General features: G+C 40.9%; 4 protein-coding genes across 7 annotated transcripts; 1 reads left to right on the top strand and 3 right to left on the bottom strand.

Moving 5' to 3' along the window:
* Window positions 1-17539: 17539 nt before the first annotated feature.
* Window positions 17540-79310, bottom strand: PTEN (phosphatase and tensin homolog). The gene is made up of 9 exons (XM_060768775.2): window positions 78642-79310; window positions 55411-55495; window positions 52731-52775; window positions 48282-48325; window positions 44558-44796; window positions 32834-32975; window positions 31020-31186; window positions 22617-22844; window positions 17540-20362 (listed from the first exon to the last, which is right to left on the bottom strand). Exons 1-9 carry the CDS (start codon window positions 78718-78720, stop codon window positions 20177-20179), a joined length of 1215 nt encoding a protein of 404 aa, XP_060624758.1. The 5' UTR covers window positions 78721-79310; the 3' UTR covers window positions 17540-20176.
* Window positions 79311-104628: 25318 nt separating this feature from the next.
* On the top strand, window positions 104629-133961 carry ATAD1 (ATPase family AAA domain containing 1). 2 transcript variants are annotated; one of them, XM_060768777.2, is made up of 10 exons: window positions 104629-104774; window positions 112052-112227; window positions 114989-115087; window positions 116044-116164; window positions 120085-120285; window positions 120879-120985; window positions 123882-123971; window positions 126118-126168; window positions 126511-126644; window positions 132288-133961. In XM_060768777.2, the coding sequence occupies exons 2-10, from the start codon at window positions 112066-112068 to the stop codon at window positions 132406-132408; spliced, it is 1086 nt and encodes a 361-aa protein (XP_060624760.2). In that variant the 5' UTR covers window positions 104629-104774; window positions 112052-112065; the 3' UTR covers window positions 132409-133961. The 2 variants fall into 2 exon arrangements, with proteins under 2 accessions (XP_060624760.2, XP_067321819.1); XM_067465718.1 differs by lacking the exon at window positions 104629-104774 and adding an exon at window positions 104948-105026.
* Window positions 133962-142911: 8950 nt separating this feature from the next.
* PAPSS2 (3'-phosphoadenosine 5'-phosphosulfate synthase 2) lies at window positions 142912-220826 on the bottom strand. Of its 2 annotated transcripts, XM_067465716.1 has the most exons (13): window positions 220437-220826; window positions 176849-176963; window positions 174095-174330; window positions 171392-171530; window positions 167254-167372; window positions 166862-166975; window positions 161885-161996; window positions 159888-159917; window positions 152922-153127; window positions 152417-152552; window positions 150474-150742; window positions 147641-147870; window positions 142912-145432 (listed from the first exon to the last, which is right to left on the bottom strand). In XM_067465716.1, exons 1-13 carry the CDS (start codon window positions 220797-220799, stop codon window positions 145291-145293), a joined length of 2211 nt encoding a protein of 736 aa, XP_067321817.1. In that variant the 5' UTR covers window positions 220800-220826; the 3' UTR covers window positions 142912-145290. The 2 variants fall into 2 exon arrangements, with proteins under 2 accessions (XP_067321817.1, XP_067321818.1); XM_067465717.1 differs by lacking the exon at window positions 159888-159917.
* Window positions 220827-254361: 33535 nt separating this feature from the next.
* MINPP1 (multiple inositol-polyphosphate phosphatase 1) lies at window positions 254362-280821 on the bottom strand. Of its 2 annotated transcripts, XM_060768780.2 has the most exons (6): window positions 280203-280821; window positions 277446-277643; window positions 273293-273390; window positions 271185-271318; window positions 266127-266279; window positions 254362-259217 (listed from the first exon to the last, which is right to left on the bottom strand). In XM_060768780.2, the coding sequence occupies exons 1-6, from the start codon at window positions 280732-280734 to the stop codon at window positions 258839-258841; spliced, it is 1494 nt and encodes a 497-aa protein (XP_060624763.2). In that variant the 5' UTR covers window positions 280735-280821; the 3' UTR covers window positions 254362-258838. The 2 variants fall into 2 exon arrangements, with proteins under 2 accessions (XP_060624763.2, XP_060624764.2); XM_060768781.2 differs by lacking the exon at window positions 266127-266279 and having other exon boundaries at window positions 280203-280820.
* Between the last annotated feature and the right edge of the window lie 7537 nt (window positions 280822-288358).

Below are 288358 nucleotides of genomic sequence, written 5' to 3'. Positions count from 1 at the left end.
TCCTCTCTCACACCATCCTATCCTTCCTTCCTTCCTTCCTTCTCTTTCCTTCCTCCTTCCCTCCCCCCTCCCTCTCACCTTCCTTCCCTTCCACCTTTTTGTCCTTCCTTCCTCCATCCTTCCCTTTCTCCTTCCTTCCTTCCCTTTTGTCTTTCCTTCCTTCTCTCTTCCCTCCCTCCCTCAATTTCCTTCCACTCTTCCTTCCATTCATCTCTTCCTCCCTCCCTCCCTCCCTGATCTTTTCCTTCCTCCTTTCCTCCTGGGGGATGTGTAGCTGGGAGAAGAGAAGGTAGGGAGGGAACATGAGAACCATGTTTCAAGATTTTAAAGGGTGTCCCATTGAGGAGGAAAAAGGGGAAAACTGAATTTCTGCTGCTCTAGAGACCAGGGCACAAGGGAGCAATGATTTCAAATGGCAGGGAAAGAGATCTGACTGAAAAGATTAGGAAGAACTTCCTGGAAGTAAAAGCTGTTGGAGAGTGTCATAGGCTGCCTCGGAGTGTAGTAGGGTCTCCTTCTCTGGAGGCTTTTCCACAGAGGCTTTGATTGTGCCTTCTTGCATGGCAGGGGGTTGGACAGGGTGGCCCTCGCGGGTCTCGTCCCATTCTAGGATTCTATATCAGGAGTAGGCAATATAGGGTCTAATGTATACACTTTTTCTCGCTTACCCACCATCCCATCCTGGCCAAGGCCAACTCTTTTGGGATCCAAACATTTCCCATCTTTGCTTCACTTTCTGCCTCTGAAAGAGAAGAGGAATGTGAGGAAAGGGCAGGGAGGGGGCTTGAGGAGAACCCCCTTCCTCTTGGCTCGTCCACCCTACTCCAGCCCGCCATGCAACCCCCAAGTTAGAAAGTTTGCCCATGCCTGCCATAACTTCACCATTAGACAGCTTTTCCTTATCCCCCTTCCCACCATGAGTCTGTTTATCTTCTATCCTGATCAAGACTTCTGGAGACATTAAAAGCTTACATACTCTTTGTGACACTTGGGTTCACCCACAGACAATGACAACAAAAAGCATTGCCCGTAATACAGATTGTGTGCATGTGGCCAATACATCTGCTTTATATGTGAGATAACATACAAACAGATTCATTCCAAAACTGTCTCTGAATCATTGAAACAACAAATTGCATCATGTCTATCCAGATTCTTTACATTCTTTTATTTAGTTAACCTTTAACATAAAATCTTTCTAATTTGACTTTTTGTGTCTCTGACTGCTCAGTATGTCTATGTGCAGAAATTGATTTTCATCAGAAGTATCTCTGTATGAATTATCTTTTAATAATAATAATAATAATAATAATAATAATAATAATAATAATGCTTTATTTGTATTCCACCCTTTCTCACCGAGGGAACTCAGGGAGGATTCCAGCATATACAGAGACACAAAGCAAACATTAAATGCCTCGAAACAATGAAACAGAGACACACAGATAAAGTTAAAGGCTTTCCCTTAATCTCTGGCTCTGAGGGTGGTGCTCATCTCCATTTCTACGCCGAAGAGCTTGCGTTGTCCGTAGACACCTCCTAGGTCATGTGGATGGTATGACTGCATGGAGCACTATTTACCTTCCCGCAGATGCAGTACCTACTGATCTACTGCTAGGTGGGCAGGAGCTGGGGCTAACAGCAGGAGCTCACCCCATCCCATGGAGTTGAACTGCCAACTTTCCAGTCAGCAAGTTCAGCAGCTCAATGGCTTAAACCATTGCGCCAGACTAGACTAGTAGCGGAGTCATACTTTAGGACAGGCAATAAGACGGCATCCTTTACTACACCAATAGGAATTGGTTGATTTAGAGCTCACAAGCAGTTACCATATTTTCCAGCATATAAGATGACTGGGCGTATAAGACAACCCCCAACTTTTCCAGTTAAAATATAGAGTTTGGGATATTTTTGCGGTATAAGACTACCCCTCTTCCAACGCACACCAAATAAAAATTTAAAAAGCATCATATTTGATTTCAATATGGTAATTTTCCTATTGCTGTACCTCCTTCTCTGTCTCTCAGATCTCGCACATGCGCACCTGCACCGCTTCACTGCAGTCCTCAGGAGCGAGATCTGAGAGGCAGAGGAGGAGGTACGGTAATAGGACACAAGGGTGGGCCAGACAGGTAAAAGAAGTGTGTTTTTCTGGGCCCAGAGCCACTATATCTCTTTTTTCCATACTCTGGGCGCCCCAGAAGCCTGCAGCTTGCTCGGCCCTTCACTTACACCTTCCCGGTGAGGCATCCCTTCACCTCACCATCGGGACCTCATTAAGTCCACGAATCCTGATGAATGGATTTTCTTCTACCGTTCTTGTACAACATCACCCTTAATGCCCCTCATACAGTCGCTGCATATGGCAGGGACGCAGCCACTGCCATTTTAGAGCTCCCCCTCCCCCCACCATATGCAGCAACCACAGATTCTCCAATCCGGATTGGAAGTTTCAGCACCCGCTCTATAAGACGACTCCCGGCGTATAAGACTACTCCTGTGGATAAGGCGACCTCTGACTTTTGAGAAGATTTTATTGGATTAAAAAGTAGTCTTATATGCCAGAAAATATGGTACTTTTCCCCTCCAACAGAAGGGACATAATTGATTTCACCAATTGGTCTGCCACTGACATCGCCTTGAACCCGCCACCTTGACAGACCTTATTCTATTGTAGAACCAGTCCGGCAATATTTAAGCAGCAGAGCGGCTTTTCAAAAATAAGGCCTTAGTCGAAAACCCACATCTGTTCCCAGTGCCGACCCTTACTCAATGCAGAGTGCTAAGAACAAAACAAAAAAAATACAGGCTGACATATGTCAAGTCAGCAGTTCTCTGTCCATTAAGACTGGTTAAGGGCTCACTTGCATTCCTAAAAGACTGTCTCTTTGATCTACTGTGTTCTATTTGGTTTTGAGGCATTTGCTTTGTTTATTCATTTGTTTTCATCTTTCCTAGTCAAAAAGACATTTTCCCACATACCCAAATTTGCCTCAAATAAAACCTGCTTGCAAACATTCATTCCAGCCTATATTTACATCCGCCCCCTCCCCAATCCCCTCTCCAGTCTTAACCCAATTTACAGCTTGTAACTCTTAATATCTTGTCTAGAAGGGCTGCATATGTTCATCGGGGCCCTCTCAAGTTACCACGCTCCACTTAAAACAACAAACTTCAAACTTCAGAAAGCTTGCCATACTTGAATACTTTTGCCATACCAGTAAGTTCTCAGCGCTGGAGAAATAGATTGTTATCAGTTCTGAGCAATCAAGAGGCAAATGACAGTGAAAACTGCACATCTGGAAAACCTTGGGAACAGATCCATTTGGTAATGCAAGGATGAAATCTGAAGTTACCCCATGAACTGGCAAGGAGGACATCGAATGGAATTGCGTAGCTCGGAAACGTATTAGCAAGGAAAAGGTTTCCAAGAAAGGAATGGCAAGTGGAAGAATCCACAAGGTCCATTCAGTCTACTGTTGATCGCAACAGTAGAATGGTTGAGGCCAAGGAGAAGAGGCTGGCAACTCAAAAAAAGAAGGCCATTGAGAAACTAGGAACTCCACATTCAAGACAGAAAAGGTATCAATACCAATAGTGTTCAATGTTTAATTGAAATAAGTTTCCTGGAGTAGACCAAAATACCCTAAAGCAGTGGTTCTCAACCTGTGGGTCCCCAGATGTTTTGGCCTTCAACTCCCAGAAATCCCAGCCAGTTTACCAACTGTAAGGATTTCTGGGAGTTGAAGGCCAAAACATCTGGGGACCCCCAGGTTGAGAATCACTGACCTAAAGGCACCAGAACACATCTGATTTTGGAAGGTAAGCAGGGATGGATGTGATACCACTAACAAATACCAGGTGCTGTAGCTTGTATTTCAGTGGAAGGAACTGCTAAAACCATCTCTTATGATTCTTTACCTAAGAAAAGCCTATGAAATCATGCGATCATCATAAGTTAACAGGGGACTGAAGGCACATGTGCACACTTCTGGGGCAGAAAATAGTAGCAAGTCCTGGTTTTAGGGTGGAAGGCAAGACATAAATGGGGAAAGGGAGGAGAAGAATTATGATGTAGTCTTCCCTTGCTCCGGTTACTAATTATGTAGTTCCCCCCCCCCCCTGCAATCATGAGGTGTTAGTTTCATCCCCATGATCAGATGTAAAATAATGACCATAACTTGTTGTTGTTGTTCATTCGTTCAGTCGTCTCCGACTCTTCGTGACCTCATGGACCAGCCCATGCCAGAGCTCCCTGTCGGCCGTTACCACCCCCAGCTCCCTCAAGGTCAGTCCAGTCACTTCAAGGATGCCATCCATCCATCTTGCCCTTGGTCGGCCCCTCTTCCTTTTGCCTTCCATTTTCCCCAGCATAATTGTCTTCTCTAGGCTTTCCTGTCTCCTCATGATGTGGCCAAAGTAACTAGATTTTAAAAATCCAAATTACTGTATTTTCTGGCGTATAAGACTACTTTTTAACCCAGGAAAATCTTCTCAAAAGTCGGGGGTCATCTAATAAGCTGGGTTTTATCTTATAGAGCAGGTGCTGAAAGTTCCGAGTCAGACTGGAGAATCTGCGGTCGCCATATATGGTGGAGGGAGCTCAAAAACAGCCGCAGCTGCATCCCCACCATATGCGGCGACCATATGAAAGCAACAAGGGTGGCACTGTACAAGTACGGTAGAAGAAAATCCATTCACCAGGATTCGTGGAAAGAAATGACTTAATGAGGTCCCGATGATGAGGTGAGGGTTGCCTCACCAGGAAGGTGTAAGTGAAGGGCAAAGCAAGCTGCGGGTGTCTGGGACGCCTGGGGTATGGAAAAAAGAGATAGAGTGGCGCTGTGTCCAGAAAAATACGCCTCTTTCACCCATCTGGCCCACCCTTGTATCCTATTACTGTACCTCCTTCTCTGCCTCTCAGATCTCGCTCCTGAGGACTGCAGTGAAGTGGCGCAGGCACATATGTGCGAGATCTGAGAGGCAGAGAAGGAGGTACGGTGTTTTTTAATTTTTTATTTGGTTTGCGTTGGAAGAGGGGTAGTCTTATACGGCAAGTATATCCCAAACTCTATATTTTAACTGGAAAAGTTGCGGGTCGTCTTATACGCCCAGTCTTATGCACCAGAAAATACGGTATTTAAATTCATAAAAAGGGAACTGCAATAGACCCTATAAGTGACGACTGATTCTTGCTTTAAATCAGAATCCTACCAAATATGCAACTGTATAAAGAAATTAAATTAAATGGAAATCTGTTTCCCATGTATTCCATACAGCATGCTGCTGAACAAGCAATGGGAGATGGAGCACAGCCACAGTCCAACACATACATTTGAGTGTATTCATGTGGTAATGATTTTCCAGCTATGGGAAATGTGAAACAAGATCAAAGTTGAGTTCCCTCAGTCAGATCTCAAAGTGTTCCAGTGTAGGCACAACCACCTCCCTTCACCCTAAGGTCCAACATCTCAGATATTCCCATCAACTCTATAACATATGCACAAATATATATATAGTATCTAAAATCCTAGTAAACTAGGAAAAAGTCAAAACTTGTCGCTTATTTAACTTGATTGCTTTTGGGGAAGGGGGGTTCAAATAATCTGAAACAGTACATATACAAGGGTTGAATGAAAAGTAATGTCACCACCTTCGTTACTTGGGTTTGGATGGGAATATTTTAATAAATCAAACACAGAAATAATTCTTAGAATGTGCTCTTTAACTACCACTATTCACTTTTCCACATAATCACCAGACAATTGGATAGATTTCTGCCAACGATAAACAAGTTTTCTGAAGCCGTCACGGAAGAAGTCGACACTCTGTTTCCGCAACCAGCATCTCACAGTTCTCTCAACGTCTTCATCAGAAGCATAATGATGTCCCTGCAGATCTTCTTTCATTATTGGGAACAGATAGAAGTCAGGCGTTGCTAAATCTGGAGTATATGGAGGATGCCGTATGGTGGTGAGATCCAGTCTCTGAAGTTCTTTTATGGTGGCATATGAAGTGTGTGGTTTGGCATTGTCATGCTGCAGGAAAACATTTCCCTTTGCCATCATTTCAAAGTTCACAGCGTTGTGATGTAACGCTTTGAATTTATTTTTGTTCCACGTTCAAGGAAATCAACATGGATAACACCATTTGCATCCCAGAACACTGCTGCCATTATTTTTTTCCAGCTGAGGGCTGTGTCTTGAATTTCTTTTTTTGGGGCAAGTCTTTGTGTCAATATTCCATAGACTGACCCTTCGTCTCCGGGTTGTAATGGTGTACCCATGTTTCGTTTCCTGTCACAATTGAATGAAGAAAGACGTCACCTTCTTTCTCATAACGTGAGAGGAATTCCTGGCAAATTTCAAGTCTATGTGCTTTCATTTCAGGCATCAGCATCCTGGGTATGAATCGTGCACAGAACTTCCGATAGCTAAGCAAAGCAATAATGTGACCCACACATTCTTGCAAAATGTCGATTATGCTTGAAATTTCTGAGTGATACAACGATCGTCCTGAATCAATCTGTCAACCTTTTGCTTGTGAAACTCGGTGGTTGCTGTCACAGGACGTCCAACTCTTTGTTTGTCATGCAAGTCAGATGTTCTCACCTCAACATCTTTAAACTTACTCGCCCAATGATGCACAGTACCCACATCAACACAATCACCATAAACAGCTTGCATTCTCTGATGAATGTCCTTTGGGGTGACACCTGCTGTCAAGAATTCAATGACTACACGTTGCTTAAGTTGCATTGACCGACCGTCTGCGCAGGGTTCCATACTTCGCACTTTAACAACACAACCGTTCAATGCTAAGGCTTTCCACCAAAATGGAACTGTAGAGTCTACTGAACAAGCCAGTACCTGCCATCTGTTGAGGATTATGAAGGTGGAGGCATTATTTTTCATTCAACCCTCGTAGTCCACTGAAAAGATCCTTTTAAGTGGTGCCCCCCTAGATTTATAAGGTTCTAGTTTGATCCCCATGATCAGATGTCAGATACTGACTGTGATTATTTTAATCCACCAAGATTTAAATTCATCTCTTGCTGTTGCCCTTTGTTAACACATGGTTTTTATTCACTGCTTTACACTCACATTTGCCAGTTGTCATTGTACTGATTTGTGGTTTTATTATATTTTTGAAAACATATTGTAAACCACTGCCAAAAATCAACTCATATTAAAAATAAGTCTTCCCGCAAATAAACATTTAATAACTCCCCAGCAGGTTGCTAATTGTTAAAGAGAACACATACATAATACACAACCCTCCCTGCAGTGTATAGAAAATAGTGTAACATTGCTGAAAATGGAAAGCCTTGTGAACATGGAAATAAATACCCCTGTTTGGATTGCATGGTTAATACACACATTGGCACTGTATCTCTGCACTCAAAACATTGCCATCCAGAAGATTCATCACTAACAACTACCTTAAGCCTCTTACTAACTATCCTCAGTCCTCCACAGCCATCTAGTCAACTAGAACAAAAGAACCCACACATTAGCATTTAACAAATTCAAAACAGACCTGCTCAGTCTTGCAGTCAAGACCTTAAAAGCCCTTGGCTACAGGGTGAAGCTGAGCTTGCTGCAAATCTTGCCAGATGTCATGTGAGTTAGTTTCCCTATTGTCTGGTTTTGTGTATGTTCAAGATCGTCACCTGGGTGTGTCCAATGATCTTTGAAAAGTAACCTAACTCTGTGTGTGTGTGTGTTTGGTCTATTTTAGTCAACTGTATTTAAACAAAATACTTCCAACTCCAAGGACTGGAAAATATTTGCCAGTAACTCCTGATCTCATTTGAAGTATGCAGCCCCAATGACCAAAACCAGAATGCTTTAACAGTAAAAACATAGCACTGCAAATCTGTTACTGTGGAATGATACTACAAGTTGTTGACACATGGCTAACAAGCAAAGAAGAAAACACAATGTGATGATAATTTTCACTACATACATACATGACCAGCATATCATTGAGGGATGTTTTGCAAAACAGAAAAGGAAATCCCTGGTTAATATGGAGGCGGATCAACTCGAAATGGAGGAAGATTGGGCATATCGAGGGGAAGAGTTTGTGGAGGAAACAATTCAGTGGTTGTCTACTAAATATGTCAATGGCTAAGAAACAGACCCAATGCTCTGAAATAGTGATTTTCAGATATTGTTCTAGAGCAGTGTTTCTGAAACTGTGGGTCCTGACCCCAAATTGTGCCCTCTTAGCTCAATGTTGGGGTCCCAATTTTCTTTCTAAATATAATCTGGTCGCTGTTTTAAACACTTGGACAAATCTGTTGTGAAATGGTTTACAGTTGATTCTGAAGGTGCTTCAGTTGGACTTCACAAAAAGGAAAATCTGCTTTGCCAATGTTGATTTGTTATCAATTTTTTTTCATGTCAGGAGCAACTTGAGAAATTGCAAGTTGCTTCTGGTGTGAGGGAATTGGCCATCTGCAAGGGCGTTCCCAGGGGACGCCCGGATGATTTGATGTTTTTATCATCCTTGTGGGAGGCTTCTCTCACGTCCCTGCATGAGGAGCTGGAGTTGATAGAGGGAGCTCATCCGCCTCTCCCCGGATTCAAACCTGCGACCTGTCCTGCCGGCACAGGGTTTTAACCCACTGCACCACCAGGGGCTCCCGGTGTTATCAGTAATTGTATGATTTTCATATCTATTATATATATATCTATTTATGTTGGTTGGTTTGCTTGTTCGGTTGCATGTTGCAAGTTGCTTCTGGTTGCTACTGCAGTGAAGAGAATCAGTCGTCTACGACGACGTTGCCAAGGGGACACCCAGATGTCTTGCAATCCTGCGGAGAGGCTTCTCTCACAAATATCAAGCAAAAAGTGGATGCTAGAAACAATATAATACGAAAGCTGACTGGCACAACCTGGGATCAGAACCAGATACAGTGAAGACATCTGCCCTTGTGCTTTGCTATTCTGCTGCTGAGTATGCATGCCCAGTGTGGAACACATCTCACCATGCTAAAACAGTGGATGTGGCTCTTAATGAGTCATGCCACATTATCACGGGGTGTCTGCGCCCTACACCACTGGAGAAATTACACTGTTTAGCCGGTATTGCACCACCTGACAACCACCTGCCGGGAAGTAATAATAATAATAATAATAATAATAATCCTTTATTTGTACCCCGCTACCATCTCCCGAAGGACTCGATGCGGCTTACAAGAGGCCGAGCCCAAATACAATAATAAAAGAAAGTAGCAACCAATAGTGAAAGGACCAAGGCAGTGACATCTCCAGCCCATCCCCTGTTTGGATATCAGCCAGCATACCAACAACTTGAATCAAGACATAGTTTTCTAAGATCTCGAGATACTCGCTAGAGCACTTCAGCAAGCGAGAGTCCAAAAGTGGCAGGCTAAAACCCAGAACTTCAATCAATGGCTGACACCAAATGAGACTCCTTCCTTGGTATACAAAAATCTGGGCAACTTGGAAGGCGTTGAACAGACTGCGCTCTGGCACCACAAAATGCAGAGCCAACCTTAAGAAATGGGGCTACAAAGTGGAGTCCATGATATGTGAGTGTGGAGAAGAGCAAACCGCAGACCACCTACTACAATGCAACTTGAGCCCTGCCACATCCACAATGGAGGACCTTCTTATAGCAATACCAGAGAAACTCCAAGTGGCCAACTACTGGTCAAAGGACATTTAATAGAATGCAAACTTTGTGTGTTTTTTAAAAATTCAATACAACTGTTTGATTCGCTCCTGGCACGATAAATAATAATAAATCTAATAAACGTAAAAAAATCTTGGGCCAAAAGGTGTCCCAAGAGGAAAAGTCTAAGAAGCCCTGTTTCAAAGAAGAGGTAATGAGAAATCTCTCTTCCCAAAACATTCGAAGTCAATCACATCAGATAGTATTGTATTGGATGGACAATCTGTCTGACTTGGTACAAGGTTGCTTTGAAAACTCAGGTTCCTTGGAGGTATAGAAGAAATCCTTCAAGCTCAGCCTATCCTGAGAGGTGATTTGCCCAAGACATGATGTGCAATTGTCATTTGGCAGTGGATGCTTTCTCTGGTGCACTCTCACTTCACAATGGCTAGGCACAAAATGACAGGTTCTTATAAAGTACAAAACTTCTGTAGAAGATCAGTTTGTTTGTTTTTTGTTGTGTCAGGAGCGACTTGAGAAACCGCAAGTCGCTTCTGGTGTGAGAGAATTGGCCGTCTGCAAGGACGTTGCCCAGGGGATCAGTTAAAGTGGATCTTTAACTGTGGATCTATTCTGTGTGCAGAATATCTTAAAGCTGGCACCCTAGAAATTATGAGGTTTGGCAGTTTTTCCAGAGCTGGCATATTAAGAATTAACACTGTTTGTTGCTCTACATGGTAACTTGTGTTGGCGACCATGATTAACAGGTTTCTTTAATCAACTAATGTAAAAGGAGACAGGAAATAGTCCCTTGGCACCAAATTCTGAAGCTACATAGGCTTTGGCTTCATCAGCAACTCAACTAGTGATATGCCTAAGAAACAGATGTACGCAATGCTGAGCTGCTTAGTTAAAAGGGACAAACCAGTGCAAAAGTCATTTCCATTCATGATAAGTACTGCCTGCTGGGTCCATCAGAAAATTTTATTTTGATACTCAAGTGTCTTTATCCTATTCCTGCCTAACTCTCTACACTCCAAAATATTTCTATTTCAAAAGTTACCCTGTAGTTGCTGAGGTTGGTAATCACTGCATTTGGTAAAGGATGTGAAGATGGTAAAAGTAATTTTGGGGACTTTTGTCAAAGGCTTTCCTGTAGAAGTCTTTGTAGTGTCTACAGTATCCCCAGCCTTATACTCTTTCCTCTCCAAACTTTGCGTAGGAAATGGACTCACCTCAGGTCTTCTTAAAACAGCTTTTATGATTCCTTAACTCCTACCACAGCCTTGCACATCAGTAATACTATACTGTAGAAAGTGGGAAGAGGACAGAATACAAATTTATTGTGGCTACTGATTCTACACACAAAGATAGATCATGTCTGAAAGAAATATAGACTCTCGGGCCCCTTCTACACTGCCATATAATCCAGATTATCAAAACTGAAAATCCACATTATCTGCTTTGAACTGGATTATATGAGTCTACACTGCCATATGATCCAGTTCAAAGCAGATAATCTGGATTTTATATGGCAGTGTAGAAGCAGCTTCAGTTAACATGAACTCAGGCAACCAGAGCTCTCAAGTAACCAGCAAAAATGAATTAATACTATTTTAAATAAACTTTAAATAAAATCAGGTTTAGTAGTAACATGTTACATTAAATTATGTTTGCCATTATTTGTCGTATTTGCTTTTAATTACTATTATTATCAAGTCAATACAGAGTTTATGGTATGCCATAGTACTGGGCTTAGTATTGGTTAGGACTATTTTTAACAGTAATTCTCAAGCAACCAGAAACTACATTTATCTGGCACCTACCAATCCCAATGGATGCCGGTTAACCAAGAGTAGACTGCACATCAAAATATATCAAAGGCAAAATTCCTCTGAAATGAAACCTCATTTACAAGCAAACTAAACAACTGCAAGTAGAAAAGGAATGGATCACAGAAAGTACTGCTTTTCTCTTCCTCACATTCAGATTCTTACTGCTAAAATTATGGCAGTCAATTTTGACAAGAAAATAGTAAACACCCCAAAACATCATTGAAACTCTTGAATTTAATCAATAAATGTTCAAGCATCTTTTTGTAGAATTTTTTAAAAGACAATGTTAAAAAATGCCCAAGTTGTAATGCCCAATCATAACATTATGTAACATGATTTTTGTTCCCGAGTTATAGTGATATCTTCACAAAGCCTGGTAAAGATCTTTCTCCCTGCCAAACAGGCTGTAGAAATAAATCATACGCCCCTGGGTAATTTGTGCCCCAAATTTAGCACTGCAGTGGGTCTTCTTTTCTGTTGTTGCATTTCTTCTGTTTGTTATGCCTTTATATTTTGGGTTAATTAAATTTAAACCACTCACAGAACTTTTGTGTGATCAGAAGCAGACAAACATTATAAATAAAGTATTTTTCGTCTGCTATGGGCTTTCCTCTTCATGGCCTCCTTTCTGTTCCACTGAAGGACACTGGGTGGGATCATCCAAAGAATTGGGTAACACATGTTGCACATAACATAAACACAATTATTTTAGACATAATTAAGGCTCTCTATCCTCTTGCCTAATGTGGTTGCATAAATTAGCTAAATTGTGAGAACACCAAAGTAACGAAGACAACCAAACCATCTGATGCAGCATACTTTCCACAGGTAAGTGTAAAATACTGGCAACTACTAAAGCCATGAGGACAGACAGGTAAAAAAATAAACATCATCATTATTATTAACACAGTTTTTTATCGTGTCAGAAGCGAACTGAGAATGTACTGCAAGTAGCTTCTGGTGTGATTGAATTGGCTGTCTGCAAGGATGTTGCCCAGGGGATGCCTGGATGTGTTACAATCCTGTGGGAGGCTTTTCTCATATTCCAGCATGGAAAGCTGGGGCTGACAGATGGGTGCTCACCCCATCTTGAGGATCTGAACCACCAACCAAGTCTTCAGGTCAACAGTTCAGCTGGCACAAGGGTTTAAACATCATGCAGTACCAGTGAGCTTATTTATTTATTTATTTGTCGTGTCAGAGCAACCAGTCCATTACATTACATTTCTAACAGAACAAAGCAAACAAACAGACAAATACAAAACTTGTGAGTTTGGTAGTTGGTTAAATGTCCTTTGACCAGTATCTGGCCACTTAGAGTGCTTCCAGTGTTGCTGCAAGAAGGTCAGCCATTGTGCATGTAGCAGTGCTCAGGTTGCATTGCAGCAGATGGTCAGTGGTTTGCTCCTCTCCACACTCGCATGTCGAGGATTCCACTTTGTAGCCCCATTTCTGAAGGTTGGCTCTGCATCTCGTGGTGCCAGAGCGCAGTCTGTTCAGTGCCTCCCAAATCGCCCCGTCTTCTGTGTGCCCAGGAGGGAGTCTCTCATTTGGTATCAGCCATTGGTTGAGGTGCTGGGTTTGAGCCTGCCACTTTTGGACTCTCGCTTGCTGAGGTGTTCCAGCGAGTGTCTCTGTAGATCTTAGAAAACTATTTCTAGATTTAAGTCATTGACGTGCTGGCTGATACCCAAACAGGGAATGAGCTGGAGATGTCTCTGCCTTGGTCCTTTCACTATTGGCTGCTACTTCCCGCTACTGTCAGGTGGTGCAATACCGGCTAAGCAGTGTAATTTCTCCAGTGGTGTAGGGCGCAGACACTCTGTGATAATGCAGAATGTCTCATTCAGAGCCACATCCACTGTTTTAGTGTGGTGAGATGTGTTCCACACTGGGCATGCATACTCAGCAGCAAAGTAGCACAGCGCAAAGGCAGATGTCTTCACTGTATCTGGTTGTGATCCCCAGGTTGTGCCAGTCAACTTTCGTATGTTATTGTTTCTGGCACCCACTTTTTGACCAGTGAGCTAATTATCTAAGATAATGGCATCAAATTATCGTAAGCTCACCAGAATGGTAAAATTTGTTTTATAAGTAATTTCTATTCAAGAAAGAAAGCAATAGGACAGCAATGATAAAACAAGCACATAGTTTTAAAAATATATTATACTAAACACTACACAATTATATTCTACTGACTGCTAGAGAATTTCAACTAAATAGCAATAAAAATTATGAGCACATAAACGAAAGATACTAAAAACGCAACTAACAAAAAGATCTACAAACCTCACACTATCTGATAATTTTTAATCCTTTCCAGTCTGCTCTCTTTAACGATGATATAATCACATTTCTGATTTTGATAACACTCTGATTCATGAATTCTACAGTTGACAAATGATTCCAGCATTGTACTGAAAAGGCAATAAACAAGTCACAATCTTTCGTGGAGTTAAAGATTTCTCCTTAATCAGCATTGGCAATTTGCTCGTCTTGACGAGTTCACAAAACTTCGTCAACCATTAGTCTTGGTTGGAATAACTGGTTCCTTCCAGCATGGCCATTTTCCAAGTAGATTGTGTGTGGTTTTTAAAAGGCTTATAAGCAGGTAACCATAGTTTACAACAGCGACTGTATTTCTGATTACTTTGGAAAGGGCCTGAAATAAATTCAGAATAACAGAATAACACACTGTGTGTGTGCACTATCCTCCATTAGAAATTGAGGGATCAAACCCAGCCCACCACATATCATAGATGGAAAAGTACAATGAAGTTACCATTCACCAAAAAGAGACAAGATACCATCCTTTTGAATGGGGATAAAATGACTTAAAGCATCCAATAAGTGTTATGATGAAAGTATTCCTATGAAAAACAAGGTGCTTTTTAGAAGAGAAGACATGTAACAATGAATGAAGGCTATCTACAAAAATGTAGCAACATTTACTGCTTCTTATCAAACTAAAGATCACTCATTCGTTCTGAAGGAACATTCAATGTCAGTAAATAATTAGGTTGACTCAAAGCAAGGGAAAGAGGATTAACGCAACTGTTAAAACTGTGGTTAACAAAAGAAACCACATTTTCAGCAATCTCACAGTACAGGTAACAAATGCCAGTAGAGATTACTAACACACAACGTTATGTCACAATGTTCCAACTTGATTTCAGATTTTAGAGAAATATTTGCGTGTTTTCTAACCACTGGGTCATACTTAGGGGTGCAATTGGACCATTTAGAAAATGGAAAGGGGAAGGCAGAGGACAAAAAAGAAATCCAGCCCTAAACGCCTTCAGAGAAGCCAACATAGTCTAGTGAAGGAGACAGCAGAACAGCAGTATTTCATGCTTCCTGTCTCCTGCTAGTTTGGTTCCTTGTTTCTGTTGTATATTTTACTTACATCTGAGTATTCTACAGTAGCTCAGAGTTTTATGACAGCAGTTTTATGAACTTTATGTGGCTTATACTGACTAATTCAGTGCCTTTAAATGCCTAAAACAGAGAAGAAGAAATAATAATAACAATAAATACATTTATTACAAAACCTCTGCTTGAGGATCAAGGTAGGGTACAACATCACTAAAACAAAGAGATAAAACACTATTAAAATACAATACACATAGTTAAAATTCAGGTTAAGGTTTACTAATAAATGAAGATAAAATTCACAAACTAAAATTGACTGGGGAGGCCTGCTGGAAGAGATGGGTCTTCAGTTGCTTCTTAAATTCTGACAGCTAATTTAGCTGTTGAAACGTTTCCAACAAGACGTTCCACAGTCTTGGGGTGGGCAATGAAAAGATCCTCTGGGTCACCAATTGGGTTCTGGCCGGCCAGAATAGACGTCCCCCAGAGGACCTCAGTGTCCAGGGTGGATTGTATAGGAGAAGGCAATCCTGTAGGTAACATGGACCCAAATCATATAGGGCTTCAAAGGTAAAAAAATCAATACTTTGTACTTTTCCTGGAAACTAACTGGTAGCCAGTGGAGTGACTTTACTATGGATGTAATATGCTCATTCCTTGATGTTCCTCTAATAAAGTTTGGTGCCCATGATTTGAATTAACTTTCCAAACTTAGTACACAAGTAACCCAATGAAAAGTGCACTGCAGAAGTCCAACGTTGAGGTTACAACCTAGTGCACTACCATCTATATCTATTGTGTGAAGCAAGAGTTTTGCACAAGCACTCTGACAATGACACAAGAGCCAAAGTGAATGGGCCTGGAGGACTTCTCTTATTTCTGACCGCATTTCCTCTTTTTGAATGAATTAAAATATCTCAAACCAACACAGCATTCAGAGCACCAATTCTGCAGCAAATTATCTGAGCTGCAGTTAAGTTTAGCTAACAGAAACCCAGCTGTATAACTATGACTATGCCTGCTATTTAGATGTTTTTGCTACAAAGTGGCAAAAAAGGAGCTAGAATACGTTTTTGATTTTAAAAAGTGAATAGAACACAATGGACTACAGGAAGCTAAGAAAGCTCTGTGTTAGGGTTTGTACATGCATAGACAATCAAGCTCCACTGAAAACCAATGTAAGTGCTTGGAAATATTCAGACCATACTGAAGATCTGGAGGCACCTCAGGAGATGACCATACATGTTTTACTGGAAGCAAATAAAACCTCCTAGAATGCAGCTATTAATAATGAACAGGTACAATTAAACTGTCGCTTAGACACATAGTAAACTCCTAACCAGAAAGAAATATGAAATATTACCAGCTCAAAAATCACAGTTCAGTAGGTATTTTTCAAGTATAAATTAGATTTCCAATATATATATAACCCCTTCTTACCCAATTCTTTCACAGTAGCACCAAACCTTGATTGCGTGCGTCGACAATTTATAAAGTTAACAGCTTTAAACCAACAGACAGCAATAACCTTAGCACAGCATGGGAAGGTTAACCACAAAACAAAAACCAACTAAAATGTTAAGATGTCACAACTCTCACTCATTTCAATTTTCATTTCAAGCAACTCTGGATGGTTGCAGTAAGAAGGTGCTTGGGGCCTAAGGTTACATTATACAGTGGCAATCTATTTAGATGTAAAACTAAGATTTCGGTCCAAATGAACTACAAAATGGCTTTTACAATTTAAGGGATGAAAAGAATCTCTTATAAAAGTATTTTAAAAGTAAGCGCCTTATTTTATATATATTTTTTGCTTCAGGCAAATGACAAAACTGTTGCACACTCTATGTAGAAACAAAGAGCCCAGTATAAAAATCAGACTTCAGTTTATCATTGCTTTTTGATCCTTTTTTATAGGAACATATTATCTGAAGTAGTAGAAATACAATTAATATCTGCACAGGTGGAAAATCTCATTTATGTAAGGGCACAAGTGACCACTGAAAGATCACAGTTACAGGTAAACAACTTGTCCATAAATAATAGTAATAAAGATATCAGTGAGAAATTAAACCCATCCCAGATATGCCACTCTGGCATATCCATGCTGGCAATTTATTAGGACGAAAGCTTGGTATGCAAAGGAACTGCATTTGATGTACACTTTAAGAACAGCAAAGGATTCTAAATGTTCTAGAGTTGAAAAGACATATATATAGGAACTATATAGTGGGGGTATTTAAAATTAATCATGTCTTTTGTAGTTCTCCTTGGTCTCAGACCACTTTTTAAGTGATGTGACTGGAGCTCTTTTTAACTGCAGGAAAAGGAATAGTTTTAACATAGAAACTGAAGACTTTACCACATGATTCAGAAATGAAGCAGCTGGCCATACTAAAGTAAATAGAGGAACAGGCCCAAAAATAAAAGGAAAATACATGCAATCACATTCATACCTCAGGTCAACTGGGAATGTTGACTACACTCTGATCCCTACGTGAAAATGCCTACTTCAAAAATCCAATCATAAATTGTCAAAATCTCACCAATTTGATTTTTTAAACTGGAATTGTCCAATTTGTATAATAAATGGGATTTCCCTCTAATCACATGTGCTTTCCATTTACTTTAAACACAAAGTGTTTTATTCCATATATTTCCATATAAAAATACACCCAACACAGTGACAAGAATGAAACTTTAATCAGATTTAAGTGGAGTTTTAACACTAAGATAAAGGGCTGTTAAACACAATAACAAACGGACATCTGATTTGTATGAGACATTATCCTGTACATGTCATTTTTCTTGTTTTGTGTATCCTCAGTGCATAGCATTACACACAGAGCCACTGTTGCACAGCACAATAGTATCTGAAGAGGCTGAATCAGAATAAGGCTGCTTAACAGACAGATTTTTTAGTATATATTTATATATATATTCTATATGAAAACAGACTGAGAATTTTGAACTGGCGAAGTAAAGAGGCAGCTCTACCAAACACTGCAGTTAAAGCCTCCTTTTAGTGCACAGTTCCACCCCCTTCCATCTGCATGCATGACACATTGTAACAGTATTTTAAAAAGGTAAACGAGGCACTTTGTGGCAACCACAGGCATCGTCAACATATTGCACGTTTGCTAGAATTTAAACATGGAACTGCACACTAGCACCTGACACTTCTATTTCTCCTTTTTCCCTTAAAGCTGAAAACAATCGATGCTGCATGTAAACCTCCCTCTCGTTTACAACTTGTGCCCCAGCAAAGAATCTTGGTGCTATTTTATGCAACTGCCCTTCAGCTACGGTGATAAGCTATTTTAAATGGGACTACAGATGACTAGGGATGGCACAGAGCCTAAGAGAAAGCTCCTGTCAAAGTGATGCCTTCAAGTAATTTCAGACATGTAAGCTGCTGCACGTCCAAGAATTTAGCACACAGTCCAGAAACTCAAGAAATTACCTAAGAAGAATGAATTTTTGAGCTAATGATGAATACTGTCATAAATAAAGTTTTAATTAGGACTCAAACCTTTCCGTCATAGCAATTCTTGCCATGTTCTATGGGGATGGTAGCTGAAATAAAGTATAGGAGAATATGCATGATATATATTATATATAATATATATATATAATGCCATTTTTCCTTTTTCCAATGACTATACCATAAAAACGTAAGCAAGGCTTCTTGGAACCACTGACACATTCAAAATCCAAATCCTCATTCAGACCTTCACATTCCAAAGGAAGAACAACAGTGCAAAAGGCCACTCCACTATCTCCAATCTGGCCCTCCCAGTAGGACTCTACAAGACACCCAACACTGTCAACATCCAAAAGGCTTAAAGCACAAACTTTTGAGTCGGCTAATGAGGCTTTCAAATTGTTCAACAGAAACCAAGTTCAATGTGAGTCACTGAAGAAAAGTCAAAGGCGATTCAGTAGTTACCTCTTGCCAATCAGTTATTTCTATGGAATTATAGCACTGGGTCAAACATAGGAAGCCTTACCATGAGCTTTGCAGAAGTTTATATAATGAATGAAAGCTATGATCCTGTGCAGCTACATGTAAGTCCCACTAAAATCAATATGAACTAATGGGCACGCAACTACACACAGGATTAGAAAGGGAGCAAAATTCACCAATGAGAGTTAAAGGAGCATGTTGCCCCTTTGTTCCGTTTTCAGCCTGTGTTCTGCCTCAACTAGTGACCGTTTATACCCTTGTTATTAGCGCTAATAGAGACTGGGCACAATGGATTCCAAATCGGTTTACTCAAGTGGAATAACCAATAATGGACAAGTCAACGCCAATAAACCAATGGGATTTTACACCATGATACTTCAAAATAGCAATTCCAAATGTTTGAAAGACAAGATTTTTTTGATTATCTTTTTTGTTTTTTAGAAAAAAATATTATTCTGACCTTTATCACCCACAGCTCAAGGAATGGCAATTTCAACACACAAGTAACTGTGTACGACCATTTGTGACAGATAGCCTCCACATTTGTATGGTTAAGTCATTGTTGCTGTTTCACGTGTAACCACTTTTTCAAATCCCTTCATTTGTAGATCTTTTATGATGTTGTGGAAGGTTCATTCCTGTACCCCTAATAAAGAACCACTCCCTCTAGCTGCCTTTTCTAGCACCATTATGCTTAAAAATAAAATAAAATGCACAAACAAGCAGTGACAGCGGCGATTCCTCAAATGTCCAGGATTTATTACTGTTGCATGCTAAAGAGGTGCATGTAAGTAAGCTGGAAATGGTACACAGTCCAGGGTCCAGCAAAGACATTCCTTTCTGAGCCTGTCTTTTCACTCACCTACCCACATTACATACATTTGAATGTAGAAAAACTCTGTTACTTCTCTGAGCCAACTTCAGACTTATCTGTTGCCACAAAAGTGCAAAGAAAGGGGCAGGATGTGAACCTGTGTATTAGAAAGAGCTTTACAGGAACCTCAGTTGGCGACAGAACACAAAAGGAAGATTCCTACGTATACACATCTGTCTCCACTTTTATAAAACTGGAATCAAATGGGAAAGTGCCATCTTTGTGTTTTCCTAATTGAAATTTAAATGTCCTCTTGACACAAAAAGGTATATACATAACATAGCTACGTAACCTTTTTTCAACGGGACAACAAGTGTCAAGCCCAATGACATCATAGGGCAAATGCGATTGGTCAGGTAAAGAACTGTTCCTACAACTGATAATTGTGACACAATGTCCTATTGCCATTTCAAAAGGTCCATAATTCAGTTTATTCAAGTTTTTCTCTTTGTGGTTTTTTTTCCCAAATAAAAAAAATATTCAGACTTTTGTAATCTGTGTATGCTGATCTTCATCAAAAGGTTCGTTCTCTGGATCAGAGTCAGTGGTGTCAGAATACCTATAATGATCAGGTTCATTATCACTAACATCCGGTGTTACTGAAGTTGAGCTGCTTGCCTCTGTGTTTGATGGCTCTTCTACTGTTTTCGTGAAAAATAGTTTCACCTGGGGAAAAACAAGAGGACAACAGAAATCAGTATGTATCTGAGAAAAATCTGGATCTCACACAGTTGGTATTAACTAATGCCTGGTGTTTTTATGTGAAGGTAACATTTAGGGTCCTTTTCAAATTTAAGTTTTTCTTTAAAAGGCATTTATTTATTTATTATTTAAAATAAAAAACCATAGTTATGGACTACTTTTTAACTTGCTCATACAATAGGAGAAATCTTGGCAAACTAAAGTAATGTTTAAAATTACTACAACAATAAGCAAGAAAAAAGAAAAGAGATAAACAAAGTAAGCAGCTATACTTTTAGTATTATAAACAAATTTAAAATGTTTAAGTAAATAGCTGTTGATCTAGGGATGAAAACAATACTTCAACAGTGTCTTTCTGTGGAAAGGATGTTCTAAACCAGGGGTCCTCAAACTAAGGCCCGGGGGCCGGATACGGCCCTCCAAGGTCATTTACCTGGCCCTCGCTCAGGGTCAATCTAAATCTGAAATTACTTGAAAGCACACAACAACAACGACAACAACAATCCTATCTCATCAGCCAAAAGCAGGCCCACACTTCTCATTGAAATACTAATAATTTTATATTTGTTAAAATTGTTCTTCATTTTAATTATTGTATTGTATTTAAGGGTTGGGTTTTTTTTTTCACTACAGATAAGATATGTGCAGTGTGCATAGGAATTAATTCATGTTTTTTTCAAATTACAATCCGGCCCTCCAACAGTTTGAGGGACTGTGACCTGGCCCTCTGTTTAAAAAGTTTGAGGACCCCTGTTCTAGACCCAGGATGACCCAGTAATAATAAAAGTTATTCTCCTTTTGTCACACACCATATTTTAAAACCCACCTAATATTTTTGTACAGGCAGGTTGATAAAGGGAGAGGTGTTCTTTCAGTGATTTAGTCAGTGCCAGCTACAAATATTTTAACATATGAATTATACAAAAATTCCAGACAAAAAGTGTGTACCATTTTGTCTGTCATGAAGTTTCCTATTTCTTCTAAAATAGTGCTTCTCATGCTGCCTGATACATGTATGAGGGACCAGCAGGTTTTTCCAGTATATTAGGGACTGGCACCATATCTATGCTCAGTAGCTACAACATTTTCATTCTTTCTGGGAAGTGCTCCATGAACTAGCAGTCAATATGTCAAGGATCAGCACTGGTCCACGGACCACCGCTGTGAGTACTGCTATTCTAAAAGGATTGACATTTTGACCTATATGTTTCATTTTCTCCATTTCTCAACAGATTTTCAAAAAGAAAATTCAAAATTGTTAGAAGAAACTTTTGTTTGAACTTCCAAAATTGAATGCTTACATTCAATTGACCCCCCCCCCCCATAAGTCTAGGGGTTAAGTTCCCAGACTTCTTTTGGATACCAAAAACCACCGTTAATAGCAAGCCCTATTGAAATGAGGGACCTTTGGCCCAATAATATCACAGTTTTTTGCTAGATGACCTAGGAAATATCTAGAGATGAGATATCTTTTCAGATGTGGATAAATGAAACAACATGTGGCAGTTCCAAAGATATATGGGTCTTACTATATTTATCAAATGGAATGGTAATGATGATGAGGATTAACATTTTGTCTCTTTTCCACAATATTTTGAAACTCCAGTTAACAAAATTCAATTTAGCTAGGCTTTGTCAAAATCAACTTGATACTTCTTCCATCTTTGATCCTTTTATGTTATATGTATGCAAATATAGATCAAAGACTGGGGAAACACTATGCACATTCAATAAATTCTATTCTCAGAAATAGCTGAATATTAGCAAAAATGCATGAATACCCATTTTGGCCATTAAAGAAATCCCAAATACATATTTGTGATAATCTTTACTAGGCCACCATATTAGACATAAATCAAAAAACATCATATTGCGCACGGGGGGGGGGGGGGGGAGTGGCACTCCTGGGATAATATGATGTAGGCGTGCACCTTTGTTTGTTTGAAACATTATAGAGAGAATGTTTAAGCATACAGAAACTTCATTCTCTGCCTTCCACTACCCCAATAGAAAATAAAGAAAAATGGCAAGACCAATAAATAAATAAATAAGGTAATTTAATGGAATAAAATACGTAGAATTTCTTAAGTCTTCCCATTATTAATAGTAACAGATATTCTTTATTGGTTTGTTAAGGCATGAGATAAAAAGGGACTTCTAATCTTCAATGTACAGTACATTTCAAATCACTGCACACTCTTCACATTCTATTACTCACCTTAAAGTTTGGAGAAAAGTAACGATTTGCCTTGTCTTTATTTGCCTTGTCCAAATCATTTTTTGTTAGTGTAAGTATTAGATATTCCTTGTCATTATCTGAACGCTCTGTACTGAAAATCCCATCAAGTTCTGGGTCCCCAAGAAGACTTCCATTTTCTACTTTGTCAGAATTTTCTTCCAGTCCTGGTATGAAGAATGTATTTACCCAGAAATGAAACATTTTTTCCTAAGGACAAAAAAGGAATTGCTTTAACTTACAAGGGAAAATCCAGATACACTGATAAGTCATCTACTGAAAGTTTGACTCTAAAAACATGTGTATAGAAACAATGTCAGGTGTGAAGTACTACTGTGAGGAGACTTGTTATGTATGTTACCTTCTGTACTCACACAGAAAATTGAATGTCATCGCTATCCTTCCCCATGCTTCCGATGGAAGTATCAACTCCAATTTGGTTTCCCCAATGATTAACACAATTACCATATGAAATATTTCTTCAGCATTTCATATGCATAACATGGGTGAGCGAGGTGTGGCTGTCTAGATCGTACTGAACTGCAATTCCCACAATCCCTAGTCAGCAGGATAGTCTACCTATTAATTAATTCATTCATTCATTTCATTTATCTGTCATTTTTACCCCAATGTGAGACCCAAATCAGCTCACCAAAGAAAATTAAGTTCAGTTAAAACCCGATAATAACCACTAAAACATAATATAATATTAATAATCTATATGTAATGTTCATTTGTGGGATTCACAGAACTCAAAAACCACTGGACTCATTGACACCAAATTTTGACACAAGACACCTAACAACCCAATGTATGTCCTTCACTCAAAAAATTGATTTTGTCATTTGGGAGTTGTAGTTGCTGGGATTTATAGTTCACCTACAATCAAAGAGCATTCTGAACCCCACCAAGGATGGAATTGAACCAAACGTGGCACACAGGACTCCCATAACCAACAGAAAACACTAGAAGGGTTTGGTGGGCATTGACTGTGAGTCTGGGAGTTGTAGTTCACCTACATCCAGAGAGCACTTTGGATTCAAATAATGATGGATCTGGAACAAACTTCACAGGAATATTCCGCATGCCCAAACATGAACAGAGATGGAGTTTGGGGGAAGTAGACCTTGACATTTGGAAGTTGTAGTTACTGGAATTTATAGTTCACATACAATTAAAGAGCATTCTGAACCCCACCGACGACAGAACTGGGGCAAACACACAGAACCCCCATACTTAGGCCATTGAGTCCAACTCCCTTCACCAGGGCAAGAAAACGTAATCTAAGCGCTCCTGACGAAGAGCCATCCAGCGATCGATATAGATAGATATATATGATTCACACATACAGAGATATAGTATCATAGATTCGAAAGGGACCCCTAAAGAAGGACAATGGTATGTTGCATGTTCCAGAGTGGGCAAACCCGAAAATCTCCACATCAACACTGACAAAGAAACAGCAAGAAATACTGTTTACCCACAAGCATAAAGGAATTGCATATATTAGAAACCAACACTTCCTAATTCCTTTATTTTCCAGATCACCAGACTGGGCCACAGCAAGGCGTGGCAGGGGAAGGCTAGTAATCACATTAAAACTATTCAAATACATTTCAAAATTCATTTTCCCAATCATACTAAAATCTGAGCTACAAAGAAATCAGGAGCTGTAAGGATTGCTCTCTTAAATATTGATTTTCAAGGATAGTTTAACTGAGGAACACATTAAGAAACTTGCAGTTTTAAAACTGTAACAAGTGCATTAGAAACTAGAATACAAGTATTTCAGCAATGATTACATACATTTCTCAGTTTACTTTGCTTTTTGCCTTCATTTCTAATCAACTGATTCTTGTATGCTGCCTTCATCCCTCATTTTTGCAGCATTTTCAAAGTGCTGTGTTATTTCATTCAACTCTGGTGCTAATAGGAGACAAAACCACCATTCCCTGTCCATCATTCTCTTCAAAAGCATGGAGCAAACATAAGGAAGTGAGTACAACTTGGATTGGAAGAGGATTTTGGAGGGGTTTTCAGCTTACTCACTTTATAAATGAACGTAGGATAGTAGCATAACTATACTTGCAGTAGGAAATGTACAGGTTACATTCAGTTGAGTACAATTCTTCTGCTGCAATGAATGAATGCTCTTAATCCCAGGAGCCAGGCAAATTTTGATTCCACTTTTTCAATAATAAGACTATGAACTCAATAAAAAAAATCAAAGGATCTCTAAGTATAACTTTCCAAGTCTGTGCATATTGTGTAAGTATTGCTAAAAAAAGAGCAGCTGGAAAAACTAATCTTGTAGCACCTTTATTTACACAACTTCAAAACAGTCTTGTTAATACTATTGCTTTTATATTTAGCAAATACAAAATGTATTTGGTAACATTTCAAAAAACTATGAACTACCTACAAATCTGAAGTTTTTTTGTTTGGTTTGTTTGGTTTTTTTTTTGCTAATGAACAGACACTGGTGTGTTTCAAAGACATATATTTCCGTTGTTTAGAAGGAATGCTATAACCAGTAGGGGGCTACTTGGCCATTAGTGTACTGAAGTGGATTTTAACAGTGAAGAACATATGATGCAATTGGAACTTGAAAATGTTTCTAAAGCTCATCTAATAAGTCTTGGCAAGATGGATTCACTACTTATGTTCCATAATGTAAATCTTTCATTGAATTTCTTTTAAAAAACATGCTTTTGAGGGGTGCACAGTTTAATGAAGCTGATATGCTATAGAATGAGTACAGATGTGCTAGCACTGATAGTTATAACTGTATGAAAATAAGAAAAATGACATTGGAGGAAAACTGGGTGGTAGAGGGCTCAAAAGATATAAGAAAGAAATATAAGAAAACAGAAAAATAACACAAATGCCAGATGCCAAGAATCTACTTGCTCTCATGTGACATTGGTCTAAACTGCACTATGTCGAATTTATTGAAACATATCCTCCTAGTACTTTTTTTTTGCCTTATTTTATTACATGAAGCACATAGAGATGAAAACTCATCCTAATTATTATTGTACTATGCATTGATGACTGAGTGAATCAAATGATATAATTGTTACTTAGTTTTTAAAATGTGCCTACAGATTTGAGTATCCCTTATCAGGAATTCCAAAATATTCCAAAAATCCAGAATTGTCTATATGAGTAACTAAGTGACATCCTTGCTTTCTGATTATTTTAGGTACACAAATGTTGTTTTATGCATAAAATTATTAAAATTATTGTGTATGTGCTATGTATGTAATGGGCATAGGAAACAAAATGAGTTTTGTGTTTATACTTGGATCTCATCTCCAAGAATTCTCATTATATACATTTATGCAAATTCAGGTATTTCAAAATCTGAAAAAAATATCTGAAATCCAAAACACTTGTGGTTGTAAGAATTTTAGATAAAGGATATCCAACCTATAATAACTACTTTGAATAAGCCCAGGAGTATGTTGCCGATTTCTACTATGACAACATACAGGTTACAAACAAAATACTTTGCCACTGATGCTCCTCAACTAACTTTAACATTTTATTCTAGTTGTTTTTGTTAAAAGTTAAAACTGAAATATTAGTGCACGTAACTTAAAGTAACTAGTAACAGGTTAATGAGTAATGAATTATTTGACAATAAAACAATGAATAAGTGCTTTCTGAGGACTTCAGTATCTGAAGGACTGCTTCTTTGTATATATACTTCACTGAATTCTTTAGTTATCTAAAGTAATTCGTTATTCTAAGTACTCCCTCAAACTGAGGAAGGAGGGATACAAAGGGAAAAACTACTTTTTCGGTGAGATCCAACACCCTCCCTCTCTAGAACAGCTTACTTAGCATCCACCCAATTTACTTTTCAGACAAAGGAAGTCTTCTGTTATTTTTGTCATCACATTAATATTATCATATTAAAAATATCATTCTCAATTCTCATTGTTTTAGAAAATAATTGAGTGACAACCAGTATTTTAAAAACATCATTATCAAGTCTTCCACTTTTTTTTATCAATGACAACTCAACCCATGCAACTCAAATACAATCTTCAGATTTTATTCTATACTTATTAGGGATGTGCAAAAAGTTGTTTGTGCATCCTATGTCGGAAGAATTTACGTAAGATCTGTACATACAATGAAATTTTCAAACCATGAGCACCGCCCATGCAAAAAACTTAAGATTCAAAACATTGACCTACTGACTTTTCAGAAAAGTTATGTAAGTCTCGTAAGTGGATCCAGGTCTCTGTGACGGGCACCGCTTCTCCCCAAAAGAGCTAGATTTGGTTCCCCCAAAAGGCCCAAGGAGGATGGCGAGACCCAGAGTTGAGGAAGAAGGCCCATTCTTTCCCCCAAAGGGAGCAGAAGAGGGGGAGGGGAGGAATAGACAGCCCAGAGAGAGACAGGCAAAGACCATCACACACTGAGGCTTTAACACACAGCCCCGGTATTCTGAAGCAAGCAGAATTCTGGGAGATGTAATTAAGGGAGTGGCCTTTTGAATTTTCTGCCATACTGGTCCTTATTTTCTCAAACTATATTTCCCAAAATTCTGTTTGTTTCAGAATACCGGGGCTGTTCACATTAAAGCCTTAATGTCATTAGGAGATGAAAGGGAGGGAGGGAAGGTAAGGAGGGTAGCGTGGGGTGCTGCTTTCTTGCTTTCTCTCTCTCTCTGCTTCCCGCCTTGTGCCTCCTCCTCCTCCCTGAAAGTTTTGGTGGGGAAAAACCCATGTTCATTCTCTAAAGCTGTGTTTCTCAAACTGTACTTCTCCAGGTGTCTTGGTCTTCAGTTTCCAGAAATCCCAGCCAGCTTACCAGCTGTTAGGAATTGTGGGAGCTGAAGTTCAAAACATCTGGAGAGCACAGTTTGAGAAACTCTGCTCTAAAGGGATTTCAAAATAAAAGGGGATTGTTGGAAGTTGAATCAACCCTATGAGGTATGCAAAGTTGAAAGGCAATAACTCCAAAGTTTGCCTCATAGGCTTCCTGTTGTTGTTGTTATTTCTTCAAAGGCTGGATGGGCATTTGTTGGGGTACTTTGCATGTGCTTTTCCTGCCTGGCAGAAGGGATTGCACTGGATGCCCCCTGGGGTCTTCCAGTGAACTAGTACAGTTACATTTATATTGATTAAAATTCCCTAAAATATCAATGGATGTGCAAATCTTTCTGAAACTTTGGGGGGGGGGGGGAAGGATAATTCCCTGGTTATATTGTATGATGGTATAGAAAATTCAAGGAGATAGCTCTTGAAGATTTTTTAAGAAAATGTTCATAAAAACTTTAAAAACTTCCCAAAAATCAGTGGATGAGTGAAACATTCTGACACTTGGGGGTGGTAACTTAGAGTGGTAAATGTGTAGCGAGTTTCATTGCAATAGCTCTAAAACTGAGGGAGGAAAAAGCCCTGTTAGTGTCCCCATTGGTGCAAATGGGCAAAAAACAAAAAAACTAACAACTTTTTTGGAACTCTGTAATAATTGACACTGACCCCTTATGACTTTTCCAAAACACTTTAGAATGAAAATGGGGATTGTGTGATTTTTTAAAAAGACAACGAAGCAGTCTTTCTCCGTTGTGCAGACCCCTCATACTTATACTTTCATACTTGTTTAAATCTTAAATTATGTTTCTCTGACTTCTATTTTGCCTTCATAATTGATGAAAGTATTTTATATCACAAGAAGACATTTGTTGAATAAAACACATTACTATATTGTACTAATATGCTATCATCATTGGGGAATTTTTCCTTTAGCTCACAAATCTGAAACTTCGAAGATTGCATAAAGAACATGTATTTTAATATGCACAAATGCAGGCTTTTAACATATTTTCTTTCTCATAAAACAAAATTTTAACCATTTGTATACCAACCTCTCATTAACTGAAGGTCAACCATAAAAGAGAATATGTTTATTCAATTGACTAATAATTATACTTTTATTTATTTGCTATATTTATACCCTGCCTTTCTCACCTCAAATGAGCCACCATCAAGGCACAATTCGATGCTGCATATACAAGCATACAGTAAAATAAAACATGTACATTAAAACCAAAAAGTTAAAAATATCTCAGCCTTCAAACCAATTGTTAAATCACGCAATCCACTCAATCTTTGATAAAGAAAACAAATTCACTTGTAAAAGGAAAGGCAATAAAAATTGAAAGTTCTATTCCATTGAGACTTGTCTCTATTTCTTTCTAATTCTAGTATAAACTTGTTGCATGCTCATGCCAACGTAGCCAAAGCAGCATCCCCTACACACAAGAGAATGATGGAAACAATCCACAGAATCACCCTAATAACTAAATATCTAATCCACAATTTGAGGGAGATACAACAGGTATGACATAAGACAGCAATACCAAAGATTGATAAACCTAATTATCTATCTGTAATTTCCTGATTTACAGTTGGAAGCTATTTCACATGTCCAGATGTGAAGGAAGAACAATTTATGTACACAGGTAGTCCCTGTGTTACGAACTTGTATGTAAGTTGGAACAAGTACATTTGTAAGAGTAATTCCAGCCCCTAATTTTTCTTTTTAGCTTTGGATAGCATAGGGAAGGGTTAACACTCCTGCAATATTTGCTTTGGTGTCTGTGTCCTTGTTCAGAAGTTGTCATTTCACTTTCTGTCCTTATGACAAATGGATTTTGAAAATTGTGGGTTGTTGTGGGAACAAGGATTGGTGACAAAGCTTCAGTGGAGACACTATTTTCCCATTATAATTCTTACATAAGTGGATTTTCCTTTCTATCTCACCCCCTTTTGTAACCAGGAGTAATATGTAAATTGTATGCTTGTAACATACAACTGGAATTTGTAACATACAAATGGAATTTACTTCTGTTCACAAATGGCATGGCATTGAGATGGATTGGGGAGAAAACTGACCATCACACTTGCTGGGCTGTCCGTTATATTCTTAGGGCCTATACCCTTGCTTTCAAGATAGACAGCCAAACAATTACCGTATATTCCGGCATATAAGACGACTGGGCGTATAAGACGACCCCCAACTTTTCCAGTTAAAATATAGAGTTAAGATTACTCCCATGCATAAGATTACACCGGCATATAAGATGACCCCTGACTTTTGAGAAGATTTTCTTGGGTTAAAAAGTAGTCTTATACGCCAGAATATACTGTACATATTTCCAATGTACACTGACCTCAGTAAACCAGAACATTATCTGGCAGCAACTCCATTAGAAGACAGTTTATGGTCTGAAGAAAGGGCATTAATTACATCTACTACCTCACCAGTACAGTGCCCCATAATGATCTGGACTGCTAAAACCTGGAATGTAACATTCTAAAATGCAAATATCAACCTGTCCTGAAGCTGATTATTGAATACAGCTCTACCATTAAAAATACTGTCGCAAAGTAGATGCCAGCAAATTCTTTCCACTTATTAGGGCAATGGGAAAGAAGAGTACACAAATATTTGAGATGACATAGGAAATCTGCACCGATTCCATTTAGTGCAACAGATTAAATTCTGTTTACTGAAATGTGATTAAATCTGTGTTTAAAGAAGTTCAAACCCTTGCCCTATGGAAAGGAAGGAAGGAAGGAGAAAGGGAAGAAAAGAGGGAGGGAGAAGGGAAGAAAAAAGAAGGGGGAAGGAGAGAGAGAGAAAGAGGAAAAAAGGAGAGAAAGATAGAGGTAGGAAAAAGAGAGGAAAAGAGGGATGAAGGAGGTGAGAAAGAGAAAAAAAAGGAGGGAAGAGGGAAGGGGGAGGGAGAAAAGGAAGGAAGAAAGTTAGCTAGAAAACTGAGAGGGAAGGAAGAAAATTAAGAAAGAAAAAGAAACAGAGGAAAAGAAGAAATGTAAGAAAGAGAAAGAAACATAGAGGAATGATTTCAGAAAGCATGGCATAGTGGCTTGAACCTCAGACTGTAGCTCTGAACCTACTGGGTGACTTTCCTCAAGTCACACTCTCTCTGCCTCATATGAAGACAAAGGCAAATTCCCTTCAAATAAATCAGATTTTTTGAGAGTCACCTTAGGGTCACCCTAAATCTGAAATGACATGAAGGGTCACAACAAGAAACTATAGTCTGCCCTGCCCCCAGCCTGGAAGACTGTCTATTGGCCCTTTATTTAAAAAAATTGAAGACCTCTGTCCTAGAGTTTCAAATACAATACAAAATAAATAGGTGGTGCATACACTTTTCACTCTGCAACACAAAGCTCGGAAGTGGTTAACTGTGGAAAATGAGCAACTGATATCTAAGTTAATGTTGATAGAATATCTGAAGCCATTTCTATTTGAAGCAGGAAAAGGACTGAAGGGAAATGTATTTAAAACTAGCAAACAAAAATCAAGCACTTCTTAAGATTAAGAAAAGCAAACCTTTTTCAACATCTTGTTTTGCTTATGGAAGAATTCCACTTTAATGTCACCACACACTGGCAATGGCTGAGGGAATTCGAAGTACATGTACTTGTCTTCACGCCTCGTGGGTCCTGAAGTGGAGGTGAATATCTTTACCTTGAGCTGGTAAACCACAAACTGAGGATCTGCATGATAAAAGAAGCATTCCACAACAGTTAATATAATAGAACCAATTCAAAGAAGAACTTTAAAGAGGGTTTTTATGGATATCAAAAAGGAATTAAATTATGCTAAATAATTATGTTGATCCAAATACTCTAAAGGCAACAGATCTCTTCTGATCTTGGAAGGTAAGCAGGGTCAGCTCTGGTTAATACTTTTTATGGGAGATCAAGAAACACCAGGGGCTATAGGTTAAATTTCAAAAGAATACGTTGGGGGGAAAAAACCCAAATATCCCTTACCTAATCCTATGGAATTCATGGGAAGTTGGCATGGGGTGAAGGTGTTGTGTACATGCACACACCATTTAGGCATGCTAACAAATATAACAATTTCCAAGTTAAAGTTATTTATAAGTTATCAACTGCATGTACTGGTGAAAACATTTCCAAGCTGTCCATGAGCTCAAAATTTAATGCAGACCTGATATAATTCATGCTGTTGAAGACAAGACATGCTTTATGGATGTTCCAACATATAGCTTATTTATATATTGTCATTGTTATATGTATCAAACAGTTGGCTATCTTATCTTTCATATTTTGTTAAAGATAAGAAATGAGAAAGGAGATGGAACTCATGCATCTCTAAATGTTTATTTATAGACACTGCTAACTTATCATATTAGGCAGCTATGGAACAAAGCAATGTAAAGTGACTTCCAGAGACTCTTTCAATGTAACACATAAAAACAAAATATCCTATTTTTCCCACTGTACACATCAATAAAAAATATAAACAGTTTCATCAATCAAGAACTATGACAGGATTTGACACACACTAGAAGGCTAAAAGGTAGCAAAAGTGGGGCACATGCACAGCAATAAACTGATTTAGTATCTCTCACAACTGGCTTAGAACTTGATTTGTTTCAATGATGACCATATTAACAATGTCAATGAACTGAAACATAGAGGTGAATATGAACTGCTTTTCTTATTTCAAAAAGTATTGCTAATTCCTAACTATTGTTATACTTTTGTATTTAAATAATGATGTCACACCAAGAATCAAACTCCACAACAAAATCACACCAACTAACCAAAGGATCTGTAAAATGACTGTAACTTGAGGTAATATTGGAGGGGACATATCTGTTACATTTCCATTCCAACATTCTAAGTATAAAATATTCATTATGTGCCTGTCAATTTTAGTTGCGAGTTTATTTAATAAAAAATAGAAATATGTGGAAGAGTTAAGCTTGAGATAAAGATTCATCCATGGTCACAAAGTAACCATTAACTGAGTTAGGATTTGAGTACAGATTTTCCCATTCTCAGTCTTGACATTATACCATACTGAGTCTACTGTATCTGATCCAACACTGGTTCCTGTGGAAGTGCTTTCCAAGGGACCATGTATAGGTCAGCCTCATTTGTAAGTCAACAGTGGCAACTGATATCATGTTGACATTCAAAACTAAATTTATCAGAAGGCATACAGGGATAAATTGTCAAAAGTGGTAAATATACAACAATTTACTTTCCAAGGTAGTACAGTGTAAGAACAGTTTAGATGTCTCAGTTTCAAATGAGCAAATACAATGGTCCAGAAATGCAAATAGAAATGCTGCCTCATATAGCAGAAGTGATTAAAAAAGAACTTACTGCAGGTGCCACCACTGAACATTGGAATTGTTTCAAACATCATTTTGTGAAAGAGCAGTGCCACTGGTCGGTAATCCAGATGATTCTTTAACAGGTAGCTATAGTAATATACATAGCGCCTCTGACTGGGAATAGTTACTCCCTACAATCAAACAGAAAAGAACAGCAGAAATATTTAATCATGAGTAATATTTTCACATCTTGTTACCTTAACTGACTTCTATGAGTTACAGCCTAGAAATGAATCATAACAGCTGCATATAAGCAAATCTGTCTATCTCTACTCTCTTCACAGATTGAGAAATTTAGCATAACTCTGAAAAACTCAAGTAAGCAACGTTAACAAAAGGTCTGGAACAACTTCTCTACTCTAGAAAACAAAATACCAGAAGGGGACACAGAACATTAAAATGCAGTTTTGGCTTCTGCCCATGTTTGGGCTGCATTCAAACTAAAAGATGGTCTTGTCTCCCATTTTTTCTCCTATGAAACCGGTATGAAATTGGTCTCATATATCTTCCTGTACTTCTTAACACATTTAAGTTTTAAAAACTGACTTGTATAGGGTTTTAAAATATATATACATTCAGTATTTCTCGATTTTCTTCTTTAAAGTTAGCTTCTTTATTCCTTTCACTACTCCCTACAACATATGAGGTTCCACTCTCAATGAGATGGCTGAGGGTTATTCGCGCCTTGTATTACATCAAAGCCAATGGAAGTTAATACATAATGAAACCATTTCAAGAAAATATATGGGGGAAAGACTAGGGAATAAGAAATGAGAAAGAAAGGAAGACTTCTTTTGGAATTTTATAGAGTTTAAAAGTACTAATAAAAAACAGATTAAGATTTACTTGCTTGCTATTGCAATGCATTTCCACTAACAGCCTGACTGCATAGAACTATGCAAAGTGCAAGAATCTATGTAGTCAGCTATTGATTTTTGTTTATTTATAATAGTGTGGTAACAGAAATTTTAGTTCTGATGCCATTATTTATCTCAGAATAAGTAGAAAAGGTGAATTGTATGTACAACCCAAGAATTTGGAGGCCAGTTATGGTCCTTTGCATAGAACCAAGATGACCAAGTGAACTAGGCTATCGTAAAATACAACAAAGCCATTATCTTCTTACTTTAGCTAACCGTTGTTACATTAAAGGTTGAGAAGAATGTTAGATAAAGGTTGCCCAAACATTATGTGTTTGAGGTTCATAACATATTCCAAACTGTATTGTTGTTAGCTGCCATCAAGTCAACTTTGACTTAAGGCAATCTGAATGAGAGTCCTCCATGTCATCCTACTATCATATCAACAGTCTTGCTCAGGTTGTGCAGATTCCACAATATAGCTTTGTTAATTGAGTCTATCCTTCTGGAATGTGGTCTTCCTCTTTTCCTACTGCCTTCTATATTACCAAACAACAGTGTCTTTTCTGGAGAGTCATGTCTTTCCCATTGTGTGTCCAAAGTACGGTAGTGTCATTTAGTCACCTCAGCTTCTAGAGAATGTTCAGGTTTGATTTGCTGTGGGCCACTGTGTGTGAGAGTGTAATATATATATTTATGGAGATTTTAGTAAGAATTTGTGTAGATTCCATCTCCAAAGCCTGAAGCAGGTCTATTAGCATATCATATGTTCCTGGTAATTTATTTATCCCAAGTACTCTAAATGCAGCTTCTACTTTATTTTACAAAACTGTAGGTTCATCTTCAAACAGTTCTTCCTTGAATACATGAATCTGTCATCCTTTCATCTTTTGTATGTAGTTCTCCACTGTACTGTTTCTATGCACTTTTTATTTCTACTAGGTTATGCAATGTGCTTCCCTTTGCTGGGCATATAGCATCCACATTCTTGCTTTAAATTTCCCTTTAATTTCTTGGATGTTATGGAAGAGATTTTGTTTATCCTTTTTTGTTGTAATTTTCTACTTGTCTGCATTAATTACTATAGTGGTTCTCTTTTTTTCTGCGCAGAAATGGCTCAACAGTTGCATTTGGAGTTCAGGTCCTATTTCCAACAGATAACAGTTTTGGTTCTTGTCTGTCCTTAACTGCTTAAAGAGTTTCATTTGTCATCTATTGAGGCTTCTTTTTCTTTCCTTCCTGACAATGTCCTTGGATTCAGTTCAAAGTTCTTCTGCCTTCTGGTCAATCGGGCTTAATAACATGTGTGTGTGTGTGTGTGCAGGTACATGTGTGTGTAACATAAACTTTAAATTCTATGGGAATGTGCTTCAGGTTATATTTTGGCTCAATTGTTGGTTTAGTGTTCTTTAGCTATAAATTTTGATATTAGCAATTTGTAGTCTTTTGAGTTGATAAGATAATCTTAAATTCTAAACTGTAAACATGTAAGAAAACACATTTTTGTAGCCATGAAGGTTTTTACAATCCCTGCTGTCAGATCCTTTTTTGTAATTTTGAAATACAGCAAATATTTCTGAAATGCCAGTAACGTACTGCTACTGACTAAATTTTGTAACTTGGCATGACGATCTTGATTCTAGCATGTTGAAAACAAAAGTCAGTGTTGACTAGTGGTTTTGAGAATCTGACTAGGAAGTCACATTCTCTCAAAGGAAGGGAATGGCAAGCCCCTCTAAACAAAAGCTGTAAAGAAAAGCTGATTATAGGTTCACCCTAGATTTTTGTAAGTTGGGAATTATTTGAAGGCACAGAATTACAATTCTGAAAGCTTCTTTTTAAAATCTGAGTTGTTTTGGAGAATATTTATTTAATGTACATTTACTTTTCTCCAGGTTAAAAATGGCATTCTTATCCAATATAATAATACATTCCTTCAAAAGAATGTTGCTTCTGTGAAATCTAAGAGACAAGCAAGAAATTTGCCCAGAGTAACTTTGATAAAAATGACCTTTAATCATTTTGAACTGTTCACAACTATTTCTGCAAACAAACTAGCAAAAAGGAAAAAAAGATTCGTGCTAAATTCATTCCATAATATGTTTTGGTTTTTTTTTAAAAAAAAGGATTCCATGAAATGTTCCAGACTGTCACCTTCCAATTGCTCCCCAAAGGTGACCAGGGGAAGCTTTCCACATTTTAAATGTCCATGATTCTCTTAGTATAAACATATATATAACACAAAGACCTGTTGATATCACCTGTAGAAAATCAATTGGGAGGTTCGTGACACAATCATGAGAAGAACTAACTGAAATAGCCCTTCTAAGAATGCAAAGTATCCAAATAAGGCTCACCAAATTCTACAGTATGTAGTAAGTGGGGGGGGGGGGGGGGGGGAGATGCATTTACTTTTTATGTAGTATTTATTGTATCCATATCTTGAGGTTCAGTTAATGCATTGCATCTTTTGAAACAATGTAGTTTCTTTAGACATACTTTTTAGGCATGCATCATTTCATGACACAGTAAACTAACCCAATATGCTACTTCCTGCATTCTTCTTTGAGGAGTGGAAGTTATGCACCAAACTGTCTTATATCTACTTCATGTCTTTGTTTGGGGTTTTCATTACATTTACATGCACACAATTCCCTGGTAACTGTAATCATGAAAGTAGATTAAAAATATTAACTAAAAGAGAAAAAAATACTAAAAGTGCCTACTGGAGAGTGACTATCAAGAAATCCAAGTCAACAGAAGTTTGTACTTAAGATACAAAGAGATTTTAATAAACCTTCCCATCAGGCATAAGTGTAAATGTAAGAAGTTAAAGTAAGTAAATAATGGTGCTCACAAGTTAGACATAAAGAATCCTTCTCTACAGTAGTAAAAAGGCAGATCCTCTCCTTCTCTTTAGCTCTTCCTAAGTATGTTCCCTCTATACTATTTTTCTTTAAAAAGGAAATGTTTTACCCTCCATATTTTGCCACAAAAACCTTGGGCTTATACACAAGTGTATAAAGTGCATTCCTGTGTCCAAAAATGCAAGGAGGCTTCCCATGATAGTATTCAAAACTTCTACATTTTAATCTATTCATTTGGATAGGTAAAAACAGAGGATAGAACCTCCAAGTTGTAAATACGCGCGTGTGTGTGTGTGTGTGTCTGTGTGTGTGGAGGGGAACTGCTTTATAATGAACTGAAAAAACCAGTATGATTACCTCTTTTACTACTGACTTTGTTTCCATTTATGTTCATTGTGTGTGTTGAGGGATTTGGGGGGGGGGGGTGGAAGGGACAGGGCTCACTTTTTGATGGCCCACTAACTGTATCACCACAGGATTAATTTTTGTTGTTTTATGGTTAACACAGCTACTCCTGAAAAACATTTCCTCATGACACTAAATGACATCTCTGCTTTGTTGTTAGGATAAGCTGCACCCCCTCTTCAAAACACAGATAGATGACTTCAAAAACCAAAACCTTCATAAGTGAACCAAAGCTGGTGTCTGCAGGGTGTAATGGGACATCATCTTCAGTTTCCCAAGTTGCTCGTGACACGAAAAAAAAATCTGCGTCCTAATATTTCATCCTGGCAAAATGATTGCTGGAAACACAGATGAAGATGGCAGATTTCGTGTGGAGTCAGAAATTCGTCTTGGAGAATTGATGATCTACATTAAAAGTTCAGTTGATCTTGGCCATGGATTCAAGAAAGCTATATTTGGACTGGACTTGAGCAGCTATGATGGCCTGGAAGATGCTGAGTTTTGAAAAGAATAACCTCAGTGCCTAATGGAACAGTGACTAATGCAGTCTATATTTAAAAGAACATGCAGGAGCTCCAAGAGTGAAATATTTCATCTTCACAATTTGAACAGTAAGCAAATTAAGTCCTGGTCTACCATATAGGACATTTTCAGTACACTGGCGGCTACTGGATCCCATGTCTTAGGAATATCGCAAGCATGGCAATTAAGGCAGCAATATGCAAATGCTTCAATACGATTCTTAGTGAAATTAAGAGTGCATCCATGGAATCAATGGAACTTACATAAAGTAGGTTCACCGTGATTCAATACATCTCTTCTAGTTGGAGACTAACAATAGAATTTCAATTGGAATAAGTACTAAGTGGCCCCCAGGATGTTGCTGAACTTCAGTTCCTAGAATGCCTCATTCTTGGCCATACCTGAGAGGGTTGCTCTGCGTTAAAGTTTAACAATATGTGCAAGGCTGCACAATTTAGAGCAATCAAATAATCCATACTGTCAGCTTAATTAAGTTTTAGTCTCCATTTGTTAAAATCAAGTCAGGTTCCAAAAACTTATTGTATTGCATTAAACCAATTCTCCATTCACCCTATGGCTTTCTGGCTAATCACCTTCTGTATGCCCAACCTTATGTCTCCCAATATCCTCAAAAATGTACTAAAATTTGAGGTTTCACAAAAACCATACAAGCTCCTACCATATTCCCACATCACAGGGACAAGCTGACCCGCTTGCTCCTGTGGAAGACAGCAATGGCAGAAGAAATTACTCTGATATTTCTTATTTGCCACCAAAACAAAACAAAACAAAACAAAAAAACCACAAGAGTGTACACCTTTCGCCCCTTATGAAAAAAACTGATGGGTAACCATTGGCACCAGATAGTTCATCATGATTACAGCAGTTATGGAAAGAAAAGGACTTTCTTTTGCTTAATGTACAATTTACAAGCCTGCTTAACAAAACTAAACAAAACAAAAAAGATACTAACTGGACTCACTTAATACCGTATATACTCGAGTATAAGCCGACCTGACTATAAGCCGAGGCACCTAATTTTACCACAAAAAACTGAGAAAACATATTGACTCGAGTATAAGCCGAGGGTGGGAAATGCAGCAGATACTGGTAAATTGCAAAATTAAAATAGATACCAATTAAATTACATTGTTTGAGGAATCAGTAGATTATATATTTTTGAATAATTACAAAAATGGTAATTTAAGATAAGACTGTCCAACTCTGATTAAATGAATGTTTACCTTCTTCAATGTAAATGTGCTTACGTATTCTTCCAATAATAATAAAGAGAGTAAAATAATAAATGTAATAACAACAATAATAAAAAGAGTAAAATAATGAATGTAGCAATAACAACAATTATACAGTAAAATAATAAATGTATAATAATAGAGTAAAATGATAAATGTAATAATAATAAATAACAAACGATAATAATAATAATAATAATAATAATAATAATAACAACAACGAGTAAAATAAATAATCTTGACTCGAGTATAAGCCGAGGGGCACTTTTTCAGCCTAAAAATGGGGCTGAAAAAATAGGCTTATACTCTAGTATATACAGTATAAACAGAATCTACAATAAAAATAATGAAACTGATGAATAAAGTTGTAGACATTAATAAAGGAAATTTCATAGAGGTTCTCCAAGCTTCTAGATGCTCACAGTTTAAGCTGTTCAGACATCCAGGATTAAGACTGAGAATGGTGCAATGAATTGTACGTGTTCGCGGAAATAAAGTTATTGTGGCAACTTGCTAGCTCAGTCTGCCGGTTATTTAGTCACCAGTGTAGTAGGTACATGTATACTGTACACAAATGTATAGTGACTAAACTCTTCAATGGTTGACTCTTTGTCTTTAGATGCTGAGCTAATGACTGAAAAATTCAGACAAGGTTAACAAGGGGTATGAAGATACTGTCTGGTGTTTTTTTTTCTTTTGATGATAGTGGTTGTCATCTCTGTGGGAATGCAGACTCATGCCAACCATTTCCTAAGACCTGAGAAAGGGACACCTTGTCATGTCAGTCCTGAAGACAAAGCCAATACAAAATTTGAAGATTTTTTTTCTGTTCCTGGTTTGAAAGTGTTATTTCCTGTTTAATGGTGTGGTACTTACTTTGAAAGTAGGTTCTACTCCAGAAATTTTGTTTTTGTGGCTGCCACAAACTACATTGAATTGGTGATGAGATATTCATTGAAAAACTTTAGCAAAATGTGATGCAGGATGTCCCACAAAACAAAGTTTTGCGGTTTAACAAACGTATTCTATTCTTTTATGACAGAACCCATTAGGAAATGCCATTTATAAACCAAGAACAAAAATCATGTTACATAGTGTAATAGCTACTTGGCAGGAGCCCTACCCCTTCTGTCTATCATGCATTTCCCAGCCTGGCAAGCTATTCTACCCTCATAATTTCAAAGTCTGCCACAAAGTTACAGCAACCAGAAAGAAGGAAAGTGCTGTGAGTTTGCCTGAAGGCATAGATGATGACTGGAAGAACCACAGTTACATGTATAAAAACTCTTCTTCCTCGTGGTTTCTGTGCCTCTCACAAATGAATGACTGAGGCTTCCCAGAGAGAGGTTACTGAGTCAGGGAGCTGGAGAAGAGAAGATAGTCCAGAACATGCAAAACTAGTATTTGCTCTGGATTTGCAAACCAACTTATAATGTTGGATGAACATAGATGATTGTGCCATGAGACCAGGTAGAGAAATGCCATATAGTAAAGCAGCTGAGAAGGTCACTACTCTAGTGGAGTGTGTGATCTGGTTAATTTATAGGCTACTCACATGATCTGTACAATGTCAAAAGAGTGGTGTTATTTTTTCAGATGCATTGCCAACTACAGATAGAAAGTGGGCAGGACCAATATCTTGGCTGAGTTGAAATTGTGACATGACTTTTAGAAGGAAAGTGATATCTGGTCATAGGACTACCTTGTTCCAATGAAAAACAAGGAATGGCTCATCTGAACTAGGTGCCACAATCCCACTTACTCAGTTCACAGAGGTGACAACTGCAAGGAATGCCACTTTCAACGTGAGGAGACATTCAGTAGTAGAAGCCTCTGGTTCAAAAGGTTTACAGGTCAGCTATGAAAAGACTAGACACAATAGCCATAGCAAAGGAGGTCAAGTCACCAGTTGATTGAAGTGCAATAGATGTTTGAGAAATTTCTTAACAATGGGATGTAAGGATAGGGTGATTGATCTGGGAAGCACTGGTTGTTATACTACAACCATGGCCAAGTAAACGCTCAATAAAGATAAGTCATTGCTTGCAAAGACATAATAGGAAATGCAGGATAGTAGAATCCCCTCATGACATGGATCTTTGAAAAATGGAGCAGTAGGAGGAATCATGGTTGTTTGGGCCAAAACAATGCAATAAGATCTGTATGGAACATTACCCTTTACTACCACCTTCAGCTGTAGTGAAAAGGTTGGAATTGATGGACAAAAACCTAATGACCCCCAGAATCAGAGCTATTTCACATTGCCTGGCAATGCAAATAGATTAAGTATATGCACCATCTGGCAAAAGGCATCGTTCAAAAGGGACTACTCATGATGGACAACTGGTGCACAAATGAGTGGATCTGTAAATATGTTTTCTGCCTTGCTAGGTGAACATGTCTCCTTACCACGAACTCCACAGAGTCAAAGCAAGGTTAAGTAATGTCACAGAATGGTTACCTCCCTCTTTGTTTATTTATACAAGTAACCACTATGGTGTTGTCAAATGTCATAACCCTTGAATTTCCTGAGATAAGATTGTTACTGAGGAACAGAAGGAGCTGATATGGTGATTGCTTAAGAAAAAATAGATACGGTTGGCATTAAAGCAATCTGCCCTGAAAATGAAGGAGTTGACATCCAAGTAGACGAGCATGGAATCACTTAGAATTGGAGCAGAAACATCAGGGGTTAATATTGTTGATACTGGAGGAGGTCTCATTCCACAGGAATGGTTAGACACTGAGCCTATTGTTTGAGGAGGTGGTGAGAAAGATTTATGAACATCAGCTACCAATAGGGAGGCTGATGATACAGGACACATTCCAAGATATTTTACTGATCATCCCTGCAAAAAGGTGAGTGCAAATTGTAGGGACAGAGACATTGACCACCCCCACCATATCCTTATGTTAGTATCTACTGATATAAGAAGTTGAAATTTAGGGAGAATTCTCCCTATATCACTAGCCTGATTTGAAAGCCAGTATGGGGCATAAAAAGTTAACATATAAATTGAGACGTATCCCTTCAAGGTGATGGAAGAACCATGCCTTGAGGACTTATGCTGTAGATCAATAACAGTCCTTGGAACATGTTGTTCTGCAGAAGGTTCTGAAGGCTATGCCAGAAGATAGGCCACCAAAATTGAAGCACAGAAGATAGAACAGCTAATGTTGGACTAGAGGCCTCTGATGTTGAAGATAAAGGAGAAGTAGCTATAGGTATGGCATGGTGTTTAGAGCAACTCTTCTCCTTCACAATAGTTTCAGAGCAGCTCTTGAGGGAAGCTGACCTTTTTCAAGCTGATTTTGAATGGGCAACTTTCTGTGACTTCCTCGCCTCACAACAAAACAAAACCTTTATTTGGCAAGGTGTGGCTGATTGTGGAGATAGTGAGGTCAACACAACAAAGCAAAAAGAGCCTCAATAGACATTACTGAGGTGGTTGATACTGATACTGCTGACAATGCAGGGCATCAATATCAAGAGTAATTTGTTGTGTTTTTTGTTTGTTTGTTTTGATTCAATAGCACTCAATCTGCCAATTGAAGAGACTTTTAGTCTCTGGTCCTCGTTCTTGAAGGTTTGCGATATAAACCCCCTACAAATGGCACACCTCTACATTCTTCCTCCAAACATAACAGATACTGCAAATGTGGATCATAAAGCAAAACTCTCTGACTGCAAGTAGAACACAACTTCAAAAAAGAGGTAAAGACGACAGACACAAAGGGAGGAGGAAGAAGGGAAAGAGGCATATTACAGTGGAAACTCTGATGACAAAGTAAAAAGACACTTGATGGGAAGACTTTGAACAAGTTCATGTCATTGATAAGCAAGTCTTTTTTTTCTCACAACTACTCCCATTATGTTTGGGGGGAAGGGGAACAGATAACTAACAGATAACATCCAGAAACTTACTGGTTGGAAATGGGGGGTGGGGAGTCATTGTCCTTGCCTTCCAGAACTTTACAGTTCCTTCAATCAATCTATGTGAGTGATTTCCTAATGCAGTCTATACAAAACCAAGCAAGTGCTTGGAACAGAATTTTAATGTTTGAAAGACAGATTAATATCAGAATTAAAAATCTTCTGTTTTGTAGTAATCTCAAGGACTATAAATTAAGGAATTTAATCAATTTACTTGGGTAAATAGTATTTTACAGATAGTATAAGGGAAAGGTATGGCACCCTTCTTTGTTAGAAGTGCTACATTTTCCACTGCAGTACAATATTATTATCCTTCATGCATACTAGAGTATAGATTTAATGTCAGAAAAAATTGGCAATCATAATATTGCTTGCCACTTTACAGAAACACAATTTTATACATCAAACAGGCAAAAATATTTTATGATGATGCCAGGGTTCATTACTCTTGTGCAACAAACAAAAATGAATTCAGAAAACGTAGTCTTCATAGTAATAAGTAGATGCCTACTGTAATTAAGAATTGCAAAATTTAAACAAAATGAGGTAAGTAATCGCATGTACCCATGAAGTCAAGATATACCTGTTCACATGCATGAGACCAATGCCATTTCTCAAACAGATCTATAGCCAAACTGATATATTTTTCATACCCACTCTAAATTTCATAAAAATAGCCCTAAAAATATGAACCTACTTAATAGTTCAAAGTATCTAGAACCATTACATAGAGAATTGTTAATATTTTTTTAAAGAAACACACGCAGCAACACATACTGCATTTTAATCCTCACTTGCACTGAGTGAGTAGTAGGGTATTTTCTAAGAAATAACTTGTAAGGATCAGGATCATAATGTAAGGGTTAGGATTTCTGATGCCCTCCTAATGGGACCACCGTACTGACAATGGAACATGTCACATCTGCTCCAATGCATCATTTTTCCAGCCAACAGGATAGTCATTTAACTAATGACTATCCTGTTGGCTGGAAAAAGGCAACAAATATATTAAAATATTTTTGTCCTTTAACAAATGTTGTGCTTGTAAATTAGCTAAAAAATTGGTTCTGATTCAATGAGGATTCTGCACAAAAACAAACTTGAGAACTGAAGAGCTGAGGGTGAAACTGACCATTCATCCAAGAGGCTATGAATAAACACAGTATCTTTCTATAGATAATCAATTTTCTTCTTAAGGCGACATTAAGGTTGTTTTTTTAAAGATGTAAGAAGGTCAGCTGAATAACTGACACTGGATAACTGAATAACAATGCCACATGAAGACAGCAAAATTGGTCAGTTTAACCAATTACAGCATAGGTGAGCAAATTCTTTAGAATAATAATAAATAATAACTTTATTTTTCTACCCCCGTGATCATCCCCCTGAAGGAACTCACGGCAGGAGCAAGTCCATAGCAAACAACAGAGTTTATAAACTAAAACACAGTTAAAAACATAATAAATATATCATAATCCAATTAAGCAATTAGAAACAGCAGGGTATAAAAACATCATTAAAACATATCAAAAACAAACCTTAACAATCAATCAATCAATCACCAGAATATGGTGGGCTAAAAACGTACTTCATTATATTTCTAATCATCTGTATTGAGGAGGCTAAAGAGTGGACAGTATACATTCTACATGCTTTGTACATGCTAAGGGAAGAGAGGAACAAAACATGAGAACTGTTTGTGATCTCATATGCAAAACGGACTAATAACCATACAGCAACATTTTACAGATACAGTATGTTTATGATTCAGACACAATTAAAATATGCCTCCCCAAAATCTTGAGCTTCATAGCATTCTACAAAACCTATAAATGAAATAACAAGTTATGTAGGGATGAGGAAGATTCTCACCTTTTTATCTCTGGTCCTTACTTCACCATAGAAATCTAGGGCTTCTTGTGCCTTATGAAACCTTCCTCGATGTAACAAATATGCACAAATCATTACACCAGTTCGTCCCTTTCCAGCTTTACAGTGGATTGCTGCAACATGATTGCCATCTTCACTAAGCCATCGATCAAGATCTTCACAAAAAGGTTTGATAAGCTCCAGCTGTGGAGGGTTATGGTCTTCAAAAGGATATTGTGCAACTACAAAATAAAAAGAATGAAACAATTAGCCAAGGATTAGACCACTATTATGCATAGCATGCTATTTTAAAATATTTAAAGTGATTACAGGTTTTATACACACTTGCACAATTTGTGGACCACAATGTCAAATACAACCAGTCCTCATCTTCATTTTTTACATGTAGTCCACACATTATGTGAATTCATCCTAACGTTTTACAAGTTTGTGTAAATCTAATTTAGAAATACAGGTATTATGAAGCATTTTCCAGTTCAGAATTATTTAACATTGTTGATAATTCAAAACTTTACAACTCTGTGTATAGAACACTTGATACGTCTCTCAAATCCAAAAAGCCATCACTATATTGTACTAGATCAGCATTTTTCAACCTGGGAGTCGGGACCCCTGGGTGGGTCATGTGGGGGTGTCAGGGGTGTCAAAGACCACCAGGAAAACACAGTATTTTCTGTTGGTCATGGGAGTTCTCTGTGGAAAGTTTGTCCCAATTCTGTCATGGGTTGGGTTCAGAACGCTCTTTGATTGTAGGTGAACTATAAATCCCAGCAACTACAACTCCCAAATGTCAAGGTCTATTTTCCCCAAATTCCACCAGGGGGGTTCACATTTGGGCATATTGAGTATTTGTGCCAAGTTTGGTCCAGATCCATCATTGTTTGAGTCTACAGTGCTCTCTGGGTGTAGGTGAACTACAACTCCAAAACACAAGGTCAACGCCCACCCAACCCTTCCAGTATTTTCTGTTGGTCATGGGAGTTCTGTGTGCCAAATTTGGTTCAATGCCATCATTGGTGGAGTTCAGAATGCTCCTTCATTCTAGATAAACTATAAATCCCAGCAACTACAACTCCCAAATGACAAAATCAACCCCCCACCGCACCAGTATTCAAATTTCGGTGTTTTGGGTATTTGTGCCAAATTTGGTCCAGTGAATAAAATACATCCTGTATATGTGATATTTACATTATGATTCATAACAGTAGCAAAATCACAATTATGAAGTAGCAACAAAAATAATTTTATGGTTGGGGATCACTGCCACATGAGGACCTATATTAAGGGGTCACAGCATTAGGAAGGTTGAGAACCACTGTACTAGATTTTAAGAGTAATGTAAGAAAAAAAGATGGAGCTGACTAAAGAGATAGGAGAAGGACAGGAGCTGCAGAGCATGGCCAAAAAAGAAAACTCCAAAACATTTGTTATGTTATCCAATATCTATACTTATAAGGAGTGTCATCTTTCAAATCTTGATTTCACATTTTGCACAAATTTCTACTCTGACTTTCTTATCAGTCAGAACTGTTTACAACAAATAAAATCCAAAGAAAACACTAACAAGTAAAAGTCAGAATACAGTGCAGGAAGGCATCACAGATAAAAACCTGATGCTCAGCAATAAAAACCAATCTAGTACAAGGAAGCAAGAGAGGGAATGTGGGCCTCATGGGACAAGCTGTTCTATAACAAGGCCACAGGAAAAGGCCCTACCTCCTGTTAGACATAATCCTGCTTCCACATACTTTCTAGCAGCCAAGCTAGTAGAGGGCATTAAGTAACCAAAACACAAGTGATTCAGACTTTCAAGGTATTTCACGGTACACTGAAGAAACAAACTTAAAATAAGCTACAGCAGGATAGGTGTAACATAACCCCAAAGGCATCCATTAATATATTTTTGGACCAAATTAAAATGTGAAAACTCTTCAAAGATATAATCATACATACCACAAATTACACTCAAATATCCAGGTGTAACTAAGACATGCATTGCCATAGCACACTATTTGATCTAACCACATAAAGGGGAAAAATTGCTGCATCAATGTAAAGTGATCAGCCAAATCCAAGAAGCAATATCACAACCAATAACAGATTGAATCTATATAAAACATTCATATCTAGTGAAATACATACTGCACAATAGCCAACAAAACCAAGGCAATAGATATTACTAATGGGAAAGTAAGTTGTATTCATTGAGATCTGTTTATTTATGTATCTTGAATACATTTGTTTCCAATTATTTGTATCAGGGTATTTTTGTAACCAAATTATATTCATGTCAGGGCCTAAATACCCAAAAGGCACCAGATCATATCTGATCTTGAATGCTAAACAGAGCTGGGTATGGTTAGTACTTGGATAGGAGACCATCAATAAATAGAGCTGCAGGATCTATGTCAGAAGAAAGACTATCAGAAAAAACTCTGAACTTAATGGGATTGCCGAAAGTCGAAAAGTGGCATGCCCACACACATGGCCACAAACATTATTTAGTCAATGAGAAAAACGCATGAAGAATGTGTATAATAAGGAAAGAGACAAGCAAAAATGAAAAGATGTCCAAAGCTGTAACAGATAGACACACTTACACAATCACAAGTAAAATATACAACACAACACTCCCTGCCCTAAATCCACAATAAAACAGCTTCAGAAATTTTGAGACATCAAAATGGTGCTAGAGTTTGATCAACCCCACTTTACAGTATGCCATCTTCCCAGTATGACAAAGTAACTACCACCCAAAGAAACTTAAGGGGGAGAGAATTTGGCAAGCATTTAGGCACAATGACCAAGGTACTATGTGTATAAAGAAACAGTAGTTACGTTTTAAACATACTGTATGGCTTATTATCATGTGTGGCCACAGTGGTGCAATGGTTTAAACCCTTGTGTTGGCTGAACTGCTAGCCTGAAGGTCGATTGTTCAAATCCGCAAGACAGGGCGAGCTCCTGCCTGTCAGCTACAGCTTCCCATGCGGGAACAAGCCTCCCACAGGATGGTAATACATCTAGGTGTTCCCTAGGCAACATCTCTGCAGATGGCCAATTATCTCACACCAGAAGCGACCTGCAGTTTCTTAAATCACTTCTGACACGATTTAAAAAATTATCATATGAGGAAGCTTCAGGCTTATCTGCTTCCCACCCCTTCTCCTACATCTTATGCACAGAATAATAAATTAAGGTTTATGTTTAAGTCCAAACTATGGTAAGATATTTTAACAAAAAAAATGTGTGCCTCAAAAGAAGTTTTCATTCAAGTATTTTCTGGAAATTGCTCCTTTGCACTTGTTAGACACATATTTTGCAGAGCTGTATTTTTATTATTTTGCCAGAATGAGATGTACTTCTTCCCTTCTCCTACCACAGGAACTTTCCAGTTTCATAGTTCAATTATTTTAAGAATGATTATCCCCAATTATTTTAAGAATGATTATCCTCAAATTTGCTTATGGCAATATATCAAGAAAGATTTGAAACAACAGCACAATATTATGCAAATCTCATAGCAGGGGGGTTTGGGGGAGTAATTAACAGATCAGAATTTTCAGATTTAAGTTTTATAAAAAAATACTTATTTGATATTAATGATCTAGGACCCATACAGAAAGTAATAGATATTGACTTGTAGCTTGCTATAACACTCATATTCCTTTTCAGTTCAAGAGGAACATAATACAAAATAACATACCTCTGCAGTTAAATTTGGCGGTATCATAATGTCGTTCAGCACATCTGAAAGAAAATTATAATATGTTAAGTACAAATTTCATATCTACCATGGAGACACATTTACTACATTCATATACTTTTCCACCACAACAATGGAAAAGAACCACAAAAGCATGTTAATATCTGACTAAATAGAAATTTCAGATATTCTCCAAGAGAAATCACACATATCTGAAAATTGAATAATTTTTTGAATGTTTGTTTAAGGAAGCCTTAACATGCATAATAGCCTCTCTCCTTTGTGATAGTACAAATTCTAATACAAATTCATATACATTTGTAGCACAGATATGGTATATACCAGCATATTTCCACCAGATGCCAAAGTGATGCAACTGATTGTACGACAGGACCACAAACAATCAGCTACTCCATTGTATAACTGTCGATTAGTTCACCAAACACCAAGGCAAAAGTGAGAAAAGGAGTTGTGTGTATGCCAGCAGAATGATTGGTTGTATTAGATACTGTTCTTACACAATCTCTAGAAAGAAAAATACTTACGTAGTTTCTACACTATGATTGCATTTGACAAAATTCTAGTCTAATGCTTAAATAAAATATTAGAATCATCTGGCCCTTCCAATGTTATTGGGCTGCAAATCCCAGCACTCCTATCCATGTTGTTTACAACTGGTGAGAGTTGCTGCCCCAAAAAAATTAGAAAAAAAGTATGATATCCATCTTTGGCTTAAATCCTGTTAATTGATGAGACAAGTAAAGAATACTAGACATATTGCAATCATGTCCACTGGTAGTAAAGGGGAAATAATGTGTGTTGGTCCCATGAAGTATTGGAAAGGGAAAGTCAGAGTCGATATTGTGCTAACCATGATGTACATTTAGTGGGTCTGACAGTTCATTCATTTCTAGTTTTAAAATCTTATCCTACTGTAAGGATAGAAAGGGAACTTATTATATCACCTTCAGCTTTCAACTGAAAGGCTGAGATAAAACAAACCTTTGATTAATATGACAACCCCAGAATATTTCTTTTTTCCAAGACCATTATTTATTAGTCTATTTATAAATATTGAGTTATTGTGAACAATAGATTTTGTATTAAAATATTATATATTAACTGGCTAGTAAACAAACATCCATCATCCTAGAATTAGGTACAATATTACTTATCAAGCTGCATGTACCCTATATAATTTAATAAAACATGAAAAAATATAAATAACAGGTGGAGGAGTCTCCTACGTGGACCCAGACAACTTTTGCTTTCTTCTACATAGTGTGTTTAGACTAGAATTCTTTAATTATTCCCTCTGTCCTAATACTATTTGTCACAGGTTGCCAACTTAGGTTCCCCAGCTCTAATTCCTATTTACTGAAATGCTGAATTTTTTCCCTTGCATATGACAGTCTTACACACCAAAAATTGGATACAACTGGGCAAAAAAAGAAGCAATCACAATACGTAAGTGGATATTGCTCTCAGTGAGTGATACAATAGAGACATTGGGGGTTTCTATCTTCAGATTTTGAAGATAAATTTGTAGAACAGCCAGGAAGTGCTCATGTAGATACACTACAGTTCATCGTTTAATCAGATTCACTCTTCCAGGCAGTGGACATTCATTGCTTTAGGAATAATGGACAGGCTATATACATACAACCATCAGAACAGTGAACTGAATTGTGAATAAGCAATGCAAGTTATAACTTATCTGTAGTCCAACTAAAGAAAACATTAGGTCCAGTAGAAAAATATAATAATGGCCAAATGTGTTTTATCAAAAAGTCTGCCATCACAGTTAAGGATTTAATTTACTAACACAAAGTTAGGCAGATACTCAGTGCAATAGATAACACTAAATTAATACAATATTGTAGTTGTCAGGAAGCATGTTACTGCGGTACACACAATTTCTTCTATAAAGAATACCGTGTTCAATTGCAATCACTGATTTTAATTTATTGTTTATTCACTGTCAAAGAATATGCCACATATAGTATGAAAGGCATAATCCAAAAATACAATCGGATAGTACGAAGTTGAAGAGGTGTGTATTGGAAGTTGTACTGTAACCACTACAACTGAGGAACATGGTTGATCAGCAACTGATGTTACAATTGATCTTTTATACCTTAGAAGACAGGTAATATTGTCACTGCTATGCTTAGTGCAAACAAACCACAGCTTTCAGATCTGTCACTGTAACTAGTTCAAGAGCAGATGTTTCACTATCTTACTATTTCTATAGCCTTATGAATGCAAAAATCTATCTCCATTAAGAGAAAAACATAATGAGCTGAAACAACAGGGTGCTTGGTCAACTCAAGGAAAATCTGACTTACCACATGAGACTAAGCAAATAGGTCTTTGTATGCATAATTTAAATGAATGGAAAATAGAGAATACTAATCTAATAGTTCATACAATTTCAAACATAAACTTTTAAATGAAAAATGAAGGGTAAATCACATAGCCAACTCTTTTAATACAAGGGCTTAGCCAACTGTTTTGACATTAGTTACATAGCATAAGTAGAACCTAAGATCAAATAATGATAATATAAAAGCTTAGTTTAGTGAAGAAACTATAGCTGTTTCCAGAGAGGAACACCCTGATGACAGTTATCTACACTGTTATTCATGAAAATTAATTTTAATGTGGTATGGTATATGTCAGGTTGCCAGCACTGACAATGAGAAAGCTGTACAAGATCCCTATTTGTGAAGTGCTAAAGAGTTTGGCACCTGAAAATGATGTTTCTTTAAAAGTTGTAAACAAACAAATATAATACTTGTAGGCCCAACTTGTTCTTCATCAACCTTATAAAGGTATGGTACTGATATTCTCACCTTTTAATGCACAATTGATGGCTGCTACATTTAATTCAATTCTCACTTATTCTAGCAATTTTGTTTTAATTACATTTTGTAGTATCTGTTTTACTGGTTTAGTATTATCTTTTACTATAAACTGTCTTGGATATTTCAACAGCAAATAGCACCATTTAAATAAGCAACTAATGTATCAACCCCAAGAAAAATGAGACAGGGAAATTTATGGGTTATGTTTTAAAGTTTCTGTTCTTATGTACTGAAGGAACATTGATTTCATCTAGGAAGATCTCAATTATGCTCTTATTCTAATTAACAAATAGAAACTATATCAGGGATCAACTGTTTCAAATCACACTTCTGCATAGTGCATAATTTCTTCAACATAGTGATAAATTAATGAAAATACCTAAGACTACATGAATCAGAACTTATGACTTCAGCATTACAGTAAAAGAAAATCGGATCTGAAATGTTAGAAGTATTTGTTCCGTATGAACTACTTCTTTTTAATCTTTTTTTAAAAAATACTAAAATAGTGACAGGTTTCTTCCAAATTTATTATAACTAGAGGATGGGCACAAAGAGACCAGTGCTAATTTCCTCTCAAAATGGCAACTAGAAGTTGGAATGGAATCATGCAATTTATATTTTTAACTGGTTTTTATTCTATGTATTTTATTTGCTTACCATTCCAACTGTTTTTAATTTATGGGATATGTTTTATAACTATGCTAAGCAGCACTGAATCTTGCCAGAGTCGTAAGCCACCTTAAGTCCCCCTACTGCAGTGAGAAAGGCTGGGTACAAATGAAACAAATAAATAATAAATAAGCAACATCATATCGTATCACTTCTGGTTGCCATTTTCACAGATTTTAATAAAACAGAAATATCTGGAAGTGTCTTTGGGGTGTCATCATCCAATCAAAGGGCTGGCTGATCAATTTAACTAGAAAGGTATCTCAAAATCACTTATGATTTTTTTTTAAATAGGAGGAAGGGGGCTTTGGGGAACTGCCCCAGAGGGATTCAAGAAAGCAAATGAGGATAATGAGGGATACACACTGCTCATGGATCATGCTTTCCCTATCCTTGATATAAGGCTTAGATTCCCTTACATGAAATTTAATTACCATATCTACTCATATAAGAGTGAAACTGAGCTGACTTATACATCAATCAACGCTGAAATAGGGACTCAGTGAAGGTATTGTCAAGAAGCAGAGGTAGTAAGATGTTCCCCCTTAACAATGCCTTCACTTTGGGTCCCTATTTCAAGACTGATCATCACCCACCCCTTGATCAAACTAGAGAATGAAAATCAGTCCTTCAGAAAGAGAAAAGGGGGGGGGGTTCTGAAACACAAATGTAGCATAAGAATAGCAAACTAAAACTTTCTAGAACATATACTGTAATAAAATAATGCACAACGTTTTTGTATCACTGTAAATATATAATTAAATCAACAGAAAACATTTAAAATTTTCCTTTATCACAATGTTAGAGTACCTCCGAAGTCTAGCTTAGTAGTAAAAATATTTTCATTTACTCTACAAATCATATTTAAGATGAGCACATGACAGTAAGTATAACTGAGAAACATACTTACAGATTGTATATCTTGTAATGGTTTTTATGCTTTGAATCCAAAAACCTTAAAGAAAAACAGGGAAGTCAAATATATGTGTGAAACCAATGTTTTAAACTGCTACTCAATAATATAGCTGCACAGTCAGCTAGATCCTGATATCAATTTTCAAATCAGAAGTTCATTTCATGTGTGTGAAGGAGCTAGTCCTACTGCTTTTTTCTTAAGAGCTCATAAGTAAGGGTCATAGTACCAAAATGTAACTTCATATTTAAATTTAAAAAGCATTCTGGTTACTCAAGTGGCAAAACTTAAGTTGTAACACAAAATAATGTCATTTAACAGATGTCATTCCAAGATGGCATAAAAGTTGTTTTAGCACAAAGAAAATTCTTAAAAGTGATAATTAATTCTGGGTTTCATAGAATATATTTCAAATCAAATGAAAGAAAAACCAGGAATTCAGAACCTGTTTCTACATACTATATTATCATTCCATTTTAACTGATACTTGAAACATCTATGATTATTTCCCAGTAACTTGAAATAGTTAAAGCAGGCATGTAATGTCACTCGATCTCACTGGCTATGCATACTTTCTGATCTCACTAAGTGTGGATAAGGCAAAACTGAGGAAGCAAACTGAAGGCTCAGTAAGAATATGTCCAAATTTACCCAACTATACAGGTAAATGATAACATAAACAGCCCTTACATTTATTGGGCAATAAATGGTCAACAAATTATAAATGCCAGTCTAAGAATTATCCCTGATAAAATTGATCTTTTGAATAAAAACTAATCAAAGCACCAAAGAAGAAAAATTAACAGAACCAGTACATCACACAACTTCACAGGACCAAGTAAGATCTTACAAAGGCTATACTCACATACAAATCCACCAAACCAAGCTTAGGAAAAATAAAGTACTAGTAATATTCACATTACATTTATTCTGGATATTAAGGTCAGAAGTTATTCTACAATATTGAAAAAAATCATTGCAGAGTAGAAGAAACTGAAAAGGCAAGATATCTATACCTATATATATAATAAAAGAGAATGTGTGTGTGTGTGTGTATGTATGTATGTATGTATATGGGTATGTATGTATGTGGGTATGTATGTATGTATCTGTGTATGTGGCAGTTTTCTGATTGGCTCCCACTTCCACAGGCCACTGAAACTCCCATGAATGACTGAACTGAACCAAACTTGGCGCACATAACCCCCATGACCCACTTTATGGTGCAATTTGGGGGAGGATAGACAACAGATTATGGGATTTGCAGTACTTTCAATCGCTTCGACTCCCACAGACTACTGTGATGCTTACCAATGATGGAAATGGACCAAACTTGAAACACAGAAGGCCCATGACTCACTTTAAGTTCTGGTGCCATTTGGAAGAGGATGGACCATGGACGATGGGACTTGCAGTACCTTCACCCACTTCCCGAGACCACTGCGACCCACACCAATAATGATTAGGACCAACGGCGCACAAGGGGCCTCTGAGGCCGAAAGCAGTGGAGGTGGCGAGGAGGCTCTGCCCACTCAGCTGCAGCCTCCTCCTTCTCGCCGCCTGTTCTCCTGCTTCGTTAAAAAATCAGACAATGTGATTTTCTGGATGTGTTTCTCGTTGTCTCTCATAGTTGAGGTCTACCTATGATGTCAATTACAGGCCTTTCTCATCTTTTTAAGTGGGAGAACTTGTACAATTGGTATCTCACTAAATACTTCCCCCCCACCACTGTATATTTAAATTGTTTAAAATCTGTATATGTTCTCTTTATATAAAAGCATGTATTTCAAATGTTATATTTGTATAATGATTTTATTGGTTTTAACTATGTATTTTAAACTTTCCATGTTTAATTCTATTTTAATGGTTATATGTGTTAGGTTTTAATTCATACATTATGGTTTTTAATGCTAGCTGCTTTGAGTTTTCCTTGGCAGAGAAAAGTGGGGTATAAATACATATAATAATATTAATATGCATTTGATGCAATAAGACACATACTATGATTCCATGTTTAAAGTAAACATAATTGGACAAGACTTCTAGGAATCAGATGTAAACTTTAAGTTTACTTAAGAGTCATCTTGTTTCACACTATACAATTTGAGTATATTTAGTTTATCCAAAAGCGTTTTTTATTTTGGAATACTTTTATTTACCTATAAGTACATAGGGCCAACCACAAATTGAAAAAGATTGCTTTGAGGGCAATGCAATACAATGCCTAAATGTTTCTATGAGAAAAAGTAATGCTATTCTTAACAGTCTGTACTCTGAAAATCATCTTAAAACTTGGGTTTGGCTTAGTTTCAATGATGTCATAACATGGACACAAAGATACCCAATCACAATTAATGTAAAATCAGCTGTTATTTTCTTAAATGTGGTGCCTTGTAGACAAGAATATAACCTATCAGCAATTCTTCACATTTTATACTTAATATTTACTCTGAGAAAAAATGAAGGATTTCAAAATGCAGTGCTTTGGGCAGTTTTCTGTTTAGTGCAGAGGGGGTGGGGGGGGGGTGAGTTGCAGCAAAAACACCCATCTCAAAATGTGTACAATATTGTTCTCACCTCTTGTCTTTTGTATCACTTGCAATGAAAACTGACTCTGAGGGTAAACAGATTGACAAACCACAAAAATATTAAGACAAAAGAATGAAAACACTCTTACCTTACAACGTCATCAATATTGTTTCTGTATACACCTTCAAGTCGTTCTGCAGGAAAACCCATTGCAATGATATTTGGATAAATATCTGAATGTTCAAGTTAAGGCAAATATTAATGTAACACAATACACTAATATACAACTATCTATTAACCACATCTTGTACTTAGTTATGTAAACTAGATTTAGAAAGCAGTCATTCTCACAGAAACAAAAAGATATCTAGCATTTGATGTAAATAAAGAACAAGTACCAGTAACAAACTTTGGTTACCTAAAAACGGGTAACTGTGTAATTAAATTATTGGTGTTGTAAGTTAACATTTAGAAGAAGGAACTGGCAAAGCTGTCTCGGAGTATTACTTGCCTTAGAAAGCCCAACAAAGAACTCATGGGGTTGCCGTAAGTCAACAAGCAACTTGCAAGCATGTATACACGCATTAGAATGAAATTCAGATGCTCCAAGTATTTTTAAGAAACGTGTTGTAGCCAAGAAAGTTACCTTTGGAAAATATATTCAAAGAAGCTCAAACTTGTTAAGGAGAAGATGAACAATTTTTAAAGACCTCAAATAGAAGTATCCAATAGTAATAAACAAAAATGCATGTTCCATGTTACAGAACTGACAACCCCTCCCTATCTGGGTGCTGCAAATGAGGTTGTGCCAACACTGAAGTCAACCTTCTTTGGTTAAAAAAAAAATGAAATCAACTTCCTTTGGTTAAAAAAAAAGTATGTCTATAATTTATTCCATTTAAGGGGTGTACAAGCACTGAATAACCAGTGCATTTCATCAAATGTAAATAATCATTCAGAATGGGACTCAGACATCTGTGAACCAATCTTCATATATACCCACATTCAAACCCACAAAGCAGAGAACTAATGTTGCCAAGGAACCACTTTTTAACAGGAGCTGAAGTTAGGAGTTTGCACATCAGTGTGCCTTCGTCTTTCTGTCCATGCTTAGTTAAGGGAGTAGGAGCGGAAGATAACTGTCCTCTAGGAACTGTAAGTTGCTGTTGTTAACCTTATTATTAAATGTTTTAATGGAACAGAGAATCATCAATCAATTTTTCCAATGCTCTAATTAGTCAAGTAGTATTACAAGTACTATAATGCATTTACTAACACCATTTGTCCTATATTACAACTGCCTTTCCCTCCAATCCCATCTCCATCTCACCAACCTCTCATTCCTATGTTCAGATACAGAAACCGCAATGTATTTCTAAACAAGGTAACTTTTAAGCATGTTACACTGTAAATCAACATTACAGTTCTCATGCTGTCATATTAATGCACAACTTTGTGTCACAAAGTAATCAGAAAAAGTAAAATCCAGATACTAGAGGAACAGCATCAAAATCTTAAATGAATAGTGACTTAACAAAACAGTATTGCAAAAATAGCTACATTTAAAATGCACATGAATCGCAAGAATTATCTGATGAAAAAGAGGCAAAATCAGCATTAAACACATTATTCAGACCTATTTTTAAGATTAAGGACTTGTCTACATTAAGTAGAACCCCAATATTTACAACAGGACCTCTGGCTGTCTTTATAACACACAGCAACTTCTGGTGAGTCCTGCTGGATTTTTTTTTTGTTTAAACCAATGTTGCTCCTTTTTCAGCAAAGCCAGGAATACTCTGGAGTTTGCCAGAAAATCCAGAGTATCCTAGGCACTCTGGACTTGATTGACTGTCCAGACTATAAGCTGGCACCATCACCCTTTCTGTGCATTTATCAGCACATGGAAAAGATATGGATCATGCCCATGCTGATGCCACTCCTAGCCAGACATGGAGTGCTATCCAAAAAGGTTTCAGAAGCACCCCATTTTGGCATCAGCAGAAGAGCCTGTAATGAGCAGAAGTTCACACAGACCTCCATGACTGGCTAGGAGAGGAAGTGGTGGTGACACAAAGGAGAGAGCAGAGCAGATGGTTTTCCAGGCCACCTAGACAACAGCTCTGGATTCATCACATACCGAATCAGGGCAAATTTCCAAATTTTCCAAAGCTAAACTGCATGGTGTATACATGAGCTGTAAGTAGTACTGCTCAATATCCTATCCTATTCTGCCATTCAGCTATAAAATAAACATGTTCATAACTACTTGACAGTTCCCATCATCACATCTGTCATCATGGATTCAGTGTTTTGAATGAAGTTGACCACTGAATGTGAGATTGGTCACATTCCTCATTTATTCCTAGCTTTCAATCCACAGCCCTGTTAATTACTTGTAATTGAAGGGCACTGAAAATCCGTGGCCCAATCAGACAACTACTTTCATTACAAATGGAAACCAGTGTAATTTGGCTGGTTGCACAAGCTCTCTGTGCTCAGGAAATAGGTAGCTACATTCCCCACTAGATAATGCTGAGGATCTTCCTATGATATATCTGACTCAAGATGCACTGTACTACTAAGTTAACCTATGATTTAACCACAGGACAAACACTTCTACAAACTGGAATATAAAATAATTTTAATATACTAAAGTGTAGTTCTGTCAGCTTGGCAGGGATGCAGTACCAGGAGAAATACTAATGGGATACTTGGAGAAAGGTGAACATTACTTAAACATTTGAATCAATCAATTAATTGAATATTAGTACAGGCATGCAAATGTATGAATGCACTGGAATCAGATGATCTGAAAGATTGCCTCCTATTACAGCTAAGGTCTTGGGCAAGTTATACTCCCTCAGTCTCAGAGGAAGACAAAGAAAAACTCCTTCTAAACAAATCTTGCCAAGACAACCCTAACAAATTCACCTTAGGGTCGCCATAAGTCAGCAATGATTTGCAGGTACACTGCATGAACAAATAGGAACATAAACACAGTGATAATCACTAGATGTCTACAGAGCCTCTTACCCAACTGTGTTCCCCAGGTGAGACACAGTGGGGACTACTAAAGAAATGATATTTTAGTGGCTATGGAGTCACATCCCAAAAGCACTCAGCTAGTACCTAATCACAGGCCTTTTGATTTTTTAAACATCTACAGTTATTTTTATTAATTTTATTATACTGATTTTATTGTCTGCTACTGGAATTTTTGAACTACATTATATTTTCTATAATATAATATTATTGCAAGCCATCTAAACAACTCTTAAATGGCCAGCCCAGGAATATTGTAGAAAATGACAAATGACTGCTGTTGAAAGAGTATTTGTTATAATCTTTGTCATATAATTGGCCACTAGCCCGTGCTAAGCAGTTGTCATCCAAAAGCAGATTGCATCGCCTTCTCTCCCAACACCCCCTCCCCCATACCCAACACCTACTAATGGTACTTTTCTTGAAATGCTACTTTAGGATGCAAGCGCCACAGCTGTTTGCTAAACTTTAATGTTTGTATCACCTTGCCTTAACAGAACCAACCGATCTTTAAGTCCAGAACATATGTATGAGTACAGTATCCAAAATGTTTTTACAGTATGTTTCTCCCAGGCAGCTAATAGAGTTCTGTAGTACCAGTAAAGTTTACCTTGCACTTCTTTTATGCCACAAAACAGAAAGACAAGCATGTAATGCTACCATAGCAATGATGTTTGATATGAGTAATTAACTCCCTAACACCTGACAACTGGCTGTAAGCTCTGGGTAAATGTCACAGCAACAAGAAAATGCTGCACTTACTGTGGGAGTGGACTAGTGGGCAAGATGGGAAAGAATGAAGGAATAGCAGCACAAAGTTGAGGATGGCAAACAGTAAGGCCAGAGGAGACACACAGGAATGCAGGCAGAAATGAAGCTCTCTGTTGCTGAGCTTTTCCATGTATGAGGATGTTTTTTCTCGAACATTCAATGAGACTCCATGGTATGTTGCTGTGTTTGTTCTCTTCCCCCAAGCAAAACATTATAGGCAACAAGGTATGGCCCCAATGAAATCATAATATAATCTTGTCATATTGTATCTTGGAAGTCTAAGCAGTGGTCTTACTAGATTTTCTTCTAATGAAATTACAAATAGTACATAATGGGAACACGGCAAGAAAACAACAATCCCAATTATTTCTAACTAGTTCACTACTTTTTCAGTTGTGTGGAAAAACCAAAATCAAGATTTACAAAAAGAAAGCTTCCAAATCTGAGTCTCTTTAAGTTTGCACTTATTATGGCAGAAACTGATCTTCAGTATAGAAGGGATCGATTTTTAAAAGCCAAATAATATACCCTGAAGGCACCAGATCTCACCTTATCTTTGGAAGCTGAGTTGTTGGGGGTTTTGTACCCTGCTTTTATCTATTGGTCAAAATTGAAAACGGCCCACAACCTTAAAACAATGCCTCAAACTTTTTAAACAGGGGGCCAAGTCACAGTTCCTCAAACTGTTGGAGGGCCAGATTATAATTTGAAAAAAAACATGAATGAATTCCTATGCACACTGCACGAATCGTATTTGTAGTGCAAAACACACTTTAAAACAATACAATAATTAAAATGAAGAACAATTTAACAAAATATAAACTTATTAGTATCTCAATGGTGGGCTTGCTTTTGGCTGATGAGATAGGATTGTTGTTGTTGTGTGCTTTCAAGTCGTTTCAGACTTAGGTTGACCCTGAGCGAGGGCCGGGTAAATGACCTTGGAGGGCCGTATCTGGCCCCCGGGCCTTAGTTTGAGGACCCCTGCCTTAAACCTACAAAATATAATTACAATTACAAAAACAAATCTGTTAAAAATGCCTTGAGTAAGTAAGTAAAAACTGTTAAAAAAACTATTGAAACACTATACAGCACCTCATGGCTCATTTCTGTTTTAAAAGCTTGTCTGAATAAAAAGATTTTAGCTTGCCCCAAAAAGGACAATAGGAAGGGGGTCATTCTGGCTACTCTGAGAAGGAAGTTCCAGTGCCAATGGGCATCCATGGAGAAGGCCCTTTCTCATGTTCCCATCAACTGTGCTTGCAATAGTAAATTTTATTAATTAGTCCTTAGAACATATCACAATACCAAACCAAACTAAAAGGCTTGATAAAATGCTTGCAATGGTGATGGGACTGAGAGAAGAACATCTCAAAAATTTGGGCAGGTTCATACAGGGAGATATATTCTACCAAATAGCCAAGACCTGAGCCATATAGGACTTTATAGATCATAACAAGCACTCTCAATTATGCCTGGAAACAAACAGGAGAGTTGTGAACTCATTGTAGCCATTCCCTCCCCGGCAAAAAAAAAGCAAGGCTAGTACAATGATTGGTTTAGTACTTAGATAAGAGACCATAAATGAACATAAGGTGCTTTAAGAGTATATTTCAGAGGAAGGGGCTGGCAAAATAATCTCTTGATATTCCTTGCCTAAGAAAATCATATGAAATTAATGGAGTTGCCAAAAGTCAACAGGTGACTTCAAGACACATACACATTCATATATTTTACATATGGGAATTTATGTATAATTTATGAATAAATGACTATCAATTTAATTAAGGAAATAATTCATTTATTGAGCTTCTAGAAAAAAATAGATTAATCTGATGTCAATGGCTACATAAAGTATGTCTTTGCATTATTTCTGGCATGTTCCATCAATGCAACTATGTACTTTAAGAAGTTCAATGCACTCCTCCTCCTCCTCCTCCCCTCCCCCACTTAATAAGTGACAACAACGTTATTTGAAGACTTGCCACTTATTCAGGACTGGTGATAACTAACAGCAAGTCTAATTACTTTAGGACATTACCCACAGGATGGAACAAAGAAATGCCATAGAATGGCAATGGACAGATCAGGATAACACAACATCAGAAAACAAACATTCTTATTTCAGGAATTATAAAGTTTAACTCCAAAAGAACTTATCTCCAGGAAAATATGGTGTACATAAACTTTAATAATCTGTTTTTTTTTTCTCAATTACTCATTACCTCTGCAATAAACTCTTTGAAAGTGGCAAGAACTACTGTTTACTTTTGGAGGCAAGTATACTAGATGTTTCAAAACAGGAAAGTCCCTATGTCAGCCTTTAACAACAATAAAAACTATGATCTAGCTGGGCTGTTCTAAGAACATTGGGTTTTTTATGTTAAAATTACACAGTATGTACAAGACAGGGCCTGCCAAAAAGTCTGGCATTAAAATCCTGTGTACACTTTTTTGGATACAGGTAACTTTGAACTTAATGGTACTTTCCTTAAACATGTCACAGGATTTATTCATTATCAGCATGGGATGATCTGATTTAGAAAGAACACAGGAGTATTTGTCTGGAAGCAGATCCCTTTCAATATATCTTGTGTCATTTAAAAGAAATCAAACAGCTAAAAAAAGACATGGCCAAATACATAACTGAAGATCTGTTATAAGTGTACAGAACACTTAAGTTCCTCATCCACTGTTTCCTCTAGTATAATGTAATGAGCAGTGGAAAAATGTATCTGTAATTATATTTTTGATAATATCTGCAGTGAAGGTAGGTAGGTAGGTAGGTAGGTAGGTATTATTGAAAGGGGTTATGCCCGAGGGGACTAGTATAAATTTACAGAAAAGGCATGAAGGAAATGGAAAGTTATTTAATTATTTGCATGTAATTATTGGGGAAAAAGACTCCACAGAATATTTCACAATAGACATAAGAACCAAAGATGTTAAGGATCAAGAATTCTTAAGATATCACAAATGCATCCATGTTAGAAGAGCTTGATGACATTCACCCACATAAGTTAGTTGCTCTCTTAAAACTATTACCAACTGTGTGTGTGTATAGGCTTGTGGAAAACTGCTACTGCCCCAAAAGAAACTATGAATAAAAAAGTAGTGTCGGTATTTTGGGGGAAAAAGTGAAGCAGAAAGAAGTTACAGTTTGGCTTCGATACTGTGGAGGATGTTTCAGGATAATTGTCAGAAGGTTAACAATAAACTGCATCAATCCAAACCCATTGGCTTTTTTTTTTTTTTTAGTAATATGACTGATTAGGAGAGTAATTTACCGAAAAATCTTTACTAGGTCTTCTGACCAATGTCTCCATGACAACCTCAAATGAAATGCTGAGAAAGAAAGAACATATTGAAAAAAGAATAAAAATTAGTTGAAAAGTAACACAAAGAATCTGGTAAAATAGATCAATATCAAATTGGGAAGAGGCACCCAGCAGAGCACTGTTGGGTTCCTTTATATATTCTATCAATGGTTGTGCTGAAAGGGTTGGCAATACCTTAATTATATCATGAGCAATCGAAATCAGAGATATTGCAAACACATTATAGGAAATAAACTCAAGTATGTTTCAAAGGAGAATTAGTTATGGAACATTTTAATGAGAAAAAAGGGACAGTTGGATCTTTGAAATAAAAAGTCATATAAGTAGAGCGCAAGGAAAAGCAACGAAGAGAGAATGGACAAACACAATACATTTACAAAGTGTAAATGGCTAATCTAAAAATTCTCAAATAAATTTACAAAATCTTAATAGATAAACTGAGTCTGAGTCAAATGATATGGTGACACAAAAAATGCCCAATGCCGTTGCAATTAACCATACCACACTAATCAGCCTATAATAAAGATCTAATTTGTGTTCACTGCTGGGAGGCAGAACTCAAAACTATGGAGGAAGGGATTTGCAACATAGTAAGATCAGTTGAAAGGCCCTTCTAGTTCAATTAGCTGTTTCTAATATTGGACACAAGAAACTTGTGTGCCCTACTTATTCTAAGAAAGTATGTTCCTGTTTTTAATAATTATCTCATATTAGTAGTTCAGTTTCACAGTTTTACAGGAGGGGAAACAAAAGCTGACAAATTTATCCTTGATTACTTTTTTCTCATATCAACTTGAAGAGACCTAAAATTTAAGAAAGAAGAAAATTTAAAATACAAAAAAGTTGACTTATTTTAAATATTTGGGAAAAAATGCTAACTGTAAGACGGCTCAATGGAAGATATTGAAGATTTCCATTGGAAGTTTTCATGGCACGTTTAACAAGACATGTGAAGTTGCTTTTAGGGTGCGCTTTAGAACTGTCCAAATTTATTGGATCCAAGATTATATGGGAACATGAACGCGAATCAGGAACAACAAAACAAAATGGCTGCTGTGGTGGGTGTAAATTTACTATGATCAGCAAATGTACTGTTTACTGCACTATTTAACACACCAATTTCACAAAACACAGAATCAATGTTTTTGTTCCAACAGGATAAGCACTTCACGGAAAAGCTTATCGCAGAGCAAACTTCAATACCCCCCCCCCCCACGTACAAGACATTTGATCCTAGTGGTGATAACTCTCCTAACTAGTTACCATTATGAATCCTCTTGAATCCCTTTTCAATGCCTAAATTTACAGCCTCCATTAGTTCTTGTGTCAGTTTGTTCTATAGCTTAATTATACACAGTGAAGAAGTATATACTTCCTTCTGTGCTGGCTCTTACCATTCTACTTTCACACCAGGTTCTACTATTATGAAAAAGAGGGAAAGCTTCCACTTTCTTCCTATCATACAAACAGACCTTTATCATTTCAACACTCAAACGTTACAATATTTTGTCGCAGGAGTGTTGCTCCACGCTTTGATCTTTCTAGCTGCTCTTCTTCCACTTTATAATGCTCTAGTTCTTGTGTAATCCCAATAATTTTATGTACTACACACGTAAAATGCAACCTGGATTTAGAAAACAGCAGTTTTCTTTTCAATACTTTTTCTAACTGTATCAAATATGGACACCCCCTTCCAGACCCGTAGCCAGCATTTTGATTCGGGGGGGGGGGGGCTGAGTCTGAGTGAAAGAGGGTTTACCCTAGCAAAACTTTTGTATTATTACCCCAATACCCCCATGCATATGGGATATATTGAGTATGGTGATCAGATCATGATATGAATAGACATAACAGTTTAAATAATGCACCAGTAAGGGCTTCTCATGGACCACCATGAGAATTTGGGGGGGGGGGCTGAAGCACCTCAAGCCCCCCCCCCGGCTACATGCCTGCCCCCTCCCTATTTTTGTGCCAATACTTTGAACAAACTATTCACATCCTGAAATGGAAACAAAAACTACGAATGAATAATAAAAACTCTTACACCTCCACAAACAACTGCACAAACACCCACCAAAAAGATAAAGAACACAGAAAAAGTCTGACAAATATACTCACACATTCAACAGTCACAGGCAGAAGGGCCAACATATTTTTCAGACTCCCCAACTAGCTCCGCATAGCCTTCCACATGTGTCAGCCAAGGAGCAGTATAAGACTAGTGCTTTGCTTTTTATACCATGCAAATGCACAGGCACTGCTTTGGAGACCCTAGGAATAAGAAGTCCATCGACTCTTTTTCTGACAATAGCAGAAATACTGTAAGAAGTCTTGATGAACATTAATTATGCACAATGCTGAAGAAAATTAAATCCAAGCATTTTGTAAAGGAAAAGCAGTAATTTATGTGACTGCACCAACTACAAGGCAAGTCATGGCAATGTGCAATTAGTGTAAGAATAAACACCGAATTTATTGCCATGCGAAAATATGATAATCTCTTCAAAATAATTTGGGTTAAAATTCACCAGTGTTTATTTGTAATATTTTTGGCCTATTTTTGTTCAGAAGAATGATCTGCATATAAAAAAGAGTGTGTGGGGAAATCAGGCATCACTATAGTGGACTTGTCACTACAGGCAGCCCTCAAATTACAAACAGGATAGGTTCTCTAAGTTTGTTCTGAACCTGAATTGGATTATGTCAGAACAGGTACATTTTTAGTGTAACTCCAGGATATCTCCCTTTCCCCCTCCCTATATATAGTGCAGTGGTTCTCAACCTGTGGGTCCCCAGATGTTTTGGCCTTCAACTCCCAGAAACCCTAACAGCTGGAAAACTGGCTGGGATTTCTGGGAGTTGCAGACTAAAACATCTGGGGACCCACAGGTTAAGAACCACTGATATAGAGTGTGTGTGGATAGCATACGGAAGGGTTAACATTCCTGTCATGTTGGTTTTGCTGTCTGTGCCCCAGTTCAGAAGATTTCACCTCATTTTCTGTCCCTGTGTGAATTGGATTTTGAAAAAGAAAACAAGGATTGGGAATAAAGCTCCAGTTGGGACACCTTTTCCTTATAACTCTTTCAGTTATGAACTTCCCATTTGATGGGTAGATTTCTCTCACTTTCTGTTGTCTCACCCCCATTCTTAACTATTAGTCGTATGTAGGGGGGTAGATTTCTTTCACTGCCTGTTGTCTCACCCCTATTCTTAACTATGAGTCATTCGTAAGGTGGGTGTTTGTAAGTCGAGGACTGCCTGTATTCAATTAGAGTGTGTACATACATATAAGGAAACTAAAGGAAACTACAGCCTAATACTGTCCGCTCAATTAAACAAAAACATTCACAACTTAAGTTTACTGCAATAGCAATTATTAAGTATGATATTTTCAAAGTAGTGTAGTAAAGCCACATAGAAAATAGCTGAATGTTATATCTAAATGCTAAAATGACAGAAATACTTTGGTCCTTCCCCTTTACACAGAGCCTAACAAGTCAACACAGAAGTACCGGTACGTCCAGATTAATTCACAGCCATTATTTCTAGATGTGGGTATGGGACTGCAGCCTAAAGTAGGCTTACTTCAAGTTGGTAGATTTACTTCAACTAACTATTACAGTACTTATGAAGAATTTCAAATGTATTCAATGAGACATAACGATCTAATCTGTTGAGCTGCATTTTAGCTTAGCTCCTTGTAGGACAAATTCCAGAATATTAGAGCAGGAATATAAGCCTTGCATCTCAAAAGTTAAAATTTAATTAATAAGACCGGATATATTTCAAATTTAATAAATGTAAGTATTCCAAACATATTAAGAGTTCTACATTACAAGAAACACAAAGGACCTATCAGTTTCATGATGTTGGGCAGCATATAAAGGACTTTTCAAGGTTCAAAGCAAGAAGAAAACCCCAATTTGGCATTGGCATTTATCTGAATTTTACACCAGGTTCTTAAACCAACTATGTCACTACAACATTTATCAAAGCAGCAATAAATCAACAACTTCCTTCTGAAATATTAGAAAAGACACCAGAAAAAAATTACATCTCCTAAGCCAAATCGGAATTATTTTCATTCATTATTCATTTTGAATAATTTATTTTCAAAATTATTACTTTCTATGAAATGCATGGAAAATATTAAAATACAATTTTCTACATGAAAAGATGTATTTGGCTATAAATATTCTTAAGAAATGTAACATATGTACATTTTTCTGTTTAAAACATGCAATCTGTTAAAGATACTCAGCTAAACTACTTACTTTTTCATGATTTTTATTCAAAGCTCTCCTAACATTAATTTATATGCTAAAACAGCTCACCTTTTAGTCTCATGAGCCAACTTAAACAACAAAAATAACTACCATAAATTGCATCTACACAAGAAAAATCCCTTCCACCCCAAAGCATGAAAATCATGCATTACTTAGAACTGAGTTGCTTGATATTTGGTGCACCCTGAATAATTCTCAGTCAAATGGTACTAAATAGCTGGGGTTTAAACCCATAGGTTTGAATTTGTCACTACAAACACGACAAAGGGCAGCAAAGAACATATCCATCATGAACAATAACCACAGCATTTTAGCGACACACACTGACATACAGCATTCCTTTACAAGAACCGGCATTCTATAGTGGCTCCTAGACTGAAATTCATGTTACCCTCTCTGTTGTCCTTCTACTGACAGGTAGACCTTTTAACTAAAACAGGCATTTAACAATTAATATTCTTGTGAGGAAAAATATTTTATTGGGATGTGTCCACTCCATTTTTATTCTTACAATATTATTTAAATTGTGTTCTACAGATTTAAATATTGGTATCCTTATATTACAATATATTATTATATTAATAGTTTTTAACTTTATTATCAGGTTTTCAGCTGCTCCTGGTTTTCATCTTTTTGTAAGCTGCTAAGAGTCCCTTGTCAGAAGAAAAACAAGATATGAAGAAATACTGTAAATAAAATTACTGGAGTCCAAACCACTAAATATCAAAGGAATTGGTCTTATGTTTTCATTTATCTGCATTAGTAAGAATCAAGCTTGTAAGAAAGCCATTCAGTAACTTTCTGGAAAATTCAGATAAATATCAGCTTTAGAAGAGGATTCTCTTTGTTTTCCTTGCAAATGTGATCAGATGCAAGTAGATGATGTTGCCAAACTTTGACATTGCCAATGATGTGTTATTTTTAACCAGAAACTATATAGCCTGGAAACACTGTTAGGGTGATGGCTTAATTTGTCTACCGTGCCTCTGCAATGTGAGGATTGTATTATCCAAAACTCTCACATCAAATACAGCCCATCTATTTTGATATCACAGAACTAAATCAACCAGTTGAGAAATCACATTACAAATTCTTTTTTTGTGTACTATAATGTGATGAACACTGGTTCAAGAAACAAGACCTACATAAGTATATATGTACCCATACACAATTTTCCAAATATGGGGTCATTATATAGCTAAAATGGCATTGTCCAAAAAAAATTGCAATTATTATCAACATGCTAGTAAAAATTCCAAAAAAGGAAAAGTCTTATTTACTACAATTCCAAGTGCCTTTTTTCTACTGCAGGAGATTATAGTTATTCTATCAGAAAAGATTACAATCGCAAAAGCCATTATGATGTAGCTAATAGATATCTGACATGCAGGTGCAAATAAGTGGCTTCAAATGCTGTTCATGAACTCCTTTAATAGCCATATGCAATACTTCTTAGCCGAATCTATACCACTGAATCCCAAGACTTTTGGAAGCAGGAACAAAAATATGTTTAAATTATCAAGTAGCAAAATATTATGGAAGATAGACAATCATGCAATAATGACTGAGTACTTGATATAAATGGATTTTAAGATCTATCAGTATAGTTGAGTATGCTCACAAACATTCTTACTAGCCAATCCAAATGTCAATTGCCAAAACAGAACTAAGAAGGTCTCTTAATAGAACACCCCAAAAGACATCTACTTTAATATGAAAGAGCTACTGACTTTTAAGTGGATTTAGCATAATTGCACAATGCCGGCACTTAGCAGTGTGATGTGGGCTTTAATAAGTGCAACTCAAATCATTGTAGAAATATTTTATGAATTTCTCAAAGCAATAATTGTCATTGCATTTTAAAACTGTGTAACATTAAAAACAAAGTGTCCTTTCCTGGGTGAAATCATTATGACTGGAAGCTTTCTTCATGTTTATGCCATAAAATACAGCCAATGAGAGGCTGTGTCCTATGTAGTCCAAGTGGACTTTCACTGCCATATACATCAATCAACTCTCCTCACTGTTCATAATAATGTTAAGGGTCCACAAGGAGCTGAAGACCAAAAGGAAAATCTATTGTAGCAGGGATGTCCTTCCATTTCCAGATGGGAATAATTAAATACAATGCTATGTAAATCTTACTACAAGGTACATCTAACAAATGGACAGACTCCTCTCATTAGCAGAATAAAACAAGATCCAGAGGAGAGCTGTTGGTGCAGGAAGGGAATCAAACAATTATCTTCAGATTCCTCCTTCTTTGATTCCTCTTTCCAATGTCATATCCCAAATGTTACAAGGAATCCACCCACTAAAATTAGAATTTGGCAACACTGGGAATTTAAATTACCATCAAAAAATAATTATTATACTTTTTTCCCCTGCACAAGCAATACACCCTAAAGCTTTCAATTTCATTCATTAAATATCCTATCTTTCTCCCAATATGGGACCCACGGTGGCCTTTCATTGTCATGCCTTTGTTGACATTGCTTCTCCAAGGCAGCTTCCAAGAATGCTAAATCAATATTTAATTGTGTAGTGGGATTACTAACGCATGCTTCTGCTTTCTTCATGCCACCATTTCTATTTTTGAAATCTTATTCATTTTCAATCCTCAATTCTTAGGAATTGTGTGAGGAATTCTGTCTTCACGTGTACACTATCTTTCTTGAACTATTTGCAGTTATCTGAAACACAGTAAACTTATTCACATAGTTTAGAATTGATTTCTATTGTGCTGCTTTATGTAAAAATAAATGACATGAACTATGAATCCCAAAAATTTACTTAAACAATAGCTGCATCTCCTCTTCACAAAGAGAGTGGGAATAAAATTTGTCAGTTACTGTAAGATGAAAGCAGCTGACATATGAACTGTATATAATAATATATTAACATCATGGTATTAGCCTCTATCTTCAGAAATTCCCAGTCTACAACTCCTTCTATTTTGCAATCATTATAGCTAATTATGGCATAATGGGGCTTAGAGTCCTACAGTTGTTATCCTAGGTTGGAAAGGGCATTTAGATAACATAGCTTCTAAAAGAAATAAAGCACAGAATCGAGAAATATTTAAATTGTGATATTTTGAACTAAATATCTTGCATTTAAAACTAGAGGAATAGCACTTACTCCATTTTGGGCTACCAAAATGATCAAAGGGTTAGACACCAAGCCCTATAAGAAGTGGTTTAGGGTGCTGGATATGTTTAGGCTGGGAGGAGACATGACAGTCATGATTTCAAATGATGTCACATCGAGTAGTCAGGCTTGTTTTATGCTCCTCTAGAAACTAGGACACAAAGCAATGGATTCAAATTGCAAGAAAAGAGATTCTAACTAAAAATTAGGAGAAACCTTCTAAGAGCAGTGGTATATGCTCCCCCAAAGTGTAGTGGCAGTTCCTTCTCTGGCGGTATTTTAAACAGAATCTAAGCGAGCACCTATCAGCAGTGCTTTGATTGTGTTCTCCTGCATGACAGAATGGGATTAGACTGCATGGTCCTCGTAGTCTCTTCCAACTCTATGATGCTGAGACCTTCACACCTGGAGAGTCACAGGAGTCCCACCCAAAGCTAAAATAATGCTTGCTTTTATTAATACATTCTTTCAATTTTCACTCAGAAATTCTATTAGCATTCCTACTCACATGTGGCTGCAAATAGACTTCAAAAATTAAAATGCAACACAGTGAACTCTTGGTATCCACTGAGGTTCAGTTTCAGGAATGCTTGTGGATACCAAAATCCAGGGATGCTCAAATTTTATTATATAAATTGGTGTACGAATATAACACCCCTAACATAAATTGGCAAAATCAGGGGTGGGTGGAATATTTTTAGGAGAGAGGTGCCTATTTTCAAGTAGTGGATATGGAAGGCAAAATGGTTAAAGATGTACAAGCAAAAGTACAACACATGTACACCCATGGAATTCAAAGTTAAATACTTTATATCTGTAATTTAAAAAGATATTTTGTCGCACAGCTGAAAATGATTTGTCATTGAGGCCTTGGGAGACTTACTATCAGCCAGAACATGCAATGCTATCCAGGTGGACCAATAGTCTCACTTTGTATTGTCAAAATATGTACAGTCACAAATGCATAAAAATACTAAGACTTGATTAGTTGTATTGTTTTACACTCCAGTCACTGGTAACTTACATACAATCATTAAAACACAGACCATATCATTACTGTTGGTACAGGTTGAGCATCCTTTATCTAAAATTCCAAAACACAACAAAATAAATATATATATTCACATAGGTGGCTGCAGTAGTGAAGCATTTTGGATAAGGGATACTATACCTGTACTGTTAACCACTATAGACCAAAAGAATACCGAGAGTTATGACTTAACTGTGTACACAAGAAAGGCTTGTTAATTTTTAACTTTATGCTTAGTTTGCATAACCTTACAAATACACACATTTTAACTGCAAATTTCAGGTGCAGAAGTCAATCAATTCCAACTTAATGGGACACTATTTCACAGCTCTTGGAAGACTACAATTCAGAAATGTAAAATAAATTAATTTCACTATGAATCAGACATTCAATGGCTTACTTTGCCTTATATATCAAACTATGATCACATAAAAAAGGGAATTAACCAATATAATTTTAGCAATACAGGAGCTTAATTAATAAAACTGCATAATTAAAAGCATATTTTGTCAACTGCCTTAAAATCTATTATTTTAATAAAATCTTTCTGATAGTTGTATCTAGAGGTAAAATATACAATTGCACTGTCATTTGCATATTAATGCATAGACACTTTTCTCACAAAGTAATAACACTGCTAGGGGAAAATGCAACCTTCACAAACTAAAACTACTCCTTATACTAGGTTATGTATCTTAACATGCTTTTTGTGAAAGAAATCGTACTACATGCAGAGGCTTACTTCCAAGAAAACATCTTGTCTTAATCTGATATTTGAACTGCAGAATAAATATTACTTTCATGGTCTAACAATGCCCCCTTCACTTCAGAAAAGAAAATATACATATACTATACAGAACTTACTACATAATATAAAATTGTTTATATGAAGACTTTAATTTGAAACAAAAGTTCAAGACATTGAAGGTAAATTGATTTACATAATTTCTAGGTTTTCATCAAGTTCCACTGAAAACAACTGAATTGGGTTTCTAATAATTTAATTCAAAGCAACTTTTCTGAATAAAGTTTCCTGTGTTTAATTTCACAGTAAAACGATAGGACTCCAATTATCTATTTTTATTGCCCCATTTGCCTTTCATATCACATAAGGTCTTGCCTTGCACATCACATAAGGTCTTGTTCTCACAGTCCCAGGAAATTTAAGTAGAAAGCATTTTTCCCAAAAGGCAAAAAGTGAAGTATTTCCACGCTACATCTGAGGAAATGTCAACATCACAGCAGTTAAAATCTCCAGGCAATTAATTCCAGAAATATAATTCATTAAGATCAATAAATAAAATATTTAAATAATCTTTCATCTCTTTAGCAATTTTGCCAATTAATACATTATGACTGTATATTAAGTATCAGATCTAAAAACAAACTATTGCTGAACAACTCATTTGTACTAGTTTACCTAATCTAGCAGCACAATTCTAGCTACGTTTACTCAGAAGTAAGTCCAAATTCATGACCCATGCAGACGAATCGTACACATTCTAACTGGAAAAAAGTAATTTTCATTACTTTTCATTATATTTCTAAAATCTTATCGATCAAATATCAAAAATCCTATCAAACATATAATCAATATTCTTACAAAAATAATTTTATCACTTTTATTCACTTGTGAAGTCATCTCCCATATTCTATCATCCCAGTCCACTGAATACAAATGAGTCAAAACATAAAACCGTAGTGCAAATGTGGGAAATCAATCAGTAAATTAAATTCAAAATTTTAACAAGTTAACCCTTCCCCTTTTAAAGGAGGAAAGTGTACCAGTTAACAAAAAGGGGGCATTGGTGTTATATTATGTAGCTATAAAAAAAATACCTTAATTGGGGGGGGGGGGCGCAGTTGCTAAACCTAAGTGTCAAAGATGGGAGAAGCCATCAAATGGTATAAGGCTATTCTGCATGCAGTTCTGAACAGGTGAATCTCCCAGAATTGAAACCAAGAACAAAAGGATATTCTTCTTTCACAGAATCTTAGCATTTTCAAAAATATACCTATGAAATCACGTATTTCATTACTTATTCTAATTATTAACCTGTTAACTGACAAAAGGTCTTTTGCTTTCAATTAGCAGTAACTATGTGTTCTAAGTATTATTTAAGACAGTGACATCACTACTATACTACACTATACAAACCCAATTTCCATGGAGGAATGATATAATTCAAGAGAGCCAACCCCACGCATCTTTAAGTACAGAGTTTAAGGCATATTAATGTTATATCTATATGATTTTAAAATATCATGGAGGATCAATTTCCTGTTCTAGTTGTTAGGGGTGTTATTATTCATCCAAAAATCAAATACTGTACTACATGGATTTTTAAATACGTAATCTTTCATCTACACGTATTTTAAGTATTTCCCACATCAGCTGACACAAAGAACCTATGCACATGTGAAAATTGGCTACACATCCAGCATTAAATTTATAAAAAAAGAATTATGGTTAATTCCAGATTCTACCACTTAACAGGAAAAAGTTACTGAAATAAAAAATACATTTTAAAATCTTATTTGAACGTCAATAGGTATATCTTTTCAGAAAAACATGAACATCCACAAAAGAAGAATGGCAAAACAACCACTTCATTGTCTAATTCCAAATCAACAGCAACATCTTGGCAATCATTTGCTGCCTATAAAATATACTCTGATCGACATGACACTATTTAGTATCAATTTACTACTGAGGTATCCAATTGCACAAAATGCCAAATCTTACTACAGTCAATACCCATGGTCATATCTTCCCACCCCCAATCTGCAGCCAGGAAATGAGGACTATGCAAACTGACCTATAGTGTGCATTTTTCTATACCACAATAAGAAACATTTTCCAGAAGACAAAGGCATTGTGGTGCGCCTAGATCTTTTGTCACTGTGACCGATAAAAATCTTACACACACACACACTTACAATTGCCATCATAAATACTGCCGCAGCAGATTATCTGAGAGTTACGGAAAAGAAACATATTAGATAATAGCTGCAGGATTCTGATGCAACAGCTGTACGTGCACAACTGATTTACACTGGCATTTCATTTCTACCTTCCCTGTGCCAGGCCTAGGCCTCAGCCTGCCAGAGTCTCTCGCTTCTGCAAATCGGAAGAGGGAGAAAATCACTGCTGCTTTTCAGCAAGAAACATGGGGCTGGGAAAGGGAACCAAAGTAGCAGGGGCCTTTAGGTTGAGGATGAGTGTAGGGTACATCTATATTGCAGAAGGAGCGCAGTGTGACACTACTAAAATCGCTGTGGGTCAAGTCTGTGCACTCAGAGGAGTCACCGTTTGCACACTTTGGCAGAGAAGGCGAAGGGCCCTTGCACACAGCCAGATTTATCAAGGCAGATAATCCACAATATCTGCTTTGATATTCAAGTTCAACGGGGTTTCTATACATCTGTGCGGAAGGGGCCTTAGAAAATCCAGTTCAAAGCAGATTTTGTGGATTATCGGCCTTAATATTCTGGGTTATATGGCTGTGTGGAATGATGCCTCCCATGAGTTCTGATGTCAAACTGCACTCATTCTGCAGGGTAGATGCACTCTGCCCTGGCTCGACGGTATAGGATCTCAGATGGTGTAGTTCAGCGAGGTATATTTGGAAAGCAAAAGAAACTGTAGAACAGCAGCTCTGAGTCCCCTTCTGAGCTGCTCTGTGTCCCCTTCGGGGTTGAAATAGGGTAGGGTAAAAATGCAGTAAGTAAAAAAAAAAAACTCCCAACAAGCCATCACAGTTAAAGCGGTGTTACACCGCCCTCCTTCCACAGTGAAGATGCAACCCTTGCCAAGAAATGCTCTGATTTGTAGTAAGGCGCCAGAGAAGACCTTGGGCCCTTCCTCAGAGCCATATAACCCAGAGTATCAAGGCAGAATAATCCACAGCATCGGCTTTGAACTGGGGGCCCTTCCACACAGCTGAATAAAATCCCACATTTTCTGCTTTGAACTGAAATATATGGCAATGTGGGCTCAGATAACCCAGGGTCCTTCCACACCGCTCTATATCCCAGAATATCAAGGTGTAAAATCCCACAATATCTGCTTTGAACTGGGTTATCTGATCCCACACTACCATATATTTCAGTTCAAAGAAGAAAATGTGGGATTTTATTCAGCTGTGCAAAAGGAGCCCCTTTTCAAAGAAGATATTGTGGGATTTTCTGCCTTGATATTCTGGGTTATAAGGGCCCGGGATTTGAACCCACACTGCCATATAATCCAGTTCAATGTGGATTTTATACAGCAGTGTGGCAGGGGCCCTTGTGAAAATTCACCTTCCCAGGAGGGAGGAGATTGGAAAAGCGGTGTCAAAATACATACTGATGCAGAGAGACCAAGGGCCCTTCCACACAGTCCCATAACCCAGAATATCAAATCAGATAATCCACAATATCAGTTTTGCAATAGAATATCGGAGCCCATACTGTCATATTATGCAGTTCAATATAGAATTTATACAGCTATTTGTATGGGGCCCTTGTGAAATTTCACCTTCCCACGAGGATTTGGGGGGGGGGGGGGGTTGAAAAAGCGGTGTCAAACTGCATACTGATAGAGAGACTAGGGGCCCCTCCACACAGCTCTATATCCCAGAATATCAAGGCAGAAAATCTCACAATATCTGCTTTGAACTGGGTTATCTGAGAACACACTCAGATAATGTGGGATTTTCTAGACAACCATATAATGCAGAATATCAAAGTAGATAATCCACAATATCGGTTTTGAACTGGAATATCTGAGGACCCTTCCACACAGCCATTTAACCCAGAATAACAAGGCAGAAAATCCCACAAAGTCTTGCTTTGAACTAGGTTATCTGAATTCACAATGGCATATAATCCAGTTCAAAGCAGATGTGGGATGTTTCTCAGCTGTGTGGAAGGGGCCTGAGCCCATATTGCCATATAAACCAGTACAATGTAGATTTTATACAGCTGTGTAGAAGGGGCCTAAAGATACCTTGGCTCCTTCCACATAGCTGTATAAAATCCACAATGAATTGGATTATATGGCAGCGTGGACTCAAGGCGCTTCCAGACAGCCATATAACCCAGACTCTCAAGGCAGAAAATCCCACAATATATGCTTTGAACTGGGTTATCTTGAGTTCACAGTGCCATATATCAAAGCCAATACTGTAGATTATTCTGCCTTGATATTCTGGGAGCCCTTCCACAGAGCCCTATATCCCCAAATGTTACAGCAGAAAATCCCACAATATCTGCTTTGAACTAGGTTATCTGAGCCCAGAATCAGATAATGTGGGATTTTCTGCCTTGATATTCTGGGATATAGACCTGTGTGGAAGGGCCGTGAGTTGTATGAATATAGGGCTGTGTGGGAGAGCCCTTGACCTCTCTGCATCAATATACAGTTTGACAGCACTTTTCCAACAGCCCCTCCTCCCTCAGGAAGGTGAAGTTTCACAAGGGCCCCTTCCACACAACTGTATAAAATCCATATTGAACTGCAATTATATGGCAGTGTGGACTCAAATAATCCAGGGCCCTTCCACAGAGCTGAATAAAATCCCACATTATCAAAGCCAATACTGTGGATTATTCTGTCTTGATATTCTGGGAGCCTTTCCACACAGCCCTATATCCCAGAATATCAAGGCAGAAAGTCCCACAATATCAGCTTTGAACTGGGTTATCTGAGTCAACACAGCCATATATTCCATTTCAATGCAGAAAATATGGGATTTTATTCAGCTGTGTGGAAAGGTCCCGAGTCCACACTGAGATAATGTGGGATTTTCTGCCTTGATGTTCTGGGATACAGGACTGTGTGGAAGGCCCCTGGGTTAGCTGAGACCACATTTCCATATATCCCACCTCAAAGCAGAAAATGTGGGATTTTGTCCAGCTGTATGGAAGGGGCCCACAATATCTGCTCTGAACTGGATTCTCGAGACCACACTGCCATATAATCCAGTTCATAGCAGGTAATGTGGGATTTTATTCAGCTGTGTGGAAAGGCCTGAGTCCACACTCAGATATTCTGAGATATAGGGCTGTGTGGAAGGACCCTGGGTTATCTGAGTCCACACTGCCATAACCCTAACCCAGGGCCCATCCACACAGCTCTATATCCCCAAATATCAAGGCAGGAAATTCCACGATATCTGCTTTGAACTGGGTTATCTGAGCCCACACTGCCATATAATCCAATTCAAGACAGCTGTGCGGAAGGACCCTGAGTCTACACTCAGATATTGTGGGATTTTCTGCCTTGATATTCTGGGATATAGGGCTGTGTGGAAGGGCCCTGGGTTGTATGAGTCCACACTGCCATAACCCTAACCCAGGCCCCTTTCACACAGCTCTATATTCCAGAATATCAAGGCAGAAAATCCCACATTATCAGAGTGTACGCAGAGTTCTTCCACAGTCCTATATTCCAGAATATCAAGGCAGAAAATCTCACAATATCTGCTTTGAACTGGGCTATCGGAGTCCACACAGCAATATATTCCAGTTCAATGAAGAAAATGTGGGATTTTATTCAGCTCTGTGGAATGGCCCCGAGTCCACACTCAGATAATGTGGGATTTTCTGCCTTGATGTTCTGGGATATAGGGCTGTGTGGAAGGGCCCTGGGTTGTCGGAGTCCACACTGCCATAAGCCTAACCCAGGGCACTTCCACACAGCTCTATATCCCCGAATATCAAGGCAGAAAATCCCAAATTATGTGAGTGTACTCAGAGCTCTTCCACGCAGCCCTATATTCCAGAATATCAAGGCAGAAAATCCCAAATAACTGAGTGTACTCAGTTCTTCCACACAGTCCTATATTCCAGAATATCAAGGCAGAAAATCCCACAATATCTGCTTTGAACTGGCCAATCTGACTCCACACAGCCATATATTCCAGTTCAATGCAGAAAATGTGGGATTTTATTCAGTTGTGTGGAAGGGCCCTGAGTCCACTCAGATAATGTGGGATTTTCTGCCTTGATGTTCTGGGATATAGGGCTGTGTGGAAGGGATCTGGGTTGTCCGAGTTCACACTGTCATAACCCTAATCCAGGGCCCTTCCACACAGCTCTATATCCCCGAATATCAAGGCAGAAAATCCCACAATATCTGCTTTGAACTGGGCTGAGTCCACACAGCCATATATTCCAGTTCAAAGCAGAAAATGTAGGATTTTATTCAGCTGTGTGGAAGAGCCCTGAGTCCACACTCAGATAATGTGGGATTTTCTGCCTTGATGTTCTGGGATATAGGGCTGTGTGGAAGGGCCCTGGGTTGTCCAAGTCCACACTGCCATAACTCTAACTGAGGGCCCTTCCACACAGCTCTGTATCCCTGAATATAAAGGCAGAAAATCCCAAATTATCTGAGTATACTCAGAGCTCTTCCACACAGCCCTATATTCCAGAATATCAAGGCAGAAAATCCCACAATATCTGCTTTGAGCTGGGCTGAGTCCACACAGCCATATATTTCAGTTCAATGCAGAAAATGTGGGATTTTCTGCCTTGATGTTCTGGGATATAGGGCTGTGTGGAAGGGCCCTGTGTTAGCTGAATCCACATTTCCATATATCCCATCTCAAAGCAGAAAATGTGGGATTTTGCTCAGCTGTATGGAAGGGGGATCTGAACCGGATTCTCTGAGCCCACACTGCCCTGCAATCCAATTCAAGGCAGCTGTGTGGAAGGGCCCTAAAGGAGGCGAAGGCGCAATCCAAGCGAAGGCGACCCACGGGAGGGATACAGGTCAGGTCTAGATCGAAGCCATCCTCCTGGTATCTCCTTTTGTTCCTGCTGACGATCTCTTTGATGATGGCGGTCATGTCTGGGAGCCGGGAGCCGCTGAGGAACAGGGCGGACAAGCACGGCGGCGGCTGCAGGGCGCAGAGGGCGCGGAGCCTCGGCGGAGGAGGAAGAGGCAGAGGAGGCGGAGGAGGGGGAGGCTGGCCCCCTCCCGCTTCGGCCCGCCAACGGTGAGGAGGACGGCGGCGGCGGCGACTGCTGCTGCTGCTCACGGAGCGGCTCGAAGAAGAAGGTGGAGACGATGACGGTAAGGCGGCTGCTGCTGCTTCTCCTCCTCCTCCTTCTTCTTCTTCAGGCGAAGGCCCGGACGCGGCCTGGCCCAGCGGCGGCGAGAGCGTCGCTTCCTGAGGCGAGGAGGAGGCCGAGGAGACTGAGGAGGAGCCGCCGCCGCCGCCGCCGAGGCTCCCTCCTCCTCCTCTCTCCCGCGGGCTCGAGCGGCGGCGGGGCTCCAGGAGGACCGGCGACGGCAGCAGCTTCGCCCGCTTTTCCCCACCCGCCCGAGCGGGCGGGCAGGCAGGTTGCTCCTTCCCTTGCTTTCCGAAAGCGGGAAACGCAAAAACAAAAAAGGACGAAAAAGGAGGCGGGCGGGCCCGAGAAACAGAATTAAAAAATCAATAAAATAGCCCTCTCAGGTCCTGAGGGGAAGGCGGCCTCCTCGCCTCATTCCTCTGCGCGGCGGTTGGGTCGCCTTCCTTTCCTTCCCTTTCCTTCCTTCTTCTTTGCCTTCTGCCGCGCACGCGTAGAAGAGCCGAGCCGATTTTTTTCTCTCCTCCTCCTCCTCCCTCCTCCCTCCCCCCTCCCTCCTTGTCTCCAAGAGAGCGGCTGTTCCTTCAATCGCTGACACCCCCCTTTTTTTTCTTCTTCTTCTTTTCCTTTCTTCCTTTTCCTGACTTTCTTCTCCTTCAAGGCTCACTTGCAGCCTCGCTTGCGCCAGCCAACCATCATGGCTGCAGCTTCCGAAAGAGAGGCAGAGCGAGAGGGAAAAAGGAAGCAAAGGGAGGGGGGGAGAAAAGGAGGGGAGGGGGAGGGAGAAAAAGGAACAGCGCCGAAAGAGAGAGGGGAGGGGGAGGAGGAGGGGGAAAAAAAGTCAGCGGGAACGCATCACTCCGCTCTTGGTGAGCTCCCTCCGCCGCTGGAGGAAAAAGGAGTCCGCCGCCACATCACCGCCTCCAAATCTCTTCCTCCGACTTTTCCTTCCTTTCTTTCCGTTCCTTTCTTTCCGTTCTTCCTTCCTTCATCAAAAGCAGATTCAAGCCGAGAAGGGCGATTGCTCCTAGACTGGAAAAGAAGAAGAGGAGCGCAGGCGTAGAGAGAGAGAGAGGGACACGTTCGGAAGCGGCGGAAGGATATCCCACAGGCGATTGCCTCATCCCAATGACGGGCTAATTCCCCCCGGAGTCACGTGACGGGTGTAAAGCAGAGGAAAGGGAGGGGGCACTTCCCGCTCCTCCGCCTCCTGAGCTGAGGCTGCTTCTGCCCCACTTCTTTCCAAGGGAGGGCTTGCATCAGTATCACAGCCTTTTCTATTGTACACCCCTTGCAATGGCCCTTTTTTTTTGCAGCAGGAGGTGCCTTTGGTCCCCAAGAGCCTCCTTGCAAGGCTTATTGATGCATTGGCCTAGCAGCCACCCTTTCACATTGGCTTTTGTTGTCCTGGTTGCAATCCCTGGTTAGGCTGTCCAGTCTGGGGTTGAGACCTTGCACCAGTGGGCAAAGAGAATCTCTGGGGAGGCCCTGCTCTAGGCCCTACCATTATCACAAGTGAGACTGGTGGGGACGAGGGACAGGGCCTTCTCGGTGGTGGCCCCTCGCCTATGGAATGCACTCCCCAGGGAGATTAGGTCATCAACATCCCTCCTCTCTTTCAGAAGGAAGCTAAAAATCTATATGTGGGACCAGGCTTTTGGGTAAGCTGGCAGATGGACAAAGACAATGATGACCAGAGTAGGAAAGGACAATGACGATGTTAGATGGATTACCGATTTATGAATTGGCGAACATTGACCACAAGATGATTTTATTGCTGCTATTGTACCGTCTTGATTGTTTTAACTAGTTATAACTGTTGACGCTATATTGTAATTTTGTATATTTATTTTGTGAATTGTTGGGCATCGAATTGTGCCTTTTGTAAGCCGCCCTGAGTTCCCCCTAGAGCAATGGTTCTCAACCTGGGGTCCCCAGATGTTTTTGGCCTACAACTCCCAGAAATCCCAGCCAGTTTACCAGCTGTTAGGATTTCTGGGAGTTGAAGGCCAAAAACATCTGGGGACCCCACGTTGAGAACTACTGCCCTAGGGGGTTGAGAAGGGGTAGAAGCACCCCAAATAAATAAATAAATAAATAAATCTTTGCCCATGCTCTCATACCTCACAACCTCTGAGGATGCTTGCCATAGATGCAGGCGAAACGTCAGGAGAGAATGCTTCTAGAACATGGCCATATAGCCAGAAAAAACTACAACAACCAAGAATCAGAACTGCTTCCTGTTGGGTCTTTGTGATTGCATATGAGCCGGCGCAAACTTTAAGATCTTCCGGGGGAGGCCCTCCATTCGCTCCCACCACCGTCACAAGCACAGTTGGTGGGGACGAGAGAGAGGGCCTTCTCGGTGGTGGCCCCTCACCTCTGGAACACCCTTCCTGGGGAAATAAGACAGGCCCCATCACTCCCCTCTTTTCGTAAGAGCCTGAAGACCTGGTGGTTTAAACAAACCTTTGAGAATGACTAGTTCTTGCTCTGCCCCAGATACTGTTGAAATTGGCCATATCTTCTTCTGCCAATTACCCAGGTCACTCTCTTCTGTTAGGCCCTGGAAATGTATAGCCATAGACATGTACAGCCATAGACTAAATCACATTAGCCTGGCCTGGCCTTTTAAACTGCCTTGATCAGACATGATTATTTTAAATATATGTGCTATTGTGGTTTTAATGCTTATACTGTTTTGTTAATTTTATGTTTATGCCTTTTTTTCTTGTATGTATTGATTATGTTACTTGGAAACCGTTCTGAGTCCCCTTGGGGAGATAGAGCGATATATAAATAAAGTGTTGTTGTTGTTGTTCCAGGATGTGGCACTCAAAGGATGCACATCATGGGGATTGCACAGCCCCATGGATACATAGCATGAGGATTGTGGAGATTGTATTGTCGAAGGCTTTCACGGCCAGAATCACTGGGTTGTTGTAGGTTTTACGGGCTATATGGCCATGTTCTAGAAGCATTCTCTCCTGACGTTTCGCCTGCATTTCTAGCAAGCATCCTCAGAGGTTGTGATGTCATCCACAACCTGTGAGGATGCCTACCATAGATGCAGGCGAAACGTCAGGAGAGAATGCTTCTAGAACATGGCCATATAGCCCGAAAAACCTACAACGCATTGTGGAGACTTGGTAACTAGGATGGCATGGCATGGAGATTACAGAATAGACTAGCTTTATTTGTCATTGCGCTATTGCACAACAAAATGACATGCCTTCCCCTGTACGCACCACAAAACAACACACCACCTCCACACAGCCTTCAATGCTACATCGGTGCAAAACCACTGAGTTCAATATAGCCACAGGTCTAGGATAAAAGCTATCCTTCAGTCTGTCTGTCCTTGTCTTTGTCACACTGTGCTGTCTGAATAGAATAAATGATAAAGGAAATGCAGGACTGTTCCCAGAGGAAAATAAGGGAAATAGTGGAAAAGAGATGGATACATGTAGGGGACAAGAGCTATTAAATATAGAATTTTTAATCTACTTTTTGTTAAATTGTTAAAAATATATATACTATTTAAGTCACCTATATTATCTTCTAAACTTCCTCACGAGAAAAAATGGTTATGTTCTACTAGTTTGTACTAAATTTAAAAAAACATTTAAAAAGAGAGATGACCCCAAGGGTACATAGCATGAGGATTGTTGCGCCCCTTGGTACCCAGGGTGGCCTGAAGATTGCACAACCCAATGGTACCTACTAGGGCTGAATACTATGGAGATTGCACCACCCCTAGCTCCCAGGGTGGCATGGAAATGACATAACTCTGGGACCTAGGGCTGCACAGTATGGGGATTATACCACCCTTTGGTACCCAAGGTTGCATGGGATAGGGGTTGATCCCTTAGCCCCCCAGGGATGCGTGGTATGAAGTTTACACAAACCCTGGTACCTGGGATGGTCCTGGAATTGCACAACCCTTGGCACCCAGGGATACAGAGCATGCAGATTACATGGCCCCTGGCACCTGTGATTCTATCAGGATTGCACAATGCCTTAGTGTCCAGAGATGCAAAGCATGACCCTGGATACCTTGTGGGTGGGGATTGCACATCACCCGGCACGTAAGAAAACATAGCATTAGGATTCCATGGCCCTTCTCACCCAGAACTGCATAGTATGGGGATTAAATGAACCCTTGGCACCCAGGGATGAAAGACATGGTGATTGTACAACCTCTGGCATCCAGGAATGATTGGCATGGGGACTAAATGGCCCCTTGGCACCCAGAGATGCAGGACATGGAGATCACACACCTCTTGGCACTTGGGTTGGTGCTGGAATTGCACAACCTCTTGACATCCAGGGATGCAGGACACAGAGATGGTGCAACCCCTGCGCCCAAGACTGCATGAAGTTTGCCCAATTCCTTGCATACAGCATGGGGACTGCACTGCCCCTTGGCACCCATGGCTGCATAGTATAGCGTGGTACATGCCTTAGTTGCCTCCAGATTGGATTACTGTAATGCACTTTACGTGGGGCTGCCCTTGAAAATGGCCCGGAAATTCCAATTGATACAACGGGCGGCAGCCAGGTTACTAACTGGTGCGACTTACAGGGAGCGGTCAACCCCCGTTTAAGGAGCTCCATTGGCTGCCGTTCATCTTCCGGTCCCAATTCAAGGTGCAGGTTCTTACCTACAAAGCCCTGAACGGTTTGGGACCCGCCTACCTGCATGACTGCATTTCTGTGTACGAGCCCACACAATCTCTTCAATCGCAGGCGTGATTGGTGGGGACGAGGGAGAGGGCCTTCTCAGTAGTGGCCCCCTGACTCTGGGACTCACTTCCAAAGGATATCAGGCATGCCCCAACATTGGCAGTCTTTAGGAGGAGCCTGAAAACGTGGCTGTTCCAGTGTGCCTTCCTGGAATAAAGAAATATTTCCCAGCAAAATGTCCTCAGAATGCACTTTAACTATTGGATTGTGTTGGACTGCGCCCCTCGCTTCTTTAAAACCCTCCTACCAGATATATCCTACCTTGTTCATGCCCAGCGTTTATTTTTTTAAATTTAAACTATTACATTTGGCCTGGCCATAGGTTTTTAAATCCTTGTGTGTTATTGTTATAAGTGATTTTTATTAATTTGTATTGAATTGTATTGTTTTGTTTATTGCTTTCTTGTTTTATTGATGTGTTCTTTGTGCTTGGCCTCATGTAAGCCGCTCCGAGTCCCTTGGGAAGATGGTGGCGGGGTATAAATAAAGTATTATTATTATTATTATTATTATTGTTATTATTATTATCATTATTTATTAAATGACCTGTTGGCATCTGTCCGAGTATGATGGTCCTCCGAGTATTGTTATATGTGATTTGTATTAATTTGTATTGCATTGTATAGTTTTGTTTATTGCTTTCCTGTTTTATTGATGTGTTCTTTGGGCTTAGCCTCATGTAAGCCGCTCCGAGTCCCTTGGGGAGATGGTGGCAGGGTATAAATAAGATTTTATTGTTATTATTATTTATTAAATGACCCGTTGGCATCCGTGGCTACACAGCATGGAGACTGCACAATACCTCGCATCCAGGATGCATGGCATAGTGACTGAATGGCCCCTTGATACCCAGAGATGCAGAAAATGGAGTTCACACAACCCCTGGCACCTGGGGTGGTGCTGGGATTGTACAACCCCTTAACATCAAGGGATGCAGGGCATAGAGATGACGTGACCCCTGCACCCAAGACAGCTTGGAGTTTGACCAATCTGTTGGCATCCAGCATGGTGATTGCACAACCCTTTGGCACCCAAGACTGCATAGCATCGGGATTGCATGACTGCTTGGCACCTGTGGCTGCATGGCATGGAGATTGAACCATCTCGGGCATCCAAGGCTGCACAGATTGCACCATGCCAGTTACTCAGGATAGAAGCCTAGGAGCTCCCTCCTCTTTCTCTCCTAGGCTTAGCAACCTGTAAACCTCACAGGGGTGAAAAAGTGCTGATTGTGATTCCTGCTGTGGCTTTAGTGATGTCATTCCTCAATTGTTCACAGAGTCTTCCCGGCCAGATGTAGGCTCCAAGCTGAAGAAAAGCGAGAGATATAAAGAGGAAAAAGGTGGCAAGCTCTGCCCCAGGAAAGCAGCAACGAGTGGCCTGGGAGCCCCCAAGCGGCCGCTTCACAAGCCAAGCAACCAGCAGCCACATTTCTCTGCAAGGTTGGCAAGAAGCGGATGCCGAGGCAGCTACGCCACCTATTGCCTCAGAAGAGGAAACCTCGGTTGCAACAGTGCAGGCACACACACACATGACACACACACAAGGCCCACGCCTCCCAAGTCCCCACCCAACTCCTGGTACAAGCCTTGGGGCTGCCCTCCAGGGCTTGGCACTTCAAAAAGACGCAGGCTGGGGCTGCAAGATTAAGGCAGCTAACCAGCACCCTCTGCTTGCCCAGCCTTTTCAACACTGATTCCTTGTGGGAGGTCTACATAAATTAATTTGAAAAATCTTAACCTAGATCTGGATCTTTTCAGGTTTTTTTTTTTTCCCAGATTTTTAACATGCACAGCCTACGCAATTGGGAAAGCCTGTAGTTTTGAAAATCTGCTGTAACTCTTACAGGATCTTGAGATATCTTGCTAGAATGCACACAAGAGAAAGAAGAAATCGGTTTTTAGGTGATTTATGATGGCTGTATTTTATTTTTCAAGCAGGTTTCTTGGTTCTTCTGTTCCATAAAACGAACAACGCATTTTGACCTATTTATTTATTTTATTTATCGTGGCAGGAGCAACCAGACATTTTGTATTACATTTTTAACAAAGCAAACAAACAGACAAAACACAAAGTTTGCAAGCTTGGTAGTTGATTAAATGTCCTTTGACCAGTATCTGGCCACTTGGAGTGCCTCTGGTGTTGCCGCAAGAAGGCCCTCCATTGTGCATGTGGCAGGGCTCAGGTTGCATTGCAGCAGGTGGTCTGTAGTTTGCTCTTTTCCACACTCGCATGTCGTGGATTCCACTTTGTAGTCCCATTTCTTAAGATTGGCTCTGCATCTCGTGGTGCCAGAGCGCAGTCTGTTCAGTGCCTTCCAAGTCGCCCAGTTTTCTGTGTGCCTAGAAGGGAGTCTCTCATTTGGTAATAATAATAATAATAATAATAATAATAATAATAATAATAATAATTTATTTATATACCGCTCTATCTCCCCGAGGGAACTCAGAGTGGTTCCCAGGTAAAAATCACAGAACATCCAAAGTAAAAACAACATAACCATAAGATTAACAAATCAAAATATGCATAAAAATTGTTGCTATAACACACATATATTAAACACACATAACACACATATATTTTAAAAAAAATTAAAAGGCCGGGCCAAGATTTGTGCAAGCCCAAAAATTCTAGGGGGCCCGGGAATTAAATGCAATGCTATGGCAGGCAACAAGGGAACCACTGACCGCATAGGGAAGCTGATGAGGAAACACAACATACAAACTATCTACAGACCCACCAAGAAAATCCAACAAATGCTACGTTCAGCAAAGGACAAGAGGGATCCTCTCACTTCTGCAGGAGTCTACTGTATACCATGCAGCTGTGGACAAGTCTACATAGGGGCCACCAAACGCAGCATTGCCCAAACACGAATCAAGGAACATGAAAGGCACTGCAAACTACTTCAACCAGAGAAGTCAGCCATAGCAGAGCACCTGATGAACCAACCTGGACACAGCATTTTATTTGAGAACACAAAAATGCTGGACCACTCTCACAACCACCAAGTCAGGCTACACAGAGAAGCCATTGAAATACACAAGCATGTGGACAGTTTCAACAGAAAGGAGGAAACCATGAAAATGAACAAAATCTGGCTACCAGTATTTAAAAACTCTAAAATTACAACAGCACAACAGTAAAGAGGAAACAAACAAGGACATCTAATCACCTCTCAACAAAAGTTTGCTCTAGGCACTGTCTGGCCATTATATGCTAATCAAGATAGTCAGTTGAAGCATTCACACCTAGCTCCAGCAGACAAGAGTCCTTTGTCTCACCCTGGTCATTCCACAGATATATACACTCCTTTTCCTAGTTCCAACAGACCTCACTACCTCTGAGGATGCTTGCCATAGATGCAGGCGAAACGTCAGGAGAGAATGCCTCTAGACCATGGCCATATAGCCCAAAAAAAACTACAACAACCCAGGCAACAATAATATTAGGTACAGGTCTTTGGCTGTTCATTCCAAGGCCGACTAGAGGAAATGATCTGGGTAATTGGTAGGAAGAATAAGGCTGTATTCGACAATGTATAGGGCTGAGTTAGAACTGTCCATTTTCAAAGGCTTGTTGAAACCACCAGGTCTTCAAGCTCTTACGAAAGGAAGAAAAACCCACAAAACAGCAAGTCCACAATAAGCAAACCGTGAAATAGCAAGGGAACACTATAGCCTTTTGTGGTGGCGGGAGGGTGCCTGTATAAGTGGACACCCCTGCCACATACATAAACACACATTTTTCACTTTTATTATGCATGCAGGTATAGACAGTGTCACATGTTGCTTGATGGGACAAATCAAACTGGACTTTAATGTGTCATTAGTACCCATAGCTGCTTTTTAAAAATTCACACCAAGAGTACATTTGATTTTGGAAGCTAAGCAGGGTCAGTATTTGGAAGGAAGATCTCCAGGTAAAATTAGGTGCTGTATGCTATATTGCAAAGGAAAGCAAAAGCAAACCATCTCTGAGTATTCTTCGCCTAAGAAATTCCTATGAAATTCCTGGGTTGGAGAGGCAACTTCAAGATACATGAGAAGAGAGGCCCAAATATTTCCAATGGGAACATTACCCGTCCCCTAAAACTAATTCATGTATAGTGAGGCTGTAATCCCCAATAGGAAAAGAAAATCTCAAAATAGAAATTAAGTTTTACTTGGGGATGGGTACTCGATGAGGTTAGGCCCTTGAGAGTTCAGCAAAGATATAGAAGATACTAGCTGTCCCCTGCCACACGTTGCTGTGGCCCAGTCTGGTGGAAAATAAAGTAATGAGAAAGTGTTGGTTTCTAATATATTTAATGTCTTTTTGTGAGTAAACAGTATTTCTTGCTGTTTCTTTGCCAGTGTTGATGTGGAGATTGTCTGGTTTTCCTGCTCTGGAACATGCAACATATCACTGTCCTTCTTTAGGGGTCCCTTTCAAATCTTTGATACTGCATCTGTCATATAGATGTGTGTGTGTGTGTGTGAATGGCTGGATGGCCCTTTGCCAGGAGGGCTTTGATTATGTTTTCTTGACCAGGTGAAGGGAGTTGGACTGGATGGCCTTAAGGCAGCATTTCTCAACCTGGGAAGTCAAGACCCCGGGGGGGGGGATCACCAGGGTGGTGTCAGAAGGGTCACCAAAGGCCATCAGAAAACACAGTATTTTCTGTTGGTCATGGGGGTTCTGTGTGGAAAGTTTGCCCCAATTCTGTTGTTGGTGGGGTTCAGAATGCTCCCTGATTGTAGGTGAACTATGAATCCCAGTAACTACAACTCCCAAATGTCAAGGTCTATTTCCCCCAAACTTCATCTGTGTTTATATTTGGGTATATTGAGTATTTGTGCCAAGTTTGGTCCAGATCCATCATTGTTTGAGTCCACAATGCTCTCTGGCTGTAGGTGAACTACAACTCCCAAACTCAAGGTCAATGCCCACCAAACCCTTCCAGTATTTTCTGTTGGTCATGGGAGTTCTGTGTGCCATGTTTGGTTCAATTCAATGGTTGATGGAGTTCAGAATGCTGTTTGTTTGTAGGTGAACTATAAATCCCAGCAACTACAACTACCAAATGACAAAATCATAATTTTGAGTGATGGTCACTGCTTGTGTTGTGAGACGTTTTGTTGCCAAATTTGGTGTGATTTCCTTCATTGGTTCTTTTGTTTTTAAGGAACTCATTATGCACAGAGCATTTTTATATATATAGAAGATACAAATAGATTGAAAAATAAGTAGAAATACTGGAGCAGGGTTTAGAAATCATACAAAAATGATGTATAGGGACACCTACTTTTTAGAAACCGTTTTTATGGCCTCAAACATTAATTGGCTTATTTGGTGGTTGTAAGGCAACTTGGCTACCCCTTTTTAGTATTTTTTTTAGTATTAGTTTCAATTGTTCTCCTATATCCTCTACTTCCCAAAGTTTCTTGTGACTATTATGCAATTGTGTATTCATTCAACCCATTTGTACCTGCTTTTAATTAGAAAGCCTTTTGCATTTTCAAGGTTATTTCCTATCGAGGGGACTCCAGGGACACATCTGGTGCACGCCTTTGATTGTGCAAGGGAAAAGATTATTGAAAGAGCAGTGGCTAACCATTATTTTTTTCTTGGTACTTATGTTAGCTGCCCTGAGAATACACATTTATGTGGAAAGATGCAGGATAGAAGTTACATAAATACATATATAACGCCAGAAACAACAGATGGAGTGAAGTGATGAAGTGATGAAAACACTCAAAATGACAAGTTCTGTCCAAAGGCCAGAGCTGCTGCTGTCTGCAGGTTTCTGTTCACAAACATTTCAGAAATGGGGGAAACCCCTATTTAGGGCAGTACAATTTTCTTTGCAGCAACACTTTTTGTTGACATCACAGTGTAGACAGGCGGATCTGAGACATCATCCACACATCCAAATGACATCGGCCAACCAAAAGAAGAAGAATGCAGTCCAATCCTGTTAAACCCATTGGTTTCAGAGGAAGATGGATTCTACGTTGACGGGGAAACGTCATTAGTGCTTTTCTAATGATCGCACACAAGGCTTACAATAGGAGGAAGCTGGATTTCTCCAAAGATTAAGAGCAGGTGCTTGGCACGTTGCCTTTTCACTGCTAACTTAGTTGTCCTGAGCTTTGTTTTGTTTTACCTTTGCCAAATTCAGCATATTAAGCAAGGACCTGCAATTAAGTGGCCTGGGAAGCCATCTTCTTCAGCTACAGAGTCACCCAAGGCCCTTCCACACAGCCATATAACCTGGGACTGCACCGAGTCTGTGGCGCAGCTGGCTGGGAGTCAACTGCATTAAGATCACTACTGACCGAAAGGTCATGAGTTTGAAGCCAGCCCGGGTCGGAGTGAGCTTCCGACCAATTTGTGTAGCTTGCTGTTGACCTTTGCAGCCTGAAAGACAGTTGCATCTGTCAAGTAGGAAATTTAGGTACCACTTATGCAGGGAGGCTAATTTACGACGCCATAAAAATCTCCAGCAAGCATGCAAAGAATGAGGAAGTACTTCATCAGTGTCACAAATGGACAGTGAAGTGACAGCTCCCCTGGTAACCAGAATACCTTCATGAAAAAGCTGGAAAGTTAAACAGCCTCTGTGTGTCTGTCTATATATGTTGTATGTCTATGGAATTGAATGTTTGCCATGCATGTGTACATTGTAATCTGCCCTGAGTCCCCTGCGGTGACTGTAAATAAAGAAACATAACCCAGAATATCAAGACAGATAATCCACAGTATCTACTTTGAACTGGATTATCTGTGTCCACACTGCCATATAATTCAATTCAATGGGGATTTTATACAGCTGTGTGGAAAGGACCCCAGTGACTCAACTTTTGCCACATCTTCCCTGCAGAAGCATGAAATGATGGAGCAAATATTAAGGCCCCTTCTACACTGCCTTATATCCCTGGATCTGATTCCAGATTATCGTGCAGTGTAGATTCACATAATCCTGCTCAAAGCAGAAAATCTGGGATCAGATCCTGGAATATAGGGCAGTGTAGATCCAGCCTAAATCAGAGACACAGCACAACAACTTAATACAAACAGTTGCTTTGTACATCAACTTTGCTAGGGGCAAAATGGTAACAACGCAGGCTTTTCTTCTTACAGGTCACCTTTAACAGGGGCTATTTATATAGCAAGCTCTTGGGGCAAAGAACACATCTTAATCTATGTTTGCAAAGCACAGTGCAAATTGAAAGTCCCGTAAAAGCAGAATGTCCAGGAATAATAAAGATATATGAGCTTTATAATGAACTGTTCGCTTCTCAAGTGGAATGAAATAGATTCCTCTAAGCCTGTTTTTTGTTTGGTTTGGTAACAGCTCTCCCTCCATTTCTCCCACCCACTTTAAAGAACACGACAAGATGAGTCACCTTAGGGAATGTCAACAAAAGAGATAAAAGAGTGTGTGAAATTACATAATAAACCAAATTAAATGGAAATTAGTTGGCCAGTTTCAGGCTGCATAACCAACCATTTACAGGTTCACATCAAAGTTTTTTTTTGTAAAAAAATTCAAATATATCTCAATAACACAATTGGTTTCCGTTACTAGTTGGATAAGATAAAATGTTTACTTCAGTCCTTCTATCCATTATTTTTCTGGGAAATCTTTATTCTCTTCCTTTAAAAAACAGACATGGTCAACAGAAGATTGTAATATAGAATACAGGAATCAGAACATCAGTGCAGTCACAAATGTTTTAATATAAGTATGCAAAATAACAGAAATCTGCCTAAAAACTACATCCCAACAAGTCCCTGGGGGAGAAAGGGGGATTCAATATACTCGTTTTGGTAGGCATCTTAATAGAACCAGTTCTACCCCTAGAGTTCATATAGGAAAAGAAACCTATGGGAAGAAATCATCTTTAAAGTACCAAGTACCAATGTTTTAGGACAGTGGTTCTCAACCTGGGGGTTGCGACCCCCCGAGGGGTTGCCTGGCCATTTCAGAGGGGTTTCGACGTTGCCTCCTTTGCCCCCCCCCCTCTGACTCCCTGGAATAGCGGCCGGGCCCCAGGGCCACCCTCTTCTCACCCCTTTTGAGGCCTCCGCCGCTGATGGAAGCCTCGAAAAGTGGCGAGAGGAGTGTAGGGCAGAAGGAACAGTGAGGCTTGGTGTTCAGAATGCTCTTTGATGGCAGGTGAACTATAACTCCAAGTAACTCTAACTACTGCATGTCAGGGTCTGTTTTCCCTAAACTCCATCAGTGTTCAAATTTAGGCATAATGAGTATTCGTGCCAAGTTTGGTCCAGATCCATAGTTGTTTGGGTTCTCAGTTCTCTATGGATGTAGGTGAACAACATCTCCCCTAAATCACTGCCAATTCCTCCCAAACCCCTCCAGTATTTTCTGTTGGTCATGGGAGTTCTCTGTGCCAAGTTTGGTCCAGTTCTGTAATTTGTGGAGATCTCAGTGGTCTGTGGAAGTCAGAGCTGAATCAATTGAAGGTACTGCAAATCCCATCATCCGTTGTCCATACTACCCCAAACATATTGTTTTTGTGATTAATCACTATGCTTTAATTAGGTTCAATTTGTAACAATACAAATACATCCTGCACATCGGATATTTATGTTATGATTCATAACAGTAGCAAAATTACAGTTCTAAAGAAGCAATGAAAATAATTGTATGGTTGGGGGTCACCATAACATGAGGAACTGTATTTAGGAGTCACGGCTTTAGAAAGGTTGAGAACCACTGTTTTAGGACTTTATAGGTGACTCTTCATTTGTAGAACTGTCCCTTGCAAAAACCTCTTATAGTGCCTCGGCTTATTAAATATGGTTTTCTCAGGGTGAGCAGATGGCGACTACTGGATGTCATATGTTCTGTATCAGAAACTTGAGCTGATGTGGTCTATCCAATGCAATTTTCTGAATCAGCACGCCAAATAACCAACTCTAAAGTTGACCAAAAATGGTTTTGTAACCTTTTGGATACTAATATTGGACAATGGTCCCTGGTCAAAGTGGTCCCTTGTCAAATAACCCCTGGTCAAGTGTCCCTGGTCAAAAAAAAGGTTGGGAACCACTAGTGTAGACACGTGTAATGTAGTTCAATTCGGTTTACAACAGCATTATATAGCAACTAGCCTTCCCCTGCCACGCTGTGGCCCAGTCTGCTGATCTGGAAAATAAAGTAATTAGAAAGTGTTGGTTTCTAATATATGTAATGTCTTTATGCTTGTGGGTAAACACTATTTCTTGATGTTTCTTTGTCAGTGTTGATGTGGAGAGTGTCTGGTTTGCCTACTCTGGAACATGCAACATATAATTGTCTTTCTTTAGGGGTCCCTTTCAAATCTATGTTACTATCTCTGTTTGTGTGTGAATCATATCTACCTATCTATCTATATCTATGGCTGGATGGCTTTTTGTTGGGAGGGCTTTGATTACGTTTTCTTGCCCTGGTATAGGGAATTGGACCGGATGGCCTTAAGTATTTTCTGTTGGTCATGGGGGTTCAGTGTGGGAAATTTGCCCCAATTCTGTCATCGGTGGGGTTCAGAATGCTCTTTGAGTGTAGGTGAACTATAAATCCCAGTAACTACAACTCCCAAATGTCAAGGTCAATTTCCCCCAAACTCCATCTGTGTTCCTAGTTGGGCATATGGAATATTCATGCCAAGTTTGGTCCAGATCCATCATTGTTTGAGTCCACAGTGCTCTTTGGATGTAGGTGAACTACAACTCCCAAACTCAATGTCAATACCCATCAAACCCTTCTAGTGTTTTCTGTTGGTCATGGAGGTTCTGTGTCCGAAGACTGGTTCAATTCCATCATTGGTGGAGTTCCGAATGCTCTTTGATTTTAGGTGTACTATAAATCCCAGCAACTACAACTCCCCAATGACAAAATCATTTTTTTGGGTGAAGGACATACATTGGGTTGTTAGGTGTCTTGTGTCCAAATTTGGTGTCAATTCGTCCAGTGGTTTTTGAGTTCTGTTAATCCCACAAACGAACATTATTTTTATTTATATAGATGTTGATGCAGCCTACATTTTCATATTCTTCACACAAAGAAAGGCCAACAGCATTTTGTGGGCACCGAGCATGCTTAGTCTTCATTATGCTGCATTTGGGCCAGAGATTATTAAGAATTTATTCTTAAAGTGTGATGGGATTTGTGTTTTTTGTTCTTTTTCTCTTTCGGAAATCCTGGTGTTTCCTGAAGCTAGATGATACTCTGTTTAGATATGTGCCTTGTACCGTTCTGGCTACAAATGACTTTGTCACTACAATATACTATTTAACAATTTTTTCCTTTATTGAAATTATAAAAAGTTCTGATCAAGTTAGGTTACCTGCTTAGTTTGCCACAGTTTCCAGGCCATTCAGAGAGAAAGTGAAACAGCCATATAACTAATTCCCAAATACATTCAAGGACATTCTTTCACATGCAAGTAAATCAGAAGTTGCAGGTAACCTACTTACAGTAACATAGCTCCAGGTTATAGAGATATGGAAAGCGAGCACCGCTGAACAGTTAGGAAAACATAGCATCTGGAACCATTTTATGCCTCATCTATCAATCTGCTTTTATGGGCCTGGAGAATTAACATTTCAAACCACACATCATTGCTTCATGACTGATATATCCCAGCACTGTGGTCATTACTTCACCCCAAAGCAATGCGGATGGACATCTGCAGAGGTCATATTGAAGGATCATGGGTAACTACCTTCCTATGTCTTTCAATTAAAAGTTGTCATAAAATTTTATATGTTATAAAGTTAGCCGAGACTGTACGAAATATTCCAATATAACCACACATTACCACATCTCCAAAGGTCTTTTAAACATCTCAGTAAGCTTATATTTCTCAGTGACAGCTCAGGAGCGAGAGAGCAAATACTGTAAGATAAATGCACAGGAGTTTGATGCTTTTAAAGTCATTTCAAAGTTAAGAGTTTCTGTGCAAATTAACCAAGCTGGAGTCATGCAGCTTGGTTTGTCTCTTATATTATTCAATCTGTCTCCATGTCCCCATTGCTAACTAAAATACATTCAGAAGTGTCCCATAACATCATGAATTCAGCTTTTCATGCCGATCCCGGATACTTATTTGTGTCCATGATGGCACAGCCATTCGGTCAAGGTGTAAACTTTCCTTTAGGCCCACTGCTTCATCTGCATTCCAGCCCTTCAAAAACTATGTTGCAAAGCAATGTAAACCTACAGTAGTGCATGACTAGGAAAGGTAAGAATTATTTGTTACAGGTCTTTGTGAGTCAGGGTCCTGCCACACAGCCATATAACCCAGAATATCAAGGCAGAAAATCCCAAAATATCTGCTTTGAACTGGGTTATCCAAGTCCACATTGCCATATATTCCAGTTCAAAGCAGGAAGTGTGAGATTTTATTCAGCTGTGTGGAAAGGGCCTCATACAACTAATAAGGTTGTATTACCCCAATCACTAGCATTTGAAGCCGGATCTACACTACCATATCATCAAGTACGGTTAGTGGGGATGAGAGAGAGGGCCTTCTCGGTGGTGGCTCCCACCCCTGGAACGTCCTTCCAAAGGAAACAAGGCAGGCCCCATCCCGCCCTCCTTTTGTAAGAGCTTGAAGACCTGGTAGTTTCAACAAGTCTTTGAGAATGACTAGTTCTAGCTCAGCTCCAAACATTGTTGAATATGGCCTTATACATCCTACCTATTACCCCGGTCATCCCTCTAATAGGCCCTGGAAGTGAGTAGCCACAGGCTAACAGCTATTGCTGTTAGCCTGTTATAGCACTGTACTTAATTCCCAGTCCCCTCATATTTTGAGTTTGTACTAGCCTCCGCCCGGCCTTTTAAATGCTCTGAACAGGCAAGATTATTTCTTAATATATATGTGTTATTGTGATAATTTTATGCTTATGTTGTTTTGTTAATTTTATGTCATTTTTTTTTCGTGTCAGGAGAGACTTGAGAATCTGCAAGTCACTTTTGGTGTGAGAGAATTGGCCATCTACAAGGACGTTGCCCAGGCGACACACGGATGGTTTGATGTTTTATCATCCTTGTGGGAGGCTTCTCTCATGTCCCCGCATGAGGAGCTGGAGCTGGTAAAGGGAGCTCATCCACCTCTCCCCGGATTCGAACCTGCAACCTGTCGGTCTTCAGTCCTGCCAGAACAGGGGTTTAACCCACTGCGCCACCGGGGGCTCCGGTGTTTATGTCATGGTGTTTACTCTGTATGTTTTGGTGATGTTACTTGGAAACCACCCTGAGTTCCCCTCGGGGAGAAAGAGGGGTATATAAATAAAGTTGTTGTTGTTATTATTATTATCCAGTTCAAAGTAGATAATTGGATTCAGGAACTGGATTATATGGCAGTATATATTACTCACCAGAGTGACATACAGGGAGCATATCCCCCCCCCCCCCCCCCGCTATATCAGTTCCACTGGCTGCCAGTCCATTTCCGAGCAAAATTCAAAGTGCTGGTCTTGACCTATAAAGCCCTATTCGATTCCGGCCCAGTTTACTTGTCGAAACGTATCTTCCTCTACGATCTACCTCGGAGTTTACGATCATCAGGGGAAGCACTGCTCTCAATCCTGCCACCCTCGTAAGCACGATTGGCTGGGATGAGAGACAGGGCCTTCTTGGTGCTGCCCCTCCATCTATGGAACGCACTCCCCAGTGAAATCAGAATGACTCCCTCTCCTCTCTCCTTTAGAAAAAAGCTTAAATCCTGGTTTTGGGACCAAACATTCGGGCAGCTGACTGAGCAGCAACCGCAATGACTTATGAGAACTGTCAATGAATAGACCTTGGACTGGAACTCTGGATTACTATTTGGATTTGGAGACTTAGGCTTGGTTGTGTTTTTAATACTTTAATGGATAATATTTCAATGTATTTTTATAATTTGTTGGTTTACTTAATGTTAATTGTTTGTACTCCAATTGTTTGTTTGTTGGCATCTAATGACTGCCAGTTGTAAGCTGTCCTGAGTCCCCTTTCGGGGGTTGAGAAGGTCGGGATATAAATGTTCAAAATAAATAAATAAATAAATAAATAGGGCCTGGGTTTTCAGAAGCACAGCACAGTGTTTTATTTTTCTTCCTCTCATTATTGATCACTTCTCTTCCTTCCAAGGGGGAAAATTTCCAATATTTTACAGCATCTCATGTTGGCCAAACAGGATCAGGATGCTAACTATATAGAATCATCCCTCTCCATGAAATGTTTGGAAAATGAAGGTATCAGCCATATAGACACTGTATATGTTCATATATAAATAGAAATTTTAGTATAAAAATCGGTTCATAAATGAAACCTAAAAATGCCTCGTGTTCTCTCTAGGATCTCTAGGGCCCCTTCTACGCTATCATATAATCCACATTATCAAAGCGGATAGTCCATGGCAGGAGTTTCCCCTGCCATATAATCCAATTCAAAGCAGATAATCTGGATTTTATTTGGCAGTGTAGAAGGGGCCTCGGCCTACACTGCCATATAATCCAGTTCAAATAAAATAATCTGGATTTTATATCGCAGTGTAGATAGGGCCTAGGTTGTCTATGTAACTCCATGATGGAGGTTCTTGCTGGAGAAGCTAGAGATTCCTGGAAAGAACATATTAATCAAAAAGTGACACTGGCAAATAGAGGGCTGGCTGTATTTAACTAGAAGCAAATTTCCCTTGAATTCAGTGGTATTTATCCCAACAAAATGAGTTAATGTCCCTTTGTATATTATGGAAAAGAATAGGTGACATTGGTTCAAAGGTGAAAGAAGGTATGCACTGGTTTTTCTGTACTGTGAACGTGATGATCTTAGGCCAGTTATACACTACCATATAATCCAGATTATCAGAACAGATCACCCACATTATCTGATTTGAACTGGATTATATGAGTCTACATGGAAATATAACTCAGTTCAAAGCAGATAAGCTGGATTTTATATGCTAGTGTAGAAGGGGCCAGTGGGCCCTTCCATACAGGCGTATAATCCAGAATATTAAAGTAGAAAATCCCACAATATCGTCTTTGAACTGAGCTATCTGACTCCACACTTCCATACATTCCAGTTCAAAGCAGAAAATGTTGAATTATATTCAGCTGTGTGGAAGGGGCCTGAGGCTGACTATTTCAGTAATCAAGCTTTAGAGATGTTATGAATGCTAACCACTTGCAGTATTTCTGTGTGCTGCTCCCATGCCTACTGCATTATTGTGTGTGCATAAGTCACAAAAGCATTGTATTATGTCTCTACAGATCACACACCCATTATGTTATGCGGCCTTGCTGATTTTTTTGAAAGCTATATGCATAAGATAAGTGTATTAATTCTAATTAGGTAGAAAGATGGTGACTCTAAAAATAATTTAAAGTTGCAAATAAAGACGTAGAATGGGAGGAGGGCTGAAAATGATGTATTCAGCTTTCTTTTGTAGCAGGAGAAAAGTAGAAGAAATAATCAATTAGGGTTTTCGAATATGGTCAACTACTAGCAAGTGATGGTCCTAAGAATGGCGCCTCTTACCAAACAATGGATTGTTTAGATACGGTAAGAAATACTTAATTATTTTCTTTTAAATACATTTTAGTCCCAAATAAAGTGGATCCACTGGAACAATGTTATTTTTTTCATGTCAGGAGCAACTTGAGAAACTGCAAGTCACTTCTGGTATGAGAATTAGCTGTCTGCAAGGACGTTGCCCAGGGTATGCCCAGATGTTTTACCATCCTGTGGAAGGCTTCTCTCAAATCCCAACAGGAGAAGCTAGAGCTGACTGATAGGATTCAAACAGCTGACCTCTCGTTCAGTAGTCCTGCTGGCACAAGGGTTTAACCTAGGGGACCTCAAACTTTTTAAACAGGGGGCCAGTTCACTGTACCTCAGACCATTAGAAGGCTGGACTATGAACAAATTCCTATGCACACTGCACATCTTATTTTGAAGCAAAAAACCAAAATGGGACCAAATACAATATTTAAAATGAAAAACAAGTAAAGTTAAATCAACAAACCTACCAGTATTTCAATGGGAACTATGGGCCTGCTTTTGGCTATGAGATGGTCAATGCCCGGTTCCATATTTGTCACTGCTAGTCATAACAAGTGTGCAAGTGTGCATCAGTTAGTCTAGATCTGGTTGGAGATTTCAGGTGTTTCATTCTGAAAAAAGTCTGTTCACAGATGTAAGTGCTGCCAAAGATGGTTGCCATTTTCAGCGCATGGTTCCTGAGATTAGGATGTGTCTCGGACTGCTTGACTTGAATGCGTCTTTCAAAGAGTCACAATTCTGCAGTTCAGCCAGTTCCATTTGGTAAACCGTATCCACATTTTCAATGTCAATAGAAAATGGGTTACGGAAAAGCTGTATGCCCTGTGCATGGAGATGAAACTCTTTGAATCCAAATTGGAACTCCTTTTGCAACTTTTCCAGTAAATCCACACATGTTTTGTTTAGGAATGCAACCAATGGTTTTTCCGCTAACAGATTGTGAGTTGTGGGAAGATGGCAGAAATTTTCCTCCTTCACTTGTTTGATGAAGCCCAGCACATCTTGGGGAGGTGGGGGACTTGCCCTTCTGCACACCTGGCGAGCCAGATAAATGTCCTTGGCGGGCCGCATGTGGCCCGTGGGCCATAGTTTAAGGACCCCTGGTTTAACCAATTGCGCTTTTCTATCTAGCTGGGACTAATTAAATTGGACTACTATGTAATTTATGGGCAACAAGCCCTTGCATTTTGTGACTGTAAAAGCACTATGGCACTTGTTTATAAATGTATACCCCACCACATGCTGTTTGCTTACCACAGTTTAGAATCACCACATTAAGATGCACCTTGAAAGTAGTTTTTTGGGATTCTTAACCATGCTGTGCAAGTGCAATGAAAAAGCAACGTAGAACACTGTAACTAACTTTTATATCTATTGTACCATCACAATGACCAAAGGTCCTTCAAAAACCTAGTTTTTAAATTAAGCAGTTACCAAACATGTGGATTTCTGTGGCTGGAGCTACACTGCCATATAATCCGGATTATCAGATCAGATTTTTTTTTTTTAGTCGTGTCAGGAGTAACTCCTGGTGTGAGAGAATTGGCCGTCTGCAAGGATGTTGCCCAGGGGACACCTGGATGATTTGATGTTTTTATCATCCTTGTGGGAGGCTTCTCTCATGTCTCCGCATGAGGAGCAGGAGCTGATAGAGGGAGCTCATCCGCCTCTCCCCAGATTCGAACCTGCGACCTGTCCGTCTTCCGTCCTGCCAGCACAGGGCTTTAACCCACTGCGCCACCGGGGGCTCCCATCAGATCAGATAATCCAGATTAGCTGCTTTGAACTGGATTATATGAGTCAACACTGCCATATAATCCGGCTCAAAGAAGATAATCTGGATTTTATATGGCAGTGTGGAAGGGGCCAAAGAGTGGGGGGGGGGGGGTTGAGTAATGATACGTCCAGCCTTCTTTCTATAAGTGGGGATTCTATGGGAAGAAATTGCAAGGCTACAGAAAGAGGTCTGGATATCTCATCACTTTCTGACAACTCAGAATAGCTGTGGGCCCTTCCACACTGCCCTTTATCCCAGGATCTGATCCCAGATTATCTGCTTTAAACTATAATATATGAGTCCCCACTGCCAGTGTCGGGATAAACAGATATTCAGGGATCAGATATTGTGATAAAGGGGCAGTGTGGAAGGGCCCAGAATTAGAGGTAAGAGGTCCATGCAGTTTAAAAGGAGGTAATTTTTTCCTGGGGCTGAAACTTCCAAGGGCCCTGATGTCTAGATGACTGAAACACTTTGCAAGATAAACTGTGTCATATCAGCAGTGCAGAGAGTACCTATCATTTCTGCTGCCTAATTTAGGGAGCAGACATCTTGCCCTTGTACCAGCGCCAGCTCTCAATGGCCTTCTTTGAGATTCTGCTCTAAATGCCCTTGAAAAGTTTTTTAAAAGGCTCCCGATACTGATAAAGGTGCTATAAAAATTTCCAGCACCCTGATTCACTCAGTTCCCAGGCCAATTAAGACTTAAAGGTCTATCAAAATGAAACCAAGCCTCATTAGCGCCCAAACAATGGCATGATGATGATGATTACATGGAGATATTCAACACGATGCCAAAATAAAACCCAAGGCAAAGTTAGCTCATGTCTCTTAGGTGGTCAAAACTCTGCTCCTCTCACTGTACTTCCAGCAGTGAACTAGATGTTATTCCAACACCCGTTTCCTGGATTGGGGTATTGCCAGAATCACTCTCCCACACAAGAGACCAAAGCATCTAATTTTTCTGATCTAAAAATACCCTTTCTTCCCATTCCAAAGCTAAGCAGGAGAAGATGATTTCATCATACCAAAGGAAGTTTCCCAGGCATTCTTGGATGGAAACATTAACTCCCCCTATACATTATGAGCTGACCTTGCACACCCCGCTACAGAAAAAGCAGCTACCAAAGGCTACAGTCTTCCTTGACTAGTAAATGCCTAGTTCTCATGTTATGCATCCCTACATACAATATATGTATGGGATGAATCTGAGAGGTATCATTCCTCGTGAACTCAATGGGAAATTTGTGTACCAAAAGGCCAACTACTCTGAAGGCGAGGATACTAACTGGCATCAGCTCTGATTTGTATTTGGATGGAAGGCTGCCAATGAACATCAAGTGATGTGGGCTGTTCTTCAGACTTACTTAGGCGATCCCTCATAGTCCGAGGATGATGGTCTTTCAAGGTCGGTATTCTGGTGGTGGGTCCGTAGGTGACTGTGGAGCCCTATTCTTGATCTACATCTTCTCCCACAGTGAGGGCATTGGTTTCCAGGTGGAAGGCGGTCCCGGTCAGGGTTGGCTTGACACGCCTTCCTCTTGGCACATTTCTCTCTTTCACCCTCCATTCGTGCCTCTTCAAATTCTACAGCACTGCTGGTCACAGCTGACCTCCAGCTGGAGCGCACTTTCAAAATTTCATTATTATTTCATTATTGGTGATTTTGATGACAGAATCTATTAGGAATTGCCATTTATAATGAAATTTTGAAAGTTGTGTTAGAGTTCTGAAAGTTTCACCACCAGAACTTTAGCAACACTGTAGAAGCAAAGCACCAGTGCCCCCTAGTTTTCACCACCAGAACTTTAGTTTTGTAAGTAATTTAGAACCATTTAGAACAGGGGTCCTCAAACTAAGGCCTGGGGGCCAGATACGGCCCTCCAAGGTCATTTACCCGGCCCTCGCTCAGGGTTAACCTAAATCTGAAACGACTTGAAAGCACACAACAACAACAACAACAATCCTATCTCATCAGCCAAATCAGGCCTGCACTTGCCATTGAAATACTAATGTTTATATTTGTTAAAATTGTTCTTGTATTGTTATTGTTTTGCTGTTGTTGTGTTGAGGGCTTGGCCTTTGTAAGCCGCATCGAGTCCTTCGGGAGATGCTGTTGTTGTTCATTCATTCGGTCGTCTCCGACTCTTCGTGACCTCATGGATCAGCCCACGCCAGAGCTCCCTGTCGGCTGTCACCACCCCCAGCTCCTTCAAGGTCAGTCCAGTCACTTCAAGGATGCCATCCATCCATCTTGCCCTTGGTCGGCCCCTCTTCCTTTTACCTTCTACTTTCCCCAGCATAATTGTCTTCTCTAAGCTTTCCTGTCTCCTCATGATGTGGCCAAAGTACTTCAACTTTGTCTCTAGTACCCTTCCCTCCAGTGAGCAGTTGGGCTTTATTTCCTGGAGGATGGACTGGTTGGATCTTCTCGCAGTCCAAGGCACTCTCAGAACTTTCCTCCAACACCACAGTTCAAAAGCATCTATCTTCCTTCGCTCATCCTTCCCTAAGGTCCAGCTTTCACATCCGTAGGTTACTACAGGGAATACCATGGCTTTGACTATGCGGATCTTTGTTGCCAGTGTGATGTCTCTACTCTTTAGTATTTTATCGAGATTGGACATTGCTCTCCTCCCAAGAAGTAGGGAGATGCTAGCGGGGTACAAATAAAGTTTAATAATAATAATTAATAATAATGACCATCCAGCCTCTGCTTAAAAGCCTCCAGAGAAGAAGCCTCTGCCACTCTCCGTGGCAGAGAGTTCCACTGCTGAACAGCTCTCACAGTCAGGAAGTTCTTCCTAATGTTCAGATGGATTCTCCTTTCCTGTAATTTGAAGACATTGCTCCATTGCGTCCTTGTCTCCAGAGTAGCAGAAAACAAGCTTGCTCCCTCCTCCCTATGACTTCCCCTCACATATTTGTACATGAGGTATGTATACATTGCCTATACTCTACTTTCAATGAGCAAAGGCATTCGACACAGTGAACCGCAGCACTCTCTGTTCCATCCTCCAAAAAATCGGGTGCCCAAGCAAATTTGTGAACATCCTGCAGCTCCTCCATGATGACATGATGGCAATGGCTCCCAAAGTTACCCATTTAAAGTGGAATCGGGTGTCAAACAGGGATGTGTTATTGCCCCAACTTTATTCTCCATCTTCATTGCTATGATACTTCACCTTGTTGATGGGAAGCTTCCCACCGGAGTGGAAACAAATCATCTATCAGTCAGATGGCAAGCTGTTTAACCTCAGCAGACTGAAAGCCAAAACCAAGGTTACAACAACATGTTATAGAACTCCAGTATGCTGATGACAATGTCGTCTGTGCGCATTCAGAAGAAGATCTACAAGCCACTCTAAACACCTTTGCAGAAGCATACACGAAGCTTGGCCTGTCACTGAATATCGAGAAAACCAAAGTGCTGTTCCAGCAGTCACCAGCCATCCCCTCCCCAATGCCAGAGATACAACTTAATGGTGTAACATTAGAAAATGTTGACCATTTCCGCTACCTTGGCAGCCACCTCTCCACCAAAGTCAACATTGACACCGAAATTCAACACCGCCTGAGCTCTGCGAGTGCAGCATTTTCCCAAATGAAGCAGAGAGTGTTTGAGGACCAGGACATCCGTAGGGATACCAAGGTGCTTGTCTATAAAGCTATTGTCCTCCCAACCCTGCTCTATGCCTGCGAAACTTGGACTGTCTACAGACGTCACACGCAACTCCTGGAACGATTCTATCAGCGCTGCCTCCGGAAAATCCTGCAAATCTCTTGGGAAGACAAGCGGACAAACGTCAGCGTGCTGGAAGAAGCAAAGACCACCAGCATTGAAGCGATGGTCCTCTGCCATCGACTCCGCTGGACCGGCCACGTTGTCCGGATGCCTGACCACCGTCTCCCAAAGCAGTTGCTCTACTCTGAACTTAAGAACTGAAAACGGAGTGTTGGTGGACAGGAAAAGAGATTTAAAGATGGCCTTAAAGCCATCCTTAAGAACTCTGGTAAAGACATTGAGAACTGGGAAGCCCTGGCCCTTGAGCGCTCCAACTGGAGATCAGCTGTGACCAGCATTGCTGCAGAATTTGAAGAGGCAGGAGTAGAGGGTGAAAGAGAGAAACGTGCCAGGAGGAAGGCGCGTCAAGCCAACCCCGACCGGGACTGCCTTCCACCTGGAAACCAATGCCTTCACTGTGGGAGAAGATGCGGGTCAAGAATAGGGCTCCACAGCCACCTACAAACCCACAAAAATAGTCATCAAGGAAGACCATCTTACTCGTCCAACGAGGGATCGCCTAAGTATGTATACTCTACTTTTAATGAGCTACTTACTAAGGGCCTCCTCTCAGCCTTCTCTTCTCAGGCTTGGCCTGACCTGTATGGTAATCTACTCTCCCAAACACTTGACATGTTCAGTGGGATGAAGTCTTTCCTCTCAACCTTACTCCAAGAGAGTTTGCCTGTTTTGGAGTGGGGGGGGGGGGGGGAGGGAGAGAAGAGTAGTGCCTGGAAGCGCGCGATGTGATTGGCTCGGGGTCGAGTTGCGTCAGCCAGCCCGCGCGCCACTCCAAGGTAGCTCCCCCCGCAATTCTTCCCTCTTCCGCCTCAAGCGGAACCTTTGCGACGGGAGCAAAGGGGACCGAAATCACAGCCGGACTTGGCAGAGTAGCGCAGAGGAGGCGAGGCCCGCTAGGCGCGAGACGTGCTGCTCAGGAAGGCGCTTCCGTTCGTCGCTTTTGCCGGGTCTGGCTGAGGTGAGTGTCCTGGTTTGGGACGCTTTTTGTCCCTTTCAGCTCGCCGTCGCCCTTTCCATGAGTGGGATGAGGAAGGAGAGAGAGAGGGCAACCCGGGAAAGGGCTGGGAAGGTCACCGTGCCGCATGCCAGCGCCGGCCCTTTCGGTTTCGCATTCCTCGCAAGGGAAGTCGTCTCTCTGAGGAGGGTTTTCCACTTTCCCTCATAGCTTCCCGCGCTCCTTTTCTCGGGAAAGTAATTTGGGGGAAAGAAGGTGAGTCGTCGCTCTCAGCACGAGGTTGGCTTCTCCGCCTTCCAGGCCGCATTCCTCTCCAGAGGTACAGACCACGAACGTTCCTCATTTCTGACTTTGGGGAATTTTGAAATAGTTGTGTGTGTATTTATCTATGGGCCCTTCCACACAGCCATATAACCCAGAATATCAAGGTAGGTAATCCACAATATTTTCTTTGAACTGGATAATCTGAGGCCCCTTCCACACAGCTGAATAAAATCCCACACTTTCTGCTTTGAACTGGAATATATGGCAGTGATGACTCAGGACCCTTCCAGACAGACCCAATATTCTAGGATATGATCACGGGACTTCTGTTTATTCCAGATTATCTGGTAGTGGGGATTCATATGATCCAGTTTAAAGCAGAAAACCTGGGATATAGGGCCTGTCTGGAAGGGCCCTCAGATAACCCAGGGCCCTTCCACACAGCCCTATATTCCAGACTATCAAGGCAGAAAACCCCATATTATCTGAGTGTACTCAGAGCTCTTCCACACAGCCCTATATCCCAGACTTTTGTTGTTGTTCATTCGTTCAGTCGTCTCCGACTCTTCGTGACCTCATGGACCAGCCCACACCAGAGCTCCCTGTCGGCCATCACCACCCCCAGCTCCTTCAAGGTCAGTCCAGTCACTTCAAGGATGCCATCCATCCATCTTGCCCTTGGTCGGCCCCTCTTCCTTTTACCTTCCTCTTTCCCCAGCATAATTGTCTTCTCTAGACTTTGCTGTCTCCTCATGATGTGGCCAAAGTACTTCAGCTTTGTCTCTAGTATCCTTCCCTCCAATGAGCAGTCGGGCTTTATTTCCTGGAGGATGGACTGGCTGGATCTTCTTGTTGTACAAGGCACTCTCAGAACTTTCCTCCAACACCACAGTTCAAAAGCATCTATCTTTCTTTGCTCAGCCTTCCCTAAGGTCCAGCTCTCACATCCGTAGGTTACTACAGGGAATGCCATGGCTTTGACTATGCGGATCTTTGTTGCCAGTGTGATGTCGCTACTCTTTAGTATTTTATCGAGATTGGACATTGCTCTCCTCCCAAGAAGTAAGCGTCTTCTGATTTCCTGGCCACAGTCTGCATCTGCAGTAATCTCTGCACCTTTGCATCCTAGACTATCAAGGCAGAAAATCCCACATTATCTGAGTGTACTCAGAGCTCTTCAACACAGCCCTATATCCCAGACTATCAATGCAGAAAATCGCACTTTATCTGAGTGCACTCAGAGCTCTTCCACACAGCCCTATATTCCAGAATATCAAGGTGGAAAATCCCACATTATTTACATGTGGACTCAGATAACCCAGTTCAAAGCAGGTATTGTGGGATTTTCCGCCTAGATATTCTGGGTTATAGGGCTGTGTGGAGGGGGCCTGAGTCCACACTGCCAGATAATCCACTTCAATGTGGATTTTATACAGCTTGGTGGAAGGGTCCTACATTTACAGTAGACACTCAGTTAACTGCTCAGTAGACACTCAGCCTCTCAAGCAAGCGGCAAAAATATTGATATTATTGAATAATAATACTGTAGTCACAAAGTTGTTTTGATAATATGATCAATGTGTCTCATTAAGTTTGCATGTATTTGCTTTTAATCTCTGGATTTCAATATTAATATCAAGTCAATAATTATCGTTAGCTTTATTTATGTCCCACCACCATCTCCCGAGGAGCCCCTGGTGGTGCAATGGGTTAAACTCTTGTGCCAGCAGGACTGAAGACGTACAGGTCGGTGGTTCGAATCCAGGGAGAGCGCGGATACGCTCCCTCTGTCAGCTCCAGCTCCCTATGCAGGGACATGAGAGAACCCTCCCACAAGGATGGTAAAAGATCAACACACAAAAAATATCCGGGCATCCCCTGGGCAACGTCCTTGCAGATGGCCAATTCTCTCACACCAGAAGTGACTTGCAGTTTCTCAAGTTGCTCCTGACACACACACAAAAAAACACCACTTCCCGAAAGGGACTCAGGGCAGCCCCACAAAGTGCATGTCACAGTAATCCATATGGGATGTAACTAAGGCATGATTATCTCTTCCTGTTATCTCACCACATTCTTAACTATGAGTCATTTCTAAGTCTGATGTCTGTAACTTGGGGACTGCCTGTACAGAGTTTATAGTATAGAGTATAGTATGGGTTAATTAGGCCTGTTTTTAATAGCGACTCTCAGAAAATCAGAAACTACATTTATCTGGCATCTCACAATCCCCATGTAGTTGATATACTAAGTGGCCTCCAAAATTGCCTTCTGAGCTACCCTGTGAGCAATTTCTACAAGCATAGGACCGAAACTGAAATCCCAGTGGCATAACAATGTTTTAAAACTCTTGTTTCCTAAAGTGAAACAAGGGTGTATCTATACTGTAGAATTAATATTGTTCGGCACCACTTTAATTGTCATGACTCAATGCTATGAAATTGAGGGAGTTAGCCTTCCTTGCCAGAGAGTGCTGGTGCCACTTCAAACTACAACTTCAATGATTGCACAGCACTGAGCCATGGCAGTTACAATGGTGTCAAACTGCATTCTTTCTACAGTGTAGATGCACCCCAAGAAGCTGGTGCCAGTTAGCAGAGATTTTCCTGTGTGTGTGTATCTGTATATAAATATATAGTTGTATATGGTTTCTTGGATGAAGAATCAAGTCTAAACACAAACTTCATTTTTCACTCATATGTACCTCATACATATAGCCTGAAGGTACATGTGTTTACAGTATTTTGAATAATGTTGTACATGAAACAAAGTTTATAAACACTGAACCATCAGAAGGTAAAAGTAGAACTATTTTGCCATTCATGTGGGTGGTTTTAGAGTGTTTGGATTTCAGATTTCCAGAAAAGGGATGCTCAGTCTATACTTCTAGTGCTATTAAAAATTCATTTATTAGCTTTTGTCAGAGAATAATAGAATCATAGAGTTGGAAGAGACCTCATGGGCCATCTAGTCCAACCCCCTGCCAAGAAGCAGGAAAATCGCATTCAAAGCATCCCTGACAGATGACCATCCAGCCTCTCTTTGAAAACCTTCAGAGAAAGACCCTCATGTTAATATGTGCTTTTACAACAAGCCTGCAAGGTAGGCTATCTAATAAGCACTTTGTTGTGTATGTGTGTGAGTATCCCTTCAAGTTGCCTGCCTGCTTATGGTGACCACATGAAATTAATAGGATTTTCTTAGACAGCAAATATTGACAGTTCTTCTGAAAGATAGCCTGCTGCATCTTGTATTCATTAGCATTCTCCCACTGAAGTACTAACCATTGCTAACCCTGCTTAGCTTCCAAGGTCAGATGGGATCTAGTTCCTTTAGGTTATTTATCCCGAGGAAATTTCTTTGTCTCTAGTAGGGAAGGGATGGTAAAACTGGAGAAAAAATATGCACAGCAAGCCTTTCTTCACAGCAAGCCTTTTCTTCACATTCCACTCTGTAAAGTAGCTAGCTGGTTATCTTATCTGTCAGACTTTGAACTAAGGTGCCCTGTGAGTGTGTCTGACTTGGCATATCCTGCCCAAAGTCATGTTTGATAAAAATACATTTTTACAGTGCTGTTTTGTTTAAAAGTTCCAGGAGAATGGCAAAAAACTCAAATCCTGGAGACACAAATTGGCTAAAGCATACACCACAAAAGATGGGAAGAATAAGAGAATAAGCAAATCCAGGCATTAATACTTGAAATTTTAAAAAGTTGCTCTTATGACCTATAGAAGAGAAAACATTTATGGGAGAGAAGGATTCAAACAGATGCGCTTTTTCACTAGAGTTGAAAAGGCTCCACTTCTCATCGGTCTTGCCATTTTATAAAATGGCTGCTGATAGATAATAGTTATAAGAAGAGGGGAATCGTTTATACATCTTATACTGATCCCCTCTGCCCAGCCACATAATGATTTAGGACTCAAGCAACGCCTTGTGGAAAGGAAATGCTATAGCATATGATTTTAGACAAGGTGGGAAGCATCTATAGCGTTACATAAGGTAATGAAAAGAGAAGAATAAGTTAGGAAGAAGCTTTGGACAACTTTTAAGGAGTCTGTTGGATTCAGAAATGTATGAGAAGCCAATAAAGACAGCTGAACATTTGAATTGCCTGAAAAATTGCAGGGATTGATTACCTTATAAGTGGCAACAAAGGAAGGCCAAAGAACATTATAGTAAGTCAAGGTGAGAGATAAGTAAAGTTTTATTTGATGTGATAGAGATGAAGGTCTGGATTTTTTTCAGAACTGTTTGTAAGGAAACAAGAAGATAACTGATCTCACATGGGAAGTGAAGGTGAGACAAAGAGGAAGAAAATAAACAGTATGAAGCACTCAAAATCAGTCTATAGTTTTATATGCATTGTGTAGAAATAACTGTACTGTACTGAGTGGCCATTCACATAATAATACTTCTATTTGTTATCCATCTTCATGATTCGAAGCAGGATACAACATAGTTAAAACACACAGCTAAAGCATAATACCATTAAATGTGTATATTAAAATACACAGAACACCAATACTAATCAAATGTAAAGTTAAAATCCATCATTTAAAATTGACTAGGTAGGCCTGCCAGAAGAGATAGGTTTTTAATTGTGTTTTAAAGTTTGAGTGCTCTTTTAGCGATTAGACCTCTTCTGGTAGGTCATTCCACAGTGTTGAGGTAGCCAATGAAAAGCTCCCCTGCTTGATAGTTAACAATCGGTTTCTGGCTGGTTGGAGTAAGTGTCCCCAGAAGACCAAAGTGTTGGGCTGATTATAAAGGAGAAGGTGATTCTGTAGGTAGACTGGACCCAGACCATGTAGGGCTTTAAAGATTATAAGCAGCACTTTCTTCTTTGCCTGGAAACTAATTGGCAACTAGTGGAGTGACTTTAGTATGGGTTTGATATGCTCACTTGTGGATATTCCTGAAAATAGTGCCTGGTGCCAAGTTTTGAATTGTGTTTCAACTTATTTTAGTTTCAAGTTTCTGAACTTGGTACAGCCCAATGAGCATAACAAAAGTTTGACCTTGAGGTTATAAGCACCTGCACTACTATCTTTAAGATGCAATGTTTGTCCCCCTATTGCAGGACTCATACTAAGCTTGAATTGCCTAGAATAGTGCCACAGTATAGTGATATAGAGACACTTGATTTTTGGCTCAAATCCAGATTGTTTAAAGCAGGGCTTCTTAATTTTTTTCACTTGCAAGTTCTTTTGGTCCAGTAATTTTTTGTATGTCCCCTGTTATATAAATATAAAAATAGTTATCAAAACAAAATATTAGTTATAAAAAATAAAACGAAATTAGCATTAGCAAGTCTTTCTAAGCAGGCTGGGTTTTCCTATTGTGAATCATTTTCTGATCTTGGGATCTGATCAGAGTCAGCCTTCCAAGCAGTACCAGTTGCTGTGGACTGCATTTCAGAGGGAGGAATTTCCAAAACTACCTCTGAGTATTCCTTAACTTTAAAAACCCTAGGCAATTAATAGGGTTAATTTCAACATGCAACTTGAAAGCACACACAATCCCTAAAAGTTATTGGTTTGATCCAGTGGCTGTGGAAATGCTAAGGAAGGGGGCTGTACTTGCAGGTCAGAAATGTAGAAGAGAAACCCACTTTGATCTTGATAAGTCATATTGTCACATATGTTGAAGTTGAAGGATACTAGCTATGACTCATGAGGTCTTTTCAGTCCCTGGTGAGTCTTATTATTTGCAGGCCTGAGAAGACTACAAGAAGAGTGACTCTGTCACGCGTTGGTAGGCTATCAAACGTAGGTGGAATTAAAAGCTGTTGTCTAGATTATTTTTCCCCAAGAAAGCCCATTACTGTATATGGTAAATCAGCTGGTCAGATGCTTGATAATCCTCTTACCTGACAGGTGACCAGTTTATACTGGAGTATCTCTTATAGTTTGTTGTCATTTGACAAGCTGCTTGTGTGAAAGTGTCCTTTTTAACTCCTGAGGCAGAGGGGAAAGAACTTGAGTTTAGTAAGATAAATTGAATTAAATGAAATTAAATGGCATAAGATAAGCAGGTTATGGGCAATCCCCGAGTTATAAACATCTGACTTACAACTCGTAGTTAAGAACGGAGGTGAGACAAAAGGAAGTGAGAGAAATCTACCTATCGGAATGGAAATGCTATCATGGGGGAAAGTGAGAAAGCTGAAACTTTCTCGCCAATCCTTGTTTCCATAGCAAGCCAATTTTTTCAAAATCCAGTTATCACGAGGACAAAAAGTGAGGAAATCTTCTGAAGAGGGGCACAGACAGCAAAAGAAACATAACAGGGCTGTTAACCCTTTTCTATGTAATCCAAAACTATATATATATTTGACTGGAGTTACACTTTTAAAAAATGTTCCTGTTCCATCTTACTTACAAATTAAACTTAAGAACAAACCTGCAGAACCTATCTTGTTTGTTACTTGGGGACTGCCTATATAAGTATAAGTTGTTGCAGTTTTAATCAATGTATACATTTTTTAATTCCTTCTTGACTTAAACAATGTGTCAACATATTTTCTATGATATTGTGGAGAAACATTTTAAAATAAAGGAACCTAGCAATGTTAATTACAAAAAAGAGATTACTAATATGATCTATGCTTTGTCTGCTGACACAGCTATTTTTGGTTTCAGAAGTTCTGCTTATGTAAATTATGCAACAGTTGAAAAAGGGGAAATTATGCATGTTTCGAGGCAGATAAACTTGTTGTTTTTGTGAACACAGTATTAACATGAAGAGTTATTTTTTGGTGTGGCCTTGTCTGATCTGTTATACGCTATTTAAGAATGCATAGTTACCATTTTTATTGCCTTTGTCGAATCGGAAGACCCAAGATCAGGGTTTGAAGATCAAGATAAGGGTTGTGTTTTAGACACAACAGAAAAGGGGAAAAAAAGCCACCCAGTTTTTGGAGTGACCTATCATTAAAAGTTGATTAAGGAAACAACTTTCTTGCTTTTCTTTGATGTAACATTGTGATCTTTCTCCTATCCTTTTTGATATAGGTGAAACAAGCAAAATGGTCCATGCTGAAGCCTTTTCCCGTCCCCTAAGTCGGAATGAAGTTGTTGGTTTAATTTTCCGATTAACGATATTTGGTGCTGTAACATATTTTACCATTAAATGGATGGTAGATGCAATTGATCCAACAAGGAAGCAAAAAGTAGAAGCTCAAAAGCAGGTAGGGAAATGAAATGTGTCTTCTTGAATGTTAGACTTATTCAAATTGTCATTTTGGTGCAGAAAAACAATTAACTCCTTGTTGGTTACAAAGCCCATATCAACCAAGTACAGTAGTATTTTTTCCTGTTTCGCAATATGTAACCTTGGCTGCTTGTAGATGTCTTTAAAGAACCATCTGAGTCGCTATCCCTTGATAAGACAAATACTCTTTTTTATGTTTTTTTATTACTGATGTCAGGGACTAATTGTTGTTTTCTGCCATAAATTTGTTTTCTTCAGGTGCAATCTGCTAGGTGGCATTCAGCTGTTTCTTTCACTGTGTCTTCTGTGCCTTGCTTTCTTTTGAAATAGCTGGGACCCATCAATATTAACTGATTTCTCATCCAGTGCCTTTCTTCTCTTTTGTGTGTTGCCTATTATTAAACTGTTTATTCTGTTTAAGAGAAAAACATTCCTTGCTGGCTATGTAAGAAACTAGAAAGACTGATGTGAAAGGAAAGGAGTTAACAGTCATAACAAAAAACAACCTTGGACTACTGCTTTGTCTACAGGCACATGGAGAGTAACCGACAGTTTGTGAATTTATTCTTCATGCCATCTAAAGAATATATATTTCTAAGTGTCTGGCCTGAATAAAACACTTTGTGTTAATTTTCCTGCAAGGACATGAAATCCTTTCAAACCTTTCTTCTAAATATGCTGCATTTTATGGCTTTTTGCAGGTATAGTTATAATAAATGTGTCCATTATCAGATCCAGATAATTATCTCGGTTTGACCCTTCCGAGGTTCCTTACATCATTTAACCCCAGGCCCTGTCACCTCCAATCTTCCCTTTTCTAATCTCTTCCCTGAATTTTACTATCCTACAGTTGCTTTATGATTGGATAAGTAGATAGATAGATCTGTGTATTGATTTGTCCACTTACCATACCAGTAATAAGAAACAAAAATAAAAATACACAGACAAATAGACACTTATCACTATCCTAAAACTCCTTTAATAGTTAACTAAAATAAATTGAAACACAATAAAACTTGATTAAGTAATAAGTTTGGTAAAATGGGATTAATCACAAGATGAAGGGGGGGGTAGAGTGATTAGGGTAAAATAATCAGTTGGAGAATTTTGATAAGTTCATCACCATGACAGATGATTGGACACGTATTTTTAAGGTTCATGCTTGGTGCACAGCTAAAAGGATAGCCCCTAGAGCAAAAAGCCTAATAAGGATAAAGGGGAAAAACTATTTGTTTATTGAAACACTTCTTTATAACATCATTAGTGTTGACTTACTCCTTTTAATAATTCAAACATTGCTTCTGCTCTCACTGTCATGTTTTTCCTTCTCTTCCTTCTGAGTTGCTCCTTTCACCACACTAAGGCTGTGGTAATAACTTTACAGGCTGGGACAGGCCCTCAGGCTCTTCTGTTCATTTCAGTTGTCTGTATATTCTCTGCTATAAACAAGATTTTTCACTTCTTATATTTAACTCGATTGACATTGACTCAAGAGATACTCATGAAACAGGTTTTTAGAAAACCACATTAATCTTTGTGTCCTAAAGCTAATCTCAGAATCATCACTGCCAGCCATTTCTGCTATTTGGGGTTAATGCCAATGAAAAAAATCTCTGAACTTGGGTAGAAGGAGCAAAATGAAGAGAGAAGCTGAAAGGAAAGCAATTTGCAGTCTTGAAGTTGTCCCATCAACATCCTGAAGGGAGGTGTTAGTGTTATATCTATCCAGCATCTTTTACTCTTTCCAGAGGTTTCTCTGTTCCAAACCATTTTTTTAAATTAGGAAGAGTAGTATTTTTCTTAGTACAGTAGTCTAGTGTTTCTGTCTTAATTTCAGTGTGGTTCCATGTTTTTGCCACATGGTCATTGCTTGTGAAAAGGAGAAAGCAAAGTCAAATGATTGTTTCTTCCTTCATTCCTTCCCTGATCTGTTTTGATCAGACAGGGTGTTGTAGCATTTCTGCAAAAGATATTAGAAGAGTATTGAAAAATACTAAAATACCATTAGTCTATGTTGTTATTTACTGTAGTAATGAATAATAATAATAACAATAACAACAACTTTATTCTTACACCCTGCCAACATCTCCCTGAAGGGGTTTGAGGCAGCTTACATATGGGACAGAATGGCCACAAGACTTAAAAGCAAAACAGTCCATTAAAACAAAAACATAATTAAAATAAAACACAGCAAACCATAACAATCCAGATAAAAACACAATTAAATAAAGCATAAGGGTATAAAACGGCAGCATTGAAAACCCAATCAGAACAATGCTCAACAAAAAACCAATACTCAAAACTATTTATATAACAAATAAACTATTTATTTGTTTTATTTATTTTCTTTATTTGTTTACCGCCTTTCCCAACCCCGAAGGGGACTCAGGACAGTTCATAGGTTTGGCAACAATTCAATGCTGTTGATAAAAAAACAGTATAAAACATCAAAATTGACCCTCCCCTGAGAAAACATTGAATATTATTACTAAAATGGGCACAGAGAGGCACTCTGAATTTACTTCATTTAAAATAATGATAATGAAATAATGGTCTATCTTTGTTTTTTCCAAAAAAAGAACAACTTGAGTCCTATGTTTATGCCTATAAAATTCAAATAATCTGTTTACAAATATCCTTACTCACAATTTACTCAACATCCAATGCCAAAGTAGCACTTCCTTCTTCAGTAGAACAAATGTTTTAGTATTACTGAACGCTGTTTTTCTTCTATGTAGGCAGAGAAATTAATGAAGCAAATAGGTGTGAAAAACGTAAAACTTACAGAGTATGAAATGAGCATTGCTGCACATCTTGTAGACCCTCTGAGCATGCATGTAAGTATCTCTCTTAGTTGCATTTTGTCCTTGTCTACCACAGTTTATAGAACCCCTAAAACACCATTTTGCTTTGAACAGCCATCCATCTACTATTTATTGAACTTCTTGGAATTACACATTTTTCATGGCTGCATAGGTTCATAGAAATGAAGTCATATATTGGTAAATATTGATATTTTTAACAAATGGCTTCCATTAAAGTAATCACTCAGACATCATTATCTTAGGTTCATGACATGGTGCCCCAAAGTTTGGAGTTTGCACAGATGAAATAGAACAGCTTATAATAAATCTAGGAAATAATTTGAGATTATTCAGTGGTGGTCATATCGTCCATTACCTACCTTCCCAGTAAATTCGCTCTGGGTCAACATTCCAGTCAAACTAGACTGTTACCTTTCTATGGCCAGCAAATGACAATGTGAAGTATTTCTTTGCTTTCCCACCACAACATTCAGTTAAAAACCTGTGTATCTCAGAAACACCATCTACTTAGCATATTATGTAAAGAAACTTATGTATTTGCAATAGTAAACGATCATACATATTAGTAAAATTAACAGCATATCACATTTCTTGTGTTTTCTCCCCCCCCCCCCCACTTGGTCTTCTGTTATTTTATTTATAGTTATATTTAATATTTTGAGACTCAAGTCCACTGACAGTGTCTTGGGAGATCTGAGGATGTTACTGCTTGGAAACTAGATAGTATTCATTTTTCTGACTTTATTTTAATTTTATAAAATTTCTCATACAAGTCCCAATTTATATGTCTCACCAGTCCACCCATGATTATCTTCAGAACGGCCCTGTAGGTTACTCTATGAGAGAGTGACAAAGTAAACATTGTCTGATGGCCAAGTTAGAGTGCATCATGTCCTAGGACAAATAATCTTTGGACAAATCCCTTTGATTCCCATGGTAACTTTCCTAACAATTTATTTGTGCCTCAGGTAACCTGGAGTGATATTGCTGGTCTAGATGAGGTTATTACAGACTTGAAGGACACTGTCATTTTGCCAATCAGGAAAAAGCATCTGTTTCAGAATTCCAGGCTCCTACAGCCTCCTAAAGGTAAGTACAGAAAAATCTTCATTGGTGATTTTTCTAAGTAGATCCTAATAATTTGCATCAAAAGTAAATAAAGCCAGATAAAATCCTGTTTAATCACTTGTGAGAGGTTGTTATTATTCAGTTTATTTATACACTACTTTTTCTCTCCACAAGGAGATTCAAAGTGGCTACCACTTAACTCACCATGTTTGCACTCAAAAGAGGTTCTACCTAAATCTGTAGTCACAAAGACTTTCACAAATCTCAGGTTATCATAAGAGTGGGGTCATTCATCACATCTGGCATCTACCAAACCTATCCAGATCTGCTCAGACATTCAACCAATTACCAATCAATATTCCATTCTTACCTCATCTTGGGGGCCCTGTATCTTACTATAAAATAAACGTTGTTCTAATATAGATGGTATGCCCCACATCCCCTTTATTCATAAACTTACCCAAAGTTTCATTTATTTTCTCCTTCAGGCCTCCTATGCAAGCTATATACTCTTTTCAGTACCTCAGCCACTTGGCCACTGCTATTATCTGCAGTTTCATGTATTTGTGCGAAGTCCAAGACCATCTCCTTCCATGGATACAGGGGTCACATTATATGGTTAATTAAACAAGAATTTACACCCCAAATTCCATGATATCACACTCTCCAGATTTTTTTAAAAATATTTTTTATTATTTTATCATAGTTCAATACATTTGTTATACATTGTTTGTTTTATAGCAGATACGTATTATTCAATACAACCTACCATACTTTAACTTTTAGCATCTAGTGTTATTTTTCTGCTTATACATATTATCTATCCCTCACCTCTGTGCTCTCCTCCCCCCTCCCAAGCCACAGCTTTTACATATCATCTGTCCAAAATCTCGATTCTTCTTGTGGAGGTAACTTTCCTTCTTTATTTTTTAATCCTTTTTCAATAAATTTTCTCCATACATCATCAAAATCACTTTGTTTCCATATACCTCTTTTAACTTTTAACATACCTGTCAGCTTATCATTTATTGCCAGTTTCCATACTTCCTTATACCACTCCTCTATTTGTATATTTATTTCTCTTTTCCAGTTCCTTGCTATAAGCAGCTTAACAACATAGGAATAGTCATATTACTGCAAATTGCAGCAACCTAGTCATGATAGTTTCCACACAGCAACTAGCAGTATGACATTTGAGTTTCTTGAGCACCAAGGGGACAGTTTTGGATTTTGGAGTCATTTGGAATTCCAGATAAAGGATGCTCGACCTGTAGTAATAAATGGTCTAAAACAATAAGTATAAATCAATGTTTCCCAGTCTTTTTTGACCAGACAGTACTTTGACCAGGGACCACTCTCCATCATTAGTATCAAAAGTGTTACAAATCAGTTTCTGGTCAATTTTAGATTCAGTTGGGTTATTTGGGGTACTGATTCAGAAAATTGCATTGGATAGATCACATCAGCTCTACTTTCTGATACAAAACATATGCCATCCAGTAGTTGCCATCTGCTTGCCCACAGAAAACCACATTTAATAAACCTCAGCACTATAAGAGGATTTAGCGAGACCAGTCACTCTTGTTGCAACAATGAGGAAATGGTGAGGCCGTGGACCATATTATAGTTCTTGTGGACTACAGGCTAGGAACCACTGGCATAAATAATTTTTAAAAACCACACACATAAAAGCTGCAAAACTTCAGCAGATAAAGAAGCTCCTTACTTGGAACCAAAAAGGCAAAACTCAGTGCCCTACCAGTATTTTGTCTCCTGGGAGAATTTTTAATGGGCAAAGTGCCCCCACTGGGGAGATACCTTCTTCATTTTGGCAGGTTTATCAAAGCACTCAGAGAGGATCTCTGAAGATTACCTTGATGTTTAGGCAACTTTGGTTAAGACTAAGTTGAGACTTCTTAATTTTTTCCATCCACAACACTTTTCCATCTGAGAAAATATTACGTGACCCCTGGTATATAGTTATATAAAATAGGCATACAAATCAAACAGTTACTGATAACAAATCAGTATTTGCAAAGCTTGCTAAACAGGCTAATTTTCTTTTTTTATGAAGTACAGTTATATTCTTCAGGGTCCACTGTCAATGCTGCATGAATATCTAAAAGCCATTAGGTAGGATTCAGAAAACTTTTACTATTGCTAATTTTTCTGTGACCCCAACATTAATCAAAGGGACACACAGTTTAAGAAGCAGTACTTTAGATAACCAGATCCCAAGCCCTACAATATTTTCATGATTATGAAATGCATTTAGAATTTGAGTTGGAGATTACCTACAATCTGTTTAAAGCAGTTGATTCATGAGTTAAGTATTCCGTGCTTGGTATTGTGTCAGCAACATTGTGGGACAGTCAGAGTTTATGGATAATCTTTAAATTTGTGCATGAAACATAAATTACTCAAAGCAACTTGGAATCATCAATTAGTTGTAATAATAAGTTATCTTAAATGTTAGTGTGAAAAGAAGAATGTGAATCTCACAGATTCTTTAGATGCGCTTTGAAGAAAGTGAGGCACTATCTAAATAAAAGATTTCATACTTAGTTGTGCCATTTCAATACTTCTGACTGAGTGGTTTTCTGTGATAATTTTGGCTTTTATTATTCTCTTTCATTCCCACTGAGATCATTTTGTTCCCTGAGAAAGTGTAATGTTAAGGTTCCATTACAGAGTAGACCAGGGGTCCTCAAACTTTTTAAACAGAGGCCCAGGTCACAGTCCCACACTCTGTTGGAGGGCCGGGTTATAATTTGAAAAAAACCCCACATGAATGAATTCCTATGCACACTGCACATATCTTATCTGTAGTGCAAATAACACTTTAAAACAATATAATAATTAAAATAAAGAACAATTTTAACAAATATAAACTTATTATTATTTCAGTGGGAAGTGTGAGGCTGCTTTTGGCTGATGAGATAGTGTTGTTGTTGCTGTTGTTGTTGTGTGCTTTCAAGTCATTTCAGACTTAGGTTGACCCTCAGCGAGGGCCGTGTAAATGACCTTGGAGGGCTGTATCCGGCCCTCGGCCCTTAGTTTGAGAACCCCTGGAGTAGACTCTCTACTTTTTGCCAGGGTTGGGACACAGGACCGCCACAAAAGTGGAAATGCTACAAATAAAATACTGTGATTTTTAAAAACCCGAGTAAACATTTCTCGGCAACTCTAGGGCCTCCAAGGTGACTCTGTTACAATGCACTGGAGGATCTAGATATTGTTAGAGAGCATATATTAATCAAATGCAAAAATAATACAATTATAAAACAATTCTAAACTGCAAAGCCATTAAATGCTAATCAAAGTGGCCAATTGGAACATTCACACTTGTCTCAAGCAGACAAGAGTTCTTTCTCCTACCCTGGACCTTCCACAGGTATATAGACCTCCCTTGCCTAGTTTCCAACAGACCTCACAACCTCTAATGATGCCTGCCATAGATGTGGGTGAAACATCAGGAGAGAATGCTTCTGGAACATGGCCATACATCCCGGAAAACTCACAGCAACCCAGTGATTCCAGCCATGAAAGCCTTCGACAGCACATTGTACTTTAGTTTTTCAGTGAATTTCTCATAGAATCTCAACCAATTCAACATCATTTGTGGCAGCCACAAAACCAAAGTTTCTGGAGTACAACAACGACTCTCAAAGTAAGCACCATGCAATTAAACAGGAGGAACACTCAAACTAGGAAAAGAAAAAAATCAAATTTTGTTACATGTTGTCATCAAATCTGCAACCCACAAGTGAGGAGGGTGAACTTTTTAGGAGCCAAACTATATAGGAGCAGCAGTGCAGATGTTGAATATGTGAAGGCACTTAACAAGCAGCCTTATTAATGCTGAGATGTGTGTGTAGGTGTGCAGACAATGTCTCTTGCACTAAGTGGCAATAAAATGTTAATATTGTATCTTTTTTTAGGAGTACTCCTCTATGGCCCTCCAGGCTGTGGTAAAACTTTGATTGCTAAAGCTACAGCAAAGGAAGCAGGTTGTAGATTTATTAATCTTCAACCCTCAACGCTTACAGATAAATGGTATGGGGAATCTCAGAAGCTGGCAGCTGCCGTTTTTTCCCTGGCCATGAAACTGCAACCATCCATCATCTTTATTGATGAAATAGGTAAAATAATGTATGCTCTCTATATAGTCACAGAAAAAGGTAGCAATAAAGTGTTTTAAAACCAGTGGTCCTGTAGGATAAGTGTCAGTAGCAAAGAAACGTGCTATTTTCTGTAAAAACTAGGCCATTAAATGCTTTGGTAGTATTATGAGTTACCTTGAGGAGAAGTAGAAAAGCCATTTTACTAGTACATAGAATCATAGTACTTAAAATATGATGTTTGCTGCAGGAAGACAATGAAACCCTTCAGCAGATGTTCTGTTTTCATTTCAGGGCAGCTGTGGTTTATTTGTATGTGATGTTATGCTCCACATTGGGTGGTTAAGATGTACAAATCTTATTCTTCAGCTTGCATGCAATATGCTACACGAGGTTTTGGTGTTAAGTAAATCATTGCATAAGAAGCAAAATGTAATGAATGTAATGTGTATCTTCAAGAGCAGATTAGGAACATGCTGGAGGGGAAAGTATATTAAATATCAAGAATGCTATCTTGGGTTGGTGGGACTTGTAGTCCAATAGTTTCTCATTGCCCCCATTCTTGTCGTTTTCAATGAGCACAAGTTTACATTCCTTTTTTTAAAAAAAATCAGATTCCTTTCTGCGAAGTCGTTCCAGTTCTGACCATGAAGCCACAGCTATGATGAAGGCCCAGTTCATGAGTCTCTGGGATGGTCTGGATACTGACTATAACTGCCAAGTAAGTAACACTTTTCCACAGTAAATTGATTTTGAAAATCAGCATAGGACACGTATGTAGAACAGATTTCGTATTTCTTTTCTGCAGCAGAAATCTTCATTAAGTGCAAAACTAAAGCATAGCAAGGTCAGGGGAGCTTAAATGCTTAGCAGAAGGGAAGTACAAGATCCATGAGTTTCTGTTCTCTGCAGCTAGAGTTTCATTTTTCCTCTTTTTCTAAAGGGTGTATTTTCACCTAACATTAAGGCTTCACTTTTTGAACGGAGGATCAACAGATGGTGTCAAAAATGTGTATGGGGTTGCATAGTGCTAGTTTCTAGTATTTTAGGTTTGGTCTCCTGTGGATAATTAATCCTTGTTCATTAATACCTTCTTTGTTGTGTTGGATAGTCAAATGAATCCTATCTTGTTTGGCTTAGTCAATCTTAACTTTTTCAGGATGAGTTTAAATATCCCTGGCAGTTGAGATTGCTCTCAGAAGCTTCGAAATGACTTGAGATGGTTATCACATAACCGTAGGATATTGGTTATGTGATAACCATCTCAAGTCACAAAACTGATTTGCAAAATATTGCAGAGGTCAGTAATAAAGAAGAAGAATGCATGTCAAGCTTTGCAGAAACCAAACAGAACTTCAAGTCACAATATGGTCACCGTATACACAAAAATAATGTGGATAATAGTGTACGTTATTGAAATAAAAGTCTAGTTGCATCTGACTCTGCCAAAGAGCTGGTGTTCTCCATAGACACCTCCATGACTGCATGGAGCGCTGTTACCTTCCCGCTCTTACTCACATTTGTATGTTTTCGAACTGCTAGATTGGCTGGACCCTGCTCACCAAATTCGAACTGCCGACCTTTTGGTCAGCAAGTTCAACAGCTCAGTGGTTTAACCCGCTGCACCACTGGGGGCTCCCATTTTAAAATAAAATCATGAATTAGAAACACTAAGACGAATATAGCAGCCAACTGCCTATTATTGATCACAGTCTGACCACATGACTGTTCAACTGGCTCACGTTTCTGAGCATGAGTAAAGGCAGCCCAACACAGAACATGCTGTAGAAATCCATGGCTGTAGCTATTAGGAGAAGACAAAAGGATGGCATTGCATCTCCAAATATGAATTCCACATTCCCCATGAAAATTTCCTTCAGCATTTCTCCTATTTCAGAGGATGAAACAGTGGATATCATTCACCCCGGGAATTCTTATCGCGTTTCCTTGAAAACAGTGTTCCTAAATGTAAAACTTAATTTTTAAGTTGCTACAGTGCTGTACGTTTGCAGACATAAGGAGAATTTCTTTCGGAGAGGCAGAATTCTTAATTGGGTGGGCAATTCATTCGTTTAGCTCTCTCCCCTATAGTTACATCCCTGCATTAGTCCAACTAGAGCTTGTGTATTTGAAAAAATGCTCATAGAGTTGATGAAGCAATACTTTAGTACTATCTTTTAGTCTTGTACATTTGTATAAGATTGCTATCTGTTTCTCTTTGTTTAATTTGTATGGCCCCATTTTCGTTTTCAAGTGCCACTTCCGAAAACGGCGCCTTTCTGAATGAGCTTTTTTGTTCCACATCTGAAAAAAAATGAATCTTTTCATCCCACTGTTGGTAATGGGCTGGTGATCATATATAAATGCTCCCCTTCCCCATAGTTTTAGGGCTGCTTCTGTTTCCCTCTTCAATTGGGAAATTGCTGAGGTCTCTTCATCGGAAATCCTTGGCACGGGGCTGGTGGCTTGCCAGTTGCCAGAGCTTGCCCTCATGTGCTTGGCAACCATGCAGGCCCTGACAGGCCCGTGCGTTTTGGGCCTACGCACACGGGCCTGTCAGGGCCTTCAGTTGAGGGCTGAGTAAGAAGCGGTGCTTACTAGTTGCCGCGGCTTACCCTCCACCACTCTGCAACTGTGCAGACCCAGAAAGGTCCTTGCAGGACCATGCGCTTAGGATCTATGCACGCGGGCTGCTAGGACCTGCAGCCGAGGGCTAAGTAAGCAGCGCTCCTTACTTAGCACTTGGCTGCAGGCCATGGCAGGCCCACACATGTAGGTCCAAAGTGTGCAGGCATGCCGAGTGGTGGAGGGCACGCCCTGGCAACCAGCAAGCCACCAGCCCTGTCTAAAAATCTCAAATGAAGAGACCTCAGTGCAATCTCTATAACTATGGTGTCGAAAAGCAGGCTTGGAGCTGGTACCCACTCTTGCTTGCCTTTCGTATTGAGTTTATTTTCATTCCAGAAGGGGACTTCCCGTTCCGTGCCATTCGAATGAACGGAACGAAATGGAAACACGAACTACACGGATGATACAGATACTGGGCCCATGACTATTATCTTTTCTAAAATCTTTTTGCAATATTTATTATCATCTGTAGGTGGCAGTCTCTCCCTTCTCTCATTTCCCATTTTGAAACATGCATCCCTGGACCTTTTACTTATTACCAGTTATCTGTATTTGATTATCTGTGGCATGTTTGTGTGTGTGAGGAAGAGAGAGGGATTAAAATAGAAAGAGCACAGCCTACACAGCTGCTGCAGTCTTGTAAAAACGGATGATTTGTGAAGCAGCTGGAAGCAGTGTCATTTGAGGGGCAAAGATCCAAGCATAGAAAGCAGTATTCATGTCCTTTGTATAAATTCATTTGAAAAAAAGTATAATTTTCAATACTGGTTTGCGCTGAAGGGGAATTTGCTTGGCTTGGAAAATGGTAGCTTGAATTTAGGTTGCCGAATTTAGAATGAATCCACGTGACTATTTACATCGCTTGTTGATGTTAAATAACATTTTCCTCTCCTGTGATGCTATGTTACCTGAATCACCATACTTCTTTTAAAGTGTAATTAATTCCAAATCTTGAAGCTTTCCATTCTCCTTGTTTTTACTACACTTAGGTGATAGTGATGGGAGCTACTAATCGCCCTCAGGATCTTGACTCTGCTATTATGAGAAGGATGCCCACAAGATTTCACATCAACCAACCTGTAAGCAATTGAGAATTAACAGCAGTGGTTTTCATGTCGTCTGTCCCCCCGGGTTATATGTTTTACAGCTTGAATGCTTTTATCTTTTTATACTTATAGACACTGCTCAGAGGGGCCCTAGAACAAAATGGAATGGACTAATAAAAATATAATGTCAATAGTAATGGAAAGGAACAAATAGCAGACATAGCAATAAAAGTAGAATCTCTAACAGCATAAAACTACATCTGCAGCATGCAGTAGCCATAGGAAAACATAGCAAATAAAACTGATGTAAGGACTAAATTAGTCTTGCTTGGGGAAAAGAGCTACAAAGGGTCAGCACAGAAACTAAAAGCCCTTAGCTATTATCTCTATAAATTGTGGCTCCAACTGTAATATAGTTGGCCCTTAACCTTTGCAGGAACTAGGGGCATAGGATCTGTCGGAATCACAGATGCCTTAAAGGGCCAGACTCAGAGTTAGTTCCAAAACAGAGTTTATTGAAGCAAAGGAAAAAGACTCAGAGACACTTAACTCAATGCCTCTGGTCAAAAGTCAAAGGTAAAACCAGTCCTGGTTCAAAAGGGTAAACAAAAGTATAATCCGGATTAGTCGGATAGAAAAACCGAATCAAACACAGTTCTCTGAGGTCACACAAAGAAAGCACAGCATGCAACTGGTAAACAAAAGCAGAAAAGCCACAGGGAGAGAAGTGTAGTCAAGCGAAGTTCAGGGTCGTAGCAAGAGAAGTCCGAAGTAGAGAAGTTCCAAAGTCCACAGAAGCAGCATCGTAGTCAAGCCGTTCCAAGGTCAAGGAAGGGGGAAATCCACACTCACGAAAATCCAATCCGAGTTGAAAGCACACATGAACAGGAGCAGCAACCTGCAGATCCCAAACCCAATGCTGAACACAAAACAGGCAGCGACAAGTCCAGACAGTACCCAATGCACGAACGCATACAACACCTTGCCTTCTGCAAAGATCCCCCATTCCTGAACCCACTTTTATTACACATCATCATCATCAGAAGAAGATGAACAGACCACCGCCCCATGATTATCCCTTGCAGCTGCTCCCACTCTTCCCGTGAAGTCCTACGCCCATCCCTCCATCTCCTGTCAAGACTTAGCTCCCCCCAAGACTCAGTTGTATTCCTCGATTGCCAATCTTCACTTCCAGAGAATTCCATAAATGTATCACTAGATATTGGCTCCGCACAAACAACTTGCACCTCCTTTACCTTAGTCCAATCCAGTGTCATCCCCGTTTTCCCCACTCTGTGACCCATCATCCCAAGAGAAACACTCAAATGATTCCTCATCTGTAGGTGCCGTAAGTATATCCCGGATCCTCTTCCTTTGTTGCTCCTCATCCAATTCCTGCTCCCGAGTAACCCTTTTTCTTCCTCTGTTCCCATCCATTGTCTCCCTCCTCTCCTTCACTCATTGACCCTTCATCCCCAGAGAACCCCTCAAATGAGTCCTCATCTTTAGGTGCCATAAGTATATCCCAAATCCTTTTCCTCTGTTGTTCCTCATCAGACTCCTGCTCACGAGTAACCCTTTTTTCCCCTTCTGTCACCCATACTACAGCTTGCAACATTACTTACAGGCTCTACTACAACAGGATCCTTGTGAAAGTAGGAAAACAACAAAAAAAGTCTTAACACCCACACTCACCCCTCTCAAGTGTGCTACAGACTGTGCTTCTGCAAAAATCTCCATTAGTGTCATCATCCTTCTCAAGGAGAAGGAAAAAAAGGATGATGGCATTGAAAGAGTGGGCAGTCAAGTTGGCAGTGCAAGAAGAGAGATAGGACCATATGTCAATGTTATGAAATCACAAGAATTGCAGTTTCACAATCCTTCTCTCCCAACGAGTGCTAGAGCCTCACCAAATTGCAAATCCTCAGGAACCCATAGCATTGAGCCCTGACAGTTAAAGGAGTGCGAAATGGCTCTAATTCAACAGTGTAGATGCACTCTGCATTTCTCCTACCGTGTCTGTAGTTGGAAGACCCATGGTCGTGAATGGGAATTGTACAACAACTTGCTTCCATGCCAAGTGCAGTAGAGGACCTAACTAGAAAACTTGCATTGTATTGCAAAATTATTGTGGCATTTCCGTTTTATTATGATGATGTGTTTTGTTTTTAATTTAAAGGCAGTGAAGCAGAGAGAAGCAATCTTGAAACTGATTTTGAAAAATGAAAATGTAAGTCTGTTTTGCTACAACTCTTCCTAATACCATATAATTTGAAACCGATTTTGTGTTCTTCTTTAGTGTTGAAAAAGTGTAGGATATATGGCAGCAGACACCTCACTTAGGTGGACGTTTTATTGTATGGTGTATATCTTATTTATTCTCCAATACAGCTTTGATTTAAAGTAAAGAAATTTAATTTGGAGGCAGGATTATACCCATATTATTGTTCTTTGCCAAACCCCAAAATGAACAATATGATAAATTCCTTCGTTCTGTCTCAGCTGGGAATGTTAGTCACTGTTGAAATGTGTCAAATTGCAATTACATATGCTGCTCTTTGTGTGCTGTTAGGTGGACAACGAAGTGGATCTCCGCGAAGTTGCTAGAGACACAGATGGGTTCTCAGGAAGTGACTTGAAAGAAATGTGCCGTGATGCTGCACTAATATGTGTCAGAGAATATGTTAATTCTACATATGACGAAAGGTAAGTCAGTCATACTAAAAGAAAAGTTTAGAATTTACTGGACAATTTGGCAGCTCTTTTTACAGGGAAAGGGTTCTTAGAGAAAGCAACTTGAGATATAGCTGTTCACACTTAGAAAAGAAGGAAGATTTGGGTGGCATGGTTAACTTTTGTACGATAAAGTTAGAGCACATACTGAGTTTTAAAACCATTGTATTTGACTGGCTCTTCTGAAAGTTTGATATAAAACACCGCCCTAAAAATTATATTACTTCATATAAAGGTTTTCCAGAAAATAATATGTTAAAATCAAAAGCTATATTATGATACTGCTTTCTGTTTGAACCAAGATAGAATCTTAAATCAAAAGGGGTGCTTTTCAAGAAAGACACAAATCTTCGGTTTTATTTTTAAATAAAACTTAAAAGGAGATTTAATTAAGATAAGAGAAACTTCTGAATGAGGGAATAGCTACAATCAGGTGTGTTTATGTACTTGTTGGAGGATGTGGGTATTTATAACTACAGCAAAAATAGTTTGGTTGTCTTTGTTGGAATAGAAAGTTCAGCAACTTGAGGTTCAGGTATCTAAAGGTAAAGGTTTCCCCTGACATTAAGTCTAGTCATGTCTGACTGAGGGGGTGGTGCTCACCCCCTTTTCTAAGCCGAAGTACCGGCATTGTCCATAGACACCTCTAAGGTCATGTGGCCAGCATAACTGCATTGAGTGCCATTACCTTCCCACAGAAGCAGTACCTATTGATCTACTCACATTTGCATGTTTTTGAATTGCTAGGTTGGCAGAAGCTGGACCTTACAGTGGGAGCTCACCCCGCTCCCCAGATTCAAACCGTCAACCTTTTGGTCAGCAAGTACAGCAGCTTAGCGGTTTAACGCACTATGCCATCGGGGGGGGGGGGTCTTCTCTTCAGCATATTAGGAAGCGTAATGACTTCTGATCTTTACAACTACTTGTGGGGGAAAAAAAGTAAGGTATAAATAAACCTCATAACAACAACACTGGTGAAATACCTGTGTTTCATAATCAAAACAACTTGTGTACATAAAAATATGCACATGTGTTGGTTGGTTTGTATGTTTGTACCACAAAGAGGATTGAATGATGAGTTGACTGAGGGAAGGGGAGAATCTTTGGGCAGTCATAGGATTGAGAACATTGTGGAGTGGCAGCGGTCTATGATGGCCGCTCAGAGGACGATCAATAATATAACAACAGATCTTTTGGTTCAGCCAACCGCAGCCTGCACTCAGGATCATCATCTACAAACGGACATGTTCGCGGTGGACATTGCTGACCAATTGGTAAACAGAGGCAGATGGACTTCTAAGAGGGCAGTTTGTAATTCCTTGGCCCAAATCCTGGGTAAAAGACAACAGGATATAAGACTAGAAGCCATAGTGTGGTTATGGAGGGACTACCAATCATCTGACCGTTCCTCCCGTCTTCAAATAACACCAGAAGACAATTCATGGCTCGGAGAGCTTATGGCAAAGCGCTCTGTCTTAAAGAAATGGGGCATTACCATTAGGAGGGTAGTTGTGGACCCCCAGATACGCCCCTTATTTGCCTCCGGGGTTCCTTCTCGCCATACACCATCAGGTCCCCGTGTGAATTCCACAATTAGCTCCCCGGTTAGGGCCTCCCCCTCCCCCCCTCCTGGTTCATACCATTTTGAGACCCCATCTGCCCCGGTCGCCCCCGCTCAGCCAGCCACACTCCTTCGCTCGAGAACACTCCCCTTATTCAGCCCACTCAGCTCCCTTGATGTTTCATTATCTACCTCATCATCAGAAACATCCTTACCTAACGCCCAAGGGAGATTATTCCCCAGCCCGACTTCTTCCTCTGAGAGCTGACTAGTCATAGATCCTGCCCATGTAGGGGGGGGGAGGGTTCCGGAGGAAGGGGATGCCATCCAAGTCGTGTGGGGGAGGAGAATAGCGGGTCACCAACATCCCAGGGAGAAGCGCAACAGAGTTCTTGCGACCCTGGAGAAGGTAGGTAGTGGTAGGCTCCATGGCAGCCCCCTTGGCCTTAAGGTCCTGCTGATTAATGCCAGATCCGTTAATGGTAAGACCGCGGCCATCCAGGACTTGATCATGGATGAGAGGGCGGATCTGGCATGCATCACCGAGACCTGGTTGGATGAGCTGGGGGGAGTAAATCTCACTCAGTTGTGTCCACCTGGTTTCGGAGTGCATCAGCAGGCCAGACAAGGGGGGCGGGGAGGAGGGGTCGCAGTAGTCTTTCGGCAATCCATCGCCGTGATCAGATGCGCTGTTCCGCAGGCTTCGGGGTTCGAGTGTGTCCACTTGAAAGTGGGGAGCCGTGACAGTGTGGGGTTCCTGCTGGTGTACCGCCCACCCCGCGACCCAGTAGTTTCCCTGTCTGAGCTAGCGGAGGTGGTCTCTAATTCGGCCTTGATCTCCCAGCGCCTGGTGGTGCTGGGAGACTTTAACATCCACGCCGAGACCACCCTTTCTGGTGCAGCTCAGGATTTTATGGCCACCATGACGACCATAGGGCTGTCACAAATAATATCTGGTCCCACTCATCAAGCTGGACATACTCTTGACCTTGTTTTTGTGGCGGACAACGAAACGATTAGAGTGGAAGATCAAAACATCCTTCCGGTGTCATGGTCTGATCATTATCTGATCAGTTTTAGACTTGCTGCGACTCTCAACCTCCGCAGGGGTGGAGGACAGATTAAACTGGTCCGCCCTAGGAGACTGATGGATCCGGATGGATTCCTGAGGAATCTTGGGGCTCTTCCTGCCTTGGAGCCTGGCGATTCCATCGACGCCTTGGTGTCTCTCTATAATGGGGAGATGTCCAGGGCGTTAGATGTGATCGCACCCGAACGCCCCATCTCGTTGCGTCGTGACAGGCCATCTCCCTGGTTCACTGGGGAGCTGGCCGTGATGAAGCATGCGAGAAGGGGGCTAGAGCGCAAATGGAGGAAATCTCGGGTCGTATCTGATCGAGCACGGGCTAAAGCCTCTCTTAAGGCTTACTCCGTGGCTATTCGGGTGGCCAGGAAATCATTCACGACCACCCGGATAGCGTCTGCAGCAAATAGATCATCGGAGCTGTTTCGGGTCGTGGGGGAACTCCTCCACCCACCTGTGGTGGAGGGGGTCACTGATGACCCAGCAGCTCGGTGTTGCGATTTCGCACACCACTTTGCAGGCAAAGTCGCCCAGATACGCCTTGAGCTTGACTCCAATTTCATCGCAGTTCCAGAAGAGGTGACGGAGACATCTGCTTGTCCAACCTTGTGGGATTCTTTTAGGCTTGTTCTTCCTGAAACCGTGGAGGAGATTCTTGGGGCTGTGAGAGCGACCACCTCACCCCTAGACCCGTGCCCATCTTGGCTCATTAAATCAGCCAGGGAGGGGCTGGTTGATTGGTTTGTATTGATTATCAACGCATCGTTGGAGCAAGGGATTTTTCCATCTACCTTGAAACAGGCTGTGGTTCGCCCACTCCTCAAGAAGGCTTCCCTTGACTCCACGGTGCTGAGTAACTACAGGCCAATTTCCAACCTCCCTTTTTTGGGCAAGGTGCTGGAGCGGGTGGTCGCCTCCCAGCTCCAGGGCTTCCTAGATGATACCAACTACCTAGATCGGTCACAATCTGGTTTCAGGCCTGGTCATGGCACCGAGACGGCATTGGTCGCCTTGGTGGATGACCTCCGCAGAGAGCTGGACAGGGGGAGTGTGACTCTGTTGGTTCTCTTGGACATCTCAGCGGCTTTCGATACCATCGACCATGGTATCCTTCTGGGTCGTCTCTCTGGGATGGGCCTCGGGGGCGCAGTTCTATCGTGGCTCCGGTCCTTCCTAGAGGGTCGAACCCAGATGGTGAAGCTGGGAGACGCCTGCTCGGACCCCTGGCCATTGACCTGTGGGGTCCCGCAAGGCTCTATTCTGTCGCCCATGCTTTTTAACATCTACATGAAACCGTTGGGAGAGGTCATCCGGAGTTTTGGAGTTGGGTGCCATCTCTATGCGGATGACGCGCAACTCTACTACTCCTTTCCACCTAATGCCAAGGATGCCTCCCGGGTGCTGGACGAGTGCCTGGCCGCTGTGTCGATCTGGATGAGGAAGAACAAGCTGAAAATCAATCCTGACAAGACAGAGGTCCTCCTGGTCGATCGTAAACCGGATCGGGGTATAGGGTGGCTACCTGTGCTGGACGGGGTTACACTCCCCCTGAAGCCACAGGTCCGCAGTTTGGGTGTCCTCCTGGACTCGTCGCTTACACTTGAGGCTCAGGTGTCGGCGGTATCCGGGAGGGCCTTTGCACAATTGAGACTCGTGCGCCAGCTGCGACCATACCTCGAGAAGGCTGATCTGGCCGGGGTGGTCCATGCCTTGGTCACCTCTAGAATGGATTACTGCAATGCGCTCTACGTGGGGCTACCCTTGAAGACGGCTCGGAAACTCCAACTGGTCCAGCGGGCAGCAGCCAGGATGCTAACTGGGGCTCATTACAGAGAGAGGTCAACCCTCCTGTTCAAGGAGCTCCACTGGCTGCCATTTATTTTCCGAGCCCAATTCAAGGTGCAGGTGCTTACCTACAAAGCCCTGAACGGTTTGGGACCACCCTACCTGCGTGACCGCATCTCCACCTACGAACCCACACGCTCGCTCCGGTCATCTGGGGAGGCCCTGCTCGTGATCCCATCCACGTCGCAAGCGCGCCTGGTGGGGACACGAGACAGGGCCTTTTCTGTGGCGGCCCCCCGACTTTGGAATGCCCTTCCAAGAGAGCTTCGCCAGGCCCCTACTCTAGCAGCTTTCAGAAAGAACCTAAAAACTTGGCTGTTCCGATGTGCCTTCTCAGATTAGGAATCCCCACCCAAGTCCTAGAAGCACTTTAGCACAATTAACATTACTGCACACCGCACTATTTTATTCCCATGCTCCTCCTACCACTCTAGCACTTTTAACCCTGTACCCCACTGCGCTGGCCGGCCCAGTTTTAAAGTGTCATGATGTATTGTTACTGTCGTTATTGCTTGCTTAACTTATTGATTTGCTATGTTTTCTACTGTTGTGTTGTTTTACTGTATTGTGTTTTGAGGCTTCGGCCTGTGTAAGCCGCATCGAGTCCTTCGGGAGATGCTAGCGGGGTACAAATAAAGTTAATAAATAATAAATAAATAAGACTCCTCCATGGCATGATGGATCTGGGTCTGGACCAAACTTGGTACATATACCCTTCATTATTCAGCTTAAAATCATTGAGGGATTTGAACAAACCAGAACACCCCTTTCAGGGCCAGACCAGGGGAAGAGGAAGGGATTGAAGTAGATTGGCTGTGACTAGGTGAAGGATTGGCTGTTGGGTGAAGTGGCCCTCTGTGATGTCACTGAGAAAGAAAGGGAGTGAAGGAGCTTACCTGTATGAAGGGAAGAGAGGATGGATGAACTGAAGGAAGGAAAGAGAGAGAGAGAGAGAGAGGAAAAAGTGAGAAAAGAGAAAAAAGGGGGAAAGGAAAGCAAAGAAAGAAAAGAGAGAGAGAAGGTATACAAGAAAAACGGTAGAAGAAAGAGCTATAAAGAAAGCCTGCCCACTTCAGTAACACACACCTTTGCAAAATCTGTTACCCTGCTCTTTTTTTTCTTAAAGCAATGACGATGATGAAATCCGTCCAGTGAAACAGAAAGACCTGCAACGGGCAATTGAGAAAATGAGGAAGTCCAAGGAGGCAACGAATCAGAACGTTCTAATGCACGTCAGTTTAGATTAAGGCTAAGCCGTGGCCTATGGCCTCTTTTGGGGACTGGTTATGCCACGTAAATAGTGGAAATCAATTGGAAGCAGGAATATCCTTTTAATAAGTGTTTCTGGAATTGTTTTTATATATGCTGTTACCTAAATTATTGAAATCTAATAATCTTGCAAAATTGGATACGGCCTGTGGGATCGATCATGGCATGGAAGAATGTAGTCCAGCTCAAAAGCAATGTCTTGTTTCCTTGTTGTGGCCTTAAAAGCCGACTGTCAGTGGGTTCTAGTGTGGCATAATGGTCTACGGAGGATCAGAGCAGAGCCTATGTACATATGTATGAGACAGTGTGCAGTTTTGATACACAGACATAATATGTAGATAACTTGAATATGAAAAGCCGCCTTTTTCTTTTTTTTGCATTTGTTTTCTGGGTTAAAGTGCATCAGATGATTAAAAGGTTCAGCACACGCTTATCTATTTTTGTGTAGTTACCTTAATGCAAAGCCAGAAAACATGTTTTTGGAAATTATCTTTTTTCTTTCTTGGAATGCAGGGAAATCCGACCTCCTTTTCGCAACATTAACTCGTGGGATCCGCTGGTGCCATTTATTTAGCTAGAAAACACTTTGTGAACATTTTGATTTTTTACGAATCCTATAAATTGTTATTCTTTCCTTTTTTAAAAAGATATGTTTTGTACAGTCAGGGTTAAGCAGGGTGGAGCACTGGCAACATTTATTTTTTCTATTTCTGAATTGTGAATTATTTCCGAGAAATAGTCAACAGGAATGCTCCTGTTACAAGTTTCTTTTTTACTACTGTAGTGCTTGCTAGCAGCTGCAATTGGTCACAACACAAATCACTGCATTAAGTACATTGTTTTAAAAGTTTTGCTTAGTTCCTTTTCTCCCCCCAGTCTTCCTAAACGGAGGAAGTTCTTCATGCGTCTTCCAGTCGATAATTAGAATTAATAACTTTCAAATGTCCTTAATGGAAGAGGTGATAACATTGAGATGTCTTTCAGGGATAATATTAAAATTGAATTTATTGTCGAAGGCTTTCATGGCTGGAATCACTGGGTTGTTGTAGGTTTTTCGGGCTATATGGCCATGTTCTAGAACCATTCTCCCCTGGCATTTTTCCTGCATCTGTGGCAGGCATCCTCAAGAGGTTGTGACCTCACAACCTCTGAGGATGCTTGCCATAGATGCAGGCGAAACGTCAGAAGAGAATGCCTCTAGAACATAGCCATATAGCCCAAAAAAACCTACAACAACCCAAAATGAATTTAATTTTCTTGACCTGCTTTAAAAAATCTTGTAGAGTGACCAGTTACAACTTCTGTAATCAAAACAACAAAGTGTTGCAAATCTGTCATGAGCTCTCTTTTTTTTCTTTTTTGGATATTAACAGAAAGCATTGGAAAGTATGTAAAAAAACAATACTAATGTAACTGGCTGATTCTAACATTGCGTCGTTTAGGTTCATAGCTTTACTTCACTGTTCTTGCAGGTGCTACTTTATGGTGTAACCACTTTGTATAAAGCACAGGATGTTCTTTATAAACCGAATCAGACTGGTTTGCTCTTAAATTTCCCCTCCTCATGAAAGAAAAACAATGATCAAGTTGAAAATGGTTTGTGACTAAGAAAAACACAAGACGTCCATGGTGTATGATAATTTATTCACAACAATATATATATCACATTTATTCTACAAAGAGTTTCATTTCAGTCAGAACTTTCTTCTTTCAAGTGGCCAGACTAGAGATGTGAACGCCTGGGGAAATTGGGAAAAACTGAAGTCATTTTTTGGAAGGTTTTTTCCTGAAGTCATTTTTCTTCTGGAAAAATTGGGGGGCGGGGGAGTGTGTAGATGGAAAAAAATCCTCAAAAATCTTTCATTAAGGTCTTCTTCTTGTTACATAGTTTGAATAAAATGTTGTAGAGATATTAACTATCATTGGAAAAGAACATATTCTACACCAGGCATGGGCAAACTTTCTAACTTGAGGGCCGCATGGCGGGCCAGAGCAGGATGGGCAGACTGGGATGGAGTTCTCTGCCTCCTCTTCCTCCTACTCCTTTACAGCCACTCCTTCCTCAATGGTAGGTTCCCCCTTGGAAAGAAGAACAGGAGCAAGAGAGAAGGGAAAGAGACCCTGCAGGGCATGTTAAATCCTTCTCTTGGCAAATGGCTTCCCTCGGCTCTACTTTTCCCCTTCCCTCCTGCTCCTTATAATAATAATAAATAAAAATATAATGTTCGTTTGTGGGATTAACATAACTCAAAACCACTGGAGGAATTTACACCAAATTTGGACAAATACACCTATCAGGCCAACGAGTGTCCATCGATCATAAAAACACCGAAAAACACAGCAGAAGAGACTTAAAAAGCCAAAATCCCCCCTTCAAAAAACCTAATTTCCCTGTAGTCCTCCTTTGGACCACAGTATGGGCCGCCTCTTGAAAGCCCTTTCCTTGTGGCAGTGTGTTTACCAGTGCGACCTTCCAAGGGGGAAGCTGCCCTTGAGGAAGGTGATGGAGGAGGAAGGGGAGGCGGAGGAGGAGGAGCCACACTCCTCAACAACGGGGGCAGAGGCTGGGAAGAAGGGGAACGTGCCACCAAGTACCAACAGGCCAGGAAGAGGCTCTTCCTGGGACTGGTGCTGAGGCCATGTGTGGCTGCCCCAGCCATCCTCTCAGCATGAGGATGCGGTGGGCCGCAGCATCCTCATGCTGATGGTGCAGTGGGAGAGAGGAGGGCCTGAGAACAGAGCTCAAATCTGCATCTGGACCCTGGGCCTGGGTTCACCCATACTTGTTCTATACACTTTTCAATTTTCCCAGAAAAAACAGAAAACTTTTTTTCTTTCATTTTTCAGGGTTTTTTCCCAGGCCTTCCCATCTCCATCGACTGATATTTCAGCCTAAAGTGGGAGAAGGGAGTGGCAAGACATATCTTTGCGTTATAAAGCATGTCTGTCTATATGCCAATAGTTTTTCTTGATATTCCTCTCCAAAAATGGCCACAGAAAGTCCCCAAATTGTGTGTAGTTGATTTGAACATGACTGAACAACTTGGGGGGGGGGGGGGATATTCTGTGGTTGTGGGTATATTTTTTAAGAAAGGGAATGTTGCTCTTTTCTTAAATTTAATCTTCAGAAACCACTATCTCTATTCTACAGATGGGAACCTCTAGAGCAGTCATGGGCAAACTTTGGCCCTCTGGTAGGCTGTTGGGAATTGTGGGAGTTGAAGTCCAAAACACCTGGAGGGCCAATATCCATGCTTGCTCTAGAGGCTGGTTCTACAGAACAAATTCCAAAAAAAAAAAATAAAAAAAAATCTTTAGAATATTTCCTAATGTCCATGTACTTGTGGATTTCAGCCACACTGCGCATAAGCACAGAGATGGCATTGCTTTGTAGCGAGTGTCCATCTTATCAAACCCTTTAGGAAGCCATTCATGTAAATAGCTTTTGCACAAATGAATCCTGGGACACGGCCACCTATAGCAGTGGTTCTCAACCTGTGGGTCCCCAGGTGTTTTGGCCTACAACTCCCAGAAATCCCAGCCAGTTTACCAGCTGTTCGGATTTCTGGAAGTTGAAGGCCAAAACATCTGGGGACCCACAGGTTGAGAACCACTGATCTATAGGTAAATTGTGCCAAGCACTTGCTATGTATAGTCTTAAATTTATTGTTTGCCATCTTATTTCTGATGACCATGAATGCCTGTGTTTTAGGATAATGAATGGCTTTTTTCCCCTGCCTATCCTCCCATTTCTATTTTATTTCATTCCTTTCAATCAGTGAAACCACTGCATGCAAACCAATAACATTACTTGGGCACTTTATCGAGTTTGCATCACTTACTATTTGTTTGCATCACTTACAAAAGAAGAGTTTTATACGGGGATGTTGGCATAACAGCAAGTCCTAGCTTATGCCTTCTACACCTATTCCAAACATATATGTACACTCACCACAATTTTCTTCAGCAGGAACAGATTTACTGGATATTATTTCTTGTGACCAAATACATTAATTTCATTGTGTCTTAAAATACTACATAAGCACAAAAAAAAAAAAACCCACACCTAGATAAAAGCAATGGAAGTTAAGCCATTAATTTTGTGGGGGATGTGTTGCGCCTGATTTGTAAAAGTTTTCATCACCTTTCCAGTTGTTTTTCTTCCCCTCTTCTTTAGGGAGACATGTTTCAAGGCTGTTTCCAAATTGCGTTTCTCTATACCAGTGGTCCTCAACCTGTGGGTCCCCAGTGTTTTGGCCTACAACTCACAGCCAGTTTACCAACTGGGTTGTTGTGTGTTTTCTGGGCTGTACGGCCATCTTCTGTCATTTCGCCTGTATCTATGGCAGGCATCCTCAGAAGTTTTGAGGTCACAACCTCTGAGGATGCCTGCCATAGATGCAGACAAAACGTAAGGAAATAATCCTTCTGGAACATGGCCATACAGCCTGGAAAACACACAACAACCCAGTGATTTTGACCATAAAAGCCTTCGACAATACAGTTTACTAGCTGTTAGGATTTCTGGGAGTTGAAGGCCAAAACATATGAGGACCACAGATTGAGAACCACTGTTCTGTACTGACCAAAGGCTGTAGCGACTCAGGAAATTCAGCAAGAGTGTCTTTTGCGTGCACAGGAGAACTAATTTGCACTGTATAGTAGAAAACTCTTCTTTTTGTGCAAAGCAGAGGTCTATTTTTGCCCCACATCTACAGCAGCCTCCATGCAATATTCCATACAGTGTTTGTAGGCCCAACAACCATCAAAAGCAGCTTTGAATTATGTGCTGTTTGGTGACAAAAAGCTAGCACGGAATTCAAACGTGCCTATTAGCAAAAACACAGTAGAAAAAGATCTGGTTGTGGCACTACATTAAAACTAAAAAAAAATTATAAGGAAATTAAGATGATCTTACTAAGGGAAAAAAACCAACCTGTCTAGTCTAAGCTCATTTCCAGCAGTACTTACTTAGCTTTTGTAGGCCTGATTTACTGTTTGAGTCAGGAACCACTGCAAAGTTTCCAATGGACTTCTATAATGGAAAATATTTTTGGAATATTTCATTGGCTGATGCTCCTCTAGTTTTGTTCCCCACCCCCTTTCCAATATATTTCATATATATCTGTATGCAGTTGGAGGCCATGTTTCTTTAGTGCCAACAAATAGTAATCAGTATTCATCTTATAGAATCGAGCAGTCCTTCATACTATGAAAAGCACTAATTATTGCATCCTCTTTCTGTTCTTGATATATGATGTGTGCTGATAGAAGTTTATGGTTTTTGGGAACTTGCTCAAAAGGGGGAATAGTTTTATCTGAAAGGTCCTTTTTATCAATTTTCATTCTCAAATGCAAATATTACAGTGTTTTAAGAAAAAATATAATGGCCCGACTTCCAAGATATGCGCTTTAGGGAAGTATGGAAGGTCTATGCAAAAGCTCTACCTGGTTGGGGAGAAGTTCTCAACCTTAAGCACTTCTTTCCCCTGTAGTGAAGTACCATGCAGTACAACTAATATTGTGTGAATTTGACTTTTATTTATTTTTTTTAATCATGTCAGAAGCAACTTGAGAATATACTGCAAGTTGCTTCTGGCTTGAAAGAATTGGCTGTCTGCAAGGACGTTGCACAGGGGATGCCTGGGTGTTTTACCATCCTGTGGAAGGTTTCCCTCATGTCCCCACATGGGAAGCTGGGGCTGTCAGATGGGAACTCACTCCATCTCGCCATTTTTGTAATGCCATTTTTAACTCAGTTTTTTTTCTTTACGTTCTACCCTTCCCCATAATATATTGTAGCAGCATTTTGCCTCTCATGTGGCTGCTATAAGCATGAACTTACTTTATATTTGTAGAACAGCTGTTAAGTTTTTCCCCTGGTTTTGAATTATTATTATGTTTAATTTTACTCAGTGCCAAGAGTGGGCAACTATGGTGGTTGAAGGGAAGTGCATGGAATGTCAGATTTTCTATCCTTGGGAACCTCTCGGGATAGGGGTTGCAAAAACAATAAATAGATAGTCTACTCTTGGTTTTTAAAAATCATTTTTTAAAAATTGAATTATAACTTGCTTCCCTTTCATTTTAACAACAGAAAAGGGTAGTTTAGGTTCAGTTATCTATGCTGGAGATAATTCTTCTGATCTGTTTAGTCTGTTGTCTTCTCTCCACAATTTTCAGGGGTTATGAGCACAAGACACCCACAAAACAACAAAAAGGCAAATAAATAAGCATCGTATTTTTACCTGAGAGAACACATCTCTAGGAATCCCCAGGTCCTCCATCATGACTCTATAGTTCATCCCTGCCAGCTGCTGACCATAGAGTTTCAGTGAAGGGCATAAGGATCCCTGATTAAATCTGCAAATCTAGTCCAAAAAAGTGAAACACGTAAATATGGGGGGTTGGGAGCAACTGTACCGGTGGTTTTAGGTAGTTGGAAATACTAAGTTGGGTCCTACCTCCTAATCATAGTAGTGCAGACCGCTATTCCCCACTTCCCACAAACATGTGATGTAACATGTGAAACTTCAGTTACATGCTAAGGTTCAATACATATAACACTTTTAAAAAGTGAAATTCAGTCATACAAATATACGTGTCATGCACATTCTCCTGGAGATTGTGCGGTCTTCCATGCTTGTCTATTGTTCGCATCAGCTCTGCCCAATATAGACAATAGTGAGGAATTATGGGAATTGCATTCCAACAACATTGAGGAGCTGCACATTAAAGATGCAATGTTAATTTTGTTCTCAAGGGGAAGCATTTTCTTCCTAGTATGGTGAGAGTCTTTGGAAACTGTTCACGTTTTGAAGACTATTTGCACAAAATTTGCATTTAGGGGTTTTGTTTTGTTTTGTTTTTGCACAGAAAGCATTTTTCTTCACGGGAAACAAAATGTTCCTGCATATTAAAAAGTGGCAAATGTAGTGTAATACTTAGAATTTTTGAGCATTTGTCCACGGGACAGCATTTTCTACACAGAGAATACTATGGTTTTTTTTTTATTTCTGCACAAATTTGTATACAACACACTTGGCTGTTTGGATGTTTCTCCTCCGTGAAGTTTTGCGCAGAAGAAGTTTCAAACAGCGAAGATTCTTGTAGGTCCATGTTTCTCTATGTCAATGTTTCCCAATGCTTGAAAATCATCTTTAACCATTTTTGGAATATTCTTTCAATTTCTATCACACTCGCCACTACCGTTCTTTGCCATGCTCCTGCTTCGTGACCCATATGTGTATCATTGAGTGGCTGTTTCTGCTTGTTCATCCACTATTAACAGAAGATCTAGAAAACAAGTCCAAGGTGGTCTTCAGAATACTAAAGTTGAAATTTGTCATTATAGATCCTTATTTTGAAACGTAAACATTTTCACTTTGCATAAGTGGACTTTCTTATCTGAAGGTTTACTTATTGGAGACTTTGATGTGGCTGTAAAATGTAGGCAGCAAACAACACAATTGGTCACTCGGCACACTTGTGCTATATCTCAAAACCAAAATTGACTTCTTGATAAAATCAAAGAGCATAACTAAGTCTGTTTAATTGTTGCAGGCATCTGTAGGAGCACCTTCCGAAATCCAAAAATAAGTGGTCTTGACTGCATTTGAATAGATAATAAAGCAATAAATGTGACATAATTGTAGCAGAACACTTGCACCTGTGTTTTTTCTATATGTTGCTACAGCTGAGCTTCTCGTCCAGTTTTGTGGATCACGCAAAGCTACATGTACACTCTCCACAATGGCTTTGTGTAAATGGGAAGAGAAGAAATAAAGCTATGTGTGGCCCAAAGTCCAGCATCGCCTTTGTATGTGTCTACATATCATAAAGAGGTGGGTTTAACCCAGTGGTTCCCAACTTGTGGTCTGTGGACCACCAGTGGTCCGCAAGGACTAAAATATGGTCTACGGCCTGACTGTTACTACACCATTGCTACCAGAGCGACTGATCTCACAAAACTCTGTTGTGGTGCCGAGGCACTATGTGATTTTTTGTGGGTGAGCAGATGGCGACTACTGGATGGCGTATGTTCTGTATCAGAAACTAGAGCTGATGTGGTCTATCCAATGCAGTTTTCTGAATTAGCACTCCAAATAACAAAACCGAATTTAAAGTTGACCAAAAACTGATTCATAACCCTTTTGGTACTAATGTCAGAGAGTGATCCCTGGTCAAGTGGTCCCAGGTCAAAGCGGTTCCTGGTCAACAAAAAAAAATGGGAACCACTGGTTTAACCTCTGGTTTGCATGAAATGATGTGTGTCTAAAATGTGTGTCATCAACATGAAATGTTTGGAAAGCACTCGGCTAATTGCTGAAGGCAATATTTGGATCAGAATTGTGCAGTCAGGCAAGAATTGGATTTGGATTTATTGGATTTGGTTTAACATCAGTGTAAATTAATCTATTGCCATCAGTATTCAACCAACATGTCTCTGGGCCTGGAACAAAGTTGTAACAACCCTCTTCCCTGGCCAGCACCATGTCCGTGGAAAAATTGGTGACCAGTAGGCTTGTTTGATCCAAAAAAAAAAAAAAATGGTTCAAAACTCATTTTGAATGTAGGGAGTGCTGGCGATTTGATTGTAAAATCAATTCCGATTTTCACAGAAAAAAATGTTCAAAACTTTTTGAAACTTCTGAGACTTCTGAATCCTTTCTTTAATGGTTTGAAAGTGTTATTTCCTGTTTCATTGGGTGATCTTTACTTTGAAAGTAGTTGTTTTACTCCAAGAGCGAGGAAAAACAAGCAGAGGAAATTCCTTCTCCAGTTTAAAACTGGCTTCTCTGGCTTGAGCCAGAAGCAGGAAAAGAAAACGGAGGAAATTCACCCTTCTCTGGCTTAAAACTGGCTTCTCTGGCTTGAACCAGAAGTGGGAAAAGCAAAGAGAGGAAATTCACCCTTCTCTGGTTTAAAACTGGCTTCTCTGGCTTGAGCTAGAAACGGGAAAAACAAACGGAGGAAATTCACCCTTCTCTGGTTTGAAACTGGCATCTCTGGCTTGAGCTAGAAGCTGGAAAATCAAACGGAGGAAATTCACCCTTCTCTGGCTTTAAAACTGGCTTCTCTGGCTTGAGCTAGAAGCGGGAAAAGCAAACTAAAGAAATTCACCCTTCTCCGGTTTAAAACTGACTTCTCTGGCTTGAACTGGAAGTGGGAAAAGCAAACTAAGGAAATTCACCCTTCTCTGGTTTAAAACTGGCTTCTCTGGCTTGAACCAAAAGTGGGAAAAGAAAACAGAGGAAATTCACCCTTCTCTGGTTTAAAACTGGCTTCTCTGGCTTGAGCTAGAAGCGAGAAAAGCAAACTGAGGAAATTCACCCTTCTCTGGTTTAAAATTGGCTTCTCTGGCTTGAACCAGAAGTGGGAAAAGCAAAGGGAGGAAATTCACCCTTCTCTGGTTTAAAACTGGCTTCTCTGGCTTGAGCTAGAAGCAGGAAAAGCAAAGGGAAGAAATTCACCCTTCTCTGGTTTAAAACTGGCTTCTTTGGCTTGAGCCGAGGCCAGGGACCAGAAGCGGGGGAAAAGCTGAATCATTTCTGACTCACTTCCTGAGTTGGAAAAAAATGGCGAGACTAGCTTCAGAAGGGCAAGGGGACTTCCGGTTTCCTTAAAAAGTTCAAAATTGCTTCAAAAAGGTAATTTTTCCAACTTTATTCTGAATAATGAAGATTCCGACTGGACCTAACCATGCTTAGTGACCAGTGCAATTTCAAATCCTTTAGCTTAAGCTCCTCATATTTTTAATTATTTATATTTATACTAAGGTATGTTATGAATTAGCCATGAATACAAGTGCCCTTTAAATCTTGCTCCCTGTTAATGGGGCAGATCTATGTTTCTCAGACTTTTTGTCTTCATTCCTGTAGAAATGTTGCTTCAGTATAACATGCCCATGCTAGTCCTTATTATTTATTTAGAAAATTTCTACCCAACCCAACATTTAGTGAACGTTTCCAGTGCTGACTCCATCCTACTCACTTCTCATGTATGTTGAAAACTTCCCCCCTGTAAAAGTCAAACCCACAGTTGCAGTTGTCAATATTCTGTTGTTTGTTGTTGTTGTTTTTGTACCAGGAGCGACTTGAGAAACTGCAAGTCGCTTCTGGTGTGAGAGAATTGGTTGCCCAGGGGACACCTGGATGTTTTACAATCCTGTTGGTGTTCTGTTAAGGATTTCAAAGTTTTTTCATGACACCACAGTGCTTTAGCTGTATATATTTCAGGGAATAGGTAAAGGTAAAGGGTAAAGGTTTTTCCCTGATATTAAGTCCAGTCATATTTGACTCTGGAGGTTGGTGCTAATCTCCATTTCTAAGCCGAAGAGCTGGCATTATCCATAGACACCTCCAAGGTCATGTGGCCAGCATGGACTGTATTCCCTGCAGCATGACTTCAGGGAATATGGAACACATTTCAGCAATTTGGATATGTGAATAAAACCTCATGAGGAAATAAACGGCGAAATATTTATTGATGCTAAAAGTGAATTTTATTAAAAGACCAAATTCAGTAGCTATTTTACTCAAGAGCAGTATCAGCAAAGGCATACATTTCCAGTCTGATGTCTGTAATAAATATGCTATAAAATGTTACAGGCTTTCAAATTTAAAAGGAATAGTACAACACATGTATTTGGACATGATCGTGAACATAGTATTATCAGATTTTTTAAAAAGAGAAAATATATCAGCACTATTTAAAAATTCAGTTAAATTAAAAATGGCAAGATTACATCGGTTTTCAAGGTCCCTTCCAGAGGGCTTGGTTATAAAAGGCACTGTTGTCAATATACATTAGCTAGCAATATTGCAATGGGAGCCCTCCACCTGGCACTGTTGGGGTGCGATACCTTTAGTGCAGTGTGGCCCCCATGTAAGTACAGAGTGCAGGTTGCATGCCTGGGATGATTTGTCCAAAGGCTGCATTCGATTTACACAAAGTGTGTGCAATAAGACACATTTTTAGTTCTTTTGTTCTAAGGATTGAAAAGCTTTACAAGCTGGTAACATTTAAGCATTCAGTACTATAATGTTAAGACTACAAAACTGTCACCGTTGAACAATTGCTACACAAAACAAGGCAATCGTTTCACAGTCTTTGCAAATGATTTTTATTCGTTTGCATAGAGAGAAAAAAGGAAATCCTGATTTATTTTTTGAAACTTGCAATTTGGATTTTGGGCCAGTGCTTAGACAAATGACTAGCACAATCCAATTTTATTTCATAAATTGGGGGAGAGATTCTTATTTACCTTAGGTAGTAAAATGCCTGGCTTAGGGACCTGCGCAATTTGATTTGGGGAAGAGTACCACTTGTATCTCTGCCAAAGGCAGAAAAATGTTTTGCGGTAACCCTGCCACCACTACTCAACCTTGAAACACTTCCCAGAAACCTCCAATTTCCTTAAAGCAGTGAAAAATCACCATCCTAAAATGATACAGATTGAGTATTCCTAATCCAAAATGCTTTTTTTTTTCATGTCGGGAGCGACTTGAGAAACTGCAAGTCGCATCTGGTGTGAGAGAATTGTCCGTCTGCAAGGGCGCCTGGAAGTTTTACCATCCTGTCAGAGGCTTTTCTCATGTCCATGCATGAGAAGTTGGAGCTGACAGACAGGAGCTCACCCCACTCCCTGGATTCGAACTGCCACCCTTTTGGTCAGCAGTCCTGCCAGCACAAGGGTTTAACCCATTGCACCACCGGGGGCTACATCCAAAATGCTTGAGATCAGAAGTGTTCCATATTTTAGGGGTTTTTTCCCCTCCAGATTTCTGAATAATTGCATATGCTTAAGGAGATATCTTGGAGATGGAAGTCATATCTAAACAGGACATTCATTGATATGTCATACACACTTTATATACATAGCCTGAAAGTAATTATATACACAATATTTTAATATTTTGGGCATTGTTTATCATGTCAGAAGCAAATTGTGGGTGTGAGAGAATCGTTGCCTAGGGGGTGCCCAAATGTGTTACCATCCTGCAGGGGGCTTCTCTCATGTCCCCGCATGGGAAGCTGGAGCTGACAGATGGGAGCTCACCCCATCTCACAGATTTGAACTGCCAACCTTCAAGGCAGCAGTTCAGCAGACACGAGGGTTTAACCCATTGTGCCATCACAGCTCATTTTGGGCATGTTTGCATATGTTGAAACATGAGAAAGCACTATCTCAGCCTCCAATATGGATGATTTTGGATGTCGGGATTCCTGATACAAGTATGCTCAACCTGTAAACCTTTTTGTGCCCTAAAACAGTGGAAAAAAATGGAATGTTGTGAATTGTTACACTTAAGGAGGTACCCTGATGACTTGGGGTACCAATTCCCAATCTTTCTATGGAAAATCAAAATAAAACATGCTGGTATCACGAAATACCCAGAAAAGGAAGTAAAAAAGCTGTGTTGTTTTGCAAAATAGAAAGAGAGAATTGGAATTCAGCACCAGCCATTATGTCTGGCTTGTTTGTCCTTTGCAGCCAATGAAGAGCATCAAAGAACAGATAAATAGTTTTCAACTGCATAATTGAGACGCCCCAGTTCCCAAAGGCTCTTGACAAATCATAATATGGCTTTTCACTCCCATACCCTAAATCTACATTGGTCTATGTACAATCAAATCCCCTTTGTGGCTCTTCTTCTGAAATGTGTAGAAGACTCTAGTAAATTCAGAGTGGAAAACAGTCGAACGAGAACCACTATTGACTTCATGAAGAAAATGCCCACAAAATACAGTAGGGAAAACAAATCAAAGTAGATGAAGTATAATAGCATATAAATCAAAACAGAAGGGGGCTCATTTTTTTTTGAAAAAACGAAGGCACTCTTTGGTAAAAACAAAAATTAATTATTTTTTCCCAGGGATGTGTAGTATTCTGTCAACACCTTCCATGCTTTGGGAGCCATGAATCCATCAGGAGGGTTTTCACCATCACGGGCCAACTTCCTCATGCGCGTGCCAGAAATGAAGTCAAATTCATTGTGCCTAGTGAGAAAAAGTGGTATTCATAATGATGCTACAGATAAAATGCAATGTCAGAAAAAGGACAAGTATACACTCTTTGCCACCTTGAGTCTTCTGTATAGAGACATTCATTTGAAATGGAGAACCATATTATGATTAAGAGACTTATTTATGCAATGTTTTGGCACAAAATAAATAAGTGTTATTTATTTATTTTGTGCCAAAAACATTTCACAAATAAGTATAAAACTGATAAAACATAGGGAGCACAAGTGGCTAAACAATTTTGACCAAAAACGGGCAACAGCAGCAGCATTGTCTGTAGCTTTAAGCAATTCTTCCTTTGTACATAAGGCAGGACATGGCAGACAAGCATACAGATGCAGAGTTGTTTGTTCTGCTCCACAGTTGCACAAGGTGGAGGATTCTTTTAGGTAGTGCCATTTTGCCAGGTTGTCTTGGTCTGCCCACTCCGCTTCTGAGTCTGTTCAAGGACTTCTAAGTTGCCCTTTCTTGGTTTATTTATGTATTTATTTAAAACATTTATAGATAGATAGATAGATAGATAGATAGATAGATAGATAGATAGTTTGCCCCTGGAGGGGAGCCATCCAATTGAGATTTCCTGTTTTAGCTGCCCAAATGGATACTCTTGCTGTTGCTGGGGGAACATTAAGAGGAGTGGTGGTTCTCATGAAGCTTTTGCTTAATTTAAGTCTACTGGGAGGAAGCTGATAGCCATGCAGGCTTTCACAGTGATCAACCTTATTTCTTAGGTGAAAGGTTGGAAGGCATGATCACCAAGTTTGCAGATGACACCAAATTGGGATGGATAGCCAATACCCCAGAGACAGGAGCAAAATCCAAAATGATCTGAACAGATTAGAAAGATGGGCCAAAACTAACAAAATGAAGTTCAACAGGGACAAATGCAAGGTACTCCACTTAGGCAGAAAAAATGAAAAGCAATGATACAGAATGGGGGACAATGCCTGGCTCGAGAGCAGGACATGTGAAAAAGATGTTGGAGTCCTCGTGGACAAGTTAAACATGTGCCAACAATGTCATACGGTGGCAAAAAAGCCAATGGGATTTTGGCCTGCATCAATAGGAGTCTAGTGTCTAGGTTTAGGGAAGTCATGCTACCCTTCTATTCTGCCTTGGATAGACCACACCTGGAATATTGTGTCCAATTCTGGGCACCACAATTGAAGGGAGATGTTGACAAGCTGGAATGTGTCCAGAGGAGGGTGACTAAATGATCAAGGGTCTAGAGAACAAGCCCTATGAGGAGTTGTTTAAAGAGCTGGCCATGTTTAGCCTTCAGAAGAGAAGGCTGAGAGGAGACATGATGACCATGTATAAATATGTGAGGGGAAGTCAGAGGGAGGAGGGAGCAAACTTGTTTTCTGCTGCCCTGGAGAATAGGATGTGGAATAATGGCTTCAAACTACAAGAAAGGAGTTTCCATCTGAACATTAAGAAGAACTTCCTGATTGTGAGACCTGTTCCGCAGTGGAACTCTCTGCCCCGGATTGGGGTGGAGGCTTCCTTCTTTGGAGGCTTTTAAACAGAGGCTGGATGGCCAACTGTCGGGGGTGCTTTGAATGTGATTTTCCTGCTTCTTGGCAGGGGATTGGACTGGATGGCCCATGAGGTCTCTTCCAACTCTAGGATTCATAATCACAATTGTATTTGGTGGGGACAAGGGACAGGGCCTTTTCTGTGGTGGTCCCTCGGCTGTGGAACTTCCTCCTAAGCGAAATTAGATCTGCTCCATCCCTCCTGACCTTTTGGAAACAAGTAAAATTCTGGCTATGGAATCAGGCGTTTGCAGACTAGGCTGACCTGCTGGACAAAGTGATGGTTTTAATGGACTTGACGGACTGCTTTTAGGATGATTGTTTAAATCAGCTACTGTTTGACTGTTTTTATATTGTTTTTATTTAAATTGTATATTTATGCTTTTGGTTGTGGGCACCATGGTGTGCCGGTTGTTAGCCGCCCTGAGTCCCTCTGTGGAGGTCAAAATAGGACGGGATACAAATGCCCGAAATAAAATAAATAAATAAATACTTATTGATGTCCACGGGAAAGAGAAAAAGGAACATGTAAAAGAGGGACATCTGAAATGCAAATGAGCATGCTCGCCTAAGTGGTCATTAGCGTTAAGACTCATAAGCCTGTCTTCAAATGTTTTCTGTCCCACCTGACAGCCAAGTCACCTACCTGTCTGGATCGTAGAAAACCATTGCCTTCTGTACTTTGTTGTACGCAGCTACTCGGAAAGGAATGATTTCCACAGAGGTCAATCCCGGAGCCATGCTCAGCACCTTTCCACCTTGTGTGGGTTCGTACAGGTCTTTCTTGGTCTCTGGGTGGGGCATCCCAGCTGGATCTCGGCCCACAATGTAAAAGTTAGCTCCAGCGATCATTCGAGCTCTGCAGTGCCACTGGACCTAGGACGAGAGCAACAGATTAGTGGCCCACTTGAAACAAGTTGTGTTATGACATTACGATATTTTGTTTTATTTTAAATAATGGCTGGCATCTTGTTCACGATTTGCAAGATAGATCACAAGCTGGACTTCCAATCTCATAACTGATGGGAATTCATTATTTATTTATTATTGTTAACCAAAAACCTAACATTTTAATACAGGCAATATCCCAACCAAAGGGTTACCAAAACTCTCTTGGGAAGACAAGCAGACAAATGTCATTGTTCTGGAAGAAGCAAAGATCACCAGCATTGAAGCGATAGTCCTCCGCCATCAACTCCGCTGGACCAGCCACGTTGTCCAGATGCCCGACCACTGTCTCCCAAAGCAGTTGCTCTACTCCGAACTCAAGAACGGAAAATGGAATGTTGGTGGGTAGGAAAAGAGATTTACAGATGGGCTCAAAGCCAACCTTAAATACTCTGGCATAGACACTGAGAACTGGGAAGCCCTGGCCTGTGAACGCTCCAGCTGGAGGTCAGCTGTGACCAGCAGTGCTGCAGAATTTGAAGAGGCATGAATGGAGGGTGAAATAGAGAAACGTGCCAAGAGGAAGGCACGTCAAGCCAACCCCGACCGGGACCACCTTCCACCTGGAAACCAATGCCCTCACTGCGGAAGATGATGCAGATCAAGAATAGGCCTCCATGGTCACCTACGGACCCACCCTGGAAGATTATCCTACTTGGACAATGAGGGATTGCCTAAGTAAGTAAGTGAGTAAGTAAGTAAGGTTACCAACGCACTGAAAATCAGAGTGCTGTGAAATAGTGGTCTGACTCCTACTTGGCAGTTACAAATACCTAAACTACACTAACACATCCATAATTGCTATGTAGTTATGATTCCCAACATAGGCCCTACTTTAAGGGCTACATAGGAAGTATGAATATCATGTAACAGAAAGCATCTGTTGGGCTCAATGAGTTGTTCTACAAGTGGCTGCTTGACCTAGCAAGTGACCAAGCAATTGGATTGGAAAAGCTGTTGAAGAGTTTATTCAGCCCAGGTAAGTCACAGAATATCCAGCAGGACAAAAGGAGAAGCAATAGAGTGGTCGTCAGCCATTTCAGATGTTGTTTAGCAAGTAAGTTGTCCAGATAAACAAAATCGGCAAGCAGTAAAATAGAGACATAAATTGTTGCCACTTCAAGATAGGTATTGAAAGGTATTACCAACTGCCAAGAAGGAGGACTGAAACCAACAAAGCTGCCAGAAAATGGCTGGGAGATTTCTAGACAGCAGTTTCAAGACCCCAGGTGTCTAATCAGGTTAGGGTCTTCTACTTAACAACCACTGAGAATGGTTTCTCATTCAATTAATGATGGCAATAAATCTGAAGCATCTGCAGCCTTCAGCTGGGGAGTAGGACCCCATTCTGTCTCAATTACTGACTCCTTGGATTCTGAGAGAACAGAAGATGCTGAATCCTGGGAATATGCCTGGTCTCAATCTGAATCAAAGGCCAAGTTACAGCACATGCCAGATTATTCACAGAAGGGGTGGGAACATCAAGCATCTGCTTCAATACAGGACCTGATTCATGTTGATCTTAAAGGCTTCTTACCAATCAGTGAGATTTGTGATGGGGAAGTCTGGCCAGAATCCAGTATGTAGTACTATAGTTAGGGTGCTATGTAGTTTCCGGGGTACTAAAATTTTCTGTGCCCCAGAAATCCTTCATCTGGGATGCTGCCAGACTGAAAAGGTAGGGTTTTTTTGGAGTAGGAGAGGGGGGTTGCATCATCAGATGTAACTACAACTACAGATATCCATCATCACAACGTTGTGTCTCATGATGCAGAATAATAATAATAATAATAATAATAATAATAATAATAATTAAAAAAAACTGCCGATACATCACATAGTCCTAGACACTTGGGAAGTGTCCGACGTGTGATCCAATACAACAACCAGCATAGTGATCTTTTCTGCTGTGTACTAATCTTGTTGTGTTTTAAATAGTAATAATAATAATAATAATAATAATAATCCCAGAACACAGCAGGACTGAAGAGAAACGACTGGAAAAGCTGACATGATACAAGGATTTAAAGATCGAACTGCAAAGACTCTGGCACAAGCCAGTAAAAGTGGTCCCAGTGGTGATTGGCATACTGGGTGCAGTGCCTAAAGACCTTGGCCTGCACCTAAACACAATCGGCGCTGACAAATTACCATCTATCAGCTGCAAAAGGCCACCCTACTGGGATCTGCATGCATTCTTCGCCGATACATCACACAGTTCTAGACACTTGGGAAGTGTTCAACATGTGATCCAATACAACAGCCAGTAGAATGCCCTTGTCTGCTGTGTACTAATATTTTTGTGTTTCTAATGGAAGCAAATATTACAGCTGTATTTTTTGCCTTGTATTTTTGGTTACTTAAACGTCAGATGAAAGTTTGTCTATTTAATAAGAATAGTTTCTTCATTCCTATACTTCCTCTTGTGATTTTCTAATTTGGACAAATCTTTTATCCAATTAGCCCCTGATGATAATTACAATCTTTGGAGGGAAATAAAGGCAGCAACATTCATTCTGGAAATGCCATACCTCTGTTGGTCCAGCATACAACATGGGAGAAGGGAAAATTGCAACAACTGTGGATTTTGGATCCAACACTTGTTCCTCCAGCACAGCAGCATGCTGCTTCATGCGCCAATCGAGGGGCACATCGTCGTCTTTGGTCCATCCACCAAGAGGATGCAGGAGCAGCACGGGATACTTGTAGCCTCGTTCTAGAAGACGGCGTTTGGTATCCTGCATCAGTAAGGCATGTCCATTGTGTACTGGATTGCGAAGCTGGAATGCAAATACTGCATCTGGAACGCAAGAAAAGAAGGGAACGTTGAATCAGGAACACACAAAACAATAGTTGAAAAATATCTGATAAATGACCCGTAACACCAACTACATCCTTCTATACCGGTGGTTCTCAACCTGTGGGTCCCCAAGTGCTTACAATTCCCAGAAATCCCAGCTAGTTTACCAGCTGTTAGGATTTCTGGGATTTGAAAGCCAAAACTGTTGTTAGCAGCCTGTTCAGTCTGTGATAGTGTCTGATGTTCATGATGGGAATGGGAATGATGTTCCTGATTGTGGGTCTGGGTCTGTTGGTAATGGGGATGAGGGTTTGACTAGGCCTGAGTTAAGCTCAGACGAGAGGCCCGAGCTGTCTCAGGAAGATTCACAAGGCCACATTCTTGGGAAAGGCCCTTCGCAGGCTTTCTCAGAGCAACTGTCTAAAGATGATTTGTCAGGTGCAGAAGTTAATGAGAGTCAAAATAATGAGAGTATAAATAGAAAGCGAGGATTTTGTAAACAGAGACAGAGTGTTCAGAGGTAAAGACAATCAGTCCATTTACAGGAAAAGAGAGATAAGAAACCTTTACCTGGTGGTAAGGTCAAGAGAAATGCTTTCCTTTCAGTTTTGGGATCTGGAAAAGCTTTATACTGATTCATGGGAAAGAGTTGCCTCAGTCGGGTCAATGTTGGAATTTCATGATTTATTTATTTATTTATTTACTGTATTTATATTCCACCCATCTCACCCCGCAGGGGACTCAGGGCAGATTACAATGTACATATACATGGCAAACATTCAATGCCATAGACACACAACATATATAGACAGACACAGAGGCAATTTAACTTTCCATGATGGTATTCTGGCCACCAGGAGAACTGTTGCTTCACCGTCCATTTTTGACACTGATGAAGTACCTGCTCATTCTTTGCAGGCTTGCTGGAGTTTTTTATGGCATCGTAAATTAGTTAAATTAGCCTCCCCGTGTAGGTGGTACCTAAATCTCCTAGTTGACAGATGCAACTGTCTTTCGGGCTGCAAAGGTCGACAGCAAGCTACACAATTTGGTCGGACACTCACTCCGACCCGGGCTGGCTTCGAACTCGTGACCTTTTGGTCAGTAGTGATCTTAATGCAGCTGACTCCCAGCCAGCTGCACCACAGTCCCGGTGCTGTGATGGTCTTGCTTTTAAGTGCTCCTAGTTTCATGTACCAAGTTTTTGTCAAGCTCCAGATTTGTGTATTGGATTTTTCCTGCTGTCTTATTTTATGGATTCTTGTGCCTTGCTTCATGGATCTTTTTTTGTACCTACTGATCTTGTTTTCCCTTGTATGATAAAAACATCTGGAGACCCACAGGTTGAGAAACATTGTTCTATACAAACCTGCATTACAACTCCCAGATATTCCAAAATATTGACTAAGGCTGATGAGAGTTATAGTCTAACATATGGACAGCCACTGTTGCCCATTCTTGACCTATTAGATCAAGATTAGGTCTCTACAGTCACCTATGGACCCACCACCAAGATCCTACACTTGGAAGGCAATCATACTCATCTGGAAGTGACAGCCTATGATGATGCAATAGCATTTACCCTGTGTTGAGAAGCAATGGGATTTTGCGTCAATATTATTGAGTGACTCAATTACATTAAGGCCGTTACATTGCACAAAGTTGAACACTTACCAGCATTCATTTCTCTGAACTTCTGCCGCAGCTCCAAGGGTGTCAAGCGGTACTGGTCCAGTCCGTCATTCCATTTTATTCTCTCTAGCACATGGAGATCTCCACCAACCAACCAATCTCCACTTTCCATCACCATCTATGAAAGCACACCACCATGACTTAAAATAATATGAAACTTAAATGTAATTTTGGGATTGGAGTCTCTAATAAAGCACAAAGAGGAAGCTTTATTCCTCTTAAGAGGGCATTGGGCTACTTCTCCTTTCCTAGCCACAGACTATGCCAATTGAAACTAGAGTGTAATATCTTAAAGATCACATTTTCTCCACCATGATCAAAAGTAAGGGGACAGACAGAATGCTTATTATTATTGAGATTGTGTAGTTTCTGTCACTTGAACAACCCTATTAATCCCTATTTATTGGTACAAACATGGACATGGACACACGCTCCAATTAAGAGGAAAAAGAACAAAATGGGATATATTTCTTCTGGGTTCACTTACTTTCACATGTGGGTGCTTTGCACATGTGGTCCCCCAAACACGTGCACAACGTTCTTCCTTCCTGTGCTCAAAAAATTCTGGATTTTTGAGTATTGCCACCCTCCGCCCATTGTACTCCAAGGTAAATGCACTGCAACCTTCCAGTCGTTTCTTGTCTTCCGAAGATATTGGAAGTACGATGGGAATGCTCAGGTTAATAACACCATCTGTGGGGGGTTTTTTTAAAGAGAGAGAGAGAACAATGTCATGCATTTCATTCTTTTTGAAATAATATATGAAAAATGCGGTTGTGGGTAATCTGACAACAGTTTGAAAGAAGTAGATCCTCAGCATCAGGTAACACAAATCGTGGTAGGACTTCACTATTCATTGATTTTGTCCAATGATAAATTAATAGTTCGCACATCAGTCTAAAGTTTTCCCATTTTAGATATACGCAAATCAAAACAAAAACTGAAAAAGCAATAATAATAATAATAATAATAGTGTCCAACATGTGATCCAGTACAACAGCCAGCAGAGTGTCCGCTGTGGACTCATCTTGTTGTGTTTCTAATAATAATAATAATAATAATAATAATAATAATAGTCCCAGTGGTCATCGGCATACTGGGTGCTGTGCCAAAAAAAATCCCAGCCAGCTTTTGGAAACAATAAACATTGACAAAATCACTATCTGTCAACTGCAAAAGGCCGCCTTACTTGGATCTGCACACATCATTCGAAAATGCATCACACAGTCCTAGACACTTGGGAAGTGTTCAACTTGTGTGTTTGTGATACGAAATCCAGCATACAGATCTCATTTGCTGTGACATACTGTGTTTTTATGTCAGTAAAATAATAATAATAATAATAATAATAATAATAATAATAATAATGACTCTGGCACAAGCCAGTCAAGGTGGCCCCAGTGGTGATCGGCACACTGGGTGCAGTACCTAAAGACCTTGGCCTGCACTTAAACACAATCAATGCTGACAAGATTGCCATCTGCCAGCTGCAGAAGGCCACCTTACTGGGATCTGCACGCATTATTCGCGGATACATCACGCAGTCCTAGACACTTGGGAAGTGTCCGACGTGTGATCCAATACAACAGCCAGCAGAGTAGTGTCTGCTGTGGACTCATCTTGTTGTGTTTCTAATAATAATAATAATAATAATAATAATAATAATAATAATAATATGAAATAGAAGACTATAAATGTAGATGCACCACAAAGCTATAGGTTAAAGGTACTCAAAGACAAAATGGAAAGGTGAGAGGTGTCTAACTGGGACAATTTTCCCCAAATTGTGTGCTGCCTTTGGGAAGGTGCCTTTTTCAACCACACTTCTCTTTCACATAGCTCAGCATCAGGGTCATGTGCTCCCATTTTTGGAAATCTTCCTGTGATGGTGAGGACACCATGAACAGGGTCTTCAGAGACAACTGAAGTGTATAGTCAGGCACAGATAGCCAGCACCTTTCAGACTGGATCCACAATGCCCTATATCCCAGGATCCGATCCCAGATTATCTTCTTATCCCAGATTATTTGGCACATAATCCAGTTGAAATCAGACAATCTGGGATCACATCCTGGGATATAGGGCAGTGTAGGTTCAGCCTAAGTTGTGCCAACTCCAATCCAGTCTACTAAACTGTTGGGTGGAGCAGCTTTCATCAGCTCCAGCCAATGAACTAAATCTTACACAATTAATACAACTGCATTACAATTCAACATATTTCCCGATAACAGCTTTCCTTCTTAAAGAGCAATGAAACTATACAAAAAACTTCTCTGCTATCAGCACATTTTGTTTAGTATAGTATAGTATAGTATAGTATAGTATAGTATAGTAGTTCAATAGTACATTTATTTTAAAAATAGTACATATAATAATAATACTGAGCCCCCGGTGGCGCAGTGGGTTAAAGCCCTGTGCCGGCAGGACTGAAGACCGACAGGTCGCAGGTTCGAATCCGGGGAGAGGTGGATGAGCTCCCTCTACCAGCTCCAGCTCCTCATGCGGGGACATGAGAGTAGCCTCCCACAAGGATGATAAAAACATCAACTCATCCGGGTGTCCCCCGGGCAATGTCCTTGCAGACGGCCAATTCTCTCATACCAGAAGCGGCTTGCAGTTTCTCAAGTCACTCCTGACACGATTAATAATAATAATAATAATACTTTATTTATACCCTATCACCATCTCCCCAAAGGGACTCGGGGTAGCTTACATGAGGCCAAGCCCAACAATTACATAAAAGCAAATATACAGCATAAAACAAAACATCAATAAAATATAATAAAAATAAATAATAAAATAAAAATGATATAAGCAAGCAATACAAAATAAAAAAAAATGTAACTTCATAATACTAGTTGCTTGGCCCTAATACTTGGGTGCGTCCCCACATTGTTCAAACATTACTTTTAAAAAGCAAACACATACTCCTAGTACGTTTCTTTTCCCATACAAACCAAGTCAACTTACCCAGTTTTGTTAGTTGGCTTTAAAAAAAATCAACAACCTCTGCTTGTAAATATTATAGATCGTTTTTGAAGTTTTCCATTCATAATTCACAATCAGTGCACAAATTAGAAACCAGGTGTGCTATCAGTTTTTTCAACGTGATGATTTTAGAAACAATTTCAAGTAATTTTTTTAGTGAATTCTCCGATTATAATACCTTAAACTATCTTTAAGATTTTGATCATCTGATTTTCTCGTCTATGGGTTGGATCCAAAGAAAAACAACTTCTCAAAACTGCTCCGGGCAGAAGCATCTAAAATCCCTTACATATGTGCAAAGCAAGAGTTAATGAGTGGGGCTCAAGTGAAAAAAGATTTCATGTCAATATACAAACCTGAATATAATGTGTAAAGGGAATGTACAACTCCATGTGCATGGTGTGTGCCTCAACACAACATACACACACACATAGTGCTGCAGCATTAAAAAAAATTGCTGAAAATATTTACAAATATGGGCACTTTACTGTCCAAAGGATATACTAATGGTGATGATATATGCATTTTAAGAAAGCAAAGGAAGCCTTATTGGTTCCAGTGTAAACATTTTCCCATAAACAGCAAAAATACTCCAAGTAGCTGTGTTTTCCAAGGATTAGTCTAACCCAGTGGTTCCCAACCTGTGGTCTGTAGACCAACAGTGATCTGCGAGAATTAAAATATGGTCAATAGCCTCACCATTACTACACTGTTGCAACAAGAGCGACTGGTATCACGAAACCCTCTTATAGTTTGTAAACTTATAGTGCCAAAATAACATGAGGGAGTGGCTTGAACTCATCCACAAATCACAGGGAAGGCTTTCCAGGCCATATCCGGCCTGTGGGCCATATGTTGTGCAGGCTTGCCATAGACCAGTGGTTCCCAACCTGTAGGCGGTGGACCACCAGTGGTTCCCAAGAATGAAAATATGGTCTGCAGCCTCACCATTACTACACCGTTGCCTCGAAACTACATGTCAACAAGAGCAACTGTCTTGTGAAACCCACTTACAGTGCTGAGGCAACAGGGATGTTGGGAGGACAGAGCCTGAAAGATTACTATTACCACATCAACTCTAGATTATTAAATATGGTTCTCTCTGGGTGAGCAGATGGTGACTACTGGATGGTTATATGTTCTGTATCAGAAACTAGAGCTGATGTGGTCTATCCAATGCAATTTTCTGAATCGGCACCCCAAATATTTAAATATTTAAAGCTTTAAATTGGCTGTCCTCCTTTCTTTACAACTGTGGACAGCGAGTGGAGTGGGGAGGCCTGGTCTCTGAGAGGTCCCCTCTATCTTGTGGGGTTCCTCAGGGGGCCATTCTCTCCCCTCTGTTGTTTAACATTTATATGCGACCACTTGCGCAGCTGGTTCGAGGTTTTGGGCTTGAGTGTTACCAATACGCTGATGACACTCAGCTGGTGCTGAAGATGGAAGGCTGACCGGACTCTGTACCCGATTATTTCCATCAGTGCCTCGAGGCCGTTACTGGATGGCTGCATGCCAGCAGGTTGAGGGTGAATCCAGCAAAGACGGAGATCCTATGGCTGGGTCAACCGGGCAGTGGGGATATCCAGCTGCCTACCCTGGATGGCGAGGCGCTATGCCCGTCAATATTGGTAAAGAGTCTGACAATGGAGGCCCAGGTCTCCGTCGTTAGCAGAACCGCTTTTTTTCATCTGCGGCAGGCTAGACGGCTGGCCCCCTACTTGTCCAGGGATGACCTAGCTACGGTAATCCAGGCTACGATCATCTCAAGACTGGACTACTGTAACGCCCTCTACATTGGCCTTCCTCTGTCAGTGATCCGGAAACTCAAGTTGGTACAAAATGCAGCTGCTCAGCTTCTTGCGGGAATTCTGATGAGATGCCACATAACACCAATCTTACTGCAGCTGCATTGGTTACCAATTGAGCACCAGATCACTTTCAAAGTGATGGTACCCACCTCTAATGCCTTGCATGGTCTGGGGCTGATATATCTGAGGGACCGCCTCACCCCCTACCAACCCCAGAGATCCCTCCGTTCTGAAGATCAAGATTTGTTGGAAATTCCCAGTGTCAAGACCTTGCGTCTAACAGCAACCAGACGCAGAGCCTTCACAGCAGTGGCACCATCACTCTGGAATACTCTGCTACCTGAAGTCCGTGCCTTGCGGGACTTATCAGCTTTCCACAGGGCATGTAAGACATGTGTGTTTTGACAGGCCTTTGACCTTTGATATTGCTGTTTTAAATTGTTTTAAATTGTTTTTAAATTGTGTTAGATTTTAGCCTGTTCTTCTAAGCTGCTCTGAGCCCCAGGGGAGTGGCGGCATATAAGTTTGAATAAATAAATAAATAAATAAATAAAATAAAATAACCAAACCAAAGCTAAAGTTGACCAAAAATTGATTCGTAAACCTTTTGGTACTGATGTTGGAGAGTGGTCCCTGGTCAAAGTGGTCCCTCATCAAAAAAAGTTGGGAACCACTGGTCTAGCCAAATATATTTTACATGTCTGCCATAAACCTTGCTTTGTGGTGGCAATTGCACTTGCACCCCAGACATAAGGACTTGATATGCACATATATAATGACCGAGTCCATCTAGAATAGACCAACTAAATCAATCAAAATGAGTAAGTCACCACTTATGTAAGTTCCACTGATTCAGTGAGTTTCTTCTAGTTGAGACTAACAACTTGATACAGACTCTGGAATCCAGAGAAGAAAAGCAAAATAGTGCAGGATCATGTAACAATGGAATAATATTGCTGGATGTCAGCTCACTTTCCCTGCAAAATGCTTTTTCTATCCACCTGGAAGCAGTTCTTCTGTGAGTTTGAGAGATTTAAATCTCATGGAAGAGAAGCTTTGAATCCAAGCCAGTTTACAAATTCTCCAGACTTTAATTTACATTTTAATGTTATATTATATGGCGATGGTTCGTCCATATCAAATCCATGCATGATCATGAACTTTTGAAAAGTAGCATATTCATACGAAGATTCAACCAGTTATATGTATTATTTTAACTCATCTAATCAGGCTCTTGTTCCCGAAGATCTTTCAAATACATCTCCATCTATCAATGGCATGGCCTTATCAGTGTTTTGTTTGTAAAGCCAATTGGGAATATTAACCTTCATGCAAGGCAAGGCTTTTTAGCCCACCTGGGTCATGTTTTCTTGCAGATCTACAATGCAGGCATTCTACAACATGGTCACCTACAAAACTGTAAACAACTCCCAATTCCAACCACTTGCCATGTACACATTTTTTCTATAGATAAAAAAAACTGAGAAAAAATTGTAGAAAATAAATTGATTTCTGTCACTGGGATACATTGTGATCTAGCTAATGGCATGAAAATAAATGTCCCATGCCAAAGACTAGCATGTGTAAAGGGTGTTAAGTTCTTTTTCATAAGGATTAATAACAGACTTTGTGTTAGATATGAATCTAGCACAACGAAAATCATTACTATTTGTAGTCCACAAGATCCAAAGTAGACTTCTTACCAAGGCAGTGATGGCAGCCCTTCAAGAGAAAAGGGACAATGTCAAGTGCCAGAAAGCAGGCTGCGGGCCCTTCTACACTGCCATATAATCCAGATTATCAAATCAGATAATCCACATTATCTGTTTTGAACTGGGTCATATGAGTCTACACTGTTACAGTAAGTAAGTCATAACACGATCAAGTATATGTGTGCGTTAAAGAAAACCTTATACTATTGATGATTATGTGCAGCTGCTAATGTAGGTCAACTAGCAAGTTTAGATCACACCCGGTGGGGTATAACTGTATGGTTTTTAGAATAAAGTTCAGCTTTTGTTCAGGCATTTTGCTCAACCATTTCTACTGCTCTCTCATTTGGAGGAAGTTGAAGAAGCCTTCTTCTGTATTGCTTACAAAGACTATGTAAGTTTGTTGCACTATTTGTTTTGTTTTCAACACTGCAAGTTTAGGTTTTAACTCTTCTGATAAGAGTAAAGTTTTTCTGTTTTTTCCCTCTTGCCTGGGTGCAACGTTGTTGTGTCTTCTGCATTGGACTTGACTGAAATACACTTAGCGCAACATACACTGTCATATAATCCAGTTCAAAGCGGATAATCTGGATTTTATATGTCAGTGTAGAAGGGGTCTACATTATATAGTTGCTGAGCTGTTCTAAGGCCAGTGGTTAGCAAACTATGTATGACCAATACTGAGAACAAGCATGGATAGATGTGGGTACAAGCCTGATTCACAGAGATCATAAAAAGTTTCTCTGGAGTCTTCAGTGTGAACAGAACTGAAGTGGATCTAGAATTGATTCCACCACCCCAGCCATTAAGCACTAGAAGAGAAACATGATAATTATAAGTGTCAACTGGTTGAATCATGAATATACTCAGACTGATTTCACTCTTTTGCATCAAAATTTCATTGCTGTGACACATTGTCTAACAAAAAAACTGCTGTATACATACCAAGCTCGGCTATATCAACTCTACCCCTTCCTGGCAAAATATAAAGACAATTATGAACCACACTTTACCCCCTCACTCCATTTCCTCTGCGATGTTAACGTGATGTTGCATTCCTTAAACATTATTCTTCTCTCATGATGACATTCCCATGGAGTGATCTACATGTGGAAGAAGGTCCTTCTGCAAGCGCTAACATGGCTGTGAGTGTGTACTTCCATCAGCATCAAAATGAACCACTGAAACTGGACATATGTGTCTTTTGATGCTATATTAGAAGTGTGTGAAATGGCAGAAATCTCATTCGTAACTCACTTCAAAATTCAGATGGCCTCCCGTTTCAATTAGGAAAGATTCAGAAAGATCGGGGGCTTTCAATTCATAATCTGAATTCCGAAGTTTCGTTATTATTTCAGTAAGATTCGTTCCATGAGCGGCAATTGGGAAATCTTCGAGGCTCGTTTCTCCGTCGTTTTTATGGCTATCAAAATGAAACTTGCCACACTTGTAGGCCATACAACCAGAAAAGGCAAGGTTTTCCCAATTTGTCACTGCAATGACCTAATAAGTAGGGAAAGCTGAAAAATCATACATAGTATCTACCAAAAGGCCATGATTGGAAAGAGATAATAATTTTTCAGAGAGTTGAAGGAGGTATGAAAGAGGAATCGCATTATACTTATTCCATCTTTATTTCTAGGAAATAATTTCATATTTTTAAATAAAAAATATGTACAGCTTTTTTTTTTTACAAGAAACACTTGTTATAGAAATTGAAATAGGGAAGTGGAAAGCCTTTCCAACCAGAGTCAACCCTTCACATTTGTGGGCCTGACTTTGCGGATTTGATTATTCACAGAATTGATTGAAACGTTTTCTCTAGGAATTGCCAGCTCTTCCAATATGACTATGAACTTCCTCTGGTCATGTAAGAAGACCTAGAACAGTGGTTCTCACCCTGTGGGTCCCCAGGTGTTTTGTCCTACAACTCCCAGAAATCCCAGCCAGTTGTCAGCTGTTAGGATTTCTGGGAGTTGAAGGCCAAAACATCTGGGGACCCACAGATTGAGAACCACTGACCAAGAGATTCCTAGAGAGAATGCCATTTTGAGAACTTCAAGGTTCTCCACTACAATTCTATGGTCAGATTCAATAGTTATTTTATACCTTTCTGGGATAACTCTAGGAATCTCTAGATCAGTGGTTCTCAACCCGTGGGACCCCAGATGTTTTGGCCTTCAACCCCCAGAAATCCTAACAGTTGGTAAACCAGCTGGGATTTCTGGGAGTTGTAGGCCAAAACACCTGGGGACTCACAAGTTGAAAACCACTGTTCTAGATCTTTCAACAGAACTCAATACCCACTTACACTACCATATAAAATCCAGATTATTTGCTTTGATAATCTGGATTATATGGCAATTTAGAAGGGACCTGGGAGTCTACTGTTTTTTCTTTCAGACATGGTCTATCTTTGTATATAGAACCATTAGTCTCAATAAGTTTGTATTTTCTACAGTATAGTACTACTGATTTGCAGGGCTGTGGTAGACACTAAGGCACTGGTCCTCAACCTGTGGGGTCCCCTGATATTTTGGCCTTCAACTTCCAGAAATCCTAACAGCTAGTAAACTGGCAGGGATTTCTGGGAGTTGTAGGCCAAAACACCTGGGGACATATAATCTAGTTCAAAGTAGATAATGTAGATCCGGCCTCAATAGTATACTGTGACTGGAAGTCGGGTAATTTAATGATACACAGTTGTATACATGGTTTCAAACAACTGTGTTCTGGTCAGGCATGTATTACCTATGTGTACTCTATTGTGACCAGCATACTTTTAAAATTTATTCTCAGCACTGATACCATTACATAATAACGTGATGAAATTGTGCTCCATTCATCTCAATATGCAGCTGTTCTATATGTATTTATTCCAAAGATTGTATTAAAGGGTACGGATAAGTAGACAAACTTTCTAAGGAGCCAGCAAATCATACCATCCAGCAAGGTCCCAAAATGGATAACTTGCAAGTATTCTTTCTCCCGCATAAAGCCTTTGAGTGGGGTGGCCCAACCTTCACCCAGGACTTGAACCCACTGTAGATCCAGCTGGAAAAAGAAGAAAAGAGGGTGCATGAGAGATTTACAAAGGGGTTTCTTTGCCTTTCATTACAGCAAATTATAGCAAATTGTTTACTAATGAAATACCAGCAGCTGTTCCCAATTTTCTAAGCCTTATAACCACAAACAAACACACCCTTTAAATAAAACTACTGTATATTCTGGAATACAAGGAGACTGGGGCTATAAGACGATACCCCAACTTTTAAACACAAAATAGAAAGTTAGGGATATACTCGCTGTTTAAGACAACTCTGCATTCCAGCCAGGTGGTTTCTTTCTCCTCTCCTCTACGCCTGCTGTGCGGTTGCCCCTGGGCCCCTGGGCTGCTTCCCACGCCACGTCTGGATGGGCCTCCCGTGCTGCTCAGGCTGCTCTCCTTCTTCCTGGCGCCAGTCTCCTTCCTGGTCCCACTCCGCCGCCATCGCGCCTCTGCCTCCCAGCCCCGCCAAGTCCCACGAGAAGTGCCTCTTTTCCCATGAGACAACGCTTGGAAAAAGAAGCCATCATTGTTCAGGTTGCTCTCCTTCTTCCTGGCCAGGCCTCGCGAGAAGCGCCTCTTCTCCCATGAGACAATGCTTGGAAAAAGAAACCACCATTGCTCAGGCTGTTCTCCTTCTTCCTGGCTAGGCCTCACATTGTCTCATGGGAGAAGAGGTGCTTCTCGTGAGGCTTGGCGGGGCTGGGAGGCAGAAGCACCATGGCAGCAGAGTGGAGCCAGGAAGAAGGAGACCGGCACGAGGAAGAAGGATAGCGGCCTGAGCAGCGTGGGAGGCCCTTCCGGGGGCGGCGTGGGAAGCAGCCCAGGGCCTGGGCGCCAACAAGGGAGAGGCCTGGGCCTGAGCAAGGAAGGCAGCCAGGAAGGGAGGAAGGATGGGGAGTCCACCCAGGAGGCCACCATGAGCCAAGGCAGCGGAGGAGGAGGAGGCAGAGGAGGAAGGGAGCCCGAGGCCAAGGCCCTCCACACCAAGAGGCTCTACTGGTGAGGAGGAGGGAGAGACCCCTAAGGGCTGCGTTGTGCCTGAGATGGGCTTTCTAAGGCATTCTGGGAGCTGTATTTTTTATTTTATTATTATTATAATTTTATACCCTGTGTACTGGACAACCCCCAACTTTTTATAAGATTTTCCAGGCCTAAAAAGTTGTCTAGTACGATAAATGGTAACTAGATTCAAGTGCCTAAATCATTATTACGTACTCAGCTGCAAAATACTGTAACGTATTTATAACTAAAAGACACAACTGATCACAGCCATCTATTAGTCTATGGTGGAGGATTTAGAAATGCCTACAAAAAACATTTATCTGTCCTCCAAATATTTTGGACTTCAACTTTCCAATTCTTCACCATGGGCCAGGTTGATGTGGTGTCTGGACCACAAATGTTCTAGAGTGTGCTCTTCAATGAGGCCCCTTCTACACTGCCATATAAAATCCAGATTACCCTCTTTAAACTGGATGACCTGGTAGTGCAGACTTATATAATCCAGTTCAAAGCAGATAACGTGGAGCTCACATCCTTTTCTAAGAACTATTTACGTAGTTGCAGCACTATGATTCTACTTTAAATGCCATGATTCCATCCAATGAAATCCTGATATTTGTAATTGAGAGAAGGACACTTAGTAAAAATTAAGACCCACCGGAGAACAAATTCCAGGACTTTATAGGATTAAGTCACAGCCAATACAGCAGAACTGTGTTAGGAAAGAGACCTAAGATATGTCTAGTGATTAAATTTACAAATATGAGCCAATAGATGGCACATATGTCATCAGATACATTTTCAAACAGAGAGAACTGTATTCCTTGCATCTACATCATATTCAGGAAGGGGAGGTCACAAAAATGTATGCAAGGAGATTATTCTGCACTTTGGCGCAAGAAACTGCTTCAAATCACTGTGACAAAGGTGTCTCACAGACAGGGAACTCTGGCTTACTGAATCAAAAACCTTGGAAGACAATAAAACTATGATTATATAACCACAACACTGAAAAGCCTGCAACAACGGGGATGGCTAGTCTATATAAATAAAAATGTAATATTCATTTGTGGGATTAACAAAACTTAAAAACCACTGACACCAAATTTGGACACAAGACACCTAACAACCCAATATGTCCTTCACTCTATTTTTTTTTGTCATTTGGGAGTTGTAGTTGCTGGGATTTATAGTTCACCTACAATCAAAGAACATTCTGAACCCCACCAATGATGTAATTGAACCAAACTTGGTACGAAGAACTCCCACGACCAATAGAAAATACTGAAAGGGTTTGGTGGGCAGCGTCCTTTGCTTTTGGAGTTGTAGTTCACCTATATCAAGAAATCACTGTGGACTCAAATAATGATGGATCTGGACCAAACTCAACATGAATATAATGATGGATCTGGACCAAACTCAATATGCCCAAATGTGAACACTGGTAGAGTTTGGGGAAAATAGAATCTTGACATTTGGGAGTTGTAGTTGCTGGGATTTATAGTTCACCTAAATCACAGAGCATTCTGAACCTCACCAACCATAGATTGGGCCAAACCTCTCACACAGAACCCCCATGACCACCAGAGTGGGCCACAGCAACGCGTGGCAGGGGACGGCTAGTAAATAAATAAATGTTAGAGGGTGTAAAAACCTGATTCCCCAATAATGTGCTGATAACTACACATGAGACAGAGGGATATGGGCCAAACCTAAAACAAAGCCCTGCATTCAATTGTTAGTCTCAACTAACAAGAACAGACCAATTGAATGACTGGTATTCACATCACACTTGACTAACCAAGTTCACATTGATTTGGCAAGTCTAGTCCAGTTAGGACTAGCCAATGGAATTAGGCCAGAACTATTTCTATATCGTACTCTTCCATCTTGTACCCTGACAAAAAGAACCTGCCCCACCAAATTTTATGCAGCAGTAAATGCATAAATCTTTAAGATGCCAAGGAGCTCTTTTATGTATTTGTTTACCACATTTACTAACCACCTTCTAATAGGTGTTCAAGGTGAAGTTATAATAGGTTCACGTAATTAAACTTTGTAGAGGTCACTTTGAAATGCAATAAAATGGGAGCTATTAAAAACCCTGATCTTGTTAAAAGAAGCCAGTAAAAGTCCAGTCTGGAGACATGTTTTTAAAAGAAGTCATTCCAAGGTAAAAGAGAGTTCAGAAAAAGTCTCCCAATATGTAATGAGAGAATAAGTAATAATAAATAGAATGAGAACTTGCTGCCTTTAGTTAATAGATATTCTCAAATCTGTCACTTGAGACAGGCTGTTTCACTTCTCTAGTTCTGGGTCTTCTTCAACCTATGCCTTTTAGACACCGACATAGACACTTCTGAAAAGTGAGAGAAAAGCAGAAGTGGGCAACTCTTTTTTAAAAATTAATTTTATTTCAAAGGTTTGGTACTGTTTTATTATCTTGGCAGAGGCCACTAGGGGGCGCTAGAGAGAGAGAAGGATAGTCCATTTTATAGGGGGTAGAAGGTGGGTTGAAGGAGTAAAACCATTTCCCCCTGTTTTCCTGTTATTCCCCGTCCATGCCCCCACCATGGAAACAACCCTTGTTTATGATAAAGGAAGTTTTGTGTGTGTGTGTGTGTGTCAGGAGCGACTTGAGAAACTGCAAGTTGCTTCTGGTGTGAGAGAAGTAGCCGTCTACAAGGACGTTGCCCAGGGGACGCCTGGATGTTTTACCATCCTTGTGGGAGGTTTCTCCCATGTCCCCGCATGAGGAGCTGGAGCTGACAGAGGGAGCTCATCCACACTCTCCCCAGATTCGAACCTGCAACCTGTCGGTCTTCAGTCCTGCCAGCACAAGGGTTTAATCCACTGAAGCGAGGAGGGGGAATAGCCAGTGTAAAAGGGGGAAAGGGTTTTCCTCCTTAAAATGCCCCCTGTAAATAGACTATCATTCTCTCTGGCACCCCCTAGTTGCCTCCACCCAGAGAATGGAACAGTACCTAACATTTCAAAAATTACATTTAAAGTAAAAAAAATCAAGAAAAGAAATACAGAATATAAACACAAAAAATGCCAAGAAAAATAAAGAAAGAAGAAAAGAAAAAGAAAAAGTAGATAACCTCCAATCTATCCTGGGAAAGAAAATAACATAAGCTTAATTCCCTAGGCCTCCCAATGTTGATTCCTTTCTCAACCAACCTACTCCCCCCCACACAAATTATTCTTCGAAACTCAAAATTGACAAGTCTTTCTCTTCCTTGGAGCCCTGGTGGCACAACGGGTTTAACCACTGAGCTGCTGAACTTGCTGACCGAAAGGTCAGCTGTTCGAATTCGGGGAGCAGAGTGAGGTCCCACTGTTAGCCCCAGCTTCTGCCAACCTAGCAGTTCGAAAACATGCAAATGTGAATAGATCAATAGGTACCGCTTTGGCAGGAAGGTAACGGTGCTCCACGCAGTCATGCTGGCCACATGACCTTGGAGGTGTCTATGGACAACACCGGCTTTTTGGCTTAGAAATGGAGATGAGAACCACTCCCCAGAATTGGACTCAACTAGAAGAGCAGGTAAAGGGGAAACCTTTACCTACTCTTCCTCATGCAAAAAGTGAACAAAAGGTTTCCAGTCTTACATTTTGTTTTCAATTTGGGCAACTCTTTAAGATCTAACGAATACATACAGACAACTCACCAGACCCCAGACGGCTGTAATGCCCCTGGAGGACACAAAACAACTGTGAATCGCACTTTCACCATCCCAGACCAAAGAGTCCTATCATTAAGGAGAATCTACTGCTTGTATGGTAGAAAACAAACCAATGGATTGAAAAGGAGAAATGAAAGATAGGAGAGAAGGTACGTTTTTCTCCTTGCTTGATCTCCTACCTTGGTAATCTTTACAGAAGGCAGTGTATTGGCTTCAGCTCGAGCTTGTTCTATTTTATTTTCAGGTACAAATAGTTCAAGGACATCCTTGATGGCCGTTGGAGGAACAATGCTCTAGTCAAGTGAAGAAGAAGGAGAGATAAAGGGAGACGTTAATGGTTAAAAAAAGTAAACAAGGCCTTCAAAATTTTCAAGGAAAACAACTGATAGTCCTATGACACTTCGAAGACTAGGAAGTAAATAGAAATGGGAGCTTTTGTGTCTTATGGCCTATGTCAAAGGTGAAACAGAATCATTTGTTGGTTTTGCTACCAAACTATAAAATGTGTACCTCTCTGGCAACTGTTAATATTTTTTAGGCCCAGTGAAATATTCAAGGCAAAAGAAAGTACCTGCTCTTGCAAGAGCTGCACAATGGTGAGGATGCATTCAGTCACTGAATATAAGTTGGTTTTCAAAACAAGTTCAGGTGCTTCTGGTTTCTCATAGTCTGAGTCGATTCCAGTAAATCCTAATTTAATTAAAGCAGGAATGTGAACATCAAATGATGAAAAGAGCAAAAGTATGTGTTATCTTTCAAGACATCCATGCTTTGCAGTGGCTTTCATACCTTGTTTTCCAACTACTGAAGACTTCCTATCAACTGTGCAAAACCTATTGATAAATAGCATATTTTTGCTTCTCTATCAGCAATAGCATGGTGCTTCTATTTTTTAAATTGTTTCAATAGTATGATTGATTCTATTTGCATTTGACCATGTATGATTCAGCACATTTTTATTGGGACTTTTAAAATTAAATAGGAAACTGTCAGGAATCCCAAACGTGGAGGGAAAGGTGGGATATAAATTAATCAATACATTTTCCCCTTGCCAAACGTGGAGGGAAAGGTGGGATATAAATTAATCAATACATTTTCCCCTTGCACAGCACATCTATATATTGCATTTTCTCTAATACACTTCATAGAATCATAGAATCATATAATCAAAGGGTTGGAAGAGACCTCATGGGCCATCCAGTCCAACCCCCTGCCAAGAAGCAGGAATATTGCATTCAAATCACCCCTGACGGATGGCCACAGAAGAAGGAGCCTCCACCACACTCCAGGGCAGAGAGTTCCACTGCTGAATGGCTCTCACAGTCAGGAAGTTTTTCCTCATGTTCTGATGGAATCTCCTTTCTTCTAGTTTGAAGCCATTGTTTCGTTTCCTAGTCTCCAGGGAAGAAGAAAACAAGCTTGCTCCCTCCTCCCTGTGGCTTCCTCTCACATATTTATACATGGCTATCATATCTCCTCTCAGCCTTTTCTTAACAGGCTAAACATGCCCAGCTCCTTAAGCCGCTCCTCATAGGGCTTGTTCTCCAGACACTGATTCTTTTTTTGCGGACTTACTGTTTCGCGGTTTTCCTTCCTTGCTGCTCACCAGGCCGAGTGAGCAGAACCAGGACTCGGCCCGGTGAGTAACAAAGGAGCAAGGGAGGGCAGATGAGCAAGTGAGGGAAGGCAGCAAAACAGAAGCAGCAGCAGGAGCAGGAGCCTTGAAGAGGTAGCCATGCTCCTACTTCTGTTGCCACTGCTGCCCTTGCCACCCTCACTTGCTAACTCACCCACCCTCCCTTGTTTGCTCAATCATTGGGCCGGGCCCTGGCAGCCCGGTGAGTAGCGAGTTGGGGGGGGGGGGGGTGAGCAAGGAGGAAGGCTGGCAAAGGCAGCAGCAGCTGCAGAAGCAGGAGCCTGGTTGCCTCTTTCAGGCTCCAGCTTCTGCCACCGCTGCTGCCTCCCCTCGCTCGCTCACTCACCAGGATGGATTGCAATAGCAGAACCAGGACTTGGCCCAGTGAGTGAGCGAGTGATGGAGGGAAGGGAATGGGAGTGAGTGAGGGAGGGCAGAAAGGTTGGCAAAGGTAGTGGCAAATAATACAGAGTGTCAGATAAGCGGAAGTTGGATAACCAGGGCTCTACTGCATATAGCTTCCCTGCTTTGCAGATTTTCACTTTTTGCAGGTGGTCCTATAACAGGGGTCCACAAACGTTTTAAACAGAGGGTCAGGTCACAGTTCTACAAACTGTTGGAGGGCTGGATTACAATTTGACAAAAACATGAATGAATTCCTATGCACACTGCACATATCTTATTTGTAGTGCAAAAAGACCCCACTTAAAACAATACAATAATTAAAATGAGGAACAATTTTAACAAATATAAACTTATTAGTATTTCAATGAGAAGTGTGGACCTGCTTTTGGCTGATGAGATAGGATTGTTGTTATTGTTGTGTGCTTTCAAGTCATTTCAGACTTAGGTTGACCATGAGCAAGGGCCGGGTAAATGACCTTGGAGGGCCACATCCGGCCCCCAGGCCTTAGTTTGAGGACCCCTGTCCTAGAACATAACACCCGCAATAAGTGAAGGAACACTAAGTTTGGAAACTAAGTAGGTCTGAGCCTAGTTAAAACCCAGGATAAGGCTATTCCCTGCATTCATATCTTCTCCAGCTGACTAGGGCTTAACCTAGAGATTGGTCTACAGCAGTGGTTCCCAACTTTTTTTTTGACCAGGGATCATTTTGACTAGGAACCACCCTCCAACATTAGTACAATAAGGGTTACCAATCAGTTTTTGGTCAACTTTAGATTTGGTTTGGTTATTTGGGGTGCTGATTCAGAAAATTGCATTGGCTAGACCACATCAGCTCTAGTTTCTGATACAGAACATATGCCATCCAATAGTTTCCATCTGTTTGCCCACAGAAAACCATATTTAATAAGCCTCAGCACTATGAGAGGGATTGTGTGAGACCAGTTGCTCTTTTTGCTGCATGGTTTTGAGGCAATGGTTTAGTAATGGTGAGGTGGTAGACCATCTGCTCACCCACAGAAAACCATATTTATCATAGAATCAAAGAGTTGGAAGAGACCTCATGGGCCATCCAGTCCAACCCCCTGCCAAGAAGCAGGAATATTGCATTCAAATCATCCCTGACAGATGGCCATCCAGCCTCTGTTTAAAAGCTTCCAAAGAAGGACCCTCCACCACACTCCGGGGCAGAGAGTTCCACTGCTGAACGACTCTCACAGTCAGGAAGTTCTTCCTCATGTTCAGATGGAATCTCCTCTCTCCTCATATTTAATAATCTAGATCTGATGTGGTAATGGTAATCTTTCATTTGTAGTCAACCTCTGCCCTCCCGAGACCAGTTGTTCTGTTGCTGCGTGGTTTCGAGGCTGCGGTGTAGTAATGGTGTGGCCACAGACCATATTTTCATTCTTGGGGACCACTGGTGGTCCACGGACCATATGTTGGAAACTCTGGTCTACAGGAAGCCTGCACAACATATGGCCTACATGCCAGATATGGCCCGCAAAACCTTTCCTGTGGTCCATGTGAGCTCAGGCCACTCCCTCATGCTTTTTTGGTTATTGTTGTGTCGGGAGCGACGAGAAACTGCAAGTCGCTTCTGGTGTGAGAGAATTGGCCGTCTGCAAGGACGTTGCCCAGGGGACGCCCGGACGTTTTGATGTGTTACCATTCTTGTGGGAGGCTTCTTTCATGTCCTCGCATGAGGAACTGGAGCTGACAGAAGGAGCTCATCCATGTTCTCCCCAGATTCGAACTTGCAACCTGTTGGTCTTCAGTCCTGCCAGTACAGGGGTTTAGCCCACTGCACCACCGGGGGCTCCATTCTCTCATGCTGTTTCCCTGAGAATGGTGGTGTGGGGAAGGAGAAGGTGTAGTCCACTGAAGGGTTTGTGGAAAACCTTGGCCCTTTACAATGGCCAAGTTGTGCAGGCCTGGTCTACAGGATTCAGCTTTCCTCATGGCATCTGTATCAGGACATATCTGTACAGTCAGCCATGGCAGACCTCTTGAAACTCTTCCAGCAAATTATTATTTATTATTTATTTACTTCATTTATATACCGCTTTTCTCAGCCCTCAGGCGACTCAAAGTGGTTAACAACAGCAAAATTCAATGCAAAACATCATAAAACAATTATGGGACAGTTAAAACAATAGCATCATCAATTAAACATCAATATAACAATCATTAGCATCTCATCAGTAAAATCAGAATCCAATCTCATCATCCATTAATCCGTGTTCCTATATTCATTACACTGCTTAATCGAATGCTTGTTTGAACAGCCAGGTCTTCACTTTCCTCCGAAATGCCAATAGGGATGGGGCCGATCTGATATCTATAGGAAGGACGTTCCACAGCCGAGGGGCCACCACTGAGAAGGCCCTGTCTCTCGTTCCTGCCAGGCGTGCCTGGCGCAGGCGGGACTGAGAGCAGGGCCTCCCCAGATGATCTTAATGTCCTAGTTGGTTCATAGGAGGAGATGCATTCGGAGAGGTAAGTAGGGCCAGAACCATTTAGGGTTACAAATTATCTAATCACATACATGTTACTTTCATTTTGTAAGTCTTCAAGGTTCAAACAAAGCCACCCTGATGTTCAAAGAGACTTCAGGGAGACGGATAAAATGTAGCAACCATGACAAACAGTCACAGATTTCTCATACCTTTGATTTCTCCAGCACGTGCTTTTTTGTAAAGGCCTTTCACGTCTCTGCTCTCGCAGATATTCAGAGGTGCATCTACAAAGATTTCAAAGAAAGGGAGTCCAGCAATTTCATGAATCTTACGTGCATTCTGGCGATCCTGTGTAAGGGAAAGAAGTATGAGCACAAGAAGCTCCATGCCCCGGCATTGTTGGAAAAGGGAAATCCCTCTCAGTTGTGTTTTGAAGCTTAAAGGAACCATCCAAAGAAAGTTAAGTTATATGATTCAGCACCTTGGATAGCTCCTTTAAAGTCCTAAAGGCCCACTCACACAACACAATGATTGCATTACTATTCCATTGTAAATGCCATGGTTCCATCCTATGGGATCCCGGGGTTTGTAGTTTAGGGAGTAGTGGACTGACCTAACCTCTACAATTTATTATTATTTATTTATTTCATACACTTTTACCCTGCCCTTCTCCCCCCAAGAGGGGAATCAGGGCGGCCTCACATATGCACTACACGATGCTATCATCATATAAATAATAAACAATTACATTAAAATGTTAAAATAATTCACTAAAACAGTAGATTAGTCATGCCAGTTAAAACAAATTCCAAGTCTGGGGATGAAATCAATGTTGTAATATCTAATTCTTCTTTCCAATTGCTACTATCCACTAATTGAACACCTGGTCCCAAAGCCAAGTCTTCAATTTTCTTCTAAAGGACAGAAGGGAGGTGGCCAACCTGATGTCCCTGGAAAGAGAGTTGCACAGATGGGGGGCCACTGCCGAAAAGGCCCTGTCTCTCGTCCCCACCAACTGCATTTGCAACAATGGTGGGATCGAGAGCAGGGCCTCTCCTGAAGATCTTAAAACCTGGTTCTTCTGCTGCGCCTTTCGCGAGTAGGTGCACAACATGACACTATTGCTCCCCTCAACGCTTCTGTCACTGGAGTACACGCCCCCCAAATGGGAAGTGAAGTTTCGCAACCCGGTGCGTCTTTATGAGTTCCTTGCCAATAACCTGCTCCTATTTTTATCTCATTAGAGTTTTTAACATTTTATCCTGTACATGAGGCCCGCCCACTGTTACTGCGACTGTGTTTATTGTCATGTAATTTTGTTATTGTATTTTTTATTTAATTTTGATGATGTTCATTGTTGTTTATGTTTTCAATGTAATATGTTCTCTGGGCTTGGCCCCATGTAAGCCACTGTGAATCCCCATTGGGGAGATGATGGCGGGGTATAAATAAAGATTATCATTATTATTACTATTATTATTATTATTATTATTATTATTATTATTAAACTTCATGATAGTTCATAACAGGAGATACGTTTGGACAGGTAATCTGGGCCAGAACCGTTTAGGGCAGGGGTCCACAATTTTTTTAAGCAGAGGGCCATGTCACAGTCCCTCAAACTGTTGGAGGGCTGGATTATAATTTGAAAAAAGCATGAATGAATTCCTATGCACACTTAAAAACAATACAGTAATTAAAATGCAGTACAGTTTTAACAAGTATAAACTTATTAGTATTTCAATGGGTATGGGCCTGCTTTTGGGTGATGAGATAGGATTGTTGTTGTTGTTCTTGTGTGCTTTCAAGTTGTTTCAGGCTTAGCTTGACCCTGAGCGAGGGCCAGGTAAATGGAGGGCCAGGTAAACCTTGGAGGGCCGTATCTGGGCTCCGGGCCATAGTTTGAGGACCCCTGGTTTAGGGATTTAAAGGTTAAAACCAGCACTTTGAATTGTGCTCAGAAGCTAATCGGCAACCAGTGGAGCTGGTGTAACAGAGGAGTTGTATGCTCCCTATATGTCCCTCCGGTGAGCAACCTGGCTGCCAACCGTTGGACTAGTTGAAGCTTCCAGGCTGTCTTCAAAGGCAGCCCCACATAGAGTGCGTTGCAGTAGTCTATTTGGGATGTAACAAGAGTATGGACCACCGTAGCCAATCTCAACTCTTGTTCACTACATCCAGAAAAGAACAAATACTCCACCTGAGTACATGGTAAGCTGCTCTATGTATAAGTAGAAGATTTTTAAAACCAGGTTCAGTAATATAAAAAAGTGCTAAATCCCCCCAAAAGAAATATTAAATCCTTTCCTAGTGCATAAACAAACTCTGTACATGTGTGTGTGTGAGAGAGTGAGTGTATGTGTGTGTATGTATAAAATAACAGATTTCCACATACTCACATAAATGTGAATTTTGACCCTACTATTGTAAAAAAACAAACCCATAACTATAGAAACCCTATCCATAGTTTCACTAATCTAAGCTTAGGTAATGGTCTCTTGAGGAATTTGCTACATTCTCCAGGACTTTCTATGGTATACTTCCCCCAGAAGTTACTGTACAGATGTGTTGGAAGAGCCATTATATTTCTAGCGAAAATATCTCAAAATCCTCTTAATACAATGTTATGCTATGCTGGGACTGGAAGTGAGGTAATTCAAAGACTTTCAACTGTATGCATGATTTCTCACAACCACAGCCCGGCCAGGAACATATCTCCATGGCTTCAGGGGTTTTACCAATTATACCGAAAGTACTAAATAGAAAACATGACATTTACTTGACTCTGACCTCCATCTTCATAAAAGGATAGATATTTAAAAAAAATAATATGTTCTCCTAAAAAGTGCATATTAGTGAAGGCATTCGTTTTTTAAAAGGAGGATCGAAAAATACAGTCTTGTCAGTATTACCTTTGCAAAAGGAGAAATGAAGCTAGTTATGCAAACCAAGCCAGCATCAGCAAACAGCCTAGCAACCTCAGCAATACGGCGGATATTTTCTTCTCGGTCATCAGCAGAGAACCCTAGATTTTTGTTGAGACCATGGCGGATGTTATCTCCATCAAGAGAGTAGCACGGGATACCGTGAGCCACAAGGTATTCTTCAAGTGCAAACCCAATGGTTGTCTTACCAGCACCAGAAAGACCTGAGAATTATAGGAAGCATATACTTTAAAACAATTTTGTAATATTTCAAATAAATACCACACCAATGACAAATATAGTAAATACAATGTAACAGGCTATAATTCCTAATAATAATAATAATAATCATTATCATCATCGTCAAACTACTCTGAGACTTCTGAATGCAGCTTATTCTAATTTCAATTACAGGCTGTAATAGATTCTAACCTTTGCCAGCTAGGCCGAAGCCTGAGAGTCAGTGGGCTGGGTCTCCATCTTAGGATAGGCAAGGAGGCAGGGGAGGAGTCAGCCAACTCTTGATTGGTTTAAGCACCAAGGGGAGGAGTTGGGTTAGAGTGAAAAAGGCTGTCACTTCTGACAGGAGAGGAGAAGGGTTTTAACATGAGAGAGGGAAAGATTCTAACAGAGAAGGGAGAAGGATTTTAACAAAGACAGGGAGAAGGAAGCTTTTGAGTGAGTGGTTCTGATAGGGAATACAGAAAGGGACAAGGGCTTCAGTATTACTGGACTAGGATAGTCAGTGAGAAGACTTGTCAGCTTGTATTTAGGAGAGAATACAAGTAATCATACTGCCCTATAGTGGAGAGTAGACTGGAGGAAGTCTGGTTACTCTGTAAGACAGTCAGGGGGACTGTTCTTAGAAACACACTGTTTCAAAGGGTTGAATAGTGTGAAGAAGGGAACTCACTTCAAATAAAAGCTACTCCTTCGGTAGAAACTTTATGTCTAGTAAGCCTAAGCCTCAGTAACAACAATACGCGTGTGTGCCTCTCATTTTATGAGTTGTCATCTTCTTAAAGTTCAATAAACCTGTTATTAGTTCATCGTTAACTGGTGTCTGCCTCGGTCTGTCATACTTAGTGAAACCAAGTCAACCTAATTCTCTTTTATAGTCCAGTCAGCAAGCAAAGGAGCCCAAAAAGAAGAACCACAAGCCTGGGTGCATATTACCTCAAACACATTCACACCTTTGTTTCCTCAAACAATAAAATTGAGGTAGTGGCGGCAAAAGTCTACCAGTATCATCGGTCTCTCACATCATTAGTCATTCCCTCACTCAAATTTCTGTCACACAGCTGCGAGTAGAGACACCCCGCCTTTCGTTTCTTATTACATTGGTGGCAGTGGTGGGATAGAAAGGTTTCCCCCCCTGTCACAGGTGTGTGAAGAGACCCCTCGTCTCGCGTTCTTCCTTACATTGGTGGCAGTGGTGGGATAGAAAGGTTCCCCCCGTCACACATGCGTTAAGGGACCCCTCGTTCCTTAATCTTGTTTACACAGGCTATTACCAAATGTTGCTCTTAAATCCTAGGTTGTTTAAAACTAAAAACAGCTTTCTAGGTATTGTTCTTACATGAAGGAAAAGAAAGGGACAACGTTGACGTCACTGAAACTAATAACGCTAATGGTATAATTAATAACTGTGCTCCATGCAGTCATGCTGGCCACATGACCTTGGAGGTATCTATGGACAACGCCAGCTCTTCGGCTTAGAAATGGAGATGAGCATCAACCCCCAGAGTCAGACATGACTGGACTTAATGTCAGGGGAAAATCTTTACCTTTACCTAATAACGCTAATAACAATTAAGTCTAAATTGTCAGTGTCCATTTTAATTCTGTGATTTAATGGTAACAACAATGAATTATTTCAAATACTTATGGGCACCTCTGAGGCCATGAGAAATAATGCCAAACTATGTTTTATAATTACGTAAATGATTTTCAAGTTTTGAGATCCAACATTTCCCATTCCTTTTCTGACACAGTAGTGGGAAGATCAAATTTAATCCAATTTAATCTCCATTTTCACTTCATAGGATATATGCTTGGTACTTCTAAATATAGTTTATTGAAACAAGCCAACTTCATACAACAATTTGAAGCTACCTTTTAAAGTAAACCATAGATATGGCTAATCATCATTTATTCCAGTTTAGAAAGAAGGTTTAACTTGAGTTAGTTCAAATAAAAGCAAAAGTTTTCATTCTCCTCCATTAGCTATCATGGAGCCAGTAATGCTCTTCTGAAATATTAAGGTGTATATTTGTATTTTGTAATAATAATAAAAAAAACATTTTTTTTCGTGTTAGGAATGACTTGAGAAACTGCAAGTCACTTCTGGTGTGAGAGAATTGGCCGTCTGTAAGGACATTGCCCAGGGAATGGCCATATGTTTTTTGATGTTTTACATCCTTGTGGGAGGCTTCCCTCATGTCCCTGCATGGGAAGCTGGAGCTGACAGAGGGAGCTCATCCAAGCTCTCCCCAGATTCGAACCTCCAACCTGTTGGTTTAACCCACTGCACCACCAAAGGCTCCTAACATAATAATAAAAAAATATTTATATTCCGTCCTCTCTCCCCGAGGGAACTAATAGGAAATATGTGGTCTTTCGGGTGTTACTGTTCTGTACCTCCCGGCATTCCTCATTCCCCAGAATAAGTCTCTTACTCCTAATACGTTAATAGCATTTACTCCATGTGTTTATTTGCTGGGATAATCAGGAATATAATACCTGTAAGCCATACTGTACAGCCACGAAATCCGCCTCTTGTGCCCACAACTTGTCCTCTCTTACTTCTGCTGACGTGATGGGCCTGGTATACCACATTAGTAGACCTATGGAGATTCTAAGCACACAGTGAAAAATACATTAAACAGTTGTACTGTGATTAATATCAAACACACGCACACACAGAGTACAGTAGTTTGAATGTACAATAAAAGAGCAGCAGCAATAATAAGCACCCAACACACCAGATAATACACAATGCCCTCCACTTTACTTCTTTAAGTCTATAAGTAGTTGGCTAAGAAAAACACTATAGTATAAAGGTTTGATATTACAGCATTCAATAACCATAAAGAACGACAAAGAATGTTAAATACCACACTCTTATAAAACATATTTGCTAGGGGGAAAACTCATTTAAAATCATGGACGTGTTTTATATATATATATATATATATATATATATATATATATATATATCTATCTATATATATATATATATATATATATATCTATATATCTATATATATATCTATACACACACATATCTGTTCCGTAAATAGTCAAAGTGTTTAACAAACTTGATCAGGGCTGGTAAATCACCAGCAATTATAAGCTCTACCAACCAAAAGGTTGCAAGTTCAAAGCCCCAGGTCAGTGTGAGCTCCTGACTGTCAGCCTGCTCACTGTTTACCTAAGCAGTCTGAAAACAGCTTACAGCTGTGATTAGAGAAATTAGGTACCACCAATGTGGGGGAGGTATTTTACAACACCATAAAGAAAACACTCACACATCCAAAACATCTTGATCTTGAAACACAATCACAGGCTGAACTCCAACACTGTCTTTGAATCTCCTCTATCAACCAATTCAGACAGGCCACCAGAATAGCCACGCATCATGGCAAATCCGGCAACTGCCATGAGGTGTGGGGAACCCATCACCCCATGCCCCGCATCACCCAGCTTGCCAGGAAGGTGATCCCATGTGTGTGTGGGGGGGGGGGGGAGCATCAACCATGCGGCTTCCCCCCCCCCCCCCCCCATTGCTTCTTGTGTAACACAGAGTAAGCATATTCTGACTCTGCTTTCATTGATTCACACTGGAAGTACCTCTGGAATCGTGAGATGGGAGCCAGCAGGTTCCGTGGGTCAACTAGGGTCAACTAGGGTTGAACCAGCATATATAAGTTGCTGAAACTTTAATAGAGATCATCTAAGACAGACCCCTCATCCCTGCTCATGCTCCCAAGGAGCTGGCCTTTAGAGATTCTGTACATACTCAAGAAGTGTTTAATTGTTCACACTCCTAGAATTCTCCAGCTTGCAGGAAATTCCAACACAAGCCCAACATCCCTTTGGACCTATTCTTTATTCATGTTTAGTTGAATCATTCTTACAGACATAAACTCTCTGTGACTTTTGTGCTGAATCACATAACTTCTTCATTCCTTCAAAGCAATCTGTGCAATACTGAGATTCCTAACTGACAGACATATGAACAGTATTTTTACTATTGTGCAGGTTGAGTAAGTGTGTGGCCTTCATAAAGGTTTGGATTTTTCACCGTCAAAAACTGTCAAAGACCATACTTGTTTGGAATTTAAGAACATGCTTGGAGATCCTGAATATAATCAGCGACCAAGAACCAAAAATGTAAAATAGATAGAACATCCTTTATTCAAAATACTTGGGATGAGAAACATTCTGGATTTTTACTGGATTTTGGAATAACTGGATTTTCATTTATATATATTATCTTGGACATCTTGGGGACCAAGTCTAACATGATATTCATGTATGTTTCATATAAACCTTACATATATAGCCTGGATGTATTATATACAACATTTTCCATAATCTATATAAATAGAAATATAATGTTCATTTTTGGGATTAACATAACACAAAAACCACTGTATTGATTGCCGCCAAAGCTGGCTACAAGACACCTACTAACACAAGGAGTGACCATCACTCAAAAATAGATTCTGTCATTTGGGAGTTGTAGTTGCTGGGATTTATAGTTCACCTACAATTAAAGAGAATTCTGAACTCCACAAATGATGGAATTGAACCAAACGTGGCACACAGGACTCCCTTGACCAACAGGAAACACTAGAAGGGTTTGGTGGGCACTGACCTTGAGTTTGGGAGTTGTAGTTCACCTATATCCAGAGAGCACTGTGGACTCAAACAATGACGGATCTGGACCAAATTTGTTACGAATATTATATAGGCCCAAATATGTACACAGATGGAGTTTGGGGAAAACAGACCTTGACATTTGGGAGTTGTAGTTACTGGGATTTATAGTTCACCTACAATCAAAGAGAATTCTGAACCCCACCAACAACAGAATTGGGGCAAATTTCCTATGCAGAACCCCCATGACCAACAGAAAATACTTAAGGCCATCCAGTCCAACTCCCTTCACCAGGGCAAGAAAACGTAATCGAAGCCCTCCTGACAAAGAGCCCTACAGCTCTCTCTCTCTCTCTCTCTCTCTCTCTATATATATATATATATGATTCAAATACAGAGATATTAGTATCATAGATTTGAAAGGGACCCCTAAAGAAGGACAATTCTATGTTGCATGTTCCAGAGTAGGCAAACCAGAAACTCTCCATATTAACACTGACAAAGAAACAACAAGAAATACTGTTTACCCACAAGCATAAAGATATTCCATGTATTAGAAACCAACACTTTCTCATTACTTTATTTTCCGGATCACCAGACTAGGCCACAGCAACACGTGGCAGGAATTGAGTATGTACACTGAACTGTCACAAAGTAAAGGGGTCACTCAACACTCAAACACAGGAGAACACCAGACAAGAAACAATCAGGGACAGCTAATCACCTCTCAACAAAGGATTCCCCCAGGCAGTAACAAGCCACACCTAAAAACTGTCAGGCTATCAAATGGTAATCAAGGTGGCCAAATGAAACATTCACATCTAGTTCCAACAGACAAGAGTTCTTTCTCCCACCCTAGATTTTTCACAGATAAATAAACCCAATTTTCCTGGTTTCCAACAGACCTCACAACCTCTGAGGATGCCTGCCATAGATTCATGTGTAACGTCAGGAGAGAATGCTTCTAGAATATGGCCATACAGCCTGAAAAACCTACAACAACCCAGTGATTCCGGACATGAAAGCCTTCAACAATACAAAGGGGTCACTATCTCAGCCAATTTTGGAGCATTTTGGATTTCAAATAAGGGATGGTCAACTCATAATCAAAATCCTAATCCCCACTAAAAACATAATGCATCATTTAATTTTTGAGATAGAAACATATTAAATATCCCAATTTTAAATTCTAAGCATAACTTCCTTATGAATATGTTCCTTTTTAATGCAGAAAATACCCGCATTGCAAAATATGACATTTCTGGAAACTTGACAACAAGCAAATTGCCTTTATAAATATATGATCACAGTGTAGTTTATCAGATTTATAAAATAATATTTATGCATATTAATAATGGCCTACATTACGACTGAACTTATTTTAGAGAGGAAACATTCTGTCTCAGAAGAGGACAGTGGACAAGATGTTCCATATGGAAGTTTACAGCTCTTAAATGATGGCGGTCCATATTTGAACAGTGTACAACCGATTCCAGCCTTACTCCTCAACCTTTCCAATGCCAGTGGGCCTCCTTACAGTCTAAAAATGAGCACTCCGACCTGGTGGTATGGAACACCCTGCATAATCACTCATTGATTCCATGGCCTCAGCTAAGGTTACTCAGCCGTGCCAAACCAGTTGGTGTTTCAGCAACTCATTATGCATTCAGCGCTCTTTGAGCAAATGGAGAGAAACCACTTCTGCCCTCTGGTACAATCTTAGTGTTTTAGTCTTGTTAATTTTGGCACCACTGCACTGGTCTTTCCCTTCTCCCAAACATGTCACAGTTTTCTTTAAAGGAGATCTACAGAGAGATCCTGGTTACCTCAAACAAGCAGCTATTCAGCGGGTAGACAGACGGACTGAAATGCCAAGAGCTCTGCTGAACTGGCAGATATTTCCCTCTTGAGCTGCTGGCTGAACAATATTCAATCCTTTTCAAAATGATCTTTCAATGCATCATGAATGAGAAATGCAACAAGGGACGTTCATCTTAAAATATTAGAGCTTTTCATCTAGAAAATCGGAAACCTGCTACCAAAATGTGGATATTTAAACAAGCTTCTGGGAACACCTAGTCCCTAGTTGCCCCCACACCCTCTGAGGATATCTGCGAAACGTCAGGAGAGAATGCTTCTGGAACATGGCCATACAGCCTGAAAAACTTACAACAAAACAGTGATTCCGGCCATGAAATCCTTAGACAATACCTAGTTGTCCTGCTTAACAGTCACATGTTGTTGTTGTTGTTCATTCATTCAGTCGTCTCCGACTCTTCGTAACCTCATGGACCAGCCCACGCCAGAGCCCCCTGTCGGCCGTCACCATCCCCAGCTCCTTCAAGGTCAGTCTAGTCACTTCAAGGATGCCATCCATCCATCTTGCCCTTGGTCGGCCCCTCTTCCTTTTGCCTTCCACTTTCCCCAGCATAATTGTCTTCTCTAGGCTTTGCTGTTTCCTCATGATGTGGCCAAAGTACTTCAACTTTGTCTCTAGTATCCTTCCCTCCAATGAGCAGTCGGGCTTTGTTTCCTGGAGGATGGACTGGTTGGATCTTCTCGCAGTCCAAGGCACTCTCAGCACTTTCCTCCAACACCACAGCTCAAAAGCATCTATCTTCCTTCGCTCAGCCTTCCCTAAGGTCAGGCTCTCACATCCGCAGGTTACTACAGGGAATACCATGGCTTTGACTAGGCGGATCTTTGTTGCCAGTCTGATGTCGCTACTCTTTACGATTTTATCAGTCACATAGCCTGCACTTTATCCCATGCCCTCTCTCCGTTGTTATAGCTTTGCACTTTTCCCATTCCCTTGTCTTATTGTCTATAGCCTGGCTGGCATTGGAGAGGGATTGGCTGGTGACTGCTGGAATGCAGTCAATCCCAGCCAATCCCCCTCCAATGCCAGAAATACAGCTTAATGGTGTAACATTAGAAAATATTGATCATTTCCGCTACCTTGGCAGCCACCTCCCCACAAAAGTCAACATTGACACTGAAATACAAGACTGCTTGAGCTCTGCAAGCGCAGCATTTTTCCGAATGAAGCACAGAGTGTTTGAGGACCAGGACATCCATAGGGATACCAAGGTGCTTGTTCATAAAGCTATTGTCCTCCCAACCCTGCTATACACCTGCGAGACGTGGACTGTCTAAAGATGTCACATGCAACTCCTGGAACGATTCCATCAGTGCTGCCTCCAGAAAATCCTGCAAATCTCTTGGGAAGACAAGTGGACAAATTTCAGCATGCTGGAAGAAGCAAAGACCACCAGCATTGAAGCGATGGTCCTCCGCCATCAACTCCACTGGATCGGCTACGTTGTCCAAATGCCCGACCACCATCTCCCAAAGCAGTTGCTCTACTCCGAATTCAAGAACGGGAAACAGAATGTTGGTGGGCAGGAAAAGAGATTTAAAGATGGGCTCAAAGCCAACCTTAAAAACTCTGGCATAGACACTGAGAACTGGGAAGCCCTGGCCCTTGAGCACTCCAGCTGGAGATCAGCTGTGACCAGTAGTGCTGTAGAATTTGAAGAGGCACGAAAGGAGGGTGAAAGGGAGAAGCGTGCCAAGAATAAGGCGTGTCAAGCCAACCCTGACCGGGACCACCTTCCACCTGGAAACCAAAGCCCTCACTGCGGGAGAACATGCAGGTCAAGAACAGGGCTCCACAGTCACCTACGGATCCACCGCCAGTACACTGAGCTTAGAAGACTATCCTACTTGGACAATGAGGGATCACTTAAGTAAGTAGCCTGGCTATGTTTACAGCAGCTTATCACCATGGTTATGAGCACCACTTTTATTGTGTTTTGGTTGGTGTTTCATATGCATCTGTGTTTTACTTATTGCATTTTATCCTGTGTTTATTTTATGTTCTGTTTAAAGGCACCTTGTACCATGTGTAAGCCACTCCCAGTCCCTTTGGAGAGATTATGGCGGGATATAAGAATAAAGATACAGTTATTGTTGTTGTTGTTGTTTTTCCAAGAAGGCAAACTCAGAACCAAGAGCCAGAGGCGGTCCTAAGTAACTTTCAACAATAAGCAAACAGTATTTTGCCCCCCCCCCCCCCAAACCAATCATTGATATATATTTTCTGTTTGTCATGGGAGTTCTGTGTGCCATATTTGGCTCAATTCCATCATTGGTGGAGTTCAAAATGCTCTTTGATTTTAGGTGAACTATACATCCCAGTAACTACAACTCGCATATGTCAAGGTCTATATTCCCCCAAGAGCGCCTCAAGAGCGCCCTTGGGCAAAATCAACTATACTGCGAATGCTTACTTTCCGTAATGGGTTGAGCCACCCCTGCCAAGAGCCTGTGCATTTCCCACCTCATTTATGTTTTCCAAACAACCAATTCTTATTTGACATCCAATCTTTTAAACATACCATGCTTCAAGAGGCAAAGAGAAAGAAAATATTAAAGTTTTGCCCAACTATGGTTTGCTTAAAAGCAAGCAGAAGTATAAAAGAAGGGGATTTGAGGGTTTTTTTTAAAAAAAATACATCAGGTTTAACACTTTATGGGGAAATTTCCCAATAGAGAAAGACAATAAACTTCTGTCATGTAGTTCAGACAAATTTACATTTCTAGAATGGTTCTTTGCTCAAATTAGTTTACAATTATGAGCCAACTTTTTTGAACAAGATTACACTATGTAACAACATTTGGGGGGGAAATCCATTCCTGGTTTGAAAGTGTTATTTCCTGTTCAATTATGCAGTACTTACTTTTAAAGCAGTTGTTATACTCCAGTAACTTTGTTTTCATGGCTGCCATTTTTAACCTTTCACGTGCCCTTTTTAACCTTTTGTGCAGACTACAGAAACAATGTTTTTGCAGCTTAATCAACTTTTTCCATTTTTTAAAAACCAATTATGTATAACCCAGGAACAAAAATTGTGTTACATAGTGTTATAAGAGCAACTTTGCTTCCTGCTAAGATAAATGTGAAAAAATTAAATCTCTTTCTCCTCCTATGATGACAAAGATGATCAAATATCTCTTCCTCCACCTATCAACAAAGGTGAGGCAATAAACCATTCGGATTGTACATTTTCACGCTTTTACATACACAATCACACAACCATGCACAAAGAGTTGCAACTGCCCTGGTTTCCAGATATGACAAATAGCTGCGTATAAACAAGATTTCGAAGCCTACATGAAAACATGTCCAAATATAATTGTCAAGGACTTCATAAAGAAACCTAATTTAATAACACTTTTTGCTAAATAGACATTCTTCCCCTTAAATTGATTCTTTTGACACTGAACCACCTGGTATAATTTGTGTACGCAAAATGAAAAGTTAATTTACTTGAGGTTTGGGAGCTATTGCACATAAACTGGATCAGTTCCAGAAAGTCCCTGATAGCCTGGGGGACCAGTGAGGAAACTGGATTATGTTATAGCAAGGAAACAAAATGAACGAAAGTAATACTAGTATCTTCAAAGAATTTAACTTTGGCAGCTTTGGGAAAAAAATAGATTTAACTATTGGGACAGTTGAATGAAAATGACAGCCATTCAATCATGCCCCTTCATTTGGTCCCTTGCTATAGGAAAGAGATAAACAGCACTGCAAGGCCATCAGCAAACCTTATGGCCATGTTCCAGAAGCCTTTTCTCCTGACGTTTTGCCTATGTCTATGGCAGGCAATCTCAGAGGTTGTGAAGTTCAAAAGGCTTCTGGAACATGGCCATACAGCCTGAAAAACTCACAACAACCCATGATTCCAGCCATGAAAGCCTTCAACAATACAAACTCTGATCTCATTCCCATATAATATAAAATAATATAATATATTGTATAGGTAAAGGTAAAGGTTTCCCCCTGACATTAAGTCCAGTCGTGTCCAACTCTGGGGTGTGGTGCTCATCTCCATTTCTAAGCCGAAGAGTCGGCGTTGTCCATAGACACCTCCTAAGTCATGTGGCCGACATGACTGCATGAAGCGCTGTTACCTTCCCGCCAGAGCGGTACCTATTGATCTACTCACATTTTGAATGTTTTCGAACTGCTAGGTTGGCAGAAGCTGGGGCTAACAGCGAGTGCTCACGCCGCTCCCTGGATTTGAACCTGCAACCTTTTGGTCAACAAGTTCAGCAGCTCAGCGCTTTAACCCACTGTGCCACCAGGGGCTCCCAATATATTGTATATGCATATAATATTTATAATATTATAATGTAATACAATATAATAGTAATACTAATAATATGATATTATAATTATATATTTTATATTACATGTAATATTACTAATAATATTACAATATAATGGTATAGTACAATATAGTAATATATAATATTGATATTGTACTATGCTAATAATATAATATATTGTATGTATATATGTCCGGTCTGTGTCCCCTTCAGGGTGAGAAGGGTGGCATATAAATGTCGTAAATAAATAAATAAATAAATAAATAAATAAATGTGATATATCATCAGTCAAACATCAAATAAAGGTTAATATGATTAGATGGGCCCAAGACATAGGCCGTCCCATTAAAGTAGAAGAATGGGAGGAAGTATGGACAAAAAAACTAAAGCTTACTTATGCTAATGAAATCAAGGAAAACTGGTACAAGCATTTCTTTAGATGGTATCTAACACCGGAGCAGATAGCCAAATTCAGCAATGGAAAGATAGAGGGGAAGTGTTGGAAATGCCAGGGAGTCAATGGAAGCTTCATGCACATGTGGTGGGGCTGTAAAAGAATTAAAACCTTTTGGCGTCAGGTTTGTAACGAGATAGGAAAAATCTTACAAATAAAAATCAAATTAAAACCAGAATACTTCCTATTGGGAATCATAGATTTTAAGCTGGGAAACAACGAAAACAAGATTCTGTTTTATCTCTCCACAGCTGCCCGAATCCAAATAGCAAAATATTGGAAATCGAAAGAGATACCGACGATGGAAGAATGGATCTTAAAAATATATGACATAATGAATATGGACTTGCTGACCAAAAAACTCTCAAGTAATTCAGACAAAACCAAAAATACAGATTGGGACGGATTCCTGACCTACCTTGAAAATACAAAGAAATAAAGGAAAAGAAGATCAAACATAGTCTACAAAAAAAAGAAGAAGCAGAAAACAAGATATATTTACCTAACCTTCACAGACAAACGTGGAAGTTCTAGCCCCTACCCTTCAGCCTTTCCCCCACACCATTCCTTACCCCCCCTTCTAACCTTCTTATCTGAAAGTGTGCAGTAAATGAAAGTAAATGAAATTAAGATGAATGAATGTATATTAAACCCCCTTTCCTTCCCCGTATGTATGAATGGGTTCCCCCCCTCCATTCCCTCACTTACTGTCCCTCCCCCAAAATCCTTAATGACCCCTTTTTTATATATCTTTGTACTTAAAAGCCTAATAAAAATATTTATAAAAACATCCTATCGCAAAAAGAAAACTATGTTATTTGAAACTTCTTACATTCACTCTGAGACAGCCACAAATTGGATCCAGATACTGTAACGCTGAGTTCTTAACGAAGACAATGAGGTACATGCTCATTAAAACTAACTATTCGTATGTGATTTCAGACTCAGAGGGAGGTCCCAAGGATCCTCTGAAGAGGCCAGCCACAGATGGAGGCAAAATGTCAAGAGAAAATGTTGCTAGAACACAGCCACACAGACTTGAAACCACACAACACCACAGTGATTCTGGCTGTGAAAGCCTTTGGCAATACATAGTTAACATTACTTTTAAATATTATTTTTTGAAATGGGCTGTATAAGTAAGTTATTATAGCTGTCAGCTGTTCAGGCCTTGCCTATAGGTAACCACTAGAAAATGTTTAAGCCAGGAATAAGCACCTTTGACAGATCAGAGGATCATACGGCCCTTCCATGGACTTCAATGGGCCACATGGAGACACCTTTTAAAAAAACATATCAAAAAGTGTCAGAATGGCCTAATTTTCTAAGTCTTGCTCTCAGACATTGTACAAGGTGAGCCATGAGCTAAACCAGGGGTCTTCAAACTATGGCCCAGGGGCCAGATACAGCCCTCCAAGGTCATTTACCCAGCCCTCACTCAGGGGCAACCTAAGCCTGAAACGACTTGAAAGTGCACAACAATAATCATATCTCAACAGTCAAAAGTAGGCCCACACTTCCCACTGAAATATTAACAAGTTTATATTTGTTAAAATTGTTTCTTGTTTTAATTATTTTATTGTTTTCAAGTGTGTGTTGGGTTTTTTTTTGCACTACAAATAAGATATGTGCAGTGTGCATAGGAATTCATTCATGTTTTTTTTTTTCAAATTATAATCTGGCCCTCCAACAGTTTGAAGGACTGTGTCCTGGCCCTTTGTTTAAAAAGTTTGTGGACTCCTGAGCTAAATTTTTGTCAGTCAGACAATATTGTATTCGTTAGAAATACAACATTATTAGTTAGGAGCCCTGTGTGGCACAATGAGTTAAAACGTGCAACCGACAGGTTGCAGGTTTGAATCTGGGGAGAGCTTTGGATGAGCTCCTTCTGTCAGCTCCAGCTCCCCATGCTGGGACATGAGAGAAGCCTCTCACAAGGATGGTAAAATATCAAAACACTAGGCGCTCCTAACTAATAATTTTGTATTTCTAACTATTTTTTTCCATGTCAGGAGCAATTTGAGAAACTGCAAGTCATTTCTGGTGTGAGAGATTTAGCCATCTGCAAGGACATTGTCCAGGGGACGCCCGGATGTTTTGATGTTTTACCATCCTTGTGGGAGACTTCTCTCATGTCCCCGCTTGGGGAGCTGGAGCTGATAGAGGGAGCTCATCTGCACTCTCCCTGGATTCGAACCTGTGACATGTCAGTCTTCCGCCCTGCTGGCACAGGGGTTTAACCCACTGCGCTACCAGGGGCTCCTACCCTTATACCCTTATATTAAATTATCATCATATATATAAATGATCTACAGTCAGCGATTATCATATACTTCCAAAACATTAAAGGGCATCTAGGTGGAGAAAATTGATCTACACTAATTGACCAGAGTCCTTGGCCTTCTCTATACTGTCCTTATGTCCCAGGATCTGACATTATCTGCTTTAAACTGGATTATTTATATATAGTCCCATATAGTTTGGGATAAGCAGATAATCTGGAAACAGATCCTGGGATATAGGGCAGTGTAGAAGGGCCTGAATCAGCTCTGTGTGAAGTTGCCAAGGACTGAAACTGTCTTCTTTTGTAAGTAGACTGTGTGTTGTTATGTGCCTGAACAACTGTCCTTCCCAACTCTTCTTCACTACCTAAGATGAACCTAGGACTCCTTAGGTCCCCTCTATCTAAAGATGTTCAACTGAGGAATATTACCCTTATTATCTTTGCACTAGCTTCAAGGGGGACAAGATAATCTTTTTAATTGCCCATGGATACATTTACAGCACAATAATCTGTTATGTTCCTCCTTGTGTCTTATCATATTTCTTTGAAAGCTTATCTGAAACAAATCATCTCGGGATTTTTTAACCCAGTGCTTGTGCTATGTTTCAACCCAGGGCTCAAGCTAAAGCCCCATTCAAAACAATCCTTATCGCTTTATAAATTGTTAAGAGTGGTTTAAAACTTTGCATTGACTTGATCACTGTTGAAACATTTTTTTAAAGGAGGGGATTAACTGAGGATTGCTTTCCTGCTAAAAACAAATTGGGGCTTGCCTGTTATTCACTGTTTCCCATCATGGAATGTAGTTGTGCTGATATATACTGTATTTCACTGATATTAAGGTGCCATTGAATATAAGACACACTCCTTTTTTCAAGATTGATTTATCTATCTATGTATCTATCTATTCAATCAGGAGCGAACCAAGTTTAAAAACTTGGCATTCTAGTAAGTGTCCTTTGACCTGTACCTGGCCACTTGGAGTCTCTCTGGTGTTATTATAAGGAGGTCCGCCATTGTGCATGTAGCAGGGCTCAGGTTGCATCGCAACAGATGGTCTGTAGTTTGCTCTTCCCCACACTCACATGTCATGGGCTCCACTTTGTGGCCCCATTTCATACAGTTGGCTCTGCATCTCGTGGTGCCAGAGCGCAGTCTGTTTAGTGCCTTCCAAGTCGCCCAGCTTTCTGTGTGCCCAAGAAAAAGTCTCTCATTTGGTATCAGCCATTGATTGAGGTTCTGGGTTTGAGCCTGCCACTTTTGGACTCTCGCTTGCTGAGGTGTTCCAGCGAGTGTCTCTGTTGATCTTAGAAAACTATTTCTTGATTTAAGTCATTGGCATGCTGGCTGATACCGAAACAGGGGGTGGGCCGGAGATGTCACTGCCTTGGTCCTTTTATTATTGGCTGCTACTTCCCGCTACTGTCAGGTGTTGCAATATCGGCTGGACAGTGTAATTTCTTCAGTGGTGTAGGATGCTGACAGCCTGTGATAATGCGGCATGTCTCATTAAGAGTCACATCCATTGTTTTAGCGTGGTGAGATGTGTTCCACACTAGGAAGCAGAGTAGCAAAGCACAAGGGAAGGTATCTTCACTGTGTCTGGTTGTGATCCCCAGGTTGTGCCAGTCAGCTTTTGTATGATATTGTTTCTAGTGCCCACTTTTTGCTTGGTATTCAGGAATCGCTACTTGTAGGTCAGAGAACGGTCCAGGGTAACTTCCGGGTATTTGGGTGTGCTACAATGCTCCAGTGGAATTCCTTCTCAGGTAATCCTCAGAGCTCAAGATATAAGTGTTATCCTTTTAAATGATTCTTAACTGTTTTATCGTGTTTTGTGTATTGTATTGTGGTTGTGAACCGCTCTGAGTCGCCCTGAGGGCTGAGAAGAGCGGTATAAAAATGTAGTAAATAAATAAATAAATACTTGTCTGTTCTTAAGATGAAAAGTCCATGTCTGTGTCTTAGATAGATTAGGAATCAGCTGGTTTTGCCTGTAATAGGCAGTAAGAGCACCTAAAGCTTTGGAGAACTTCTGTTCAACCATCTCAAAGCTCCCTACTTGAACAGTGATGGCACAATCTTTAGAATAGATGAAACTCTCTGTCCCTTCTGGCAGTGGCTGAGCATTTGTGTAAATGTTGAACATTGATAGAGCAAGTACACTTCTTCTGTTTTTGCCATCTGTTTCTATGGCCCTGAAATTCAACAAAAAAAGCTCCTGTTTTGTAGCCGATTTTCTATGAAGCGGGTGAGGTGGTAGTCCTTTGTGATATTATACATTTTTCTCAGGAAAAGGTGATGATTTAGGGTGTCATAGGCTGTTGACAGGTCTATGAAGACAGCTCCTCTAATCTGCTGCCTTTCAAAACCATATTCTATGTGCTGAGTCATGTCCAACACTTTTGAAGCTTAAACTTTAGAAAAACAACACTCCTCTTGGTATATTTTTTTTATAATTTCCTCTGCTTGCACAATACCTTTTTGCTTTGTTGCAATGTGACTCTATAGTGCAGTCTTCCCTGCGAGGTGAGGATGGAATGATGTCTTGTCTGCATGGATCTATTTTATTCAGTCTATGGTCCAATTGGGGAAGCAGAGGAAGCACAAAGCAGTTCAGACAGAAAGTAAACAGCAGCCTGTCTGATGCCAAGGACAAAATGGTGGCAGTCTGGCAGGGCCATGGGGCCCTTCCGCCTCCTCCTTTTCTCTCTTGGAAGTAAGTTGGGTTTAAAAGAGAGAGAAAGAAATGGCAAATGTAAGGTGTCATTGAATCTAAGGTGCAACCCATTTCTGAAGCCCCTTAAATGGGAAAAAGTGTCCCTTAGATTCATTGAAATGTTGTGTGTGTGTGTGTGTGTGTGTGTGTGAGAGAGAGAGAGAGAGAGAGAGAGAGAGAGACCGTGGTGCTATCACTGGCCGATCCTTCTAGTCCTTCCACCATTGAAGCAGATCAGTGGTACTATCAGATCAACAATCACATTTGGTGGTCTGCAGTTGGCAACAACTAGTCTAACACACAATCAACAGCTGCTGAATTTCATGTACACTCTCTTCATTATTTCTATGTCTGATTTAGAAGAGTATGTGTATCAGCTGCTTGTTTTGTGCAAAACTTTAGTTGTGCTGGATCAGAAGATCCAAACCTCATGTCTCTGGTTAATTAAAAAATTAAGCTTATAGGGATCAGCTTAAACGATGCCATAGAGCTGCCAAGAAAACAGAAAATTAAGGAGCACAAACAGTTGCCTTATAGTGAACCAGATCATTGGTTCATCTTGTATTTTCTCTGGGATAGCACAGGGTTCATGGCAGGATGCTTTCGTAACTCTACCGAAGATTCTTAACATTCCCTGGCAGTCTTCCATTCAGATACTAACCAAGCCCAGCCCTGCTTATCTTCCACACGATGATAAGAAGACTGAATGTGTTTGGGGTGTAATAAGTTCATAACAAGTACAAGAAGTAGATCAGAACAGATTGATAGATCTCTGGTAACCTGCAGTAGATCAACAAGACTTTCACTTACTGTTGGACAGCAATACTCAACAAGCTCTCTCCTTTTCTGGAACTGGATGCTGAAAAAGTGCTTGTGGGAAAACTGGATAAAGATGTGTATGCATTATTTTGGCATGGAATGATCTGGTTCTGTGGTTGGTTCCACACATTCCATAGAGTTACCTAGTGTGCAAAGGTTTTGTTGAAGGCTTTCATGGCTGGAATCACTGGGTTGTTGCAGGTTTTTCAGGCTATATGGCCATGTTTTAGAAGCATTATCTCCTGATGTTTCACCTGACTCTATGGCAAGCATCCTCCTGAGGATGCTTGCCATAGTTGCAGGCGAAACGTCAGGAGATAATGCTTCTAGAACTGTTCAAAGGTTCCTTGTACTTCAATTCTAAATGCATGTCTACCTGCCTAGATCACTAACTCCTGGCACCAATTAATAAACCACAGGCTACTAGTGAAAAATGATAGATAATTTACAAGACTGAGGTTTGCTTACCTCTGGATCACACAGCCTAACAACCTGCTTTTTAAAAGTATGTCTCCATGAATTAAATAAAAGGAGTTCTAAGCATTCTACTTGTGTAACACATTTGCACTAAAAGCCACTAAAGTTGCTTTTGTTGTTGTTGTGTTGCTCCTAAACAATAAAGATGAATCCAGAGAACAGTCTCTCATTCTCCCAGACAGAAGGAAAGATTTTAAATTCTTAAAAATTACCTTGTTTTTCTCTTATGCACTAAGGTCTCTGTACAACATAACATCTGGTTTTATTTCTTTATAGGACCAAGGAAGTGACATCTCTGGCCCACCCCCGTATTTAGGTATCAGCCAGCATGCCAACAACTTAAATCAAGAAATAGTTTTCTAAGATCTACAGAGACACTTGCTGGAACACCTCAGCAAGCGAGAGTCCAAAAGTGGCAGGCTAAAACCCATAACATCAATCAATGGCTGATACCAAATGAGAGACTCTCTCCTGGGCACACAGAAAACTGGGCAACTTGGAAGGCACTAAACAGATTGCGCTCTAGCACCACGAAATACAGAGCCAACCTTAAGAAACGGGGCCACAAAGTGGAATCCACAACACGTGAGTGTGGAGAAGAGCAAACCACAGACCACCTACTACAATGCAACCTGAGCCCTGCCACATGCACAATGGAGGACCTTCTTGCAGCAACACCAGAGGTACTCCAAGTGGCCAGCTACTGGTCAAAGGACATTTAGTAGAATACAAAGTCTGCAAACTTTGTGTTTTGTTTGTTTGTTTGTTTTTAATGCAATACAACTGTTTTGGTTCGCTCCTGACATGATAAATAAATAAATTTCTTTATTTGATGGATATTTTATGTGTTTTATAAAAGGTGTTGTAGTTCAGCCAGAGGCTGAAGATGAGGAGATTGTTCTATCAGAGAATGTGAGGACTAATGGGCTTTCCATTGTGGGAAATGAGGGGATTTTAGATCACAATTCTGCCTGGGAGAATGGGTTATGTCTGGTGAGAGAAAAACAGCTTCAGAGCAGGGAGGGAGATGCTGTGGCATCAGAAGATAGGGAGAACCTTTCCCTTAGTCGTTCCTTGGCAACGGAAGATAAGGAGCTGGAAGAGAGAGACCTTTCCCCTGGGAACACACCTGAAGTTAGTACAATTTTGAGGTTCGATTTCCAGGAGGAGGGAGTCAGAATAAGGAGGTCGCAGAGACCCCATGAGAAATAACAGAGTGAGAAATCCAAACAACAGAGAGAGAAATCTTAAGCAACAGACTAGATGTCAAAGGCATAACTTCATGGCTTTGTGGTCCTTAAATTAAAGGATTGTTTACTAAAGGGTTAGAGCAGGCAACACTGTCTTACCATGTACACCTTGGTCTTGTTTCAAGTTTAAGTCTATGTTTAAGTTCTTTGGGAAACTTTTGTGCTTATGTTCACAGATTAATGTTTTGGAAGAAGGACCTGTGTTCCCGGTTAAGGATTCATGCTTATTTTTGGACTCTTGTTTTTCCCTGTATCTTGTCCCTTTCGGAAGAGAACTCTGATGTATGGACTATTTTGCCTTTTTATAGCCCCCTTTCCTACTGCTTTTTGGAACATTGCTTTTTGCCCTTTTATATTGACTTTTCTTCAATAATCTGTTTAGTTAGTAATATTGGACTCCTGTGTGGTGCAAAGGTGAATTCAGGCCAGAGTGCAACAAAAGGAACTAAAGTGGCTAAAAACCTACACAGAACACAAGTAAAATAAGAATAGGCAACTAGAAATATATAAGAAAAGAAACCTTTATGTCAGCGTTTCTCAACCTGGGGGTCGGGACCCCTGAAAGGGTGTCAGAGGGGTCGCTAAAGACCATCAGAAAACACATTATTTTCTGTTGGTCATGGGCAGGCCCGTAGCCAAGATTTTGTTTCGGGGGGGGGGGGGGGGGGGCTGAGTTTGATTCGGGGGGGGGGGCTGAGTCTGAGTGAAAGAGGGTCTATCCTAGCAAACCTTTTGTATTGTTAACCCAATACCCCCGTGCATGTGGGATATATTGAGCATGGTGATCAGATCATGATATGAATAAACATAACAGTTTAAATAATGTACCAGTAAGGCCTTTTCGCAGACCATCATGAGAATTTCGGGGGGGGGGGGTGAAGCCCCCAAGCCCCCCCTGGCTACATGGCTGGTCATGGGGGTTCTGTGTGGGAGGTTTGGCCCAATTCTCTCCTTGGTGTGGTTCAGAATGCTCTTTGATTGTAGGTGAACTATAAATCCCAGCAACTACAACTCCCAAATGTCAAGTCTATTTCCCCCAAACTCCACCAGTGTTCACATTTGGGCATATTGAGTATTCATGCCAAGTTTGGCTCAGATCCATCATTGTTTGAGTCCACAGTGCTCTCTGGATGTAGGTGAACTACAACTCCAAAACTCAAAATCAATGCCCACCAGACCCTTTCAGTATTTTCTGTTGCTCATGGGAGTCCTGTGTGCCAAGTTTGATTCAATTCCATCATCAGTGGAGTTCAGAATGCTCTTTGATTGTAAGTTAACTATAAATCCCAGCAACTACAACTCCCAAATGACAAAATCAATCCCCCAGTATTCAAATTTGAGTGTATTTGGATATTTGTGCCAAATTCAGTCCAGTGAATGAAAATACATCCTGCATATTAGATATTTACAATTTATAACGTTAGGAAAATAACAGTTAGGAAGTGCCAACACAAATAATTTTATGTTTGGGGGTCACCACAACATGAGGAACTATATTAAGGGGTCACAGCATTAGCAAGGTTGAGAACTACTGCTTTATGTGAAATGAGAAATGTTAAAAATCTAACAACCGATTTGTTTGATAACCAGTCTTTTGGATCAGCTAACTCATAAAATACAGGCATTTGGCATCAATATTCATAGTCATCTCTGTAACACTTAAACTACTAAACAAAGGAGTAAGTAAGGAGTAAGTACCGTAATACAGTTATTATAAGACATGTATATTGTAAGTACAACTGGGTTGCATCATTTTTTCCATTTTTCTATATTTGGATACATCTGGGACTTCAGAGAAGTACTGTAATAATAAAAATTCTAAAATACACAGGCAGGAACTATATACATTGTAGACAGTGGTTTATTGTGCTCAGCAAGGTTACAAAATTACGGGTAATTTGAAGTAAAACAGTCATATTTCACCATTACTGGGGAATGCAAGGGCATTTTGATTTCAAAGCTTGGAACTAAACTATTCCGTCATATATGACCTCAATAAAGTCATTTTATTCCAGTGGTTATGTAAATATTCTGTTCACTGTTGTGGGATGATTTCTGGAAGTGGGCACAGAATCTAGAAAGCAAGAAAATTGGACTTCAAGAAAACGTCCTAATATTTTGTGCATTGCTTATGGACAATGTATGTATCAGTATTGCCATTGGTCTAGGACAGTGGTTCTCAACCTTCCTAATGCCGTGACCCCTTAATGCAGTTCCTCATGTGTTGGTGACCCCCCAACCATAACATTATTTCCATTGGTACTTTGTAACTGTAATTTTGCTCCTGTTATGAATCGTAATGTAAATATCTGATATGCAGGATGTATTCTCATTCACTGGACCAAATCTGACACAAATAGCCAATATGCCTAAATTTGAAAACTGGTGGGGTTGGGGGGGGTTTATTTTGTCATTTGGGAGTTGTAGTTGCTGGGATTTATAGTTAACCTATAATCAAAGAGCATTTTGAATTCCACCAACAAAAGAATCAAGCCAAATTTGGCACACAGAACTCCCAAGACCAAGAGAAAGTACTGGAAGGGTTTGTTGGGCATTGACCTTGAGTTTGGGAGTTGTAGTTCACCTACATCTAGAGAGCAATGTGGACTCAAACAATGATGGATCTGGACCAAACTTGACATGAATATTCTATATGCCCAAATGTGAACACTGGTGGAGTTTGGGGAAAATAGACCTTGACATTTGGGAGTTGTAATTGCTGGGATTTATAGTTCATCTATAATCAAATAGCACTCTGAACCCAGCCCAAAATGGATCTGCACCAAACCTGGCACACAACAAGCATGAGGACAGGCAGAGAGATCTTCAGCCTTCTCTGCCAAAATGGTTCCTAAAACCATCAGAAATATGTGTTTTCTGATGGTCTTTGGCGACCCCTCTAAAACCCCCTCATGACCCCCCCCCAGGGGTCCCGACCCCCAGGTTGAGAAACACTGGTCTAGGATGATGGAAGCAGCAGACAAGCAAAATCAGGAGGGCCATATATTTTTTCAACCCTTATCTAAATATCCAGATGATTCAAGAATAGTTGAGGTGCCCCTCCTCCATATTAAGTACTGTGGCTTAATCTCAAGGTATCAATCTAATCATAAGGGAGGAATGCAGTTGGCTTCACCTCTAGAACATCAGAACACTGTGTAATTATTTTGATCCATAAAAAGTTCTTTGATAAGTCCATGTAGTTACTTTGACCCCAATCCAGTAATATTTCATGTTTCCAGCCTTGGTTAGCAGAACAACCCCAGTTACCCTTTTAAGTTTGTTACCATCTTGGTTAAAGGAACATTTCACTTTTATAAGGAGCACATTGGGGACTTCTTACTGATAGAAAAGATGGAGCAAAGGTAGGCAGGAGATTAAGAATATGAACTCATGGCCTGTTCTCTTTCTGTCTGTGGAGCAGAGCTATGCAATGTTGCCCATAGTTGTGTATGGCTAAAAATATTAAAGGTGAGCTTGACTTGTTACGTATGTCAGCATGGCTTGGATTATTTTCAGGGAAACTCTCACAGGGTTGTTATAGGTTTTTCGGGCTGTATGGCCATGTTCTAGAAGCATTCTCCCCTGACATTTCACCTACATCTGTGGTAAACATCCTCAGAGGTTTTGAGATTTGTTGGAGACTAGGAAAACTGGGTTTATATATCTGTAGAAAGTCCAGTGGGAGAAAGAACTCTTGTCTATTGGAGCAAGGTGTGAATGTTTCCGTTGGCCACCTCGATTAGCATTTGATATCCTGACAGTTTTTAGGTGTGGCTTGTTACTGCCTAGGAATATTATTTAAGAACACAGCGTATTATTTGAGAACACAGAAATGCTGGACCACTCTAACAACCACCATGTCACAGAGAAGCCATTGAAATCCACAAGCGTGTGGACAATTTCAACAGAAAGGAAGAAACTATGAAAATGAACAAAATCTGGCTACCAGTATTAAAAAAAAACTCTAAAATTATAACAGTAAATAAAAAACAAAACTCAAACACAGGGAACTCGAGACAAGAAACAATCAGGAACACCTAATCACCTCTCAACAAAGGAATTTCCCAGGCAGTAACAAGCCACACCTAAAAACTGTCAGGCCATCAAATGCTAATCAAGGTGGCTAACAGACAAGCATTCTTTCTCTCACCTTGGACCTTCTAGAGATATATAAACTGAATTTTCCTAGTTTCCAACAAACCTCAAAAACTATGAAGACGCTTGCCACAGATGCAGGCGAAACGTCAGGAGAGAATGCTTCTAGAACATGGCCATGCAGACCGAAAAACCTACAAGAACCCAGTGATTCCAGCCATGAAAGCCTTCGGCAATACATTGAAACTCTCACAGTTCTGCAAGAATATGTACCAGACATAGTGAGCCACTGAAATACAGTGTGCAAAAATAACACTAGAAGAAGTATTTTTTCTTTCCTTTTTCTAACATCATAGAATTATATGACAATGAAAGAAGATAATATAAGATGCTTTTTTTAAGTTGCTACTCTAAATCTAGTCTTGTACCTTACCTATTTCCTATATTTTATTTGAAAAATTATAGTACAAAGGGGAAGGAGGAACAACATTACACTTCTTGGCCATTCACTGTAATAGGAAAAGTGCTTTCTTGGATGAGCTCCACACAAAATAAGCTACGTAAACTCCCAACATTATGCATACCACCATAAATTGCACCATATATTACCTGTTTGTGTTTTTTTTAACCACATAGATTGACAAATGAAATGCTGTAGTCCATGGCTTGTCATCATGATCTCTGTTTAGAAGTCCAACAGAACTGAAATTAATCATAAACCAGGTACAGATTACAGTGAAAAGTGTTTTGGGAAGTTGGCACCCAGGTAATGGAGCTTCTATATATGAATAATGAGTGATTTTGGTGGATTTTGGTGGATTTCTTATAGGCTACAAAGAACTGTGATTATTTTGAACCAGAAGGTACTCACTAATATGCTACCTTGGTTCATAATTTACAGCTATGCAAACTATGTTATACAAAGTTTTGTGTACCTTGCTGATACGAAGTCTCTGAAAAAACTAGGCCAGAGGTGTCCAGTAATTGAACTGCTAGGTGTGTATTGAATCCAAATAAAAAAGAAAACATAACTGAATCGATGTAGATCACACATCAGAAAGCAACTTTGAAGTCCTCTGTACATTGAAAATTGAAGAATAAATGACAGCCAGATTTTAGACATGTTCCTTTTTTCTGGATTGGACCCCGAACATAAGCTTCCAAATAAATACTTTGAAATATACAAGCATGTGGACAATTTCAACAGAAAGGAGGAGACTATGAAAATGAAGAAAATCTGGCTACCAGTATTAAAAAACTCTAAAATTACAACAGCAAAACAGCAGAGAGAAAACAACCAGGCACATCTTAACACCTCTCAACAGAACATTTTCCCAGGCTCAGCCAGGCCTTCAAATGCTAATGAAGGTGGTCAGCTGAAACATTCACACCTAGCTTCAGCAGAGAGCTCTTTGCCCCACCCCAGTCATTCCACAGATATATAAACCCATTTTCCTATTTCCAACAGACCTCACTACCTCTGAGGGTGCTTGCCATAGATGCAGGCGAAACGTCAGGAGAAATGCCTCTAGAACATGGCCCTATAGCCCGAAAAAACCTACAAGAACCTATTTGAAATATATTGTTTGTTATGCTCACAGTCACCCATTAATTCAAGCCAAAGGAAAATCTTGAAAATGATAGATATTTTAAAATATGCTGGTGTATTCTGGCAGTCTATAAACCATCTATAAACGTACATTCCTCTATGAACCATCTTGGAGATTAAGATCATTGGGGAGGTCCTGCTCTCAGTCCCACTTCCTTCATAGGTGCAGTTGGTGGGGATGAGATAGGGCCTTCTCAGTGGTGGCTCCTTGGCTATGAAACTCCCTACCCAGTGACATCAAGTCCTGACCTTCAGGAAGCATTTAAAACAGTGTTCTTTGACCAAGCTTTTAGCCAATAGGTAAAGGTTTTCCCCTGACATTAAGTCCAGTCGTGTCTGACTCTGGGGGTTGGTGCTCATCTCCATTTCCAAGCTGAAAAGCTGGCATTGTCCGTAGACACCTTCAAGGTCATGTGGCCAGTATGACTGCATGGAGTGCCGTTACCTTCCCGCCGGAGCGGTACCTATTGATCTACTTTGCATGTTTTCAAACTGCTAGGTTGGCAGAAGCTAGGGCTAACAATGGGAGCTCATGCCGCTCCCTGGATTCGAACCTGTGACCTTTCGATCAGCAAGTTCAGCAGCTCAATGGTTTAACCCACTGCACCACCGGGGGCTTCAATAGTGCTGTGCAATCAATTAGATTTATGTCCAATAACAAATGGAACGGCCTTTGACTGCCCTCGGATTACGTGTTTTTAAATTTGTATTTAATGTTTTATTGTTTTAAATTTTGTTTTAATGTACTTATCTATTTTCTATTGTTTGTTGACGACACAGAATTATTGCTGATTGTAAGGCTGCTCTGAGTCCCCTTCGGAGTTGAGAAGGGTGAGGTCTAAATATAGTATACATAAACAAAATAGAATGGATGCCATTTTGATAGTTACACTGAAATCCGTTCTCCAAAGACTTATCACATGAACCAAGCACAAGGGCCTGAACAGGACAGTACACAAGCTTATTGATGTATCTCACCTGTAGCTATTACAGGTATGGGGTGTCAATCAGTGGATTTATTGCATATTTCATAGTTTGCATAACATATTGCAGTTGACATACTAACATGTCACAACACAGAGTTTGGAAAGCTCTGCTCTTAAATACACAATTTTCACACTAAACACCATTAGTATCAACATATGTGAATCTCTGCCCATCCCACCTGCTTTTTTAGATATAGATCACTGATAGCCAAACAAACACACACAATGCCACTACTCCAAGCCATCCATTTCTCATCCGCTGTTTCTCTTACGGCTGTATGGGATTGTCAATCTGTCCTAGGGTGAAAAAAAGATTCTCCACTCAATTCCATTAAAAAAATATTTCCTAAATGTTTGTTTTGACCTAAATGCACTGTCTGAAATGTCCAGAGTAGTATCATATGACATGCAAATGATAACAGCTGGACTACTCCCATCATACTTGGGGTGGGTGGCGGGGTTGCACTTAACTTTGATTGCTTTCCATGTTACATCTTGTACTGTTCACTTCGCGTGTTCTCCATTTCATTCTATTTGATTGCATTTTTTTCTGAGCAGCCTTGCCATTTCTTACTTTTATCAAGGGATGCAATTACTGTGTCTGATTGGGTTCAAGTGCACCAGACAGTTATAAAGATTATTTACAGTGTATAACAGTTTTTATTGCTAATTACATATCACTTTAAGTCATTGGAAGACAAAGGGTGACTATAGGCTACATATAGATCCGTGGTGACATTTTTGTGACTATTGCATCACACCCCTAATCTCCCCAAAATTGGGCAAAAGGTGCTGAATATGTTGATGCATTTTTCAAGTGCCTTTGGAGATCCACCACTCCTTCCTTTCTAAGGACCCTTCCTCATAGCCATATAACCCAGAATATCAAGGTAGAAAATCCCACAATATCTGCTTTGAACTGGGTTTTTTGACTCCACACTGCCATACAGTCCAGTTCAAAGCAGAAAATGTGGGATTTTATTCCACATTTCCTAAGCCTCTGTCTCTCCTGTGCCTACAATGATGTCTCATCAAACCAGTTAATAACCAAGGATTACCGGTTAATAGCCAAGGATTCCCATAGTCAAATCTGGAGAAGATTTCTGTAGCTTTAATGTTTGTGTGGAAGATGAGATTTCAACAGGAGTTGCTTTCAGCACAGCTAGAGATCCATTAAGATGGATGGATGGCATCCTTGAAGTGACTGGACTGACCTTGAGGGAGCTGGGGGTGGTAACGGCCGACAGGGAGCTCTGGCGTGGGCTGGTCCATGAGGTCACGAAGAGTCGGAGACGACTGAACGAATGAACAACAACAAGAGATCCATTCACACTGCACACTTATAGCACTATGTTTTCACTTCAACTTCCATGACCTATGGAATTCTAGGGCTTGTAGGTTGGTGAGGCATTAGACACATGTGTCAAACGCAAGACCCATGAGCTGAATCCAGTCCACGTTACCATTTCATGTGGCCCACAAGGCTTACCCAGTCTTACAATTACAAAAGGCCCTTTGAAGGCAACCATAAGGCCAAAGTGCTCCTCAATGAAAATGAGTTCAACACCCCTGCATTAGAACAACTCTTGGGATTCCATGGGATGTTGCCATGGCACGTTAAAGTGGAATATAACACTATATTGCATGTTCAGGTGTGAGGTAAGCTCCGTCAAAACCATTGGTAACCAAGCAGACATCAACTTGGAAATAAAATAGTCCACAACTTTGTTTGGTTACAGCTGTAGACAAAGTTTGGCTCGTTACATGGTTGGATCCTAGCACTGACCAACTCATCCTGTTGATCACTAAGCCCATAGATCTGGCTTGGTACTAGGGATGAAACAAGAAGAGGTGATTGGACCTCCCTAGCCATGTTCTCCCAACTACCAAGGAGTGTGTGGCACGCGGCCGCCCTCCACTGGGCAAGAACACTGGTCTCACACACATACTAAGTCAACTGATATACCGTCCTACACGACCAATGACCGAGTACACCAGTGCCCCTATCCAGGCCCTATGCCAAGTGCCCCACAAAGATGTGACAAATAGTGTACAACATTACAAAACATAGATGGGGCAGGTGGCAACAGCTGGGTTACTGCAGCTGGGTGACTAGACAGTCTACAGGGAAATGGGAGTGCAGCAATGTGCTTTAAGCTTATTGGTTGGCAATACTATTGAGGATCCATCCAGGAACAATAGTGTCACCATGATGCTAGGAGCACTGCTCCACACTCACAACTGCAAGTGGCCGCCCAGTAAACTGAATAGGTCCCAGGCAATAAGCAATCTGTGATGCAATTCCCTCTTTTGCATAATCATCAAAAGTATAGAAGCTGTCTCCAGTTTTTCTGGCAACCCTAGACTGGTATAAGAAGCCTACCCTTCCATCTAACTTTCCAGGAACTTCCTCCAAGGGTGTGTCTATACTGTATTATAATAATATACTTTATTTATATTCCACTCTTATCTCCCCCACAGGGACTCAGAGTGGATTACAGGACATATATGGCAAACGTTCAATGCCATCATACAATTAACAACAAAGGCAGACAGTACATAGACAGAGGCAAGGCTTCCCTCTTTTTCATCTCCGACATCGGGAGGCTGTGCTCAACTCCAGCCATGAGGAGGTGATGTTTCATTTTTCCATGCCAAAGAGCCTGCTGTCCATATACGCCTTCCTGATTGAATTGCCAGCATGTCTTCATGGGCACCTTTTACATCCCCGCTGAAGCAATACCTATTTATTTACTCACATTGCTATTTTTGAACTGCTGGGTGAGCAGAAGCTAGAACTGATGGTCAGAGCTTGAATTGCCAACCTTTTGGCCGGCAAGATTTTCTGCAGCTGCCAGTTTAACCCACTGTGCTAACTGTGGCCCCTGTAGAATTACACTTTAATTGCCATGGTTCAAGGCTATGGAATCCTGGAAGTTGTAGTTTGGTGAGGCCCCATCGCTTTTGGGGAAAGCAGACTAAAACCCTTATAACATTACAGCTCCCATGATTCCTTAGCATTGAGCCATGGCAGTCCATGTGTTCTCAAAGTGCATTAATTCTATAATGTAGATGCCCCCGGTGGCACAATGGGTTAAACCGCTGAGCTGCTGAGCTTGTTGACCGAAAGGCCGCAGGTTCGAATTCAGGGAGCAGAGTGAGCTTCTGCTGTCAGTCCCAGCTTCTGCCAACCTAGCAGTTCGAAAACATGCAATGTGAGTAGATCCAGCGGGAAGGTAACAGCGCTCCATGCAGCCATGCTGGCCACATGGTCTTGGAGGTGTCTATGGACAACGCCAGCTCTTCAGCTTAGAAATGGAGATGAGCATTACACCCCAGAGTTGGACACGACTGGACTTAATGTTAGGGAAAAACCTTTACCTTTACCTAAATGCATGTCTGTGGTGTGGATACTACGGTATATTATCTTCCTCAATAGTCTTTATCTGGCAATGACTGCATTGTCTTTTCACTTTCTTATGCTCACACATGGCTGAGCAGTCATTAGCAGCAGTTAAAATTGGATCACATGTTTCCAGATGTCTTCTATTAAGTTTTTAGCGATCGATGTAGATAAAACAGTGTATCTTACTTTATAGTGCTAACCTGTTTCATCACTAGTCACAAGAAACTCTCTATTACTATGATTTTAACATGAAAGCAGCACCTGGTAGCTGAGCAAAAGGTACCCAGAGAAGAGAAGGAAATCAAGATGAAACAGCATACTAATGTTTAATTATGGAGATAAGAATCTATAGTGTAGCTGTTATCCTTACTGAGAAAATACCTATGATCTTGTTCCCCACTTGATGTTTGTTTTGTACACTATGTGCTCAAATATATGTATCGCAGCTAAAAGTACAAATCTTGATTTCCTTAACACCACACTGTTTGCATCTCTTATACTGATAGGGAAATTACAGGAGAACTGTAAGAAACAGTAAAATCAGGTTAGCTCATCTACTTCGATTCCATAGCATGGAGCCATTACAGTTAAATTGGCGTCAAACTGCATTAATTCTACAATGTAAATGCACCCAGAGTTGGGTTGCTGTGAGTTTGCTGGGCTGTATGGCCATGTTCCAGAAGCATTCTCTCCTGACATTTGGCCCACATCTATGGGCCAACATCCACATCCTCAGAGCTTGTGAGGTCTGTTGGAAAAGAGGCAAGTGGGGTTTATATAACTGTGGGATGTACAGGATGGGAGAAAACTCTTGTCTGTTGAGGCAAGCGTGAATGTTGAAAATGGCCTTGCTTATTGCTGCCTGGGGATCCTTTGTTGGCCCTGATTGTTTCCTGTCTGGAATTCCCTTGTTTTTTAAGTGTTGTTCTTTTTATTGTCCTGATTTTAGCATTTTTTAAAATCCTGGTAGCCAGATTTTGTTCATTTTCATGGTTTTCTCCATTCTGTTGAAATTGCCCACATGGTTGTGGATTTCAATGTCTTCTCTGTGCAATCTGACATGATAGTTGTTAGAATGGTGCAGCATTTCTGTGTTCTCAAATAATATACTGTGTCCTCTGTTATTTCTGACTTATCTGGTTGAATTAGTCTGCAGTGCCTTTCATGTTCCTTGATTCGTGTTTGTGAGCCGCATTTAGTGGTCCTTGTGTACTTGTCCACAGCTACATGGCACACTCCTACAGAGGTGAGAGGATCCCTCTTGTCCTTTGCTGAACGTAGCATTTGTTGGATTTTCTTGGTGAGAGTGTAGATAGTTTGTAGGTTGTGTTTCCTCATCAGCTTCCCTATGTGGTCAATGGTTCCCTTGATGTATGGCAAGAACACTTTTCTCCTGGGTATATTTTTGTCTTTACTCTTGTGGCTTGTTGCTAGTCTTGCAGCTCTTCTGATGTCTGAGGTGGAGTCTCCATTGGCCTGTAGAGCCCTGTTTAGGTGATTCAGTTCACCTTGAAGGAGGTGGGGTTCGCAGATTCTTTTTGCACAGTCTGCCAGGGCTTTAATTGTGTTTCTTTTTTTTAAACTGTGTGATGGTTTAAGTTTTTATGTAGGTATATTTACCCATGTGTATAGGTTTTCTGTAAATTGTGTGGCCCAATTGTTGATCTAGTTTGCGGATGGTAGGACATCTAGAAAAGGCAGTTTTCCTTCATGTTCTTTTTCAGTGGTGAATTGGATGTTTGGGTGGATGCTGTTGATGTGGTCCAGGAACTTGTTTAGTTCTTCTTCTCCATGGCTCCAAATGGTGAAGGTGTCATCCACAAATCTGAACCATATAGTGGGTGAAACGTCAGGAGAGAATGCTTCTGGAACATGGCCAAACAGCCTGGAAAACTCACAGCAACCTAGTGAAGGCTGAGAGGAGATATGATAGCCATGTATAAATATGTGAGAGGAAGCCACAGGGAGGAGGGAGCAAGCTTGTTTTCTGCTTCCTTGGAGACTAGGACGCGGAACAATGGCTTCAAACTACAAGAGAGGAGATTCCATCTGAACATTAGGAAGAACTTCCTGACTGTGAGAGCCGTTCAGCAGTGGAACTCTCTGCCCCGGAGTGTGGTGGAGGCTCCTTCTTTGGAAGCTTTTAAACAGAGGCTGGATGGCCATTTGTCAGGGGTGATTTGAATGCAATATTCCTGCTTCTTGGCAGGGGGTTGGACTGGATGGCCCATGAGGTCTCTTCCAACTCTTTGATTCTATGATTCTATGATTCTATGATTCTATGATTCTGGCCATGAAAGCCTTCAACAACACATTTACCACTGTTGCTTTTGAACACATAGATGGTAAGTTTTTTTCTAAATTCATAATCTCAATAGAAGAGCACAAAAGTTATTTGTTATGCAAACAAATGTGGTTTATTGGATCAAAATGGAAAACCCTACCTACCTACTGGAGTTTGAAGCCTTTCTGTACTTTTAAAAACTGAGGTAGGCTAAGCAAAGTCAACCTTGGTTAGTACTTAGATGGGAGGCTGCCCTCAAATACTAAGTGCTATCAGCTATATTTCAGAAGAAGGAACTGTCAAAACCACCTCTGAGTATTCCAGTCATATTTCTTATTTTCCCCACTGTAATAACATCTCAAAAACATTTTTTCAGCTACCAAAATATAGGCAAAGCAACTATTCATTCCTTGCAAAACAAGGCCGCACACCCAGTCTAATGCCTTTAGACATGCTGTAGTTAACTCTCCTCCAGTGCAGTCATGTCTACTGACAGGATCAATGTACAAAGACCAAATTCCTTTGATAATAAACCTCACATGTAAACAGCTGATTGTTTGTAGTGACTAAGAATTAAATGTAGGTGATCACACAAAGGCGTCTTTGTAAATGGAAGGATTGAGCTACAGATGCAGATATAAAGATATAAACGCAATCTAAGTCCTCCAGATTCCAAAAATGAATAGTATGCATTTGTGCTACCACACTGGTGCAAATTCTTTTGAAAAGAAAACAATAGCTATCTTGATTTGTAGCACAATCATTACGATATTTGGATTACTTTCTGGAGGAAATTGGGCATAGTTGAGTGGTTTGCCTGCCTTTAAAATCAATGTGCTAAACAATGTGCACAGAATATTGATCAAGGATCACAAATGTATTTCTGTATTCTAAATTAGTTTTTCCACACCAGAGAAAAGTTTTGGAGGCATTAAAATGTAAGACACATGGCCACATACACATTTTACCTGATCTATGATGCTGTAAATAATGTGCAAGTCTATAGTACTGGACTATGTAAATGAATTTGACCTTGCCGTTTGCAAAACCACTCAGAACAGTAAACAAACAATTGTATTCACCGCAAATCTAGTTAGCAAGATTTTATAGCCTTCTGATCATAACAAGTCCCATGAGGATACCTCTCCAATGATTTATTTCAAGCCAAACAATATCTCTAATGACTAGGATATCTAATGACTAGGATATCTCTGCAAAACAGCAGAGTAACGAAATGCTCTTGTAGAAGAACGGCAAAAATAAGGCAGCATAATAGTGCCATGGAAATCATGAAAACTAAATGGAAGTATCCTTGTGCTGTCAGCCCTCCACATTCACAGGGTTGAGGGGCACAGAACCCCCACAAAAGTGGAAAAAACATGTTTTCTGTTGCTCCAGAGTCTAAGAGACATAGCAATGAGTACTGATGACAACAACAAAAAAACTTGAATATCAGGAAGTATATCTTGATGGTAAGAGATGTAGCAGAATATGCTGCCTCAGAATGTGCTGGAGTCTCAGTCTCTGAAAGTTTTTGAACAGAGGCTGGATGGCCATCCAACAGGACAGGGGGGTTGGACTGGATGACCCTTGTGATCACTTCCATCTCCAAGAGTCTATGAATATAGGTATCACCTCAAAACAGCCTGAACCAGGCCCGTAGCCAGGATTTCATTTCAGGGGGGGGGGCTGAATTATTTTCAGGGGGGTTTGGGGGGGGGCTGAGTTTCGGGTGGGCTGAGTCTGAGTGAAAGATGGTCTAGCCTACCAAACCATTTGTATCATTACCCCAATACCCCCATGCATTTGGGATATATTGAGTATGGTGATCAGATCATGATATGAATAAACATAACAGTTTAAATAATGCACCAGTAAGGCCTTTTCGTGAACCACCTTGAGAATTTCGGGGGGGGGGGCTGAAGCCCCTCAAGCCCCCCCCCCCCCCCCCCCCCGGCTACATGCCTGGCCTGAACCACTGCACAATGCCTCAATGCCAGTGAATAGGTATGATATTTTCCTCTGCAGGTGTGGCATCTCATCACTTTCAATCTCGAGTGAACATTTGGGTATTGCAGTCTTTGAAATGGGTAGCAATAAAAATTGGCCTCTGATCATCACAAAGTTGCCCACCACTGTCTCATTGCCAACTACCATATACTATTCCCCCAGCGTCTTCCATGTTTTGGAGATGATCATCTTTTTAAAAAACCCACAAGATACTTGATAGAATTTTTATGGAGCAGAAAGTTATAGCAGCATATGAAAGAGGGCAAAAGTGGCAGCATGCAGTGGTAATGGAAAGAAGAAGATTTTTTTGTCGTGTCAGGAGCAATTTCAGAAACTGCAAGTCACTTCTGGTGTGAGAGAATTGGCTGTCTGCAAGGATGTTGCCCAGGGGACGCCCAGATGATTTGATGTTTTTATCATCCTTGTGAAAGGCTTCTCTCATGTCCCCGTATGAGGAGCTGGAGCTGATAGAGGGAGCTCATCCACCTCTCCCTGGATTTGAACCTGTGAACTGTTGGTCTTCAGTCCTGCCGGCACAGGGGTTTAACCCACTGTGCCACTGGGGTCTCTTAAAGAAGAAGATGATGGGAAGAGAAGGAGGACAAAACTGATAACATTCAATGTCTTCTAGAGCCAAACTCTAGCCAAAGTCACCTTTTTCTTGGAGGGAACCTTAAGCCAAGGGGCTACAGGAAAGGTCAGGTGGTGATTTTCCACACAGAAGAGCCCTTAAAACCAGACATTGGAAGAAAAAAGGGCATTCTTCCTTTTCTTAGAAAAGAAGGTATTGGATACCTTGCTATGCACTGCTGAAATTGTCCGCTGACTCACACTGTGGTCCATGCCAAATTGGCTTGCAACAAGAGCATCCAGGACTACACCAATTCATTTAATTAAAGGTAAATGAATCCCCAAAGTATAAGTTTACATTGTGTGTTTTTTAATACTATGAGATCTAACAGAGAGTTAGCTGTTAGTGCTGTTCCAAACTGATCAAAAGAAGCATTATTCTTGTGATATATAGGCAGTCCTAAAGTTAAGGACAAAATAGGTTCTGTAGGTTTCTCAAGTCACTCCTGACACACACACACACACACACACACACACACACACACAAACTTCCTAATAATTTTTAAACATTTTCCAATTTTTGTTCACTAACAAAAATAAAACCAATAAAAAAGCAATATCCTATTTGTTTTGGCTATGATCATGTATACCAACAGTTCCCAACCTTTTTTTAATTATTATCAGGGACCACTTGACTTGGGACTAGTTTGACCCGTGACCACTCTCCAACATCAGTACCAAATTTTTGGTCAACTTTAAATTTGGTTTGGTTATTTGGAGTGCTGATTCAGAAAATTGCATTGGATAGACTTCATCAGCTCTAGTTTCCGATACAGAACATATGCCATCCAGCAGTTGTCATCTGCTCGCCCACAGAAAACCATATTTAATAAGCCTCCGCACTATATGAGGGTTTTGTGAGACCAGTTGCTCTTGTTACAACAGGGCAATAATGGTGAGGCTGCAGACCATATTTTAGTTCTTGTGGACCACTGGTGGTCCATGAACCACAGGTTGGTAACCATTGCTGTATACTGTAAGGTCCTCTGAGTGAACCTTCAATCAGTCTAGGAAACAAAACCGTTAAGTGCCAATTAGTCAAACAACTAAACGTTTAAAAGGAAGCAAATGTGATTAGAGAACTTCCTAGGCTTGAGCAGTCAAAATCTGAAGAAATGTATGATAACAGTAAAATGACAGGGGAAGGATCTTGCCAATGTTTCTATCCTTCTCTAGTTACTTGTCTCTCATCTCTAGTTTCTGAAGAAAACAGTGCAAGGGAAACAGAAGCAACACTACTGCGCCCATGAACTGTGATGCCCCTTCTACACAACCATATATTCAGATTATCATAGTAGATAATCCACATTATCTGTTTTGAACTGGATTATATGAGTCTACACTACCAGATAATACAATTCAAAGCAGATAATCTGGATTTTTTATGGCAGTGTATAAGGGGCCCCAGCTTCTTGGTAAAGGGCAAAGAGATGTGTCCCAGGAATAGATCATGGAAACATTGTTTGGATTGTAGCTCACAGAATTCCCTTGCCAGCACGCTAACTGTGGGGTCCTGGAAGTTATTGTCCAAACAAGTAACTTTTCCAAGATCTGTCTGTTTTACAAATTTTGCAACCCATCTCTGTCCCTAGAGCCTTGATAAATTTCTGTTTTTCAAACTTCCAGCATAGTTCAAAACCACATTATCTGGCATATATGTGCAGAAAGGATCTACTTTTAATCAGTAAATCTATCACAACACTGACTCTACTGTGTAGCCTCTGTATATGTGTGTGTTGTGGGTGTGAACATTGGTTAACTTGCTGAAGCCATTCAGGCATGTTTTGCAAACCCCATTGCCTCCCCTGCAACCGTCTCTGGCTTCCTTTACTTTGGCTCTTTCTGGTCCCTGTTTTGAATAAAATCTGTTCTATATGATAATAGGTTGTTGTTGTTGTTGTTGTTGTTGTTGTTGTTTTGTCATGTCAGGAGCAACTTGAGAAACTGCAAGTCGCTTCTAGTATGAGAGAATTGGCCATCTGAAAAGACGTTGCCCAGGGGCTGCCTGGATGTTTTGATGTTTTACCATCCTTGTAGGAGGCTTCTCTCATGTCCCCGCAAGAGGAGCTGGAGCTGATAGAGGGAGCTCATCTGCGCTCTCCCCAGATTCGAACCTACAACCTGTCGGTCATCAGTCCTGCCGGCACAGGGGTTTAACCCACTGTGCCATCGGGGGCTCCATGATAATAATTAATCTGACAGGAACCTTGTTAGGTACAAAATGGGTTACCTCACTAGATAAGAGCCACTAAATTATTACAATTTACATCAGCATTGATTCACCAGATTCCCACCAATCAACTACATTTATTACCTTTGGATTTGGACCATATTTCTAACACTATAGAATTATAGCAAAATTGCTGAAGTAGATTTTTTTTCCTATCAGGAGCAACTTGAGAAACTGCAAGTCACTTCTGGTGTGAGAGAACTGGCTGTCTGCAAGGACTGTGGCAGAATGAAAATCACAACACAGTTCACATCTTTACCAATCCACAGTGTCTTGCTAGAGAAAAGATATGCCACGTAGATTATCAGTAAAGAATAAGGTGATTACTCTTTGCTATACAGAGCAACATATATACAGTCATGTTAACAGTTTGGCTTTGATCATGTTTAATTGTGCATTGACTCACACAATGTCCTTTGAGAGAGATTCAAATGGTCCTTGGGTGTCCATGTAAAAGATCTCTTTCCAGCAGCCCAGAAGCAGAAAATAAACAAACTGTCTTGACAAGCTCCTGCACACAAAACCTAAACATGTACCTGTTGCCAAATGTCCCAGGCTCAGCTAGCATCCTGGGCATAGCCCAATCAATCAGCTTCATGCTTTGCATTTTTCAGTTAACACACTCACCAACTTATTTTTACATGCTCCAACAAGGACGTTTTCCAGGGGACGCCCAGATATTTGATGTTTTACCATCCTTGTGAGAGGCTTCTCTCATGTCCCCACATGGGGAGGTAGAGTTGACAGGGGGAGGTCAACCCTCTCTCCACAGACTCAAACCATTAACCTATTGGTCAGCAGTCTTGCTGGCACAAGCTGAAGTAGATTATGAAAAACAAATTGAGTGCTCACGTGAAAAGAGGTTATTTCTAAAAGGTTCACATTGCTGCCTATTTTGGAACAGGGCTTAAAGGGAGCTAAAGTCCATTTTCAGCATCTGGTACATATAAAAGAGAGGAATATCTTTGGACATCTGCAAAGAACTGCTTAACTCTCTCTCATCACTGAACAATCACAGTATTTGCAGCATTTCAGAGATTATTAAAGAGCTAGGTTTCTTAATCAAAGAAAGGAAACTGCAGATTGACTTATTTGTTTATTATGACTTGTAGAAGCAACAAACTAGGTGACTTGAAAAGATTGTCCAAACAAAAAAGCTAGCAAGCAAAGAGGAAAAGAAGCCCTGCAGATAATTTAAGCAATCACTGTGAAGGTTGCTACTTTCATAGTTTGCACAGCATTGTTCTTGAGTGCCTTCAAATTGTTTCTAATTTGCAGCCACTTTAAGGAGAACCAATTACAGAGATTTCATGGCAAAATTTGTTCAAAGGAGCTTTGCCATTGCCTTTCTCTTAAACTGAGAGCACGACTTGCCCCACATAATCCAAAATTTACACAGCCAAGGAAGGATTTGAACCAGCATCTCCTGAAATCTTTCTACATGGCTATATAATCCAGATTATCAAAGCTTTGAACTGGATTATATGAGTTTACACTGTCAATTCAAAGCAGATAATCTGGGCTTTATATGGCAGTGTAGAAGGGGCTCTAGTCTAACCATCCAACCATTAAACACGACACAAAACAGATGCAACTATAAAGTTCAAAGCCACATTTATTTATTTTTTCTAATCAGATACATTTCAAAGAAGCTAATGTGGATAATCTGTTTTGATAAAAATCTAGATTATATGTCTGTGTAGCCCTGGGGGGGGGGGGGGGGTTGCGAGGGGCATGTCTAAGGGGTTGCCAAAGTATTTTCTGTTGGTCATGGGGCTTCTGTGTGGGAAGTTTGGCCCAATTTTATCATTGGTGGGGTTCAGAATGCTCTTTGATTGTAGGCGAACTATACATTCCAGCAACTACAACTCCCAGATGTCAAGATCTAATTTCCCCAAACTCCACCAGTGTTCACATTGAGCATACTGAGTATTCGTACCAAGTTTGGTCCTGATCCATCATTGTTTGAGTCCACAGTGCTCTCTGGATGTAGGTGAACTACAACTCCAAAATTCAAGGTCAATACCCACCAAACTCTTCCATTATTTTCCGTTGGTCACGGGAGTTCTGTGTGCCAAGTTTGGTTCAGTTCCATCATTGGTGAAGTTAAGAACGCTCTTTGATTGTAGGTTAACTATAAATCCCAGCAACTACAACTTCCATATGACAATATAATCCCCCCTCAACTCCACCAGTATTCAAAATTTGGGTATATCGGGTATTTGTGCCAAATTTCATCCAGTTAATGAAAATAATCCTTCATGTCAGATATTTACATTACGATTCCTAACAGTAGCAAAATTACAGTTGTGAAGTAGCAACGAAAACAATTTTATGGTTGGTGATCACAACAACATGAGGAACTGTATTAAGGGGTCGTGGCATTGGGAAGGTTGAGAACCACTGATTTATGGTGACCCCATTAATTTCATAGGGTTTTCTTAGGCAAGCAATACAGTCAGTCCTTCATGTCCATGGATTCTACATTCACAGATTCGACCACCCACTGCTTGAAAATACTCCATTATAACATTATGTAACACGATTTTTGTTCCATTTTTGTTTGTCATTTCCTAATTAGAGTTATAAAAGTCAATTCCTAACTGCAGAAACATTTTTGTGGGACATCTTACAGTGCATTTTGCTATAGCTTTTCAATGAATATCTCATCAAGTCCCAACTTTTTCAACATAGCTTGTGGCAACTACAAAATTAAGTTCCTGGAGTCGAACAACTATTCAAAGTAAGTACCGTGCTATTAAACAGGAAATAACACTTTCAAATCAGAAACATTTCCCCCCAATTTTTGTTACATAGTATAATCATTCCAAAGTGCAAACTTTGATTTTGCTACTTTGTGTAAGGGACACCATTTTATAATACCATTCTATACAATGTGACTTCAGCCTCCATGGATTTTGATATCCACAGAGGGACCTGGAACCAAACCCCACATATACACAACGCTCTCTGTCTTCAACAAGTGGTATTTCCCATAAAAGGCAACTATCCTTCACAAGACTGGGGTCTTATTCTGAAGGGATTATCCAGGAATGTTATATGGATCATTCTTGCCCTGGCACCTCGCAAATGTTTTAGACTCCAAGTGGTCCTGCTGATGGAAATGCTTTTCTGACACTTCTGGAAGGGTCAAGCTAGAAAAGGATGACAGCGTCAGGAAAAAGCCACTTTTTCTCTGATGGTTCTGCTGTGGCATTTTGGGGAGGGAGAAGGTGGGGAAGGATTTGGGTATCCACAGGTATCCCGGAACTAAACCCCAGTTTAAATCCCAAGGGCACACTGTACTCAGAGCACTCTTGCCAGTTATTTTCCCTAGAATATGGCCTGGTATTCCTTCACAGGCTCCCTTTCCAGAGTTAACCCTGCTTAGCTGCATAGCTTGGACTACATGTGATGGCGTTAGATCATTTAGGCAGGGCATCCTATGGGCTTTACATGGTCAAAACAAATCAGAAGATGTGAGGATGGAATTGGCAATTTTTTTGCAAGTGGAAATCCCTTTTTATCTAACTTTGTACAACCAATGGGAGGGACACTCCAGGCTTTATCTAAGCTCCTGCATTTCAGTTCGGCCCACCCCACCGATCTTGACACTTTATCGCCAAGATATTTTCTCTAGATTGGCACACTTGAATTTTTGCACTTTCCCTCAGATCTACTTAGAAATTCATTGCAATACTTGAGCCTAGGCCCAGCCCGATTTTGTTTTTTCAGCCATGATATTGTTTGAATGTTATTGTTGTTGTGGTTGTGTTATGTTTTATTTGATTGATTTTAATGCTGTTGTTTTTATCTGTGATTCTTGGGCTTGTCCCCATGTAAGCTGCCCTGAGTCCCCTTGGGGAGATTATTTTTTTTGTCGTGTCAGGAGCGACTTGAGAAACTGCAAGTCGCTTCTGGTGTGAGAGAATTGGCCGTCTACAAGGACGTTGCCCAGGGGACGCCCGGATGATTTGATGTTTTTTTATCATCCTTGTGGGAGGCTTCTCTCATGTCCCCGCATGAGGAGCTGGAGTTGATAGAGGGAGCTCATCCGCCTCTCCCCGGATTCGAACCTGCGTACTGTCAGTCTTCAGTCCTGTCGGCACAGGGGTTTAACCCACTGCGCCACCGGGGGCTCTTTGGGGAGCTGGTGGCGGGGTATAAAATAATAATAATAATAATAATAATTATTATTATTATTATTATTATTATTATTATTATTAGGATGGATCTACAAATTAACACAGTTTGACCTGTTATTTCTGATCTGTTAGGAAAACAGATTTTGCAGAGCTTACAAATGTTTTTCAGTGCCCAAAAATATATACTCTCCCATAAAACAACTTGCACTCAAGAGACAAAAATAAGTAGACTTTGGTTAGAATAACATATTTGGTTTACTCATAACTAAGCCTGTAGCCAAGGGGGTTGTTTAGGGGTTAAAACCCCCATTTTCAGGTCAAATTTTAACTCATCAACCAAATTCCTCCTGCCAAGTCTAGGAGAACTAAAAATTAGAGTCCCTGCAGAACTGCAAGCACTATCTCAACCAAATTTGGATTGTTCACACTATCATTATCTACCTTTCAACCAATTTACATTGCAATATCTACAATAGCTGACATAGTGGAAGCGACCAAGTTAGTCTACCCACAACTGGCAGGCAAAGGGGATTTGACCTGGATTGCAGATGAAAACTGACTGGTTCATCTAATCCAAGCCCTGCCAAAGAAACCATGGAACAGGAGCAAAGAGAATAAGCTGTGTCATTGTTAGACCTTGGACTTTATATGAACAAAACTGTTTCTGATGACATAGTGAATGCTCAATTAGTACAAAATCCACAGACTTCATTGCCAGGATATATATTTCCTGTCGATAAGAAGAGGCATCTAAGACTTCAACCCAAATGGCTCAACAGATTTCACTGGTTAGCCTACTCATTGCATGTACAAGGTGCACTCTTTAAGTACAGTGTAGTGTTTGGAAAAAAGGTTCGGGATAAGGGTGGTCATCTAAAGCTTGGTGCATTGGTTGCTTAAACATTTGTGTGATGGAAAGATGCAATAGAAGTCTTCAATGGACACCAAAAACAGAGTACCATCAGAACAACATGTGCTTGGCTGAAAACTTCTTGCTAACTTACAGTGGGAACCCGTAAGAGAAGAAATAAGAAGAAAGCAAAAGAAAACAGAAAGAAATGACTGCCAATTGTGGGAACTATTATCCTTTGTGACCAACAAGAAGTGGTTTAAAGAGGGAGCAATTCAGGACCAATTACCTGTGAAGAACCTGTGCACAATGATGGTAATTTCAGGGCCGTGTTGAAATATTGTGCCAGATCAGGAAGAGAATGATCTCAAAAGTAATATTTGGGGGGGGGGGGGGAGTTTAAATCCATCCCATTTTTTCTGGCTATGGGTCTGCTCACAACCTTCATGTGTTCACCATACACAGGTATAAAACTCATCAGTCCAGTTTCAGATATGTTTGAGATCATTCTTTGTGCCATCCGGCCAGGGCATCTCTATAGTAACAAAACAGCAATAAACAGGTCTGGTGATCAAAAGGAGTGAGAGAAAGAGTATGTGGTCTAAAGCCCCTTTTATAACTTCTCAGGAACCATAAAGGAAGCTGCATACCTGAACATACACTACATACAAATGGTAAGCAACAGGATCATAGAGTTGCTGTGAGTTTTCTGGGCTGTATGGCCATGCTCCAGAAGCATTCTCTCCTGACGTTTCACCCACATCTATGGCAGGCATCCTTAGAGGTTGTGAGGTGTGTTGTCTGTTTGTCTGTTTGAGACAAGTGTGAATGTTGCAATTGGCCACTTTGATTAGCATTTAATGGACTTGCAGCTTCAAAGCCTGGCTGGTTACTGCCTGGGGAAATCCTTTTTTGGGAGGTGTTAGATAGCCCTGATTGATTACTGTCTGGAATTCCCGTTTTTTTAATGTCGCTCTTTATTTACTGTCCTGATTTTAGTGTTTTTTTCTTAAATATTGGTTGCCAGATTTTGTTCATTTTCATGGTTTCCCCCTTTCTGTGGATTTCAATGTCTTCTCTGTGTAGTTTGACATGGTAGTTGTTAGAGTGGTCCAGCACTTCTTTGTTCCCAAATAATATGCTGTGTCCAGGTTGGGTCATCAGGTGCTCTAAAGCCTTGGCAGACTGTGCAAAAAGAGCACTGTGAACTGCCCTGAATCCCCTTCGGGGTTGAGATGGGGAATATACAAATATCGCAAATAATAATAATAATAATAAGTGTCCGACGTGTGATCCAATACAACAGCCAGCAGAGTTGTCTGCAGTGGACTCATCTTGTTGTGTTTCAAATAATAGTAATAATAGTAATAGTAATAATAATAATAATAATTAATAATCTGCGAACCCCACCTCCTCCAAGGTGAACTGAACCATCCAAACTAGGCTCTACAGGCCAATGGAGGCTCCACCACAGACATCAGAAGAACTGCAAGACCAAGAACAAACCACAATAGTAAAGACAAAAATCCATCCAGAGGAAAAGTGTTCTTGCCATACATCAAGGGAGCCACTGATCGCATAGGGAAGCTGATGAGGAAACACAACATACAAACTATCTACAGACCCAGGCCTGTAGCGAGGGGGTGGTTTTAGGGGTTCAACCCCCCCCCCCGAAATGTTTCAGATTTTTTTTAAAAACCTGGTTTACTCATGAATTTTAACTGGTTAAACAAATCCCCATGCTAGGTCTATGAGATGCAAAAAATTAAGAGTCCCTCCAGAACTGTAAGCACTATCTCAAGCAAATATTGACAATTTATTCACACTGTCATTACTTGCAGCAATAGCCGATGTAGTGAAGCAACCAAGTTGGGTGTGTGTGTGTTGAATGCTCTCATTAAGGAGGCCAGACTTGGTGGAGGTGGTTGACAGGGGCAGAGCTACAGGCTATTGAAAGCTGCTCTGCCCCCTGCTGTGCTCTTTGCTTCAGCGTGAGCTAGGAGGCGGGTTTCAACCCCCCCACCCCGAAATTTTCAAAACCCCCCCCGAAATTTTCAACCCCCCCGCCGAAATTGTCAACCCTCCCCGAAATTTTTTTCTGGCTACGGCCCTGCACAGATCCACTAAGAAAATTCAACAACTGCTACGTTCAGCAAAGGACAAGAGGGATCCTCTCGCTTCTGCAGGAGTCTACCATATACCATGCAGCTGTGGACAAGTCTACACAGGGATCACCAAATGCAGCATTGCCCAAACACGAATCAAGGAACACGAAAGGCACTCCATACTAAGACAACCAGAGAAGTCAGCCATAGCAGAGCACCCAATGAACCAACCTGGAAACAGCATATTATTTGAGAACACAGAAATGTTTTTTTTTTCCATGTCAAGAGTGACTTAGGAAACTGCAAGTCACTTCAGGTATGAGATAATTGGCTGTCTGCAAGGACGTTGCCCAGGAGACACCCAGATGTTTTACCTTCCTGTGGAAGGCATCTCTCATGTCCTTGCATGGGAAGCTGAGCTGACAGAGCTCAGCTCAACCCGCTCTCCCCAGCTGGACCACTCTAACAAGCACTATGTCAGATGACACAAAGAAACCATTGAAATCCACTAACTTGTGGACAAGTAGAACAGAAAGGAGGGAGCCATTAAAATGAACAAAATCTGGCTATCAGGATTTTTAAAAAACTCAAAAATCAGGATAGTAAATAAAGAACAGCACTCAGAAAACAGGGGAATCAATCAGGGCCAGCTAACACCTCTCAACCCCCCCCCCCCCCCCCGGGCTATGGGCCTGCTTGCAGTTTCTCAAGTTGCTGCTGACACACACACAACCCTTGCCTAGCTTCCAACTTCTGAGGATGCCTGCCATAGATGTGGGCAAAACATCAGGAGAGAATGCTTCTGGAACATGGCCATACAGCCGGGGAAAACTCATAGCAAATCAGTGATTCCGGCCATGAAAGCTTTCGACAACACAACAAACAGGACCATAGATAAACATAACTAGAGAAGGCTTGAAAAAGGTTGTCATTTCCAACCTGGACCTCCACCTGCAGCAAACCTGTCCTAAATTCCCTCAGTTCCCCTCCGCCTCTACTTTTGGACCATCAATGGTCTTCCACAGTGTTTCTCAACCTGGGGGTCGAGACCCTGAAGGGAGGGGTTGCAAGGAGGTGTCGTGTCACCAAAGACCATCAGAAAACACAATATTTTCTATTGGTCATGGGGATTCTGTGTGGGAAGTTTGGACCAATTCTATCATTGGTGGGGTTCAGAATGCTCTGATTGTAGGTGAACTATAAATCCCAGCAGCGACAGCTCCCAAATATCAAGGTCTATTTTCCCCATACTCCACCAGTGTTCACATTTGGGCATATTGAGTATCATTGCCATGTTTGGCCCAGATCCATCAATGGGATTTTGGCCTGCATCAATAGGAGTCTAGTGCCTGGATCCAGGGAAGTAAAGCTACTCCTCTATTCTGCTTTGGTTAGACCACAGCTGGAATATTGTGTCCAATTCTGGGCACCACAATTGAAGAGAGATATTGACAAGCTGGAATGTGTCCAGAGGAGGGTGAATAAAATGATCAAGGGTCTGGAGAACAAGCCCTATGAGGAGCGGCTTAAGGAGCTGGGCATATTTAGCCTGAAGAAGAGTAGGCTGAGAGGAGACAGGATAGCCATGTGAGAGGAAGTCACAGGGAGGAGGGAGCAAGCTTGTTTTCTGCTGCCCCGGAGACTAGGACGCAGAACAATGGCTTCAAACTACAAGAAAGGAGATTGCACCTGAACATTAAGAACTTCCTGACTGTGAGAGCCGTTCAGCAGTGGAACTCTCTGCCCCAGAGTGTGGTGGAGGCTCCTTCTTGGAAGCTTTTAAACAGAGGCTGGATGGCCATCTGTCAGGGGTGATTTGAACGCAATATTCCTGCTTCTTGACAGGGGGTTGGACTGGATGGCCCATGAGGTCTCTTCCAACTCTTTGATTCTATGTTTGAGTCCACAGTGCTCTCTGGATGTAGGTGAACTACAACTCCAAAATTCAAGGTCAATGCCCACTAAACCCTTCCAGGGTTTTCTGATGGTCATGGGAGTTCTGTGTGCCAAGTTTGATTCAATTCCATCACTGGTGGAGTTCAGAATGCTCCTTGCTTGTAGGTTAACTATAAATACCAACAACTACAACTCCTGGTGACACAGTGGGTTAAAGCACTGAGCTGCTGAGCTTGTTGACCAAAAGGTCGCAGGTTCGATTCCAGGGAGCGGCGTGAGCTTCCGCTGTCAGCCCTAGCATCTGCCAACCTAGCAGTTCGAAAAGATGCAAATGTGAGTAGATCAATAGGTACCGCTCCGGCGGGAAGGTAACGGCGCTCCATGCGGTCATGCTGGCCACATGACCTTGGAGGTGTCTACGGACAACGCTGGCTCTTAGAAATGGAGATGAGCACCACACCCCAGAGTCAGACATGACTGGACTTAATGCCAGGGGGAAACCTTAACCTACAACTCCCAAATTACAAAATCCATTTTTTTAAGTTTGGTTCAATCCCATCGTTGGTGGAGTTCAGAATGCTCTTTGATTGTAGGTGAACTATAAATCCCAACAACTCCCAATTAGGGCCAACTTTGGTCCAGTGAATGAAATACATCCTGCATATCAGATATTTACATTAAGATTCATATCAGTAGCAAAATGACAGTTGTGAAGAAGCAACATCATAATGCTATGGTTGAGGGTCACCACAACTTGAGGAACCTATTATTAGGAAGGATGAGAAAGACTGGTCTTCCAGATGCGTTGGACTCCAACTCCCAGAATTCCCGAGTGTTGGCCAAGCTGACTAAGGCTCCTGGGAGTTGAAGTCCCAAAGTGCTGAGGAGAGCAGCTGGGGGGGGGGGGGGGTATCCCTTCTCAGCAGAGGCAGGAGCGCGCGCAGGCGGGAGCCAATCAGGAGCCGGCGCGAGGCGAGGAGGGGGCGAAGAGGGGAGAAAGCCGCGGCCCTTCCTTACCATCCTTTGCTTCTTGTTCTCGGACATGTTGCTGCGGAGTCCCGGCTGGAGCGCGAGGGAGGGCGAGAGCGCGAGGGCAGAGAGCAGCTCCTTCCAGCGGGGCCGGGCTCGGAGAGACGGCGAGGGACGGAGGCAGCGAAAGGGGGAAAAAGGGGAAGGTTTAAGAGCCAGCCGAGGGGACACGTCGCACTTCCCTCCTGGACCGGCCCCGCGGCTCGCCCTCTTCCTCGGGCTCCACCCTCCGCCCAGAGAGAGACTGAGGGAGGGGAAAGGAAAGCCAAGGCAACGAGAAGCCTCAGTGGGCTCTCTCCAGCAAAGTCCAAACGCCTCACAGAAGTGCACAGAAGGCGGGCTTCCTCGCATTTGGGCCCACAAGGGAGCAAAGCTCAAGCCCTCGCCCTGGAGCAGCTCCTGGAGAATGCTTTTGCGAGGATGAATGAAGTCAGGCCCATAGCCAGCAAAAAAAAATTCAGGAGGGTGTGAAACTTTTCACCCCCCTGAGATGCCTTTTGAGGTCAATGTCTCCTGAGATCTCAACAAGGCCATGAAATGACAAAAAAGGGCAACAGCGACCACATTCTCTGTAGCCTCAAAGAATTCTTCTGGCAGGTTTCTTCTGGAGAACGTTTTTGTGAGGATGAATGAAGTCAGACCCCTAGCCGGCAAAAAAATTCAGGAGGACATGAAACCCCCCCCCCCCCCAGATGATTTTCGAGGTCTGTGTCTCCCGATATGTCAATAAGGCCCTGTAATGACAGGAACAGGGAACAGCGACTGCATTGTCTGTAGCCTCAAAGAATTCTTCCTCAGGACATTGCGGACAAGCATACATATTCAGAGTTGTCTGTTCTGCTCCACAGTCGTACAAACTGGAGGATTCTTCTATGTCAGTGTTCCTCAACCCTCACAAGCGCCTCATGAGTGCACAGAAGGCGGGTTTCTTCGGGAGAACATTTTTGTGAGGATGAATGAAGTCAGATCCCTACCCAGCAAAAATATTCAGGAGGACATGAAACTCCCCCCCCCCCCCGCCCCCCAGATGACTTTCGAAGTCTGTGTCTCCCGAGATGTCAGCAAGGCCCTGAAATGACAAAAACGGGCAACAGCAACCGCATTGTCTGTAGCCTCAAAGAATTCTTCCTCTGTACATGAGGCAGGACACTGCAGACAAGCATACAGACGCGGAGTTGTTTGTTCTGCTCCACAGTCATATAAGGTGGAGGATTCTTCTCTGTCAGTGATCCTCAACCCTCACAAGTGCCTCACAAGTGCACAGAAGGCGGGTTTCTTCTGGAGAACGTTTTTGTGAGGATGAATGAAGTCAGACCCCTATCCATCAAAAAAATTCAGGAGGACATGAAACTCCCCACCCCCCCCCCCAAAGATGACTTTTGAGGTCTGTGTCTCCTGAGATCTCAACAAGGCCCTGAAATGACAAAAACAAGCAACAGCGACCGCATTGTCTGTAGCCTCAAAGAATTCTTCCTCTGTACATGAGGCAGGACACTGCAGACAAGCATACAGATGCAGAGTTGTCTGTTCTGCTCCACAGTCCTACAAACTGGAGGATTCTTCTATGTCAGTGTTTCCCAACCCTCAAAGTGCCTCATGAGAGTACAGAAGGTGGGTTTCTTTGCATTTGAACTGACAAGGGTCCAAATGCAGCTTCTGGAGAACTTTTTTGTGAGGATGAAAGAAGTCAGACCCCAAGCCGGCAAAAAAATTCAGGAGGACATGAAACTCCCCACCCCCCCAAGATGACTTTTGAGGTCTGTCCCAAGATGTCAACAAGGCCCTGAAATGACAAAAAATGGGCAGCAGTGACCACATTGTAGCCTCAAATACATGAGGCAGGACATTGCGGACAAGCATACAGATGCGGAGTTGTCTGTTCTGCTCCACAGTTGCACAAGTGTTCCTCAACCCTCACAAGCACACAGAAGGCAGGTTTCTTCGCATTTGGACCCACAAGGGACCAGAGCTCAAGCCCTCGCCCTGGAGCAGCTTCTGGAGAATGCTTTTGCGACGATGAATGAAGTCAGGCCCATAGCCAGCAAACAAATTCAGGAGGGTGTGAAACTCCCCCCCCCCCCCCCCGAGATGACTTTTGAGGTCAATTTCTCCTGAGATCTCAACAAGGCCCTGAAATGACCATCATTGTGCAAAGGTTCTTCACAGGGAATAGGTCCCAAATCATTGCACCTCTTTATTAAGTCCAGTCATGCCCGACTCTGGGGGTTGGTGCTCATCTCCATTTCTAAGCTGATTAGCTGGCGTTTTCCATAGACATCTCCAAGGCCATGTGGCCAGCATGACTGCATGGAGCGCCGTTACATTCCTGCACAAGTGGTACCTATTTATATATTCACATTTGCATGTTTTCGAATATCTAGGTTGGCAGAAGCCAGGGGACGAGCAGATGTTCTGCTATTTTACCATCCTTGTGGGAGGCTTCTTTCATGCCCCATATGGGGAGCTGACAGACGGGAGCTCAACCTGTTCTCCCTGGTTGGACCACTCTAACAAGCACCATGTCAGATGACACAAAGAAGCCATTGAAATACACAAGCATGTGGACAATTTCAACAGAAAGGAGGGAACCATGAAAATGAACAAAATCTGGCTACCAGGATTTTTAAAAACCCACAAAAACCAGGACAGTAAATAAAGAACAAGACTCAGAAATTCCAAACAGGAACCTCTCCCCGGATTCAAACCTCCGACCTGCTGGTCTTCAGTCCTGCTGGCACAAGGGTTTAACCCATTGCACCACTTGGGGGTCCTTATCAATCTGATAAACATATAAAAGGACCACAAGTGGCTAAATATCTTTTGACGGGCAATATTGTCTGTAGCCTCAAACAATGCTTCCTCTGTACATGAGGCAGGACATTGTGGATAAACATACAGATGCGGAGTTGTCTGTTCTGCTGCACAGTCGTACAAACTGAAGGATTCTTCTACGTCATTGTTTCTCAACCCTCAAAGCGCCTCATGAGAGCACAGAAGGTAGGTTTCTTCGCATTTGGACCCACAAGGGACCAAAACTCAAGCCCTCGCCCTGGAGCAGCTTCTGGAGAATGCTTTTGCGAGGATAAATGAAGTCAGGCCCCTAGCCAGAAAAAAAAAATTCAGAAGGAGTTGAAACTTTTTCCCCCTGAGATAACTTTTGAGGTCAGTGTCTCCTGAGATCTCACTAAGGCTCTGAAATGACCATCACCGTGCAAAGGTTCTTCACGGGGAACAGATCCTAAATCATTTCTCCCTCTTTATTTATTTCATATCAAAAACACTGCATAAACTAGTAAAACTGATAAAAAAAATAGAAGGAGCACAAGCCACTAAATATATTTTCATCAAAAACGGGCAACAGTGACTGCATTGTTTGTAGCTTCAAACAATTCTTCCTCTATACATGAGGCAGGACATTGCGGACAAGCATACACATGCGGAGCTGTCCGTTCTGCTCCACAGTCACACAAGATGGAGAATTCTTCTCAGTCAGTGTCTCTCAACCTTCCTAATGCTGAGACCCATTAATACAGTTCCTAATGTTGTGGTAACCCCCACCATAAAATTATTTTTGTTGCTACTTCACAACTGTAATTTTGCTACTGTTATGAATCGTAATCTAAATATATGAAGGTTATATTCTCATTCATTGGACCAAATTTGGCACAAATACCTGATACACCCAAATTTGAATACTGGTGGGATTGATTTTGCCATTTGGGAGTTGTAGTTGTTGGAATTTATAGTTTATAGAGCATTCTGATCCCCACCAATGATAGAATTGGGCCAAACTTCCACACAGAACCCTCATGACCAACAGAAAATACTGTTTTCTGATGGTCTTTGGCCATCTCTCTGACACCCCCCTTGCAAGCCTGCCCCCCCCCCCCAGGGTCCTGACCCCCACGTTGAGAAACCCTGTTCTAGGCAGTGCCAGGTTGTCTTTTCCACTTCTGGGTTAGTTCAGGGACCTCCAAGTTGCCCTTTCTTGGTTTGCCCCTGGAGGCAGACCCTCATGGGGAGACATCCAATTGGGATTTCCAGAATGATACTCATGGTGTTGCTGGGAGAACATTAAGAGGAGTGGTAGTTCTCATGAAGCTTTTCCTTTCACGGTGTTCAATTTTATTTCTCCCACAGTTAGCAGCAACTTCCTGTTGCACGGGGGGGGGGGGGGGGGCAATGCCAGTTAGCTTTTAGAGTTTATCAACAGGTATAGGTTTAAGACATCCTGTGATTATTCTGCATGTTTCGTTCAATGCTATGTTTACTTACATCCACAAAGGACAAGAGTTTCCACAATTGGTATATGTTTCTTTCTGTTTTCTTCTGCTTTCTTCTTCTTTCCTTTATCATGACAGGTTACATCAAGACGTTTTCTGCTGTGAATTAGCAAGTTTTCAGTTAAGTTGTTCCAATGGTACTCTGTTTTTTAGTGTCTATTGAAGTTCTATTACAGTCTTGTTTGTATCAGGTCCAAGGTCTAATCATGACACAGCTTCATGTCTTTGCTTCTGTTGTCTTTGCTTCTTTTGCAGGGCTTCGATTGGATCAGTGGCTCTCAACCTGTGGTCCATGGACCACCAATGTTCTGTAATAATGTAAATATAATCCAGGGCCTCACCATTACTACACTGTTGCCTCAAAACCACATGGCGACTGGTCTCGAGAAACCTTCTTATAGTGCCGAGGCAATGGGGATGTTGGAAGGTGAGGGGCTGACTACCCACAAAAGAAATTAGAGCTGATGTGGACTATCCAATACAATTTTCCAAGTCAGCATTCCAAATAACCAAACCAAATCTAAAGTTGACCAAAAACCGATTTTGAACCCTTTTGATACTAATGTTGGAGAGTGGTTCCTGGTCAAAGTGATCCCTGGTCAAAAAAGGTTGGGAACCACTGGATTAGATCAACCGGGGGGGGGGGGGGGGACCTCAGTTTCCACAGTTTCCTCAGTTTCCCCCTGCAATCCAGGTCAAATCCCCACCATCCCACACCTTAGGCTTTGCCTGCCAGCTACCACATTTTGGCCGCTTTCACTATGGTTGCTCCCACTATGTCAGCCAATGTTGCATTTGCAATGTAAATTAGTAGAAAGGTAAGTAATGATAGTGTGAATAATCAAAATTTGGTTGAGATAGGACTTGTAGTTCTGGGAGGACTCTTAATATTTGCTTCTCACATACTTTGCATGGGGATTTGGTTAATCAGTTAAAATTCATGAGTCATGAGCTGGTCAGGAAAAGGGGGTGGTTTGCACCCCTAAACCTTATAGCAACACCCAGAGGCACTCCCAAGTAGCCAGCTACTGGTCAAAGGATATGTAATAGAATGCCAAGTTTGCAAAATTTTGTGTGTGTGTGTTTTAAAAAAAAATGCAATACAACTCCTGACACAATAAATAAATAAACCCCTAAGCTGTCCCCTTGGCTACAGGCTTGGAAGGCAGGTTTCTTCACATTTGGAGCCACAAGGGACAAAAGCCCAATGCAAGCCCTCACCCTGAGCAACTTCTGGTGAACGCTTTTGGGAGGATGAATGAAGTGCACAAATAAGGAAACCACTTGGCCCCCTCAGGGTATTCTTTTTCTCTCTCTACTTCCACCAGCAAATTCAGCTCCTTTTCACACAGCTGAATAATATCCCACATTATCAGCTTTGAACTGGAATATATGGCAGTGTAGACTCAGGTAACCCAGGGTGCTTCTAGACAGCACCAAATCGCAGGTTTTCCACGAGGGGGTTGAGGGCAGGTCTGCACATTTGGATAACCAAATCCCCATGTCAAGTACATGGGGAAGTAAAACAAAAACAAAAACAAAACGGGACCTGAGAGCAAGTCTACACACAAACCTGTTGATCCAGGAATTTCTGCCTGCGATGTCCAGACTTCGTTATGAAATTTTAAAGCTCACAAGATGATATCTGTTCCTCGTTGCTTTTTTCCTGAAAAAATGGTGAAAGTTAACTAGAGGGCGAAAACTTTGCCCTGGAAAGAGAAACTTCGTCCTCCACACATTTAATGAAGTTTGGGACACACAAACAAAGTTTGTAGAGTAGAACCATTACTTTCAAGGTCAGGATTACACTGTTAAACAAGAACTGACACATTCAAGCCAGGAACAGAACTTTGTCATTATTATTATGATTCAGAGGCCGCATGGCCACCTATCCAGACAAGTTTGGTCATGGACTTCTTCCTGGGAACAACTGGATGATGTTCCTGGGTTATACGTGTTTGTTTCGCATGGCTTTTATCATAAAAACATGGGCAAAATTGATTACATGGCAAAACTTTTGTTTGTGTGTTACAAACTTCATTAAACATGTGGAGGACAAAGTTTCACTTGCCAGGGTAAAGTTTTCGCCCTCTAGTCAATTGTTGCCATGTTTTTAGGATACAAAAAATCAGGAACTGATATGTATAACCCAGGAACAAACCAACATAAAAATTCCTGTATTTTCCGAGTGTAGGGACATACAGATTTGAATATCCTCATTTTCTGATCAGAACTGGGATATTTCTGTAACTGAAAATCCCACGTTTTTAGCACTTTGTAGCAATTTCTCCCATATTTTCAGAGAATGGCATTTGGACACCCGTCGTTTTGAACTGGGAGCTCCTGGGATAAAGGTACTGTCTGGATGGGCCCTAAACCCATCAGGATGGTGTTGTCAAAGGGTTTTGTGGCCAGAAACACTAAGTTGCTGTGAGTTTTCCAGGCTGTATGGCCATGTACCAGAAACATTCTCTCCTGATGTTTTGCCCACATATATGGCAGGCATCCTCAGAGGTTGTGAGGTCTCTTGGAAACTAGGCAAGTAGGGTTTATATATCTGTGGAATGTCCAGGGTGGGAGAAAGAACTCTTGTCTGTTTGAGTCACGTATGAATGTTGCAATTGGCCAGCTTGAATGGCCTTGCATCTTCAAAGTCTGGCTGCTTCCTTGACTGGGGGAATCCTTTGTTGGTAGGTGTTGGCTGGCCTGATTGTTTCCTTTCTGGAAATCCCTGTTTTCTGACTATTGATCTTTATTTACTGTCCTGATTCTAGAGTTTTTTTTAATACCGGTAGTCAAAATTGTTCATTTTCATGTTTTCCTCCTTTCTGTTGATATTGTCCACATGTTTGCGGATTTCAGTGGTTCAATGAACAAAATCTGGCTACCGGTATTTAAAAATTCTAGAATAATTGTTTCATTCAACTAGGAGATAAGTTTTGACACTTTGCCCTTCTTACAGTCATAGGTATACATATGACTGTAGTGTTACAGTCAATAGGTGGATGTATCATGTAGGTAGGTCATGGTGCTTTTGAAATGGACCTTTTGTACAGATCAGGTAATTATACTATCACACAGTTTATGTAATGTAGAAAGAGAACATGCAACAGTCTTTAAATGGCCTATAGCATAGATAACAGAATGTCAAACCAAGCCATAAAATGTAAATAGCTAATCCACAGGAGAGAGCTGTGGACAAAATTTCCATTAACTCATAAACAGTGTTTGGACCATTTAGAGCACAGTTCATTGGGAATATCTGCTACAAACCACTTGTTGCAGTATAATGATCAATTACAATATTGTGCTGGAAGATACAGCAGATGTGTAAAACAACATAAAGGGAAGTGAAGTAATAGTAATCAGTTTGTGATCAAGGATTGGCTTCAAGAGTAGAAGGTGATTTGCATTTTCATTTCAAAACTAGGTGCATTGGAAACATGCATGTTGTGATCCCTGTAAACTCCTAGAACAGCGGTGTCAAACTCATTTTCACTGAGGACCACATTAGCATTATGGTTGCCTTCAAAGGGCCATTTGTAATTGCAAAACTATATAAATGTAACTATACCTACTTACATAGTTGATCTCTCATTATCCGAGTAAGATTGTCCTCCAAGTGCAGTGTCCTGGCGGTGGGTATGTAGGTAACCATGGAGCCCTATTCTTGACCTGCATGTTTCCCTGCAGTGAGCGCATCAGTTTCCAGGTGGAAGTCCAGTCCATTTGAAATCTCTGGATGATTGTTAAGGATTTGCAAGTTGCTTCTGGTGTGAGAGAATTGGTTATCTGCAAGGATGTTGCCCAGGGCATGCCCGGATGTGTTACCATTCAGTTTTAGTATACATGATGGGGGAGGTGGATCAGTCCCATGCCCAGTCACAGCCAGATATTGTCAGAGTACATTATCATCCTTTCATCTAGAAGCACTGCTAAAATGATCAAAACAGCTTAATAAGGTGACATCTCAGGTCAAAATATAGATTGCAGTACAAAAGTGTATGGGTCAAAGTGCCAGAAAGTCCCCCCTTACGTGGGTACAGTCTGTACTAAAGTTGAATTCTCAGAAATCTGCCCTGGCGTACCCCTGAGGGCAGATCATTGAACGCTGCAAGGATGAACGCTTTGTGAACTTGGTTTTCTTATGAGATATAAATCAAGAAAGTGGGGTATCATGACAAAGCAGCCATCCGTAAAGCAAAATAAAGTTGTTGGGTTTTTTGCCCAGTTGAGATAAGTTGTTTGTTTCATTGGTAGAATATCTTTGGGTTGAGACTTTAAAGTTTGGAGCAGGGGATCCCAAACTATGGCCCGTGGGCCGGATGCAGCCCTCCAAGGTCATTTACCCAGCCCTGGCTTTAAACTTTAGACTTAGGGTCATCCTAAGTCTGAAACAACTTGAAGTCACACAACAACAATCCTAATCAACTTGATGCTCACATTAGTCAAAAGCAGACCCATGTGTCCCATTGAAATATTGGTAACTTTATGTTGGTGAAATTGTTCCTCATATTTCAAATACTGTATTTTTCTTTCATTATGATATTTTTGCACTACAAATAAGATATGTGCAGTGTGCATAGGAATTCGCTCAGGTTTTTTTCAACTGCCTGAGAGACCATGAACCGTCATTTGGCTTAAAATGTTTGAGGACCCCTGTTTCAGAGTCCAAATGCGTAGTTTTGTTGAAGCATTTAAAGGAACACCAATGAAGTATTCAAACTGATGTTAGAAGTAATAGTAAGAGATTGTTGATGAATTTGTTGGTACATATAACATATACAAGACATTGTTATGGTAGGCTACAAATGGTCACCAAATATGATAAAAGATTATCCAGAAATCAGTGTTTAATGTGGGTATCTTGCCCACATCTCTAATAGATGAGAAACAACAACAACAATAACATTTTATTTATATTCCACTCTACCTCCCTGAGGGGACTCAGAGAGGATTACAACATACATAGATAGCAAACATTCAGTGCCTTTAACACAGTGGAAATAATAAAGACATACAAATACTCAGAACAAAGATAAAGGCTGCCCTTTCATCTCCGGCTTTCTGGAAGCGGTGCTCAACTCTGGCCATAGCGAGGTGCTCTTGTTCCATTTCCAATCCTGGTCATGTTGGCAGCATTTATTACCTTCCTGCCAAAGCAGTACTTATTGATCTACTCACATTTGCATGTGTTCGAACTGCTAGGTTGGCAGGAGCTAGGGCTAACAGCAGAAGCCCACTCCAACCCATGGCTTTGAACCACCAACCTTTCTTTCAGCAGATTCAACAGTTCAATATTTTAACCCATCGCAGCACCACAGCCCCAATTACAACTACAAATGGCCAGGAATAAATTAAAAAAACAGTATTGGGTTTACAAAAATAAGTTTGAGGAGGATGGATTTCCAGTTCTCTTGTTATTAATTCTAGACAAATTCCTGACCTTTGTGCAGCTATCCATTCATAGGAATCCAGGAAAATAAATGGAGTCTGGAACCCTTGGCACGTAAATGTTTTGGCATTGTGGTAGTTCTAATTAAAAAGAAAAACCTGGCAGACAAAAGATCCACACCCCCTCCTGTATACAGAACACATTCTTCTAAATGGGGACAAAGTACTGTGGAACTTTTAAAATGGCATAACAATTCTGAAAGTTAAGGCAGAATGGCAATACCTCCCAACAAGCAAGAATGCCTACACAAAAGTTCACATGTAACTTTACATAATTGGCAGGAGGTGTTAGGTTACTTATACAAACTTCATCAAGTTCAGACTTCTTGCTTGTAGGAGTTGATGTTTCACACAGTGCTCGCTTTGGACATGCCGTACATTGCTGTTGCAAAAGAGTTTACATAACACCATTTCAAGAAACAGAGGAGGGAGCCCGAAAGATTTCACATTTGGCATGAATTTCACTGCTACACATCCATCATCTATAGTAGTGACAGCTATTCACATATATATAAATCTCTTCAATTTGTAGTTGGTTAAATGGGCTTGTTTTTCCTAAGATGAATCCTCCCAGTGCTTAACGATTATCCATAATCTGACATTTGGGGTAACATGCTGTGTTGTCAATGTTTGGGGAGTTCCTGAGATTTGAAAAGGTAGAAATATATTAATTTTTTGGGGAAATCTCTAAGCCAGCCATGTCCCTTCAATGAATATTACATAGTCATGAAAATGTGAGAAAAACCAGATTCTGGTATGTACTCTCTTGCAAATCTGCAATATTTATTATTGTTGTTGTTGCTGCTGCTGCTGTTGTTTAAAAAGAGAAGGGAATGTTTTGAGAAGGAAAAGGAGGATTTGCAAACATTTCAGGGGGAAATGCATATGTACCATTATACCTTTTGGTCATACATGAACCTAAGAACACAAAGTAATTTCTACAGTGAACCATCGAGTTCAACACCATACTCAAATTGGTAATAGAATGTGTTTATATTTACTATTTTCCAATTTTTCTTTTAAAAAAGTAAGAAATAATAATAATAAAAATAAAAACAATATACTTTATTTATATACCACTTTATGTCCCTGAAGGGACTCAGAGCAGATTACAGTACACAGATATAAGGCAAACATTCAATGCCTTTTACACAATGAACAACAACATACAATACATAGACAAAGGTAAAGGCTAATCTCTGGCTTCTCGAGGCGATGCTCAACTCTGGCTATGGGGAGGTGCTGTTGTTCCATTTTTCCATGCCAAGGAGCCTGTTGCCCATAGACATCTCCAATCATGTTTTGCTGACATGTCTGCATGAGGCGCCCTTTACCTTCCCACCGAGATGGTACCTATTGATCTGCTCACATTGCATGCTTTCGAACTGCTAGGTTGGCAGAAGCTAAGGCTGACAGTCAGGAGCTCACCCTAACTTTGAACTGCTAACCTTTCGGTCAGTAGATTTCCTGCAGCTAGAGGTTTAACCAATGTGCTACAGCGGAGAAAACTTGTTGGACATCCTTTGTTGAGGAAGATGTTTTAGAATCACTGTAGTGCAATAAAAAATACTTTGGTTTGGGCCGCAACAGTTCGAAATTATTTGCTAAAATGACCCAGATGATTGTAAGCTATCAGACACTTTAATTTCGATGCTACTGTCTGCTGGACAACAAAATATCTCTTGAAACAGATTGCACAAGGTCGAAAACAAACCCCAAACTTTCCCCTAGATTTAGCAAGCAAGATTTAGCAAGCCAACACCTGCCATTAACATCATGCTTTTACCTAGATTCATGGGAAATGAGGGAGGGAGGGGAGGCTGCAGTGCCATCCCTCTTCTCCAGGCTGCCTGAGCCTGGGAAGGAAGCGTTGCTGGGGAAACAGGCACTGGGATCACGGAAGGGTAATCCCAGGACTCTGTCTCCACAGGCCCTATACCTCCAAAGATCCGGACCTTCAGGCAAGGTCCGGATCTTCAGAAGTATTTGTTAAACCTGGATTTAATTTAGGGAATCCAGTTTACGTTAGGTTTAAATGGATTAGCCTGAACTGTCATCTGGATGCCTCAGGCTAATCTGTTTCCCACGTTTTAGGACTGTTTAAATGGGGCCTTAATCCTGCCCATTCATATATTCACAGCACTAAATTACAGTTGAGAATTTGAGAATGCTTTCCAAGGCCCACTGGCAATTAAAATGCACTTCTGGGCTTAAAGTTTTCTCGGCGACTGATGTTTGCCACAGGGTACTTCTGATGGGAAATTTTCCCACATCTTCTTGTGAAATGCCAATTATGCTTGAAATTTCTCTCTGAGTGATATGACGATCATCTTGAATCAATCTGTCAACCTTTCGCTTGTGAAACTCAGTGGTTGCTGTCACAGGACGTTCAACTCTTTGCCTGTCACGCAAGTCAGATGTTCCTACCTCAACATCTTTAAACTTTCTCGCCCAACAACGCACAGTACTCACATCAACACAATCACCATAAGCAGCTTGCATTCTCTGATGAATCTCCTTTGGGGTGACACCTTCAATGACTGCATGTTGCTTAAGTCACATTGACCCACCGTCTGTGCAGGGTTCCATACTTTGCACTTTAACAACACAACCGTTCCATTCTAAGGCTTCCCACCAAATGGAACTGTAGAGGAGAGTCTATTGAACAAGCCAGTACCTGCCACATACCAGTACTGCCATCTGTTGAGGAGTTGTGAAGGTGTTACTTTTCATTCAACCCTTGTATAGCATCTTTGTTGTGGATAACTAGGACCACTGATAATGAGGATCCATGCCTGGGGAGCTCAAACTACACCGAATGGGTTAGGACAGAGAAATACTTACTTAGGTTGAAGGCAAGCCATAGAGGTTTATTTAGTTCAGCAGAAAAGGATGCAAGTACAATTTGATGTTTCAAATGTACAAGCATAAACATACAGAGAAAAGCTATTTTTCTTATACACCATGACAGATATATTCAAAATTCCCACTCCCCTCTCTGATTGGCTGAGAGAAAGGCCAGTCCTGATCTGTGCCCTGATTGGCTGAGGGCACTGCTGATGTCACCACCTTCTGGCAGGGATCTCCTTTTGTGGGGAAGTGACTGTCAAGGATTCGCTGGCCAGGGAACCAATCAGCTGGTGGGATGTCCCCTGTAGCTTTTCTCTGTATGTTTATGCTTCTGCATTTGAAGGGGGCGTCCCTGGTGGAAACCATGTCCCAGAAAAGATAATGAGTCTTTGATTGACTCAACTGTCCAGTTCTGACTCCAGAGATAAAAGGTTCCGGAGACAAAAGGTGATGATCTCAGCAATCAAATGTTGGGTGTTCAATAAAAGGTTAAGCAAATATACATACTTTGAGCCTCCGTTTCCACGGTCAGCAATCTCTCAGCCTAAGTGAGCCATTCAGCTAAACAAATATTTGCTGGCTTATCTGGTCTGACATGGAAACTGTCTATCTCTTCATACACACATATACAATGGATTATGATTATTGCCCTGGCTGGGAACGGTCAGAGGGATTAGCCCAACCTTTACTGCTCGGGACAGGGTAACGGGGTTAAGAAAATGTGATTGCCTCTGGACTATGCTTTGTTAAATTTTGTAAAGAAACATATACATTTCATATGAAGAAATATATACAAGATATATGTATATAAAAGATACAAGTTAGGCAGAGGGTTAGAAATAATAGATACATTTTATTAAAGGGTTGAAACAACAAAGTCTTTGTGGGGAAACCGCTACTGCCAGTCCACTCCTGATCTCCAGTCTTTGGAATAGCAAAAGTTCAAAAAAGTCTTGGAAAATAATAATATATTTTTAAAAATGTGTTGCAAAGACCTTGACAAATTATTGGGGGGGGGGGATCGTGTTTCAACAAGTAAGTTTCACCTTTCTCAGAGTAGTAGCCTTATTAAGTTCATTGTCGCACATCTAACATTTTAATCCTCCTGAATTATCTGGCTGCTCCAACTGGACCAGGAGGCAGCGGCAGCTCGAGGGGAGGGGAGTGTGCCTCTGCTGTTCGCCATTCCTGGGTCATGTTCCTTGGCTGCTCCATTGCTCTGGAATGAGTGCTGCTTCTGTTTGTTCCTGTGGTTGCTACTATCTGCTGTCTTCCTCTGCTCACTACATTCCTGTAGCGAATTGGTGCCATTCATGTTGTTCCTGCTGTTTTCCATCTTGGAGACCAGCTCCAATGCCCTCCATCTTGCTAAGTCATCTAGGACTATGGCTCTCTGCTGCCAGGCTTGGTGGACTCCTACCATGTACTCTGTGTGCTCTGGTTAATATTATTTCCTTTACCAGCTCTTTGGAACCAGACTCACGGACCTTTATGGGACCTATGGTGACCTTTTCAACACATATTACTACTGCTGTTGCACTAAAAATCTAGTTCGTAGCCCAGCACTACCTCAGGAAGAGGGGAGGGGGATTATTCCGACTTTTATTAATGTAATACCATCAAGCTGAATATTACAGCTTTGCTATATAAGATCTTGGACTGCGAGAAGATCCAACCAGTCCATCCTCCAGGAAATAAAGCCCGACTGCTCATCGGAGGGAAGGATACTAGAGACAAAGTTGAAGTACTTTGGCCACATCATGAGGAGACAGCAAAGCCTAGAGAAGACAATTATGCTGGGGAAAGTGGAAGGCAAAAGGAAGAGGGGCTGACAAAGGGCAAGATGGATGGATGGCATCCTTGAAGTGACTGGAATGACCTTGAAGGAGCTGGGGGTGGTGACGGCTGGCAGGGAGCTCTGACGTGGGCTGGTCCATGAGGTCACAAAGAGTCGGAGATGACTGAACGAATGAACAACAACATATAAGATCTACAGTGGGAAGCAACCCAGGACTTTTGCACTTAGGAACTTTAGTCCCAACCATTTAATTAATATCAATTTGACAGCTAACCCATTGCCTGCAAATTTTGCACTTACTCCTTGCACTTTACTACAGCCCAACAGGTAATGACAAATATCCCAATCAGCCTGTTCAGAGCCAATTCACGTTAACATATACAATAGACACATGTATGAACATGCAATATTCACAACATTCATTCTTGCTCACTCACTCTTGTCCACACACCTATTTACACATATGCAATTTTCATTTACTCTGCTATATGCTCATGCACATACACACACAATTTACTCCTGCACAGTGGCATTGATATATACACACATATTTTCTCAGTGTCTTTCTCTCTCGTACACACACACAGAAAAACGAGAAGTAACATACAGAATGTGTTCAACACTAAATATCAAGAATTTACCTGTCTGACCGGAAATTGAACCTATCATTCTTGTTAATGTTTTCCCCTCTTTAGGCAATTAGGCTAAGATTACATCCAAAAGAGCAAGATTCCCACACTGCCAATATGTGTGACAAAAAGCACTCTAAGAAAGAAGCACAAAGTCTGTCACATGAGCTTGCGTGTTATGCAATAGTTTTTGGGCCAATTCTTTGTTTGGATTGTGTCACTTATTCTGACCCTAGCAATCTTGCCAAGTACTGGGTGTGCTCCAAGAACAAGTTGGATACTTGGGAAGAAAATATCTTCCACCTAGAAATGCCCCAAAACAATACAGATACTCGAAATGAAACCATTCAAATACAGGGAACCAATAATGTTCTGATCCTTTTCCCCCCAGTTTAACAGAAAGTGATCCTTGGTTATAGGTGCCGCTTGTTGGTTAACTAATATTACACAAAGTTCACAGCCTGATCAAGGTACATTTTCTTCAAGTAGTTATTCACTTACTGTTTTGTACTGTTAGGACTATGAACAGAATAGTGTACATGACTGATTCAGCTATGTCAGACTCAGATTTAACCCACTGAACCAAAATAATTCCTCAGAAGGATGAAGAACTATTACAATTACTCCTTAGAGTAGTTCCAGACCCCTTCTACACTGCCATGTAAAATCCAGATTATCTGCTTTGAACTGGATTATATGGTAGACTCACATAATCCAGCTCAAAGCAGATAATGTGGATTATCTGGATTATATGACAGTGTAGAAGCCCGCCACAGGAATCTGTGAAATTATGCAAATAGATATAACACTCTTCACTTCCTCCTTGTTCCTTGATCTGACTAAAAGAAACAAATAAAGCATTTGAAAATGTCATAAATAGAAAGATGTGTTGAAATTTAAGCAAGTGTTTTTGCTTCTGTTTTGGTCATGTCAGGAGTAACTTGAGAAACTGCAAGTCACTTCTGGTGTGAGAGAATTGGCTGTCTGCAAGGACATTGCCCAGGGGATGCCTGGATTTTTTTATGTTTGTGGAAGGCTTCTCTTGTGTCCCTGCATGAGGAGCTGGAGCTGATAGAGGGAGCTCATCCATGCTCTCCCTGGATTCGAACCTGTGACCTGTTGGTCTTCAGTCCTGCCGGCACAGGAGTTTAACCCACTGCGCCAACAGTGGCTCCACTCAAGCAAGTGTGAAAAGACAGGTTGTTTCCTGTAACTGCAGTTCTTCGAGTGGTCATCTCTGCTCACATGTAAAACTATAGAATGCCTCATAGACGAGGTTTTGATGGTGACCCCACCATCTCAGGAATCAGCATAAGTAGTGCCAAGAGCTACTCTCCACAGTTCTGTTGTTCTTTATGAGTTAACCTAGCTCTTCAAGAAAGGAGGAGATCAGGTTTTTGTGAAGGCACAAATGATCATACAAGAAGTACAATTACATGTAAGCAGCTTGCTCTTTTTTGTGCGTTCTGTGCCTCCAACGGCTCTTGAAGCCTTGGCTTGTGAGGCACTTGCTTTGAGTAAGAATGAATACAGTGACCCAGTCCAAGGTAGAACAAGCACTGCACATGACTGCCTTTCTGAGGAACCTTTCCCACACACGTGCAACTTTTAAACAGGATCTTGGAGGCTATGTAAAAAGATTCAACACTCACCTAAATTAGGGGAAAGAAATCCCAGGGAAGTGGGGAAAGAGCAACTACTATGAATAATTTATATTTGTGCAGGCAGGAGACCCATTTGTGCAAGGCACAGAGACTTAAAATAAGAACAAATGTTGCTTCTAGAAAAGATGGGAATTAGCGATTTCACTACAGCCATGTCAGACTTCAGATGAAAAAAATATCTAGTAGATCAGACCTATACATGATCACTCTGTTGTAAAACCCAATTCTGTTGTAAAGCCCATTGTTTACATCCTTGTGGGACTACTGTAGTGTGTCTACATGGGGCTGCCTTTGAAAGGTGCTCAGAAACTTCAGTTGTTACAAAGAGCAGCAGGCAAACTGCTAACTGGGACTGGCTAAAGGGAGCATACACCTCTGCTGTTGCAGCAGCTCCACTGACTGTCAACATGTTTCCAGGCACAATTCAAAGTGCTGGTTTTGACCTACAAAGCCCTATACGGCTGTGGTCCAGGTTATATGAAGGACCGTATCTCTTTCTATGAACCTGGTAGACGTGGGAGGGCCTTCTCTTTGTCCCACCAACCTTTCAAGAGCACTTGGTAGGAACTCTAGAGAGGGCCTTTTCAGTGGCTGCTCCCAGACTGTGGAACTCCCTCCCAAGAGAGACCGTGATGGCCCCATCCCTGCTTGCCTTCTGCAAACAGTTTAAGACCATTCTCTGACAGCAGGCATTTGGAGAAGGATAACGGGCATGTTGCTGGGGAGGTTGTGGGTAAGATTCGGGGGGGGGGGGGGGGTGTTGAGTATTACAATTTATTTTAAGTGTTTTCTTATATTTTAAACAGATTTTAATCAAAATCCACAAAGTGCTATTTAATTGTGCTTTGTATTTTTCATTTTTGTATTCATTTTGTTTTGTTTGTTGGACAGGGCCTTCTCTGTGGTGGCCCCCTGACTCTGGAAGTCCCTCCCCAAGGACATCAGACAAGCCCCAACGTTGGCAATCTTTAGGAAGAGCCTGAAGGCCTGGCTGTTCCAGTGTGCCTTTCCAGATTAGGAAACTTCTGGCATCATGTCCCAAATGCACTTTGTTAGAGACTAGGATTGTCTGCACATTGCACCTACCTCCAAAAAACCTCTACATACCTCCTGTCAAGTTCAGCACTTTTAAATTCTGTCCATTACATTTGGCCCGGCCTTTAGATTTTAAATGCGTCATGGTGTCATTGTTTTTAGTGTTTTATTGTTTTGCTTGATGTTTTATTATTTGATTATGAGTTTTACTGTTATATTTGTATGTTGTTGTTGTTGGTGGCCTTGGCCTTTGTAAGCCGCATCGAGTCCTTCGGGAGATTTTGCGGGATATAAATAAAGTTAATAATAATAATAATAATAATAATAATAATAATAATAATAAATTATGACTGAAGTGTGTGATTGTTCGCCACCTTGATTCCCCATGGGGTGAAAGATGGGGTAATAAATAAATAAATAAATAAATAAATAAATAAATCTATATAATTAAAAATGTAATGTTCGTTTGTGGGATTAACATAACTCAAAAACCACTGGGCGAACAGACACCAAATTTGGACACAAGACACCTCTCAGGCCAACAAGTGACCATCACTTATGAAAACACTGAAAAACACAGCAGAAGAGACTTAAAAAGCAAAAAAAGAACAGAAAATACATTACAATACATGCGCAAACCACATATATATATGCGCAAACACACATATATACAAATACACACAAATATATACACAAACAAAACACATATACACAGACTGGGTCACAGGAGCGCATGGCAGGAGACGGTTAGTAAATAAATAAATTTTGTTGAATTATCTTGTCTAGCTTAGAGAAGATTTGCCAATTTAATTAATGGACATTGTACAATTTGTTTTAGCTGACTGGCACACCTTACTGAAAAGACATGAAAACATGAAAGACATGCCAAACAATAATAAAACAGTCAAGTGGTCATTTCCTTAGGCTGAGCAGATATATGAAATGACAGATTTGAAGGAGGAAAAGGATCAAGACTTAGATAATACAATGGAGCTACTGTGGGGAGTGAGTCCAGATATAACAGGAAGAACAAATAGAATAGTTCAAGGGAGGAGACTTTGGTAAGGGTAAATCAAGTCATAAAGTGAAGGCAGTGTGTGATAGCAAATAATGGATGGAATCCTGTTGGTGATTCCCCACTAGAATAGAACCATTCATTCAATGGTTGAGTGGTAAATCATCATGTAAATATTGGCATTCCAATATTTACAGAATTCAAAACGATCTTAACAGATTAGAGAGATGGGCCAAAACCAACAAAATGAAGTTCAACATTGAAAAATGCAAAATACTCCATTTAGGCAGGAAAAATGAAATGCAAAGATACAGAATGGGGAATGCATGGCTCGAAAGTAGTATGTGTGAAAAAGATCTTGGGGTCCTCATGGACAACAAGTTAAACATGAGCCAACAATGGGATGCAGCAGCAAAAAAAGGCAAAGGGATTTTGGCCTCCCTCAATAGGAGTCTGGTGTCTAGATCCAGGGAAGTTATGCTACCCCTCTATTCTGCCTTGGTTAGACCACACCTGGAATATTGTGTCCAATTCTGGACACCACAATTCAAGAGAGATATTGACAAGCTGGAATGTGTCCAGAGGAGGGCGACTCAAATGATCAAGGATCTGGAGAACAAGCCCTACGAGGAGCGGCTTAAATAGCTGGGCATGTTTAGCCTGAAGAAGAGAAGGCTGAGAGGAGACATGATAGCCATGTATAAATACGTGAGAAGAAGTCATAGGGAGGAGGGAGTAAGCTTGTTTTGTGCTTCCCTGGAGACTAGGACGCAGAACAATAACTTCAAACTACAAGAAAGGAGGTTCCATCTGAACATGAGGAAGAACTTCCTGGCTGTGAGAGCCGTTCAGCAGTGGAACTCTCTGCTACGGAGTGTGGTGAAGGCTCCTTTGTTGGAAGCTTTTAAATGGAGGCTGGATGGCCATCTGTTGGGTGTGCTTTGAATGCAATTTTCCTGCTTCTTGGCAGGGGATTGGACTGGATAGCCCACGAGGTCTCTTCCAACTCTATGATTCTATGATTCTAAATATATCTAAGATGATGAAAAGATCTTATCTAGTCAGAGAGGATGCATCCAGGCAGCACCTATAGTGTGTGCCTTCCCGCATTTTCCTCTGGGGCGTCCACATGATGCTTCAGGGGAAAAGAATGCTTTTGGCACAAAGCAGGAAAACCCTCCTTTTTGCCGAGGTAATTTGTCTGCTGGAAAGACCCGTGTCTTTCAGAAGACCCGTGTCTTTCAAGGTGCGGGGTTGTGTAGATGGGACCAGGGATTGTGCTGCGTGACTTCCAGTGCCCTGTCTCAGGTTTCTTGGGCTCCTGGAGCCCAAGAAACCCAAGACAGCCCACACCTCCTTCCAAAACCCATTAAAAAGCCTTTAAAAAAAGAAAAATAACTCACCGGCCACCATTCCCCCTTCTCTAGAGCTCTCCTGGCATGTACCAATAAGACCAGCACACCACCACCCTGCTGCATCAGCTCCACTGGCTGCCGGTCCACCTCCGAGCACAATTCAAAGTGCTGGTCTTGACCTATAAAACTCTATACGGTTCCAGCCCAGTGTACCTGTCCAAACGTATCTCCTTCTACATCCCACCTAGGAGTTTAAGATCTTCCAGGGAGGCCCTGTTCTCAGCCCCACCTCTGTCGCAAATACGCTTGGCGGGGACGAGGGATAGGGCCTCCTCGGTGGTGGCACCCCATCTGTGGAATTCACTCCCCAGTGAAATTATATTATCTACATCCCTCCTTTCCTTTAGAAAGAAGTTAAAAACGTGGATGTGGGGCCAGGCCTTTGGGTAATCATGCGGACAATGACAATGATGAAAATCAACATGGAAATGGACTACGGACAAGCTTGATGGAGTCTCTACCTACAGAATTTCAGCTTTAAATGGTTTTTAATTGAATGTGATTTGTTTTAAATGTATGTAATTATTGATTTTATTATGTACTAGCTGTACCCGCCACATGTTGCTGTAGCCAACCTTCTCTCCTTCCTTCCTCTCCTTCCTTCCCTCCCTCTTTCCTTCCTTCCCTCTTTTTCTTTCCCTTCTTCTTTCTTCCTTTTCTACCTGTTTCTTTTCTTGCTTCCTTTGCACTTTGGTTCCATCCTTCCTTGTCTCTTCCCTTCCTTCTTCCCCTCCCTCTTTCTCTCTTTCAATTCTTCTCTCCTTCCTTCCCTCTTTCAATTTTTTATTTCCTTCTCTCCGTCTTTCCCTCCTTCTCTCCCTCCTGCTCTCCTTCCTTCCATCTCAACCCTTCTTTCTTTCCTTGATTCTCTCCTTCCCTTCTTCTTTCCCTCCTTCTCTCCCTCCTTCTCTCCCTCCTTCTCTTCTTCCTTCCTTCCTTCCTTCCTTCCTTCCTTCCTTCCTTCCCTCCTTCCCCCTTTCTGTGTATGTGTTTTGTGTGTGTGCATATATGTGTGTATATGTGTGTGTGTATATATATATGGTTTTGCGCATGTGTTGTAATGTATTTGGGGGGTTGGCTTTTTAAGTCCCTTCTGCTGTGTTTGTCAGTGTTTTTATGAGTGATGGTCACTCGTTGGTCTGTTAGGGGTGTAATGTCCAAATTTGGTGTCAATTCGTCCAGTGGTTTTTGAGTTATGTTAATCCCACAAACGAACATTACATTTATATTTATATAGATTTAATTATGTATACATTGGAGGCATCAAATTGTTGCTGGCTGGTAGCTGCCCTGAGCCCCCCCCCCCGGGGGGGTTCAGAAGGACGGGGTACAAATAGTGGAAATAAATAAATAATGCACCAGGAGAAGGGGGGAGGAAGAAAATTGCTTCTGCCCCCCCCCCCACCTTCCTGGCACATCAGTGGTACATGCAAGGAGAGCTCCAGAGAAGGAGGAATAGTAGCCTGGCAGGCCATCTGGACTCCCCCCCCCCCCCCCCGCCCAGAAAACCACGCTGTGTAGAACTGCCCAGAGATAAACTGTGGTGCAGTGGTTTGAGTGATGGGCTACAACTCCAGGAATCAAAGACTCAACTCCAAGGGTTCCTTGGGCAAACTACACACTCTCAGCCTCAGAGGCAGGGAAAAGCAAACCTACTGTGAACAGATCTTGCCAATAAAATTCTGTTTGAGTTACCAGTTGGCAAACCGCAACTTCAGTACTTCTCACTCTTGGCTATTCTGGACAGGGATTGGCAGCCCTTGAACATTTTCATTATCATTTCCATTACTGAACTGGTTCTACTGTCAATAAGGTTATCATTCCCTTAGGCCCAAGCTTACCCCTATATTAGATCTAATTTTGCCTTCTTTTACGTAAAAACTTTTCAGGTATTTGAAGTCTGACTTCATTCTTGAAGTCAAACTGTCCTTTCAATGGGTTGCTGAGTTTTCCAGAGGGGTCTGTTGGAAACTAAGTAAACGTCATTTCCAACAGACCCCTCAACCTATGAGGGTGCCTGTCATAGATGTGGACAAAACGTCAGGAAAGAATGCTTCTGGAACATGGATGTACAGCCTGGAAAACTCACAGCAACCCAGTGATTCTAGCCATTTCCCCTTCTTCTCCTACAGACATATGTTGATATAGCAATGCCCTAATACTAAGATGTTAGCTTTCAATATTGCATCAATATTGCATCAATATTTCATCAGGAGAATATATATATATTCTCCTGATGCACAGCAGCTTAGAGAATCAGACTACAAAATCTCCATGCTTCAGAAGGGGTGGTGGAAATGTTGGATTTCACCAGCACCTTAAACTTCTACTGATATTTATCTATTGAGAGTAAAGGTGGAGTAGTAAAACTACAATACAAGCCTGAACAGAAGGCTATGAAGCTATGTACATAGCTATTTCACGTGACGCTTATTCAGAATAAGCAGTCTTTTGCACGGCATTGGCTTGTATCACAGTTAAACATCTTCTAAGTTTACAAAGGGAGTTCTCAGTTAGGCAGGATATGATGACCAGCCAACAAGATGAGCTAAGGAAGAACATGCTAGAAATGTAAACATTTGCAGTAGTATATTGCAGGAACTCCCACCAGGAATGTTAGCACTACACAATAAACTTTATTACTTACTTACTTACTTACTTAGGTGATCCCACATTGTCCAAGTAGGATAGTCTTCCAGGATCAGTATGCTGGTGGGTCCGTAGGTGACTGTGGAGCCCTATTCTTGATCCGCATCTTCTCCCGCAGTGAGGGCATTGGTTTCCAGATGGAAGGTTGTCCTGGTCAGGGTTGGTTTGACACGCCTTTCTCTTGGCACGTTTCTCTCTTTCACCCTCCTTTCGTGCCTCTTCAAATTCTACAGCACTGCTGGTCACAGCTGACCCCCAGCTGGAGTGCTCAAGGGCCAGGGCTTCCCAGTTCTCAGTGTCTATGCCAGAGTTTTTAAGGTTGGCTTTGAGCACATCTTTAAATCTCTTTTCCTGTCCACCAACATTCCATTTTCCGTTGTTGAGTTAGGAGTAGAGCAACTGCTTTGGGATACGGTGGTCGGGTATCCGGACAACATGGCCAGTCCAGCGGAGTTGATGGCAGAGGACCATCACTTCAATGCTGGTGGTCTTTGCTTCTTTCAGCACACTGATATTTGTCAATTTGACTTCCCAAGAAATTTGCAGGATTTTCCAGAGGCAGCGCTAATGAGATCGTTCCAGGAGTTGCATATGACGTCTGTAGACAGTCCACGTCTTGCAGGCATGTAGCAGGGTTGGGAGGACAATAGCTTTATAAACAAGCACCTTGATATCTCTACAGATGTCCTGGTCCTCAAACACTCTCTGCTTCATTCAGAAAAAAGCTGAACTCACAGAGCTCAGGTGGTATTGTATTTCAGTGTCAATGTTGACTTTTGTGGAGAGGTGGCTGCCAAGGTAGCGGAAGTGATCAACATTTTCTAATGTTACACCATTAAGCTGTGTTTCTGGCACTGGAAGGGGATTGGCTGGTGACTGCTGGAAGTGCACTTTGGTTTTCCCAATGTTCAATGACAGGTCGAGCTTCTCGTATGCTTCTGCAAAGGTGTTTAGAGTGCCTTGTAGGTCTTCTTCTGAATGCGCACAGACAAAGTTGTCATCAGCATACTGGAGTTCTATAACAGATGTTGTTATAGCCTTGGTTTTGGCTTTCAGTCTGCTGAGGTTAAATCGCTTGCCATCTGTCTGATAGATGATTTCCACTCTGGTGAGAAGCTTCCCATCAAAAAGGTGCAGTATCATAGCGATGAAGATGGAAAATAAAGTTGGGGCAATAACACATCCCTGTTTGACACCTGATTCCACCTTAAACGGGTCACTTTGGGAGCCATTGCTGTCCAAGACTGTTGCCATCTTGTCATCATGGAGGAGCCACAGGATGTTCACAAATTTGTCATATAAACTTTATTATATATACATTTCTCATCTGATCTTCAATATATCTTGAACTTCAGCTCCCAGAAGCCTCAACAATTATTACCAGTGGCCATGAACTGTGAGGGTTGCAATCCAAATTATTTGGGTCCAGATTATTTGACAACCCGTCTTCCACTACAGACCAACTCAGACACTGAAGTCATTGGAAGAGGCCCTCCTCTTAGTCCCACCCCTCTCCCAAGCATAGCTGGTGGGAACAAGAGAAAAGGCCTTCTCCGTGCCACCTACCTCTGGAACTCCATGCCTAAGGAGTTAAAGATGGCTCCCTCCCTCCCTGCTTTCAAGAAACAGCTGAACCTTTGTTCATTGGCTTATGAGGAGGAGGAGGAGGAGTTGGTAATACTACCATTATACCTCTGATTACATCTCTCTAGGAATCTCGAAGTTCTCTAGTGTGATTCTGTGATTACCTTCTGCTGAAAGTTGACCACAGAATAGTGCTGGAGGAAATACAAATGCCTAGGGAAGTGTTCTCTCTAGAAAACTCTGTTACAGTAAGCCATGTTACAGTAAGCCGTAACAGGATCAAGTATGTGTGTGTTAAAGAAAACCTTATGCTGTTAATTATTATGCGCAGCTGCTAATGTAGGTTGACTAGTAAGTTTGGATTACACCACACCCGGTGGGGTATAACTTATAACTGTATGGTTTTTAGAATACCTTTTGCTCTGAGGAGCCTTTGCTCAGGCATTTTGCTCAACCATTTCTACTGCTCTCTCATTTGGAGGAAGTCGAAGAAGCCTTATTCTGTATTGCTTACAAAGACTATGTAAGTTTGTTGCACTGTTTGTAACATTCAAGTTTATGTTTTAACTCTGCTGATAAGAGTACCGTTTTCTGTTCTTTTTCCTCTTGCCTGGGTGCAATGTTATTGTATCTTCTGCACTGGACTTGACTGAAATACGCTTAGCGCAACAAATTCTAAGTCTTCTGGCATCACTCTAGAGTCAACTGCCAGCAGAAGTTGACCACAGAGTTGCACTGGAGGACCTTGGGATTCCTAGAAAAAGTACATATTAAGGAAATTCATTAATAATCAAATCTAAATAACTTAAAATTCACAAAACGTTTTGGCAGCAAAAACATTTTGCAAGAATGAATTTCCAAGAATTTCATGGCCTTTTTCCTCAGATGGAGGTTACAGGAAGTGAGAAAGAGTTCCCATAATCATTTTCATGCATTACTCAACATCAGTTGCAACAGATTCCAGCTGCAAGCTGGAACTAATGTAAGGTTTTGATCATGCCAGTTTTATGAATCCCTCATTTAGCACTATTGTTGGTGTTAAACGAGTAATCGCCGCTTGATTACAATTTTGTAAAAAAAAGGATTCTTCTTTTGCAAACAGAAAGCACATTAATACTTGAAATAAAAGCCACCTTAGCTCACTCAAGCATAGTAGTAGAGTGCTTCAGATTACTCTCCACAACATTTTTCCCGTGTGAAAAGTATAACTTTGTACTTAATACATCTGAAACTCAAGCTATTTAGATGGTGGGATTTGTCCTCTGACAAGTTCAGGTTCTCCCTCCTTCCCCAGAAATAACCAGTGATAGCGTGACAATTACCTTGGAAAACCAGGAACTAAACCAAACTGATCTAGTGAATGATAGTGGCACTGGTTGCATAAGTCAGGCAGTGATTCAGCTCTTTTCCTCATATCTGACAGATCCCAGTAGGTTCAGCCTTCCCGAGCCCTGCCAACTCAAACAATTGCTACCTTTGCCAACTGAACAGAATTGTGAGCTCAACCGCAAGAAAAAGGAGTCTTTTGGAGGGGCAAATATGTGCAACATGTCCCTTGTTGCCAGCTCCCTTCTGACAACCTTTTGAAAACAAATAATAAAAATTGCAATGTAACTTTGGCACAGTCATTATTGCATTTATAGTTGTGAGCATTCAGTGAGCATGCTATTTTGTTTTAGGTAAGAGAAGTGTATTCAGCTTTTTTCATTTAGTTATATGCATATGTTCCAAGTAGAAGAGTCTGTGCATCAATCCAACTTCTCTTTAGAGTCCATTGCTTCAGCCTGGGCAAGAATGTACTAGGAAACTGTAGAAGCAGCAAAACAGGCCCTCCAGATAACCCTCTTATAGTGCCAAGGCAATTGGGATGTTGGGTTGGGAGAGGCTGACTACCCACGAAAGGCACAACTACAAGCCTCCTAACTGCTGCTTCTCCTCCTCTTCCCTCCCCCCAAGTGGAGCTGTTTCATGTGGTACCTGGAAACGGGGGAACCTTGGTGTCTTCGTTTTTAGGCCTGTTCCTGGGATTATTTGGGGTGATGATTCAGAAAATTGCATTGGATAGACCACATCAGCTCTAAATTATTAGATATGGATTTCTGTGGGTGAGCAGATGGTGATTATTGAATGGCAAATATTCTGTATTAGAAGCTTGAACTGATGTGGTCTATCCAATGCAATTTTCTGAATCAGCACCCCAAATAACCAAATCAAATCTAAAGTTGACCAAAAACTGATTCGTAAGCCTTTTGGTACTAATGTTGGAGAGTGGTCCCTGGTCAAAAAAAAAATCGGGAACCACTGCTCTAAGTGAACTCAACGGTCAACATAACCCTGGAGATCATAGAGATTTTTAAAGAGATCATACAGTTGGAACTCTATATCCATTGATTCTAATTCCACAAATCCAACCAGTTACAGATTGAAATATTTTTAAAAATCCAAAAGCAATGATCTTGCCATTTTATATTGTTGTTGTTCATTTGTTCAGTAATTTCTGACTCTTCATGACTTCATGGACTAGTCCACGCCAGAGCTCCCTGTCGGTTGTCATCACCCCCAGCTCCTTCAAGGTCAATCCAGTCACTTCAAGGATACCATCCATCTATCTTGCCCTTGGATGGCTCCTCTTCCTTTTTCCTTCCATTTTCCCCAGTATAATTATCTTCTCTAAGCTTTCCTTTGTTCTCATAATGTGGCCAAAGTACTTCATCTTGGCCTCTACTATTCTTCCCTCCAATGAGCAGTTAGGCTCATTTTATATTAAGATACACTATTTCACTATGTTGTCCTATATATATGAATTTTGTTATCCACAGTGGTTCCTGGAACCGAACCTCAGCAAGGCATTTATTAATTACATTGTGAATGATTAAAGCAACAAAACTTAAACCTGGATATATGGAGGGCCAACTGAATGAAGCTGAGAAATTAAGCTCATTGCGGTTGTGATATTCCAAAACAATCAAAGGACAACCAATAACAAAGACAAGTCCTTAAACATCTAAATAGTTTCTGAAAAGGTGTTTAAGCACAAATAGCTTTCTACTCCAGTGCTTGTGATAAGTTTACAACCTTATCATTCATCAAATATTTTTGAAGTTAAAAGATTGGTCTTGCTCATGATACAGAATGTTACAGAGGAATAACTGATAATAGTTCTGCCTCAGGTGCCTCCTGAAGTAACTCACGCATGCCAAGCTTATGCCACGTATAACAATTTATTGAAAATAATTGTATCATTTCCTGATTAAATATTCCTTCAAAGCAAGTATGTGTGGAAAATGTCATAACAAATACCAAAGAAATCAGCACTGCATTTGTCTCACAAGTATCAGCAGTGCATGGAATGGTAAAAAAAAAAAATTCACTCTATGGCAGTGTTTCTCAACCATCTTAATGCTGTGACCCCTTAGTACAGTTCCTCATGTTGTGGTGACCCCCAAACATAACATTATTTTTGTTGCTACTTCATAACTGTAATTTTGCTACTGTTATAAATCATAATGTAAATATCTGATATGCAGGATGTATTTTCAAATCTCAAATACCCGATATGCCCAAATTTGAATACTGGTGGGATGGCGGTGGTTGATTTTGTCATTTGGGAATGTTGGAGTTGCTGGGATTTATAGTTCACCTAAAATCAAAGAGCCTTCTGAACTCCATCAATGATGGAATTTAATAAAACTTGGCACACAGAATTCTCATGACCAAGAGAAAATACTGGAAGGGCCTGGTGGACATTGACCTTGAGTTTTTGGAGTTGTAGTTCACCTATACCCAGAGACCACTGTGGACACAAATGATGATGGATCTGGACCAAACTTGGCACAAATACTCAATATGCCCAAATCTGAACACTGGTGGAGTTTGGGGAAAACAGACCTTGACATTTGGGAGGTGTCATTGTTGGGATTTATAGTTCACCCACAATGAAATAGCATTCTGAATCCCACCAATGATAGAATTGGACCAAAACATCCCACACAGAACCCCCATGACCAACAGAAAATATTATGTTTTCTGATGGTCTTTGGCGACCCCTCTGACACCCCCTCATGACCCCCACAGGGGTCCCGACCCCCAAGTTGAGAAACACTGCTCTATGGGGAGAAACTGTTCCAAGACACACAAAGATTGGAAAAACTAAGGATCAGGAAAGCACATCTGCTGTGCTCCCTGACTTTCCTTCTATGCTGCAGAGACACAGATACCATCCCACAATTTCTCGCAGCTAAAAGGCAGGAGAAAATGCCTCTAGAACATGGCCATATAGCCCGAAAAAACCTACAACAACCCATTACATTTTTATTTATATAGAAGATAGTAAGCTTAGTTGACTTGAGGAAATCAAATAAATTAAAACCAAATTGCCATTTCTTCAGTGCAGGCTGTTGAGGACAGTGCATTTTCTGCCAAATGAAAAACAGAAGAAACACAACTCCAAATTTCTAAATCAGAGAAAAACAAGAGGCATTCTTGCACAATCCACTTGGAGGCTTATGTAAGAGAACTGGAATGCAGTTATTACTTTAGTTGGTTGTAACTCCCTTTGGGAGTCGTTTATTGAGAACAGTCTTGTAAACATGAAATCAAAGCAGACATTTGATTACAATAAGCTGTAATAGTTATTGTGTAGTTTTATCAACACAGGGGCTTCTTAACACTATGCCTCACAAAATGTGTGAAGGATTATAAGGGAATAATGCCAGAATAATGGCCCAAGGACTTCAGTTTAAATCTGAAGGACACCACCATGCGGCTTATATTGTAAAGTTATAGACACAAAAGTCTCAAGCCGCACTAAAGCAGACTTTTGCACATTCTCTAATCAAATTGTAAATTGTCATGCGACCCAGTTGATGCTCAATGCAGCCATCCAAGGCAGTTTTAGCAAACAATTAGATTGGAGTTTGAGAAAGTTGCTGTGATCAGTTACATACTCACAAACGTCATTTAAGTGCCATATTTGCTACAATTTGTATTTATTTCCTCAGACTGCAGACTTGGCGACCACAATACAATTAGAGCAGTAAAACGAGGTCAAACACAGAGGCTTTTGCATGATTTCCAGCTATGCAAATGTTGCGTCTCTGTTAAAAAAACAGACACAGAACAACATGCAGCTGTTCAAGAACAAAATGATCCTGCAGGACATAACAGGATAGTAATATTTTAAAAGTTTGACAGCAACAAAAGAAAAGCTGACTGAACCAACTCGTAGAACAGAGAAAGATGAGTACAAGCTGCATCACAAACCAGTCTCTGAAGATGGAGGAATGTAGCGAAATAGTATGTAGGGGTGTGTGAAATGACACAAATCCATTCTGTTTTGTTCCGAATTTCGGGTGACCCTCCCCTTCTGTTTTTGGGAACGTTCTTCCCAAAACAGAAATGGAACTCCTGATCCCAAATTCAAACACCCACCTTCTAATCTCCCAGAATATTCCCAAAAACTAAATAGGGAGAACCTGAAATTCGAAGCAAAAACAGAATGGATTTCTGCCATTTCACACATCCCTAAATGGCAGATAAGAAATTATAAATGGAGGGGAAAAGGAAAAACAGCAAAATTATAGTAGTAGCTATAGTAGTAGTAACCCTGCCAAGACACAACCATGCAACCATGAAGCCAACAGGAAATTGAAAGTCAACTGGGAAGGTCAAGAGCTTGAACCTTGTTTCCATCCTAAATATCTCGATGTTACCTTAGATCGAACACTAGCATATAGGAAACACTGCTTGAACACCAAGCACAAAGTAGCTGCACGCAATAACATCCTGCGGAAACTTACTGGCAGCACATGGGGTGCAGACCCAAAATTAGTAAGAACATCGGCCCTGCTCTTGTCTTACTCAGCTGCTGAGTATGACCGCCCTGCTTGGCATAGGTCTGCCCATGCAAAGCAGGTAAAAATAGCATTGAATGAAACATGCAGAATAATCACAGGATGTTTTAAACCTACACCTGTTGATAAACTCTTCAAGCTAGCTGGCATTGCCCCTCCTGATGTGTGATGGGAAGTTGCTGCTAAATGTGAGAGAAATAAGGTTGAACACTGTGAAAGCCACCCACTGCATGGCTACCAGCCTCATCCCAGCAGACTCAAATAAAGGAAAAGCTTTATGAGAACTACCACTCCTCTTGGCGTCCCCCCAGCAACAGCAAGGGTGTCCCTCTGGGCAGCTAAACCAGGAAATCCCAACTGGATGGCCACCCACAAAGGTCTTCCTCCAGGGGCAAACCAAGAATGGGCAACTTGGAAGTCCCTGAACAGACTCAGAAGTGGAGTAGGCAGATCAAAAGACAACTTGGCAAAATGGCATTACCTAAAAGAATCCCACACCCTGTGTGACTGTGGAGCAGAACAAACAACTCCAGATCTGTATGCTTGTCCACTGTGTCCTGCTTCATGTACAGAGGAAGAATTGTTGGAGGTTACAGACAATGCCATTGCTGTTGCCCGTTTTTGGTCAAAAGATATTTAGCCATCTGCACTCCTATTTTATCAGTTTTATACTAATTTATGCAATGCTTTTGATACGAAATAATAATAGCAAAATTATAGAAGGAATAAAAAAGATAACATACTATATCTTACAAAGGACTGAAGTTTGGTTCCAGGAACACACCCTCCCCGAACCAGGATATTAAAATCCATGGATACTCAAGTCCCATTATATACAATGCTGCAGTATAATGGGGGCTCTAACAAAGAAATTTAAACCATCCATTTGGTTACAATCTTAATGTGAGATGTGGTTTCTTGTGGCCTTTTTAGTTAATCTTCTCTCTTCCCACAAATTCTGCAAGTTGCTTCTGGTGTAAGAGAATTGGCCATCTGCAAGGACGTTGCCCAGGGGACGCCCAGATGTTTTACCATCCTGTGGGAGGCTTCTCTCATGTCTCCATATGAGAAGCTGGAGCTGCCAGATGGAAGTTCACACCACTCTCCAGATTTTTAACCTTTTGGTCAGCAGTCCTGCTGGCACAAGGGTTTAACCACCGGGAGCTAATTGTGTCCTAACACACATTTTAAAGCAGTCAGTAAGGTTCTTCCATGATGAAGTTACCTTGCTCCACTTCCATGTACTTGGCCAAACCAATTGAATGGGGACAAAGTAAATGAGAGGAAAGGGATGGGTAGACTGCAAAATCCTGACAACCCTGCAGACTGCCCTTTTCTTCCAGGAACAGAAAGTTAGGCCCCTTCCACACAGCTGTATAAAATACACATTGAACTGGATTATATGGCAGTGTGGACTCAAGACAACTCGGTTCAAAGCAGATATTGTGGATTATCTGCCTCTTTATTCTGGGTTATATGGCTGTGTGGAAGGGCCCAGACAGAGAAATTACGGAGAGATCCAGAAACACTTCGGCACAAAAAGAAGATGAAGTAGTAGATAAGCAGATGTGTGTTCTTAGAGCAGACATAGCAATCGGTAGGATAAAGTTGAAGGATATGTCGGAGCTTTCCAAGCATTTCATGTTGGTGACATACTTTTTAGACATGCACTATTTGTAACACAGTAATCCAGTTTTTACTTTAAATATCACAGAAACATCCTCTGGAATTGGTTGTTGTAGGTTTTTTCGGGCTATATGACCATGTTCTAGAGGTATTCTCCCCTGACGTTTCGCCTGCATCTATGGCAAGCATCCTCAGAGGTAGTGAGGATGCTTGCCATAGATGCAGGTGAAACGTCAGGGGAGAATGCCTCTAGAACATGGTCATATAGCCCGAAAAAACCTACAACCCAGTGATTCTGGCCATGAAAGCCTTTGACAATAAATCCTCTGGAATCTCGGGATTTGTAAATTGCCGAGGCACTCGAGATCTCTGACTTAGGATTCTAAATACTATACCTCTTATTGCAAATCCTAAAATTTCATGGCTATGTAAATGGAATCAAAGCAGTACAGCCGTACAGTTGAAAGAGCCCCAAAGTTGCTATTCAACTGGTTGTTCCTCTGCCAGGGAAATGCCAGAGGAAGGGGAAAATTTTCAACAATTCATTTCCAAAATCCCAAGGATCTGTTTAAAACAGTGGTTCCCAACCTGTGGTCCGTAGACTACTAGTGGTCCGCAAGAACCAAAATATGGTTTGCTGCCTCACCGTTGCTACACCATTGCAATGAGAGCAACTGGTCTCGTGAAACCCTCTTTTAGTGCTGAGGCAACAGGGATGCCAGGCGGGGAGAGGCTGACTATCCACAAAAGGCGCAACAAGCCTCCCGATTGTTGCTTCTCCTCTCTCCCCGAATGGAGCCGTTTCATGTAGTGCTTGGAAGCGGGAGCGCCTTGGTGTCTTCGTTTTTAGGCCTGTTCCTGGGATTATTTGGGGTGTTGATTCAGAAAAGTGCATTGGATAGACCGCATCAGTTCACAATTATTAAATATGATTTTTATGTGGGCAATCAGATGGCAACTACTGGGCGGCATATGTTCTGTATCAGAAAACAGAGCTGATGTGGTCTATCCAATCCAATGTTCTGAATCAGCACCCCAAATAACCAAACTGAATCTGAAGTTGACCAAAAACTGATTCATAAGCCTTTTGGTACTAATGTTGGAGAGTGGTCCCTGGTCAAAAAAGGTTAGGACCACTGGTTTAAAAGGAATGGAAGACCCTTTGGTATAGTGATATAGTATCATGTATTATGTTCTGCAGTTGATGGTGGTTGGTGATGGAAGAATTAATGTAAGTATTAGTTCTAATGGGTGGAGTAATCTGTAAGCAAGAGTTCATGGATGAAAGCAATTAAGGGTGGAGGTATGCAAGAGATAGGTTGCAGCTGGGTGTTTCTGGATATAAGGAGTGAGCCTTGGAACTGATATTTGGGAGAAAAGTATTCTGTTGTGATGCCAGGGCTCTGCCCTTACAGAGGCAGAGATGAACCAAACAAAAACCCAGTTTGTATAAAACAATTTAATTTAAACAGCACTTGCTGTCTGGCTGTTTTAATAGTCCAAAATATACAACATAAAGATTACACTCAGCAACAGAATCCAAAACTAAAACTGATAGCAAATGCTACAACGTAGTCAAAGGGTCCAGTCCAGTGGTCAAATGCCGAGAGTTCAATGAGCAAAGTCCAGGGATCAAGAGTCTACACCGTAGTCAAAAGCCAGTCCAAAGATTCAAGGTTCCAAGGGTTCAGGAGACAGGTCAGGATACTGAAAATCCAGAAACCCGGGGTAAAACCAGCAGCATCCACCACCAAGATAAGACAAATACTTTTCTCCCAAAGATCCAAGGCTCGCTCCTTTTATTTAGAAACACCCAGCTGCAGCCTATCTTTTGCATACCTCCACCCTTAATTGCTTTCATCCATGAACTCTTATTTACAGATTAGTCAACCCTTTAGAACTAAGACTTACATCAACCCTTCCATCACCAACCACCATCAACTGCAGGACATAATACATGACATATAGGGAGTTTGAGATGGAAAAGGAGTCAAAATCATTCCCACGGGCACCATTCCACTGGGTGATATGTTCCATTAATAAAAGGACAACAACTGAATATCACTCAAGCTTTTTTTTATTAGCATTCATTTAAAAATTCTCTACTGATGGGAATACTCTTTCAGAACAATATCTAGAGAATATCCATCAATGTCATATTGCACTTTCTTGCTTCAGTAGCTACAGGAATAAATTATAAACATGTCATTGCAACAGTAGATTTTTCGGAGACAAGGAATTGGATATCCAGGGTCTACAAACCCAGCTAAAGAAAAAAACACTTGATCAAGAAAAAGTTCATTACCATTTCTTGACTTTTGTTCTGCAGTCATTTAGAATAAACTGTCCCCTGGTCTATGGAAATGTGACCATATCCAACCTGCATCTAATGCAAAAAATAAACCAGTCCCAAAATCCTCATTTTAGGTCGATATGATTGATAGCTTGATTTTTGGTATATTATTTCAGTACCTCTGCCTTGTGACATTTTTTGAACTGTGTTACATTGCAAAACAAACAAACAAAAAACCATTGGAATAGGCATATTGCTAAAATGACAGTACACTGGGACCATAAGCCAAAACATAGCCTAAACTAGTGGTTCTCAAGCTGTGGGTCCCCAGGTGTTTTGATCCACAACTCCCAGAAATCCCAGCCAGTTTACCAGCTGTTAGGATTTCTGAGAGTTGAAGGCCAAAACATTTGGGGACCAACAGGTTGAGAATCAGTGGCTTAAACAAAGGCTCACAGAACAAAAAAAGTGAACTGATAGCAGATAATATTACCCCCTGCTCATAAACACCCGATATATCAGTGGTTCTCAACCTGGGGTCCCCAGATTTTTTTGGCCTTCAACTCCCAGAAATCCTAACAGCTGATAAACTTGCTGGGATTTCTGGGAGTTACAGGCCAAAAACATGTGAGGACCCCAGGTTGAGAACCACTGCGATATACCTTTACAGAGATGAAAGTAGCTTATACACAATACAAGCCATATTCTGGTCAACAGAAGCATACGACAGAGATGACGTTCCTCAAAATATAAATAGTTAGTCAATTTTCTTGTTCCTTTTGATGTCTGTAAATAACTTTTTTGGCTTAACTGATTTGGCAAATGCATCTTAACATTATTTCTCCAATTGGGTGATTTTCAAAATGAAAAGCAGCAGAATTAGATGTAATAGGTAAAGGACATCTCCAAAGCTATTCTGCAGACTCCTGGACTGCTTGTACCACCACATGCTTCCAAAAAACAATGTCCCTGATAAGCAGCAGCATTTACTTGAAGGTTCTAGCGACATACGCAGCTTTTCCATTATGTCCTCCCTGAGCTATTAGGCCAGTTTTCCCCTGAAACATCAAGTCACTTTGTAGGGATTCCAGTTTGTTTGTTTTTTTAAGTGGGTCAAAACCAGCTTTGGTAAGGGGGCATTAAGAAATACCTCCAAATTATCAGAAAAAGATGCATTGTGAAATGATCCTTTTTCAAAGGGTACTAATTTAGCATGCTTGAAATCAAACTTACTATGGTCCAGAAGATATATTGTAAGTTTCTAACTAATCTTAAGAAGCATTTTGACCTCCATATCGTTTAATCAGGATGCCACCTTGTTCTGGATGTTTGTTCTTTATTTCTGGATGCCTTCCTTAATTAAAATAAATTAACCAAACTTTGTCCAACACACCTTTTGGATTCAAACTAATGGAGGGCCCTTCCGGAAAGGCCCTATATCTCAGGATATGATCCCAAGGTTTCTGTTTATCCCAGATTATCTGACAATGTGGATTCATATAATCCAGTTTTAAAAAGAAAACCTGGGAGGAGACCCTGAGGTAAAGGGCTTGTCTGAACGGGCCGGAGATTCAAGGAACGGTTCTATACTCAAACCAAACCACACAAACCGGATTGACTAATGCCCCACCTACACTGCCATACACTGCAGTGTATGGGTTAAACCCTTGTGCTGGCAGGACTAAAGACCGACAAGTCACAGGTTCGAATCCCGGGGAGAGAGCGGATGAGCTCCCTCTATCAGCTCCAGCTCCCCATGCGGGGACATGAGAGAAGCCTCCCAAAAGGATGGTAATACATCAAAAACATCGGGGAGTCGTCCCTGGGCAACGTTTTTTGCAGACAGCCAATTCTCTCACACCAGAAATGACTTGCAGTTTCTCAAGTCACTCCTGACACGACAAAAATAATAACAATAAAAAATCAACTGCCATATAATACAGATTATCAAAGCAGATAATCCACATTAACTGCTTTGAACCGTATTATATGAGTCTACACTGCCAGATAATCCGGCTCAAAGCAGATAATCTGGATTTTATATGACAGTGTAGATGGGGCCAAAGATGAAGTCAATTATTTTTGGTGCTAGGTTTGAATATTCTTTTTCTGACACATTACACAAATGAACGTATCACAGCACATCTAGAAACATCTTTTAAGGGGTAACGAAGATTCACCAGAAGTGATGTGAAAGCACAACACATCACAATGTGCAGTGAAGGCAACACTCCTTAGCTGAATCACTGAGGAGATTACTGTGGCCTATCAAGTATAGATGGAACAGTCAGTGGGTGAGGAATTATAGGGTCTGTAGCAGGCATGGGCAAACTTTGATCCTCCAAGTGTTTTGGACTCCAACTCCCACAATTCCTAACAGCCAGTAGGCTATTAGGAATTGTAGGAGTTGAAGTCCAAAACACCTGGAGGGCCAAAGTTTGCTCATGCCTGATATGTAATCTATAAACACCTACAAGACCAGAATTTCAACCCTGTACTCAATTTAGTTATGCCCGCTTCTTTTCATCGTTAGCACTGCAGAACACAATCAATATAACTTGGAAAAGCTTGTTGCCCAAATAGTAAAACCCAATATGCATGTTTTCACAATAAGAGAAGGCAAGCATGTTATTATTGTGCAAAATCAGCTGAACGTACAATAAACAAACAAAATAGTTACAGCCATGAAACAAAGAGTGCCACCACTGCTGTACAAACTTTGTACTACATCTTCAAAATGTCTAATGTAAACAGGATGTATCTGTGTAGTTCATATGATAATACGACAATAACAAACATCAAAATGTTAGCAGAGTAGAGTTGCGGGGTAAAATAAGAGATAGGCCTCCTATAACTTTAATGACTGTGTAAATGGAGAAAATTCCACAGGTGTTGTCATCAAAAACACATAAGCCCTGACCCCTTATTTCGCTCAGCAACTCTACAGCAAAGGAATATTGAAAGTCCCCTAATACAAGTGATGTATGAGGGTTGAATGAAAAGTAATGCCTCCACCTTCGTTACTTAGGTTTGGATGGGAATATTTTAATAAATCAAATGCAGAAATAATGTGCTCTTTAACTACCGCTATTCACTTTTCCATATAATCATCAGACAATTGGATACATTTCTGCCAATGATGAACAAGTTTTCTGAAGCTGTCATGGAAGAAGTCGATACTTTGTTTCCACAACCAGTGTCTCACAGTTCTCTCAACATCTTCATCAGAAGCATAATGATGTCCCTGCACATCTTCTTTCATTATCGGAAACAGATGGAAGTCAGACAGTACTAAATCTGGACTGTATGGAGGATGTCGTATGGTGGTGAGATCCAGTCTCTGAAGTTTCAGGTCTGCGCACTTTCATTTCAGGCGTCAGCATTCTGGGTACCCATTGTGCACAGATCTTCCAATAGCAAAGCAATAACGTGACCAACACGTTCTTGTGAAATGCCGATTATGCTTGAAATTTCTCTCTGAGTGATACGATGATCGCCCTGAATCAATCTGTCAACCTTTTGCTTGTGAAACTTGGTGGTTGCTGTCACAGGATGTCCAGCTCTTTGTTTGTCATGCAAGTCAGATGTTCCCACCTCAACTTCTTTAAACTTACTCGCTCAACGACGCGCAGTACTCACGTCAACACAATCACCATAAACAGCTTGCATTTTCTGATGAATCTCCTTTGGGTTGATACCTTCTGCTGTCAAGAATTCAATGACTGCACGTTGCTTAAGTCACATTGACTGACCGTCTGCACAGGGTTCCATACTTTGCACTTTAACAACACAACAATTCAATGCTAAGGCTTCCTGCCAAAATGGAACTGTAGAGGAGAGTCTACTGAACAAGCCAGTACCTGCCACATGAGGAATTACGAAGGTGACGGCATTACTTTTCATTCAACCCTCGTATGAACATACTGTCGTCCCTGTCCCCCTCCCCCCACAAGTAATTATTCCAGCAAATACATCATTTTGTTCCACGGTCGTTTTGAGACTATTCACATTTAGAGCCTTAGGCTAATTGTTCTTTTCCAGAAACAGAAGAGAATATATTGAGATGTTCTACAACGGGTTCTTCCTTTCGGTAGACTTTTTGAATCGCAAACCATCAGTTTAAGAGGTTGTTGACAGTCATTCCTCAGAGTGAGTTCAAAGACACTCTGTAAAAGTTTGTTTCCTCAAATACTTCCACAAGTGACAATGTTCATAATACTTTTCCTAATGCGTCACTTTCTGATTAACCAGGCTTTGTCATAGCACAGACTTTATTGAAGTGGCAATTGTCAAGGAGGTGTTTGTAATGGTTTCTCAGGTCACTATACGAAGCAACTTTCGCCCCTGAATGTGGAAATGTCAGCAGTCTCTCATTGAGCAGTATTTGAACCTTGTATTTCTCCTCTGGTGAGCTGGCTTTCTCGCAGTGATAAAGCAGAAACAACAGGTTTGAGGCATAAGGCACAATGCGCCCACTGCGAAACTGCCGGCTTTCTTGCTTGGCGAAGTTGTCAGCTTTAAGGGGCTCCGTATCTCTGAAGAATCCCATCAAAGCAAGGAGCGGCAGGAGGGTCTCTGCATGTCCAAACTGCAGCATCACAGGGGAGGATATAGGCGTGGAACTAGAAAGTTAAAAAACAAGACATCAAATGCATTACCAGCAGAGAAATATAACCAGCACATAACAACAACCAGCATAGTGATCTTGTTTGCTGTATACTAATCTTGTTGAGTTTCAAATAACAACAACAACAAAAAAGATCAGGGGTGGGAGCGAGAGAAGAACCTCCCCAGAAGATCTTAATGACCCTGCAGGTTCGTAAGGGAAGAAGCAGTTGCGAAGGTAGGCAGGTCTTGAACCGTTTAGGGCTCTATAGGTAATAACCTGCACCTTGAATTAAGACCGGAAACTTATCAGATGGGTGATAGAGTCTGAGTGGAGATGCCTTTCCCCCATAATAAGGGTGAATTTCCCTTCCTAGGGGTAGATTTCCTCTCCCTTCCTGTTGTCTCATCCCCGTTTGTAACTACGAGTCATATGCAAGTCAGATGTTTGTAACTTGGAGACTGCCTGAAGCTATAATTATTCTAAGATTCACTGTTGTTGACCAGGCATGTGGACATGAGTTCCTTTTGGATTTTCCTCTTTTATTTGTTAACCACATACCTCTCACTCTTGCCCAATAATCTACTGTCAAAATTATTACTGTCAAAATCTGAGTTTGTGATGTCCATCTTATTTTCCTATTTTTTTCCGCACCGAGGATATACTGCACAGAAACAAACTACCTAAAAGATCTGCTCACATGAAAGAAATAAAACCTGGACCAATAGGCTAGTGTAAACAGACAATCAGAAACCTATCCAAGTTAATGTGTTATCCAAGTTAATTCAAAAACACAGATCTCCGGCAACACTTTAAAACTACATGCCTAAATTGCTTTCAATTTAAGGGAACTTCTCCTGATTCAATGGGCCTTGGAGGTGGGGGGGGGGGGGTTAGACTGGATTGCTTCAGGCCCTTTCTACACTGCCATATAATCCAGTTCAAAGCAGATTATCTAGATTTTATATAGCAGTTTAGAAGGGGCCTCAGTAGTTACTTCCAGGTTCTGGAATTTCCTGTTAGGCACCTTCTACACTGCCATATAATCCAGATTATCAAAGCAGATAGTGCACATTATCTGCTTTGAAGTGGATTATATGAGTCCACACTGCCGGATAATCCAGTTCAAAGTAGATAACCTGGATTTTATATGGCAGTGTAGAAGCGATCTTAAAATGTAGGTTGCTTTTCCTCCAGAAGACCTTTGGTATTTAAACAAGGTTTCCACTGAAGGTGTTTTAACTGGCCAAATACTTCTGTTCTTCTATGACCTAGGGGCCTTCCTCACAGCCCTATATCCCAGAATATCAAAGCAGAAAATCCCACATTATCTGAGTGTGGACTTAGATAACCAAGCTCAAGGCCGATATTGTGGGATTTTCTGCCTTGATATTCTGGAATGTAGGGCTGGGTGGAAGGGCTGCTAGATGCTTTTCACTGCGTCTATTTCAATTATACTACTGTGACCCATCTGTCTTTGGTAAATAAGTCAAGTGGGGGCGGTGCCAGAGTAAAGAAGTTCACGGTCTCTTTTTATTTAGGCAAAAGGTGGTGTTTGGCAATCTCTTTGTTCCATCTGATGCCAACAAAAAAGTCCCACCTACAAACAAATGCAGAATCTGATTGGCTTACAAAGAAGGTGTTTCTCCCAAGCATGAACTCAGGAATACCTGACAATAGACCTTCTGCTTATGTAACAAAGCACACAGATGCATGTACAAGCACATTAAGCAAAACACAAGAACCAAGCAATTATGAACTTAAACACGAGATTTAAGTCTTATTTCAGCCTTATCTTTAACCATTCTCTTGATCTGGGGTTCCATGCAAGTGAACGAGGAATTCCCTACAGGCAAGGAATGAGAGACTGCTATTCCTTTGCCAACACACTTTGAACTGGGTTATTTGAGTCCACACTCAGGTAATGTGGGATTTCCTGCCTTGATATTCTGGCCTAAAGACTGTGTGGAAGGCCCCTTAGTTTCCGTGTTAACACTCCTTTGTAGATAAGAGGATGACTTCACGAACAACTCTCTCCCCTCCAGAATTTCCTACAACAGCCTATTGAAAAGGTGGACTCATTCTGCAGGTGAGTATACCTTACACCAGAGCTTTCCAAACATTTCATGTTGGCGACACATATTTCAGACATGCATCACTTCACAACACAGTAATTCCATTTTATAAGCAAAACAGAGGTTAAACCCCTTACGAGAGATATAGATACATACATAAACTGTAATAACTAAATGTAACTAAATGTATGGAGACACCGAAGATCTCATGCACACCTAAACACAACGGTAAATCTGGCACTACATGGATGGATGTTGATAGATAGATTTGTATATGTATATGTGTGTATACACACATACACACACACAGTGGGGGAGGGGGGGAAGTATATACTCAGATATCAATTGTACAAGATCTCCCACTTCAAAAGATGAGAGGCCTGTAATTGACATCATAGGTAGGCCTCAACTATGTGAGACAACATGAGAAAACACATCCAGATAATCACATTGTCTGATTTTTAACAAATTCATTTGCAAATGATGGTGGAAAATAAGTATCTGGTCCATAACAAAAGTTTATCTCAATACTTTGTTATATATCCTTTACTGGCAATGACAGAGGTCAAACGTTTTCTGTAAGACTTCACAAGGTTGGCACACACTGTTGCTGGTATGTTAGCCCATTCCTCCATGCAGATCTCCTCAAGAGCAGTGATGTTTTGGGGCTGTCGCTGGGCAACATGGACTTTCAACTCCCTTCAAAGGTTTTCTTTCGGGTTGAGATCTTGAGACTGGCTAGGCCACTCCAAGACCTTGAAATGTGTCTTACGAAGCCACTCCTTCGTTGCCCTGGCAGTGTGCTTGGGATCACTGTCATTCTGAGAGACCCAGCCATGTTTCATCTTCAGTGCCCTTGCTGATGGAAGGAGGTTTGCACTCAAAATCTCACGACACATGGCCCCATTCATTCTTTCATGTATATGGATCAGCCGCCCTGGTCCCTTTGCAGAGAAACAGCCCCAAAGCATGATGTTGCCACCCCCATGCTTCACAGTAGGTGTATGGTGTTCTTTGGATGCAACTCAGCATTCTTTCTCCTCCAAACACGAGTTGCGTTTCTGCCAAACAGTTCTACTTTGGTTTCATCTGACCATATGACATTCTCCCAATACTCTTCTGGATTTTCCAAATGCTCTCTAGCAAACTTCAGTTGGCCCCGGACATGGACTGGCTTAAGCAGGGGGACACGTCTGGCACTCCAGGATCCGAGTCCCTGGTGGTGGTGTAATGTGTTACTGATGGTAGCCTTTGTTACGTTGGTCCCAGCTCTCTGCAGGTCATTCACTAGGTTCCTCCATGTGGTTCTAGGATTTTTGCTCACCGTTCTTTGATGATTTTGACCCCATGGGGTGAGATCTTGTGTGGAGCCTCAGATCGAGGGAGATTATCAGTTATTTATTATTATTTATTATTTACTTTGCTTATATACCGCTGTTCTCAGCCCGGGGGCGACTCACAGCGGTGTACAACATAGAAGGAACAAAATTCAAAAATTCAAGACATAATCTAAAATCCACATCCAGCAATAACAAAAACATCATCATCAAAAACATCATCATCAAAACATCATCATTACTACAAAAGCCATTCCGCGTTGTCTCATCGTCCAAACCACAAACCAGTGTAATTTCCGTTGTTCCAATCCTATCATCATTACCAATCATTGCACTTCTTTATCGAACGCCTTCTTGAACAACCAAGTTTTGAATTTCCTGCGGAATACCATCAGGGAAGGAGCCATTCTGATGTCCACGGGAAGGGTGTTCCACAGCCGAGGAGCCACCACCGAGAAGGCCCTATCTCTCGTCCCCGCCAGCCGTGCCTGTGAAGCAGGCGGGATCGAGAGCAGGGCCTCCCCGGAAGATCTCAAAGTTCTGGTGGGCTCATAGGTCGAGATGCGGTCGGACAAGTATCTTGGGCCGGAACCGTTTAGGGCTTTATAGGCCAACGCCAGCACCTTGAATTGAGCCCGGTAGCAAATCGGCAGCCAGTGGAGCTGGTACAGCAAGGGGGTTGTATGCTCCCTGCGTCCCGCTCCTGTTAGTATCATGGCTGCCGCACGTTGGACCAACTGAAGCTTCCGGGCCGTCTTCAAGGGCAACCCCACGTAGAGAACGTTGCAGTAGTCTTGTATCTCTTCCATTTTCTAATTATTGCTCCCATAGCTGATTTCTTCACACCAAGCTGCTTGCCTATTGCAGATTCAGTCTTCCCAGTCTGGTGCAGGGCAACAATTTTGTTTCTGGTGTCCTTCGACAGCTCTTTGGCCTTCACCATCGTGGAGTTTGGAGTGTGACTGGTTGAGGTTGTGGACAGGTGTCTTTTAGACTGATTACAAGTTCAAATAGGTGCCATTACTACAGGTAAAGTGGAGGACAGAGGAGCCTGTCTGTGAGACCCAGAAATCTTGCTTGCTTGTAGGTGACCAAATATTTATTTTCCACCATCATTTGCAAATAAATTTGTTAAAAACCAGACAATGTGATTTTCTGGATGTGTTTTCTCATGTTGTCTCTCATAGTTGAGGTCTACTTATGATGTCAATTACAGGCCTCTCTCATCTTTTAAAGTGGGAGAACTTGTACAATTAGTATCTGACGAAATACTCCCCCCCCCCCACTGTATATATATAGCATGAACATGTGCTCAGTGTTCGTGTGTAAAGCACTCTTCAGGTGAAAGCAAGTCTGTCATATTCCTCCTTTTCTGAAATCATAAAGAACAGCAGGGACAGCAGAACTAGAATTAGAAAGCTAAACACTGAATTGACCCTTATGCTGCCTCTATTTACTACCTGCTGTCACAGTGAAAACAACTAATGTTATTAGCATGCTGTTTGTAAACAAAATAAAAGCAAAAACATAATATTTTGATATTGGTTGTCAGCTGATAGCTTAGCAAAGGAAGCCACTGGGTTTGCAAGTACACTTTGATAACTATGCTCATGGGACAAGTTTCAGAGCCTTAGATAACCTGTCCTACAGTATCAGTAGTTTGCTATAAAGACCACTGCTGGCATGAAGTTTTGCCAGTGAGTCTGTCACCTTAAACTACACCTACTATATGAGTGCAATAGTTCAGTTAAAGGAACTTTGAAATGTTCACTGGGTGTATTCGGAACAAAAGCGGTGACAACCCACCCAGCGGAGAATAAATAAGGGAACTTGTTTTTCAACCTCAGCTTGATATCAGGAATGTCCTTACAGGAAAACAATTAATTTTTTTTCTAAAGCTTAAACTGTGGAATAACCCTTAAAAATCTTTATTTGCTCTAATATATAATACACATAGAATCAAACATTGCAGAAAAAATGTGTTGTTGAAGGCTTTCGTGGCTGAAATTATTGGGTTGCTGTAAGTTTTCCGGGCTGTATGGCCATGTTCCAGAAGCATTCTCTCCTGACGCTTCACCCACATGTATGGCAGGCATCCTCAGAGGTTGTTTTTAATATATATGGGTTATTGTGATAATATTATGCTTAAGTTGTTTTGTTAATTTTATGTCATGCTGTTTTGGTGATGTTACTTGCAAACTGCCGTAAGTCCCCCTCAGGGAGATAGAGTGGTATATAAATCAAGTTTTATTATTATTTATTACTAGCTGTTCTCTGCCACATGTTGCTGTGGCCCAGTCTGTGTTTTATGTGTATATGTATGTGCATATGTGTATATATGTGGTTTTGCGCATGCCCTGTAGCGTCTTTTTGCTTTTCTGGCTTTTTAAGTCCCTTCCACTGTGTTTTTCAGTGTTTTTATGAGTGATGGGTCACTTGTAGGCCTGATACATGTATTTTGCCCAAATTTGGTGTCAATTCGTCCAGTGGTTTTTGAGTTATGTTAATCCCACAAACGAACATTACATTTTTATTTATATAGATTGTGAGGTCTGTTGTAAACTAGGCAAGTGAGGTTTATATATCTGTGGAACGTCCAGGGTGGGAGAAAGAACTCTTTGTCTATTTGAGGCAGGTGTGAATGGTGCAATTGGCCACCTTGATTAGCATTGAATGGCCTTTCAGCTTCAAAGCCTGACTGCTTCCTGCCTGGGGGAAATCAACACTCAACACTCAAATAACAGGGGAATTCCAGACAGTAATCAATCAGGGCCAGCTAACACTTCCCAACAAAGGATTTTCTTAGGCAGGAAGCAGCCAGGCTTTGAAGCTGCAAAGCTATTCAATGCTAATCAAAGTGCAACATTCACACCTGCCTCTAACAGACAAAAGGTTATTTCTCTCATCCTGGACATTCCACAGATATATGAGTCTCACTTGCCCAGTTTCCAACAGACCTCACAACCTCTGAGGATGACTGCCATAGATGTGGGTGAAACGTCAGGAGAGAATGCTTCTGGAATATGGCCATTCAGCCCAGGAAAACTCACAGTACAAAAATATCATAAAGAAAGGCAATCCCTAAATACACAAGATTAATACAAAACCAAATAAGCCTCCTTAATATAAGCTAATAATGTTAAAGTCTTTTGGCATAAAACGGTGTTCCATTTCAACCACTGAAAACAATTTTCTTCCCTCTTCACCTCTATATTAAATGCTTTAAAATCTGGCACTTGGATGCCACCAGGTGGAGGAAGGCTCTTCTAGTCTAACACACCCATGTCCTAGTAGTAGTGAATTTAGTAAACAAAGCATGCTTAATTTATTACACCTTCCACATTTGACTGGCAGATACAAACACACATCACCATCCGGTTTTGTTACAATATGGAGCTGAAGCTGATTTAATTGACAACATTGTCTCTTGATGTATACAAGATAATCAAAGTTATACAACTTGAAATTATTTTTTACTGCGGCACAAAAATAAGAAAACAAACAAACTGGTACCTGTTGGTGGCACAAGTATCCTCTCCTTGTTCAACACTCTGCCCATTGCCATGTCCCTTTATCAGGAGAGATTGTCTGTAGTTTGGGGGATTGGTTTCACAAGTATCCCAGTGACACTTAACTGTACATTGCCTCTGTCCATTTCCAGTAAAGCTGGAAGTAGTAGGTGAGAGTGAAGAATGGTGAGGGTGAACACATTCCAGCTCAATCCAGACAAGACAGAGGCACTCCTGGTCCGTCAAAAGGCAGATCAGGCAGCAGGAATTCAGATTAAGGCCCCTTCTACACCATCCTTATACCCCAGGATCTGATCCCAGGTTATCTGCTTTAAACTGGATGATATAAGAAGACAATCTGGAATATATGGACAATGTAGAAGGGGCCTATGTTAGAGGAGGTCACAGTCTTTTTGAACTCTCAGGTTCATAGTTTGGGTGTCCTCCAGGACTCATCTATGAGACTGAGGCCTCATCTACACTGATCATTTAATGTATTGTATATACTCGAGTATAAGCCAACCTGAATATAAGCCGAGGCACCTAATTTTACCACAAAAAAACTGGGAAAACATACTGACTTGAATATAAGCCAAGGGTGGGAAATGCAGCAGCTACTGGTAAATTTCAAAATAAAAAATAGATACCAATAAAATTACATTAATTGAGGCATCCGTAAGTTAAATGTTTTTGAATATTTACACACAACTGTAATTTAAGATAAGACTATCCAGCTCTGATTAAACCATTATTCTAACCTTCTTCAAATAATAATAATAAACAGAGTAAAATAGTAAATGTAATAGTAATAATACTAGAGTAAAATAATGGAAATGTAGTAGTAGTAATAATAATAATAGAGTAAAAAATAAATGTAATAACAATAATAGAATAAAATAATAAATGTAATAATAATAGAATAAAATAATGTTAATCTATATAATGTTAGTTTGTGGGATTAACATAACTAAAAAACCACTGGATGAATTGACATGAAATTTGGACACGATACCCCTAACAGACTAACAAGTGACCATCACTCATAAACACCCCCCCCCAAATAGTGGAAAGGATTAAAAAACCCAAAAAAGTAAAAGGATGAAAAGCTAAATGACAATACAGAAAAAAGGGAAGGAAGAGGGAGGGAGGGAAGCATGGAAGCAAAGAACGAAGGAAGGAAGGAAAGAGGTAGAGAAAGAAGAAAGGAGAGAAAGAGGAAGGAAAAGAAAAAGATGGGAAGGAAGGAAAGAAAGAGGTAGAGAAGGGAGGAGAGAAGGAAAGAAAAGGGAAGGAAGGAGAGAAACAGGAAGAGAAAGAAAAGGGGGGAAGGAAGGGAAGAAGAAGGAAAGGAAGGAGGGAACGTTTCACCTGCATCTATGGTAGGCATCCTCAGAGCCATGTTCCAAAACATCATACAGTTTTTAACAAATTATGATAATATATTTTTTCAAAGAAAAAATAACTGTCTGTCCTATGAAAACATTATTTGAGGTCTGACCTCACAACCTCTGAGATACCTGCTCTAGATGCAGGCGAAATGTCAGGAGAGAATGCTTCTAGAACACGGCCATATAGTCCGAAAAAACCCCAACAACCCATTTTCTGCCTTGATATTCTGGGTTATATGGCTGTGTGGAAGGAGCCTGAGTAGCCTTGTGGAGAGAAAGAAACATAAACATAATAATAAGCCTCAGAAAACCCCATGATAGGATCACCTTAAGTCAGAAATGACTTGAAGACACAAAACAACAATGACGTTTTCATTTGTGCTGTTAGCCATCTTAAGAGATGTATTGGGAGAGAGGCAGGATTTACATTAAATAGCTATGTTTTTTTTAAAGTATATTTGTTTTAAAATCTATATCAAATATAATGGACAGGACTTGGGATTTTGAATAGCCCTGTAAAATATAATAGGCAATTTCTTTTACCTACTATTTAAGATGCAGAAACTCTCTTTTCTTTTGCATGTGGCTACTCTGTTGACTGAGACCCCTTCTACACTGTAAAATCCAGTTTATCTGCTTTGAACTGGAATATATGGCAGTGCAGACTGAGTTATCTGCTTTGATTATCTAGAGCAGGGATCCACAAACTTTTTGAACGGAGGGCCTGGTCACAGTCCCTCAAACTGTTGGAGGGCCGGATTATAATTTTAAAAAAGCATGGATGAATTCCTATGCACACTGCACATATCTTATTTGTAGTGCAAAAACACTTAAAAACAATACAATCATTAAAATGAAGTACAATTTTAACAAATATAAACTTATTAGTATTTCAATGGGAAGTGTGGGCCTGCTTTTGGCTGATGAGATAGGATTGTTGTTGTTGTTTGCTTTCAAGTTGTTTCAGACTTAGGTTGACCCTGAGCAAGGGCCGGGTAAATGACCTTGGAAGGCCGTATCCGGCCCCCGGGGCATTGTTTGAGGACCCCTGATCTAGAGTATATGGTAATAGAGATGATAAACAACCCACAAACACACATCGACGTTCTTAAAAAGAAAACAAGAGGCAAGTAGAAGATAGCCTTGGAAAGAAATGATATGGCTTGGTCAAATATCTAGCAAATTCTTTGGATTTAGGTTGCTGTGAGTTTTCCAGGCTGTATGGCCATGTTCCAGAAGCATTCTCTCCTGACATTTCACCCAAATTTATGGCAGGCATCCTCAGAGGTTGTGAGGTCTTTGAAATTAGGAAAATGAGGTCTCTATATCTGTGGAATATCCAGGGTGGGAGAAAGAATTCTTGTCTGTTGGAGGCAAGTGTGAATGTTGCAATTGGCCAGCTTGATTAGCACCAAATAGCCTTGCAGCTTCAAAGCCTGGCTGCTTCCTACCTGAGGAATCCTTTGTTGGGAGGATTTAAACAAGGCTACATCAATACCAAGCAAGATCCTTCGTGATAAAATGACATTCAAAGGTTTCAAGCAGAATCATCATTTCCAAAGTACTAACACCTCAAAATTATTACAATAGAATTTAAGGATGCCATTAAAGCAGTTCTGTGTAAAACTATGATTTCATAAGAATAATTGTGACAAAGATAAATAATTTTTATCCACTGTGCCACACCCCATGTTAAGATTATAATCATGATTATGTTTATTGGAATGTGATTTTGTTACTGTGTTTAAACTTTTTTTTCCTATGTAATTTTGATGATGTTGCTTGTTGTTTATGTTCTGGTTTTATTTTGCTGTAATGTGTTGTCCGGGCTTGGTCCCATGTAAGCCACTCCGAATCCGCATTGGGGAGATGGTGGCAGGGTATAAATAAAGGTTGTTGTTATGTACAACATATAGATTTATCAAAGTGATGGAAATAATTCTATTTGCTTACTCTTCGAATAAGCCCTGTTGGTATGCATTTTACATTATCTGCTTATATTAAATATTATGTAATATTGCTGCATCTTTACTTTTGGATTAATGATTGATCCTTAATGTACCATCGGTGTTGTTCCAAAGGTCAACGATAAGTAAGTTAGCCCCTGTTTTGGCTTGTTTTCTATCGAAGGCAACAAGTTATACAAAAAACGAATGTGAAATGCGGCAAGGAATGTTTTTGTTGTTTTGTCTTCAAGTGGCTTCTGATTTATAGTAACCACAAGCAAAACCTATCACAGGGTTTTCTTAGCAAGCTTGGCTCAGAGTAGGTTTGCCTTTGCCTTCCTCTGAGGCTGAGACTTGCCCAAAGTCACCTAGTGGGTTCTCATGGCCAAGTGGAGATTTGAAATCTAGAACCCTAGTACAGTGATAATAACATCCCTTCTTCACATTTGTGCAACCTTGTAAAATTCAATTTATTAGCAGATTGTGCTGATACTGCCACCAACTGCTAGGAGATGAAATAGCACTGTTTTCTGGGAGGTATGGCCATGTTGCAGAAGCATTCTCTCCTGACATTTCACCCACATCTATAGCAGACATCCTCAGAGGTTGTGAAGTCTGTTGGAAACTAGGCAAGTGAGATTTATTATATCTGTGGAATATCCAGGGTGGGAGAAAGAACTCTTGACTGTTTGAGGCAAGAGTGTATGTTGCAATTGGCCACCTTGATGAGCACTGAATAAATAAATAAATTGGCCACCTTGATGAGGACTAAATAAATAAACAAACACACAAGCCACGATGTATTGATGCACATTGAGGGCTTTCTTTCATGCACTTTCATGGGCATTTGTTGTCTAGCCACTGCAGCTTGAAGCTAACTGAACTACCATCTATACTCGAGTATAAGGCGAGCTTTTCAGTCCTTTTTAGACTGAAAAAGCCCCCCTTGGCTTATACTTGAGTCAAAGTTATTTATTATTTCATTCTATCGTTGTTGTTGTTGTTGTTATTGTTAGATAAGAGTTCTTTCTCCCACCCTGGACATTCCACAGATATAATAAATCTCACTTGCTTAGTTTCCAGCAGACCTCACAACCTCTATGGATGCCTGCCATAGATGTGGGTGAAATGTCAGAAGAGAATGCTTCTGCAACATGGCCATACCGCCTGGAAAACTCACAGCAATTCAGTTTGTTTCCTCTTTTCTTCACATAATAATTAAGTCGTTGAAACACCGATCTATGCTGAATTTGTTGTTACAATAACTGCTATTTCTGCAACCTTCAAAGCAGATTCAGGAGCATAGAAACTAATTATAATTTTTAAAAACTTTAGCTGATCCAGAAGAAAATGTCTCAGATCATCCTAACTTTGTCCCTGAAGGTGAAAAAATACTGAACTAATCCAATTTGACTCCCATGGCTCAATGCTATGGAATCATGGCCGGGTATTGGATAAAAATTAAATTCAGGGATCATTATGCCAAATAGATCTTGCAATTCTTTTACTAGATGCATGACATTGTATACACTTCCCCTTTCACTATTATGTATATTTTGCTTTTGATAATATGAGAAAGCTTTACCAAGCATGGATTGGCTTATAAACAGTGGTCCAAGCGCATCAAGGAGCAAAGAGCTGTCTCAATACTGCCAAGACAAAGAACCACAACAGATAATGTGTCTTTCCCCTTCCTGCCCTGGCGTCTGCCCCTCTAGATCCTTTTACCTTTTGCTCTCCAAAACAGCTTGGTCCAAATGCTTGAAGATATCCTGGAAAAGATTGCAGCTGGAGCGGCTATTGATCTCATGTCCATAGGCCCTCTTCCAATACTGCTTTAGATCATTCAGATATTCAAGTACCTACAATCAAGACATTACATGTTACATGAAAGGAAGCACGAGGGCTGAATGAAAAGTAATGCCTCCACCTTCGTAACTCAACGGATGGCAGTACTGGTATGCGGCAGGTACTGGCTTGTTCAGTAGACTCTCCCTTACAGTTCCATTTTGGCGGGAAGCCTTAGCATTGAATGGTTGTGTTGTTAAAGTGCGAAGTATGGAACCCTGCGCAGACTGTCAGTCAATGCGACTTAAGCAATGTGCAGTCATTGAATTCTTGACAGCAGAAGGTGTCACCCCAAAGGAAATTTATCATAGAATGCAAGCTGTTTATGGTGATTGTGTTGATGTGAGTACTGTGCGTCATTGGGCGCACAGTGAAATGACACCTTCTGCTGTAAAGAATTCAATGACTGCACGTTGCTTAAGTCACCTTGACCAACTGTCTGCACAAGGTTCCATACTTTGCACTTTAACAACACAACCGTTCAATGCTAAGGCTTCCCGCCAAAATGGAACTGTAAGGGAGAGTCTACTGAACAAGCCAGTACCTGCCGCATACCAGTACTGCCATCTGTTGAGGAGTTACGAAGGTGGAGGCATTATTTTTCATTCAATCCTTGTATTCCAGATTTCACATGCTATCCCACCTCATTATTAACCCCTAAAGCAATGGTTTTTAAATTATCCTCTCTTCCACTTTTTATTTGTTTTTATGAGCCAAATAAGGACAGTCCCCAAGTTAAGAACAAGATAGGTTCTGCAGGTTTGTTCTTAAGTTGACACTTTTTAATGAGTATTTATTGAATTATGTTTTATTACAGCTGTTATGGTTTTATTAATGTTAAAGTTTTTATATTGTAATTGTGTTTTTGGTGGCATTAAATTTTGCCTTGTAAACCGCCTCGAGTCAACGGAAGGCTGAGGGTGGTATACAAATACGGTAAATAAATAAATATAGTAAATAAAACATATATGTCTTGTCTGGAGGTACACTTAACAACGTACCTGATCCAACTTACAAATTCAACAGGACGTCCTGTGACAGAAACCACTGAGTTTCACAAGCAAAATTTGACAGATTGATTCACGACGATCATCGTATCACTCAGAGAGAAATTTCAAGCATAATCGGCATTTCACAAGAACGTGTGGGTCACATTATTGCTTTGCTTGGCTATCAAAATATTTGTGCACGATGAGTTGTGAAACTTGGTGGTTGCTGTCACAAGACATCCAACTCTTTGTTTGTTTTTTGAAATAAACTTTCGTTGTGTACTTATGTTCAAACGGACCTTACTTAAAAAATACCCCTCGTATATATCAAATGCTTGCCCGACTTACTGGGCAAGGGCCGTTGTGGTGGTGGGCGCCCTCCTGCCGGCCATGCTACTTGCAGGGGGCTTCTTCTTCCCAGAAGCATCCTGCGCGGTGGGAAGTCTCTCACTGCTTGACCAGCTGGCCAACCAGGAGCAGGCCCCTGGATCGGCCAGGGCCGGCTTCCCCACCTCACCTTAGAAGCCTTTGCAGGGCTGCCCAGGGCCTCCACAGGGCTCCATGGCTGCTGGAGTGAGATGGGGAAGCCAGCCCTGGCCGACCCAACCAGCGAATCAGCCAGGACCGGCTTCCGCATCTTGCCCTGGAAGTCATGGAGGCCCAGGGCAGCGCTGCAAAGGCTGCTGAAACGAGATGGGGAAGCTGGTCCTGGCTGATCCACTGGCCGGCTTCCCCACCTTGCCCCAGCAGCCTTTGCAGAGCTGCCCTGGGCTTCTGAAGGGCTGCTGAGGTGAGATGGGGAAGCCGGCTCCGGCCGATCCAACCAGCAGCAGACTCCGCCCCTGGAATTGATCAGGACCGGCTTCCCCACCTCGCTCCGGCACCCACGGACTCGGTGTTTCATGGTTAGGGTTTAGAACATCAATTTTAAACCCTAACCGCAAAACAGCGAGTCTGCGGAAAGCGAATTGCAAAACAGCAAAGGAACACTGTACTTACCTTGGCATCATCTGTATTGAAGAGTGAACACCAGGGGGAGTTGGTATTTTTTATCGTTAGCCCAAAGGAACAAGTGAAAAATGCCACTTGAATCAAATCTGTAAGAAAGATGAGCAAGTTGAGAAGACATTATCTTGGCTTCAACCCTATAGAGATGACATAAACAGCAGCAAAATACTCACACAAAAAGGCAGAACATAAAGATCATCTCAACTGTGAACAAAACAGAACTTTTACAGGACCGTTTTGCATTGTACAACAAAGAAAAAACAGATAATATATCAAATAGATATATAGCTCTATGCACAGCCTACTACTTCAATGACATTATTCTACATCCATTGTTTACAGGAGACAACAGGTATTTAGCAAAAGCTGAACAAAAAAATCGATGAGCCAGAGAATCTAAAGTTTACTATAATCTTCACACAGTATAAACATTGTGTACAGATTGCACTGATTTGATTAGTATGGGCAAGAATGTGAAAATGCTTAGAGATTTATACCAGTGTTCTTCAGTACAATAACTTACCCAACTGATTAAAATGGCCAGTTGTATAAATAAACATACATTTTGCTTTAAGGCCCCATGCTAAAACTTTGTAAGCATCTTATATGCTATAAAAACTATAAAAACATATGCCTAAATCCTATTGTGAGTCTCAACTATGGTCCATTCAGTAAAATGGATTTACCTATGTGTGGACTCATCGTACAATCACTGATTAAATGGGTTTATTCTCATTGGAGGAACCAACAAAACTGCAGCCATGCTGTGTTTGAATGTACTCAAATACTTTCACCCTTTACCTACTCGTCTTTCAATCTGTCATTCTTAATTTTTCAATGTTTAAGTTAGTTAAAAGTTAACTGTGCCAGAGTGAAGGGGGGGGGGGGCAGGGGACAGTTCCACCTTGTCTCTTGTGCTATGCTAATAATATAATATAATATAATATAATATAATATAATATAATATAATATAACATAATATAACATAACATAACGTAATATAATGTATTGTATATACATGTAATATTTATAATATTATAACATAATGCAATATAATACTACTACTAATAATATGATAACTATACATTTATATTACATGGAATATTACTAATAATTTTACAATATAATGGTATAGTACAATATAGTAATATTTAATACTGATATTGTATTATGCTAATAATATAATATATTGTATCTATATATACCTTGTAAGCTGCTCTGAGTCCCCTTCAAGGTGAGAAGGGTGGCATATAAATGTTGTCATACACACACACACACACACACACACACACTAGCTGTGCCCTGTCACGCGTTGCTGTAGCCTATAGTAAGAATTTTCAAAGTAGAGGTAGATATCTGGACTATTATGAAAGAGAGGTACCTACCTATTCCATCCCCCTTTTTCTTCCCCTTCCCATTTCTCTCCTTTCTTCCTTCTCTATCTCTTTCTTTCATTCCTTCTTTCGCTCTATGGTTTCATCCTTCCTTCTCTCTTTCCTTCCTTCCCTCCCCCTTTCTCTACTTCTTCCTTTGTCTCCTTTCTTCCCTCCCTGTTTCCTTCCTTCTTTCACTTTTTTCCTTTTCTCCTTCCTTCTTCCTTTACTTCTTTTCCATCCATTTTTCCATGAAATGCATCCAAATGCATTTCCATCAATTTTTCTTTCCTTTCTACTTTCTCTTCTTCCTTCCTTCGGTACCTCTTGCTTTCCTTCTTTTCCTTCCTTCCCTCCTTCTCTCTTTTCTTTCTTCCCCCTTTCCCTCCTTCATTCCTTCCCCTTTTCCCTCCCTCCTATCTTCTCTACTTCGTTCCTGTCTGTTCTCCCCCAATACTATGGTAGAGTCCCTTCTGACTCTATTCTATGAGTCTATTTAATATAGTAATATATAGTAGTAACATTATATTATATAGTAGTATATATAACAATAATATATATAATATAATATATATGCGTTATATAGCAATATATATAATAGTAATATATAAAGTATTGTAATTATATATATACACACACACACCAACCGGTGATCCAACATCCATCCGTGTGTGTGTGTATGCGTGTACATGTGTGCATGTGTCTACACTGCCATATAATTCAGTCCTATGTAGATAATCTGGATTTTACATGGCAGTGTGGAAGGGTTGACTTTGGATGAATCTACACTGTAGATTTAATAAAAGAGGATGAAACTGGTGAGGGGAGGAGAAAAAGGAAGAAAAGAAAGGAAGGGAAGTAGAGAAAGGAAGGGAGGGTAGGAGGGGGTTGGACCAGATGGCCTTTAGGACTCCCTTTCAACTGGTTGGCCATCCATTATGAGGGCTTTGATGGTGTCTTCCTTTACTGCCAAATGAGGTTGGGCTGGATGGTCTTTGGGGCTCCTTTCCAAGCAATGTCAGTTTCGTGTGTCCCTATTATCCCCATCGTGGCACCTTCCTCCTTCCCTTGTGCTGTGGGAGTGTGTGTGTGGGGGGGGGGGGGGGAGAGAGTCAGAGTGTGTGCACATAGTGTGGCCCACCTCCCTCTTTTTTTCCTTCCTCCCTCTCACTCCTCCCCTTCCCCCTCAGCCTCTGCCCTTAGATCCCTTGCCTTAGTGTCCTCAGCATGAGAGGGGCAGGGGAGGTGTGTTGCCATCTTCCTTTTTTGAATTTTTGAATGTTTTTGTGGGGTTTTTTTCAGTTATGGTCACTCCTTGGATTGTGAGGAGTTTTATTGCCAAATTTGAGGTCATTTGGCCCCGTAGTTTTTTTTTGTTTTTAAGCCACTCATTATGCACAGAACATACATACATACATACTAGGCCTGGGTAACAACGCAAAAATTTGTTTCTAAAATCGATTTGTAATTGGGGTTTTTTTTTGTTTCGATATTTAAAATAATTACAAAACTTTCCCAAAAAAAAGTTTCGGTATTTACGAAATTTCGTAAATATTTACAAAACATTTTGTAAAGATGGCGCCCTTTTTTTCCCCCAATATTTTTAAAATATTTTTTAAATTTAATTATTAATTTAGTAGAATAGGGATTAATTATTATTAATTATTATTAAGGAGGGAAGGCAGGCACTCACTCTGGCGGGCCCTCTCGCTCGCCGCTCGCTCGCCCCTCTCGCTCGCCGCTCGCTATTATTATTAATAGGCAATGCTAAGCAAGCTGGCCAATTGCAACATTCAGGCAGGAAGCAGCCAGACCATGAAGCTGCAAGGCCATTCGATGCTCATCAAGCTGGCCAGCTGCAACATTCACGCTTGCCTCCAGCAGACAAGAGTTCTTCCTCCCACCCTGAACATTATTCCACAGATATATATCAACCACACTTGCCTAGTTTCCAACAGACCTCACAACCTCTGAGGATGCCTGCCATAGATGTGGGTGAAATGTCAGGAGAGAGTGCTTCCGCCCCTCTTGCTCGCCGCTCGCTCGCCCCTCTCGCTCGCCGCTCGCTCGCCCCTCTCGCTCGCCGCTCGCTCGCCCCTCGCTCGCCCCTCTCGCTCGCCGCTCGCTCGCCCCTCTCGCTCGCCCCTCTCAGCAAGCATCGGCAGGCGGCCATCTTACGTATTTCCAAAATGGACGGAAGTACAAAATTTTTTGGTGCCTGCCGTTTCGATATTTAAAAACACTTCCAGGTTAAAAAAAAGTTTTGTAATCGTTTCGTAATTCAAAAAAATAACGAATTTTTTAACGAATTACGAATTAAGGAAACGAATTGACCAGCCCTAATACATACATACATACATATATATGGCTCTAGCTACTGAGCTCGCTGATAGTAAATGTTTTTCTGGTAATGATATCCTACGGTTAAAAAGGACTGACATACCGATGTGGTAAAAAGCACAGATGTTTGCATGCACCATTACCTGAAAACGGCAAGAAAATGCTGGCAGCTTATTCCCACTCCACATTTAATCATGCAAAGTTTTCCAACCATCTTCTACAGATTGCGGCTCAGAGCTTTCAGTTCTCATTCTGGGTGGCCAAAGTGTGCACACTGCACAAGTCACAGCACATGCAATGGCTACAGTTTGGCACAAAATAGGCAAAAAATTACAGACTGTCTGTTCTGTTTAGCAGTTGCCCACATTCAAAAACATGTTCAACATTTCATGCTGAGCCAATACAGAGTTCAGAAAGTTCCAAGATATTACCTGCATTTAGCTCACTCACTGGTAAACACAGGGTCCTTGCAATTTTATCCACTAGTGTCTTCATTTCAGGACCATCCTTAAAAGCGTCCAACTCACGCAAAGCCGTGCTGTTGTCTTCTACACCTTTGACAAACTTTTCACAGTGATCAAAAAATCGCATCAGTTTGTCGTTCACTTCAAAGGTTTCTTTCAAACTGCCTGAAAAAGAAAGTTATGGAACCAGGTCATTTCAAATGCATTATTCATATAAACTAGTTTAAATGTTGGGTTGCAAGCAATAAGAACGTAAACATCCCCAGCTGTAATTTGTTGAAAGGAGAGAAAATATTAATGTGGTTCATGCTCTGGATACCTCCAGTATAGATTACTGCAATGCTCTCTAAGTAGGGCTGCCTTTGAAGACTGTTCAGAAGCTTCAATTGGTCCAACAGGCGGCAGCCAGGTTGCTCACTGGAGCAGCATACAGGAACCATACCATCCCCTTGTTACATCAGCTCCACTGGCTGCCAGTCTGCTACAGAGCACAATTCAAGGTGCTGCTTTTAGCCTTTAAAACTCTAAATCAGGGGTCCTCAAACTAAGGCCCGGGGGCCGAATGCGGCCCTCCAAGGTCATTTACCTGGCCCTCGCTGAGGGTCAACCTAAGTCTGAAACGACTTGAAAGTAGAGGCATTCTCTCCTGACGTTTTGCCTGCATCTATGGCAAGCATCTTCAGAGGTAGTGAGGATACCTCTGAGGATGCTTGCCATAGATGCAGGTGAAACGTCAGGAGAGAATGCCTCTAGACCAGTGGTTCTCAACCTTCCTAATGCCACGACCCCTTAATGCAGTTCCTCATGTGGTGGTGACCCCCAACCATAGCGTTATTTTCGTTGCTACTTCATAACTGTAATTTTGCTCCTGTTGTGAATTGTAATGTAAATATCTTTATATATTTTTATATATTGATATTTATATATTTATATATAAATATATTATATATATATATATATATATATATATATATATATATATATATTTATATATCTTTATATATTTTTAGTCCCTGGACCAAATTTGGCACAAATACCTGATACGCCCAAAATTTGAATACTAGTGGGGTTGGGGGTGATTGATTTTGTCATTTGGTAATGCTGGAGTTGCTGGGATTTATAGTTCACCTTAAATCAAAGAGCCTTCTGAACTCCACCAATGATGGAATTGAATCAAACATGGCACACAGAATTCCCATGACGAACAGAAAATACTGGGAAGGTTTGATAGACATTGACCTTGAGTTTTTGGAGTTGTAGTACACCTACATCCAGAGAACACTGTGGACTCAAGCAATGATGGATCTGGATCAAACTTGGCACAAATACTCAATATGCCCAAATGTGAACACTGGTAGAGTTTGGAGAAAATAGACCTTGCCATTTGGGAGTTATAGTTGTTTGGATTTATAGTTCACCCACAATGAAATACTATTCTCAACCCCACCAACAATACAATTGGACCAAACTTTCCACACAGAACCCTCATGACCAACTGAAAATACTATGTTATCTGATGGGCTTTGGGGACCCCTCTGACACCCCCTCGCGACCCCCACAGGGGGCCCGAAAAAACCTACAACAACTCAGTGATTCCGGCCATGAAAGCCTTCGACAATACATTGACTTGAAAGTACATAACAACAACAACAACAATCCTATCTCATCAGCCAAAAGCAGACCCACATTTCCCATTGAAATACTAATAAATTTATATTTGTTAACATCGTTCCTCATTTTAATTATTGTATTGTTTTTAAGTGTTTTTTACACTACAAATAAGATATGTGCAGCGTGCATAGGTATTCAGTTTGAGGGACTGTGACCTGGCCCCCTGTTTAAAAAGTTTGGCGACCCCTGCTCTAAATTGTTCTGGCCCAATCTACCTGTCCAAATGTATATCCTCCTATGAACTATTTCCAAGCCTAATATTGTCTGCGGAGGCCCTGCTCTTGGTCCCGCCTTCCTTGCAGGTGTGATTGGCAGGGACAAGAGACAGGGCTTTCTCAGTGGTGGCGCCCCGGATGTGGAATTCCTTCCCAGAGACATCAAAGCGGGCCAGGCAAGGGAGCAAATGCGGCAAGTATAGTTACTGAGATGTATAGTTCACCTACAATCAAAGAGCATTCTGAACTCCACCAATGATGGAATTGAACCAAATATGGCACACAGAACTCCCATGACGAACAGAAAATATATATCAATGATTGGTTGGGGGAGGGGGTTCTAAAATACTGTTTGCTTACCACTGAAAATTACCTAGGGCCGCCTCTGCTATCATATCTCCTCTCAGCCTTCTCTTCTTCAGGCTAAACATGCCCAGCTCCTTAAGCCGCTCTTCACAGGACTTGTTCTCTGAGTGTGAAAGCCGTTCAGCAATGGAACTCTCTGCCCCGGGGTGTGGTGGAGGCTCCTTCTTTGGAAGCTTTTAAACAGAGACGGGATGGCCATCTGTCGGGAGTGCTTTGAATGCAATATTCCTGCTTCCTGGCAGGAGGTTGGACTGGATGGCCCATGAGATCTCTTCTTAGTCTATGTGTGTCTGTCTATAGCTGAGTGTCTTCAGGCTACAAGTGTTATACACACACACACACGGCCATTAATCGAGAGTGTGTATTGTGCAAGGTGTGTAGATGTACAGCTCAACGCCCCGCTCCCCTCCACACGCCCCTCCCCTAAACACGCCCCTCCCCTAAACCCCTGCCGGTTGGCTGGCTGGCTCACCGTGTCCGTGGACCTGCCGGAGCCCCTCTCGGAAGGCGGCGGCGCTGTCGAGGCATCGCGGCTTGGAGCTGCTGGCGAAGGCGAGGCTGTTCCTGGCGGCGAAGAGGGTGGGCAGGCGGGCGGCGAGGCGGCGGGCCAAGGCGCTCATGTCGCGGCGCCCCCTGGCGGCCAGGCGCCCGTCCATCTCCGGCCGCAGCCACATCGCCCAGCCGGCCAGGCGCTCGGCGGGGCGGCAGGGCGGGGAGGAGCTGCTCCGGCGGACCAGCGCCTCGTGGAGGCCGCCCAGCTTCTCGATCTGCTTCCGCGTCGGGAAGCGGGTGCCGTGGCGGATCAGGGCGCGCGCCTGGATCGGCACGCAGCTAGCCGCGGGCAGAGGGAAGCCCGGCTCCGACGGGCCCAATGAGTAGGGGTCGGCCAGCAGGTGTGGATGGATCGCCTCGTAGCGCGATTTGGTCCCGAAGTAAGGGCTCAGGTCCGAGGCTCGCAGCGCCGCCGCGCTGCCCAGGAAGAGCAGCACGAGGAGGCGCGCCATGAGGGAGAATAGCAAGGAAGGGGCGCGCGCAATGGGCCCGCAGGTGCTGATAGATCCTTAGGCCACGCCCCTTCCTCTGATTGGCCCACGCGAAGCCACATCCACCAAAGCGGAGGCGCTCAACTCCTCTCTTCCCTCTTCAAATATGTCCCTTAGCTTTCAAGGCCTAGCCGAAGCCACGAGTGCCTTCAGTCAAGATGGCGGCGGTCCCGCCTCTTGCCATCGCGCATAGTACTAAGTACATATTTCACACAGCTGAATAAACACAGCACCCAGCCAATGATGGATCTGGGCCAAACTTGGCACACAGACCCAACGTGGCCAGCTTGGAATACTGGCGGGGTTTTGAGGAATGACTGACTCACGATTTTGGGAATTGTAGTTCACCCACATCCTTTTTATAATGGGCACATTGGGTTGTTGTAGGTTTTTCCGGCCTATATGGCCATGTTCTAGAGGCATTTTCTCCTGACGTTTCGCCTACATCTATGGCAGTGTTTCTCAACTTAGGGGTCGGGACCCCTGTGGGGGTCACCAGGGAGTGTCAGAGGGGTCGCCAAAGACCATAAGAACACAGTATTTTCTGTTGGTCATGGGAGTTCTGTGTGGGAAGTTTGGCCCAATTCTATTATTGGTGGGGTTCAGAATGCTCTTTGATTTTCGGTGAACTATAAATCCCAGCAACTACAACTCCCAAATGTCTAATTTCCCCAAACTCCGCCAATGTTCACATTTGGGCATATTGAATATCTGTGCCAAGTTTGGTCCAGATCCATCATTGTTAGTGCTTTCTGAATGTAGGTGAACTACAACTCCCAAATTCAAGGTCAGTGCCCACCAAACCCTTCCTGTTGGTTATGGGAGTCCTGTGTGCCAAGTTTGGTTCAATTCCATTGTTGGTGAATGTCAGAATGCTCTTTGATTGTAGGTGAACTATAAATCCCAGCACCTCCAACTCCCAAATAACCAAATCAACCCCACCCCCAACACCACCAGTATTCAAATTTGGGCCTATCGGGTATTTGTGCAAAATGTGGTCCAGTGAATAAAAACACATTTTGCATATCAGATATTTGCATTATGATTCGTAACAGTAGCAAAAGTAGTTATGAAATAGAAATTAAAATAATTTTGTGGTTGGGGGGTCACGGCATTAGGAAGGTTGAGAACCACTGATCTATGGCAAGCACCCTCAGGGGTAGTGAGGTCTATTGGAAGTAGGAAAATGGGTTTATATATCTGTGGAATGACCCGGGTGGGGCAAAGGACTCTTGTCTGCTGGAGCTAGGTGTGAATGTTTCAACTAATCACCTTGATTAGCATTTGATTGCCTGGCAGTGCCTGGAGCAATCCTTTGTTGAGAGGTGATTAGATGACCTTGTTTGTTTCCTCTCTGTTGTTGTGCTGTTCTAATTTTAGAGTTTTTTTAATACTGGTAGCCAGATTTTGTTCATTTTCCTGGTTTCCTCCTTTCTGTTGAAATTGTCCACATGCTTGTGGATTTCAATGGCTTCTCTGTGTAGTCTGACATGCTGGTTGTGAGAGTGGTCCAGCATTTTTGTGGGATGACCAGGGTGGGACAAAGGACTCTTGTCTGCTGGAGCTAGGTGTGAATGTTTCAGCTGACCACCTTGATTAGCATTTAATGACTTGGAAGTGCCGGGGGGGGGGGGGGACGGACCCATTTTCCTACTTCCAACAGACCTCACTACCTCTGAGGATGCTTGCCATAGATGCAGGCAAAATGTCAGGAGAAAATGCCTCTAGAACATGTCCATATAACCCGGAAAAACCTACAACAACCCAGTGATTCTGGCCATGAAAGCCTTCGACAATACAATGGGCACATTCATAAAAAAGAAAACCAAAGACTGACTTTTTCTAATCTAAGCTGGGCATCACCAGGTACATAAGCGAGTGAGAGATAAAATAAGCCACATCAATCTACATACACAGAGGGGCTTTTAAATTAAAGTATACATTCATCATAATTAACTATTGTCACTAATTAAAATCTGGTATCAGGCAATATGTTATGGTAACACAGAGAAGCCATTGAAATCCACAAACATGTGGACAATTTCAGAAGAAAGGATGAAACCAGGAAAATTAACAAAATCTGGGTACCAGCATTAAAAAACCTCTAAAATTACAACAGCAGAACAACAGAGAGGAAACATTCTGGGACATCTAATTACCTCTCAACAAAAGATTGCCCCAGGCACTGCCAGGCCATCAAATGCTAATCAAGATGGTCAGTTGAAACATTCACACCTAGCTCCAGCAGACAAGAGTCCTTTGTTCCACCCTGGTCATTCCACAGATATATAAACCCCTTTTCCTAGTTCCAACAGACCTCACAACCTCTGAGGATGCTTGCCATAGATGCAGGCGAAACGTCAGGAGAGAATGCCTCTAGAACATGGCCATATAGCCTGAAAAATCCTACAACAACCCTGTTATGGTAATATGTTTTATGACGCATTGGGTTAAACCCTTGTACTGGCAGAACAGCGGTTCAAATCTGGGGAGAGCGCAGATGAGCTCCCTCTGTCAGCTCCAGCTCCCCATGCAGGGACATGAGAGAAGCCTCCCACAAGGATGATAAAACATCAAAACATCCGGGCATCCCCTGGGCAATGGCCGTCTGCAAGTATAAAGAAATCACACATATGAGAAACCAACACTTTCTCATTACTTTGTTTTCCAGATTATCAAACCGGGCCACAGCAACGCGTGACAGGATGGCTAGTGCCTCTATAAAATCCTTCCACCTCTGCTTTTCTTGACATCAATATGTCTGCTTAGCTTTTCCTGGACTGAATCAAGTGAGTGTATATTTGATGCCTCCTTTCACTTTTAAGCAATGCAAGGGATTGTGTGAGCACTCACACCAGTTTCTCTGCATCACCATAAAAGGAGTCCCGGTGGCGCAGTGGGTTAAACCCCTGTGCCGGCAGGACTGAAGACCGACAGGTCGCAGGTGGGAATCCGGGGAGAGGCGGATGAGCTCCCTCTATCAGCTCCAGCTCCTCATGCGGGGACATGAGAGATGCCTCCCACAAGGATGATAAAAACATCAAATCATCCAGGCGTCCCCTGGCCATCCTTGCAGGCGGCCAATTCTCTCACACAAGAAGCAACTTCCAGTTTCTCAAGTCGCTCCTGACACACACACACACACACACACACACGTGCACACACACAGACAAACCCTCAAGCTGTAAGTTGGGCAACAAATAAAGTACACTATGTAACACATTTTTTTTGTTCCTGGCTTATAAATGCCATTTCCCTAATTCAGTTTATCATAAAAACATAGAAAAAGGTTTATTAAACTGCAAAAACTTTGGGTTGCTGTGGGTTTTTCGGACTGCATGGCTATGTTCCAGTAACATTCTCTCTTGACAGTTTGCCTGCATCTAGGTAACACCAGAATCAAGACAACCTGGATCCTAACCGGGTTAGTTTTCAGCCAATCAGAAGATATTGAAAGAGAAGGTTTAAGGATTAAATTGGACATTAAGAAACTCATCAGACTCACGTCTCCCCTCCCATTTCTACACACTTCTAAAACGTTTCATAGATGAAGTGCAACTAAGCCCTTCACATGACTCAAACCGACTTCTGGTTGTCATCTGTGGTGTTTCATCTATGAACTGTATTAGAACTGTAGAGATATGAGGATGGGGGACAGGAGCCAGAAAAAAATCCTCTTCCGAGCTCATGATTCACATGGAAGGGGGAGAAAGCGGGGGGGGGGGGGGCACAGGGGATGGGATCTGTCAAATTTGCCTCTGAAAAGGTGACTGCGCTCCATGCAGTCCTGCTGGCCATGTGACCTAGGAGGTGTCTATGGACAACGCCAGCTCTTTGGCTTGGAAATGGAAATGAGCACCGCCCGCAGAGTTGAGCATGACTACACTTAATGGGCCAGAGGTTTAGCACAACTGGTAAATCATCAGCAATTATAAGATCTATCAACCAAACCGTTGCAAGTTCGAAGCCCTGGGTTGGCGTGAGCTGCCAATTGTCAGCCAAGCTCATTGTTTACATAAGAAATTCGAAAACAGCTTTAGCTGTGATTAGAGAAATTAGGTACCGCTAAAGGGGGGGGGGAGGTGTTTTACGATGCCATAAAGAAAGGAGATCAGATAATTCAGGGTGATCAAAAGAAAGGATGAAGTCCTAACGGCTCTTTGTCATAGATGAAAGAGCAACAGCACCCCCCTGGTACCTCCTTCTGTTCTGTCTGTCTGTGTATTGTCTATACAAAGCGGCATTGAATGTTTGCCATGTATGTGTACTGTGATCTGCCCTGAGTCCCCTTCAGGGATGAGAAGGGCGGAATATAAATAAAGTGCTATAATAATAATAATAATAATAATAATAATAATAATAATGATGATGTCAGGGGAGATCTTTACCTTTACTTATTATATCATTTAAGTAGGTGAAGGTAAAGGTTTTCCCTTGACACTCAGTCTAGTCATGTCCGACTCTGGGGGATGTTACTCATCTCCATTTCAAAGCTGAAGAGCCGGCGTTGTCTATAGACACCCCCTAGGTCACATGGCTGGCATGACTGCATGTTGTGCCATTGCCTTCCCACCGAAGTGGTACCTATGAATGGATCAATTTATTGTCGAAGGCTTTCATGGCTGGAATCATTAGGTTCTTGTGGGTTTTTTCGGGCTATAGGGCCATGTTCTAGAGGCATTTTCTCCTGACGTTTTGCCTGCATCTATGGCAAGCATCCTCAGAGGTAGTGAGGTCTGCAAGCATCCTCAGACCTCACTACCTCTGAGGATGCTTGCCATAGATGCAGGCGAAACGTCAGGAGAAAATGCCTCTAGAACATGGCCCTATAGCCCGAAAAAACCCACAAGAACCTAGTGGATCAATTGTTTTACGATGCCATAAAGAAAGGAGATCAGATAATTCAGGGTGTTCAAAAGAAAGGAGGAAGTCCTAATGGCTCTTTGTCATAGAGGAAAGAGCAACACTGTTTTGGGATTGCCTTAGCAATGAAGGAGTGGTACAGAATATTGTATAGCAATTAAAGTTAAATACTGGGAGTTGGCTTATCTCCTCTCATAGAAAATTCTGCTGCTTACGTAGTGCAGGAGATACTTGTCAAAAAGTTTCTGCATTCTGGATCATGTGTTGGTTTCAGGATATGTTTTGACCACAAGCAAATAAACAAACTTGTGAGAGGGAAGTGAGGGGGAAAAAAGGGTTGTCCCAAATGTTTGCTGAATTTCAACACCAAGCTACAAATCCATTGTGACAAGACTGAAGGAAACAATGGTATGCGATGAATCATACCCATCTGACCAGGCTTCTTACCCAGGAAAATAAGACTGAGACTGCCTCATAAACACAATGCCAGCTCACAGAAACTAAGCAGATTGCTGTTATTAGCAGGCCACAAACAGATTATTAAGCATGGCAAACAACCCTCCCTAGCATCTTAGAGCAAAAGGATAATTTGCACACATGGCCGATAATGAGCATGGAAAAACTAACATCATTGTTCAAAAATAAAGTGGAGAAGCCGGGCAAGATTTGGACAACACCCTGTGTGTGGGATGGCTCATTAAGGAGCTGTAATGGGAAGGCACAGGAACTGCACACATGGCTGGGGAGAACAAGACAGCAATAAAGAGATCTAATTGGAAGGAACAGAAATGACACAAATACCACACAAGAATGAGTTTGCTATTAATAGGCTGATGCCATGTCACTAAAGACTACAATCATGATAAGAAACATATAAATAGAATTCAAACAATATCAACAGGTTTCCTTGGAATAAGAAACAACAAATATTGGCATCTTCCCTAATATTTCAACAAAAGCACAATGATAGTCCTATGCTCTCTTACTGGGAAACAATATTGAAATCGGGGCAAGAAATGATTAAGGATCACAGCTTGGGAGGATTCCTTTTCCACAGAAGACGATCTTCTGATCCTACAGTGCCAGGCCCGTAGCCAGGATTTTGATTCGGGGGGGGGGGGGGGGCTGAGTTTGAGTGAAAGAGGGTCTACCCTAGCAAACCTTTTGTATTGTTACCCCAGTATCCCCATGCATATGAGATATATTGAGCATGATGATCAGATCATGATATGAATAAACATAACAGTTTAAATAATGTACCAGTAAGGCCTTTTCACAGACCACCATGAGATTTTCAGAGGGGGGGGGGGGGGCTGAAGCCCCCCAAGCCCCCCCCCCCCCGGCTACATGTCTGCACAGTGCTAATCATGAATGAACCTTCAGAATGATTCAGAATGGTGCCACACTTTTATCTCGCCCTGACTCGCCTTCAGGCTGAAAAGGGCAGGATAAAAGTGTGGTAAATAAATACCCAACTTACCTATCTGAACGTGTCTCCCCTTACGAACCTTCCAGAAAGATAATCTGGGGAGGCCCTGCTCTCGATCCTGCATGCTTCACAGGTGCGCTTTGCGGGGATGAGGGACAGGGCCTTCTCAGTGGTGGCCTCTCGGCTGTGGATCTCCCTTCCTGGGGATATTAGATCGGCCCCCTTCCTCCTGACCTTTAGGAAAAGAGTAAAAACCTGGCTCTTTGAGCAAGCTTTTGAAACCTCATTGTAACTCAGTATTGTGAACAAATATGGAATGGTTAATGATGCAAATGGACATGGATTTAAACCCAGAACGTATTGATTTTTATAGTTTTACATTACTTCTTGGGAGGAGAGCAATGTCCAGTCTCGATAAAATAGTGAAGAGTAGAGACATCACACTGGCAATGAAGATCCGCATAGTTAAAGCAATGGTATTCCCCATAGTCACCTGCAGATGTAAAAGCTGGACCATAGGCTGAGCGAAGGAAGATAGATGCTTTTGAACTGTGGTGTTGGAGGAAAGTTCTGAGAGTGCCTTGGACTGCCAGAAGGTCCAATCAATCCATACTTCAGGAAATAAAGCCTGACTGCTCATTGGAAGGAAGGTTAGTAGAGGCAAAGATGAAGTACTTTGGCCACATCATGAGAAGAAAGGAAAGCTTAGAGAAGACAATTATACTGGGGAAAATGGAAGGAAAAAGGAAGAGGTGCCGACCAAGGGCAAGATGGATGGATGGGATCCTTGAAGTGACTGGATTGACCTTGAAGGAGCTGGAGGTGGTAACGGCCAACAGGGAGCTCTGGGCTGGGCTGGGCTGGTCCATGAGGTCACGAAGAGTCGGAAACAACTGAATGAAAGAACAACAACAAACATTGTTTTTATATGACTTTTATTATGTGATTTAACCTGTTTTAAATGATGTATTTATGTGTGTTCGGCATCTAATTGTTGCCAGTCTGTACGCCGCCCTAAGTCGCCTTTGGGCGGAAAAGGGCAGGATAAAAGTGTGGTAAATAAATAAATAAATGGTGGATAGCATAAGGATGTTATCTGTGCCCCAAATTAGGAGTCGGGAGCTCATGTGAGGGCTCCCTCACGGTCTCACCACTTGGCAAGGCCGCGAGGCAGCCGGGGGCTCCTTCGCGTGAGCCCTCCCTTGGCTGCCTCACGGTCTTGCCAGCTGGCAAGGCCGCAAGGGAGCCGAGGGCTCCTTTGCTTGAGGCCTGGCCCTCGCCTGACTCTTGCCA

Source organism: Anolis sagrei, chromosome 3 (genome assembly GCF_037176765.1).
Source record: "Anolis sagrei isolate rAnoSag1 chromosome 3, rAnoSag1.mat, whole genome shotgun sequence".
In the NCBI taxonomy this organism is placed as follows: Eukaryota; Metazoa; Chordata; class Lepidosauria; order Squamata; family Dactyloidae; genus Anolis; species Anolis sagrei.
Note: the sequence above shows the minus strand (reverse complement) of the source record. Positions and strands in the feature narration are given on the sequence as shown.

Bases quoted from the DNA above. Each gene is read 5' to 3' on its own strand.
- PTEN (XM_060768775.2), bottom strand. From the start codon at position 78,720: ATGACCGCCATCATCAAAGAGATCGTCAGCAGGAACAAAAGGAGATAC. The intron at 55,496-78,641 runs GTATCCCTCCCG...TTGAACATTCAG, and splicing joins CTTCGATCTAGACCTGACCT to ATATTTATCCAAATATCATT. The intron at 44,797-48,281 runs GTATGTTATTTT...TTTATTTTGTAG, and splicing joins CGCCAAATTTAACTGCAGAG to TTGCACAATATCCTTTTGAA.
- ATAD1 (XM_060768777.2), top strand. From the start codon at position 112,066: ATGGTCCATGCTGAAGCCTTTTCCCGTCCCCTAAGTCGGAATGAAGTT. The intron at 120,286-120,878 runs GTAAAATAATGT...AAAAAAAATCAG, and splicing joins CATCTTTATTGATGAAATAG to ATTCCTTTCTGCGAAGTCGT. The intron at 126,645-132,287 runs GTAAGTCAGTCA...TTTTTCTTAAAG, and splicing joins AATTCTACATATGACGAAAG to CAATGACGATGATGAAATCC.
- PAPSS2 (XM_067465716.1), bottom strand. From the start codon at position 220,799: ATGCGAGGAAGCCCGCCTTCTGTGCACTTCTGTGAGGCGTTTGGACTT. The intron at 171,531-174,094 runs GTAATACTGACA...TCCCTTACACAG, and splicing joins TCATTTCTCCTTTTGCAAAG to GATCGCCAGAATGCACGTAA. The intron at 161,997-166,861 runs GTAGGAGATCAA...TTCTTTTTCCAG, and splicing joins CTTCTGTAAAGATTACCAAG to CTGGATCTACAGTGGGTTCA.
- MINPP1 (XM_060768780.2), bottom strand. From the start codon at position 280,734: ATGGCGCGCCTCCTCGTGCTGCTCTTCCTGGGCAGCGCGGCGGCGCTG. The intron at 277,644-280,202 runs GTGAGCCAGCCA...TTTCTTTTTCAG, and splicing joins CCGGCAGGTCCACGGACACG to GCAGTTTGAAAGAAACCTTT. The intron at 271,319-273,292 runs GTAAGTACAGTG...TCTTGATTGTAG, and splicing joins TCAATACAGATGATGCCAAG to GTACTTGAATATCTGAATGA.